This window comes from Geotrypetes seraphini, chromosome 11 (assembly GCF_902459505.1).
Source record: "Geotrypetes seraphini chromosome 11, aGeoSer1.1, whole genome shotgun sequence".
NCBI lineage: Eukaryota > Metazoa > Chordata > Amphibia > Gymnophiona > Dermophiidae > Geotrypetes > Geotrypetes seraphini.
Genome location: NC_047094.1, coordinates 19,947,645 through 20,156,561, shown reverse-complemented (window position 1 = coordinate 20,156,561; position 208,917 = coordinate 19,947,645). Strand labels below are relative to the sequence as shown.

The 208,917-nt window shown below is 43.3% G+C and overlaps 2 protein-coding genes across 4 annotated transcripts; both read right to left on the bottom strand.

Moving 5' to 3' along the window:
- Positions 1-16,674: 16,674 nt before the first annotated feature.
- Positions 16,675-138,672, bottom strand: PDPK1 (3-phosphoinositide dependent protein kinase 1). 3 transcript variants are annotated; one of them, XM_033914328.1, is made up of 15 exons: positions 138,285-138,672; positions 136,719-136,855; positions 86,669-86,935; positions 77,894-77,936; positions 71,764-71,901; positions 71,263-71,407; positions 69,086-69,183; positions 59,995-60,070; positions 51,455-51,523; positions 38,509-38,605; positions 36,598-36,771; positions 30,032-30,249; positions 26,906-26,963; positions 23,042-23,194; positions 16,675-18,939 (listed from the first exon to the last, which is right to left on the bottom strand). In XM_033914328.1, exons 3-15 carry the CDS (start codon positions 86,876-86,878, stop codon positions 18,826-18,828), a joined length of 1,593 nt encoding a protein of 530 aa, XP_033770219.1. In that variant the 5' UTR covers positions 86,879-86,935; positions 136,719-136,855; positions 138,285-138,672; the 3' UTR covers positions 16,675-18,825. The 3 variants fall into 3 exon arrangements, with proteins under 3 accessions (XP_033770219.1, XP_033770218.1, XP_033770221.1); XM_033914327.1 differs by lacking the exon at positions 136,719-136,855; XM_033914330.1 differs by lacking the exon at positions 136,719-136,855 and having other exon boundaries at positions 138,493-138,672.
- A 30,451-nt stretch (positions 138,673-169,123) lies between these two features.
- Positions 169,124-208,147, bottom strand: LOC117369381 (interleukin-9 receptor-like). The gene is made up of 9 exons (XM_033963863.1): positions 208,042-208,147; positions 197,425-197,518; positions 192,330-192,441; positions 189,419-189,642; positions 184,827-184,963; positions 182,055-182,232; positions 175,957-176,071; positions 173,664-173,748; positions 169,124-169,606 (listed from the first exon to the last, which is right to left on the bottom strand). Exons 2-9 carry the CDS (start codon positions 197,516-197,518, stop codon positions 169,124-169,126), a joined length of 1,428 nt encoding a protein of 475 aa, XP_033819754.1. The 5' UTR covers positions 208,042-208,147.
- Positions 208,148-208,917: the final 770 nt, after the last annotated feature.

The following is a 208,917-nucleotide window of genomic DNA, read 5'->3' as shown; positions in this document are numbered from 1 at the left end:
AGTAAGATGAGTGCGTTGTCCACGTTGGCGTTTGCCCTAAAGCTTGTGGACGAAGATGTTTCAACGGTCTATCATAAGAAAGTGTAAATGTTATGTTCTTTATACATTCATTGTGGCAATCTTGAATCCGACTTAGCTATATATAATAAACAGGATTGGATTAATGCACAGTCAGAAATTTAGACTTAGAGCAGCAGGTCTCAAACCCTTTGCAGGATTTGTAGTAGAGAATGACACCATAACAAAATTCATCACCGTCCCCGCGGATAACCGCGGGAAATAAACCCATGTCATTTTCTAGTGTCTATTTCATCCTCTGTCCTTCTACACCAGCATTATTCAAAGCAAAGCTTGCAGGTCAGTGGTTGTGGCCATTCATACTCTGATTCTTCCCTCTTTCCTTAAAGAATGACATGAGGATGGTTTCCCGTGGTTAGCCGCGGGGATGGGAACGGTGATGAATTTTGTCACCGTGTCATTCTCTAATTTGTAGTACTTGGAGGGGCGCAGAAAAATGTTGTTAATGTCATATTAGAGAAATGACAACTTTGCATGAGGTAAAACTCGTTATAGTTTATAAATATTTCCTTAATTGCTTCTCATAATTTCAGCTATGCACCGCTGAAAGCAGTGCAACATGCAGAAAGTGAAAAGCTATCAAAGTAGCAACTGCAAGAGACAAGGTACTATTTTGAGGCCCTCACTATTATAATGATTCTTTATGGAAAACTTGTGCCTTAAGTGTTCGGTGGTTGAGTCCGCAACCGCCTTTAGCTCTCACCTCCTCCAGCACTGGATACACGCACAAGCTGCACTGCCTCATTTGTTACCTTATGTTCTGGAATGTTGTCCGCCTCAGTGCTTTAACCTCAAGCAAGCACTTTCCTTCATCTGTGCGCGATTGTGAGGTGGAGTGGAGAGGACAATCGCATACAGACACAGGAAAGCTCTTGCGTGAGGTTACAGCAGTGAGGTGGGCAATGTTAAAAAAACATAAGGTAATCATTGGAGGTAGTGCATCTTGTGCGTGTGTACATAATCTCTGCTGCAGGTGAGAGCTGAAGGCGGTTGCGGACGCGACCACCAGACACTTAAGGCACAAGTTTTCCACAAAGAATCGTTCTTTATAATACCGAGGGCCTCAAAATAGTACCTGGCGGAGTTTGAGACCACTGACTGAGGGACTCGTTTTTGACAAGTAAAAGAAAAATAACCCCTGTGCTCAGGAGGCTAGGGTTTCTTTTACTCTCCCTCTCTGAATTGTACAATTTTGTAAGCTATCTCAAGGTAAGAAGGATAACAAAAGTCTCTAGGTATTTTCATATTCTTCTATAGATCTCCAATCCTGCTATTGCCAGCAACATACAGATAGGATCCAACTCTAGGTAAAGTAAGACAGTATGGGAAAAGTTCTTCCAGGACCTTGGACAGAACAAATAGAACCACCCATTCTCATCAGAGAACAGCTGGAGTTCAGAAGTACTGAAAGGGAAGGGCTAGAGGTATCGCTACCAATGGGCAAGCCTGGCAAAATGCCCAGAGCCACCTGCAACTGAACACCCCCCTACTCCCTGCGCTCAGCTACTTAACCAACTAATAGGTCCTCCACAGTTACAGCATCAGAGAGGCTAAGATTTGCTTCTCAGGCTAGTGTGGCCTATCGTCTGCTGTATCCTGCCATGTTGCAACTTCCTAAGGGATGGGACAACACATTAGCTGAACTTTTGGCTATTCAGGGTAGGCAGTAACATGTGCAACTGTGCATAGGACTATTTATAGGTATCAGAATGGGGACCACAAGGGCCAGGGCTCCTCTCCCCCCAAAAAGGGCACCGGCATCACCATCTTCTCTCTACTGCGGCCCACCTTATGAGATGTAACTTCCATTTCCTCAGAGATGGTCCTGCAGTAGAGAGGAGACATCAGCGCTGGCGACAAGGTAGCATATGCTGTCACCAGCGCCATCCTTTGGGCCACAAATTAAGGTAGATCGCGGGGCAGGGGTAGAGTAGAGCCAGGCAGAGAGAGTGCATAAGGAGGGAGAGATGGACTGAAATGTCATGCTCCAGAGAAGGGGGTGACAAGAGAGAAAGTGTGGATGAGGCAGAAAGTGTTAGACTAATGGAGAGAGGGAGAGATATTGGATGGGAAGGGCAGAAAGGAGAGATGTCACACACAGGGGAAAGGGCAGATAGTGAAAAGTTGGACTCATGAGAGAGAGAGAGGTTGGTTGGGGCACAGAATAATAATAATAATAACTTTATTTTTCTATACCGCCATAATCTTGCGACTTCTAGGCGGTTCACAGTGAAGAATAGCTGTACAATCAGCGACTTACAACATACAGATGGAGAAGAGGTCACAGAGCTGCCTGTGATTACATAGTGCAAATTAGTTAGAAGAAAGATATACATAGGTTGCAATATAGTTTTAACATGTTACAATAAAAATATTGGAAAAACAACGAGTAACAGAATACAAATGGAGAAGAAGACATTGAGCTGTCAGAGAATATGAAATACAGAGGACCGGAGGAGAGAAAGTGTGTAGAAGGTACTGAGAATAAATGTTGGACTAGTGAAGGGAAAGGAGGGAGAAACGGAGGGGGGCCAGGAAGGAGGGATACAGGCTAGAATGTACTGTTTGTTTTTAACATCTTTGGGTGGTGGGAGGTCATGCCTTAATCCCTCCAGTGGTCATCAGGTCAGTTTGGGCACTTTTTTAGCATTTAGATGCTATTAGAACAGGTCTAACTCCAAAAGTATAAAAAAAAAAAGCGCAGAACCTTTTGTTAAAGGTTTGATTGTGCCTGACCAGCGTCTAAGTCCTAAGCTTGTCCAAAACACACCTCTAACACCCCCCCCCCCCCTTAAGATTTGGACACACCGGAGACAAAACAACCAGAAAGACATCTAGAAAGTCTGTTTTGAGAATGCCAATTTGGACGTTTTGACTAGTAAGACATCCAAGCATTGGTTTATGCTGTTTTTTGGACGGTTATCTCTTTTGAAAATGAGCCTATTATTTTTAAATGCAGCTGATGTAAAAGTCATACGTGCACATACTTTTTATTTGGAATTGCAATGTTTTCTCTTTAATTTCCCGTGCATCAGTATGTTATTAGTTTATAGCATCAGACATTCACATGATTTTAACAGGAGTTAAAGTAAAAGGTATGCTAGAAACTGGCATATATTTTTACTCATTAATATCAGCTCCAATTCCAGGCCTGATGTTACACATTCTGGGACTAGGACAAAAAAAAGTAGGAGGGTGCCAAAGCCTACTAGCTGTCTTTATTTCCTTCAGCTTTGTGCAGTCTTTGAGGGCCCCTGCACCCTAGTAATGCTAGCCTTTAAATAGAGAGGCTTTTTATTAAAAGCTAGTCAGAATGTATTAAAGTTGTTCAATAGAAAGATCGCATCTAAAAATTTATTTTCTTTTACCTTTATTTCAAGATAGCCATAGGCTTGGGAAAAAAAATCACATGCTGATAAGTATTTATCTAGAACCAAATGCTATACAAAGCTTTTACAAAAGTATATTCTTCCCTTAATAGAAAGAATAGACAGAAGCCTGACAACACACTTGTACATACCAGTAGAGATGAAGGCCTAAAGATAAAAGAATTGTCTCTGTATTCTGGGTGCACAAATTTAGGCCTTTCATCTCCTTAGGGCAATGAATGGTGATTTTCCCTATAAAGGAAATATGTAGAACTGAATATCTATATTAACCCTTTCTTTTTATTTAGATCCTTTAAATAAATAGGTTTATATGGTCCTTATGCTCTAGCTAGATTGCCTATTCACATGAACTGCTCAGCTCTACTTTTACTAAAGGAATACATTATTTAGTACTGAACTAGGAAAAGTAGCAAAATGCTTCCTAAAAAATTAATTTTAATATGAGTATATGCCATCCATAGTTGACGGAGAAGATAGGACTTTTGTTTTATAAAATTATGCCAAACTGCTTTCACCACATTTTCTGCAGTAGATTCCAGAGTTAATTACACAGAGTGAAGAAATATTTTCTCCAGTTTGTTTTAAATTTATTACATAGTAGTTATTATAGGGGGGCCCCTAGACCTATCATTCCACTCCACATTTTAGACATATATTTCCCCTGAGCTGTCTTTTCTCCAAGCTGAAGAACCCTAGCTGCTTTTAGTCTTTCCTCATAGGGAATTGTCCCACCATGCCAACCATATAGGCAGCCAAACATAATGGGGATGATATGTGCCCTCCCTCCTAAGCTGCACAGTTCCCCCACTTGAACTATTTGTGTGTGTATGTATGTTCCAGCATAACTCTGAAACGCATGGAGAGATTCCAACCAAACTTACTATCTGGGAAAAAAATACTGTGGGGGGTGGGAAGGGAGGGGGGTGACATGTAAAAAGAATAAAAAATGATAGATATTAGAGTCTAATCCATAGTTTTCCATAGAGAGGACCATTCTTGCTGCTAAAAATGAAGATATCCATGATTCCTTTTCCTAAGATTGGGATAAATAACTATCTGGGCAACACTGGCGTGACAATAAAATAATCAGCACACTGGAGTTGTCGCACCTTCACCTGTTCTCACAACATGTGGGCCGCAGACTGTACAAATCTGTCTAGCATCGGGCTCATGCTGGATTTGGTCACTCTTCTTTTTGTCACCCTTCTTGGTAACTTTTAAGTCTGTTGTATTTTTTTTTTTTTTTTTTAAGACGTGGTAACAATACATGTGCAGTCACACCACGGAGTGAAACAAAAAACGCTATTCTCATTTTTGTTTTCCATTCCTTTCCTAACATCATATTTGCATTCTTAGCTACCGCTGCACTGCCTCTCAACTTAAAAGGTATGTAGGCAGGGGGGGTGGAGGGTCCAGGCCAATCAGTGTCATTGGAAAGTCTGAGGTGCTCACTCAGGCTACCAAGGATATTTGAGGATGGGACTGGAGTGTCCTCTATGTGCATGGGGTCTAGGATGATTTAGCACAGCCATTTCAGCATGGTCAAGTTTCAAGTTTATTTAAAATCTCTTATACCGCCCAATCAAGCCTTCTAGGCGGTGTACAAAAACACCAAAACAATGCGCCAATTAAAATACAATTTAAACAAAAAACAAACCAGGGGAAATGACATTTTTTTTAAAGACCTTGACAAACCGGAACAAAAGGGACGAAAGGTTAGAACTACAATTGATAGAAAGAAAGAAAACACTCAAGGGAAAAATAACAAAGGGAGGGGGAATTGAAGGTTGAAACCTTTCTTGAATCTAACTGCAGCTGTTGCAATGGCAAGCGCTTACCTTGCTGAGGCTGTAAGGTTTGAGAGAGGGGGAAATAAGCCCCTTCACCCACCCATGATCTTCTTCTGCCTTCAGATCATCTGGTGACTTCAAGGTTTCCCCCCCCAGTACATTTTTTTCCCTTTACGCACCTGTGGTCTTCTTCTCCTGCCTCTGTATCATCTGGTGACTTCAAACTTTGAGAAAGGGGAGCATGGCCCCCCCTCTCATCCCCCCCAATGCTTCTTTCCTTTCCCTTCACCCACCCAGTCTTCTTCTCCTTATCACCTGGTGACGTCAAGGTTTGAAAGGGGGGGGGAGACATCATCACAGATCAATCAGGTACATCTTAAATTTTCCTTTTATATTGGAACAGAAAGTTGTCCAGAGGGAAGTCTTCCACAGTGAAAGAGCCTTGATCAAATGTCCCATTCCCTTGGGAGGTGCAGGGGGAATAAAATCAGGGAGCTGGGTCAGTACTGATAACCGGAGATTTTGTGTAAGGCTTCTAGCTGATAACAATGCAGTCTCCTATGTGTATGAATCTAGTGTTCTTTTCCCTGCTACCACAAATTTTTTTTCACCATCCTAAATGCATCCATCCCTGACTCTTTACCCCATATAGACTTGTTAAAGTTTTAATGTTAGCCTTAGTCACCATGAATAAAAGGCAAAGAATACAATATAAAAAAAATAGGGAAATGCTTATTTTATGATTTATGATTTTAGATAGAACAAAACAATGAGGGGAATTTTGCAAAATGTGAGACTAGCACCCAAAATGTCTGCCTAAAGCTTAACTGGATGATTTGAAGGGGATGGGGGCTCTAGACTTCTTTTGATAGATACATAGCGTCACCTAGTAAAATCTCTCATGAACTTTCCATCAATATACATTCAACATACGCTATCCCTCCAACGATTAAAATACTAGGAATTGTCCTAGATCAACATCTCACTCTGAAAACCCAGATTAATGCAGTTGTATGTAAAAGCTATTTCACCGTATGGAGATTATGAACAATTAGACCTTATTTTGAATTCTCTGCTTTTAAATTACTGGTTCAGTCACTACACTTGAGCCTTCTTGATTATTGCAATATTGTTTATCTGTCAACTACTAAGAAAGAACTGTTGAGATTGCTACTGCATAGCATTTAGACTGATCTACGGATTGAAGAAATATTTTACCGTGAACTGCATTGGTTGCCTGTGGAGGCCCGGGTATTGTTTAAGCTGGGCTGTTTCTGTTACAAGGTTTTATATGGCACAGCCCCTATTTACTTGGCCAATAGTTTCTCCATAGCTACGCATAAATACAGCAGAAAAACTCATGCTTTGTTTAACTTTCCTTCTAGAGAGTTGCATGGGGACAGAAATCCCGCCCATTCCCGCCAGGATCCTCTCCATACCCACCCGTCCCCGCCAGGATCCTCTCCGTCCCCACCCGTCCCCGCCAGGATCCTCTCTGTCTCCACCTGCCCCCGTCAGGATCCTCTCTGTCTCCACCTGCCCCCGTCAGGATCCTCTCCGTCCCCACTCATCCCCGCAAGGAATTACCTCCATCTCCGCCCATCCCCATAAAAAGCAGCAATTACTTCTGACAGGATCATCAATTCCACAGCTTCTTTTGTGTTTGTGCTGCTGTTTTCCTTGTGGAATCTCTTTGGTGGAACCCTTTTTTTGTTTTCTGTTCGGGTAATTAACTTATAAACCCCCTCTTTTACTAAGGCTGACGTGTCCATTATATTATATGGATGAATCCTGTTTCCAAAGCCTTCCATCCCCGTGGGAGTCCTGTTGGCTAGAGGGGGGTCCCCGTGGGAGTCCCGTGGGTTAGGGGGGATTCCCACAGGACCCCTGTGGGACCCGCGGGATTCCCGCGATCCCCGTTCCCGTGCAAAAAATTTCATCACTCTTTAGAAGCTCAGGAAGCTTTTTATGAAAAAGAATTTCAATCACTGTTGCTTACAGCTGATTTTTATAAACAGTTGAAAACCCATATTTTCCCTAAATATATGACTACTTAACTCACTCTATTCCATGGATCATGTTCACTGTTATAACCTTTTGTAAACCGCGTAGAACTTTTTGGTAACGCGGTTAATAAGCAAAATGTTACGATATGTATGCTACAGGCACCATCTCACATTATGCTGTACAACACGCCTCTCTGATCAGCACAATACAGCAGATAAAAACCCACAGTCCATCAAGTTAGCCAACAAGGTGATCAGAGCCACACCTCTACCGTGCAGGTTACACTCCTCTATGTTTGAACACTAGTATTACAACCAAGGCAGTTCTATATGATGCTACAATATCATGAGCACTGGCAACTTCATACCAGATGATAGAAATCTCTCTCTATATAAAATCAGATGTATCTGTGTGTGTGTGTGTATGTATGTTCCAGCATAACTCTGAAACGCATGGACAGATTTCAACCAAACTTAGCATACTTACTATCTGGGGAAGACTTGAAGCGGTCCAGAGGAGGGCTACGAAAATGATAGGAGGCTTGCGCCAGAATACGTATGAGGAGAGACTGGAAGCCCTGAATATTTATACCTTAGAAAGGAGAGACAGGGGAGATATGTTTCAAACGTTCAAATACTTGAAGGGTATTAACGTAGAACAAAATCTTTTTCAGAGAAAGGAAAATGGTAAAACCAGAGGACATAATTTGAGGTTGAGGGGTGGTAGATTCAGGGGCAATGTTAGGAAATTCTACTTTACGGAGAGGGTGGTGGATGCCTGGAATGCGCTCCCGAGAGAGGTGGTGGAGAGGAAAACGGTGACTGAGTTCAAAGAAGCGTGGGATGAACACAGAAGATTTAGAATCAGAAAATAATATTAAAGATTGAACTAGGCCAGTTACTGAGCAGACTTGCACGGTCTGTGTCTATGTATGGCCGTTTGGTGGAGGATGGGCAGGGGAGGGCTTCAATGGCTGGGAGGGTGTAGATGGGCTGGAGTAAGTCTTAACAGAGATTTCGGCAGTTGGAACCCAAGCACAGTACAGGGTAAAGCTTTGGATTCTTGCCCAGAAATAGCTAAGAAGAAAAAATAAGAAAAAATAAAAATTTAAATTGAATCAGGTTGGGCAGACTGGATGGACCATTCGGGTCTTTATCTGCCGTCATCTACTATGTTACTATGGGGGTTGGAAGGGGGGTGACGTAAAAAATTATCAAAAACGACAAATTTTAGTGTCTACCCCAGGGGTGCCCAACACGTCGATCACGATCGACAGGTCATTCGCTCAGGTGACCCCAGTCGATCGCAGAGCGGGTTCCCTTCTTTTTTTTCCCATCCCGATTGGCCCGCCTCTTGAAGAACGCCAGCCAATCAGAGTGCTGGAAGGGCAGGGTGAAGGTCGGTGGGGGATGGAGCTCAGCACACCACAAGAAATAGAAGCGCCTGTATTGATTGAGGTAAGAGCCAAAGCCTAATGCTGCCCGATATAAAATTTAAAAAACCCCAAAATCGGCCTCCCAAACAGTGGCGTACTGGGGGGGGGCGGTCCGCCCCCACCCTGGGTGCACGGCTTGGAGGAATGCACAGCCGTCCGGTCCTCCTGCCCTTCCTTTCCCCCGGTCCGCGCTCTGGGCTCGCACCTGCCTGGTCCTGTACCGCCGCCCAAATGGTGCTGTTGGTTATCGCGAGACTCGCGGGAGTTGACGGCACCATTCGAGCATCGGCGCGAGCCCCGAGCGCGGACCGGGGGAAAGGAAGGGCAGGATGACCCGGACCTGGCCGGCTGTGCACCCCTTCTAAATCCATTGTACTTGTCTTTTATTCAGTTCCACTAATGAGCATTGTGACATAAGTACATAAGTAGTCGCCTCCGCCGGGGCAGACCAGAGGTCCATCCTGCCCAGCGGTCCGCTCACGCGGCGGCCCATCAGGCATATTGCCTGAGCAGCAGTCCCTGACTAATTTTATGCCTACCTCTACACTTATCTCTAAACCTTCCACTGCTCTTATCTGTACCCCTCAATCCCTTTGTCCTCCAGGAACCTATCCAGGTCTTCCTTGAAACCCTGTACTGTGCTATTTCCTATCACGGCTTCAGGAAGGGTGTTCCATGTGTCCACCACCCTCTGTGTGAAAAAGAATTTCCTTGCGTTTGTTCTAAACCTGTCCCCCTTCAATTTCATCGAGTGACCCCTTGTTCTTGTGGTTTCTTTCAAATTGAAAAATCTGTCCATGTCAACCTTTTCGATGCCCCTCAGGATCTTGAAGGTCTCTATCATATCTCCTCTGAGTCTCCGCTTCTCCAGGGAGAACAGCCCCAGCCTCTTCAGTCTGTCAGTGTATGTAAGGTTTTCCATACCCTTAATCAGTTTAGTTGCTCTTCTCTGGACTCCCTCAAGCATTGCCATGTCCTTTTTGAGGTACGGTGACCAGTACTGTACACAGTATTCCAGATGCGGGCGCACCATAGCCCGGTACAGTGGCAGGATGACTTCCTTCATTCTGGTCGAGATACCCTTCTTAATGATACCTAACATTTGGTTTGCTTTCCTCGAGGCTGTGGCGCACTGTGCCGACGCCTTTAATGTCGTGTCTACCATCACTCCCAGGTCTCTTTCCAGCTTACTGACCCCTAGCGTTGATCCCCCCATTTTGTAAGTGAACATCGGGTTCCTTCTCCGTATATGCATGACCTTGCATTTCCCCACGTTGAAGCTCATTTGCCACTTTTTCGCCCATTCTTCCAGTGTCGTAAGATCCCTTTGGAGATCCTCACAATCTACCGTGGTTTCAACCTTGCTGAATAGTTTGGTGTCATCTGCGAATTTGATGACCTCACATTTTGTTCCCGCCTCCAGGTCGTCGATGAATATGTTAAACAGGAGCGGTCCCAGCACTGACCCTTGAGGAACCCCGCTCGTGACCCCTTGCCAGTCTGAGTAGTGGCCCTTTACACCAACCCTCTGCTTCCTGTCTGACAGCCAGTTTTTGATCCATCGGTGGACCTCCCCTCGCACCCCGTGATTCCATAGTTTCCTGAGCAACCGCTCATGTGGTACCTTATCGAAGGCTTTCTGGAAGTCTAGGTAAATTATGTCTATGGGTTCACCTTTGTCCACCTGGCTATTTACCCCTTCAAAGAAGTACAACAAGTTTGTGAGGCACGACCTACCCTTGCAGAACCCATGCTGGCTCGACCTTAGCTGTCCATTTTTTTCGATATGATCACAGATGCCGTCCTTAATCAGCGCCTCCATCATCTTTCCCGGGACCGATGTGAGGCTCACCGGCCTATAGTTTCCCGGGTCGCCCCTTGAACCCTTCTTGAAGATGGGCGTGACATTAGCTATTTTCCAGTCCTCTGGGATCTCTCCAGTTTTTAGGGATACATGGAGCAGTTCTTGGAGGTATGTCTCTTCTGCATTTCTTTGTTTTCCTGTGCCTAAGTATTCTATTAATTTAACTTCCTTGTTCCTGTGGGGATCTCCAAAGGGGACGAATGGGAGACAGCTGGTGGCAGGTGGTACTTTAGCAATTCTTGCAGGTTGCCATAGGCCTCAGGTCTTCCCTTTGCCTGGTCCTGCCCCTCCTCTGAGTCAGAGACAGGATTGGGGCAGAGGGAAGACAGCTCCTGAGGCCTATGGCAACCTGCAAGGATCGCTAAAGTACCAGCGATCCTCTCTGCAGACTGCTCCCTGCTGGAATTAAATGGATGTGGGGAGGGCAGGCCTTCGGGAGGGGGGGTCAGTCCTTCAAGGGGTAGTGCAGGCCTTCAGGGGGGGAGTCAACCTTTGGGGGGGAATGTGTAGACCTTCAAGGAGGTCAGGCCTTCGGGGGGCCCTGGTGTAGAAGTAGATGGAGTGAGGGAGAGAAGGGGGTTCAAAGAGACGTACATATGCCGGACTTTGGGGAAAAGAAATAATGGGTCTTAAAAATAGAGGAGAGGGAGAGAGATGGTGGACAATGGGATTTAGGGAGGGAAGGAACAGACAGGGAAGAAGTTGGACACAAGGGATGGTATGGAGGGAGGAATAGAGATACTGGATAGGAAGGTAATTGGGAAGAGAAAGGGAGAGATGGTGGACTCTGGGGGGTGGGGAAGGAGGGAGAGATGAAGGATGAAAGGGTAGTTGAGAACAGGTGGATCTGTGGATGGTGATGAAAAAAAGGAAAGATGCCAGACTTGGGGTGAGGGGAGGGAAACAGAAGGGTTGGACAGAGATGGAAGATGGATGGTTAGCATGGTGAAAGGAGAAAACAACAAATGGGCAGGAGACCCTGGTAAGTGAGTTATCAGAAGACAACCAGAGCCTGAGACCAAGAAGATTTGAATAATGTCCAGAAAACAAAGGTAGAAAAAATGATTTTATTTTCAATTTAGTGATCAAAATGTGGCCATTCTGAGAATTTAAATCTGCAGTCTATATTTTGCACTATGGCCCCCTTTTACTAAACCACAATAGTGTTTTTTTAGTTCAGGGAGCCTATGAGCATTGAGAGCAGCGCAGGGCATTCAGCACAGCTCCCTGCGCTAAAAACCGCTATTGCGGTTTAGTAAAAAGGGAGGGTGTATATTTGTCTATTTTTGTATGGTTGTTACTGAAGTGACATTGCATAAAGTCATCTGCCTTGATCTCTTTGAAAAAAAACCCCAGAATATAAATGATAATTAACATTTTCTCTGCGTACAGTGTGCTTTGTGTGTTTTTTAAAAATTTTATTGTTGGTAGATCATTTTGACTTAGTCATTTTAAAAGTAGCTCGCAAGCCCAAAAAGTGTGGGCACCCCTGGTCTACCCCATAGTTTTCGGGCTTGCTGAGATGAATACTCAGCATAACTCTGAAACGCATGGAGAGATTTCAACAAAACTTGGTACACATATGACTTACTATCTGGGGACAAATAAGTGTGGGGGTGGGGGTGACAATGAAAACAACAGATATTAGTGTCTAATCCATAAATGCATGGACAGATTTCAACCAAACTTGGTATACATAACACTTACTATCTGGGAAAAAATACTGTGGGGGGGGGGGGGGGTGATATTAGTGTCTAATCCGTACTTTTCAGGCTCGCTGACACTCCCAATGCCGTTTAAGTCCGAGTTCCAGGCGTAATCACTGAATACAAGTCTATCAATACCGGAAGATTGGGATAAATAAATATCCGGGCAACGCCGGGTGATCAGCTAGTACAATATAAAAAATACACATGCTTGATCCTGACCTGTCTTCATTTTTTTTTTTTTTTCCAGAGCAGACTATAGAATTCTACCTGGCACATGCCTTACTGCCCAACTCCTGGAGTTGCCATCAAAGCCCATCCTGACCTGTCTTGCCATTTTCAGGACAAGATTGTAGAAGTCTGCCCTACACTCACGTTACTACCCAACTTTAGGCGTAGCTGTCTGAACACCACTCCAGCGCATCACATCTGCTATGAAGTTAAGTTCTATTTTGATTTCATCCTCTTTCCATAGAGGGATTCTTTGCGTTTATCTCACACATTTGACTTTCAGCACTATTTTAGTCATAGAAACATAATGGCAGATAAAGGTCAAATGGCCCCTCCGCAGTAACCATTATCTCTTCCTTTCAAAAGATCCAATGTGCCTATTCTAGGCTTTCTTGAAATCAGACAGTCTCTGTCTCCACCACCTCTCCTTAGATTACTCCTGAACCTATCACTTCTTAATTTCATCCTATGCCCTCCCATTCCAGAACTTTCCCATTCCAGAACCTATGTGATGTAAATGTGCATGAGACTTGACTCATGCACATTTACATCACATAGGTATTTAAACGTCTATCATATCTCCCCATTTTCCTCCAAAGTATACAGATTGAGATCTTTAAGTCTGTCCCATACACCTTATAACGAAGACCACACACCATTTTAGTAGCCTTCCTCTGGACTGACTCCATCCTTTTTATATCTTTTTAAAGGTGCAGCCTCCAGAATTGTACACAATATTCTAAATGAGGTCTCACCAGGGAAATAAATACTTCCTTTTATCTACTAGCCATACCTCTCCCTATGCACCCTAGCATCCTTCTAGCTTTTGCTTTCACCTTTTCAACTTTTAGGCCACCTTAAGATCATCACATATAATCACACCCATGCCCTGATCTTCTGGTATGTATACAAGTTCTTTAGCCCCTAAACCAGTGGTCTCAAACTCGCAGCCCGCCAGGTACTATTTTGAGGCCTTGGTATGTTTATCATAATCACAAAAGTAAAATAAAACAGTTTCTTGATCATGTCTCTTTAGCTATAAATTACAATATTATTATTATGACTTAGTCAAAAGGAAAGATTTATAAACTATAGTTTTACCTCATGCAAAATTGTCATTTCTTTAATAAGACATTAACTATTTTTTTTCAGAGACCCTCCAAGTACCTACAAATCCAAAATGTGGCCCTGCAAAGGGTTTGAGTTTTAGACCGTTCCTGATGGAGGTGGTGGAAATGAAGATCGTATCTGAATTCAAGATAGTATGGGACAGGCATGTGGGATCTCTTAGGGAGAGGAGGAGATATTGGATGTTATGGATGGGCAGACTGGATGGGTCATTCAGCCTTTAGCTGCCATCAGGTTTGTAATATATATCATGCAGTACTGTACATGATACAACAGACTGATGTAAAGTGACTAAGGGTCAAGAATCAAAATCAATGGTATGCTAGATTCCATGTGCTTATCTCAGAAGCTTAGGAGATACAGCTGAATGAAGGTTATGATGCCAGTGTTCAATCAAAGGAGTGTAAACTGCACCATGATGGGTGTGGCTCTGGTCACCTTGTCTCAGAAGCTTTGGAAATACTGCTGGACGAAGGTATGGGAAAGAAAAGCCCTTCAGAACTATTTACTAATCCAAGTGAGAAGACCATGCTTAATAAAGCAATTACATGCAACTATGGGGTCCTCTTCATTATTTCAAGTTGTGGATGTACTTTACTGATTTTAAGATGGTGACCACCTTTATCTGATATTAATAAAGCAGACATTAGCAACAGCGGGCTCCACTGTTTGTTTTGGACTTTTACTCCTCTGTGGAGATAAGGGGTCAATTCTTTTCTTTTGTTACTTTTCGTTCTTGAACACCCCATCCATGGAGGCACAGATGATTATTTGTAGAAGTTCTCAAACAGCAGCCCAAGAAATGATATGGGGGGGGTGGTGGAATGTGACAAAAAGAATACTTGCTTGCTCTTTGATAGCAACAAAGTCGAACTCTATTGTCTTAATCTTATTTTAAGGGAGGACTTTAGTAATGTTTCAGCCTAAACTACAAAGGCTGATAGACTCAGATGGAGGCTATACTCATAGCTTGAGCCACCTCACTGCTAAACACGTCACATCCCTAGTTTTGAATAAATACATCTCGACTTAGCTTGGTTTAGTGTGCTTTTCAATGCAGTTAAATTGCAAGCAGTGTCTCACTTCCGGCTCACCACACAATTGTTTCCCACATACTCACCTTTATAGGACCCCCAGGGACCCCTGAAGAAGACTTTTTGTCGAAATGCGGACCATGTTGAGTCCTGTATCCCTAGCAGACTAGGTCCTTTAAGGCTCTTATGTGGATAATTTATTTTTATGTGGATGAAATTATTTTATGTGGATAATTTCAGTGTACCTTTGTAACTTTGACACTTTCAAATAAAGTCCATTTAGGAGCATCGTCACTCCACAGAGTTTTTTTGTTTTGTTTTCTTCGTTAAATTAAGTTCAACAGAGCTGCTCTTTACACAGAACGCTATCACAGAGGAGTGGCTATGCTATCACTGCTTGCACCATTCCTCGTGAACCCATCCCACTGAAAGTGAATGCCGATTTCAAATACTGGAACAATCTAATTATGCCTTTTTTTTCTTCAATGTATAATAAAACTGAGGTAGTTCAAAAAAATCCATCAACTGACTACCTAAAAAAATATGAGGAGAGAAAGCATCAGAATACATTAGGGGGTTCCCTTTTACTGAGCTGCAGTAAGTGCTAATGTATAGTTACCGCAGGCTAAAATGTGCTATCCTGGGGCATCCTGCAGGAATTGCAGGATCAGCACACTACCCCACATGCTAAAAAAAATCCACAACAACACACAATACTGATAGACTCAGGCTTAGCATGTGAGCTCTTACCACCTATAAAATAGGTGGCAGTAAGGGTTCTAATTAGCACATATCCATTATTGTAAAAATATTAAAAATATGCCTTTTACCGATGGTGCTAAAAATGGCCTCAGTGCATGGGAAAGACCCTCTTCTTCCTATCTCCCCACCAACACACACATACATTGGTACTAGCACAGGTCACGGAAAAGGCAATTATTTTGCAAGATGAAATAGAGGCATAAAGAAATTTGTATTGATGAAAGCGCTGGTCGCTTATCTTGTTTGTTTTATAAGAACATAAGCAGTGCCTCTGCTGGGTCAGACCATATGTCCATCATGCCCAGTAGTCCGCTCACGCGGCGGCCCATCAGGTCCAGGACCCTTTATAGTGATCCTCTATTTATACCCCTCTATCCCCTTTTCCTTCAGGAAGTTATCTAATCCCTTCTTGAACCCCAAATCCATACTCTGGCCTATTACACCCTTTGGAAGCGCATTGTTTTTTAATTATGTTTATATTGTGAGCCACGGGTTATAAATAAAATAAAACAAACAAAAAACTATTTAGCATTGCTTGGTAAAAGAGCCTTAAGTGAACTGAAACCACTTTCCTGGGGGAATCACCAATCTAGTCCTCTCCCCTCCCCCCAAGAAAGCCACACAACTGAGCAGTTCTTCACCCAAAGTGAAGTGCTGTTCTAGTCATAGCAAAATGTGTGCTCTTTATTGCAAGTCGGCAGTTGGAACCCAAGCACAGTACCGGGTAGAGCAGGGGTGTCCAACCTTTTGGCTTCCCTGGGCCGCACCGGTAAAAAAAAATGTTTCTGGGGCCTCACAAATGCTGCAGCAAGACAGAGGAGGGAGCCAACAAGACGGTAAACACCCGGGGGAAGCAGAGGAAAACACTGCATCGCCCTCAACCGGGGCTGCACAAAATACTTCACGGGGCCGCATGCGGCCCTCGGGCCACAGGTTGGACACCCCTGGGGTAGAGCTTTGGATTCTTGCCCAGAAATAGCTAAGAAGAAAAAATTTAAAAAATTTAAATTGAATCAGGTTGGGCAGACTGGATGGACCATTAGGGTCTTTATCTGCCGTCATCTACTGTTACTATGTCACTACTTGTTGACATGTTTCCCAACGGGATAGGTTAGAACTTTATGAATTAAGAGGGATTCTAACTTTGTAGAACAAGACAAAAACAGTTCTCAAAGGACGCCAGAGGTCCTTCACCGGAAATGCACAGAGAAAACCTTGCAAATGCATAAAACAAGAGAAAGACACAGTGCTTGTACACCTACAACCCTACATGCTTTTTATTACAAGACTACAGAGCATATGTGAAAAATTCATCATTCAGTAACTACATCTAAAGCACAAGTACTCTGAAAGAGGAGAATAAACAGATTCATTAAATTATAAGAAGTATGATTAAATCATGGACCAAATAGAAAATTTATATAATAAAGCCAGAAAAAAAAAAGTTGTAAAATATAGTTTACAATAATTATTCACATTCAAGGCTGTACATCAATACATACAACAACATGGCCCCAAACATGAACTCAATCCAAACAATTCATATATTAGAATTTAAATAACACAGACTGAACTAGAGGCCAACAATTAGCCAGCAAATAACCTTGTACAAAGAATAAAAATACAAAAGTGTATATCCTAATATCATTGCATTATTTGCTTTTCATAAGTCTTTTTTTCTTGCTTTGCTTGACATCACAGTCAGCTACAAACCAGGTAGAGATTATTACACATTATAACTGACTGCCACCAACTTGAAGGAGAGCTAATGAACTACAACCAAGTTTTTATTTATTTTCTATTGTTTCTTTAGCTAAACAGATACAGCTGATCTAGGTGCTGTCACCACTTAATATATTTTGCTAAACATCCAATTGACTTAGACATGGTCATTATGGGAGGCTTTTTGACAATAAAATTATCCACATACATAGTCATTCAAGCAGGCAGACATGACTACTAGGTGATTAAATAGCTTACAAAAATGTGTTATTCTTTATTCCACGTATTCGTTTTTTTGTCTCTTGCAAGACTAACCATGGCAGATTTTTACACCTGCTGAAAGAGTTTTTAGGGCCTCTATTTGAGCTGGAAATGTTTAAATTTACCTATTGAACTGCTTTCACATACAAGACTTTGTACTCCGAAATGTTCCTGACCACAACTATTTAATGTCTGATTAAAAATTAATAAACTGATATGAAGCAAATCTTGCCATGTCAGATATGGCTCTAGTACCATACTTCTCTCCCCCTAAATATATCAAAATTTTTCTTTGCACCTGAACTGGTTTGCGATTACTTCAACTGCCTAATAAAATGAAATCTCAAATGCATTTTAGAATGGATTAAAGCAGGTTTCTTAGATGTTCTTGCTAATGAATAGCACAATATATTTGCATACCTAGATAAGTGTGGAGGCAAAGCTCAAGCCTTCCACTGTGCTGCAAAATTTCACACCCCTCTACGAAGGTAAAGGGACCGACCCGCTAAAATCCATATTACGTGCACACAGCGGAAAAACAAAGGATGTGAATTCATCTTCTGATGAAATGAAAAAAGTGTTTTCCACTCCTGTACTAAAATTTTATACTAGTTATCATCATTGAGTATTTAATAAAAGCATGCATGTAATGTATACAGTCTTTCAGCCAGAAGAGCCAAATTAAAACTCAAATCAGTGCCCATTTAAATTCAGGTTCATAATTTAAATAAAATATCTGTTGAAACATTTTCAGTGCCATTTGCAGTGCTTTTCTTTTCTGCAACTGCATCCTATTTTTTCAGACCATTATTAAGTCAATGTGTCGTAGACATTCATTTTATTCTGTGACGCAAGCAGAAGTACCATGTAAAATCTTATATACGAAGTTATGCAAAGATGCGACCAACTATCACTGCAAGTGTATCACTCAGCAAAGACGCAAGAAAAGGAGATTGTTTCACCTTGGCGCAGTCGTTTGAAAGCTCCCTGATAAAATAGTTTACTGATGATCAAAAAAGAAACCCACAAAAATACTTAAAGCCCCACAGAACACAGGACTCATATACATGACTGGGATTGTGTGTGCATGACCTTTTCTCACCAGATCTGAAGAGAATCCAGTAATACAAGGTCTAATCACTAGTCTGTAGCAGAGAATGAGCTGGAGGGCACAAAAGAAATCAAGTTCTTCACAGCAATGATATGCATGTGGAAGCCTCAACAAAAGCACGAAGAGCAAGCAAAGCAACCCTGAATTCCATTTGTTTTAAAAAATAATATTTCAGATGATTTCCCTTGGAAATGGTGACTTGATGGTCTGGGAAGGTTCTTCGGACCTGCTGCCGAGTCTTTTAACTTGGGGGGAGTTCTAGCAGCAAGTAAGGAGACAATGTGGACATTCTGGAGGTGCAGCACTTTTATATGCCAGTGTTCTGATGGGTCTGGTATCGATGCCGCCAGACTTCCTGTATCTTCTTGCACCACTTATGCGCATTGCCACTTGGGTCAATCAGGTAATAAGTTCTGTTAGGCTTGAAGAAATAAAAAACAAAAGTTTATAGACTTTCAATTGACAGAAAGATATAAATACCAATGTGGTAATCTTTATTAAGCTAAAAGGTTTCAGGAGGAACTGGTTAGCCTCACAGAATGAGTCAGTTTAAAATGCTGTTCTGGACAAGGCATACACAGGATAGCGATCCTATCATCTGATGGAGCTCACCCAGTAAAAAGCTTACATAGTTTTGCTGCACTTTCAGAGCTTTCTCAGACATGCATGCAGTGCACAACTCACCTTGGGGGGGTTGGGGGGGAATATGAATGACAATAATTGATAATTGTTAATTATTAATATATGGGTGGGAGGGATGGGATTCTTTTATATTTATATATTTGGAGGATTACAAATACGATTGTCAAGTGATTCATTAATATATTTCTGAGTGATTATTGTATACTTCTTGTAATTTCTGAAAATGAATAAAGATTAAAAAAAAAAAAAAACTCACTTTGCATTATTGCGCAGGACTACTTTCAATTTGAATGCGGCCTAGGGAGTACAGAATGACACAGGGACAAATTTGTCCCCATCCCCGCAGGAACTCAAATGCCCCGTCCCATGAGTTTTGTCACTATCCCTTCTCCCTGCCCCATTCCTGTAAGCTTTGCCTTAACCGCACAAGCCTCAAACACTTACGATTTTAAAGTGTTTGAGGCTTGTGCAGATGAGGACGGAGCTTAGGCATTGGTGGAATAAGGCATTATGACATCACAATCTGAGCTCTAGAATGTTGCTACTTAGGATTTTGAAGTGTTTGAGGCTTGTGCAGATAAGGACGGAGCTTAGGCATTGGTGGAATGAGGCGTTATGACATCACAATCTGAGCTCTAGAATGTTGCTACTTAGGATTTTAAAGTGTTTGAGGCTTGTGCAGATGAGTATGGAGCTTGCAGGAATGGGGCAGGGACTGGAAAAGAATTCGCAAGGACAGGACAGAAAAATGAGTTCCTGCGGGGATGGGGAAAATTCATCCCATGTCATTCTCTACTAGGGAGTTGCAAGAGGGGGACTTGTAGGTCAGTGGTTCCCAACCCTATATTGGTGTTGAAACGTCAAGAATACATAAATAAAAGATTTTTAAAACTTCATCTCGCATATACTTTTAAAATTGTATTAGCTTCATTGATCTCTTGATTGGCTTGTGAGAGCACAGATGGGCAGACCAGATAGTCTACTGGCTGGTAAAGACTTTATAGCCTACAACAGTGGTTCCTAACCCTGTCCTGGAGGACCACTAGCCAGTCAGGTTTTCAGGATAGCCTTAATGAATATGCATGGAACAGATTTGCATATCTGTCACTCCATTACAAGCAAATTGTTAAGGCTATCCTGAAAACCTGACTGGCTGGTGGTCCTCCAGGACAGGATTAGGAACCATTGTTGTAGGCTATATAGTGATTACCAGCCAGGAGGCTATCTGGTCTACCCATCTATGCTCTCACAAGCCAATCAAGAGATAAATGAAGCTAGTACAATAAAAAAAGGTATCTCATATATTTTAAAAAATCTTTTATTTCCGTATTCTTGACGTTTCAACACTATATACCAATAAACTAAAGGGATCTAAATGGTCTACAATAAAGAGTTTGGGAAGGAATAATAATAATAACTTAATAATAACGCTATTCTTCTATACCACCATAGTCAAGAGACTTCTAGGCGGTTTACATTCGAAGAAGGATGGACAATCAGCGAATTACAGGAGGCAAGAAAGAGGGTTACCTACGTGAAAGATAGGGAATATATCCTTGAGAGTGGCAGTTTAGGAGATGAATTTGTCAAACAGAGCGGTTTTAATTGATTTTCGGAATGCGCCGTAAGTCAGATTGGTTTTATTTATGTAGTTATTCAGCCAGGATTGCTGTCTGTCTGCTTGGAACTTGAAGGTTCTGTCCAAAAAGGATTTGTATTTGCAGCCTGAGATCTTTGGGTATGAAAAGATGTTTTGGTTTCTGGTTGGTCTTGTGGGGTTGTGTAAAATGAAGTGAGGTTGTAGGTAGGAAGGTGCAAGACCCCAGGCCTGCTTGAAACAAATACAGGCAAATTTGAACAGAGTTCGCGCCTCCATTGGTAACCAGTGCAACTTTTTGTAGTAAGGGCTAATGTGATCATTTTTTCTCAGTCCGAAGATTAGACGAACTGCCGTGTTTTGCACTATTCTTAATTTTTGTACTGTTATTTTTAGGATACCTAGATAAACGATGTTGTAGTAGTCCAGTGTTGATAGGATCAGAGATTGTACCAGTAGTCTAAAGGACGAAGCATCAAAGTAATTTTTGATGGTCCTTAGTTTCCAGAGTGTACAAAAACATTTCTTCATCACTAGGTTCGTGTGGTCTGCCATGGTTAGGTGTGTGTCCAGTGTGATACCTAGTATTTTTATGGTTTTGGTAATTGTGGCCGTTTAATTGTATTTTTGTACAGGAGATTTTGTATTGGAAAGCACAGGATGTGGGCTAGATTACAATATTACAGTAATATGTATTCCAATAATCAATAAAACAGTAGAGTAGATGGAACAGAATATAGACTAGGACACTGTGGATTGAAACAAAACTAGCAAGCCTCTAGAGCAGGGGTGTCAAAGTCCCTCCTCGAGGGCCGCAATCCAGTCGGGTTTTCAGGATTTCCCCAATGAATATGCATGAGATTTATTTGCATGCATGGCTTTCATTGTATGCTAATAGATCTCATACATATTTATTGGGGAAATCCTGAAAACCCGACTGGATTGTGGCCCTCGAGGAGGGACTTTGACACCCCTGCTCTAGAGCATTAATCAGGAAATACTTGGCAAAATTGTTGGTTTTTAGAGCTGACAAATTCTTATGAGAAACTCCAAGTGAATTTCCAGGGGTAAACTGTTCCAGAGAGTGGGAGCCCGCATGCTAAGTCAGTGCTTCTCAACCCAGTTTTCAGGTACATCCAAGCTAGTAAGGTTTTCAGGATATCTATAATGAATATACCCGAGAGAGATTTGCATGCACTGCCTCCTTGGTACGCAGATTTCTCTCATGCATATTCATTGTGGACATCATGAAAACTACTGCTCTTAGTGAATACCCAGGTGTAAACTGTTCCAAAGGATGGGGAGCCAAGCACACTGAAGAAAGAAGTCCTGGTGCAGTCGAAATGGGCCTGTTTTGGGGTGGCATAATTAAGAGACTGTACCAAGTGGAATGGAGGAAACGAGTGGGTGTGTAGTGTGTGCAGATTGGACAAAAGAAGACCCGAGGGTGGTAATGAGAATTTTAAACAGCATTTGGAGAGAGATTGGAACCCGGAGGAGTAGCAATGTGGTCAACAAGACAGGTTTAAACCTGTCACCAAGAATCCAGTCCAATGAACTGAGTCAGGTCACTTCCCTTGAAAGAGGATGTGTGCTAAGGGTTTAGTCCAGTGTCTCGCAAACTTTTTGGCTGGTGGCATACTAAATCCAGTGCCCCGGCCGGAAGGCACCTGGAAGTGCGCGGACGTCTACGCAATGACATCAGGCGCACGCATGACGTCATCACGTAGACATCCACGCATGCGCAGGAGGCCCATCTGGCCATGACCCACTTTGGTGGAGGGATCTGGGAGGCGCAGGGAGAGGAGGAGAGACACTGGCCAGGAGGAGAGTAATCTGCGCCGGCTGACTTCCTACAGGGTGTGTCTCTCGCCATGAAAGGCACGTCCTGTAGGCAGTCAGCTTGCGTGGATGACTCTCCTCCTGGCCAGTGTGTCACGAAACCTCTGAAATCTCAGGAGGCACACTGGTGTGCCACGACACACAGTTTGTGATACACCGGTCTAGTCAGATGAACAAAACTAAGGAATTATTCAGTCATTAAAACCATCTGTAGTGAGGGCAATTACTGCGGAAGAACTGTATCCAGGGAAAGAACTCATTTAGGAGCCCCTTCCCCTTTGGGTACTTATATTCACAGACTGACTGAAAGGGGCACCATGGCACTCTTTCTCCTTGGTTTTGTCAGGGTGGTTACCGTGCCTGCCCATACCTTGCCATAGCTCTTCCAAATTCTTAAACAGATATAAAATCTCACATAACAGACTAAGCATATGGTACTCACTGTGTGAACAAAAAATGTTTTGAAGTTCTTAGCTTCAGGACGAAGTTCTTGTGACCATGGAATCTCTCCTTTCAGAACTTTGTTGACTGGGTCTACATAATATAGGTGTGGTCCTTCTGTGAGAAGCAACTGGCGTCGTCGGGCAAACAATCCCTGGTAGGGAGGAAAAGGAGTAAGTAGAGAAGAAAAAGGCTGTAGGTTACACTCCTTCATGATCAAATACTGGCATCACAAATAGAAAAGTTGGCAATTTGTCAAAATACCAACCACAAACAGGCAGTTATATTTGATGCAATCTTAGAAGAACGCCACAACCAAGATTATAAAACCAATGTCACATTCATCATCAACACCTGATTAAACCAATTATGTTGCAAACTGACATTTTACTCACTATCAACCTTAAGGTGTCTTCCCCTCCCCCATTTGATACACATGGCATTCATGAAATGAATGCGATATAAATTAGAGACTCTACAAAGACACATTTTGTAATCATCAGTGTGATGTATGCTCCGCAATTAAATGAACACACAAATTCTTCACACCACAATATAGCAGATTATATAGTATGCACCATGGACATCAATGGCTTCCTTCAGTCGGCTTCCATTATTCAAACTGAAACTTTGGTATGCCAAACTCTTTATTAGTCCATTTTAAACAAATATGATAATTTTCACTGCTTAAATAATGAAGGACCAAACTTCAAATACTTTAAAGTCTTCTATAAAAAGAGATTAGGTTCTCACTTTGCTAATATCTTTTCTAGTAAATAGGTGTGGCATTCTGGATGGATGGTTTATACCCAGTGCCTGCGAGCCGTGCAGAAGAAATCCGCTCTGGCTTTTTAATCCCTCCTTCACAGAGGCTCTGCTGTCTCCTACAATTACTTCCAAAGCAGGCAATAGCCCTTTCTAAAAACAGATGTGAAGGAGTGGTATGGGGGAAACTCCCCAACGAACAAATCTGTTCTGCTCTGAAATTATAACAAACATGTTAACAATGAACAATCAAAACAGCGCAACAAGCATGAAAAAACATTTGTGGAGCTTGAATAATACCCCAAAATGACCTAGCACTAGACTTTTTTTAAATCCTTAAGGTCCATCTGGCATCCAACTGTCAGATTTGGATATGACCATTCTGAATGAGACAGTAGGCAGGTTCGCAGGCACTGGGATATAACCCGTCCATCCAGAATGACATACCTATTGCACTAGAATATGTATGAGAAAATTACTCATAGATATTATAGAAGTCTTTAAAGGATATGAAGTTTGGTCCTTCATTGCTTAAACAGTGAAAATTGTTAAATATTTATTTAAAATGGACTGATGAAGAGTTTGGCTTAGATGTTGAGCATCTAAAACAATATTTCTCAACACACGGTACACATATTAGGGGTACATGGTAATGGCCGCCGCCAAGGATATTGCTTGCCTGGCCACTCCCCTCCGCCAAAGCTGGGGATCCCTCCTTCATAAGAACATAAGCAGTGCCTCCGCCGGGTCAGACCATAGGTCCATCCTGCCCAGCAGTCCGCTCCCGCGGCGGCCCAAACAGGTCACGACCCGTCTGAATCACCAGAAGGGGCCCCCTTGGTTTCCTATTGAGTCCTATCTTCCCATCGAAGTCCTAACCCTCCGGTCTTGCACATGCACGACCTGGTTGGGTTTCTATACTTATTTTCTGGTTAGCTTTCTCAGTATCCCACGATCCCTTTATCCCTCAGGAATCCGTCCAGTCTCTGTTTGAATCCTTGTACCGTACTCTGCCTGATCACTTCCTCCGGTAGCGCATTCCAAGTGTCCACGACCCTTTGGGTGAAAAAAAACTTCCTTGCATTTGTTTTGAACCTATCTCCCTTCAGTTTCTCCGAATGCCCCCTCGTACCTGTTGTCCCCTTCAGCCTGAAGAATCTGTCCCTATCCATCCTCTCTATGCCCCTCATGATCTTGAAGGTCTCTATCATATCACCCCTGAGCCTCCTTTTTTCCAGAGAGAAGAGCCCCAGCCTATCCAACCTCTCGGCGTATGGGCAGTGTTCCAGCCCTCTTAATAGTTTCATTGCTCTCCTTTGGACTCTCTCAAGTACTGCCATGTCCTTCTTGAGGTACGGCGACCAATATTGAACGCAGTATTCCAGATGTGGACGCACCATCGCTCGATACAATGGAATACTGCTATCCCTCTGCCGAAGTCATCGCTGAGGATCCCTCCTTCCTGCTCGCCCCCCCTCCACTGAAACTAACCCAGAAGGTTTCCCTTCGATTAGAGAATGACATTTTGACTGTTACCCGTGGGTAACCTGCCAAAACAGGGAGGAGAAAAAAAAATAGTTGCCGCGGGTATGGGGACAAAGCTATTCACCGCCCCATGGAGCGGTGAATGGCCTTGTCTCCGCAGTTAAGCATTTTGCGCGCGTTGCCTCACATTACCCCTCATGATCGCACGGTCCAGCAGCTCCCTCCCTCACGATTGCCGCAGTCTGGGCATATCCCTCCCTCTCTCCTCTTTGCTGGTGATTTTCATTGTACTATCTCCGAGCGGCCCAAACCTTTTCTCAAGTCGCGTGTGGCTGTTTTGAAACTTCTCCTCTGACGCAACTTCCTGTTTCCGATTGTGTCAGAGGAGAAGTTTCAGACAACAGCATGCGACTTGTGAAAATGCTCATGCCACTCGGAGATACAACAATGAAAATCGCCAGCGAAGGGGAGGGAGGGGCTGCTGGTCCACGGGAAGGGTGCTGACTGGAAGAGGGGAGAGAGGTGGAGGGAAGGGAGGAACAGATGCTGAAGGGGGAGGGGAGAAAGGGGAACACGCTGGAAGGAAGTGGAGAGAGAGGGAGAAGCAGATGTTGCATGTTAGTGGGTAGATGAGAGTGGAACAGACGCTGAAACATAGAAACATGGAAATAGACGGCAGATAAGGGCCATGGCCCATCTAGTCTGCCCACCCCAATGACCCTCCCCTACCTTTTTCTGTGAATAGATCCCACATGTCTATCCCTTTTGGCCTTAAAATCAGGCACGCTGCTGGCCTCAATAACCTGAAGTGGAAGACTATTCCAGCGATCAACCACCCTTTCAGTGAAAAAGAATTTCCTGGTGTCCCCGTGCAGTTTCCCGCCCCTGATTTTCCATGGATGCCCCCTTGTTGCCGCGGGACCCTTGAAAAAGAAGATATCTTCTTCCACCTCGATGCGTCCGTGAGATACTTTAATGTCTCGATCATGCGATCATCTAACTATTTCAACAGTTAGATTAGTACAACTAGCATTGTGCAAATAGCAAAATTCAGAATGATCTTATTCTTTCTGGTGCAAATAGCTTTATGCAAATGGAATCCTATAGAATAGCCTTATTCTTTTATATTCTTAATCAAAGCCAACTATTATGAACAAAAGCACTTATCTTTCAGCTTGAACGGCATTGGTCAAACTGCCGCTATAGCCCCATATACTGTATCCAATTCGGAATCTCTTCATGGCACACCACTGTGCCGTGGCACACAGTTTGAGACAGAGTAATCTAAAACATTTCCCCTTTTAATCAGTCCTGATTAGTCATTTCCTTTGGGAGCACACCCTTTACTTATAGGCATAGGGCCAAATTAATGCCACTGCCTTTATGCTAGAGCAGAGAGCAAAAGGCAAAGAAAATATTAACATTGTATGTTCAAACCTTGTCACTAGCAGCACAGCTTGACTATTTCACAAAGGTTTCCAGGACTTCATTTAAAAGTTCAAGCGGTACGCATACGTTAAGGGAAAACATTTTGTTACTATGACCCCCCATATATATAGAGAACATAACCACAAATCAAAATTTAATTTGGCTTCAAATTCCAAAGGATACTCACCTTTCTTTTATCTACTGGACCCATTTTCAGTATTAAATTATTTTCTACAAATTGGTGCCTGGAAAAAAAAAAAAAAAAAAAGAGAAAGAAAATTTCATTACCACTAGCATACTAGAGAAACCAAGACAGAAGTCAACATTGCATGCTATTTTGTAATGTGCATACAAGGTTGTTTCAATTGTGGACAAGCCAAAAGTATGATTTCTGCGATTACTGAATTCAGTGGCATAGTAAGGGTAGGAGGCGCACCCCCCCCCTCCCGGTACCTCTAAATCTTCACCGGCAGAAATGGCTTCTGAAGCATATTCCTCTTGCTAGCTTTGGATTTCCCTGTCCTCACTTCCTGGCCCCGTGACCTGGAAGTGATTCAGAGGGGGACAAGGCTAACGCGAGCAACAGGCAGAAGTTCTCATGCAAGCGAAGCTCTATAGAGGTACCCGGGGGGGGGGGGGGGAAGGGAGGGAGAAAGCACAGTTACTTACCGTAACAGGTGTTATCCAGAGACAGCAGGCAGATATTCTTTACGCATGGGTGACGTCACCGACGGAGCCCTCGGTACGGACCTTTTTAACTAGAAAGTTCTAGTTGGCCGCACCGCGCGTGCGCGAGTGCCTTCCCGCCCGACGGAGGAGTGCGTGGTCCCCAGTTAGGATAAGCCAGCTAAGAAGCCAACCCGGGGAGGTGGGTGGGACGTAAGAATATCTGCCTGCTGTCCCTGGATAACACCTGTTACGGTAAGTAACTGTGCTTTATCCCAGGACAAGCAGGCAGCATATTCTTTACGCATGGGTGACCTCCAAGCTAACAAAGAGGGAGGAGGGATGGTTGGCCATTAGGAAAATATATTTTGTAACACAGATTGGCCGAAGTGTCCATCCCGTCTGGAGAAGGCATCCAGACAGTAGTGAGTAGTGAACGTGTGAACTGAGGACCAAGTGGCCGCCTTGCAGATTTCCTCGATGGGCGTGGAACGGAGGAAAGCCACAGAAGCAGCCATAGCTCGGACTCTGTGGGCCGTGACAGCACCTTCCAGTGAGAGACCGGCCCGAGCATAACAGAACGCAATACAGGCAGCAAGCCAATTGGAAAGCGTCCGTTTGGAGACAGGACGACCTAGACGATTAGGGTCGAATGACAAAAAGAGCTGAGGAAATGAGCGGTGAGCCCTGGTACGGTCAAGGTAGTAGGCCAGGGCACGCTTACAATCCAGCGTGTGCAGTGCCTGTTCCCCAGGATGAGAATGGGGTTTAGGGAAAAAGACGGGCAGCACAATGGACTGGTTGAGGTGAAAAGCTGAGACCACCTTCGGAAGGAATTTGGGATGGGTACGCAGGACCACCTTGTCATGGTGAAAAACAGTGAATGGTGGATCGGCGACCAGTGCATGCAGTTCGCTAACCCTCCTGGCAGAGGTGATGGCAATTAGGAAAAGCACCTTCCAGGTAAGAAATTTGAGCGAAGTTGTGGCAAGAGGCTCAAACGGAGGTTTCATGAGTGCTGATAAAACCACATTTAGGTCCCAGATGACAGGAGGAGGCTGCAGAGGTGGTTTGACATTGAAGAGACCTCTCATGAACCGGGAAACCAGTGGATGAGCCGTGAGAGGTTTTCCGAGCATCTGTGCATGCTTAAGGCCCAGCAGAAGAGGAGGCCGATCTTCGGGCACCGGCACCAAGCACAGGACATGCTGGTGCCAGTGCCCAGATGACGGTAAGAAGCGGCGGGGGGGAGGGGGGGGAAGGGGGTGCGCAATCACAGCGGGGGGGGGGGGGGTGTCCCAATCGCGGTGGGGGAGGGTACCGGATTGGGGGGGGGGGCACCTCGGTTTCCGAGGTGCCGATTTTGCAAATGTTTTGCTCATCTTGCAAAACACTCGCAAACCAGTGCACTCATAAACCGAGGTACCACTGTACAAGAAAAAAATGACTGTCATTTATGACAGGGACATAGAGAGACTGTAAAGCTGAAATACCACTGATATTAGGTCTTCCTTCCTGTTCACTTTGTGCCAGTGTTGGAGAAGCGCTCTGCCCCCCCTCCCCCCGACTCATGTATAGCGCAATTCCATTGGAGGAGACTGCCGAGGGCTCCAAATCTGAAAAATTGAAAAGGCAGCTCCAATCCACCAGGATTTTATTTATATACCGCGTAAAGCCATGCAGTTTACACTTTGGCTACATACATATTATCCTGGTCGCCCTTGGTCGCTAAACATATGATACAAACAATAGGCAAACATAAATGTCCCATCCCCCAGGGAAAAATAATACAATATCAAAAGAAACATTATCAAATCATAATATCAACATAGGCATTTTCAAATCATAATTTCAACAATTAAAATCCAGAAAGGCATTGAATATTAATTTCAAGGCAAAAATATTCTTAACATTATGTATCTTGAAAAGGAAGAGACTCGGCCATGACAGAGAACAAATGAGTTGGGCCGGTATGGGAGAGTTTCCATGCCCTCGACTCAAGTACAGTGAAACGCTACTGCTGAGAGCTCCAAAATTAAAAAGGCAGCTCCAAGGTACCAGGAGCTGCTTTTTCTGATACCAGTGATATCGGGGAATGAAGTGAGTCGGGCCGGTGTGGGAGAGTCACTCTGCTCCCCGACTCGCATACATACAATGAAACGTTTTTCTTGTTGGTGTACACGCTGTCGTTCTGCTACACCTTTGTGTGAAAAATAGGTTTCTTTGTTGTTGGTACTTAAACAGGGTATTTAGATTAACAGATTCTTCCTCCCGCTCTTCCTAGTTCAGTCTTTGCAGCACTGGGAACCACACACCAGGAAACTTGTGTTGAGAGCTCTAAATCTGACTACCTGGTCGCACCTTTGGTTATGAACATAACTCGCTTCCCCTCTTGTAAGTGCTGTATCTGTGGCATCTCTAGCCCTGGCCAACCCAGCGTGCAGAAGACCTGAATAACATGGTAGCCTCCAGCACTGGAAAAGCTCTAATTGTTCATGTTTTCTTAACGTACCATTATCAGCTGTATTCAAGTGTATGTTTTATGAGATCGTTTTAAATTTCTATGTTACACTTGTGGATGTATGAAAATGAATAAAAATTTTAAAACCAAAAAAACTATTATCAGCTGTATCTCTGCACATCTTACCATTGGTTTCCACCAGTCTGTTTTTCCAACAGTAGCCGCTTTTCATCTTCAGAAAACTGTAGATCCAGCTCAAATGAATTATTGTCGAGATCATGAATGTATTGTTCTATGTTACTGCCTGACCTCTGTGTTTGATTTGTCTCTTGAGTTGAAAGTGAATGCGAAGAGACAGAAGATGCAACTTGCATGCCACCAAATTGACTCAGAAGATCATCATACTAGAAAAAAAGAAATCAAAGATAAATGTATCACACTACCACTGATGAACTCATTTTGTAAATTAAAAGTTAACTTCAGGAAAATTGAAACCAAACAACTTCTGATACCATTTGAAGCAAAGCTCAAAATGAAGATTACTCCTTTTTTTACTATAAACATCAGTTTCAAGTTTATTAAAATTTGATGCAAATGCTTACAATATTATTTCAAAGCAAATTACATATATTAAAAATCAGGGGTAACAAACTCATACTTTTAAGGACAAATTCTGAAGACAAACATTCAGAAACAGGAGAAATATTTTAAAAGAAAGGCGACATTAAAGGGTAACATAAGAACATAAGAATTGCTGCTGCTGGGTTAGACCAGTGGTCCATCATGCCCAGCAGTCCGCTCACAGGGCAGCCCTTAGGTCAAAGACCACTGCCCTAATAGAGACAAGCCTTACCTGCGTATGTTCTGGTTCAGCAGGAACTTGTCTAACTTTGTCTTGAATCCCTGGAGGATGTTTTCCCCTATAACAGCCTCTGGAAGAGCGTTCCAATTTTCTACCAATCTCTGGGTGAAGAAGAACTTCCTTACGTTCGTACGGAATCCCCTTTTAACTTTAGAGAGTGCCCTTTTGTTCTCTCTACCTTGGAGAGGGTGAACAACCTGTCTTTATCTACTAGGTCTATTCCCTTCATTATCTTGAATGTTTCAATCATGTCCCCTCTCAGTCTCCTCTTTTCAAGGGAGAAGAGGCCCAGTTTTCCAATCTCTCACTGTACCACAACTCCTCCAGCCCCTTAACCATTTTAGTCGCTCTTCTCTGGACCCTTTTGAGTAGTACTGTGTCCTTCTTCATGTATGGTGACCAGTGCTGAACACAGTATTCCAGGTGAGGGCGTACCATGGCCCGATACAGCGGCATGACAACCTTCTCTGATCTGTTCGTGATCCCCTTCTTAATCATTCCTAGCATTCTGTTTGCCCTTTTCACCGCCGCACATTGCATGGACGGCTTCATTGACTTGTCGACCTGTACACTCCCAAGTCTCTTTCCTGGGGGGTCTCTCCAAGTACTGCACCGGACATCCTGTATTCGTGTATAAGATTTTTGTTACCGACATGCATCGCCTTACATTTATCCATGTTAAACCTCATTTGCCATGTCGCAGCCCATTTCTCGAGCATGTTTATGTCACGTTGCAGGTCTTCGCAATCCTCCTGTGTCTTCACTACTTTGAGTAACTTCGTACTGTCTGCAAATTAATCACCTCATTCGTCGTACCAATTTCCAGGTCGTTTATAAATATGTTGAAGAGCACGGGTCCAAGCACCAAACCCTGCGGCACTCCACTGGTGACGCTTTTCCAGTCTGAGTATTGTCCATTTACCCCCCCACTCTGTTTCCTATCCTCCAGCCAGTTTTTAATCCACGTGAGTATTTCACCCTCGATTCCATGGCTCGTAATGCAGAGATCAGAGTGAACGGTGTTTGTCACGTGTATCCACTGTAACCCTCTTCTGTTTGCTGCATCTTCAGCTCATCACCATTAGGAAGCTGGTGCTGATTAAAGGGATTCGGCAAAGTATGATGGAACCAAGATGGCTCTTTATGTTGATGACATTGCGCTCGCCCAACTCTCCCCCAGCATGTCTAATCTGGAAGACTCATTGGCTGAAAAGTTGGACAAATTAGGGAGGCTTGTAACTTATTTAAATAAGATTGATGCATTAAATCTTAGTTGGGATTTTACAGAGAAAATAGTAGGGCATCAAACTGGACTTCAGGAAGATTAAATTGAGGATCCCTTAAAATAAAAAGGATGCTAAAAGTAGGGGCTTTTCCGCATTAACTGGATGGAGAGTCCTGGTACAATTAGAATGAATTAGTTATCTTTCCTTTTTACCTGTTTTTAAAAAGGTACCTTTAATCTGACCAACTTTTCTTTCATACATATTCTCAGAAGGATTGAAATGAGGTTTATTTGGAGGAAAACAGTCACTTATTAAAACAATGACTCTCCAAGGATTAAGAAAGGATGGACAAATCAAGCTACCATTTTTTCCATAAATACTATCTTGCCTCTATTTGGTATCTTACAAAAGACAGCCAGTGACTCACTTGTTTGGGGAGGCTGATGCAGAAAACCATGGGAGGGGGGGATAGGTGACTATGGGCTGTATAAACTTTCTTCCTTCTTTCACTACAGCCATCCCCAAAAGTTCCTGCTTTTTCCCCTCACTCATATTTTCTACTTTTACTGGCTCTCTCTAGTCAAAACACTTATGCCTCCTCTTTATCCCCTCCCCTCACTTGCTACTGCAGGATTTGGAGAAAGTTCCTCTCTCAACCTCCTGCTTGCCCGTGACTGCTGATTGGATCATTCTGCTAGCCAGACCAAATGAGAAGCAGATGGTAGGCAATTAGCAGCAGTAAGCACATAGCTTCCTCTGGCTTCCTGCCTTGGTCATCATCCTATTCTCTGCCTATCTTTAGATAGAAGGCAGGAGAGGAGAGATATAAGAGATATTTAAAACATCTGTGGCATAAATGCACAGGAGGTGAATCTCTTTCAAATGATGAACGGAAGCTCTGTAATGAAGGGGCACAGAATGAAGGTCAAAGAGGACAGACTCAGAAGTAACAGAAAAATACTTATTTACAGAAAGGGTGGTGAATGTGTAGAATGGCCTCCTGGTGGAGGTAACAAAAGCATCTCAATTCAAAAGAGCCTATGACAAGTATATAAGATCTCTAATAGAGAGCTGCACAGGAATGGGGTAAGTGGGGATCCTGTGTCTCTCCCTCCTAGGGTCACAGGGATGGAAATATCTTTTATGGAGCGTACCTGCATCTGGGTTGACTCCAAGACGTCCAAGTACCACCTCCTCTCCTCTAGCCTTCATAATTCAGGCAGCTGCACTTGTTGTGTTCAAAGAGCCATAGGCAGCAGTTCCTACATGCTGCCTGCAACTGCCCCGAAAGCCTTGTGTCAAAGGAAAGGCTTCCAGGTCATCCGCAGGCAGTTTATAGGAACTGCTGCCCGTGGCTTTTTGCACACAAGTGCAGTTGCCTCAGTTATGAAGAAGAAAGGAGGAAGCTACACTTGGAGCCGGCCCAGAGGCAGGTACATACCTGCAAAGGGATGGAGAGGCGCAAAGTAGACCATCAGGCCAACAGGGGCCACTGACTTCGGCGTGGGGGAGGTGCGAGTCTTTCCTAGTTTTTGACCCCCAAAAACAACAAGGAAAATAAGCAAATAATTATAAAAAAATGCAGTACCTTCAGGAAGATGAACAAACCTCACAAATGTGCTTCCACCATCTTGGCCTGTCTCATATGTTCACATTTAAAGAAAGCATTTCTGTGCACTACCTGACTTTGAAAGCAGAGTCTCTTAACGCTTTGCCCAGGCAATACTACAATATTTTTCAATCTCATCATCTCCTCCAAAGCCATCTGCAAACTGGAACACTCCTACACTTGGGGGTAACTCACTTTTGTGCTTGATCTTAGTCCTACTTTTAGATGTAGAAGGTAAGGCTGCTTCCCTGTAGTAGGTGTTTTCGATTAGATAGCAAGGTTAATTAAGCATGCAATCTCTTCCAACTTCTCACAGCTGAACTATTTGAGCTGTGGAACAGACAAGTCTGAGGAGACTGCTGCACACAAGAGGGGGCCATGCAAGCTCAAACTCCGATACTGCTGTTCTGTCCCAGCTCTCTCTGGCACCCCATTTGAATGCCTGATTAATCCTGCTATCTATAGAGAGCTAGGGTATATTTTACATTTACATTAGAGGCTCTGGAACAACTCCATTTACAAAATATGTATTCCTCCCAATTAATATTTCCAAATTAATGAAGTGTCTTTGCTTATTTGAAAATGGGTCTCTACCAGAGCATCTAATGTACTTCAGTAGCATAATTAAATTAACTACTTCTGAAGTTTATGGGGACTTGCGGTGATGGATTTGATTTCTGTCCCCATGCAACTCGAGAAGAAGGGAATGTGGATGTTATAGATGGGCAGATTGGATAAACCGTGTGATTTTTATCTGCCTTCTTTTTTTCCTGTTTCTTTGTATTAGGCATCTATGGTATCTTAGCCAAATGGAGAAATCTTTCCAATCAACAATGCGCGAAATTTGAAAGGGATAAACTATAGAACAGGGCTGCCCAAGTTCGGTCCTCGAGATCTACTGGCAGGCCAGGTTTTCAGGATATCCACAATGACTATGCATGAGAGAAATCTGCATACCAAGAAGGCAGTGCAGGCAAATCTCTCTCATGCATATTCATTGTGAATATCTTTATTCACAGTAGATCTCGAGGACCGGACTTGGGCAGTCCTGCTATAGAATATTGGGGGGGGGGGGGGGGGGAGATGGGGAGGACGTATCTGTGAAGAGAGGAAGTCCTATTAGTTCATTGTTACTAATAAAAACCGATAGACTTTATTTCTCTTCACATCATTATTAGAATGCCTGCAGTTAATCCAATTATTGCTTTCTGCGGTTCATGGAATGATTCAAAGTTTCCCTCTGAAGTCTTTCTTCAAGTTGTTTTAATAAAATATTCTGCACTCTGGTTTTGGAGAGTTCTTTATTTTACAGAAATTTCTAATATTAGACTTTCTCTAGCATAGAAAATTCACCTTATGTCCAGAGAACAAACCATTAGCCAGTCATTCTTCTAATATAGAAATAACAGTTTACTCCTAGAAAATGTGTATTGGTGAAGAGTTTATTGTTGCTGAAAATTATGGATTCCCAGAAAAAGGAAAAGGAGTGATATTTGATCCTGAGATGGGGATCAGATAATAGGAATTTGGAAATGCTTGATCTGTATCCAGATAGTGAACCAGCAATGTCAGGTCCTGAAATGAAGGGAGATGGAGAATTCCTACAAGTTTTAGGTCTTTGTCTTTCCCCTATTCACGATTTTAGGAATAATATCAAAAGTTGGCTTCTAACAAACAATTACCTGAGGATTTCAAAAACTTTTTTGTGTTCATGCCCACCTGTACCTGTTAAGGAAACAAGGTTACTTACATGTAGCTTGTGTTCGCCAAGGAAAACAGGACTTAAAATCTTCACCTATGGGTGATATCAATAATGCTATCATCCTGGAAAGCAGTATCCCAGCAACTTGTTTTAGAAGCCTTTGGGCCCACCATCACAGAGAAACTTCTCAATCCATTACAAGCTATAGGAATAAAACTCCTTGGAGAAGTAGGAGTGCTGTGATGATTAAAGTCCAGCTATCCTTAGAGAATACCTCCAAAGACATGCAAGACTTCAAAATCCTAACTCAGCTACAGCCAGCCATTTTCTTTAGCAAGACTGCATGAGGCAAGAGTGTAGGAGGATTGCTCCTGCCCTGGATCACTGCTGGACCACCAGGGCAGGGTCCTGTGACAGCAAAAGGACAGAGCTGGGGTTCTCAACCTAGTCCTTAGGATACAGCTAGCCAGTCAGATTTTCAGGATATCCACAATGAATATGCATGAGATAAATCTGCATGTACATCTACTGTATGCAATTTTCTCATGCATATTCATTGTAGGTATTTGGAAAACTTGATTTAGAGTGAACTAATGTGAACAAGTGCGTTTAAGCACAGAGGTGCCTGTGACAAAAAGAGAGAGGTCCAATCAGTTTCACAGTGCAGATTAAACTGAGGAAGTCTCATGTGACAGAGGCCAAATGCTTCTAGAAAAAGTTACTGGTGAACTGCTTTGCATTGGACTCTGTTGGTGACATTATCCTTAGGTGAGGATTTTACAGTCCTGCTTATCCCCAAAAGTACATGTTTACCTGATCCTGTGTGGTTGCAGTGCCCTATTAGCCAAATGAAGCATAAAATGTCCCCCCTTGGACAAACCAAACAAAATGGCAGGTTATACAATGAACCTGAAACATTTCCAGGAAGGTTCAGGGGTCATTGAGTTGAAGAGGCCCCTCAAATAAATGTGTTTAATATTCATGTTACTGGACATAATTTTTTCATTTTCCCCAATAAAAATGATCTGTAGTTTTTGTCTAACATGTGTCTATAAAAAGACAAAATAAAGCCAAATACAGGCAGGACTATCACAAGCACACCAAGGAAGCATGCATTTAAATCTCTCCTGCTTTGTTTATTCTGATGCAGTGATGAATCACATACTTTTTGCATTTGCATTCCCAACTGGAACAACAGATGGCAAAAGCTTAGTTGTAAGTGATTTGCCCAATTAAATAACCTACACCACTGAGCATAAAGGAGCGATACACTATGACTCGTCTTTTAATTAATTTTTACAAGGTTAATTTCTTCCACTACAATATTCAATGCATAAAAAAAGGAGCACATACATTTCCATAGCAATCCTCATCATCTTCCGACATAGCTGGCAAATAGGCAGTGAGTTTTGGAGGAGTCTGGTGATGAAGGTTCTTCCAGGCAATATGTTCAAAGAATGGATGTGCCTTGAGGGGTTCATAGCCACCCATTTCTTCACAGCCTAACCGCTTCGTATAATCTAAAACCTGAAAGTTTTCAAATGCATAGACATTAGCAATATTTAAGGTTGGCATCCTGATATAATACTTTTGTAAATATAATTCTTTAACATGCTTTTTATAATCCTTCTGCAAAAGATGGTGTTAGGGTATCAGAACAGTGCAATTTCTTTGTTAAATTTGTATGCGTCTTATATAAAAAAAAAAAAAAAGATCATTTAAATTTTTTTTTATTTACATGGCATGATCTAATAACGACACCTAGTGGTCAGTCAAAGAGCAACACTGGAAGAGGCTCCTATAAAGGGCATTCTATTTTCTCTGGCAAATGGCAAATTTCTTTTAACATAAAAGTAAAAGAGCAATATGAGAGAGAAAAAAAGCCTACCAATGATATATTTAGTGTGAAACCTGTTTGATGAAGGCCAGATAAAAAGGAGTAAAGAAAAGCCTTAAAGTGGGAGGAAAATTCAGCTAGATGTATTAAAGGCTGTCATATATATATATATATATATATATATATATATATATATATATATATATATATATATATATATATATATGAATGACAGTCACAACTCAGTCGAGTTTTCAAGGTTCCACAATGATTATGCATGAGATTGATCTGCTCGTACTGCTTCCTTTGTATGCAAATGGATCTCAAGCTTATTTATTATGAAAATCTTGAAACCCAGGATGGGCTGCAGCTCTCAAGGTCTATGGTTGCCTACCCGGCTCAAAAGGCATATTTTTCCAAAGAAACATTAGACCTTAATAGCAGACATTATAGATAAATATTTGGGACCTACTTTTGGTATAATTATCTCAATATATATACAGTGGTACCTTGGTTTACGAGTGCACCGGTTTGAGAGTGTTTTGCATGGCTCGATTTACGAGCACCCCCCCTGCCTCGAACCGGCACCCCCCAGCCACGATCCGATCCCCCCCCCCGACACAATTGGGCACCCCCCCCCCCCCGCCGCCGCATCTGAGCATGCTCAAGGCCTGCGAGTTCACGTTCTGAATGCATGCTCAAGGCCTGGCACAGGAAGCAGATTTTCGGGCACAGGACATGCTAGTGCTGATGCCGATGCGGAGGCTACACTGGAAGTAAGAAGAGGGTTCGGGTGGGTTGGGGTATCTCAGGTCACGGCAGGGGGGTGCCCGATGGCGGCGGGAGGGTGCCGGTTCGTGAGGGGTGCCTTCGGGGGGAGCAATGCTGGTTCTCGTGGGGGGGGGAAGGTGGGGGGTGGGAACATATCAAAGCAAGTTTCCCTTACTTCCTATGGGGAAACTTGCTTTGATATACGAGCATTTTGGATTACGAGCATGCTCCTGGAACGGATTATGCTCGTAATCCAAGATATATGAGATAATTGTGAGATATGAGATAATTATGCCTTTTGAGCCGGGTAGGCAACCACAGACCTTGAGAGCTGCAGCCCAACCTGGGTTTCAAGATTTTCATAATAAATAAGCTTGAGATCCATTTGTATACAAATGAAGCAGTACGAGCAGATCAATCTCATGCATAATCATTGTGGAACCTTGAAAACCTGACTTGAGTTATGACCCTCAAAGACCATGGTTCTTCATCCCTGCTCTAGAGAAATTCAGCCACAGTTAAAATGATCTGTAACTAATAGCCAAAAATCTAAGGTTCTTCAGAAGAATGCATCTAGGCACAGACTTGTAGAAGACATCACTCTGCCCATCGAAATCACCTGTCCCAACCCAAAATATTCAGAAGACAATACTTACCAAGAGTTTCTCTACAAGGTCTCTTGCCTTTGGAAAGAATTTTTCAGGGAAATCATATTCTAACTTGATTATCTTTTGAAATATAAGATATTCGTTTCTAAAGACAAGAAGCATGAAAATACATAGTATTTAGGACATGGTATTCTATAGCTGGCTTTCAAAATACTCAGAAAAGAGTCTTTTGTTGTCACATTTATATGATAGGCTTCTAATATTTTAAAAGTGGATTGAATGCTGTGGTAAGCTCTTATTGCATTTCAAAGCAGAAAAGCTCCCTCAAATCAATTGATCATTAAGGGGACTCTCTCTAAGCAACTCTATAAGCAAATAAACCATACAGACTGTTCCATTAATATGTCTGTCTGTATTCAAACAATAGTAGTGGAATTCCTTTGATGGGGTTAGGTCAGGGAGAAATTTAGGATTTTCTAAAGTGTTTGGAAAGCTTTAGTTGAGAAAATAAAATACCCCTAAGACATGTGGTGCAAATCTCTGTGATAATTTTCTCTTCATTAATTTTCATAGTGTAAATATGGGCAAATTTTCACCTTGAAAACTTGTGCCAAGTCTGCAAATAAAAAGTAAGTTGGAACGCTGTAATACCTAGGTGCAACTACATGTTGGGTTTCCCCATTTACAGTTATGCAAATTGCAGGCTTTTCTGGAGGTGAGAAACGCTGGTAGTTTATGTCAGCTCTTGCAGATTCTCTGGTATTGAGGGATATATGGGAGGGTTCTGCTCGTTGCCAGCTTATTTGGCCCCAGTGTTAGAAATTTGTACACTGACAAAGCCTTTAACATCTGCTCAAACTCCCAGCCCCAATGTGACAAATCTTAAGATCTCGAACTGTCGGTGAGAGGAATGTTCTGTCACTTGGCATGAGACAAGAATTTGACTTCAAGAGTTTCAGAAGACAGCTAAAGACTTGATTAAATGTTTCTGAAATAGAGGTCCTTTTGCTAAACTGTGGAAAGAATTGGTTTTATTGTGCCCTTATGAGGGGTGTCCAATGTCGGTCCTCGAGGGCCGCAATCCAGTCGGGTTTTCAGGATTTCCCCAATGAATATGCATGAGATCTATTAGCATACAATGAAAGCAGTGCATGCAAACAGACCTCATGTATATTCATTGGGGAAATCCTGAAAATCCGACTGGACTGCGGCCCTCGAGGACCGACATTGGACACCCCTGCCTTATGTGGTTTTTTTTTTCCTGCACACTAAGGCCATTTTTACCACAGGCTGACAAAAAGGCTCTCTTTTTCTCAATCATTTTCCAATAGTGCATGGCCACCACTTATTTAAGTGTTTTAATAATAACAACTTTATTCTTTTATACCGCCATAACCAGAAGTTCTAGGCCAGTAGTTCTCAACCCTGTCCTGGAGACCCCCCAGCCAGTCGGGTTTTCAATGAATATAATGAATAATGAATATGCATGAGAGATTTGCATACCTGTCACTTCCATTATATGCAAATCTCTCTCATGCATATTCATTAGGGATATCTTAAAAACCCCATGACAGGGTTGAGAATCACTGTTCTAGGCAGTTTACACTAAAAAGAGCTGGACAATCAGCGAAATACAATAATACAGTAAAAAATACAAATATTTGTAAAATAGAATTTCAATAATAAAACTTACTAAGTAATAAACTTATCGAACAAAGTGCTCTTAATTAATTTCCAATAACATAGCTTGCTAAATACATTTACCTAACCAAGATTTTTGCCTACCAGCTTGAAATGCTAAGGTCCTATCTAAACTAAACTAAACTAAACTAAGCCTTAGGTTTATATACCACATCTTCTCCACTGAAGTGGAGCTCGACACGGTTTACAGAGTTTAAAAAATATGGGAAGAGAGAAGAGAAAGAGTTTACAAAGCATAAAAAGAGGGGATGTAATCAGGAGAAGAGATTATTATATGCTAGAGAAGAGCCAGGTTTTCAGTTGTTTATCTACACCCATTCATTTTTGGATAAGCAAATAAGTAGAAGTTTCTAGTTTCTCTTGATGATCTTTTGTGTCAACTATATGCTAACCAATTAGTGCATGGTACATAAGATTGTCATAGTGGGACAAACTGAAGGTCCATCAAGCCTAGTATACTGTTTCCAAGTGACCAACCCAGGCCACAAGTACCTGGCAAGATTCCAAAAGAGTAAAACCGACTTTATGCTGCTTATCCTAGAAATAAGAAGTGGATTTTCTCAAGTCAATCTTAATAATGGCTTATAGACTTTACTTTTAGGAAAATGTCCAAAATGGTAACATAGTGTAGACATGCTAACTGGTTAGTACAGGCACATCCACTCTCCACCCCCTCTCCACCCCCTCAAATTTTATTTTCCAAAACAACATGTAGTTAGCGCATGCACACGCCAGAACACAGGACACTTCAGTGTGAACCAAGTTAGGCTTTCATCCACCCCCCTTCTGTGTTAGGTGTGCATTAGCGCCTAAAGCAATGTTACTTACCGTAACAGTTGTTATCCAGGGACAGCAGGCAGCTATTCTCACTAATGGGTGATGTGATCCAACGGAACCCCGATGCGGACACTTCTTTGAAGAAAACTCGAAGTTTTGAGTCGCCCACACCGCGCATGTGCGAGTGCCTTCCCGCCCGATGCACCGGGCGTGTCTCCTCAGTTCAGCTAGCTAGCAGAGAAGCCAACCCAGGGGAGGTGGGTGGGACGTGAGAATAGCTGCCTGTTGTCCCTGGATAACAACTGTTACGGTAAGTAACATTGCTTCATCCCAGGACAAGCAGGCAGGTATTCTCACTAATGGGTGACCTCCAAGCTAACCAGAATGGGATGGTGGGAGAGTTGGCAACTTAGGAGAACAAATTTTGTAGTACTGTATCCAGACAATAGTGTGAAGTGAAGGTATGAACCGAGGACCAAGTGGCAGCTTTATAAATCTCCTCAATCGGTGTTGATCTGAGGAGGGCTATAGAAGCTGCCATCGCTCTGACCTTGTGGGCTGTGACTTTTCTGTCAAGGGGCAATCCAGCCTGGGCATAGCAGAATGAGATGCAAGCCACCATCCAGTTGGAGATGGTGTGCTTGGAAACGGGGCGTCCCAACTTGTTCGGATCGAAGTACAGTGGTGCCTCACACAACGAACTTAATCCGTTCCAGGAGCAAGTTTGTTATGTGAAACGTTCGTTGTGTGAAACGCGTTTTCCCATAAGAATACATGTAAAACAAAATAATTTGTTCTGCAGCCCTGTTGTCCCATAAGAATACCTGTAAAACAAAATAATTCGTTCTGCAGCCCTACATTTCCCTCCCTCCACCTCACCTCACATGCAGAGCCTGCCAGCCTTCTCCCTCACCCAGCCGCACGATCTGCAGGAGGCTAAGAACTTCGGGAACTGGGTCAGTTCCCACTGCAGCTCCATGTGACTCTAGGCAAATCACCTGACCCTCCAGTTGTCCTAGGTCAGTGGTCGGCAAACCGCGGCTCGCGAGCCGCATGTGGCTCTTTAGCCACTTGAGTGCAGCTCTGCACTTGCCTAGGCCCGAAACTGTCAGAAGGGTCCCAGGGCTGGCGTAAGAGGGGGGAGCATAGATCTAAGGGGCCCTGCGATCCAAACTTCTTTATTAAACACCTAAATTTTCCTTTTCAGAGGGACCCCGACATGGCAGCTGTTCTCATAAACTGCCGGTAGCTGCCCCGAAGCTTTCCCTTTGCGGCGATCTGCCCTATCAGAAACGGGAAGTTGCAGCAGAGGGAAAACTTCGGGGCAGCCGCAGGCAGTTTGTGAGAATGGCTGCCATGTCGGGGTCCCTCTGAAAAGGAAAATTTTGGCTGGAGAGGGCAGTGATCTCTTGCCTTCCCTACTGCTCCTCCCCCGTACTGTCCAGCTTTCCCTCCCCTGCTGGCCAGAACTCCTCATCTTTCCCCCAAGAAATTCAACAGTTTTCCTTCCTCCCTCTTCGGCTGTACCAGCAGGTTAGTTTGTCTGCACAATATTCACTGCTGCTGTGCATCAGCGGGTCTGGCTCCCGGCACGATCTCAAAAAGCTGTGCACGCGCAGCTGCTGGAGTTGATCAATGTTCTCCTCTCCTGCAACTTCCGGTTTCCGGTTGCGTCAGAGGAGAAGATTGAACAACAGAGCATGCGCGCATGTGCTGCTCCCTGAAAGCGTGTGGCTGGCCGAAAAAGAAAGCCGGAAAACTCGGCATCCGAGGTAAGGTGAGGGTGCTGCTGTTCCCGGCTCACATTAGGAAGTGGCGAGAGTAGTTCCGCCCCCCCCCCCCGGGCCCCTCGGGCGACTTCGTTGTGTGAAACGAAGTTCGTTATAGGGAGCAAGACAAAAAGTTCGTTATGCGCAGCGTTCGCTGTGCGAGGCGTCCGTTATGCGAGGCACCACTGTAGATGAAAAGTTGAGGAGCAGTTCTGTGAGGTTTGGTGCATTCTAGGTAGAAAGCCAAAGCACGCTTACAGTCCAGAGTAGGAAGAGCAGATTCTCCAGGGTGAGAGTGTGGCTTCGGAAAGAACACTGTCAGGACGATGGATTGGTTGAAATGAAATTCTGAGACAACCTTAGGGAGGAATTTCGGGTGTGTGCGGAGAACCATCTTGTCATGATGGAATACTGTAAAAGGCGGGTCCTCAACCAAGGCTTGTAGCTCAATGACTCTTCAGGCAGAAGTGAGGCCAATGAGAAACACCACTTTCCAAGTGAGATACTTCAGGTGAGCCTTGTGGAGAGGTTCAAATGGAGGCTTCATAAGTTGTGAAAGAACAACATTGAGGTCCCAAACCACTGGAGGCGGTTTGAGGGGAGGGTTGACATGGAACAGCCCTTTCATGAATCTGGAAACCACCGGATGAGCAGATAGGGGTTTCCCTTGGCGAGGCTGATGGAAAGCAGCAATTGCACTGAGATGGACACGTATCGAGGAAGACTTGAGGCCATACTGGGACAGGTGCAAAAGATAGTCCAAAACTGAAGACAAGGAGGAGTGCTGAGGCTCCTGGCATTGGAAAACACACCAAACAGAGACAATGCTAAGGCATTGTCTGTTTGCTAAGGCATTGTCCGCCCCCTGAATGTATACCGCTCTGAGGAAGGTGTTGTTGCGAGTCGCCCAATCCCACACCTTCAGAGCTTCCTGGCAGAGGGAGGCCGATCCCGTGCCTCCCTGCTTGTTCACATAGTACATGGCAACCTGGTTGTCTGTGCGAATGAGGACAACCTGATCGCGAAGGAGATGTTGAAAGGTCTGGAGAGTGTTGAAGATCGCCCTGAGTTCCAGGAGATTGATGTGGCATTGGCGGTCCGTGCTGGTCCAGTAACCCTGGGTGCGGAGGCCGTCCAGATGAGCCCCCCAGGCATAAGTCGACGAGTCGGTCATGAGGACTTTCTGGTGACGGGGGGTGTGGAATAACAAGCCTCTGGATAGATTGGAGGAGAGCATCCATCAGCGAAGAGACTGTTGTAGAGCAGGAGTGACCTGGATGAGGCGAGTCAGAGGGTCGGATGTCTGGGACCACTGGGACGCCAAGGTCCATTGGGAAATCCTGAGGTAAAGTCTGGCAAGCGGAATCACGTGAACTGTAGAGGCCATGTGGCCTAGAAAGACCATCATTTGTCTCGCTGAGATGGACGTGTGAGAGGACACTGAGTGGCAGAGATGAAGGAGAGCGTCCCTACGTGGGGGAGGGAACACCACTCTGAGTTGTGTAGTATCCAGAATCGCTCCAATGAAGGAAAGAGTCTGGGAAGGTTGCAGGTGGGATTTGGGGAAGTTGATCTCGAATCCCAGATGTTGCAGTAACCAAATTGTCTTCTGGATCGCGAGAACAGCTCCCTGAGATATGGCATCCTTGATGAGCCAGTCGTCCAGGTAAGGAAACACCTGAAGGCCATGGCTCCTGAGTGCTGCGGCCACCACAACCAGGCATTTGGTGAAGACTCTGGGTGACGAGGACAGGCCGAAGGGTAGCACTCGGTATTGGAGGTGAAGGTGTCCCACCCTGAATCTGAGATATTGACGGGAGGCTGGATGAATTGGAATGTGAGTGTAGGCCTCCTTGAGATCCAGTGAGCATAACCAGTCGTTCTGCTCGAGGAGGGGGGTACAGTGAAGCCAGGGTCAGCATGCGAAACTTTTCTTTGACTAGATATTTGTTGAGTACCCCGAGGTCCAAAATGGGTCGCAGGTCATAGAAACATAGAAACATAGAAAGATGACGGCAGATAAGGGCCATAGCCCATCAAGTCTGCCCACACTATTTACCCACCCTCTTAAATCTACTGACCCGCTCATTCAGTCCTAGTGACCCTATCCCTTGGCATGACCTCGTAGGGATCCCACATAGGTATCCCATTTGTTCTTGAAGTCTGAGATGCTGCGCGCCTCGACCACCTGCACTGGAAGCTCGTTCCAATGCTCAATCACTCTCTCCGTGAAGAAGTATTTCCTGGTGTCTCCACGAAACTTCCCTCCCCTGAGCTTGAGCGGATGTCCTCTTGTGGTCGAGGGTCCCCTGAGAAGAAAGATATCATCTTCCACCTCTACCCGTCCCGTGATGTACTTAAATGTCTCAATCATGTCTCCCCTCTCCCTACGCTCCTCGAGAGTGTAGAGCTGCAATTTGCTCAGTCTTTCTTCGTACGGGAGATCCTTTAGCCCCGAGACCATCCTGGTGGCCATCCGCTGAACCGATTCAACTCTGAGCACATCCTTGCGGTAATGTGGCCTCCAGAATTGAACACAGTATTCCAGATGCGGTCTCACCATGGCTCTGTACAGTGGCATCATGACTTCAGGTTTCCTGTTGACGAAGCTTCTCTTGATACAGCCTATCATTTGCCGTGCTTTAGATGAAGCCTTCTCCACTTGAGTGGCTGCTTTCATGTCAGCACTGATGATTACTCCTAAGTCTCGTTCTGCCGTAGTCCTGGCTAAAGTTTCTCCATTCAGGGTGTAAGTTCTGCAAGGATTTCCGTTGCCGAGATGCATGACCTTACATTTCTTGGCGTTGAAGCCCAGCTGCCAGATCAAGGACCAACTTTCTAAAGTACGCAGGTCTTGCTCCATAGCATCCTGAAGATTATAGCCGTTTACTACATTGCATAGTTTGGCGTCATCAGCGAATAAGGTTACCTTGCCTTGGAGCCCTTGAGTCAGATCCCTAATGAATATGTTGAAGAGGAGTGGGCCCAGGACCGAACCCTGTGGCACTCCGCTGGTCACCTCTGACATTTTAGAAAGGGTACCGTTGACCACCACCCTCTGAAGTCTGCCACTAAGCCAATCTTTAACCCATGCAGTTAGAGTCTCTCCTAATCCCATAGAATTCATCTTGTTCAGCAGCCTGCGGTGTGGGACGCTGTCAAACGCTTTGCTGAAGTCCAGGTACACGACGTCCAAGGACTCTCCTGAGTCTAGTCTTCTTGTTACCCAGTCAAAGAAGCTTATTAGATTGGACTGGCATGACCTACCCTTGGTGAATCCATGTTGGCTGGGATCCCGGAGATTTCCCTCGTTCAGGATCGTATCTAATTTATACTTAATTAGTGTTTCCATGAGTTTGCACACTATTGAGGTGAGGCTTACCGGTCTATAGTTCGCAGCCTCAGCCTTGCAACCCTTTTTATGTAGAGGAACGACGTTGGCTGTTTTCCAGTCCAACGGAACTATCCCCGTACTTAGTGAGAGATTGAAGAGCACCGCCAACGGTTCTGCCAGGACATCTCTCAATTCTCTGAGCACTCTTGGGTGTAAATTGTCCGGTCCCATGGCCTTGTTTACCTTTAGCCTTGCCAGTTCGTTGTAGACGTCCCCAGGAGTGAACTCAAAGTTCTGAAACGGGTCATCCACGTCTTGTTTTATCATCAACTGTGGTCCGTGTCCCGGTGCTTCGCAGGTGAAGACTGAGCAGAAATATTCATTTAGTAGTTCTGCTTTCTCTGAATCCGCCACCGCGTAGTTTCCGTCCGGTTGTCTAAGGCGTACTATACCGTCTGTGTTCCTTTTCCTATCGCTGATATACCTAAAGAAGGATTTGTCCCCTTTTTTAATGTTTTTTGCCAGAGTTTCTTCCACTCGACGTTTGGCCTCCCTAACTGCTGTTTTGACCGCTGCCGATCTGGTCTTATATTCTACTTTAGTTTCTCTTCTCTGGGTGCGTTTGTAGGAAAGAAATGCTTTTTTCTTCTCCTTGATGAGGAGTGAGATCTCTTCAGTGAACCATTGGGGTTTGTTGTTTCTTTGCCGTTTATCTACTGATTTTATGTAGCGATTAGTTGCTTCGTGTATGGATGATTTCAGGTACGACCACATAGTTTCCACATTGCCGGTCTCTGCTTGGTCCTGTAGCGTCTGATGAACGTGATCTCCCATACGTGCGAAGTCGGCTCCCCGAAAGTTGAGCACCTTTGTTTTTGTGATTGATTTAGGGGATCCTTTCCCAATGTTGAACCATACCATGTTATGGTCGCTGGAGGCTAGCGTATCTCCTACCGAGACCTCTGAGATGCTTTCCCCGTTTGTAAGTACCAGGTCTAGGATCGTCTGGGCCCTAGTGGGCTCCGTTACCATCTGTCTGAGATGTACTCCTTTTATGGAGTTCAGAAGCCTCCTGCTGCTGCTGGTTGCTGCTGAAAATGTGTTCCAGTCTGCGTCAGGCATGTTGAAGTCCCCTAGCAGCACAGTGTCACCCCGTAGAGTTATATTCTCTATGTCTTCAATTAATTCTGCGTCCATGTTTTCCGGTTGTCTTGGAGGTCTGTATACCACACCAAGATACAGGCATTTTTTACTACCTCGTGCCAGGTTAACCCAGAGGGACTCCCCGGTATACTTGACATCAGTGATCCTGGTAGTTTTGATGTCTTCCTTAATGTATAGTGCTACCCCTCCACCTAACCTGCCCTCTCTGTCCTGACGAAGTAGACTGTACCCCGGTATAGCCATATCCCACCCATGTGCGTCAGTGAACCAAGTCTCGGATATTGCCACCACGTCCAGGTTGGCATCCCTTATTTCAGTTTCTAGTTCTAGAATTTTATTGCCTAAACTGTGTGCATTAACATACATGGCCCTCCACACTTTGTGTTTGCTGAGTCCCTGTAAGGCTATTCCTGACCGAGTCTGTGTGGCTCCAAGAGAACTGTTTGCATATTGGGTCCTTACCTCGGAATCTGAGTGTCGACTCGTCCCATCAGGATAGTTCCTTTCCACCCCAGTATATGAGTAGGTCCCCTCCCCCAACTTACCTAGTTTAAAGCCCTGCGAAGTAGGCGGGCTAGTCGGTGTCCGAAGATGTTCTTCCCTCTGCTGGTCAAATGGAGTCCGTCTGGTCCCTGTAGTCCTTGCAGCGCCTCTCTATGATCCAGGAATCCGAAGTTCATATCTCGACACCATCCTCGTAGCCATTCGTTCGTTCTCAGGATGCATTCATCTCTGGCTCTTCCCTTGCCTCTAACTGGTAGGATTGACGAGAAGACTACCTGCGCACTTGTCTGCTTCAGCCTCTCACCCAAGGCTCCGAAGTCTTCTTTGGAACAAGGAAGTATCGGGAGTAAAACCCCTTGTTCTGTTGGTCCTGGGGGACCGGTTCAACAGCCCCCAGCTGTAACAAGGCCTTAGTTTCCTGAAGAAGAAGGGCGGTTTGGGTCAAGTTGGAAGGATACTTTCTTGGAGGGTGCTCCGGAGGAGCTTGTAGGAACTGAAAGGAGTATCTTTCTTTTATGATGGAGAGAACCCAGAGGTCTGTGGTGATAGTCGTCCATCGATGGTAGAAATGGAGGAGGCAACCTCTGATGGGTGGATTTACTGAGAAAGGGAGGACGATGGAGGAAATGTCCTCTCTGAGACAGTCAAAAGGGCTGGGGAGCCTTAGGTGCAGCTGGTGGCTGAGGCTTGTGCTGGTGTTTCTGCGGGTGCTGTCTCTTCACAGGCTGTCTGCTGGGGGGAGCCTGTTTTGGAGGGTAGCACCGCTGGTATACCAATGGAGGGCGAGGCTGGCGAGGAGGAGCAGGCCTGGCCTTCGGGAGTAGGATGGACTGGAAGGATTGTTTATGGTCCGATAGCTTCTTGGTCACCGCCTCGATGGATTCGTCGAAGAGGTTGGTGCCAACGCAGGGAACGTTTGCGAGCCTGTCCTGAAGGTTGGGATCCATGTCGATGGTCCTCAGCCACGCCAGCCAGCGCATGGCCACTGAGCACGCTGTTGCCCGAGCCGCGAGCTCAAAGGCGTCATACTAGGACTGCATCAACTGTACCCGGAGCTGGGATAGCGAGGCCAGCGCTTCCTGGTACTCGAAATGTGCCCTCGTGTCCACGTAGGGCATAAACTTCTGGAATACTAATAGGAGGAACTCCAAGTATGTTGTGAAGTGGAAGTTGTAGTTCAGAACTCTCGAGGCCATCATGGAGTTCTGGTACACTCTCCTGCCGAATCGGTCCATGGTTTTCCCTTCTCTGCCAGGCGGGATGGCGGCGTAGACCTGGGAGGGATGGGATCGCTTCAATGATGATTCCACCAACAGGGACTGGTGAGAGTTGAGAGCTGTCGAACCCTTTGCGATGGACCGTGCGGTACCTGGTGTCCAGTTTACTCGGGACAGGAGGGATGGAGTAAGGTGTCTCGAGGCATCGAGCGAAGGTCTGGTCCAGAAGCTTGTGTAACGGAAGCTTAAGAGACTCAGCGGGTGGTTGAGGGAGGCGCATAGTCTCCAGGTATTCCTTTGAGAATTTGGAACCCGTGTCCAACGGGATGTCCATGTCCTCAGCCATCTGTCGGAGGAACGAGGAGAAGGACAGTTGGTCTGTCGTTGCCTGGCTCCTTGATGGGCTCGATGAGGTCGAGGCTTCTGGATCCGCTGGGGACAGGGATCGAGATGGTGAGAAAGATCCCATTGTGTCCTCGAGTTCTGGCATCGGTGGAGGTGAATACTCCAGGTATGCTTGTTTCCGCCGAGGCGAGGCGTGCCTCGAGGAATGCCTCGAGGAATGCCTCGATCGGTGTCGAGAGGTTGGTCTCGATGGACGGGGCGAGGCAGGCTTCGTTGAGGCCCCCAGGTAGTGGATGGGGCTGGAAGCGGTCGATCGAAGCAGGGGTTGCTGCCGTAGAGGATCGAACTCCATCGGGGTGATCGGTTCCAATGGAGGCATTCGCAAAGGCTCTGCTCCTTGCATTGAATGAATCGGCTCTAATGGAGGCACTTGCAAAGACTCTGCTCCTTGCATCGAGTGATTCGGCTCCAATGGAGGCACTTGCAAAGACTCTGCTCCTTGCATCGAGTGATTCGGCTCTAACGGAGGCACTCGCAAAGTCTCTGCTCCTTGCATTGGTTCCAAAGGTGGCATGGGCAAAGACTGCTCCTTGCGATGCATGCATTGTTGCCAGACCGGACACTCGCAGAGACTCTGCTCCCTGTTGAGAGTGTGTTCCCCACTGAGGCACTGGAGGTGGCTCGACCTCGCAGGAGGCCTCCGCATGCCCAGGCTGGATTTGGGAGAGAAGCTGAGGCCCCATCGTGGTAAAGAGCTCGATGAAGTGCTTCTATAGCATGGTCTGGAACGAGGCCGGCAAGGATGGATCCGCATCTGAAATGGGACCACCTGCGCGGGCCTCGCGTTCCCTCGGTGCAGTGTGTGAGTGCTTGGACTTCGAGGCCTTGGGCACTTTCAACACTACTGGGGGAATGGGCTGCTGGGCTACCTGACCTGAGGAGGTTGAGGAAGGCATCGCAGCAGGCGCTGGAGTCTGAGCTGGGACAAACAAGGCGGGCTTGATGAGACTCGGCGCCGCAGAGGTGGAAGACTGTGGAGCTGCAGATGATGTCGAAGGTGCGGGTCCCTTTGAGGTCGACGGCTCCGTGGAGGACTCCATGAAGAGCGATTCCCACAAGATGCAACGGCGCTTGAAAGCACGTGCGGTGAGTATGGAGCAAGGCCGGCACGATTTTGGGATGTGTTCAGGCCCGAGACACCGAACACAGTGTCAATGTGGGTCCGTTAGCGAAATCGCGCGCTGGCACTTGTCATACTTTTTAAAACCGGTGATAGGCCGGGACATAGGCCGAAAAAGCTCCGCCGCAATATCGAAGCCGCGGGGCTGTGGCCACGTGGTCTGCCCGGTTGAACGGAAAGAAGAAATTAAAAAAAAAAAAAAAAACCAATAAAACACGATGAAAATCAGAGATTAAGATCAATTAAAACCAAAACCACGGACTTAGAAGGCACAAGTGAAGAAACTTCGCGCAGAGAGTTGAAGATGGACTTCTCGGCTCTGCGGAAAAGTAAGAACTGAGGAGACATGCCCAGTGCATCGGGCGGGAAGGCACTCGCGCATGCGCGGTGCGGGCGACTCGAAACTTCGAGTTTTCTTCAAAGAAGCGACCACATCGGGGCTCTGTTGGATCACGTCACCCATTAGTGAGAATACCTGCCTGCTTGTCCTGGGATAACACAGCTTAGGCAAAATCCTGTTAGTTCTTGAATGATTGAATTTGACAGCGTGAATCAAATGTCATTTGAGGTTTTAAGAATTATTGCATTTACTGTGTTTCTATGGTAATCTGCTAGAACTTACTGGGTTTAGGCAGAAATCTAAGACCCTCGATTGCGTAAGACAAATGCTTAAAAAACGTTGAAGCTGTGAGGGACTGGCAGTTACATCAGTCGTGGGGTCTTTTAACTAAGGTGCGGTAGCCGATTTAGCGTACGCTAAATGCTAACATGTCCATAGGATATAATGGACGCGTTAGCATTTAGCACGCGCTAAATTGGCTACTGCACCTTAGTTAAAGGACCCCATAGCTCTGGAAGTCATTATTGTGAATAATTTGAAATTTTATTTTCTCCCGTGTTTTGTATTATGCTCTGAAAACTTCTCTCCCCCCCCCCAAAAAAAAAAAAATTAATACGTTAAAAAAATAAAAGAATGCTCTGTTTATGAACATATTTTTCTTACCCCGCTCTGAAAGGTGGTAATCCTGCCACAAGTTGGTAAATTATGCAGCCAAGCGCCCAGAGGTCAGAACTAAAAAAACAAAGAAAAGGTTTGTACAATTCAGGCATTTTTCATTTCATGTAGTTCACTAAATTTTTTATATTTTAAATGCATGTGATTTACTCTGTCACACTCACTAAGTGGTTTGCAGTACTAACCAATACCTGACAAATTGTTCAAATCACTTCAACCTAGACATTTAGGCCCAGATTCTGCAAAATGCGTCCCGATTGTAAGCAGCTGTAGGTCTCCTTCAGCTGTCTAATCAGCCAATCAGGAGGCACATTTTCTAAAAAAATGTTCCCCAGACAAGCCGCCTATATTGAAGGTGCCTCCGGGAGCCTAGGGAGGCCCGCAAGCCCGCCTAAGCTTGCCTAAAGCTAGGCAGTAGCCTAAGGCGAACCTAGGCGGTCCTACACGTCTCCTTAGTAGAGCAGGAGACGCTTACCATATAGGCCAGCAAAATGGCGGTAGGGGCCTTAGACACCTGGGCCAATCAGGCCCAAGGATCCTTGGTTGGGCAGGGGAGGGGGCGGGCCCGCCTCATTTGGACGGAGGCGGGCCTGCTGTCTGGATGGTGCGAGGACCCGTCCGGCCAACTTGCAGGTAAGCACAAGGGGTGGTTCCGGGGTGGGGGGTTTCGTTTGGGGGGGTCCGGCAGGAGGGGCTGGGTACCCTCCTACCAGTGATTTGCAGGGGGGAGGGGGGAGCCTACCGCCAGGAAGGGTTAAGCACCTTCCTGCTGGTGATCGTGGGGTTCTGTCGGCAGGAGGGGTTTGGCACCTTCATGCTGCTATCGTCGGGGGAGGAAAGACTCGCGGCCATAGCTGCAGCCACTATACTAATCGCGGCAGGGAGATCCCTTGCCACAATTAAGTATAGCGGCCGCATCTAAAGTAACCCGGTTCTGTAATCGGCATCTGCAACATGGACATCGGTTACAGAATCAGGTTTAGTTTGGACAGGTGTAGGCCCGATTCTGTATAGGATGCCCGGGCCTGTACAGTCCTATACAGAATCCGGGCCTAAGTGCAACTAAAAAAAGCAAAACACACCTTTGTAACCAAACCTGGGAAGCAACGGCTATGCTATTCATATGCAAAATAGTTTACATGTTTTCTGGTACAGGAAATCCTTTAAAAGCAATGGTCAAGCTTAGTAAAATGGAAATTTGAATTTGAACCTCTCTACGAGATACATTTGGTGATTCCAGCATTACTTTTGGATAAAACAATGGCAGTTTTGCCACTGTTTATCGCTATGGATTTAGCCTGACAACCTTTTCTTAAAATAAGACAAAATATTAAAGTTTTAGGGTCATTTACTATTGTGCAATGGCAGTGAATGATAAGCAAATTTAAAGCATTCTTTAGCAGGTGGGTCAGTTCTGTTGCTTCAATCTGCATATTGACGCATACTGAACAAGAGTGGACTGCCCTATCCCTGGTGGACCATTTATCTGGTGTATCTCATGGCAGCAGAAAGAAAGAAGGAATACAGAAGCTGAGGAGACAAAAAAGTGCTGGGCAGGACTGTATCCCTAACCCCTCTTTTGACACAGGCATTTTGCATTTGCTGAAACCATGGACCTAATTTTTTCTTTGCTGTTGCAGGTCTGGGGTCCAACTGACTGAGGGCAAATGCAGGGGCAGAGTGGAAATAAAACAGAAGGCTGATGCTGGGCAGGGGTGGGAGAGAGGGGGGGCAGATGCTGGAGGTGGGGAGAGAAGAGTGGAAACAGGAACAAGGGTCTCAGATTTTTGATTGGGAAAGAGAAATTTTTCTACTGAGGAGAGATGGCTAAGGGAGAATAGGTAAATCTCAAAAATTGGGTGTGGTGGGAGAGTGGGACCTTTATTGGGAAGAGAAATGGTCTCGGCTACTTGTTGGGGAATTCAGTAACTGAGCTGTTTAGTAAGGGGTTGAGCAGACAAAGCAAGGGTAATGGGCATGCAGATTGAGGATTCAACTTGGAGGACGGGAAGTGGGATAATGTATTAAAAAAAAAAAGAGAGAAAAAAAACCTCCCTCACAAATATGCAATGTCACCCAAACAAAGAGAGAAAGTCAATATGGTTTTGAGAATCTAATTCATGATTTATTTTTTATATTTTTTAAATATTTTTTTAATAAGTTAACAATTTAATTCATTATGTGCAAACATATCAAGTGAAAACATACCCAAAATTTCAATTAAACAACAATTTGATTGAATTATATGAAATGAAACTATTGCATAATTATTTTCTAGCGAACAATCATTTCAGCAATGTTTTAAAATAACAATTGGACTCCACAAAATTGATTAACCAGTTTAAACAATTGGGTTGCCCTATTGGCATCTACCTTAGTATGAAATTATTGCACTTGTTTTGCCTTGTTACAAATGTGCATTTATGATATTTGTAACAGTTCCTCAGTTTTCATTTTGGTTTGCAATGTCATCAATGGTTTGTTACGCTTAATACTATTATACGACAATGATTTTGCTAAACAAGTGAATAGAACTTTTTTAAAAGTATACTTACCTGTGATTCCTCCTTCTCCATTACACATTTTTAGTGTTTTCCAAGGAATAATTGATATTTCTACATAGAAACATAGAAATAGACGGCAGATAAGGGCCACGGCCCATCTAGTCTGTCCACCCCAATGACTCTCCCCTACCTTTCTCTGTGAATAGATCCCACCTGTCTATCCCATTTGGCCTTAAAATCAGGCACGCTGCTGGCCTCAATAACCTGAAGTGGAAGACTATTCCAGCGATCAACCACCCTTTCAGTGAAAAAGAATTTCCTGGTGTCCCTGTGCAGTTTCCAGCCCCTGATTTTCCACGGATGCCCCCTTGTTGCCGCGGGACCCTTGAAAAAGAAGATATCTTCTTCCACTTTGATGCGGCCCGTGAGATACTTGAATGTCTCGATCATGTCACCCCTCTCTCTGCGTTCCTCGAGTGAGTACAGCTGCAACTTATCCAGCCGTTCCTCGTACGGGAGATCCTTGAGTCCCGAGACCATCCGGGTGGCCATTCTCTGGACCGACTCCAGTCTCAGCACATCCTTACGGTAATGCGGCCTCCAGAATTGCACACAGTATTCCAGGTGGGGCCTCACCATGGATCTACACAATGGCATAATGACTTCAGGCTTACGGCTAACGAAACTCCTGCGTATGCATCCTATGATTTGCCTTATCTTGGATGAAGCTTGCTCCACTTGATTGGCAGTCTTCATGTTCTCACTGACGATCACCCCTAAGTCTGCTTCAGTTCTTGTTAGGATCTCGCCATTAAGGGTGTAAGTCTTGCATGGATTTTGGCTGCCCAGGTGCATGACTTTGCATTTTTTGGCATTGAAGCTGAGTTGCCAGGACCTAGACCAGCGCTCCAGTAGGAGTAGGTCGTGCATCATGTTGTCGGACATTGAATTTATGTCTGTTGTGCTTTTGCCCACTACATTGCTTAGTTTGGTGTCATCGGCGAATAATGTCCCTTATGAAGCAGTTATTGTGAAGCGGATAAGCCGCCGGACTGTACTTTAAAGATTGGACTAGAAAGACACTACAGAAGATTGAACTAAGGATTAGACTTTAAAGATTGGATTAAAAGAGATTGGACTAATCAATCAAAGTTCTGAATTGACCCATAAGGATAGGATGTATGTTACTAAGATCAATAGACTGATTGAAGGACTACACAGCTGATCCTTACAAGGACTTCCTGGGGAGGGGAGGGGGGGTTGCCCTATTCCAACATAAAGTTAAGTTCCTTTTGGAACACTATGAATATGTATGTATGTTTTAAAATTTTAGTGATGTTTTCACTTGATATTTTTGCACATAATGAATTACATTGTTAACTTATTAAAAAAGATTTACTAATGTAAAAAAATGATGAATTAGGTTCTCAAAACCAAGGGTCTTTTATTCCTTGTGATTAAACTATTGACATGTGGGGAAGTGGAGACAGATGTGAAAGATGAGCTGGGAACGTTAGGCGTGGGAGATGGAATGTCAGTAAATACACTAGTGGTAAAGTCAAAAATGGGTGACGGGACAAAAGCGTGCGAGACTTCGGCGCGCCGACATTGCAGCGCAGACAATTCGGTGCAAAACCCCAGCGTGCCGCTTAAAAAGTTACTTTTAAAGAGCTACGATGGGGGTGTGGAGGGAACCCCCCCACTTTACTTCATACTCTTCGCGCTGCCGTTGGGGGGGGGGGTAGAGGGTGCAACCCCCCACATTAGAGAAAACAACTTTTTCCTTAAAAAAAAAAAAAAATCAGGAAAAAGTTAAGTTTACTCTATAATGGAGGTGTCCAACCCCCCCCCCCCACCCGGGCAGCGCGAAGAGTAAGAAGTAAACTGGGGGGGTTCCCCACTCATACCCCGTGTCGGAGCTCTTTAAAAATCACTTTTTAGGCGGCGCGCTGGGGTCTTGTGCTGATTTGTCTGCGCTGCAATGTTGGTGCGCCGAAGTCCCGCGCATAAATGACTATGAACCCAAAAATGAGGATTAAAAGGCAGAGTAAAATCAAAAGATGGGAAGGAGAGAGCAAGATAATATGAAGAGATGACGAGGAAGGAGAGGTAAATTAGATGGTGATTGAAGATGAAAAGAAATAATTGAAAGAAAATGGTGAAAGGAAATGATTGGAAGGAGAATCAGCATGGGAATGACGGGCTATGGGTAGACAGAGGCAGGAATAAACTGAGAACAGAGCAAAATGAGACAAAATGAAAGATCAATATCAGATACAGGGGAAGAGAACAAAGAAAAACAGAAAATGGACATTAGACCTTAGACAAAAATTTAAACAAATGAAGAAAGAGAAACCAGGGCCAAAGTGATCAGGAGAAAATGCTCAAACAACAAAAAGGTAGAAAAAAAGTTTATTTTCACATTAGTGTTTGCAATATGGTGCCTTCTGGAAATGGCAGTTAATTTCTACAACTCGCTAGCCTGACTTGGTGGTACTTAAGGCTCTGAAGCAGTGTTTTTGACCACAAAATGATAGTTGGCCTTCAGCATTCAGTTGTTTTGGCTACGCATGTTTTGTTCTCACCTGCCAGCTTTTAGGTAATTCTTGCAAAAGATTTTGTGTCTGTGATGCTTGGGCGGTAGGGTGTGGGTACACACATCCACACATGTCTGAGGCTTTTCTTTCACTGTAAGAATTACTCCTTCTGGCTTTTGGTGTGGTGTTTGTGATACTGGGGTGTTTGTTTTTGGTTTTGAATAAGTTTCCCTCCAGTCCTCTCAGTTTTTCCATGGTTAGCAACAATTTTGTTGAGGCTTTTAGAAAAGTGCATTTCTGTTTTCATTTCATTTTTTTTCTACAGCTTTTGAGGTTGTCCATCATGATATTCTAGTTTTCCATCTCTCCGAGATAGGCATTAACTCCACAGTTCTAGACTGGTTCTCAAAATTCTTATATTCCCGCTCTTACACCGTTAACATGAACAGCACCTCATCCTCCCCCTGGAAACCGACATGTGGAGTCCTGCAAGGTTCACCTCTATCTCCTATTCTTTTAAACATCAGGGAGCACCTAGCTTGGCCTCTGTGTGTGCGGGTCGCCGGACTAGATGGACCTAGGGTCTGATCCGGTAAAGGCATTTCTTATGTTATCTATATGTCTTCTCTGAAACTCCTCCATCTATCCCCCCTAGAAACACTTTACACTTATGCTGATGACATCCTTGTCCTCCTCGAGACCGACTCGAACCTCACTAACCTCTCTGAGAACTTATCCTCATGTATAACGAACCTCCAATCCTGGGCCCTCACTGTACAAATGAAACTGAATGAGTCCAAAACAAAACTACTTTGGCTCGGTCGAAAATTAGACCAATTACTCACCTCCATCCCATTGTCCTCCGGCTCCACACTACAGCTTGAGTTCTCAAGCAAAGTTCTGGGCATCACCATGGACTCTTCACTATACTTCAATGACCACTTCAACTCTTTGGTAAAAAAATGCTTTTTTAGCCTTCATATGCTGAGGAAAGTGAGATCCTGCTTCCATCAAAAGCACTTTGCCGTCCTTGTACAATCCATCATCCTCTCCAGATTGGACTATTGCAACTCTATCTACTTAAGCCTAAGAAAAGCCTCCATAGACTTCAGCAGATTCAGAATGCCACGGCTAAGCTTATTTTCGCAAAAAGTAAATTCAACCATATCTCACCACTCCTGTCCAAGCTTCACTGGCTTCCAGTAATCTCCAGGGTCCACTTTAAATGTGCCTGCCTAACTTTCAAGATCCTACATGGCATCTTTCCTCCAGTTATTCCACTATCTTGGAATTCCTCAAATCCTAATTCCACCAGATCCTCCCCAAAATTAAAACTATCCTTCCCTTCTAATATCTTATGCAGGAAAACTAGGGACATCCCTCCCCTTTAGAATCACCGAGCTCTGGAATAACCTTACATCCCCACTTCGAAATTCAAGCTCCCTCCAACTTTTCCGTAAACATCTGAAAACTTGGCTTTTCTCAAAAATGTAACATTCCCCCCCTCTCTGGTACCCTAAACTCCTTTAAACCTCATGTTCTTTTACCTCACACCTTTTATTTTATTATACATATGTAATTTTACCCTTCTTTCCTTGTGTCTGTTAGTCTGTATAATTTTAACTTAATTTTAACTCAATTTTTATTTTTATTTTTTTTCCTTTTTAACATTGTATTAAAGTTTAACTAACCTTGTATTTGTATTATTTTTCTTGTTTCTGTAAATCGCTTAGTAAATTTAAATAAGCGATTCAACAAATTTTGAATAAACTTGAAACTTGAAACTTTACACTTAATCCTATAACCGTCCATTGGAGTTCCTTTCTATCCCAGCCCTGTAAACCGTGCCGAGCTCTACGATTGCAGAGATGCCGTATACAAACCTAAAGATTTAATTTAGTTTAAGATTTCTTCAGTTCTGTATTTATGCAGAATCTGACTTCCTAAGTTCTTATTCCAGTTGTTATCTTCCCATTTAAGTCTGTAGTGCCTTAAGTCTGTGTTCTGCATAGGTGATGGATTCCGCTAGCTTGCAGTTTCAGTGTAGGGATCTACAGCAGTCTGGCTTTTTAATTTTTCCAAGACATATTATTGTTCTAGGGCTCGGTATACTGTTAACAGTGCTGCCTTTTCATAAGTAGCACTCTTGCTGTTTGAATTCTGGTTGTTAGGGCTGGTTTGGTATGGCAACTTTGCTATATAGTGGAATTTTATTTTATTTAACTTTAAATGTGCCTGGCAGCAGAGGATGTTTGTGTTGCTGCTACTGAGGTGACACCAGAATCTGAATACTTCTTTATGGTGGGTTGTAAGAGGAAACATCTGGTTATTCATTCTCTGCTCTTCTGTCAAATCATGATTGCGGTGTTTTTCTGGGACAATGATATTATACAGTTTTCAGTGGATGAGCTGTGCTAACTTATTGTGCGTCTCTCTATTCAGGCCTACTCATATCAGCATGTGTCATGCAACATGAGTTGGGAAAATACTTACTGATGTAGGTTGGGTGGGGAAGATTTCTGTGTACATTGTAGGAAAATAGCTGTGGGTTTTGATTTCATACCAGCCTGTTGGGTATCAATCTGCCCCTCCTGCTATATCTTCATTCTGAATAAAATTTCAGCAAATTACTGATTCCCTGGCTGTCTAGATCTAGGGGTTAAAGTCCAAAGCTGTGACCAATGAAGACCATGTTTAAAGGAGCCCCTCTACTGCTGCACCCCAGAGGAGCATGTGACTGAACTGTACTTGAATACCCACACATACGAAGTTGCACTAAAATTTGTTTATTTTAAAAATTTATATTCCATCTACAACTAGGCAGTTTACAGAGTACGAACATAAAAAACAAACAAACTTAGGAATAAACATTACAAAGCAAAATCTTAAACAACTACACTTCCCCCTCCGTATTCACAGGGGTTAGGGGCAGAGGTCACCCGCGAATATAAAAAAACCGCAAATAATATTTGGGCCGGTTCTGCCCCTAACCCCCGCTTCACCCGGCTATTTTAAGCCCTGAAAGCCCCCCCCCCCCCCTTAAGCCTTACCTGGTGGTCTACTGGGTTTTTGGGGCAGGAAAGATCTTCCCACGCTCCTGCCCCGTGCAGATTGCTCACAGGAAATGGCTGCCTTGAGCTCCCGTAGTCTCTCGAGCCATTTCCTGTGAGCGATCTGCACGGGGCAGGAGTATGGGAAGATCGCTCCTGCTCCGAAAATCCACTAGATCACCAGGTAAGGCTTAAGAGGGGGGGGGGAGGGGCTTACAGGGCTTAAAATAGCCCGAAAAATTAAAATGTATTTTTTTTTTTATTTAAATTCACGAATAAGCGAATCCGTAGATACAGAATTTGCGAATATGGAGGGGGAAGTGTATTCTTAAAATAACCCACTGTGCCATTGAAAACCTTGGACATTTCACAAAAATGCTGTAAAAAAAAAATTGCATTTTAAAATACATTTTTAAAATTCTATGGAGGCTTGGTACCTTTTGCATGCAGACTTTTCTGCCAGCAGCTCTGGAGACACATATTGTGCTGTTCCTACAAAGGAGTTTGCTCTCGCTGAGAAATAAGACAAGTTAGAAAAAAAATTAGATTACAAGGCAAAAATAAGATATTTTTCTTGCTGTTGAGATGGCACTGTCTTGCGTGTAGAGCGCACACAGCAGAGCGTGACAGAGACCTTTGTAGGACTGGATAGAAGGTGTGTATAGTTATATAATAAGCAAACATGACTAAAACCTTTAAAAGATAGTTAACAAAAGACCAGGAAATTATAGAGAGAGAGGGAAGAAGAAAATAATAAAATATATATATTTGTGTAATTTGCTGATTTAGGGAAAGATTTTAATGTATAAATATCTGAAGAGATAAAGAATTAGAGATTTTTAGTTCTAAAACAAACTTCTAATTTTTGTCTGTAATCAAATGGGCTGCTCCCCTCCCTTTTTGTGAGCCATGGAGACAACTGTTTTCACTGTCCTTTGTGTTTACATAATTATTTAGATAACGAACAGTTTTACTTATTTAATAATGTTTTTTTATGACTGGAAGAACGAATGCAAATTTTGGGCCCAAGTAAGTGTGCATGAGTGAATCTGAAAGACTGAGTATCATATTTAAAACCAGAAAAGATGAGAATATGTATAATTTTTAACCTGGTATTACCAGAAACTTCTTTGATCTTTTTGACCTAGCAAGTCCAAAAAGAGCATTGCTATGGAGATAATTGCTTTTTTGTGTTTTTACATAATTAAGATACCAGAGACTTCTTTAACCTATTTAACTTTTCCCTTTATTCCTCTACTAGTAGGGGCCCTTTGACTTTTGTTTGTCTTGATTACCTTTTGGACCAGGAGGATCTCTCAGTTGCATTCCAGGAAAACAAAGAAGGAATGCAAGGAGTCTCTTTAAAATTAGATTGCTTTGTCAAACCTGAAAGAAATGGCATTGTAATTTTAATTCAAATTTTAACCTCAAGTTTAATTTGATATAATATATTGAACTAGCAGATTGCCCGGCGTTGCTCCGGTATTTATTTATCCCGGTTATTTATTTATTCTAATCTTCTATTAGACAGGAAAAGGAATAAAATTGGCCTCACGCTGCTGTACTGTCTCTGAAGCTCTAGATGTAGCTTTGATTGCATTTGGCCAATTACATTACGTTTCCTTGGAGGCATTGTTACAGCAATGACAGCACAGTGCGACATCATTCCCCAAGTTTCACACAATTGGTCAAAACAATATCTGTCTTTTTCGATGATTCTTTACATGTCACCTCCTTCCCACCCCCTCAGTGTTTGTTCCCAGATAGTAAGTGATATGTATACCAAGTTTGGTTGAAATCTGTCCATGGTTTTGGAGTTATGCTGGAACATATATACATCTGATTTTATAGATATATAGATAGATAAATATTTTTATGAAAATACATCTGTGTATGTATTAATTGGCATACAGTATCTTAAATGTTGGGCTACACAGAAATTTGCGTGCTCACTATGCAACTACTGCAGTTTGTTAAAATAAGAGGAAAAAATAGGTAAATTTTGTATCATAACTTAGTGGTTGCTGGCCAACTAACTTACCCCAAATTGCCCCAGATGACACTCAAATTACATTGCCCTCACCTTCACTATTCCCAAATATGCCTGAATGTTGTCACTGTTTTCTTATTTCCTCCTTGGCAAGCTAATCCACAATTTGCCACAAACTACCCTTTACTACCTTTGTAACACGGCCCTTACAATTCAGCTTTGACATGCAGCTCCTGATTGGTAAGGCCCGACTTAGTGCAGAAAAAGGCGGTCGGAGCATACATCGAGTGATTTCCTGCACTCACCGGTGCTCCGGCTGCTCTCTCCTGCCTCTCCCGCTGCCCTCTCCAATCTCCCCCATGAAAAACCGTATTTGCGGTTTTTCAAGATTCGCGGGGGTTCCTGGAACGGAACCCCCACGAATATCGGGGGGAGTACTGTATTTAGAAAACATTTTTAATAAGCAATCCCTGTCTGAATCTAAAGCTAGTTGTATAAAAAGTGTAGCTAAAGACATCTGTTCAGAATCTAACTTTTCTAAAATATTTGTCAAGTCCAAGATATCAAATGCAGGATCTTGTTCAGCAGCAGGCTTTTTCTTTCCAGAAAGCAAAGAATACATTTTTTTTATAATAGGTGGAAAAGATGCTTGTGGTACCTTCAATACCTCTGCCAGGTATCTTTTGAACATTTCCAATGCTAAAACTGTGGTTAGTTTGGGAAAGTTAATTACTGTATTTTTCGCTCCATAAGATACACTTTTTTCCACCCAAAAGTGGGTGGAAATGTCGGTGCGTCTTATGCAGCGAAGATACAAATTTTTACACACACACACACACACACACACACACATACCCTCCTCCGTGCCTTTTTAAAACACCTTTATAGCCTGCTCCGTCGTACCTTTTAAAAACACTCTTATAGCCTGGTAGTCCAGCATGTATTGGCACGGGCAGGAGCCAGCTTTCCGCACTGCTGCCTGTGCCGCTTCCTGAATGGCTGCCGTCAGTTCTCACGAGTCCCGCTGTAATTAACTTTAAAGGTGAGACCAGGAGACCAGGGGTGAAGCTGGAGGATGCTAGAGAGAAGGGGGGAAACATGCAGGCTTTCTGCGAATTGGGCAACGTTGGCACCGCACCGCATAGGGAAGTCAGCTGGCAGGCACCTCTCTTCCTCCTCAGTGTGCTGCAGCACACTTGGAATCTCAGGAGACACACTAGTGTGCCCCGGCACACAGTTTGAGATACACTACTCTATATCATGCCCACTGCCCATTTTCCAAATTCTGTTTTGATCTTATGATAGGTGCTGTATTCATACAGCACTGCATTGGGTTCTAATAAAAGTCGGCGCATTTACGGCTTGATGCACTAAAAGATTCTCCCTGGTTTGTGTTTATGGGAAGAAGAATACTTAGTCTGTGTGACCTGTTAACATCCTGTTTTACTAATATTGATCACTGTGAGTGGCTATATGGGAAGAACTTTTTAAAAAGAGTTTCCTTAGGGGAAACAAAGTCATACTAAGAGAACAAATTCTTCTTTAACTAATAACTGTTCAAATTATTATGCATTTCTTTCTTTTAGCACACAATCTCAGAAATCTTTGAGGACATGTCCTGTATGTCTCAGCCACCTCACATGAGGCTTCTCTATCCACTGATAACAGCTGGGAAACCTACATTCCAACACTTTCTTACAAGTGATGCTGCACAGGAATTATGACCTCTGGAAACTAAAAGCCGAGATAGCTGAAATCATTAGCTTGACAGAAGTGGTTTTCTGATACAGATAAGCAGTTAAAGTGTGTGTGGATTAAATTTGAACATTTCAAGTTTCAAGTTTTATTACCATTTGATGAATCGCTTATACAAACTTTCTAAGCGATGAACAACTTAAAAAGCCACTAGTTAGTGGTCCAACAAATAATAGGGTACAAAAGACAACGTACATAATAAATATAACAACTAACAATTTTTCTTGCAGTCAGATTAAAGACAGACATGATCAAAGAAGGAAAGGGAAGACAGGTGACAGGATAGAACCTTGGGGTATCCCATAGATAAGTGAGTAAGGTTTAGAATAGTCATCATTAAATCTGACTCTGGAGGAACGGTCAGAAAGAAAAGAAATTAACCCGTTCAAAACTTGACCACCTATACCTAGAGATTCCAGCCGATTCAGTAAAAGATCATGGTCAATGGTATCAAAAGCTGCAGATAAATCCAGCGAAAAAAGGGCAAGGGATTTGTGATGGTCTAAGTAGTAATGGATGTTAGTTACAAGACCAATCATCGAGTATTCTGTGTTGTGGTGTTTTCGAAAACCGGAGCACCTAGCATTTCTATCCAAATCTTCAATTCTTAAGGGCCTGTCTGAATCAGTGACACATGTCTCATGACACACCTATGCATACTTCCTCTTTGCTTTGATCTGTCCCAATTACTCATGCCACCTTTTCTCCTATCTGCTCCACAAACAATTGATGTAGTCTCCAAACATTCTTTATTCCTTACTAAGCATTGTTTTCATATGCTGTTCAGATCATTTTTATTATAATAATAATAATAATAACTTTATTCTTATATACCGCCAGCAATCTTGCGACTTCTCTATACTAATTTCAACATGCAAGCTTAGATATGGCTCCGACATTTTTATACAGCTTGTGTAGCTTACAATGAAAATATATTCAAACAAGTCTAAAACAGCAATGAAACATGTAATCGAAGACTAAGCATTTGTGTGTCATTAACCCCAGCGGCGTCCTAGGTTGCCTCTCTTACTGCTGCTTCCTTTTGCAGGCCCACACAAGCTAATAGAGTTGCCTCAGCTGTTTGATCCATCTGAAGAACTGCTTGAACTCTGTTCTGAGTCAATGCTACTGCTTGCCCTCAGTAGGCTGAAGGTTAAGTTCTGAGTCTCCTTTCAGCCATATGACTGCTAGAGTCAAATGAGCAAGCACACTCCCCTACTCAATGACAGGCTTAGATGTGGTAGGGTCTATTTTACAGACAGAAAATTCGAAAATTTAAGCTACAATGAAAAGCTAAAATGGTCTATACTAGCTATTTCTCACCTGTATAATGCTAGATCATACCAGTTTTGTTATTTTTAAAAAAATTTAACAGTTTAACTTAAGAGTGGAAACCAAACCCTCTTTTTCAAGAGTTTCAAAATATTGAATAAGATAAGGGGGTGGGATTTTGAAGGATTATAATTGACAATTGTTATTAATTGGTATATGGGTGGGAGGGTGGGCTTCTTATATAAGAATTTATTTGAAGTAACATAAATTGGTATCTGGGAGGGTGGGATGGGTTTCTTTATAATTATTTCTTTGGAATAATATAAATAAGAATGTCAAGTGATGATTTAAGGTCTTTCTGATTGATTGTTGTACACTTGTTGTAACTTTTTGAAAATGAATAAAGATATTTAAAAAAAAAAAAAAAGAGTTTCGTCAAAGACACAACATTGCAGATAATAACCTTCTTCAGAACAGAACACTAGATGTCAGATTAAAGAGACACCTTCAACACATGTGTAGAAAAAACTGAGGAGCCGAGGAGGAAAAAACTGAGGAGCCGAGAGATACAGGTGGATCCAAAAATGTTACACGATGCCTTCTACACAACTTGCAATTAAAGGTGAATAAGTTACTCGTTCAAGACTCATATGCCTTTTGAACTAGAAATGGCTTTTGGAAACTGCCCCCATAATGTATGATACACGGAGGAGCTGTATCCGAGACAAAGTTTAATATTTAGAAGCCATACGTTCAATTATGCATTTTTACAGGTTCTTCCTGGAGGAAACCCAGCCAGTCAGGATATCCACAATGAATATGCATGCAGTGGAGGCGGCAGAGGCAAATTTCTTATTAATATTCATTGTGGGTTCCATCAGGACAAGTTTAGGAATCACTGATTATCTATATCTAAACACATACACAAAACTTCACACCTCTGTACATATTTTGCTGCTAAGAAGGTGTTTCAAAATATAACCTTCATCGGGGTTTGTTTCAAAGACCTACCCAACATGCTGTATGCTTTCAAAACTTTTTGGTTTTTTATTCTTAATTATTTTTTCGAATATTTCTATAAATTGTTCTTCAATATTCACCTTGTAGAGTATGTTGGGTAGATCAGTATACATATAAGCAACATTAATGCAATCTGAATTGCATTTTTATTTTTAGACAGCTTAATGTGAAATGTACAAGGTGCTGAATGCGTGTCTATGTATATCTCTAGTAGCTGCCTAGTGGTTGGAGCACTGGGCTGACAGCCAGGGAAGGCTGGTTCAAACCCCACTGCTGTTCCTGGTGATCTTGGGTAAATCGTAACCCTCTACTGCTTCAGGTACAAATGGACTGTGAGCCCTGCAGGGACAGAAAAATACCCAGAGTATCTGAATGTAACTCATTTTTGAGTTACTGATGAAAAGGTGTGAGCTATATCCAAATAAATAAAATAAAGAAGCCTCCAGTCTATTAACCCCTCTCTAAGCATTCAAACCTAAAAGGGAGTGCGAGTGTGTGTGTGTGTGTGGGGGGGGGGGGGAGTACAAGAAACTACAGAAATGAGTACACTTCTCCCTCCGTTTTCACGGTTTCGATTATTCGCGGTTTTTAGCTTGCTGGCTTCTCTCCTCTCCCTCCCTCCCAATTACATCAACTTGCATAGAGAAATCACCAATTCCAAGCATTTACAGAGAAAATCGCTGATTCCCAGCACTTTCTTCACTGTGTTTTGCCTCTCCTTCAGGAACAGGCCAGGTCTCCCGCCATGTTATTCGCGGTTTCACCATAGTCACAATGGGTTTTAATAGAAAACAGCAAACATATGAAAAAGTTATTTGAGGTTTTTCCTGTATTCGCGGGTCTGTTAATCCCCTATCACAGCGAATACGGAGGGAGAAATGCAATAGGAGTAGCTCCTATATAGCTGTTAGTATTCATGGAAGGACGGGCTGCTCCTTTCTCTCTTCTAGGGTCCAATGTATTATAGACTACATCTGCTCGCCTTTCCAGGGTTGATGCTGAGTCACTTGGTCTATATGTCTCACCTTTTCCCCCTCCCCTCAACACCACAACCACCTTTCCTGTCCTCTTTTTATTCTTTCCACGCCACATCTCTTTCTCTAATCACACATTCCCTCACCACTTTTTTGCCCTCTTCCCTCTTTTCTTCCCCTTGCTCTACTCTTCTCGCCTTCCTTTGAAAAAGATGAGAGAACAAGGAGAAACCAAATCACAAATGAACTCTAAATCAGTGTGGACGAAGAGCTATACAAGCCACCAGCAGCATTAAGCCAGGACAGCTCAATATGCACTTAGCTGCAACGTGATCCACAGGGGCAGCAATTCAAGGTGCGAGTGTCCCTGCAGGTCCTTTCTGAGCACAAAAGTGATATGTAGCGGGGATGGGTGGGTGAGGGGGAGGAGGAGGAGGAAAATAGATCACTTCAGGGGTGCTCAGAGTTTCTGTATTACTGTTGCTCCTGGATCCCAAACAAACAGAAGAAGCAGCAGCACAAAGTGACTCTCCCTCAATCTTAACAGGGGAAGTGCCTATTATGGGCAGGTCACCAGCCTGTGCTCACATGCTACAGACATTAATCTAACTATGCACCTTTCTAGCACTGGAAATTCAAACTTTCCCTGATCATCTGCCTCAGGCTCAACCTTGCTCTGGAGAGGCCATTACTAAGTGTGTGAATGTATCAGTTTTAACAAAATGTACTTTTGGGTGTTTACTTAGGCTATCAATGATGCAAATTAATGTTAAATTGCAATTGGAAAGATTTTTTTTTTGGTAGTGGTTGATACCTATTTACTGGGACTTGGTTGAGAGCAAATTGTTTTACACTGTCCTGTAAAAAAAACTTCTATGTGATAATGACTTAGGCCAGGATTCTCAAAAACCCACATTAAAAAGCAATGGTATCACAATAAAACTTTATTAAAGAAAAAAAAAAAAAGCGACGGTCTGCTAATGCAGCCATTTTGATACCGAATCTAAAAACCAGAGACATTCTTAAAAAATCACGCATGCAAATAAGAGCAGCGGACAGCAGCAAAGATTTCCTACATTTGCATGTGCCCATCACTGATGGGCATGCTCAGAAAAAAAATGCCGTAACCCCCCCCCCCCCAAAAAAAAAACCAACCAAAACAAAATAAAAAACACTCTGCTGCTGGCAGCAGGAGAGACATAAAACATGCCTTTCTCTCCAAACGAAACTACTTTAATTCAGGTAAATCTTGTAATTTGTTTTTTTATGTAAAATTTAATCAAGACCCACAGCCAGAAACACACGAGGCAAGGGTATCATACATGCGCTCAAGAAGAAAAATTGGCTTTTAACAAGCATGCTTGAAACATGCCTGTCTCTCCCCAAAACTCAAAAGAAGTGTGATTTTACTACCCTCCACTTTAAATTATATTAGATACACTTTTTTTTCATTAGCCACAGTCAAAACACAATTGCTGGTACTGTAACAACACCCACGGACCAGTCACTGGTTTTGTCACCAAAAGCCGATGCCGCTCTTTGAAAATGCCTCGGCGATTTTTAAGAATCCACCAGAGGGCTCTCGTTTCAGTGTTAGAGAGCACATTTGCATGCCGTTGTCAGAGACTGCTATAAACCTTGCTAAAGACAGAGATAGAGTAAAACCTTGGATTGCAAGTAACTTGGTTTGCAAGTGTTTTGCAAGACAAGCAAAACATTTGATTAAATTTTAACTTGATATTGAAGCAATGTCTTGCAATACAAGAACATACAGTGTATACACATCACAACTGAGCCGATGGTTCTTCTCCGATGCTGCAGGAGTGCAGCGACTGTTCTAAATGAGCGAGGTCTTTTAATACAAGTACATATAGTATTTTATATTAAAGTTTTTGGGTTGTGGAACGAATCGTCTGAGTTTCCATTATTTCCTATGGGGAAATTTGCTTTGATATACGAGTGTTTTGGATTACAAGCATGCTTCTGGAACGAATTATGCTCGCAAATCAAGGTTTTACTGTAATTCATTTTGATAATCTGCCACTAAAATGCGTGCAGGCTAAACTGCCGGAAAACAGTTCAGCGACGGCGTTAAAATTTTGAGAATCTTGCCCTTAGTGAGTAATGATTTGAGCAGGACCTAGAGGTTAAAGACCAACAACTGAACAAATTTTTTTGAGCCATCTAGTCCTTCATCCTCTTCCCACCTTTCATTTTAAGGATTCAAAAGTTACAGGACTAACTGCATACCAAAAAATAAATAAATTCTCAACTAGATCACTTAGTATTTCGGTATGAGGCCTACTGATCTGGACACAAACCAAGCAAGCTTCACACTTACACAACATGATATATCGAAGAAGGAGCATACAAATACGTTTTCTAAGACAACCATTAATTCCATTCACTGACCACACGTTAATAAAATTCCTATGAGGTTTTGACATGCCAAAACAAACATATAATAGCAAGAATTTAAACTATTTTTTTTTTTTTTTTTAGAAAACACATACCTACCTTGTTTACTATCTGACGGTAATACTTTTGCTGTTCCAAAATCTGTTATTTGAATATGCATGTCTTCACTTAGTAAAATATTCTCTGGTTTAAGGTCCCTACCAAGATTAAAAACAGATTACAGGATGTCCCATGAAGTTAAACAAAAGCAAAGAGAGGTAAAAAAAAAAAAAAAAAATCAAACAATGTCATAGGTGCAGTGCACAATACAAATATGTACTCATATTACAGCACTACAGAAGTTATCAATATGTGAAAAAACATTATGCTCCAGAAAGGAGAGAGGAATTATCAAGTCAGCCTGCTAAAACCAAGGGCTAGATTCACTAACAATAGCAACTCAATCGCTGTTGTCCGATTCTCTAGCCAATTTTCCAACAGCGATTGATTCACTATTAAGTTTGAGCAATTGAGTCAGTGGGTTTGCATGCAGTGAGAGACTGACACATGGCAGAGCCCTAACAGTAGTGACAGGGGAAGTAGCCTCCTGTCACTGCTGTCAGGGCTTCTGCCGGGTTGTGGGTTATTTTTTTTTTCATGGCACAGATATTTTGTTTGTATTACACAAGCAAAATCTCTTGTCCCATTAAAAAAAAAAAAATGTAAAAAATCTCCCACTGCTGGCCCTCCTCCAACTATCCCTGACAAACACCTACTCCCTCCTGCCATGAATTACCTCCCCCCGCCCCTCAAAAAAATAAAGACGGCAGGAGGGATGCCATTTGTTTTGGCCAATCAGGGACGCCATTTGTTTTGACCAATCGGGGACTTCCTTAGGCTTCTTCCTAAGGAAGTTCCCAATTGGCTCAGATGCCTCATGCTCCTCCCAAGGGAGGTGTATGAGGCACCTGAGCCAATAAGGGCCTTAGGACCCTCCCCATGCATTACATGATGCACCGAGGAGGGGCCTAAGGTCCAGTGGCATAGCAGGCTGGAGGGGCAGGAGCAGGAGGTGTTTGCGGTTTCTCCTGCTCCCAGAGGAAGTTATAGATACCGGGGCAGGGAGGAGGCGCTGCGTGGGCAGGAGGGAGTAGGCATCCCTCTTTATGTTTTTTTCAGGGAAGTGGGCGGGCCAGCGGGAGTCGGCTTCCCTCCTGCTATCTTTTTGGGGTTGGGTGGGGGAACAGTGGTTCAGGGGGCATGCGATTGTCGGGGGTCGTTGGGGGAGGGCTGTTCGAGCGGTGGGGGATTTTTTCATTTTTTTTTATGGGGCAGATATTTTGTGTGTGTAATACACGCAAAATATCTGTGCAAGGGAAAAAAAATGAAAACCTCCCCAAACAGACAGACCTGTCAGAAACACAATTACCATAAAGATAATGTGTAATAAGGCCTTAAATGTATATCATCCCTGAAACTCAAATAATTGATAACAAAAAAATTGGAAGGGAAGATGATACTTGTTACACAAATCAAATGCTCATAACTGTATCAAAGCCATCATAGCATCTGATAAATAAAGTTTTTAAGTCTACGGTGTGGGACGCTATCAAAAGCCTTACTGAAGTCTAGATACACTACATCTAGGGACTCTCCCTTGTCTAGTTGTTTTGTTACACAGTCAAAGAAGCTGATCAGGTTGGATTGGCAGGATCTCCCCCTTGTAAATCCATGCTGGTGGGGATCCCTCAGTCTCTCATCATCCAGAATCATATCTAATTTGTGTTTAATCAATGTTTCCATAAGTTTATATACTATTGACGTGAGACTTACTGGTCTGTAATTTGCAGTCTCTAACCTGGGCATGGGTGTGATGTCACCTGGAAGTGGCCTTGGGTGAGCTTAAGCGGCCCTAGGCATCTCCCTAGGGCTGCGATAGATGCCTGAAATGTAGACCAGCAAAAATGCTGCCCTACATTTCAAATAAAGGCGGCCGCTGGGCTGATCGGGCCATGGAAATCTCCCTGCCGCAATCAACTCAGCAGCTGCAGAAGGGAACCCCCCCCCCCTCTGCTGCAAAGTTGGCTGGCAGGAGGGATGCTCACTCCCTGTCATTGCCACTCTCAAACTAACCCTCCCTCCCCCAGAATGTCTGCGGCAGGAGGGAGCATAATAAGAGCAAAGCCAAGATTTTCAAAGAAGACTGCTTTATCAAAAGGGATCCTCACATTTTGTTCACTTTTTCTCCCAACAATAAAATGTCCTCAATTGCATTCCTGGGTATCTCTGTACGTTACCTGTGAATAATTCCATTCCCGTGCAAATATTCTAAAGCACAAACAATCTCAGCAGTGTAAAACCTAGTACAGGTCTCATCGAATGAGCCAATCTTGCGAATGTATTTTAGAAGCTCTCCATTTTTGGCATAGCTAAGACCAAAGTCTGTACACAGGGTTAAGGATTCACACCAGAACAGAAGACAGTTTGTCAACTAATGAAATTTGTTTGGTCGTAAGCAACAGGCTTTTACAACCACCTCAGATGAAGCTGTACAATATACAGTATACTCCTCAATCTGAGTATTACCGTAGGACATTTCTGATTTAAGAATAATTAAATTTAATTGCTACATATTTTTTAATGTTATAAAAACCAAGAAGTGGATGTAAACATTTTATTAACATGGAAGCTGATCAACATTTTTTCTTTAAAATACCATACTTAGCACAGACCCAAAACATTTCCCCCACATTTGGTTATAAACAGTAAATAGTTGGTTTTTTAAAAATTAAGGATACAGAGTTTTAACTCATCCTGAAACGTGAAGTATAGTTTTACAAAGAATGGGTGATCCAGATGCGACATCACATCTTTTTCCCTGGTCACGTACAGTACCTTTTTCTCTTTCATGATATGACGCTTTTCTAGAATTTTGACTTGAAAAATACAGAGTGAAGACTTCATTAAGAAAACATCAAAAGAAATAATGGGAGTTAATATGCACACTAACAATGATATATTCTAGAATCTTTCTAATCAAATAAGAAATTACTTTACTGTAGAAATTAAAACCATACTCTTCAAAAAAACACATAAAATCTATCCAGCACAACCAATCCCAACCCAATATCCAACACTATATTTACCCTTAGATTTCTCTACTGCTCTTTTATCTACCAAACGTTATCTAAAACCCATAATTTCACCCTATTCTTATCTCCTAAAGACCTCCACTTCCCTTTGATAACTCTTTACTCAACATATATTACCTTAAAAATTCTATGTAATCACTTATTCTATTCCTTCAAATTTTGAATGTAATTTTTGTTTTAGTTTGGATGTAATCCGCCTTGAATCGCAAGGTAATGGAGGAATAGAAATCACTAATGTAATGTAATGTAAAATTAGGAGGCTGCATTTTTATGCAAATTCAGTTCTTTCATTCCTGCTCTGGCCAAACCTTCTACTCATTAAACATTTAATATAAAATTGTGGCACAGCTATGGGTGGGCCCAGGTCCATCCAAGACAACTGAGCAATAGCTGCCTTTCTCATCCCTCTCTACCACACATGGATATGACATTTAATAATAATAGTAATAATAATTAATTTTTATATACCGCCAAACCATCAGTTCATGGTGGTTCTCAACAACAATGCAATAGCCATTAGTAGTACAAAGTCATACAGCAATGTTACAATAAAAATAATACAAGTCTAAGCAATACAACCCTAGGCTAAGAAATAGCAGCATCCTAAAACATTGTTAAAAACAGAATTCAGATTGATAGTACAAATTCATCAAATAAATTGATTAAGAACTAACTGAATTAATAAAGATTAAAAATTAAAATCAATTCTGTGTTTCATATTTTTTAAAAAGGTAAGTTTTAAGATCTTTCCGAAATTGATAATAGGAAAGGGATAGGGAAATAAGAACGTTCAAACATGAATTCATTAATCCAGCCTGGAATGCCAAGGTCCTATCTAAAAAGTTTTTTATAACAGCATGCTTCTACTGTCGGAAAAGAGAACCAACCTAGTCACCAGCCAAAAGCCTGGCAACTACTCCCTCCTCTCTAATACTCCCCCTTCCCAAACTTCATCACTTTTGGAGGCAGGAGCAACAATGCATATTCACTTCTTGTGCTGACCCCACAAACATTCCTGTGTCACACTCGGCCCTCACTGATGTCACTTCCTGTTTTCTCTCTGGTGAGATAGTAACATAGTAAATGATGCAGATAAAGACCTGAGAGGTCCATCCAGTCTGCCCAACCATACATGCTCCATAAATTAATTTTGTTTAAATGGTGCTTTTTCTTAGATATTTCTGGGCCAGAAATCCAGAGCTCTGCCCAGTAGTGTGCTTAGGTTCCATCTACTGGAGTCTCCATCAAAACTCACTCCAATCCATCTTAACCATCCCAGCCATCAAAAACCTCCCCAGCCCGTCCTCAACTGAATGTCCATATACAGGACACAGGCCGTGCAAGCCTGCCCAGTACTGGCCTTAGTTTATTCAATGTATACCCATTATTCTCTTATTAGAGATCTTCTGTGTTCATCCCACGCTTGTTTGAACTCTGTCATCATTTTCTTCTCCACTACCTCCCTCGGGAGCGCATTCCAGGCATCAACCACCCTCTCCGTAAAGAAGAATTTCCTAACATTACTCTTGAATCTACCACCCCTCAATCTCAAATTATGACCTCTGGTTCTGCCATTTTCCTTTCTCTGGAATAGATTTTGTTCTACGTTAAATACCTTTGAAGTATTTGAATGTCTGAATCATATCTCCCCCTGTCCTTTCTTTCTTCTGGGGTATATATATTCAGGGCTTCCAGTCTCTCTTCATATGTCTTCTGGCACAAATCTCCTACCATTTTCGTAGCCTTCCTCTGGACAACTTCAAGTCTTTTTATGTCCTTTGACAGATACAGTCTCCAAAACTGAACACAATACTCCAAGTGGGGCCTCACCATTGAACTGTACAGGGGCATCAACACCTTTCTTCTACTGGTCACGCCTCTCTCTATACAGCCTAGCATCCTTCTGGCAACAATCACCACTTTGTCACACTGTTTCTTCATCTTTAGATCTTCAGATAATATCACCCTAAGATCCCTCTCCCCATCCATGCATATCAGCCTCTCACTTCCCAGCACATACAGCTCCTTCTGATTTCTAATCACCAAATGCATTACTCTGCACTTCTTTGCACTGAATTTTATTTGCCAGATATTGGACCATTCTTCTAACTTTTGCAGATCCTTTTTCATGTTTTTCACTCCCTCCTTGGCGTCTACTCTGTTACAAATCTTGGTATTATCCACAAAAAGGCAAACTTTTCCTTCTAACTCTTCGGCAATGCCGCTCACAAACATATTGAACAGGATTGTTCCCAGCACCGATCCCTAAGGGACTCCACTACTCACCTTTCCCTCCTCCGAGCAAATTCCTTTAACCACCACCCTCTGGCATCTGTATGTCAACCAGTTTTTAATCTAGTTCACCACTTTGGGTCCTAACTTCAGCTCATCAAGTTTGTTCAAGGGCCTTCTATGAGGAACCATGTCAAAGCTTTGCTGAAATCTAAGTAAATTACGTCTAGCACATGCCCTTGATCCAATTCTCCAATCACCTAAAATAATTCAATCAGATTAGTCTGGCATGATTTACCTTTTGTAAAAACCATGTTGCCTCGGATACTGTACCCCATTTGATTCTAGGAATTTCACTATCCTTTCTTTCAGCAACACTTCCATTATTTTTCCAATAACCAAAGTGAGGCTTAACCAGCCTGTAGATTCCTGCTTCATCTCTGCGACCACTTTTGTGAATAGGGACCACATACACTCTTCTCCAATCCCCAGGAACAACTCCCGTGTCCAAAGATTTGTTAACCAAATCTTTAATTGGACCCGCCAGAAAATCTCTGCGCTCCCTCAATATCCTGGGATGGATCCAGTCCAATCCCATCGCTTTGCCCACCTTCAATTTTTCAAGTTATTCATAAACACTTTCTTCTGTGAACGACACGGTATCTACTCTATTCTCGTGTGTAACTTTGTCAGACAATCTTGGTCTTTTTCCAGGATCTTCTTCCGTGAACACAGAATAGAAGTATTTGTTTAACATGTTTGCTTTTTCCTCATCACTCTCCACATATCGATACGTATCTTTTAGTCTCGCAATTCCATTTTTCTTCTTCTTCTTCCTTTCACTAATGTATCTGAAAAAAATTTTGTCTCCCTTTTTTACATTCCTAGCCATTTGCTCTTCAGCTTTCGCCAGACATCTCTCTCTCTTGGCTTCTTTCAGTTTCACCCGGATGTGGCAGAGGGAAGCCTGTGGGGGCAGTGCAAGTAGTGGTTGCATGTTGCTGCCGCCTAGAAACAGAGGTACACCAGGAAGGACAGTTGCTAGGCCGTGGGCAGGGAAGGGTGGCAGCAAATGCCAGATCCAGAGGCAGGAGAGTTAAATTATGTGGTAAGGGGCTAGTTTGGAAGGCCCACACAACAAATAGAATGTCCTTTTATGAATCTGAATTTGTGATTCATATGTGACCTTGCATAAGAAAACACAGCTGAAGTCACAAATTTCATAAGCTGGAAAATTGCCTGAAAAATAAATTTGGGGTCAATTTATCAAAAATGAGTTCTTCATATAGTTGTGTACTTTAATTGTGTAAAGTTCCAAGACCATAGTTTAATGGGAAATATGAACATTTCTGACGTTTATGCTTATTTTGATGCAGACTTTTGCTGAAACTGAACATCTTTAATGTGAAAATTGTCGAATTAATGTACCATGATACTTGCATCTTTGCAAGTGCATACCATTTTAACCATACAAGATCCACCTATATCTTCCAAATTTAAGCTGCTACAAAGCCTGCAGGTTTTCATAAATTTCACGTCTGGAGACTTTAGGAAGATTTAGTTAAGCAGGGTCACAAACTCTGAAATATCTAGTACAGGCTTTCCAATTTTTATTTTTTTTAAATGGTGGCCTCATTCAATATGTGTTTATTCTACCCAATATTGAATGCGGTAACTAATACCACCTTTTTACAAACCAAGAGACCCAACACAGTCCGTGTTTCGGAAAACATGCCTTCTTCAGGGGTCCATGGTTAGTAAGATAAAAAACAAACCATAATTTAAATGGATAGTGAACGTATGCAATGAGCCAACAGTACAGCGCGAAATGGATGCCGGAACAAAAAAGAAGGCATGTTGGGTCTCTTGGTTTGCAAAAAGGTGGTATTAGTTACTGCATTTAATATTGGGTAGAATAAACACAGCCTGCATCTTGTACAAATTGTCTGCAGTTTCTTTCTTTGTTTTTGCTTGCTGTTCTTGTACTGCAGACACTGTTGGTTATTGGCCACATTCAATATTTCATAAGTTTCAGATAGCCGAGACGCACATGCATGCATGCACCCATGTTGTGCTCTCTCTCTCTCTTATGTACCTCCATCCAAACCTTCACCCAAGTTCTTTCCCCTCACTAGTCTTCAGATGCAGATTCATGACATGGTACCCCTGCTTTCCTGCTGAGATTACTCTATCCACGAGCTTAAGTTACTCAGTGCCAGAAGTTTGGGTTGGTCTTGCAGTTTCAAGTCTTGTTGTATCTGAAACCATAAGACCAACCCTAACTTCTAGCAGTGTGTGGTTCAAGCTCATGGATGGACTAGTTGCAGAGGGGAAGCAGGGATCCCATGGAAAGAATCTGTCTCCCCCCTGCAAAAACAAAAACAGAACTGCTGATCTTCTGTTGGCCAAGAGAAGGCAAATGGTGGGCCAGGTTCTGACCCACAGGCTGTAGGATGGACTAGTCTGGTTTAGTGTATTTCACATTCCACTTTAGCATATATTATTTGCTGTAATGAGGGCTCTGGAAATTCTAATTAAGATCAAGCGAGCTGTTAGCTGTGATTTAAAATAGTTTAACAGAAAAACTAGAAGTACCACTGTATATACTCGAATATAAACCCATCTGAATATAAACCAAGATACCATTTTTCCCCTGAAAAGGTGGAAAAATTGGTAACTCGAATATAAACTAAGGGTTTATATTCTACCATTCCTCCCCTTACCTTCCTCATGGTGCCCTACCATACTCTCTCCCTGTAGTCTTCCCCTCCACCGCATGCCACCTCCCTCCCTCCCCCACCGAACCGACAGACGCTTGCTGCCACAATCAGCATGTGCCTACACCCCCAACCCCACCAGACTGAAGCTAGGTTCCCTTCCCCCATAGGCCTACTGTGATTTTTGGTGGTCTAGCAGTGCGTTGGAGTTGGAGCAATTCCTATTCACTCTTGCTCATTCTTTCTCCGCTGTAAAAATTGCCGAAAAATGGAGAAAGAATGAGCAGGAGCAAATAGGAATTGCTCCCACCTCAACGCACCACTAGACCACCAGGAACACATTGGCCCGGGGGTAGGGTGGGGAAGGGTTTCACTCGCTTGGTAAGGAGGGAGGGAGGAAACAGTAGCTCCAATCAGGTGGGGGCATGGCAGACTGCAGTGGCAAAAATCTGCCAGTTCGGGGAGGGGAGGGGGGCTTGCAGTGGCGGGGAGCGACTCGAATATAAACAAAGACCCCCATTTTAAAACTTTTTTGGACCTAAAAATTTCTAGTTTATACAAGTATATTCAGTAACGAATCATTGGCTTGGCCCTCTCTAAAAACAAACAAATGCATCAGCTTACCTAATCCAATTTTAATTGCAAATTTTTGCTTCTTTGTATCTCTATTGATTAATAGGTTGTGTCAACAATAAACCTTTTTAGTTACAGAACTACATAGAGAACAGCATGCCTGTATAAAACCTCTAAGAGTCTGTCTTGTAGATGTAGACAATTCAATTTCAATGAAAAGCCACAATGTCTAAGCTGATCAAATCATTACTTACTGGCATAGTCTCGTCCTGTTGCCAATTCTTTGGCTAAAACGACCTGAATGAAGAAAATAAACAGATTTAATAAAACAACTGTATAAAACATGCTGAAATTAGAAGACTGTAAAATCTGGGCCATCCCAATTCTTTAAGAACTCTGTGAGAACAGCAAGATACTAACTAATGGCCAAACTTTTGCGCTTAAAACAGGGGTGTCAAACATTCCAGTCTGGGTTTCTGGAAATCCTTAAATGAATATTCATAATGCAGGGAAGTATATTTTCAATATTAGAGGAGGGGGAGAATGGGAGAGGGAGGCTGGGGGAGGGGGGGAGTTTGATGGGGTCAAAACAGACCACTGGCAACTTTTTTTTTTAATTTAAATTTTTTTCTTTTTAATTCTCTCTCTAAATTTTCCAGTTTGTTATTCAAAAGTACAATTTCACTAGGATTTTGTGTCACTATCACTATCTGAATATCACCAGTGTATAAATTCCACTTCTTCCACTGATGCCCAAGTTCATAAGGAACAGTGGAAGAAACAGGATTTGAACTCTGGCTTCCCTCATTTTGAGCCTGTTGCTTTTAATCATACTAGGCTACTCTTCCCTTTAGGTCACTAAAATATCCATATACTAATTCTATTCTTTATAATAGCATTTTTAAAAAGAGGATATTTACCTAAGTAAATTTGTTATTTAAAAAACTATCCACTCTCATTTAGGCTATAAAAGCACATATATCCCCAGGGGAAAGGTGAAGGAGGAAGACATGTTTTGGGTAGATTTTAAAAACAAAAAGTCAGAAGTTTCAAATCTCCACATATTTATTTCATGATCAGCCATCTTGATTACAATAAAGCACGGTTACTTACCAGAACAGGTGTTATCCAGGGACAGCAGGCAGACATTCTCAACATATGGGTGACATCATCCACAGAGCCCCGATGTGGACAGCTTCACAAGCAATCTTGCTTGAAGAACTTCAGAAAGTTCGCGACTGCTGCACCACGCATGTGCGAGTGCCTTCCTGCCCGATGTAAGGTGTGCATCTCCTCAGTTCAGATAACTAGCTAAGAAACCAACAAGGGGATTGTATGAACCGAGGACCAAGTGGCAGCCTTGCAGATTTCCTCAATAGGAGTAGATCTAAGGAAAGCTACAGAAGCTGCCATAGCTCTAACCCTGTGGGCTGTGACTCGACCCTCTAAATGCAGACCAGCCTGAACATAGCAAAACAAGATGCAAGCAGCCAACCAATTGGAGATTGATCTCTTGGAAACTGGATGTCCCAATTTGTTTGAATCAAAAGAGACAAAAAGTTGAGGAGAAGATCTATGTGGCTTAGTCCTTTGCAAGTAGAAGGCCAAAGCACGCTTGCAGTCCAGAGTATGGAGAACCACTTCACCAAGATGAGAATGAGGCTTGGGAAAAAACACTCGAAGTACGATTGATTGAGATGAAATTCTGTAACAACTTTTGGCAAGAATTTTAGATGAATGCTGAATAACACCTTGTCTTGATGAAATACTGTGAAAGGTGGGTGCACTACTAAAGCTTGTAGCTCACTAATTCTGTGAGCAGAAGTGAGAGAGATGAGAAAGACAAGTGAGGCATTTCAGATGAGCCGTAGACATTGGTTCAAATTGAGGCTTCATCAATTTAGCAAGAACAACATCGAGATCCCAAACCACTGGAGGTGGTTTGACATTGAAAAGTCCTTTCATAAATCTAGAAACCACAGGATGAGCAGAAAGGTTTCCCCTCTAGTGGTTGATGAAAAGCAGCAATTGTACTGAGATGGACTCTAATGGAGGTTGATTTGAGGCCAGATTGAGATAAATGAAATAGGTAATCCAGAACTGAAGACAAGGAGGTAGACTGAGGCTCCTTGTGATGCAGATTGCACCAAGCGCCTCTGATAAACAGAGGAAGGCTTAAATCCTCTGGAAGCCGAAGTTTTAGGTTTTGGTCTGAGTAAGGAGGCAAAGGATTTTTCATGTTCAAACGCTTAGTAGCATCTTGAATGGATTCCCCAAAAAGCTCTTCTCCAAGACAGGGGATGTTCACTAATCTGTCTTGCAAATTGGATTCCATGTCCACCAACCTCAATCATGCCAAACGTCACATGGCCACTGAAAATGCTGTGACCTTTGAAGTCATCTCAAAGGCATCATACGCTGTTTGTACCATGTGCACCCTGAGCTGTGTGAGAATACGATGTATGTGCTTGAACTCAGGCAGACGATGTGAAGGTAAGTATTTGAAATAAGATGGCATGGTTTTAATCCAATACTTCAAATATGAAGTAAAGGTAAAATTATAGTTTAGATTCCTATTTGTCATCATGGTATTCTAATACAATCTACAACCAAACTTTTCCATTGTTCTACCTTCACGTCCAGGGGGAACTGCAGCATACACCTTAGAAGGACTGGATTTCTTTAAAGAAGATTCAACCACTAAAGATTGGTGGGACAGTTGAGGTTTTTCAAACCCTTTACACTGCACTACCTTGTAACGAGAATTCAGTTTGGCTGGCACTGCTGGAACTGAGTAAGAAGTATCCAGATTTTGCTGAAAAGAATGCTTAAGTATATCATTCATAGGCAACGTAAGAGACTCCTTCGGTGGATGGGACAGTTCCAACTCATCCAAATACTCCTTAGTATATTTGGAATCAGATTCAAGAACAATTTGCAGGTCTTTACTCATTTGATGCAGGAATCTTGTGAAAGATACTGGTTCAGATGGGGAAGCTTCTTTCCAAGGAGAAGAAGAAGGAGATCTTGCTTGTGGAGAACCTTCTGGCATCGAATAAGATTGTGAAGCTGCAGGATCATATTGAAAATGAGTATCTGAGTCTTCAGGTAAAGAATAATAATAATGACGACTCCTGGAACATTGTGGAGTGAAAGAGACAGGTGATGAAGAGCATTTTATCTTAAGAGAGAGTGCTGGGGATGAATGTTTTGATTTAGAAACATGCTTCTCTGCTCGAGGAGTCGGAGATGAGAGATTAGATTCATGCCTCGATTGTCTAGGCTGCTCTGAAGAATGATGCCTCGACACTGGAGTCTGCTGCCTTGATGAGTGTTGAGATGAGGAATGTTGCCTTGAAGATTGTTTACTGGGAGAGGGTGACCTCAGCCCCGATGATCGAGCCCAAGATGAAGATCTGTGTCTCGACACTCGCTGCTTGGACGAAGATGATCTTTGCCTCGAAGAACAAAGCTGAGAGGAGAGCAAGTCTCGCCTCGATGATCGGTGTCGAGGCGATATCGATTGCTGCTCCGAACCTCAATGTTGCTTCAATGGAGGTGTTAAAATGCCTCATCAAAGATCGATGCTTAGATCTCGGTGACCTGGACGGATGTTGCGAGACATGACCCGAAGATGATGAATGACACTCAGGCAGTCTTGAGGCTTTGACACCTTTCAATGCTGCAGAACTATGCTCAGACTGGTCTGCAGTTAGGGGTGTCGAGGTGGGATGGAACTTGGCCATCATGTTGCCAAACTCTGTGCAAAAGATAGCATCAATCATACCTTTCAAATCAGGCACCAATACCGACTGTGTCAACGGTATCCCCAGTGCTGCAGTGCACGAGGGTGACATCAATGATGATGATATACTTCGGGATTTGAAGGCAAGCCGCAAACGTGGTCTCTGAATGGTCGGCCCGTCTAGACTCGCAGCCTGAATGGCCCGAGACTCCAACTGGGAAGCTGTTGGCTTCTTACCTAGCATACCCTGAGTTGGTGACTTCGAGGTAGACCTCAATTCATCAGGAGACATCGATGACTTTGAGGTCGACTTCAAGATCAAGGTCTTCCCCACAGGTGATGTCCTGGGCAACAAGGCATGCTTCATCAAGGTCGAGGGTTTATCGGAAGAATGATCATGGTCCCAAAGATCTTTTATTGTTGTACTCGATGTCTCTTCAGGGACCATTGCTGTAGCATAGCACAGCACACACAAGACACCGGACAGTGATCTGGGCCCAGACACTGTATACACCAGTTGTGCGGGTCTGTGATAGAAATTGAGCACTGGCACCGGCTACACTTTATGAATCCAGTGACTGGATGGGACATGGAGGGGAAAATGGCTGAGACCATGGAGCAGGCCCTGCCGTCAAAAATGGAAAACAAAACAAGAAAGTATAATTATTTTTTTTTAGTTAGTAGAAAAACCAAAAGACGTGAAGCACACACTCGACGAAAAAAAGACGAGCCGCGGCTGAAAAGCACTAGTCACTCGCAGAGAGCCTCGAAGTAGGGACTTCTCAGCTTCACGGAAAAATTAAAACTGAGGAGATGTGTGCCCTATATCGGGCGGGAAGGCACTCGCGCATGCGGCAGTCGCTAACTTTCTGAAGTTCTTCAAGCAAGTTTGTGAAGCTCTGTGGATGACTTCACCCATATGTTGAGAATATGCTGCCTTCTTGTCCTGGGGTAATGCTATGTAAGGTTGCTAAAAAAAACTAATCACTGCAATTGAAGAGTTCAAAACATTGCAGCAAAGACAAAAAGTTACTGCTTCTTAGCATTTAGTGTGTGTTAGGGCCTTAATGTGCATTAAGAGACTTAACGCTGCTTGATGAATTCCCCCCTTGTGAGGCAAATATTTTTAATAATTTTTCTGCCAAAATTACACAAGTGGGTGCAAAAATCTGCAATTACAAACATTTTCCAAGGGAAAGCACATGCATATTTTCCCTTTGAGATCTGGTAAAAGTCCTTAGGTAAAAAGTATCCAAAGGACTTCAACAAAGCAGGCAGTTTGAAAACTGCCCCCACCCCCATGTAAGTATCACAAAACAGGCTGTCGGAAAGGATTAATAACTTATGTTTTGAATCAAAATTACAAGGGGTGGGGTGGGAAGAGGGATTTGGGAGTATAGGAATAGCAGCTTTTGGATACAATAATATGAGAAGGGCTGGATAGTAGAAGTGGGAGGCGAAGGAGGGTATAACACCAGCATATTGTTGGGGATTTTTTTGGGGGGTGGGGGGGATGGTGGGCACCAAAGAAAAAACAGTGTGCTTCATAAGTTGTATTTTTTCAGATTTCAAAATAAAAAGTAAGATAAAATAAAAATAATTACTGGCTCCATTGTAGCAAATAATACAGAGAATAAATTTTTCTTCATTACTGAATTTCTGTATCATTTCCCGACTGCATCCTGCACTTTTAGTAGCAAACCCCCTCCCCCCCCAGTAAAATGTTAAAATGGTTCAACACACAGAACTTTGCAAACTGCTGTCTTCCTACTGGTGGAATCCTGTAAAATACAGAATCTGCACAGAATTACCCCCCCTGCAAAATTTTTACATTTAGTCAGAGGCCATGTCAAAGTCCATGAAAGAGTGTGGCTCAGATTCAGACGCTGTATGGCTCTCAGGAGCCAAAAGTAGAAAGCCACACATTAGAAGTCATATGGTCTTTGCAAAACAAATTCACCCGAATGTAGTACACTTCTCCCTCGTTATTCGCGGGGGATACGGGCAGAGCCGGACTGCGAATGCCGATAAACCACGATTATCCGGCTCTGACCCACCCCCACCTCCCTGCTGCCTTCCCTGCCTTCCCTGGTAGTCTAGAGGTCTTTCAGGGCAGGAGCGATCTTCCTACGCTCCTGCCCCGTGCAGATCGCCATGAGGAAATGGCTGCTGTGAGTTCCTGTAGTCTCTCAAGACTATGACGGGAACTCCCTACAGCCATTTCCTCATGGCAATCTGCATGGGGCAGGAGCGTAGGAAGATCGCTCCTGCCTTGAAAGCCCTCTAGACCACCAGGTAAGGCCGGGAAGGCGGCAGGTTGGTAAAAAATATGTTTTTTTTTATTTTCCCCCTCCCCAGAAATAAATCGCGATTATGTGAAATTGCGAGTGCAGAAACCGCGAATGGGGAGGGGGAAGTGTAATCAATGAGCATGCAAATTATTGCCAAAATCTGCAGCACACTGAAAATCATTTCTCCTCCTATCAGGGCAACAATCAGGGCATACACTGACAGTAAGGGAGACTTTAAAGGGGGGGGGGGGGGAAGTCACCAGAAAAAAAAAAAAAGTTGTGACATCCCTTCCAAATCCTCCCTGGTATCTAGCAGTACCTTTCTATCCCTTGATATGAACTAGAGAATGACACGGTGGCTGTTACCCGCAGCTATCAAAGGGTAGCCGCGGGTAACCCGCCAAAATGGTGGGAGAAAAACTGTGTTCACCGTGGCTACGGGGACAAGGCTATTCACCGCCCCGTGGAGCGGTGAATGGCCTTGTCCCCGCAGTTAAGGGAGGGAACACGCACGGTCACCTATCGTGCTCCCTCCCTCCTTACTGCCGCCGCTGAGTCTAAACATCTCCCTACTCCCTCCCTGCCTGGCGATTTCTAAATTGCTTTCCTACCAGCAGCAGGAGCGTTGAAGCTGTGTGTGGCTGCCTTAAAGGTCATCTCTGACACAACAAGAAGTTGCATCAGAGACAACCTTACCGGCAGCCATATGCAACTTCAACGCTCCGGCTGCTGTAAGAAGGCAGTTTAGAAATCGCCGGCCACGAAGGTAAGGGGCAGGGAAGGAGTAAGGAGATATTTGGATTGGGCGGAGGTGCGGATTTGGTGCTGTTGCTCATCTCCCTCATCACCGGGGCGTCTGCCACTCTCTACTTCAGGGAGAGGCAACACTGCTACAAAGCGGCTGCGAAGAAGTCGCCCGGAGTCAGGTATCCGCGTTAACCCCCAGAAACCCCACCATCCGGCACACTCGTAGCGCTGGGGGATGGAGGACGAGGCGGGAAACTGCTCGCGCTGCAGGAGTGAGGCAGGATCGGAGTTTGCGGGCTCCCTGGGAGGTTGGGGGGGGGGGGAGTGCTGTTCTAGATGCTAAGGCCACACACAAGGAGATCCCCTTTCCCAGAGAGCTGAAAAGTAGAGACTTCCTGGTAGGGGAACAGAAAGTCTCCCCAACTTGGCCTGAGAAGAGTCACCAAAATGCACGATTTTCACCTTGGGAAGTCAGTTTAGACACCGTGCAGTATTCCGATTGGGACCTGTGTCTGGTAACATGTGCTTCCTTCTTCTTGTACTTTTTTTTTTGTATATATTTTATTAAGAAATGCAATTCTTGTGCTATGTCACTATGTTTCCCATGTGAGCCTGACACATCATAGCTTAATGTGTGCTTGTATGGATGCTGCGGGGATGGGGCAGTGAAGGAGATGGCGGTCCGGGTCGGGGCTGTGAACGGAACGGTGGTTCGGGGACGGGGCGATGAAGGGGACGGTGGTCCAGGGATGGGGCGGAGAAGGGGACAGATTTTTTCCCCATGTCATTCTCTAATATGAACCCATACCAAACACTAGCAGCACGTCCACCCCAATTTGACAACCTCCCAAATAAAAAAATCCTAGTTGCCCCCATAAGCCGTGACCTGACTCACAAAGTCAACTCAAATGAAATGAAAAGATGGTTTTTATTTGATTTGGTTTTTTCCCTTTAACCCCCTCCCCCCCCACCACATACACACACACAATTGAAGCCTAAAGCTCTAGCTGTGGTAGTTACATTATTTCTTAAAATTACTTGTAAACGATCCTTAGTCATTTATGAAAACAATTATATATTTTTTTGGATCATATGTAGTTGAAGAATTTTCTTTTAGATAAGTCCACTATGTAGGAATTTGGAATGTTTTGTTTAGAAATTTTGGTATTGCAGGAATCCAAGTTCTTTACTTTTTATTTTTTGTGTGTCTACTTTGTTAAAGTTTAAGAAAGTATTGAAAACTACTTTGTAGAGGTGTTTAAAAGTATATTAATACTTTATGGAGATGTTGACATTATTGTATGTGGCGGTATTACAGAAAATGAAGACAATTTTTATGGATATTTACATTTTTGTATGCATGTTCTAATATTGAAGAACTATGGCCAGTACTTGGCAGACGTGCAGGTCTGTGTCTGTATATGGTCGTTTGGGGGAGGATGGGCTGGGGAATGCTTCAATGGCTGGGAGGGTGTAGATGGACTGGAATGAGCTTTGACGGAGACTTCAGGAGTTGGAACCTAAGAACAGTACCAGGCAGAGCTTTAGATTCTTGCCCAGAAATAGCTAAGAAGAAAAAACCCAACAAATTGTTAGATTGAATCAAGTTGGGCAGACTAGATGGATCATTCAGGTCTTTATCTGCCGTCATCTACTATGCTACTATTACTATGTTCTTTGTAAGTGGGTAAGAAAATAAATAAATAAATATAATTCTTGTTTAAGAAGAATATAGCTCTGATGTAACGCCCAAGGCATAGACTAGAATATATTGATTTGTCTTCATTTTCTTTTAAAATTTCCGGTTCTTTGTAACATATTAGAGAAAAAAAAAGTGATTGCCAATTCCTATAACCAACATGATGTGGAGTCTCCTTCACATCATGAGGCCACATTCAGAGTAGAATCACAAACGCCACATATTAGTAGCACTGGGATTAATTTACATTGCATATAGTATGTCATTTGTGATGTCAGAACCAGTATGGGCCATTCAAGTCCCATATATTGCAATCAGAATCAAGAGAAGCAATAATCACATCTTAACAGGAATACTTAATTGATATATGACAGTCAATACTAGCTTCCGAGAGCACCTGAGAAATATATGCTAAAGAAGTTTGTGCTTCAATAATAAACTATACCCACAAATGCACCCAATAGTTCCAAAATTTAGGCCTCCATGGCAGGTTTTATTGTAGAGCCAGAAAAAAAGTTTCTGCCAGGGTGGGGGGAGGGTTACTCACAGTGGAAAAAGACCCTTCACCAAGTATCTTCCCCAGCTTGAAATCTTCGGGTCGTTTCTTGCGAGGCTGTGGAGGCTGCTGTGCTGGATGCGGTAAGGAGTTGGAACTAGACCTCGGCTCGGTTGCAGTGCCATCCATGGTAGTGCCCTGTCTGCTGCCGCTGGCGGAGGGGACAGGTGGAGTGTTGGAGTCAGTCCGATTTTTCACCATTGATGGGGATGGGCAAGAACATATCACCACACAAGCTTAAAAGGAAACGGCATCATACTGAAAAGAGAAGAATATTGTAGCCATTACATTTTGGCAGAATTCTTTTAACCTGATTGGTAATAAAAGCTTCTATCAAAGAAATTTTTTAAAAACGGACTTTAACCAATTATTGTGCGTAAATATGATTAGTCCAGACCAATTCTTTTGTAATCCACCTAGAACCGAAAGGTACTGGCGGAATAGAAGACACTAATGTAATGAAGTCTAGAAACTTCATGACAGGAGATAGTTTCTCAGTGCCCTCAGATAATATGGCAGGGGTTTTTAAAAAGTGAGGCCTGGGAAAAAGACAACTACCGTAAACACATTTTGAAGAACTTGCCTTTAGGTTTTTCCTTTATGAAGCAGCAAAAGCAGAACTGTGTACTGTACACATCTGTGCACATTGTGAAGTAAAATTCACTAGCTGTTTCACATGTGGCTACACCTCAGCTTTAATATATATGTTAAGAACCATTAAAAAAAAGTCAAAAAGAACTGTAGAATATATTTATTACATTTAATTATTACATTTTTAAATTTAATATGCAGGGACAAGCCTCAGATTATGGAATCCCATACATTTAATTAATAGACAACCATTTAATTTGTAGTTTCTTGTTGTATTACACCTCAGCTTTAACAGAAACTCCCACTTACTAGGAATGCTATCCACAGCAAAACAAGAAATTGTAGAGAGAAGGCAAGCACTGTATTGCCTTCCGTGCTAAGCAAATACAAAGCAAAGGGTACTTTCCAACACCTGGTGGCTGCTATTCTTGTAAAAAGAAACCACTGGGTCTGTCCCCAAACCATACAACCCAAAATAATCTTTAATAAAAAACACTTCATCTCCAAATGAAGGTAGCTGATTTGCTGACAGTGCAGCACTTAACAAAAAGTCACAGTTACAATTACCATAGAGAATAATAATAATGATAACTTTATTCTTCTATACTGCCACAATCTTGCAACTTCTAGGCGGTTTACAATCAAGAGTGCTGGACATTCAGCGAAATACAATAAGTAGATATTCAGAGGAAATACCGAGATCAGAGACCTCAGGAGGCAATAGTATAGAAATACAATTTGCTGAGCGAAAATGTAATATGTACATTTTAGTAGGTGATGTCCGACAGGACCTGTTGGGGATAAATAGCAACGTAAAGTTACGATAAGATGAAGAGAGCAGATTATATTTATAACAGTGCTGTAAGTTCAGGTGGAATAGTGAGGGGGGAGGGAGAGGGAGAGCGGGTCAATTGTTTAGGGATACAGGAACAAATTTTTCCACGTCTCCGCTGGAACTCATCTTCCCATACCAGCGAGTTCTTTTCCTGTCCCATTCCTGCGAGCTCTGTCCTCATCTGCAGAAGCCTCAAACACTTTAAAACCATAAGGGACTGCGATAGCAACAAAACTCATAGGGACGGGATGGGGAAATTGAGTTTCTGCAGGGACAGGGAAAAATTTGTCCCAGTGTCATTCTCTAAGTTACTGTATATACTCGATTATAAACCAAGATTTTTGGGCCCAAAAAATAGTACAATAGAAAGGCAAGGGAGACAAAAACATGATCTTTATTCAAAAGTATGGTCGTAACAAGGATCCTAGCTTCGGTATGTAAGCAACACCTTCCTCAGGGGACACTAAATAGACATATTTTATATGTATCTTACTGTTTTGTATAAGATGTATATAAAAGACATATCGTATTTTTTGCTCCATAAGACGTACTTTTTCCACTCCCAAAAAAACACCCCCGCCCGTCCTTCCTTCCTTCCTTTTAAAACACCCCCCGCTCTGCAGTACCTCTTTAAATGCCCCTTAAGCCTGGTGGTCCAGAGGTGTATGGGCTGGCAGGAGTGTGCTTTCTGCACTGCTGCCTGGGCCCACCCAGCTTTCTAAATGGCTGGGTCAGTTCTTGCGGGACTCATAGGAACACATGGCAATGAGATATAAACAACGTGGCTATCCAGCAGCAGCCATCAAGGAAGGATACGAGAAGGAAAAGGCTCGTCATAGAGAAGATCTTTTACTACCTACTAATCGCACAACCCCTGACACAGTGTGCACCAAAGATATTCAAAAGTTCAGAGCAAATTGGAAGATCCTTGAAGGTCATCAATGCTTCAGAGACAAAAACCTAGTGATTGCTTATTCCAGACATAAAAACTTGAAAGAGAAAACTTGTCCCCTCAAGACTTCCGCATCCTAATCAATTGATGGCCCACTTCGCACATTCTGGTACCAATTTAGGACACACAAAGTGTGAAAGATTTTCTGTGTGCAAGAGTTTACAAATCCTAGAAACAACTTCAAACACACCTTATACCATTCTTCTGACTGCAATTCCCCTGGCATCACCTGTGCCATTCAGTGCCCATGCCCTTTCCTTTACGTAGGGAAAACCAAGAGAATGAAGATTCGGATCATAGAACTCCGCAGTAACATCAAAAGAGGTATTGCATTTGCACTTCTAGTAACACACTGGGAAACTAACAATCACACAATCAGCGATTTAAAATTTTTTGTTTACAAGACCAGACCCAATCCAAGAGGAGGCAATATCAACACCATTCTGTTGCAACATGGTCTAAATACTCTATATTTCAATGACTTAAACATGGAGGTTGATTATAATGTGTTTCTTTAGATACAACACTATCAATAATTCTATGTTCAAAGTCATTTTCTTTTTTTCAGGCAACTCAGGTCTTGGACTTATGCTTTATATTCCTATTATCTAATATAATAAAACATTAAGCGCGCATGCGCATTCTTACCACCGTGTTGCCTGATCTGTAGTTCCGTGGTCGGCAGAGTGCACATGCGCGCTTAAAATGACCCCAACGCTTGCGGCAGCAGAACCCAAATAGCAGCCCGGGAAAAGAAGTGCTAACCACAAACACTCCTTTGCCGCCTCCCCACTTACTCGGTAACTTTTTTTTCACGGTCTGACCCTCCCATCCCTTCCTGTCTGACTGGCTCACTTAATCCTTTGCTGCCCCCCTTCCCTTCCCGCGGTCCAGACTACAAACCTGCTGATTCCAGCAGCGTCTGAAGCACTCTACACACGCTGCTTCGGGGCCTTCTACTGCCCTGCTTTGCTCTGCTGCGTCTCTGATGATGTCATCAGGGACGTGCCAGAGTAAATCAGGGCAGTAGAAGGCCCCGAAGCAGCGTATGTAGAGTGCTGCAGATGCTGCTGGAATCGGCAGGTTTGTCGGGACCGCAGGAAGGGAAGGAGGGGTGGTAAGGGACTTAGGGAGCCAGCCGGCCAGACCACGGGAAGGGAAAGGGGGGTAGGGGAAACGCTGCTGCTGCACATGGAAATGGTGTGGGGGAGGGAATGCTGCTGCTGTGGCTGCTGATAAAGATTTATGCCAAGATCACAGCAGAGAGACTGAATGGAACTTTGGGATAGTTGGTACACAAATAACAGGCAGGTTTTATAGATGATATTTAGCAAGATTCAAATGTTGGATTCTATTTGTTAAATAGAGGCCTACAATTCAGATTGTAAATTAAACCCTATATGGACATAATTTTACTTAGAGGAGCTTGGCTAATATAACAAAAGAAGTATGTCTCATACATAGACTTCAGAGTACAGGTTCACATCCTTTATCCAAAACGCTCGGAATCAAAGATATTTTGAATTTTAGAATTTTTTGATTTTTGGAATGATATGTCACCAATGGCCATAGATTCATATTTGTTGCCTACTGCAGCCCTGCAGGCTTCTCTCTGCTGCCTCCTGCCTTGCTGACATCATTTCCTATTTCCTTCCTGGAGCCACAGCAGAAAGAAAGACATGCAGCAGGAGGAAGGGAGACAGAAAGAAAAGAAGAAAGACACAAGGGCAGGGAGAGACACAGAAAGACAGACAGACAAAGGGGACCAGGGAGAGAGAAGAGACAGAAAGAAAGACAGCGGGAGGAAGAGAGAGACAGAAATAAAGACAGACATATATTCTAGCACCTATTAATGTAACGGGCTAAAATACTAGTATTGTTATATATCTGTGTTATACAATCTGCATTTTTGTCACATTTTTCGGCTCGTATGTATTTGACCTTTGAAACATTTTCTCTCATTTCTTAGTTCTACCCTTTCCATGTTTTGATATGTTTCTTTAACTTTAACATGGTACCTAAAACTTATTTTGCTACAAATATAGTGCCTTTGCTCTTTTTATAATATCATTCGTCATCCTGCTAAAAACATGCTGCAACCATGAAAAGGAAGGTCCATCCCCTTCCTTGTCTTACACTCCGTTTTATCCAAGGTTTTATTAGTTCTTATACATAGTGCATTTTGTTCTTATAGTTTTGATTACTTTTGTCTTTTCCAATTTTTATTCATTCTTTTCTTTTCATTTCATTTCATTTTTAATGTTTTATAATAGCTCTCATGCCTAAGCATACACTTCTCCCTCCGCATTCGTGATGGATACGTTCCGGCTATAGGTGCGAATATGAAAAAACTGCAAATAACTTTTCAATATGTTATTCGCGGTTTTGGAGAAAGTGACATTATTATTGCTATTGAAACCGCGAATAAGAATCCCCAGCGCTAACAGAACTGGTATGGGAGCTTAGATAAAGTCATCGCACCTGCACACCTGCTAGGAAACCCGCCCCCCCCCCCCCCCCAGCAAAAGACTCCAAAATTAACTTTTGAATGTTGGTCAAGGAAAGCTGCCTCCAAAGCGGTGAAGTACGGAGAAGAGTGGAAACGCCCAGGCGGCGCAGACTACACTATAAGGTAGAGCAAAGACCTAAAGAGCCAATCAGAAAGACAAGTGAGGGAGGTGTCCAAAAAACTGAGGGAGCCAATAGATTGCTCAAGTCGCTATTGGATGCGGGCAGTTTTGTCCCCTCTAAAGTCCAAAGGTAGCTGTTCAATTACAGACCGCGTGCTGCTCCTAAACCAACTGGTCCACTCCACCCCGCTCGCCTCCTTTATAGGGACGGCGTCCTACGAGTCTTGACGTCAGTGTTGCCAGTGGGGAGTGTTTCCCACCAAATTGGGCTACTTTTGAGGACCAGAGGTAGAAAATTTGTGGCGTTTGCAGATCAGGCTCTTTTGTGCTACTTTCCTGGAGCGTGTGCAGGTTTGTTTTGGTTTTTTTTTTTGGTCGTATTCAACCTGGTGTTTCGGTCGTCTCTCTCTGAGTTCTGTTAGCGCTGGGGATTCTTTTCCTTTAAAATTCATTATATATTATTATCTATTTGTGACTTGGTACGCTACAGGGTTCCTGCTATGAGAACCTATTGAGTTTAATGATGACGTTTTGGGGGTGGAGTCAGCCGATGAAAAATCGCGAATAAGTGAAATCGTGAGTGCCGAAACGGCGAATACGGAGGGAGAAGTGTATTTTAATTTGTTCAATTTCATATCGCTGAGCCCGTCTGCTTTACATGTCATCCATAGATACTTCCTTGTCTCGTACAAGACCTTACCTTTAAAGCCCTGGTTGTCTAGCAGTGAAGCGGGGCAGAAGCGATTTTCCCACACTCCTACCCTGTGAGAGCTGCAATCAAAAATGCCCGTCGTGAGTTCCCACGAGACTGCAATGGGAACACATAGCAGGCATTTTGGATTGTGGCTTTCATGAGCCAAGAGCGTAGGAAGCAGGGCTGTGGAGTCGGTAGATAAATGTTCCGACTCCGACTACTCAGTTTTTTGTACTTCAGACTCCGACTCCGACTCCAGGTACCCGAAATTTCCTCCGACTCCGACTCCACAGCACTGGTTAATTTTCAGATCGTTAAAATGGAATGTCAAGTTGAGAGAAATGAGCATTTTCGACACCACCTTCTTTTTGCTTTTAATCAAGGTTCTAAGGCCGCAGAAGCTGCTCGCAACATTTGTGCTGTGTATATAGTGGGTGCTATAGCTGAAAGAATCGCTCGTGATTGGTATGCCAAGTTCAAAAATGGAGTCGGTAGATAAATGTTCCGACTCTGACGCCTCAGTTTTTTGTACTTCTGACTCCGACTCCGACTCCAGGTACCCGAAATTTCCTCCGACTCCGACTCCTCGACTCCGACTCCACAGCCCTGGTAGGAAGATCACTCCTGTGCCATTTCACCACTAGACCACCAGGGCTTCAGGCAGGCCTATAGTGAGCATTGGGGATGGGTAGGAAGGGAAGAAGGGGAGGAAGCAAAGAAGGAATCCGATATAAAATAATTTAAAGCTAAACTAAAGACATTTTTGTTTCAAGATGCCTTTGGTTAACAATTGTCCTTCTAAGGGCAAAATTTAAAATTTAAACTAACTGCCATTTTAATCCTAACCTATTGTTTTACCCTTTTATGTTTTATCTTTTCTATAATTATTATAGTTCTTCCCCACTATCCTTGTTTTAAGTTAAGTTATGAATGTTCTAATCAAAGCTGTTTGTTATGTTTGGATGTTATTTAGTATCCCCCAGTTTACATGTTTTCATGTAATTTTATAATTTGTTTTTATGTAATTTTATATTGTAAACTGCTTAGAAATTTGAATAGGCAGTCTAAAAAAATCTTTTAATAAACTTGAAAACTTGAAACTTGAAAGGAGGGCTGGGTGCAAAGGGCAATTGAATATAAACATCCCCCCCCCAAAAAATTTTTTTTTATATTAGAGTCAACCTTTTTTTCCTCCTTTTTTGGGGAAAAAAGGTTGCTTCAGTTTATATTTGAGTATATATGGCAAATCATTTATATTCTGCTATTGTCAACAAATAGTTCATAGCAGATACATATAAAGAGATATGAAGTCAATTCAACTAAGATATACATAAGTAACAAGACATTGTCCCATTAACTATAAAGATTAAATTTCTGAAACAAAAACCAGACACACTTTTAAACCATTTAAAAATGAGGTTATTTATGTGGGTTTCACCCTAGCAAGAACTTCTACTGCAGAGGCTTTACCTGTTTATCTACATTAGTGCTGCAGTTGTGCGACTGTGGATATTTCTGGTAAATAAAAACAGAGATAGAAAGCAGGCTTAGCAGAATGAGTACTAGGTGGGGATACTTTGAGTAGAGAGCTGAGTGTGGCAGAGACAGCAAGGGTGCACTAAGTTAGTTAAATGGTTGTATTCTTGTTTGGCAAGTGAGAGGCTAAAGGACATCAGCATGAATTTGAAATGTATGACGTCAACATGTGTGGGAGGATCCTTAGGCACCCAGACCAATCAGGGCCTTAGGCCCCTCCCAGTGCATCCCAGGATGCAACGGGAAGGGGAAGCCCCACTATTTTAAAGAGGCGGGCCTGTTGGTAGGAGAGAGTATTTAATCACCAGTCCCAAGTGTTCAATAAAGTTCTAAAATTATTTTATTCTTTAATGAAACTCTTTATAAACTTTGTATGTTCATAGAACCTCTGAAACACCACTCGCCACTCAACTACATATCACAGCAGTAAGCTTGACGTGTTGCCTCCTCATTGGTACTTAGTCAATATTCATTGAGTAATTTTAAAGTGCTTTCAGTGCAAATGCAAATAAATTATTATTAGAAGCTTTACTTCACCTTTATTATGATGATCGTGGAAAGCTCTAATCCGACATGTTTCGCGTGCAATACACTTTATCAAGGATTACTTCCCACAATCACTCCGTCGCCGTAAGTGTTTGTGGGAAGTGATTCTACTGGCAAATAAGTAGTCTTGGCAAAGGTATCTCTCCAGCCCGAAAGGCAGGAAAAGCATGCTTTGCCTTTAAAATTCATTTCCAACTACAGTAAAACCTTGGATTGCGAGTAACTTGGTGTGCAAGTGTTTTGCAAGACAAGCAAAACATTTTGTTAAATTTTAACTTGATCAACAAGCGTTGTCTTGCAATATGAGCATGTCAACGTGTGCCACATACAAGCACACACAACATACGCATGTCACATCGCTGAGCACAACTGAACGCAACACAAGCATCGCAACTGAGCACAGTGTAAGCGCAACACAAGCACGCACAACAGTGTAAAATTTTGTATTAAAGTTTTGGGGTTGTGGAATGAATCGTCCAAGTTTCCATTATTTCCTATGGGGAAATTCACTTTGATATACGAGTGCTTTGGATTATAAGCATGCTTCCAGAATGAATTAAAAACTTTAGCTGATGGCACTGCTGAGCTATAGACCTAGAAATGCAGATTCAATTTTGTACAGAGATTCAGATTCATATAACCTTACTAGCATGACAATTTAACATTTACTGCCAAATTAATAAGTGTGGTACTGAAGCAGTAAGGTACTTTTGGACTTATTCAAATGCAAAAGTTACAAAATATATAGGCAACAAAATAGTGTGGGCCTCTCAAGTCCTGTGCGAACTAATTTTCCTGCTGCATAGAGATCTTTAATTCTTCTTTAAAACAGCTGATGCTAGCATGGCTCTATGAATCTGAACCATACAGGTGCCAGCATTTTTCCACGGAGCTTGAAGTTTCAGTTTTGAGTGATCAGCAGAAAAATACGCACTGATCTCGTGAGACAGATTGCAAGCCCAGTGGGAGAAAGCTGGAACCTTCCTGGCTCAAGTTCAGAGTACTCAGGACTACTGTGCCGTTTAGAAGACAACAGACGAGACACAAATACAGTACAGTGGTACCTCAGTTTACGAGTGCACCAGTTTGCGAGTGTTTTGCAAAACATTTGCAAACTTGGTGCCTCATAAACCGAGCTTGCCTCGCTGTACGAGCGCCCCCCCGCGATCCGGCATCCCCCCCCTCCTCCGCGATCCTACTTTCCCCTCCCCCAAGCACGTCAATGACACTTCCTTTACCCGACTTGGCACCAGTGCCGGTGCCCGAAGATCCTCCCTCTTCTGGCGCGGCCTGGGCTGGGCGGTACATCGGAGATCCTCCCTCTTCTGGTCTGGGCTGGACTGGCTTTGAGCATTTGCGCATGCTCAAAGCCTTCTGGTCTCGCTCTCTCCGAGATTGAGAGCGAAACCAGAAGGCTTTGAGCATGCGCAAATGCTCAAAGCCAGTCCAGCCCAGCCCAGACCAGAAGAGGGATGATCTCCAACGCACCGCCCAGCCCAGGCCGCGCCAGAAGAGGGAGGATCTTCGGGCACCAGCAGTGGTGCAAAGTCAGGTATAGGAAGTGTCATTGACATGCTCGGGGGAGGGGAAAGTAGGATCGCGGTGGAGGGGGAGGCAACGCGAGTGGGGGGAGGATGCCGGTTCACAGGGGGGGAAGCCGGATCGCGGGGAGGGGTTTGGAACAGCGTCGGATTCCTCAAGGGGGGGGGAGAATGGAGCAGCGCCGGTAGCCTCGGGGGGAGGGGGGGAGGAGGTGGAACCAATCAAAGCAGTTTCCCTTACTTCCTAAAGGGAAATTTGCTTTGATATACAAGTGTTTTGGTTTAAGAGCATGCTTCTGGAACAAATTATGCTCTTAAACCAAGGTACCACTGTATATGATTAGGAATGGCTTACAATGCTGTGATCATGAAGACAGTTGAACAAGCTTGCTAGGGGAGGGGGTGGAGACAGATAAAATGGTTACCTGGGAATTGGTTAGCTGGGCTGGGGGAGGAGCCTAAAAGTACATATGTGGATTTTCCCTTGCTCCTGAGATCCTCTCACCCTAGCTTCCTACCTTCTCCTCTCATTCTAAATACTTCCATCTCATCTGCCCTCACTCTCCTCACCTTAACTCTTAGGGGCAGATTCTCAAAGCTAAATCTGCCTTTAATGTGCTCACTAAACCAGTTCCAGCTGATTTAGCATGCATGTATTTTAGCAGCGGATCATCAATACAGCTTAACGAGGTCTTTTCTGAGTTTTCTAGCCGTCTCTGATACTGCCATGCAAATGTAGAACAAGGTCATTAATATTAAAATTATCACTCCGAGCAATTCTCTATAAAGCGCCCAGTGATTCTCTAACCTTGTTGTGCCACAATTGCAGCCAAAATTTACTGACAGGCCTGAGCTGTCATTGCCTTACTTTCTGATCAATGCCTGAGCACTGATTGTCTCAGGCACTGACAGGAAAGAAAGGTTTGACAGCTCAGACCCCACCCTTCTCCCCACGCAAATTAAAATAATTAAAAAACAACAACAACAAAAACCCATTGAAGATTGGCAGCAGAGATGCCCACTCTTTCCTGCCGCGTCACACAATCTCCCAACAATGCTAGTGCCCCCCCCCCCACACACACAAATTAAAATATTAATTTAAAAAATTTAACACAAATTGAAGTTCGGCTGGAGAGAGGCCCACTCCCTCCTGCTGCCAAGCAACTGCTCCCCCGGTAGCGGGAGAGATGCCCACTCTCTCCCACTGCCACGCAACAGACACCCCGACAACCCCACTCCTTGGCAGTGGGAGAGCTGCCCACTCTCTCCCGCTGCCACGCAACCGACACCCCGACAACCCCACTCCTTGGCAGTGGGAGAGCTGCCCACTGCCTCCTGAAGCCAAGCAACCGCAACCCCCGACAGCAGGAGAGATTCCCACTCTCTCCCACCACTATGCAAATCCCCCCCATGCCTCCAATGACCCCTGCCCTCTCCCCCTTAGCTTACTTAGATGGTTGACTGGAGGATGCCTACTCCCTCCGGTCAGCAGGCCTGCGTCTTCAAAATGGCAGGCCTTCCCCTTCCTAGTGCATCCTGGAATGCACTGGAAAGAAGCCTAAGGCTCTGATTGGCCCATACTCCTAAGACTCCTCCCATAGGAGGAGCCTTAAATAATCTGGGCCAATCAAAGCCTAGACCCCTCCCTGGTGCATCCCATCAATTTGAAGAGGCAGGCCTGCTGGCCGGAGGGAGTAGGCATCCTCTGGCCAACCATCTTAAGTAAGGTAAGGGAGAGAGGGCGGGGGTCATCGGAGGCACCGGGGGAGGTAGCAGGAGAGAGTGTGCATCTCTCACGCTATCAGTTGGAGGGTTGCTTGACGTCGGCAAATTGATTTGTTTTACACATGCAAATTTAGCGAATCTTCGCCACTCTCCGCCAACCTCATTTGCATAAGTGTTTTTTGGACAATGGCTTGCTTTTTTAAAATCTCTACTATAATGGCTGCAACAACAGCCCATTAGTTTTTAATGCGACTTTTTGAGAATCTAGACCTTAATCTGTTATCCTGTGGTGCAAGATTTATATTGGCTGTCTTTTGAATGTAATAAAACAAAGTTTCACTCTTAAGTTGTGATATTTTGAGTAGGATCTCAATCTCTTGGATTTACTGCTGGTAGTTTTCTTAATACTTGCACTGCAACCAAAATGTTTCCTTTTGGAACTCGTACTCTATAATGTATAAAAGATGTGTTTGGAACGTCTTTTTAATGAAACCGATGGTGCCAAATTGGGACTATTTCTGAATTTTTAATCTATATTTTCCTGGTCTCTGACTGTAACTCTTTGTACTGAAACTTCTTTTACCAATGCAGCTTTTATGTTTTGTCTATTGTTATATTTGGTTTTCCAGCATTATACTTTTTATTCATTTGGTTTAGGAATTTAATTATATTTCACCTTTTTCTAAGATAAAAGCAGTAGACAGATTACATAGTATAATATTTTATATGATTTGCATGAAGAATGTATGCAAAAAAGGGGTGGAGCTTGTTTTGTTTGATCCTTACCCCCAACCACAAAAAGGCATGCTAGTTTCCCCTAACAGAAGAAATTTATCAGCAAGATTAGAAAATTAAAAATGGTATTGTAGGAGTAAGAATATGGCTTCCTGCTACTTAGGATCCTCAATATTAAGGTGAAACTACCATCATGACAAAAACACACCCGGGGTCCTTTTACTAAGGCACACTAATCGATTTAGCACATGCTAAATTGATTAGTGCGCCTTAATAAAAACAAAACAAAAACCCTCAATTTTTGACATGACAGAAATTTCTCTTTAAAAATTTACAATTTTGAATCATAATGCTATAATTCAGATGGTACAGGAAAGTGACTTGATAAGTTAAGATTCTTAACTCGATAATCTTCTTTCTAGTAGAAAGACATACGAGTCTTGAACCAGTGGGTTATTCACTTGTAATCGCGAGTTGTGTAGAAGGCATCATCTACTTGATTCAGCTCCGCCTCATCTTCTCTGCTCTGTGCACAATATTCCTCAGTTCATCCCAAAGCAGTTGAAATCCATTAGAATAGAGAAAGAGTAAGAGGAGGGGCATGTGGAACCTTGATGAAACAAAGTCTGCTCTGCCAGTAAAAAAGCAAGCAAACAAACAAAAAACCACCTATCCGAGTGCAACAGCACTAACACTTATGTGACTTTTGTAGTTTCCTATGTGCCAACAATTATTGTTTATTGAGGGTGTTTTGTTTGGGGTTTTTTTAATATTGAAGAGACAGATCTAAAACCTTTCCTCCAGTGGAAATATCTTCCGGTCATTCAGAACTTCTTCAGACTTTTTCACATATGTCAGACAGAAAAGCAGGTTAAATCTAAATACGACAGGTGGGGCCTTCAAGCTCGTATGCCTTTCTACTAGAAAGAAGATTAAGGTAAGAACCTAATCTTCCCTTCTAGTGCAAAAGGCATACGAGTCTTGAACCAGTGGGACGTACTAAAGCAGCCACAAGTCTAGGGTGAGGCAGATAAGCCTGCTGTTAACACCGAGGACCCAAAAACAATGCCCAGTGTCATGCTACCACATCCACCCCATAGAATTTTGTGAAAATATGTTGGGTGGATCACGTAGCCAGTCTACAAATCTCAGGCAGAACTGCCCAGTTCTCTGCCCATGAAGAAGCCACACCTCTCATAGTACACTCTCAAAGAGATCAGTGGATGCTTACTAAACCCTATATACTCTGAAGAAATAGCCATACAAATCCATCTAGAAATGGAAGCCAGCTTCCCCAGGCTGCTAGGACTTGATAGTAGAAAAGGATGATCTGAGAGACAAAAATCATTCATCACCTCAAGGTAATGAAGAACTCTTCTAACATCCAGCAACACCAAGACTGTCTTTTTTTCTCTGAACCTGTGGAATGGAATGCAGATAGCCGGACTTCCTAATTTACGTGGAAGGGCAAGACTACTTTTGACAGAAAAGAAGGTACTGTATAGTGCGAGACCCTTGCCTCCATAAACCTGAGGAAAGGCTCTCTGCATGACAGAGCCTACTGTTCCGATACCCTTTTTGCTGAAGTGATGGCTACTAGAAAAACAGTAAGAGCCAACATCGACCCCTTTTTCAAAGGCTCATATGGAGCCTTTCTCAGACAATACCCCAGGTACTTTAGAGCAGTGGTCACCAACCTTGTCCTGGCCTGGAGGACCACCAGGCCAATTGGGTTTTCAGGATAGTCCTAATGAATATGCATGGAGCAGATATGCATGCCTGTCACTTCCATTATATGCAAATCTCTCTCGTGCATATTCATTAGGAGCTAGCCTGAAAACCCGATTGGCCTGGTGGTCCTCCAGGACAGGGTTGGGGACCACTGTTCTACAGAATGACATGGTGACAAAATTCATCACCATTTCCGTCACCGTGGATCCTATGTTATTCTTTAGTGTCTATCTCAACCTCAGTCCTTCTACACCAGCATTCTTCAATGTAAGGCTTGAGGGTCAGTGATTGTGCCCATTCATACTCTGATTCTTCCCTCTCTCCTTAAATAATGTCATGGAGATGGTTTCCCGCAGTTATCCATGGGGACGGGAATGGTGAAGAATTTTGTCACCATGGCTCCAGAAATAGATGACCAACCCCATATATTGCAGGAGTTGAATAACTTGTGCCACTGCTCTGAAACCGATGACTTTGGAAAGGGCTCTAATCAGCTAATTATCCAAGTAAGGATGCATCTAGATCCCTGCCTTGCGCAAGTGCGTTGCTGCAATGACTGTTACCTTTAAAGGTGTGAGGTGCCACTGCCAGACTGAATGGAGCGCTGAGAACTGATAATCTCTTCAGCATGTGGAATTTCAGGAACTTCCTGTGAGCCAGAAATATGGGAATATGCAAGTAAGCCTCCACTGGATCCAGCGAGGCTAGAAATCCCCCCTCCCCGACGTCACTGACGCAATGACTGAATGAACAGTTACCATCCAGAACCAAGGCACTTTGAGTACTGCATTGACCAGATCCAGAATTGGTCCCCCAGTCTGCGCCTTTCTTGGGTAAGAAAGTATATAGAGTATCTGCCCAAGCCAGACTCCTTGGTGGGAACAGGTTCTATGGCCTGAATATCCAGAAGCCGTTGTACCATGGCTTGGACCCTGCTTGTCTTTTGTGGCCTTTCAGCCAGATCATTCACAAAAAGATCCTGCACAGGGCGATAAAATTCTAGCTTGTTGCCCTGCTTGAATGATGTCCAGCACCCAGTAGTCCAAGCTAATCCTTGTTCAGGCCTCCCAGTAAGCTGACAACTGTCCTATCTGTGGGAGGTCAGCTACTGGCCTGACATCACTGGAACTTCTTGGTATTCTTTATTTATATACCCAGCATTCATTGGTGAAACTTCCATTTAAAAATACTAGAATGGAAGGAGTATGCTGATTTCCCACTGATTATATGCAACCTAGACTTACTGTGGTTAGCTGTGCTCAAAATATGAGACCAATAGACTGTTGCCTTGAAAGGTATCTTCAGCGCTGACTGGATGATTCCTGCTTTACATACTTTCATACTAAAAATGCAAATATCCTGCACCACAGTCTTGGATTACAGAACAGCTATGAAGCAGTATGAAGTTCCTTATTTTGTTGGACTTTGTCCTTCCGCTTGCTCTATAGTACAATGTGTACTAACAGTCCCTTTATTTTCATAAAATTCATTGAAGCTTGTATGAACTTTAGTCTTCTTTCCCCTCAGTAAACTATTTCATTTTCCCCTTTTTAAGTAAAATTTCTAACATCAGCCAGCCTAGTGGTTTGATAGCAAGTACTATGCACTGAAACGTGGAAGGTCTCCAGTTTAAGCCTCATATGTTAGTCCTTCTGCCCCCTAGGTTGACTAGGGTTGCTGTGGAGATTGCCCTTTCCCCACAAGGGGCTGCAAATGCTGAACGTTATGGTCATCAGTTCATTTTTATAGACCACCCCACTATCCCCAAGGAATCAGGGATAGCTTTCTTGGCAGATTCCCTTTATGGTCCAAACTAAAGGGTCATAAGAACATAAGAACTGCTATCTCCGGATCAGACCCATGGTCCATCGAGTCCAGCGATCCGCACACGCGGAGGCCCAGTCAGGTATACACCTGATGTAGTTTTAATTACCCATATCCCTCTATGCCTCTCGTAAGGAGATGTGCATCTAATTTGCCTTTGGATTTCATATACCGCTTTTATGCAAGTCATTTCTCTGACCAACATGAGTCTTCTAGGAAGTGTCAGGATCTTTTGGGGCCAAGACATGGGAAGGCAGCAACTGCCTAAAAATCACAAGTAAAAACAGGCTACCACTTATGAGGAGTATCTGGAAAATCTAGATCAGGATTTGGGCGAGTCCATATCCCAGAGGATTCCAGAAAAAAGGACACGCGGACCTCTAGGTAGTCTCTCCAGTAAAGCAAGTTCTGGGAATTCTTACGATAACAGTCTGGGTAAATTTCCTTCACCATTCCTTTTTGGGGCAACAGGAAAATCTTACCAGAAGGTACTTCTAGAGTGCTTAAAGTTTCTCAGAGCTTGCAATGATGATCATGGTTCCCCTCTTTGCAGGCCTAATATATGAAGGCACCTAAGGTGGTTTTACCAAGAAGGACCCATGATGTGATGGCCTATTGACTTATAAAGGCAATGCGAGAGGATTGTGTACTAGGCTGTTTCTTATCAGGCCTCCAGTTTCTTCACTGGGCTATTTCATCAGTCAGTTGTAGAACAGCTGATGGTTAAGTTGTTCTGAAGCCAGCTGTCCATGTTAGAAGTACATAGTCAGTAACCAGAAAAGGGAGCACCAAGGACAGGACAACAAATACAGAGGGAGAGAGGGTAGTCTTTTCAGGGCAAGCTGTTCTTCCTTTGTCCCAGTTTCCCGTTTTGGATGGTAATAGAAGTTCCAGGTATAAGGTGGCTTTCCTTGTTTATCAGAAATACCCAGAAATAGTCTGGCATAAGAAAGGAGAGTATTAGAAGCTTAAATCTCCCACCTGGAACCCTTGTGTGACTCGGGGGAATGTCAAAGCCATGAAGATTCTATGAAGTTTTTCTATACGAGTCCCACTGGGCTTCCAGTTAAGTAAATCTTCTAAGCGTCTCTGGATGGTAACTCCATCTTCTTAGCCAGGGAATGGTCCTACTTTACTAAAGGCTATTTTGGAAGGAAGTCTGCTCCATTTTGGCCTTTTGCGTAAGGCTGCTCCAGAGCAGTCACAGACATGGTGTTGAAGATATAGAAAGAGAATACTTCACTAACATATAAGATAGGTATTTTTCTTAGAGATTTAATCTTGAAGCAAGGGCTTAAGCAGAAACTGTGCCTAAAGGAAATTGGGCAGCTCTAGTCTGCAGAGATTTTTATATACCCAACATTCACTGGTTTCTGAAACACTGTGGCGACATCTGGGTTAAGATCAGTGATTCGAGGATGAATGCAAAGCACTGATCTTAACCCAGATGCTGCCACAGTGTTTCAGGTGCACACTTTTTACAAAGATCTTTATTTTGAGAGATTTAGAAACCATTTGTCTGACAATACCTTACAAATACCTTACTAAACTAAACCTTAAGTTTATATACCACATCATCTCCACGGATGTGGAGCTCGGCACGGTTTACAAGAACTTAAAATATAGGAAGAGAAGGAAAAAAAAAGGTTTACATGAACTTATATATATAGAAGAGAAGAGTAAGGGGGGATAGAATTACATTTTAGTGAAAAGCCAGGTTTTCAGTTGCTTGCAGAATAATTGGAGGGAGCCCAGGTTCCACAGCGGGGTAGTAAGGTTGTTCCAAAGACCTGTGATTCTGAAGAGAAGGGATTTTCCCAGTTTGCCTGCATAGCGAATACCTTGTAGAGAGGGGAAGGATAGTTTATATCTTTGGGCGGGTCTGGTAGAGTCAGGACTCGTGGGATTAAGGGAGGAAGGATGCCGTGAATGATCTTAAAAGCCAGGCAGGAATATTTGAAATGGATTCTAGAAATCACTGGGAGCCAGTGAAGTTTGGCTAGGAGTGGGGAGACATGGTCAGACTTGCATTTTGCAAAGATCAACTTGGCTGCAGTATTCTGGATTAGCTGGAGTCTTTGAAGACTTTTTTTGATAGGCTTAAGTAGATGGCATTGCAGTAGTCTAGTTTGGAGAGGTTGATGGATTGGACAAGGACGGCAAAATGTTGTTGGCGAAAATAGGATCTTGCTTTCCTCAGCATGTGGAGGCTGAAAAAGCATGATTTAGCCAAGGAGTTGAAGTGGTCATTGAGGGAGAGAGAAGAATCGATAATGATGCCAAGGACCTTGCTTGAGAACTCAAGCTGCAGTGCAGCGCCTGAGGGTAGTGCGAAGAGGGTGGGCAGGTGTTCTAATTTTGGGCCGAGCCAGAGTAATTTTGTTTTTGATTCATTCAATTTCATCTGTACCGAGAAGGACCAGGAATGGAGTCTCATTATGCAAGCTATAATATTCTCGTGGAGGTTAGTGAGGTTCTGATCTGTCTTATAAATACCTTACCTATTAAGCATGTACTAAGAAATGTGAATATAAAGTCTCTGTCACCATATTGAAGCCTTTAAAGGAGAAATAGCTTTGTCTTGACATACAGCATCAAATAGCCACCACTTACTTCAAAATGAGAAAGCAGGTCAAAATGAGTGCGATAAGCACTCGATACTGCAGTTATTCTTTCCAACCCAACAGAAGCCGGAAAGAACTATACAAAATCGTCCAACCGGGAAAAAAACTGGTAAAAAAAACATTGCATGATTACCACTGGGGTGCTATTTTACTGAAGGCACTGGACTGGACTTTGTTCCTGACAGAAGACCCTCCCCCCAACCAGACCACCAATACATTCAAAATGTAGTCCATGTGGGGAGGGGGGTGAGCAGGATGGGATCCTTCTCTACTGGTACAAAATCGGGTACTAGAATAAACAGTCAAAACCAAAACACACCCTGCAAACTTATTGCATAAAAAGTACCAATTTTACCAATGGAGGTGGGCCTCAGAGACCTAAAAACCAGGCAGTTGTTATTGCATGTCAATATCTCAATCATCGGCCCAAACTCCAGTAGAAAATTTTTTATAAGTTATAAATCGTTTTGATATTTTTTTATCTATATATTTAACTTAATTTTAAACATTTAAAATTTTTAAATTTCAACAAAGAAAGATAGTGCCTATAGGTTTCAATAAAAGCACTTATTTTTATAAACGCCGCTGAAAATGAATGGCACTGCTTGGTGAAACCCGATGGTGCCATTTTGAAAAAATTCTAAGCTAGGTAGCAAGTTGTGCTCTGTACTGCTGAATATTATCCCCTGACGAAGCCTATTGGGGTGATTTATAACTTATAAAAAATTTTCTACTGGAGTCTGGGCCAATGATTGAGATATTGACCTGCAATAACAACTAGCAGTCAACTGCCTGATTTTTTAGGTCTCTGAAGCCCACCTCCACTGTTAAAATGGGTAAAATTGGTACTTTTTGTGCATTAAGTTTGCAGGGTGTTTTTTGGTTTTGACTATCCTACCCTACTGGCCCAGAAGCATAGGGCCAGGACTTTGCAGCTCAGCTCCTAGGCTGCAGGAATAAATTCTGCTTGTATGGTGGCTCACAAGCAGCATTATTCTTTTAAAATAGGATTTATAAACTTGGGGTACTGAGATCCCACCAGTTGCTAAATCCGGTGGTGAATCAAGGTGCGGTTAAAAAAAAAAGAAGTGATCTTTTAATGCACCTTGATGAATTTTCCCCTAAATCAGGGGTCTCCAAACTTTTCAATCAAAAATGATATAGGATGTGAGAGTCTCCAAACCTTTCCCCACGAGGGCCACATTGTGTACTTCAGCACTTTTCAGCAGGCTATAGTAAACAAAAAACCCAACAACTCTAGATATGAGTTTTATTGAAAGCAGAAAATTTTATAAACTAATTACAGTTATGTGAGATTAAATTATCATATATTAATGACGACGAATACTACCAGCAAATTCTCATATTTTCATCACAAATTATAATAAAACCAATAATGTGAATGATGGAACTGTTTTTGTGTTTTTAAAACCTTATTAAACCGAGGTTCAAATTTTGAAACACTAATTACAAGTAGCGACTTCAAATGTTCAGATAAATTTGCCCTGTATTTTAACTTGATAAATTTCATTCGGGAAAAAGTTTGTTCGCAAAGATACATTGTCCCAAAAATGGAAATAAATTTAGAAGCAAATTTCTTCAAATTTGGAAACTGCTCAGAATTCAAAAATGTATAAAAAAAACAAAAAACCACCACCAACAACAAAAAACAACAAATCAATCAAGTTTCCTTCCTTATATTTATCTTTAGTATGTTCATTTGCCTGAAGGTCAATAATTTCAATTTGAATTTGACTTGGAACATCAGCAACATCACAAACGGATTTTGAAACGATCTAATTTTCCTAGCATTGGCATCCAAATCAACAAATCGCTGCTGATGACAAGGAAGGAACTGGAATCATCTTTTGCTTTTCAAGTCAAACAGATTTGGAATCATCTGAATACTTCTCTGTGTAAAGGGATGGAATATGCAGGTAGGGTTATACTAGCATCCCTCAGGACAGAATAAGCAGACAGATGAAGACATGTTTTCAGAGAGTAGGAAAACTGACAAATTGGGCAACAGTATAATAATGGGTGATTTTAATTACCTTAACATTAATTGGATAAATGTTACATTAGGGAGTGCTAAGGAGGTAAAATTCCTAGACATCTTAAATGACTGCTTCTTGGTGCAACTAGTCCAAGAGCCAACAACCAGAGGAGCTATTTTAGATTTGCGTTCAATTCCGGTTGCCTTTTCTCAAAAGAGATATAGCGGAACTAGAAAAGGTTCAAAGAAGCGTGACCAAGATGACAAAGGGGATGGAACTTCTCTCGTATGAAGAAAGACTAAAGAGGTTAGAGTTCTTCAGCTTGACAAAGACGGCTGAGAGGAGAGATGATTGAAGTCTACAAAATCCTGAGTGGTGTAGAAAGCTTACAAGGACAAAAGTTACTGGAAAAGTAGCAGTAGTCCAGCAAGTTGTATAAAGCATGTGAATAAACTAAAACTATGCTCAAATGAGACGTGTCACTGTTGGATGTAGACTTGGAACAATATCGCAAAAACTCAAAAAAGGGGGAAGAAATCCAAACAGGAAAAAGACCAATCTTCCCTAACCCTACAAAAAGGATGCGGGGGAGAGACACTGCAGCCACGAGAAATAACAGAATATATCAGTCAATGTAAAGGTCTAAAGTAATATGTGATAAGCGGGGAGTCCTCAGTCACACAGCGCACAACGAGGATTACATGACCCCTGATGCACCAGCTGCCACATCAGTGTGCCCATGCGGGCATAAACTGTGAAACCTCCTCAGGCTCACCCACAAGTGATTGCAAGTGTACTAGTGCACCAAAAATTGTGCTAAACATGCAAAAAATAATAATCAACAAGTGACATACACAGTCTTTACCCCTCATCCGAGGGTGAAAGAGCGACCAAAATCAACCAACACGGCAAGGGCAGGGAGAACAAGCCAACAGTTGAAAGGAGTAGACTTGGAGCAGCACAATAGAAGTCTGTGACTTGTTCAAGTTTAACATCGCTGAGAATAGTGATTTGTAGACAAAGAAGAGCAGACATCCTTTCTACCTTCAGAATGTCTACATAGTAGGCAGAGCTGTGGAGTCGGCACATAAATCCTTTGACTCCGACTCCTCAGTTTCCGATAACCACGACTCCGACTCCAGGTACCCAAAATTGTTTCCGACTCCAACTCTGACTCCACAGGCCTGGTAGTAGGTCTGAAAAGTGTTTAAGTTTCAAGTTAAATAAAAATTTGATATACCGCCTATCATACTTCTAAGCAGCTTTACATAATAAAATCATTAAACAGGGTGATAAACATCAGACCAACAGGACTAAATGGAACAATAGGGTTAGAGGTAGGAAATCCATCTTAAAATAGTAAAGCAAGCCATGGAGGGGAAATGCAAAAAAAGGGTGAATCTCATCTGAAGGCCAGGGCAAGAAGGACTCATAATGTTTAAGCGGAAGGGGAATTAAAAATTAAACATGTCTTCGAAGAGGAATGTTTTAAGTTTTCCTTAAAATTTTTCTAGAGAACTTTCATCACTTAATTCAGGGGGTAATGAATTCCAAAGGGTTGGGGCAGAAACTGCGAAATTCATTGTACGTGTAGTGCTAAAGATACGAAGTGATGGAACGATAAGAAGAATTTGTATATGGAGGGGCCTAGGGCGATTCATCGTGGCCAGTTCAGCACAGCCATTTCAATGCTGAATTGTCATCCCGCAAGGAAATGGCTGCAAAGATTCGTTGGGTCTGGGAGCTACAGCAGGGCACCTTTGAATTTTGGTGATGCCCCCCACACCCCCTCACAAATTCTTCCCTCCCCTTCTCCTCCCTGTTGCGGCAGGAATCTCGGCCTGACTGAAAAGATCTGGCACCTCCTGGGCTATAACCCCCTCCATACCCCCAAAATTATTCTCTATCCTCCCTGTCTGCGATCCACTGGCACCTCTCTTTGCTCCTTGAATGGGACAATTCAGTGCAGCCTCCTCCCAGTTAATGATGCACTGGCACCTCTCCCTGCTCCTATGTCAACAGCACAGCCGTTTCATCGCAGCCACGCTGAAATATCCTATTCCATATAAGGAAAGTCATAGTTGAGTTTCAAAATGTCACTCATGACAAAAAGCTCTCTACCCTGCTATAATATTTTTTAGGTCGAACCAAAGTTTTGAGGACCAAGATGGTGGACTGTAAGAAGTAATGGGATATTCTAGAAATAATGATTAAGGAAAATCAAAAATAAATTTTTTTTAGGGGGGGGGGAGGGAGGCAATTCCAATTTATACAACAGAGAAATTAGAAAATGTTGCAAGATACTGCATATTCCCCCTCCTTTTACAAAACCGTAATTTTTTTAGCACCGGTTACAGTGGTAACAGAGAAAATTAGAGTCATGGGATAGGAGGCAATGTTCAGTTCCTAAGAGTGTTGAAGATGTTACCGCCGTGGCCGGCACTAAAAACTGCGCTATGGTTTTGTAAAAGGGGTTGTTTTTTTTAAACACCTCACCCTTAGATTTTTCTAAAACTATATCTTCATCCTATTAAAAAATAATTCTAGCAAATCCTGGCTCCTCCTATTACCCAGAGCTTATGCTACCTTTTGAAACTTAAGAAAAGCAAATATGGAGTATTTTTTTTTTTATAAGCTCCCTATTTATGACTCGATTCTTTGGATAAGCAAAAAAGGAAGTACTTTTTTTCTTGTTTTAAATGTGGACTTAAGCACTCCATCTACACAGAATTTTTTTTTTCAATAGAGGAGATTTTGTGTTTCTTAATTCTAAGAATTTTTTCTGAGGCTGTTAAGATGGCAAAGATAAAGAAGCAAATTTCCTGAGGTCGAGTGTTGCAATTGGAAGCCCACTTTTGGCTTAAATTTCCACGTAAATGTGCCATTAAATAAATTTTCTATTATTTCTATAGCTGGCTTTGTTTTGGGGCTCTAGAACTGTTAAGTGTGTTGCTCTCCTCCTGCTCTTTCAACCCTTCATACCCTCTAGAGCTACCGTACCTCTAGGGTTGCTCTAGGTTGAAGTTTACATTAAGATAAAATGCGACAGCTTTGCATCTGTGTTTTCTTATCTTACATTTCTCAGATTTGTGGCTTAGATCTTCTCATCCATTTGTGGACTGATATGCATTGCACTGACTTATTTTATTCCTTGACTAATCATACAAATTAGTTTGAATATGCCGTTTGCTTTAAAATATAAACAAAAAGGAAAAACAAAACAAAACACCTCCCCCTCCAAAGGATTCACTTGGGAAAATTTAAATGAGTTTCAACGGAAATGAGGCACATACACAAATATATAGGGGGAAATTCATCAACAGGTGCTAAACGCTATAGCCATTATATCCATACTAGTCATTAAGCCCGTTACATTAACGGGTGCTAGCATATATGTCTGTCTGTCTTTCTGTCTCTTTCCCTCCCGCTGTCTCTTACTCTCCCTGACCACCATTCTCTGTCTGTCATTCTGTCCCTCTCCCTGCCCCTGTGTCTTTCTTCCTTTCTTTCTGTCTCCCTCCCTCCCGCTGCCTGTCTGTCATTATTTCCCTCCTTTTCCCTGTGCAGCAGCAACAGCATTTTCCTCCTTCCCCCTCCCCCCCCCCCGCTTTCCTTTGCAGAAGCAGCAGCGGTATTTCCCTTCCCCTCCAGGTCCCTGTGAAGTAGTAGCAGCATTTTCCCCCACCCCCCATTCCCTTCTCCCCCCCCCCACTTTCCTTTGCAGAAGCAGCAGGAGTATTTCCCTTCCCCTCCAGGTCCCTGTGAAGTAGTAGCAGCATTCCCCCCCATTCTCTTCTCTGCCCCCCCACTTTCCTTTGCAGAAGCAGTAGCGGTATTTCCCTTCCCCTCCAGGTCCCTGTGAAGCAATAGCAGCATTTTCCCCCACCCCCATTCCCTTCTCTTACTGCGAGCTGTCCTGCTCCGTTCGGCCCCTCCCTTCTCTTAACAATCTGGCCTGCTCCGTTCGGCCCCTCCCCTTCCTGCGGTGTAGCCTGCGTTCCAGTAGCTGGAGTCATGTTCTTTTTCAGCCCCCCCTTCCCTTCCCGTGGGCTGGCTTACCGCGGCCAAAGGATTTTTTTCAAGTTTAAAAGTGCCAGCGTCGGAAGCCTTCTCCGACGCTAGTTCAGGCTCCTGAGAGGAGACGACACCGCAGCTTCAGAGGTGGAGGGCAGGGAGTCCAGCGCTGCCGGCCAGTTTGCCGAGACCGCTATGTTAGACGGAGTGAGAGACCCTTGTATGCGCGCATGCGCACTCTGCTGACCATGGAACTACAGATCAGGCAATACGGTGGTAGAGTGCGCATGTGCGCTTAGCGTTTTATTATATTAGATAGGCATCTTAGCATTTAGCATGCACTAATTGTTAGCACACACTAAGGGCGTCTTCTATCAAACTGCGCTAGAAGTTTTTAGTGCAGGGAGCCGTGCTGAAGGTCCGTGCTGCTTCCGACGCTCATAGGAACTAAATGAGCGTCGGGAGCAAAGTGGGCCACCGCGCTAAAAACTGCTAGCGCAGTTTGCTAGAAGAGGCCCTAAATCGCTTAGTGCCCATTGATGAATGCCCCCCCACCCGGCATAGTGCCTTACATTTAAGTCTGCAATTCATTTTTCTAGGAATAGATACTTTATGATGAAAATCAGGACTAGGCAGTCTGCATTTTTCCTGTGTTAATTCCACCTCCTTAAATGGCCCATCTAGTCTGCCCATCCGCAGTAACCATTATCTTTATATATAAACGTCTCAATCAGAGAGGAGACATGATTGAGATGTTTAAATATATCACGGGCCGTATCGAGGTGGAAGATGATATCTTCTTTCTTAAAGGTCTCACGGCCACAAGAGGGCATCTGCTGAAAATCAGGGGTGGGAAATTTCACGGTGACATCAGGAAGTATTTCTTCACTGAAAGGGTGGTTGATCATTGGAATGAACTTCCACTGCAGGTTATCGAGGCCAGCAGCATACCAGATTTTAAGAGAAGATGGGATAGGCATGTGGGATCTCTTGGGGGTGAAGTTGGGGGATGGGTCATTAGAGTGGGCAGACTTGATTGGCTGAGGCCCTTTTCTGCTGTCATTTTCTATGATTCTATGTTTCTTTCTCTCTCTGAGAGATCCCAAGTGCCTACCCCAGGCCCTTTTGAATTCAGACATAGTCTCTGTTTTCAGCACCTCTTCTGGGAGACTGTTCCATGCATCTACCACCCTGTCCATAAAAAAAGTATTTCCTCAGATTACTCTGGAGCCTATCACCTCTTAACTTCATCCTATGCCCTCTCGACTCATGCACATTTACATTATGTAGGTATTTAAACGTCTCTATCATATCTCCCCTCTCCCGCCTATCCTCCAAAGTACAGTACTCCCCCAAAATTCACGGTGGCTACGTTCCTGGAGCACCTGTGAATTTCCAAAAACCGCAAATACTGTATTGGATGCGGGGACTGGTGGCAGGAGAGGGCTGCAGAACAGTGCTGGGGGTTGGTTTACATACAGATGAGGAAGCCATAGCCACGGGCAGCTATAACAACATTAGAAAGAAAAGACAGAACTGGCCATGCGACACGATTCATTCGCATCCCGGTTGGTAACGCTAGGAACCGCCGACCTCTCAAAAACTGAGCCAGAAAGAATTTTGGCACACTTTCTGGTCTGTAATTGGCTGTTAGTCTGTGTCTCCTGTAAGCCCTGGGACTTTCTCTGGAGTCATTGTAGTTTAAAAACATGCACAGAAAACCCCCCCGCAAATGACTGAGCCTGTGAAGTCGGAACCGCAAATTCGCGGGGGTATACTGTATACAGAGTGAGATCTTTAAGTCTGTCCCCATATGCGTCAGACAAACCTTTTCCACCTAAAAATAGTAGCTCTACCGAGTACTAATGGCATTTATTTTCCAGACGTATACTTTTTTTTAATTTAAAATTTCTTATATTGCCTGAAAGTCCAAATCAAAACAGTATACATTCAGATATGGTATTTTTCTGTTCCTGGAGGAAGCGCATTGCTGGTTTCTGCGCTGAACCTAAAATTTTAATTGGCTTAACTGACATAATAATTGAAAATGCCATTTAAAAAACAGTTAAAAACAATTTAAGTTCCGCGCGGAAATCGTCATGGTGTCTACCAGTGCCTAGACCAAGATGCCTACATGAAAAATAGGTGTGGTTAGGCACCAATATTTTAGGCCAGGAATACCCTGTCCTAATATAACAGCACCTAAGTTGTACACACCTACTGGAGCTTAATTCGATTTAAGTAGCGCCTCAATTTGACTGACATGTGGTAGGCACCATTTCCTTAGGCGCCAACTGATTTAAGGCTTCCTTGCATAGACATGACTGCTATACTATAGCTCCAATGTCAAAAGAAATAGGTTATATAGTAAGTAGTAATAAATATGAAGAAAAGGCCAACACTAAGGATAAATCTAAAAAACAAAAACTTTCAAAGCTCAGCAACGTGAAGAATGTTCAGTATACAGTTTATAATAGATTTCTCCTAATATAAAACAAAGTTACTGCCACTTGATAAAGAAAGCCTGCCTTTTAAAACCATTTCCACAGCATAAAGCTTGCCTTAGTAGTTAAGCGGTCCCTCCTGCAGAGAACGCAACAAGGCCTGACTGGCATAATCACACTGCACCCATTACAATCAATGGCCTTAACACTGCCACCACCCCCAGATCAGAAGATGCGCTGGCCATGTCCCCCTATCTGCTGCATTCTAAGGAGAAACAGGAGAGCATTCCAGTCTGAAAGCAGTTTAGACACAATTGCCAAAAAGCTAACATTATAGGCAAATTGTCACCATCCTTTCTGGTCAAAAGCTACAAGTATCCCACCTCCATGTATTACTACAGCTACCAATTAGTTTAAATAAGCCCTCAGCTTCCAGGGGTTACTCCATGCAAAGGAAACCTGGAACATTATGTCTTCAACAAATGACATTTGTCTCCAAATGTAAAACATTTCCTGTCAGGACTGCTACTGGGAATAGCAATTAGAGGCTTGCTAAAATAGAATTCTGTCCAATGGGAATGCAGAAATCCTATTTATTTACATCTAGCCAGCACAAACAGCAGCATTAACCTTGCAGCAGACTATAATTATTTCTCGTAACATGGCAGCAATAGTACTGCATGTACCTGAGCAGAAAAGCAGCACACCCCAAGTCACATTTCTGTCCCTGCCCTCTCATTAATGGCAACAGAATCAGCAGGTAAAGAACCTCCTATACTATCATAATCAAAAGACTAGTCAAACTTAAGGACAACACCTCAAACCTCACTATTACTGATTTGTATTCTTCTACCTTTAACTGCAAAGCCACCGTGTTGGAACATCTTGAGAAGGCTTTGATTTTTATAAAAATGTTCTACTTTTTTCTTTTTTATAGGAACCACAAAAAACTAATGCAGAAACACATGAACTGCTAAAATGTATTTATTGACAGAAAATGAGCTGAGACAAGGTCATTTTGGTGAACTCGTTACTGCAGTGGGCTGGGAACCGAGGGGGGAGGGGTACCGAGCTTGATTCCCACTATAGCACCTTGAAACCTTGGGCAAGTCATTTAACCTTCCACTGCCCCAGGTACCCAAAAAAACCTTCCCCCCCTATCAACCCCCTCCCCACACACACAGCTATGATGGTACCTGCATATAATAAAAAATGTAAATTGCTGATTTCTGGAGGGAGGAGGGGCTAAGATAGCGGCAGCAAGGTGCAGGCGTGCTTTTAACACTCAAATCCAGCAGTGTTAAAAATTTACCTTTTGTGCTTCTCAGCTATGTCGCATTCAAAGCGAAAGGGTAGGGTCCATCACAAACCCTTCACGGTGAGGGCATCTACCCCTGCTCAACGTTCCATTTTGGATTTCCCCGACGCCACCACCAGTCCTCGAGGATTTGCTGAAGGACAGTCCAAGCTGCCTCCAGCGGGAAGAGTTGCCGGAGACTCTGAGTTGGAGATGTCCCTCTCTCCTCCACAGGCTGTTCTGCCACAGCACCCTGCCCCATTCGCGGTCCAGTTGAAGGAGTCCCATGCAGAGATCTTCCCATGCAGAGATCTTCATAGGGGAGACCCCATTTCAAGGGGCTGGACCCGTGAGAGTTTGAGTGGAGCAGGGAACTCTGGGAGCAAGTATGGATACTAGCTCTAAACGAGACCTACAATGGTGACCCTCAAAAGCATTTGGGAGGCTCTCAAGAGGCTGAACTCTTCTGTTGCCAGGTTTTTCCAGGAAGTAGCCAACCTTGCGAGTACTGTTGATGGTCTGGAGAAATCCTTGAATATTACTAAAGAATTTGCCTCAGAAATGAAAAGGGTTAAAGACAATGTGGAAGATCTGCAGGCTTTAACTAATAGACTGGTTAAAGACAAAATAATCCTAAATAGCGCGTCAGCAACAGCGTGACTCGGCTCACCCTTATAAGGGAGAGGGCCAACGGCGCGCGGCCGTTCAGAGCGCCTTTGCGAAGACGGCTTAAGAAAGAGCCAGGAAGCAAGGCCAACAAATTAATTGATCCCAAGTCCTTGGGTCATGAGGAGGTTATGAGCGCACACGGAATCCAGAAGATGAGCTTTCCAGTCTTCTGTACCGGCTGCAGTATGTGTGAATACCTCCCCTCTGGGACTATGGCATACATTTGCAGTCGATGCAGGGAGCTGGAAAGCCTGAAACAGCAAGTCTGGCTGCTGGAGGGAATGGTGAAGGAACTAGAAGAACTTCTCATTATTAAAGAGGAAAATCGCACGCAGGAGAGGTTGAATGTGGAGTCCAGCTCTAGTGAAGGGATTGAAGAATTGGAAAAATACATCGAAGATGCCCACCAGCAGATTGTGGAGACCCCAGGGCTTGAGATCAGCAACCGATCAACCAAGGAGGATGGAACAATTGATGCAGAAAGAGACAACAATCCAATCAGCAGAGACGATAGACCAACTGGGGACGAGACACAGATGAAAGAAAACATGACTTACGCTGAGGATACAGACTTAAGACCCCCGAGGATCCTCCAACTAGAGAAGATTGGGATTATAGTAGGAGATTCCATAATAAGAAATGTGGCCAGCCACATTGCAGGAGGAAGAAGGGATAGATTAGTCACCTGCCTGCCTGGTGCAAGAGTCAAGGATGTGGCCAGCAGGATCACCAGGATCATAGATGGAGCAGGGGGAATTAATCGTGGATGCAAATCAGGCAATGTGACGATCATGGGAGACTTTAACTTTCCGGGGACTAACTGGAATTTGGGAACGTCAAACTGCGGCAGGGAGATAAAATTCCTGGAAATGATAGGAGATTGCTTCATGGAACAAATGGTAGGAGAACCGGCAAGAGGAAATGCAGTCCTGGACTTGGTCATAAATGGAATTTCAGGAAGAGCGACTGATGTAAAAGTTAAGGCCCCGATAGGGACAAGTGATCACAATATGATCTATTTTACCATTAGCATTGGAAAGGGGAAACCAATCAAGAATAAAGCCACGACCTTTAACTTCAAAAAAGGCAATTATGACAGCATGAGATCCATGGTTAGAAAACGGCTCAAGAAGAACAAAGCAGAAATCCAAACAGTTGATCAAGCATGGTCTCTGCTGAAAAACACCATCACAGAAGCACAGAATCTTCACATACCGAAGATATCCAAAGGAAGGCGAAAGAAGAACAAAGGAGAACCAGCGTGGTTATCAAAAGAGGTGAAAGAAGCAGTGAGGGAGAAGAGGAACTCGTTTAAAAAATGGAAACGAGAAAAAACATCAGAGGCCTGGAACTGTCACAAAAGTGAACAGAAAAAGTGTCATAAAGTGGTAAGAGACGCCAAAAAAGTCTATGAAGAAAAGATAGCACAGGAAACCAAAAACTTCAAGCACTTTTTTAGATATATAAAAGGTAAGAAACCAGCAAGAGAGGCAGTGGGCCCTCTCGACGATCAAGGAAAGAAAGGGTCAATTAAGGAGGATAAACAGGTTGCCGATAGGTTAAATTCATTCTTTGCCTCTGTCTTCACAAATGAGGACATTTCAACATTGCCAGACACAGGAAAGATATTCACCGAAGGCATAGAAGAAAGCCTCACAACAGTAAATGTGACGTTGGACATGATATACTTTCAGATTGACAAACTGAAAAGCGACAAATCCCCTGGACCGGATGGAATTCACCCGAGGGTATTAAAGGAACTTAAGGTCGAAATTGGTGAATTGCTACAATCTGTGGCTAATATGTCAATTAGAACCGGGCAAATACCAGAAGACTGGAGGATAGCAAATGTTATCCCAATTTTCAAAAAAGGATCAAGAGGTGATCCAGGGAACTATCGACCTGTGAGCCTCACTTCGGTTCCTGGGAAGATAATTGAAACACTGATTAAAGACAACATTGTACAACATTTGGAGGATCACAACCTAATAAGGGCTAGTCAACACGGATTCAGGAAAGGGAAGTCATGTTTGACAAATTTACTACAATTCTTTGAGAAAGTGAACAAACAAGTGGATAGTGGAGATTCAGTGGACATAGTTTACTTGGACTTCCAGAAAGCGTTTGACAAGGTTCCACATGCAAGGCTTATGAAGAAACTACTAAGCCACGGAGTAGGAGGAGAAGTGCACAGATGGATCGGCAAGTGGTTGGAGGGTTAGCATAAATGGGAAATTCTCGGACTGGGAGAGGGTGACTAGCGGAGTGCCCCAGGGCTCGGTTCTTGGGCCTATCTTGTTCAATATTTTTATAAACGATCTGGAAGAGGAAACAACTTGCAATATAATAAAGTTTGCAGACGATACAAAACTATGTCGGGCTGTTGACTCTCAAAGGGACTGCGAGGAACTCCAGAAGGATCTGAACAAGCTAGAAGCATGGGCAACAAAGTGGCAGATGAATTTTAACATAAACAAATGCAAGGTGATGCATCTAGGAAAAAAAAACAAAGAACACGAGTATAAGATGTTGGGGGTGACATTGGCAAAATGCGAACAAGAAAGGGATTTGGGGGTACTGATTGACAGAACCCTAAAGCCTTCGGCACAATGTGCGGCGGCGGCGAAGAAACCAAACAGGATGTTGGGCATGATTAAGAAGGGGATCACGAGTAGATCGGAAGATGTAATAATGCCACTTTATAGAGCAATGGTCAGACCGCAATTGGAATACTGTGTCCAACACTGGTCTCCATACCTCAAGAAAGATATAATTCTGCTGGAAAGGGTACAGAGGAGAGCCACAAAACTTGTCAAGGGATTGGAGAATTTGAGCTACAAAGATCGCCTTAGGAAATTGGGATTGTTTACCCTCGAGCAGAGAAGACTGAGAGGGGATTTAATAGAGACTTTTAAAATAATAAAGGGATTTGATAAAATCGACCAAGAAGAAGCATTGCTAACTTTTTAGGATGTGACACGGACAAGAGGTCACAGACTGAAACTGAGTGGCAGCAGGTTCAGGACGAATGTCAGGAAGTTCTTTTTTACACAGCGCGTGCTGGGAATTTGGAATGCTCTCCCGGAGGATGTTGTGACAGAGATTACTGTTCTGGGATTCAAGCGCAAGTTGGATGCACACCTTCTTGCAAATTGTATTGAGGGCTATAGTATATCTGGGTCTCCAATCAGGAGTACCTAAATGGGCCGCCGCGTGTGCGGATCACCGGACTGGATGGACCTCGGTCTGATCCGGTGAGGGCTTTTCTTATGTTCTTAATTAGAAAATTACAAATCTAAGTTAAACATTCGCCTTTTGAATTTTCCATAGTACTAAAAAATTTCTCTCAAGCCTATACTACTTTTGAACCGTATATACTATTTGCCCACCAAGAAAGTACCGTAGTTGCTGCTACCTCAGAAGTAGAGGAATCAAATTTAAAAATGGGTGATCCATTAAACGTTACTGATATATTAGAAACCACATTGTCCAAAGCTACAGAGAGAGCTACTTTGAGCAAGATGTTAATGCGATTCTGAGATTATATTTCCATAACTCTCAAAGTTTGTTTCATGGGAAAAAAAAGTCTGGATATTCTCTGACGTAAAGTTGTTTAATTATAGCTATGAAGATTGAGACATTGACTCTCGGAGCAACATCTCTTCTGGCATATCCACGATAAAGCACCTGGGGGTGAAATATGTCTTTTTTTACACCAAAATAGTTATGAGCCTTTCTGGATTTGAAGAAGCTGGCGGTGGGGAAGGTTTAGCAAATAGGTTAAGGGGACAATGCTGTTAAGTTTATTCCTTAATGAAATTTTCTACATTTGAGTTTCTCTTCACTCTATGGTACCCTCCTCCCTGTCTCTCCATGGCCCCTTCTGTCTCCCTTCAGCACACCCCTCCCCCCAAAGCAGCCCCCTTTCCCTCTCCCTCTGGCCCCCTGTATTGATTCCCCTGCTTACCCTCCCTGCATCCCGGCGTTTTCTGGCCTGCTCCAGGCTGCGATCGTGGTGGCTGGCCCCAGAGAACCTCACAGGCCGCTCCCCAACCCGGAAGCACGCTCCCTCCTGACGCGATCCCGTGCGTCAGAGGGAACGTGCCACCGAGGCCGGAAAGCGGCCCGCGAGGCCCGCCAAAGCCGGCCACGATCGCAGGCTACCCCGAAGAGAAGGATCAGTGGCAGCGGCAGCAGCAGCGGTGAGCGAGGGCGGGAAGTGAGGTGCTTGCTTCCGGTTGGTGAGGAGCTTGCTTCGGATTGGTGAATGAGGAGGGGAGTGGCCAGAGTGATCCCTGGCCGCGTTCTAAAATGGAACGCGGCCACAGATCAGAAAACACAGTGCCAGGGATCACGATTTTTCAAGAGCACATGCGCGCTCTAGGGTTTTATTATATAGGATACATTTTTCAATTAGCTTTCAGAGGCCTAAACCTCTTTCCTCAGGTCAGTAAAGTTTACTGCTGTTAAGGTATCCTCTTGACCTGAGGAAGGGGGTTTTGGTCTCTGAAAAATTAGTCAAAAATTTATTAAAATTAGTTCAATAAAAGGATCACTTTATTTCCATTTTCTATTTATAAACATTTATCAACACAGTTACAATACTACAAAGTGACTTTCCTAAAGCCAAAAAAAAGAAAGAAAGAGAGATTTTTTCTTCTACCTTTGTAATTTCTGGTTTCTACTTTTCTCATCCTTCCAGCCACTGTCTCTGCCCTCTCTCTGCCCCCTTCTAAAAAATGTCTGTCTCCTGCCATCCACCCATTGGTCTAGCATCAATCTTCTCCCCTCCCCCATGGTCGGGCATCTTTATCCCCCCCCACCCCCCGGTGATCTGGCATCTCTCTCTCCCCTCTTCTTTGTAATTTAATAAGATTTTTAACATACACCACCAAATACTTATGTCAATAGCAGTAAATCAAATAAATCCAATCCTTTCCTTCTCTTGTCTTCCTTCTCAATTTTCTGCCTCTGTGTAGATTAAATTCTCTTATACTATCCAGTCTTCAATTCCCCTCTTTTTACTGTCTACTTACAGCTTGCCACCTCTTTCTCTCACCTCCTCCAGTATTTCACCAACTCTACCCCCTTACATCCAGCATCTGCCCAGTCTCTCTCCACTTCCATTTGGCATCATAAGAACATAAGCAATGCCTCTGCTGGGTCAGACCTGAGGTCTATCGCGCCCAGCAGTCCGCTCACGCGGCGGCCCAACAGGTCCAGGACCTGTGTAGTAAACCTCTATCTATACCCTTCTATCCCCTTTTCCAGCAGGAAATTGTCCAATCCTTTCTTAAACCCCGAAACTGTTCTCTGCCCTATAACGTCCTCTGGAAGCGCGTTCCAGGTGTCGACCACACGTTGGGTAAAGAAGAACTTCCTAGCATTCGTTTTGAATCTGTCCCCTTTCAACTTTTCCGAATGCCCTCTTGTTTTTTTATTTTCTGAAAGTTTGAAGAATCTGTCCCTCTCTACTCTCTCTATGCCTTTCATGATCTTGTAAGTCTCTATCTCTCTATCATATCCCCTCTAAGTCTCCTCTTCTCCAGGGAAAAGAGACCCAGGTTCTCCAATCTCTCAGCGTATGAAAGGTTTTCCATCCCCTTAATAAGTCGTGTCGCTCTCCTCTGAACTCTCTCGAGTAACGCCATATCCTTCTTAAGGTACGGCGATCAATACTGGACGCAGTACTCAAGATGCGGACGCACCATTGCCCGGTACAGCGGCAGGATAACTTCTTTCGTTCTGGTTGTAATACCCTTCTTGATTATACCTAGCATTCTTTTCGCTCTCTTAGCAGCCGCTGCACCCTGTGCCGTCGGCTTCATTGTCATGTCCACCATTACCCCCAAGTCCCTTTCCTGGGTACTCTCAGTCAATAACATCCCTCCCATCGTACAATGGTGCCTCGGGTTTCTGTTTCCCACATGCAATACTTTACACTTCTCAACATTGAACTTCATCTGCCATCTCTCAGCCCAATCCTCTAGTTTGTCCAAGTCCCTTTGCAATTCTTCGCATTCCTCCTTCGTCCGAGCTCCATTAAATAGTTTGGTGTTGTCTGCAAATTTTATTATCTCACACTTCGTTCCTGTTTCTAGATCATTTATGAATATATTAAAAAGCAGCGGCCCGAGCACCGAGCCCTGCGGAACACCACTCGTGACCTTCCTCCAGTCCGAGTAGTGGCCCTTCACTCCTACCCTCTGTTTCCTTCCCTCTAACCAGTTTCTGATCCATCTATGCACGTCTCCGTCCACCCCATGGTTCTTCAGTTTCCGGAGTAGACGTTCATGAGGCACCTTGTCAAAGGCTTTCTGGAAATCTAGGTATATGATGTCTATGGGGTCTCCTCTGTCCATCTGTTTGTTAATTCCCTCGAAGAAGTGCAATAAGTTAGTCAGGCACAATCTTCCCCTGCAGAAACCATGTTAGCTGGATATCAGAAGTTCATTTTTTTCAAAATGTTCATCGATGTTTTCTTTTATCAGTGCTTCCGCCATTTTCCCCGGAACCGAGGTCAGACTCACCGGTCTATAGTTCCCCGGGTCATCTCTTGATCCCTTTTTAAAGATGGGCGTAACGTTGGCTATCTTCCAATCCTCCGGGATCACACCTGTTTTCAGAGATAGGTTGCAAATTTGCTGTAGTAGCTCCGCTATTTCCTCCTTTAGTTCCTTCAGAACCCTTGGATGGATTCCATCCGGACCTGGGGATTTGTCAGTTTTTAGTTTTTCTATCTGCCTGTACACATCATCGAGGCTCACTTCCATGGATGTTAACTTTTGTGCTTGATTTCCATTGAAGATTTGTTCGGGTTCCGGTATGTTGGTTGTGTCTTCGCTTGTAAATACAGACGAAAAGAACATGTTAAGTCTTTCCGCGACCTCTTTCTCTTCCTTCACCGCTCCCTTCCGGTCTCCGTCGTCCAGCGGTCCCACCTCCTCCCTAGCCGGCTGTTTGCCTTTAACATATCTAAAGAATGGTTTGAAATTTCGTGCTTCCCTGGCTAGTCTCTCTTCATACTCTCTTTTGGCTTTTCGAACCACATGGTGACATTCTTTTTGATACTTCCTGTGCTCTTTCAAGTTTCCCTCAGATTTGTCCTTTTTCCATTTTCTGAATGAATTTTTCTTATTGCCTATTGCTTCCTTCACTATTTTAGTTATCCACGCCGGGTCTTTTGTTCGACTCTTGTTGCACCCTTTTCTGAATCTGGGGATATACAGATTTTGTGCCTCGTTCACCGTGTCCTTGAAAAAGGACCAGGCATGTTCCACCGTCTGCCATTTTTTGGAAGTGTTCCTAAGTTTCTTCTTTACCATTCCCCTCATTGCTTCGTAGTTTCCCTTCCTGAAGTTAAAAGTTGTCGCTATGGTTCTCTTTCCTTTCAGTATTCCTAGTTCCACCTTGAACTTGACCATATTATGATCGCTGTTTCCCAACGGTCCCACTACTTCCACCTCCTTTGCAGGTCCCCTCAGTCCATTTAGGATTAGGTCCAGAGTGGCAATTCCTCTCGTTGGTTCTCTAACAAGCTGCTCCAAGAAGCAATCTTGTACAGCCTCCAGAAATTCTGTCTCCCTAGTGCAGCTTGAGCTTCCAAGACTCCAGTCTATCCCAGGGTAGTTGAAGTCTCCCATAATAACCGTATTACCGCTTTTGCATTCTCGCTTCATCTCAGCTTCCATTTCTTCATCGATCTCTCCGGTTTGTCCGGGAGGACGATAGTATAGGCCTATCTTTATTTCAGGCCCTTTCCTTCCCGGTATTTTAACCCATAGTGATTCTAGCTTGTTGGCCGTCTCTGCTATGTCCATTCTTGTCAATTGTATGCTTTCTTTTATGTATAGTGCTATTCCACCGCCTTTCTGTCCTGACCTGTCCTAGCGATAGAGCTTGTACCCCGGCAGTGCTGTATCCCATTTGCTTTCTTCATTCCACCATGTTTCAGAGATTCCAATGATGTCTATGTCTTCTGCAATGGCCATGGCTTCTAATTCCCCCATTTTGTTTCTTAGGCTCCTTGCATTAGTATATATGCAATTTAGCTCCTGGAATTTTGTTGCCTTCATTTCCTTTCCCTGTGCTTCGGTCTTTAGAGTCTTCTTTTTGGCTACAATCTTTCTACCTTCCTCTTCTTGGTTAGTCGACTCCTGTAAATTGTCCCTTGTTTCTTCCAAGCCTTTTTTCCCCTCAGTATCTTCATTGGATACCTTCTTCCGAATCATCGACGCTTGGTCGACTGTCGGCTTTCCCCTTCTTCTTAGAAGAAGCATCTGCTCCCCTCTCCCCCTCCACCCAACTTCCATCCAGTATCCTTCCCCCTTCTCTCCCCCTCACTTCCATCCAGTATCCTGCCCCTTCTCTCCCCCTCTCCACCATACTTCCATCCAGCATCCTTCCCCTTCTCTCCCCCTCTACACCACACTTCCATCCAGTATCCTTCCCCCTTCTCTCCCCCTCTCTACCTCACTTCCATCCAATATCCTGCCCCCTTCTCTCCCACTTCCATCCAGTATCCTGCCCCCTTCTCCACCCCACTTCCATCCAGTATCCTGCCCCCTTCTCTCCCCCTCTCCACCCCACTTTCATCCAGTATCCTGCCCACTGACCTTTCTGCCACTGCTACTTTCCTGAACCAGCAGCAGCAACAGCAGAATACTTAAATGCAGCCACTGAGGGACCTTCATGTACTTTCCTGCAGCTGCCTGCTCTGCTCTGGAACAAGGAAGTGACATCTGAGGCGCCATTTATAGAACATAATAATAATAATCATTTATTTATATACCGCCCTACCGCAAAGTTCTAGGCGGTTTACATACGTTAATAACTTTATACAAACAATGATTAAAAATACAGTACTCGATCCAAGATGGCCGCAGTCGCGGTTCTCTGAGCAGCCGCCCACAAAGTCTTTTTTTCTAAAACTTTTCCCTGACGTCCCCCTTAGTGCTACTTTTTCTTCAGTATTTACGCAAATACTTGGTTAAAAAAATAAAAATTCAAAACTTAATTATGTTTCCGTTGCCCCTGAACAACTAAAACTTTTCCTGGATAGAAAAGGCAGACTTGGTCCTAAGAAGGGTAGGTGTGATTAAGGTTAATTATAATGCTAAAGAATAATACATTTTAAGCCTGTTTATATTTTTCTTTTTAGTTTTCTGTATCTCCTTATATATTGTAGTGAAACAGGAATGTGAAAATTGCTATGATTTTGATTTTTATTACTTGGAATAGCATTTCAATTTTTTGGAACAAGATTATTTCATTCAAATGCTACACTGGTAGCTATAAATAAGTAATTTAAAAACCTAGTAGAGTCCATGCCTAAATTTTTCTGTGCCTCTCGAAATTCAAAGGGGGATACAGCCAGCAAATTACCATATATTCTTGAATATAAAACCATTCAAATATAAGTTGAAATGACATTTTTCTCCCTTTTTTATAGGAAAAGTTTGTTAACTCAAATATAAAAAGAGAGTTTCAATTCAAGTGCTGGTGAGCTCTGCACCCACCCACCCTCTCCTCTTTCTGGACCCACCATAGGCTCTCTCCAGGCCTATCTTAAGCCCCAGTGCAGTCTTGCTAATAAAAATGACTGGCGTGAGTTCCCAAACTTGCAACATTCTTGCAAGGTTGTCGCAGGAATTCGTGCCAGCTATTTTTACTATCAAGACTGTAAAGGCAGCACAGCAGGATTGCTCCTGCCCCCTCCCCCCCAAAAAAAAAAAAAAATTTAAGGTAGGTCTGGATCGGGGGGGGGGAGGGGGACTCCCATTTTTGGGCCATATTTTTGGGCCCAAAAATCTTCATTATTATTACAAAATATTAATACAACTTTACATAATGAAGAATCAGTGCTTGTTTCACTGTCCCATCTGGCCATATTTTTGGGCCCAAAATGCTTCATTATTATTACAATATATTAATACAACTTTACATAATGAAGAATCAGAGCTTGTTTCACTGTCCCATCTGGGGGCGATGGGCGACAGTGACACCCTAAGTGTGTTCCTTATGTCCAGTCTACTCCATAATCTCATTTTAATTGCTGTCCTGCAGAAAACCTCGCTTCACAAAGAAAGGATGCTGGAAATGGAAGCAGGGTTTATAGTGCTTTTGTGAAAGAAAAAAGAAAAAAAAAAGAATAATTGCTTCTGTCCGTGTTCACCCTTAAAACCCCCCCCCCCCCCCACAAAAAACCTCCAAAGGCTTGTCTTTTAATGCAGGGTGCTTGGTCTCCATGTGGCAAAGCAGTTTTGAAGGTTTCATTGGATCGTCGGTCGCCACATATTATAGAGAGAGCAGGATTGGACAATGTGAATCACCTGTTGCAATGAATAATTTAAGTAGGACTCGGTATTTTCTTTTAACGCGGCTCTCTTTTTGTTGGCAGTCTTGGAGTCTTCTGCTGTCTCATCATTGGGTCTTTCCCCCTTTTCAGAGAAGCTCTCCCGTGAAGTTTGGTTTTTTACTCAATTTTGCTAGGGTTAGCTTGTGGGCTTTCTGAAAAACAACTATGACTGAGACAAGTGCAGGAAAGAGGCACGGACGGACGTGGTCACTTTTCAAAATAAAATACCTTGGACGTGGTCACTTTCACAATAAAATACCTTGCAAACTAATGTAAACAAAATAAAAAATGTTATTCTTTCTGTGCAGCCTGGTTCGGCACAGCCCACGGCCCAGCACCGGTCTGCAGCCCAGTGGTTGAGGATCCCCCTACTCTAGGTGACACTCAATGAAGTTACATGGAAATACTTTTAAAACAAATAGAAGGAAATATATTTTTTTTACTCAAGGAATAGTTAAGCTCTGGAACTCATTGCCAGAGGCTGTGGCAACAGTAGCTAGCATGCTTGGATTTAAAAAAGGTTTGGACAAGCTCTTATAGTCTGTTATTGAGACAGACATGGGAGAAACCACTGCTTGCCCCTGGGAACAGCAGCATGAAATGCAGCTATTTGAGTTTCTGCTAGGTGCTTATGACTTAGATTGGCCACTCTTGGAAACAGGATAGTGGGTTAGATGGACCATTGGTCTGACCAAGTATGGCTATTCTTATATTCTTACATTTTTCTCTTATTTAGTAGTTTCCTCCCAGGTACTGCTATTTTTTCAAGATGGTGACATCAAGGCAGGAGCAGGTAGGCATCACTCCTGCCTCTTAAAGGTATGCAGGTTGGAAGTGCCACTAGGTACAAGGGATGACAGGTGTACTGAAGGAAAACGGCCATGTTTCCCAAAAAATAAGACACTGTCTTATATTAATTTTGTGCCCAGAAAGGCACTAGGCCTTATTTTTTTCATGAATAATGATCATCTCTCCCTTCTTTTCCTCCACCCCAATTCTTCCTATTTCCTTTCTCTCCCCACATGTGCAGTATCTATCCTCTCCTCTCATCTGTCCCCTTGTGCAGTATCTTTCTATCATCCCTCCCTCCCATGTGCAGCAGAACTCTTGCAGCTTTTATCCCTCCTATCCCCCCCGCCGCACTGACTCTTCCATCTCTCCCCACCAACTGTGAGAGACTGAAATACCTTGTAACAAACGACAAAGTCAGCAGCAATCTAGACAGGCTGCTTTGCGGCCTACTCTTGCCTGGGCGTTCCTCAGCCACATCACTGATGATGTCATCAGCAACACGGCACACGGAATGCCCGGGTGAGACAAGGCCGCGAAGCAGCCTGTCTAGATTGCTGCCGACGTTGCCGTTTGTTACAAGGTATTTTGGTTTCACGTTTGGCAGGGGAGAGATGGAAGGGTTGGAGGCAGCGCTGCTGCAGGCGACTAGGGCTTATTTTCGGGGGTAGGGCTTATATTAAGACCTACCCTGAAAATCATGCTAGGGCTTATTTTCGGGGAAACACGGTAAGTCAGGGATGGGGGACTCACTTACGTTCTATGCCATCTTAGACCTGGTAATAGATTTCTCACATTATGCTCCCCAAACATCAGTGCACAGCTCTGCATTGCTGCAGATGGACCAATAGCTTCTTTACCATACATTTTAATATGCTGTGCACTGATGGCTACCACACAAGTTAAACAAAAAGTAGACTGGTATAACTTAAGGTTTAAGATACCTAAAGTATTTGTGTACTCTCAGATACCCGTCTCTTAGATCAATGGAATTTTCACTAAGGTTGTATTCACGGGTTAAGATATCTATCATTGAGTACCACGATTTGCAAATTATATTGTGAATTATGTATAGATAAAGAGGAAAGTAACATTAGAGGGGGAGATAGAAGAAAAAGACTAGCTCAAAAAGAAATTAGGTGGATTTATAGATTACAAACCATGTCTCCAAAGGGTCTTAACAACAACATTGACTGGAGAGTATTTTATTGAATTTTCTAATCAAGATAATTACATGTAAACATCAAATTTTTAACTATATGGTATCTCTTACGCATGCGCATTAAGCAATTAGGCAGTCTATAACTACGCATGCGTCGGCGTCTTCGATGCTTAAGCGCCATTTTTTGTCTTGTTAACTCGAGACAACACAAGTAAGTTCGTTTAGATATTTTAAAATTTTTATTATCATAGGCACATTTACATGTTTTACACCAAAGGTTTAAGAATCTTCTAATATTTTTCTTTATTTATGTATTTATTTTCAGAAATTTGACCCCTGAAGAAGCCCAATTCGGGTGAAACGGGTCCCGTAGGGTGTATTGGGTGCATTAAGATAAGTGCAACAGTTTTAATTTTATATTTACTTTGAGCACTTTATAGCACTTATAGCAATTCACAATATAATTTGCAAATCGTGGTACTCAATGATAGATATCTTAACCCGTGAATACAACCTTAGTGAAAATTCCATTGATCTAAGAGACGGGTATCTGAGAGTACACAAATACTTTAGGTATCTTAAACCTTAAGTTATACCAGTCTACTTTTTGTTTATCAGTGGATTATATAGACTTGGTACATTGATTTAAATTCAGTACCACACAAGTTAACCATAGCACCAACACCCTTTCTGCATGGTACAGTTAGTAATAATCATGTAGATTACTCAGTAAGCACATTCTTCTGCCTGCAATGGCTTTCTGCATTGGACCCTGGGGCTAAGATGCAATTGTCTAGAAAAAAGACTGTACTAAGAACTAGAGAATGACACGGTGACGGTTTACCCGCGGCCACCGCATTTAAGCCGCGGGTCACCGCCGAAAACGGGGAAGAAAACTAGCAGTCGCTGCGGTGACGGGGACAAGGCCATTCACCGACCGCGGAAACGGTGAACAGGTTTGTCCCCGCGGGCCAATGTACCCCCTTCTAGGAACCGCTATTTACCGCCCGACGCCCGATTCACCCCCCCAGCAGGACCGCTCGCACCCCCACCCCGAACGACCGCTCGCACGCGCTCCCACCCGCACCCGCGATCGGAGCAAGAGGGAGCCCAAGCCCTCTTGCCCGGCCGACTCCCCGACGTCCGATACATCCCCCCCCCGGCAGGACCACTCGCACCCCCACCCCGAAGGACCGCCGACTTCCCGACAATATCGGGCCAGAAGGGAGCCCAAACCCTCCTGGCCACGGCGACCCCCTAACCCCACCCCGCACTACATTACGGGCAGGAGGGATCCCAGGCCCTCCTGCCCTCGACGCAAACCCCCCTCCCCCCCAACGACCGCCCCCCCCAAGAACCTCTGACCGCCCCCCCCAGCCGACCCGCGACCCCCCTGGCAACCCCCACGACCCCCCCACCCCCCTTCCCCGTACCTTTGGTAGTTGGCCGGACAGACGGGAGCCAAACCCGCCTGTCCGGCAGGCAGCCAACGAAGGAATGAGGCCGGATTGGCCCATCCATCCTAAAGCTCCGCCTACTGGTGGGGCCTAAGGCGCGTGGGCCAATCAGAATAGGCCCTGGAGCCTTAGGTCCCACCTGGGGGCGCGGCCTGAGGCACATGGGCCCAACCCGACCATGTGCCTTAGGCCGCGCCCCCAGGTGGGACCTAAGGCTCCAGGGCCTATTCTGATTGGCCCACGCGCCTTAGGCCCCACCAGTAGGCGGAGCTTTAGGATGGATGGGCCAATCCGGCCTCATTCCTTCGTTGGCTGCCTGCCGGACAGGCGGTTTTGGCTCCCGTCTGTCCGGCCAACTACCAAAGGTACGGGGAAAGGGGGTGGGGGGGTCGCCAGGGGGGTCGCGGGTCGGCTGGGGGGGGCGGTCGTTGGGGGGAGGGGGGTTTGCGTCGAGGGCAGGAGGGCTGCAGTGCAGAACATAAGCCTTTCATTAAGACAATCCTGGTTCGCTTTTCCAAGTTAAAACAATTAGAAAAATATTTCTGGAGTGCTGTAATAAATTAAAATTAATAGTGCTCAGAACCCCCAAGGTAACTTCAGGCATCATTTTGAAGCTGGGGGGGGCGGTCGTTGGGGGGAGGGGGGTTTGCGTCGAGGGCAGGAGGGCCTGGGATCCCTCCTGCCCGTAATGTAGTGCGGGGTGGGGTTAGGGGGTCGCCGTGGCCAGGAGGATTTGGGCTCCCTCCTGGCCCGATATTGTTGGGGAGTCGGCGGTCCTTCGGGGGGAGGGATGTATCGGACGTCGGGGGGGGGGCATCAGGCTTTCAGGATGGGGACAGACCTTCAAGGGGGGACAGTGCAGGGAAGTCAGGGAATTTATATTAATTAATTTTTTCTCTGCGTGTTTTGTTTTTGTATAGTTATTAACTAATATTTAACTAAGTTTTAAAGTTTTAAAGAATGTTTCCTTTATACGTAAATAAAGAAAAGTGAATGGGATTGCAGTGGCGGTGACGGGGCGGTGAATGGGGTGGCAGTGGCGGTGATGGGGCGGTGAAGAGGATGGTGAGACGGGGACGGGGCGGTGACGGGGATGGTGAGACGGGGACCAATTTTTTCACCGTGTCATTCTCTACTAAGAACTCAATGAAATGAAAATTAAGGACTTAAATATATATGCCATAGAACAGGAGGAAGAGGGGATCATGAACCATTTAAATACCCTGAATATATGAAGGATGCACATTTTTTCTGTAAAAAGCAAGTTCTAGGTCATATGAGGCTCAAAAGGGGTAAACTCAGAAGTAACATTAAAAATTCCTACATAGAAAGGTGGAGGAAACAATGAGGGAAAAACAGGGGAAAGTCAAAGATCACCTTGGGTCTGTGGTCCAAGAACAAGAGCCTTCTTCACTTGCTATCATATTCTGGTTTTATGAAGCATTCCTAATTTCATTTTTACTAAGGTCTAGATGCAACTGTTGCATTAAGTATTAATGATTCATAATGTATATTCCCTAAATATATCTGGCAGTTTTATCATTATTATTTTAAGCTGGCACTTTCTCTCCACCTGCTTCATTAGGGCTTCAAGTTCAGCTGGATCAAAGGCTGCAATCTGGGACTAAAAGCTTTCATTTGTAGTCACCTATTGATGCTGGAACTTCACCTAAACCAGAAGGAAAAAGGAATGGGCATGCGGGGAGATAAGGGGAACGGTAACCTTTCAAATGAGCGCAGGACAATTGCGCTCCGACAAAAGCATCCCGGCAATTGCGTGCAGGAATAAGTGTACGCAGGACAATTGCGGCAGTGGATACTTTTTTGTCTTTTTGAGGGTTACAAAGTAACCCTCTCTTTTGAGGGGGATGGGGTGGAGGACCCCCCCCACTACACTTTAAAAATTCACTTACTATCTAGTGTTTAGGGTTCCCATAATCATCATATAAACCTTACTCTAACACAAAGGCCCTGATCTGCTGACAGTCCTCAGGCTCCATCCCTTGGGAGGGGCTTGAGGCGCATCAAGCCCCTCCCAAGGGACAGGAGCTGAGGAGTCATCCTGCAAGCACTTGTCGGGGCGCTTTTGTTGGCGCGCACTTGTCCTGCGCTCATTTGTCAGTGTACCAAGGGGAACAGAACGGCTGAAATAGGTTGAGATGTGGTGAATTAGAGTATTGGGTTGAGACAGTCTAGTAAATATTCACTGGGCGAGGGTATTTTGCAAGGTTTATTAACCTGACAAAAGTGGCTTTAAAGATTCCTCTTTTTTATAAGTAAAGAAAGATTGCAGGTTATGTGGACATGGCACTGCTCAGATGCATTTGGCTTTAAGTTTTATAATGTACAAAAAACACATATAACGCTAATGCAAGCACCTTGGTGCTGATCTTTTAATAGGATTACCAACTATATTACAATACTAGTGTTTAAGCCCGTTACATTAATGGGTGCTAGAATATATGTCTGTCTTTCTTTCTATGTCTCTCCCTTCCTTTCTTTCTGTCTTTCTCCCTCCCGCTGTCTGCCTTCTTTCTTTCTGTCTCTCTCTCTCTGGCACCCTATCTGTCTGTCTGTCTTTCTTTCTGTCTCTCTCCCTGCCCGCTGTCTTTCTGTGTGTCTGTCTTTCGTTCTAATGTGCTGCCTACCTGTCTCTCTGTCTCTCCATGGCCCCCTTCTGTTTTCCCTCCCAAGCAAACCAAGATTGCTCCCAGGCCCCCTTTTCCTCTCCGCCCCCTCCACTTCCCTGTGCAGCAGCAGCAGCATTTCCCTTCCTCCCACTTCCCTGTGTAGCAGCAGCATTTCCCTTCCCCCCACTTCCCTGTGCAGCAGTAGCATTTCCCTCCCCCTCCACTTACTTCCCTGTGCAGCAGCAGTATTTTCCCCCCTCACTTCCCAGTGCTGCAGCAGCATTTCCCCCATTCCCTGTGCAGCAGTAGTAGCATTTCCCACCCTTCCCTGTGCAGCAGCAGCATTCCTCCCCCCACTTCCCTGTGCAGTAGCAGCATTTTCCCCCCACCCCACTTCCCTGTGCAGCAGCAGCATTTCCCCCCACCCCACTTCCCTGTGCAGAAGCAGCATTTCCTCCCCACCCCACTTCCCTGTGTAGCAGCAGCATTTCCTCCACTACTTCCCGGCTTCCGCATTTAAATTCATAGAAAAGAGCTGCGCCGCGCTACCGCTGGCTTCGGCGTCTTCTGTCCACTGCGGCCAACCCTAGCGGAAACAAGAAGTAGTCAGAGAGGGTGGGCCACAGTGGACAGAAGACAGCGAGGCCAGCGGTAGCACAGCGCAGTGCTTTTCTATGAATTTAAACGCGGGGAGCAGGCGAGAAGGAGGAGGGTTAAAAGTAGCGGGTTTGGCGGGAAGTGAGGGCGGGAGGGGGGAGTCGCCAGTGTGTTTCCCGATACCGTGCTGCGTCTCTCTATGTTCAAATTCGAAAATGGAACTCAGCACGGAGGGACACAGCACTTGTCATGTACCCACAGCCTCCTAAGTGTGCATGCGCGCTTAGAGGATTATTATTATTGATACTTTCTATATCTGTACCTGTGTTTTATGGTGTTTGGAAAGAAAAATTTTATCCTTCTTATACATACAGCCTAATCTAAGAGTCCTTTTACTAAGGCGCGCAAACTGATTAAGCGCACGCTAATTGCTAAGGCGTTCATTATATTCTATGGGCACCTTAGCATTTAGTGCACGCTAATCTTTAGCAGACGCTAAATCAGTTAGCGCGCCTTAGTAAAAGGACCCCCTAGTATATTGGAGCAATATTTGAATTGAGTTACATATTTCCTGAGGGCCAATGAACATATGACTTCACATCCAAATGCTTTCAATCTGTATATGGATAGCATTGTGCTGAATATCCCTCTAATTTGCCCATGGGCAGAGTAGCAAAAGAAAACTGAAACCACAGGATCAAGACTGAGTCTGATAAGTTGGCATTTATAGTTCAGACCTGCTGATGAGATAGGTTAACAGCACAACACACATTTTCAGCACCTCCAACTACAGTAAAACCTTGGATTGCAAGTGTTTTGCAAGGCAAGCAAAACATTTTATTACATTTTAACTTGATATACAAGCAATGTCTTGCAATACGAGTACATACAGTATACACACATTACAACTGAGCCGATGGTTCGTCTCTCCCTGATGCTGGAGTGTAGCGACTGCTCTAAATGAGTGAGGTATTGAATACAAGTATGTATAGTATTTTGTATTAAAGTTTTTGGGTTATGGAACGAATCGTCCAAGTTTCCATTATTTCTTATGGGGAAATTCGCTTTGATATACAAGTGTTTTTACGAGTGATTACAAGCATGTTTTCGGAACGAATTATGCTCTTAAACGAAGGTTTTACTGTATGTTATTTATTTATATACACACACTTCTCTGCAGAGGCAGCCTTCACAACACGTTGCTCTTGCTGGCATTGTGCCTTCCTCTTTGCCAGGTCCTGCCTTTATGGAAACAGGAAGTAGGCCCAATGCCAGCAACATGTGAAGGCTGTGCTGCCGACGGTGTGTGTGTGGGGGGGGGGGTTCATGAACGGAGGGTGCCGGATCTTGGAGGAGGTTGGGCCAATTTGAATCGATTTGTTATTGGGGGGGGAGGGGGTAAATCAGACTCACCGATTAAGTGCAAGGTCCATAAGGGAGTGCTCTGAGGGCCGTCATCGGCATGGTCCGGGAACTTCTCTGCAGAGGCAGCCTTCACAAAATGTTGCTCTTGCTGGCATTGGGCCTTCCTCTCTGCCAGGTCCTGCCTTTGTGGAAACAGGAAGTAGGCCCAATGCCAGCAAGAGAAGCAAGTTGTGAAGGCTATGCTGCCAACGGTGTTTGTTGTGTGTGTGGGGGTGGTGGGGGATGAATGGAGGGTGCCGGATCTCAGGGGAGGAAAAAAGATGTCTTACTACAGGGCAGTAAGGGAAGGAAATGGCCTGGAGGCAAGAGAGATAAGGCAGTGGGGAAGAGTGGGAGAGGCTAAAGTCATGAAGGGAGGAAAAGAGAGAGATGCTGGAACAGGAGAGCAGGAAGAGAGATGATGAAAAAGAGAAAGAGATGACTGCCCTGGGATGAGGGGTGTAGGAGAAGAAAGGGAACAGAGGGTGGGAGGAAACTGGACAGGAGAGGCAGGGCCCCAGGGGCTGGGATGAGGACAGTGGATGGAAAGGGCAGACGATGGATAGAAAGAAGAGTGAAGAGGATGATTAAAGCAGAAATGACAAAAGGTAGCAAAATATTTTTTTGTTGCTTTATTATAGCTGTATTGATTAATGTTTATAAATAGAAAATTAAAATAAATATTTTATTAGACAGGTCAGGACAGGATATGGTAACAAAAGTATACTGTACTTACCTGAAAAATAAGGTTTTGGCCTCTGAAAGCTAATTTAAAAAAATGGATCAATGGTACTTATTTTCCATTTTTGTTTTATTTCTATTTGTTAATTTGTAAAGTGGTGACTGTCAGTTTTTTTCAAATTTATATCTGCTATCTTTATATTTTACACATGTGCTACTACTGTTTCTGTGGTGTTGTATTGTATGCAGAGTCTGGCTTCTTGGACATTTAGTTTAACTTTTGTCTAAATATTTCTAAAAATTAGTTTGCGATTACTTATTTCATACTGGGCGAGGGTGTATCTATGTTCTGTGTGTATGAAAAGGATAATATTTTCTGTTAGCATTGACTGTGCAGGATTGATCTGTATTAACCTGGCTTGTTTAGTTTTACAACAAAAATTGATTCATCTTTAAACTTAAAAAGCTGTGCTATTGAAAGTGAATTGAATTTTGAAAAAAATATGATTCAATAAGCCAAATAGCGAGTCAAAAATTTTTTCACTGAATTGGGCTGCTCTAATTTGCAGGTACTTTCTCGTAATCCAAAATTACCATATATACTCAAAATTAAATCAAGATTTTGGAGCAAAAAAATGGGGGGGTCTTTGTTTATATTTGGGTCAGCTGCCCCACTCCCAGACTTGTTGCAGGGCTCCACTGGGCCTGCCATAAGACTTGGTGGTCCAGCAGTGAGCCAGGACAGGTGGGCTCTCTGTTGCCACCTGTCCTGGCCGACTAATAACTCTCACCTCCCTTCCTGCCTCTCTGATTAGTAAAAAATCAAAAGATTTTTTTAAAATCCCTGGTGGTCCAGTGGTGAACTGGGGCTAAGCAATCTTCGTACCATTAAAATCCCTGGTGGTCCAGCGGTGAACTGGGGTTAAGCAATCTTCCTACCATTAAAATCCCTGGTGGTCCAGCAGTGAACTGGGGCTAAGCAATCTTCGTACCATTAAAATCCCTGGTGGTCCAGCGGTGAACTGGGGCTAAGCAATCTTCCTACCATTAAAATCCCTGGTGGTCCAGCAGTGAACTGGGGCTAAGCAATCTTCCTACCATTAAAATCCCTGGTGGTCCAGCAGTGAACTGGGGCTAAGCAATCTTCCTACATTCCTGCCCCATGCAGAGCCACTATCTGAATGGCAGCCTTGGAGTTCCCGCAGTCTTGGTGAGGATGCTGCAAGAACTTGCGGCAGCCATTCAGATAGCGGCTTTGCATGGGGCAGGAGCATAGGAAGATCCCCCTTCTCTCCCAATGCCTTGCAGTCTTCCACTGGGCCTACCATAAGCCCTGGTGATCCAACGGAGGGCCGGGACAGGAGGGCTCTCTCTGTCGCCTGCTGTCCCAGTCTAGCAACTCTCACCTCCCTCCTACCTCCCCAATTAGTAAAAAGTGTACCTTTAAAATCCCTGGTGTCCAGCGGTGAGCTGGGGCTAAGTGATCTTCGTACGCTCTTGCCCTAGTCAGAGCTATCTGAATAGCTTCCATGAATTCTCGCAGCAACCTTGGAGTTCCCACAGTCTTGCGGGGTTATCATGAGAACTCGTGGCAGCCATTCAGATAGTGACTCTGCATGGAGCAAGAGCACAGGAAGATCGCTCCTGTCCCAGTTCACCACTGGACCACCAGGGATTTCAAAGGTACACTTTTTACTAATTGGGGAGGGAGGTGAGAGTTGTTAGAGTAGGCCGGGACAGCAGGCGAGAGAAAGCCCTTCTGACCCGGCCCACCATTGGATCACCAGGGCTTATGGTAGGCCCAGTGGAGGACTGCAAGGCATTGAGAAAGACGGAGGACAGGGTGCAGAGCCTGGCAGGGCACTTTAATATAACCCCTCCCCCCTCCAGTTTATATTTGAGTCAATCTTTTTTTCCTCCATTTGAGGGAGGGGGGGGGAAGTTACCTTGGTTTATATTCGGGTCAGTTAGCCACTGTCAGACACAACATACTGGGCTTCATCGACCTTTAGTCTGACTCAGCATGACATTTCTTATATTCTTATAAGAAACCAAACTAATTTAATTTTACCAATTTTACAGGAAGCATGCAATACAAGTTTTGGATCTCTAAGAATGGATATTTCTGAATTCCACATAAATCTATTTCAAATATTAATACTAAAAACTGAAATCAGATTTTAAAAAATTATGTAAATGAACTACAAAGTCAAGAAGTATGAGGTATGGATTTGGACAACAATGTGGGTGTAAACTCACGCAGTTATCAAATCTGGGAATCATCATCACTTTTAGTTCCCAGCAATCATATGTCTCTTATGTTTACAGGTTATCTTTTTACTGTTTTACAAGCACAAGAAAACCAGCAGCAGGAAGTTGCAAAAAAAAAAAAAAGTGTTGGTCATATCACTCTCTGGACACCCCCCCCTTTTTTTTCTCATTGTTTTTAAATTCATTAGACAGTTTGTTTGTTTTTTTTAAGGGGGGGGGGCAGAGGAGTGAAAATTTTGTACAGGGATTTTTCCATTTTTTAAACTCCTTGCAAAATGACCACAAAATAAATCACAGGTTTACCATACCTAAAATAAAAACTCCAAGTTCTTTAGCTGACTTGATGAAAAAGATATGCTCATACAGCCACATCCAAGCAAATGTTTGTTTCCTGTCAGTTTTCTTCTGAAGGTAATATTGTTGCAAATTGCAAGAGCTAATCTTCCTGCAAGCAATGTGCAAAATACATATCAAACTGCTTCATTGTACACAACTGTTAAACCACAGTTAACAATTGTACAGTAGTACATTATAAGATACACTCGAAAACACTATTATTACAGCAATAGTTCTTTCAAAGCTTAAGCAAAATACAAGACACCACCAGAGCCCCCTACAAATCTGTTTTTGTAAGAAACAGGGGACTGTACGGATGTTCCTAAAAACGTGATTCAAGTTTCAAACTCTAGCCCTGGGAAAAACTGCAAATAACTTTGTCCACGTGTCCGAAACTAGCAGCCTCGAAAGAGAGAAAAGCGCCTCTCTTGAGAACTCCAGATCCGTTTGCTATTAAGGATTTTTCCGTCTGACAACAGAGTAATCCTATAAAAATATGGCTGCAATGACATAACGCTTCCGCTGGTAGGTAGCCGTTGACATGTTCACCATGCACAACTGTATTTACACTGTCGCCATCATGCAATGCATGCACCCAGCTTCTATTTTACTCCAGCTGAAATTGCTGTCAGCCTACTGACCTCAAGATTATCTAGATCCATATCTCTCAATCCTTTTATCCTGCATGCAACTACAGGATATGAATACGCTATCGGCGAGTGTCGGAAAGAGGAAGTTTTGAATTAACTCACAGCATATGCTAGTTGCCAAAGACAGGAACATGCACAACTGGAGAAAGCAAAAGGTCTGCCCCACGCAATAGTTTTAACATCTAACAACAGTTTGCATTAAGTTAGTCCAATAAGAAATGCATCACCTATTTCCTTTTCTGTTGGTTTTTTTTAATTTCTATATATTTCATGGTAATATAAAGAAATAACCCAACCCCAAAGAGAGCAAACTGATACAATATATTCCAATTACTCAGATCTCTCTTTGGGGGTTGGGATATTTATGATATTTTTTTGAGCAAGCTTGAAATTTTTCACTTTTGAGTTCGTTGGATTATCCTAATTTACAGAAAAATAACCCAACCCCAGTAAATTCCAATTACTCAGATCTCTCTTTGGGGGTTGGGATATTTATGATATTTTTTTGAGTAAGCTTGACATTTTTCACTTTTGAGTTCGTTGGATTATCCTAATTTACAGAAAAATAACCCAACCCCAGTATATTCCAATTACTCAGACCTCTCTTTGGGGGTTGGGATATTTTTTTTGAGTAAGCTTGAAATTTTTTCACTTTTGAGTTCGTTGGATTATCCTAATATATATAGAAATAAAAACACACAAAATAGGAAATAGCTTCTTTTTTTTTTCCCAGTGAAATGACCATAGGGTTTGTTCTTTTGCTTTTTCATACATATTGCATCCAATGACACCCCCCCCCCCAAAAAAAAAAAAAAATTAAAAAAAGATGTTTCCCTCGCCCTTCCCAAACTTCATGTAGCGAGATCACGAAGAAGGGCTGCCAAATACCTGCTCAAGACAGCCCCAAACACCGCTTTCACCTCCCGGCCTTCTCCCTCTCTCTCCTGGGCATCTGCGGCTGCCGGATGTTCCCAAACACCCTCTCCCTTAAGGAGGCGCCGCGGCGGAAGAGAAAGCCCGAGGACGGCAACGGCTCCCTGCCCCGGAGGCCGCGCCTCGCTCTGCCGGGGTGGGGGTGGGGGAGGGGCCGCCTCACCTCTCGCCTCGGCCGCGCGTGTTTACTTCCCCCCCCGAGCCGCCAGAGGAAGGGCTCAGGGCAGCGCCTTCAGAGCCCGCCTCCCCGACGCGCTCCTGCGGCTCGCTCGCATCCTGCTCCCGGAGAGGAAGACACCGGCCGGTTCTTTTTTTTTTTTTTTCCCCGGGACTAGGTGGCCGCTATGGCGCCGAGCCCGTCCCTCGCTCCGCGTCTACTGTCGCTGCTCGCAGCCAAAAACACACGCAAAAAAAAAAAAAAAAAAAAACCACACACAAAAAACGCCCCGAACCTTCCGCCGCCAGGCTTGGCTGCACGGCGAGGAGCGCCGAGCGACGGCGCGCTCCGCGGCAGCCTGCGGAGGAAGGGAGCGATCGGTCGGATAGGCGCTCGCTCGAGGCCTGGGAGGCGTCTGGAGAGCACCTATTGCCGCAGATAGGCGCTCGCCTCCCCCTTTCTCATGCCTGGCTGGCGAGGGGGGCGGGGGGAAGAGGGATACCATTTTTTTTTTTTCCAAGGGAGAATTTTTATTTTCCAAACTTTATTAAGTAGGGATGGCGAAGCCACGTACACAGTGAGCAAAACGCCTCAAAGCAACCCTTCGGGCAAGCTTTTCACCCTTCAGCTATTTTAACAAAGTCAATACAGTACAGAGAATAAAATCAGAGGATACAGTCGATTTCCACGCGCGAGTCTTTTTTTGATTTTGGGACCTCCAGCTCTGCAAGACATAGAAACGTCTGAGACGTTTCAATTTGAAACGAAACTCAAAAGGAAAATAAGCTTCTCTTTCGGGAATAGGAAGTGCTCCGTCCGATCTCCCACATAGTCGGAGTCACAGCCACCTGTTTATATTGCAGCATCATTCCATAGTAAAGCCCTTTGACACCGAGGCAAAGAAGCGAGGTCTGAACAATGATTTTGCAACACTGCTTTTTTTTTTTAATAGGAGCCATGATGCTGCTCAGCTGACGATTTCAGGGAAGCTAGGGCGCAGCTGCGCATCTTCCGATCCCCGTGCTCCACCTTTACATGGTTAATACGACACGTCGTGGAGGGGGAAAGGGAGCCTTGCAAAGCGCTCCAAGCAAACAGAGCGGGGAGGGGGAGCTTGCATGCATGCTGGGAAAGACCAGTTTAGCAGGCTCAACCAAGGCGGAGAGGATCCCTTCTTTAAAGAGGAACTCTTTTTTATTTTTTTTGGGGGGGTGAATAAAGAGAAATTGTTTATATTCTGGGTTTATGGGGTGAATTTTAGTTTTATATAAAAAACATGGTGAATTTCAGAAGATTGTATGGAAAGGTTTGGACACGTTCCTGGAGGAAAAGTCCATAGTTTGTTATTGAGAAAGACATGGGTAAAGCCACTGTTTGCCCTGGATGGGTAGCATGGAATGTTGCTACTCTTTGGGTTTTGAGCAGGTACTAGTGACCTGGATTGGCCACCGTGAGAACAGGCTACTGGGCTTGATGGGCCATTGGTCTGACCCAGTAAGGCTAATCTTATGTTCTTATTCCTAGAAACCATTAGTGAGAATATAATAGGAGTCTGGAGTTGATAACTTTAGGTAGAATTACCATATTTGTGAAGTCAAAAAAGAGGATACCTTCCCTACCCCACCTGTGCCTCCTTCTAGTCTCTCCCCTATACTTCCCCACCCCCCACCAGAGCCTCTCTCTCTCTCTCTCTAGCCCCTCACCCATGCCACCCTGGAGTTGGGTATGGCCTTTGTGAGTCTCCCAGTCCCTTTTCTGGTGTTGCTATTTAAAACTGGGTAGTCAGCAGCATTAGCGACGTGATCCTTCTGCCTAAGGTTACCAGACGTCCACATGGTTCCCAGCTACTGGAGTTGTCGTCAAAGTCCTCTCTAGCCTACCCAAGTCATCTTGCCATTTGCAGGACTCAGACCGTAAAAGTCTCCAAATTACTGGAGTTTCAATTGAAGCCCTCTTCAGCCCTTCCTAAACTGAATTGCATTTAAGTCTGCCCTGTACTGGCTTTAGTTCTGTACAGCCAGAGTCCCCATCTAAGCACTACATCAAGCACACATGCAACCATTTAAGTTTTGATCTTTATACCTTACGTTTTCTAATTAGAGATTCTCCATGTCCATCCCACACCTTTTGGAATTCTGCCACCGTTTTCATCTCTACCACCTCCTTCGGGAGGGCATTCCAAAAATCAATTACCCCTCTCCGTGAGAACAAATTTCCTGACATGACTCCTAATTCAGCCACAATTCACGTCCTCTAGTTTTACCATTTTCCCTTCTCTGGACAAGATTCATTTCTATACTAATACCTTTCAAGGTTTTAAATGTTTGTATCATATCTTACCTGTACCTTCTCTCCTCTAGTTTACATCTTCCAGTCTCTTCTTGTATGTCTTTTGTTGGCTTCCTTTGGACTGCTTCAAGTCTTTTTACATTCTTAGCCAGATACAGCCTCCAAAAACTGAACACAATACTCTGAGTGGAGCCTCACCAATGACTTGTACTGTGGCATCAACATCTTTCTTCTGCTGGTTACGCCTCTCTCTGTACCGCCTCACATTTTTCTGGCTACAACCACTTTGTTGCACTGTTTCGTTGCCTTTGAGATCCTCAGACACTATCATCCCGAGGTCCCTCTCCCTGTCTGCATATCAGTCTCTAGAGCAGTGGTCTCCAACACGTGGCCCCTGAAGTCCTCCATTTCGGTCCTCAGTTGGCTGAAATATCCTGTAAATGCATTAATTTCAATTTTGCCCACTTGATTATAGTAACTGCTAACAATCTCTTAAGTGTGTTACTCGGGTGTCTCGTTTATGGAATTTACTAATGTTGACAATCCAAAATAAAGTGAGTTTTTAAAAATATATCCTTGAAGTGTTGTAGAATCAATATTAGTATTAATTTTAAATGTTTAATACTCAGTCTGAACAAGCAAGTTGAGCCAGTTTACAAAATTAATATGTGTACGTAAGCTTTAAATCTTTTGGTGGCCTTCAGAGTTTCCTCATATTCACACTGCAGCCCTTAACATGAAAATGGTTGGCAACTACTGCTCTAGAGGCAGCCTTGCTACCAGCATTGCCATGCAGTGGCGTAGCGAGGGTGAGAGGCACCCTCCCCCACCCTCATTTCCGCCTCCCCCTTCCCGTCCCCCTTAGCTCTAGATCAGTGGTTCCCAACCCGGTCCTGGAGGACCACCAGGTCAGTCAGGTTTTTGGGATTGCCCAAATATAGTATGGCTACACAACTCCAAATAAACTGCTACAGAAACTTAAAAAGATACTAACAAAAAAGGCAGAACCAGTCAAAAAGGTTCTGAGAGTGGAAACCCAATGATGAAAAATCCTGTGACTAACAACATCACTTCAAAATAAGATAATACACTAAATATTAGTGAAAATGGGTATCCTCAGTGTGGAGGGTCAGCGAAGGGAGAATTTCTCCAGCGCTTCACACAACAAGGCAAGGGCAACCACACCCCTGCCTGCACACCATCATCGGGTACCTCATGTGTGCTTTAAATCAAAATATGTGTCTAACCACAGTGAAATAACTAATAATACACAGGTAGAAACAATCATTGAGACCACTCTAAGAACCTCCCCAGCCAACTCCCCAAACAATGCAACGGACTTAGCTTCAAAGAATCTTCATGAGTCGAGCTGAAGAAGCAGTGGGTAAATAGGTTGGTCAGTTCACCCCTACATACCAGGTTCATCCAAGCCCGGTTTTGGGAACTCAGCATCCCTTCACCAGGAACCCGTAGATAAGGATCGTCAATAACACAAGTCCGAGCCGGCTGGGAGGAAGGCGGAGTGTATTATCTTATTTTGAAGTGGTGTTGTTAGTCACAGGATTTTTCATCATTGGGTTACCACTCTCAGAACCTTTATGACTGGTTCTGCTTTTTTTGTTAGTATCAAATAAAGCAGGGGTAGGGAACTCCGGTCCTCGAGAGCCGTATTCCAATCGGGTTTTCAGGATTTCCCCAATGAATATGCATTGAAAGCAGTGCATGCAAATAGATCTCATGCATTTTCATTGGGGAAATCCTGAAAACCCAACTGGAATATGGCTCTCAAGGACCGGGGTTCCCTACCCCTGAAATAAAGCATGGGGCAGATTTGCATGCTTGTCACCTCCATTACTTGCAAATCTCTCTCATGCATATTCATTAGGGCTATCCCCGCAACCCGACTGGCCTGGTGGTCCTCCAGGAAAGGGTTGGGAACCACTGCTCTAGATATTCCCTGCCGTGAATAACAACTTCAGCGTGCTCCTCATGACCCCGTTGGCTTTCCCTCCGATGTCACTTCCTATGTGCAGCACCCGGAAGTGATGTCAGCGGGAGAGCTGATGCCATTGCAAGTAACACATTGAAGTTGTTGCTTGCGGCGGTGGTCTGGGGGAAGGGAAGGGGGGTGTGCATGTGGCGAGGGGAGGAGTGGGAAGAGGCAGAGAGGAGGGGTGCCATTGCCCCCACCAACATGGCACCTGGGTCAGACCGCCCCCCCCCCTTACTACACTGCTGTTGCCCTGGTTCTAACATTATAAGCCTTTTATATACCTCTCCAATGTTGAGTTTGCCTAGGCAAAAATTAAAGGAAAGTGATGTGCTCTCTACTCATTGGCCAATATTCAGTCTACATCGGGCACAATTTTCCTCAAATATTTAGTGTTGGGCCATGTCCAGTCACCAGCACTGAATATCAGGCTTATCTGAGACAGCAGTGGCTGCCAGAGCTAATGAGGGACACGGCCACCTTTACAAAATAACCCCCTCCTTTACTAACGTGTAGTGTGGGTTTTAGCGCCAGCAGCGGCGGTAACTGCTCCGAAGCTCATTGAATTCCTATGAGCATTGGAGCAGTTACCGTCGCTGCTGGCGCGAAAACCCTCGTTACGCGTTAGTAAAGGAAGTGGTAAGTCACATTGCCACAAACTCTCATACTATTGCAGTACCACAGTGCTGCCTCTAGAGGCAGTCATTCTGTAATTTAACAAGGGCTGGACCATTGCACTTGCTTCTACGTGGTTTTATTTGATATTTCATCTGCATTTTGACATCTTTAGTCATCCAGTTCTCTTTAACTGAAATCTTTTGGATTGTCTGGCATCATTCTGTTTTAGATTTCTTCAGAGCTGACAGAGCTATTGTTAATCATTTATAATTTATCTTTAAAATCCAGCATTGTACCAGAAGCCTGGAGGGTGGCCAATATAATGCCAGTTTTCAAAAAGGGTTTCAAGTTTTATTATTGCTTGATATACCGCTTTATTTTCCAAAGTGGTTTACATCATACAATTTTTTTTTAAAGGCATTCATTTAAAAATGGGTAGTGACATACATGCTAAAAATTTCTATTGTCTAGACACGGTACAAAAGGGAAATGAGTAGGGTTACATTACTTTAAAAAAAAAAAAAAGAGAGATGGTAGAAGGAAAAACATTAGGGTGAGAACGGTTGTCTGGGATATGCCCTTTGTCTAAATTTCATATGTGTCTTTAAAGAGAAAAGTTTTTAGATTGGACTTGAAATGATTAGAATTAGTTTCCTGTCTTAGGGCTGTGGGGAGAGAGTTCCATAATGTAGAAGTGATCTGGGAAATTATAGATTGTCCAGTCTGATGTTGTTGCTGGGCAAAAAGGTAGAGACTATTATAAAGAACAAAATTACCGAGCATATACATAAGTATGGATTAATGAGACAAAGACAACATGGATTTAGTCAAGGAAAATCTTGCCTCACCAGTCTTATTTATTCATTTTTATAGCCTATCCTCTCCAGGACCCCGGAACGGGTTGCAATAAAATAAAATTAGGTACTTAGAACTTCCCTCTCTGTCCCGAAGGCTCACAATCTAGCTAAAGTACCTGAATAAACAATTATTAAAATAGTAAAGATATAATAAAATTCCAAGAATGGTGAGGGAAGGGTACAATTCAAATAAAAAAGAATAAAATTAAAGTAAATAGCCCCCCCCCTCAAAGTCCCAAAGCAAGACAGATGAGGTGAAGTCCAGCCAGCAACATCAGGATCTCCAACTACAGGGGAGTGGTACATCACACCCGGCACTAGCAAGAAGGGCCTTGGACCGAGGTAACTGAAGGCAGCAGATGGCAGGACACAGACTCCACAACACAGTCACCAAGAAGATGACTGCAACCCCAGAGCTAATCCCCGCCCGGCACCAAACATCAGCCAGCAGCACTTGATTTCCGCCAACGTGCAGCTCCAGTCCATCCCAGCTCAGCATCCTCCAAGATGCGCCACCCCGATGAGCAGACATCACCATCGGGCCGCTCCCCACTGCACTGCTCTGCAGCACCCCACCAAGCACCGAAAGCTGGGGAACTGAAGGAGACAATGAAGGGTGTGCGCAGCCGACAGCATCCGGCCGCACAACATCCGCCAACCAAAAGCGACCCCCGACGTCGCCAGTGGGCCGCGGCACATCGCGATCCCATGAAGAAGAGATAGCAGCGGGGGAAAAGCGGCCAAAATCAAGAGGTACTCCTGGCACCCTGCCCGGCACATGTCTACCACAGGCAGAGCTCAAAAGCATCGAAGCAGGCCGGCCAGATTGAAGTATTTTGCCGTTAACGGCCATGCTTGGGTGGTCCAATCAGAAAGGAAAAAAAAAAGACAAAACAAGGATTGAGCAAAACAAAATTAAAATTAGAAGAGTAAAATAACATGAAAGAACAAAAATTCTAAGAGAAATTAACACAAAACAAATGGCAGGAGGCACCACAACGCATGACCTAGCCCAGGGGTGGGCAACTCCGATCCTCGAGGGCCGGAATCCAGTCGGGTTTTCAGGATTTCCCCAATGAATATGCATAAGATCTATTTGCATGCACTGCTTTCAATGCATATTCATTGGGGAAATCCTGAAAACCCGACTGGAGTTGCCCATTCCTGACCTAGCCTGACGCCATAAAAAAAAAATAAATTTGGATGTCTGGTAACCCTACCTAGATATCTCTTTATGTTTTCCGCACCTTTGATAGCATCCCTCCTGTTGCAGTTTTATCTGCAAAAGGCAACTTTTTTCCAGTAGCTCTTTTACAAAATGTGGACAAGAATTGGGCCAAGGACTAATCATTGAGGCATACCACTAGTAATGCCTCTTTCCTCATAGTGAACCCTTTTGACCACTTCCCTTTGTCACTTTCCATTCAAGCAGTTCCTAATCCAGGCAGTTCCTATACCAAATGGGTTTATTCATAAGTTGCCTCGCTTATGTATCATAAGCTAAACTGAAACCTAAGTATATCACATCTAACACTCTTCCCCCAATCTAACTCAGTTATCACCCAGGTTAAGGAAACTGATTAGATTTGTTGAACAAGACTTACTTCTGATGACACCATGCTGCCTCAGATCTCCTAATCCACTGGATTCCAGCAACTGTATTAACGTCTGTTTTAGCAGTGCTTCCATTCATTTACTCGCCACCAAGGTCAGAAAAATCGGCCTGCAGTTCCCAGCTGCCTCCTAACATCTGCTGGTGTGAGGAGGAAACACATCTGCCTTTCTCTAGTCCTCCAGGACCACGCCTAATTCTAAAGAAATGTTGTAAACCCTGAAATTCCTTCTATACCAGCAGATGTATCCCTTCTGGCACCACTGCTCTGTTGACTCTTATATACTGTAGTTACCGCCTCACAAACCCAGTCTTCTGAAAATCATTCAAGATCTGCTTTCCTTCCATTCCTGTTGATGCCCATTTTCTTTTCCTTTGTTCCTTTTCAGTGGCGTAGAGCCCCTCCCCCGCCCCCTTCCCTTTCCCCCGTACCTTTTTTACACCTCCAGCATGAGCAGCATGCCCACGTCGGTGTCGGCTCTCCCTTTGATGTCACTTCCTAGGTGCAGGTTCCGGAAGTGACGCCACAGAGAACGCCAGTGGCGACGCGGGCAGCAACCTTGCACTGGGGAATTAAAAAAGGTACGGGGGGAAGACAAGGGGCGTGTCTGTGCGACAAGGAGAGGAGCGGGAGGGGGCGGAGAGGAGGAGGGGTGTCACGCCCTTAGGAAGACCGTGCCCAGGACGGACCCCCCCTCCCCGCCATACCCCCCTTATTGCTACTACTATTTATTATTTCTATAGCATTGAAAGGTGTATGCAGCACTGTACATTTTAACATACTATAGACAGTCCCTGCTCAGAAGAGCTTACAATCTAATTTAGACAGGACATTTCAGGATTGGGGAGATTATAGTGAGGGGGAGTTAAGAGTTGAAGGCAGTTTAAAAAAAGTGGGCCTTTAGCTTGGATTTGAACACTGCCAGGGATGGAGCACGACAGATTGATTCAGGCAGCCTGTTCCAGGCATAAGGCACCGCAAGAAAGAAGGGACAGAGTCTGGAGTTGGCAGTGGAAGAGAAGGGTACAGAAAAGAGGGGCCACTGTTCCTTTTTTTTCTATCCCTTACAATTGCTTTAAATAAAGAGCTGTTCCATCTCCCTTCCTGTATGAGTTTTAATGTGAGCAAGTGCAAAGTGATGCATGTGGAAAAGAGGAATATGAACTATAGCTACATGGTGCTGGGTTCTATGTTAGGAGTCACTGCCGAGGAAAAGGGGAGGTGTCATTGTTGAGGATACATTAAAACCCTCAGCTCAATATGCGGCGGTGGCGGCTAAGAAAGCAAACAGAATGTTAGGAATTATCAGGAAAGGAATGGAAAACAAAGATGAAGATGTTATAATGCCCTTGCATCGATCTATGGTACAGCCGCACCTCAAACACTGTGTGCCATTCTGGTTGCGGTATCTCAAAAAGATATAGTAGAATTAGAAAAGGTACAGAGAAGGGCGATGAAAATGACAAAAGGCTTGGGATGCCTTACCTATGAGGAAAGTCTAAAGTGACTAGGGCTCTTTAGCTTGAATAATAGAAGGCTCGGGGGTGATATGATAGAGGTCTATAAAATGCTGAGTAGGGTGGAAAAGGTAGATGTGAATCACTTGTTCATTCTTTCAAAAAAATACTAGGACTAAGGGGCATGCTCATGAAGCTACTAATTAGTAGATTTAAAACAGACCAGAGAAAATATTTCTTCACACAATGTATAATTAAACTCTGGAATTTGTTGCCGGAGAATGTACTGAAATCAGTTAGCTTAGCAGGGTTTAAAGAAAAGCTTAATCATTTCTTAAAAGAGAAGTTCATAGACCATTATTGAGATGGCTTGGGGAAATCCACTGCTTATTCCTAGGATAAGCAGCATAAAATCTGTTTTACTGATTGGGATCTAGCTAGGTACTTGGGATCTGGGCTGGCCACTGCTGGAAACAGGATACTGGGCTTGATGGACTTTCGGTCTGTCCCAGTATGGCAACTCTTATGTTCTTATGTGAGCCAAGTAAAGGACAATCAAGCTATTGTGACATCACTGATGAGTTTGGCTCTTAGACGTTGGTGGAATGAGGCACTATGACATCAGAATCTCAGCTCTGAAATGTTGCTACTCTTTGGGTTTCTGCCAGGGTTGGCCACTGTTGGAAACAGGATTCTGGGCTTGATGGACCTTCAGTCTGTTCCAGTATTATAATTCTTATAAGAACATAAGCAGTGCCTCTGCTGGGTCACACCAGAGGTCCATCATGCCCAGCAGTCCGCTCACACTGCGGCCCATCAGGTCCAGGACCTGTATAGTAATCCTCTATCTAGACCCTTCTATCCCCTTTTCCTTCAAGAAATTGTCTAATCCCTTCTTGAACCCCAATACCGTACTCTGTCCTATCACACCCTCCAGAAGCACATTCCAGGTGTCCAGCACCCTCTGGGTAAAGAAGAACTTCCTAGCATTGGTTCTGAATCTGTCCCCTCTTAATTTTTCCGAATGCTCTCTCGTTCTTGTAGTTTTCGAAAGTTTGAAGAATCTGTCCCTCTCCACTTTCTCTATGCCCTTCATGATCTTGTAAGTCTCTATCATGTCCCCTCTAAGTCTCTGCTTTTCTAGAGAAAAGAGCCCCAGTTTCTCTAATCTTTCAGCATATGAAAGGTTTTCCATACCTTTTATCAATCGTGTCACTCTTTTCTGAACCCTCTTGAGTATCGCCATATCCTTCTTAAGGTACGGCGACCAATATTGGACGCAGTACTCCAGGTGCGGGTGCACCATCGCCCGATACAACGGCAGAATAACTTCTTTCGTTCTGGTTGTAATACCTTTCTTGATAATACCTAGTACTCTATTCGCCTTCTTAGAGGCCGCTGCGCACCGTGCCGACGGCTTCATTGTCTTGTCCACTATTACCCCCAAGTCCTTTTCTAGGGTACTTTCACCCATTATCAGCCCTCCCATCATATAGCTGTACCTCGGGTTTCTGTTTCCTACATGCAAGACTTTACATTTCTCTACATTAAACTTCATCTGCCATCTCGTCGCCCACTCTCCTAGTTTGTTCAGGTCCCTTTGTAAATCTTTGCAGTCCTCTTTAGTCCTAACTCCACTAAATAGTTTGGTGTTGTCTGCAAATTTTATTATTTCGCACTTTGTCCCTGTTTCTAGATCATTTATAAATACATTGAACAGCAGCGGTCTGAGTACCAACCCCTGCGGAACACCACTCGTGACCCTCCTCCAATCCGAGTAGTGGCCCTACACTCCTATCCTTTGCTTTCTACCCGCCAACCAATTTTTGATCCATCTGTGTACGTCTCCTTCCACCCAATGGTTCTTCAGTTTCCGTAGTAGGCGTTCATGGGGTACCTTGTCAAAGGCTTTTTGGAAATCTAAGTATACAATGTCTATGGGGTCCCCTTTGTCCATCCGTTTGTTTATTCCTTCGAAGAAGTGCAATAAGTTCGTTAGGCACAATCTTCCCTTGCAGAAGCCATGTTGGCTTGATTTCATCAGTTTATGCCTTTCTAGATGCTCATCGATGCTGTCTTTTATCAGCGCTTCCGCCATCTTCCCCGGAACCGAAGTCAAACTCACCGGTTTGTAGTTCCCCGGGTCACCTCTCGACCATTCAGGCTTGAAAATCTATAATTTTATACAGTAATATAGGATATGAGCATTTGTACTCGAACCTTTTCAGCTGTTTTCCTTAACTTACATGCAAATTCCCAGAAGTTGGTGATGCGTTTAAACATTGAGAGAAAAACATGTTAAGCTCCATTCTACTGTATGAGACCAGGAAAGAAGTTTGCTTGATTATTGAGGAAGGACCTCTGTCCCCCATGAAGTAGAATTCTTATTAACTAACTAATGTCAAGACTTTATATGCAGGCCTGCCCTGTATTTCATTTTCAACCCTGCTTAAGTTTCATTTATTAAAGATGCCGGCTAAGGCCCTGCAGGACACCAAGCTTTTGCTGCAAGATTACAGGCCTGTCATTTATCTGAACTTGGATCATGTGAGACTTGAAGATATATGGTTCCTGGTACAGAGAAGCACAGAAAAATAAGTCTGTATGTAAAGATATAGGTGTCAGATCTTAGGAATGTACTGAACTTTTTACCTAGGCTGGACCTGACACCAGCTAACACAAAAAAACCCAACAACTTTAATTTGCCAAATAAGGAAAAGACAGAACTATAGAAAAACTTTGGAAGTGTGTAAGGATTGGCCAGTTATAGTTAAGCCCAGCTATGGTTACCGGGAAATGATAGGATATGGTAGACAGGAGCAAATTTGCAATATGACAAGATAAGTCTTGATTGGCATAAGAGTACAAGGTGTAACAATGAGAGAAGGATATAAAAATTGATGCAGGCCTTTGTTTAACTAGGGATGATTACTTACAGCTAGATATGTTTTGCCTTGGCATCTACCTGTGTCAATCCCTAAAATGTATACCAATTGAGACAATATCTTTTGCTAAATACATTTTGTGCTGTTACATTTTCATATTCTGTTTAAATAAAATATTGTCTGACTGTGAAATACATTGTACTTCTGTGTCATTTTTGGAGTCAGCATTTGAAGAGCTAGGCAGCTCCTCTTCATTATGTAGGTAGAAAGAAGGTTTCATACAATGCACTGGTAAGACTATGCTAGAGTACACTTCTCTCTCCGTATTCGCTGTGATAGGGGATTAACAGAACTGCAAATAAATTTTTCATATGTTATTCGCTGTTTTCTTTTTATTTATCATTACTTGCTTTAACTCAAGAGCATTTTCCAGCCTTAATAGAATATAATTTTGATTTTAGCACAAAGAAGAGACTAAGGGAAGGGATGTCAGATCAATACATTTCCCTTATTTGTTTGTTTTTGTGTTTAACAGATTCGTAAGTAGCAGTTCCAGCTATTGAATTAGCTACTAGATTTGGATGAAATGTGTTCAGCTAGAAAATAAGAATAGCCATACTGGGTCAGACCAATGGTTCATCTAGCCCAATATCCTATTTCCATAGTGGCCAATCCAGGGCCTAGATGCACTAAAGTCAGCAATTGTCTAACAATTGTTGCTTTTGACTGGTTTAGCGACAATCACACATGCCAACCCTATGCGGAAAATGGCTGGGTAGTTTTCTGCACGATTGCTAATTCTCTGATCCGGCCATGCAAATAAGGTCATTAATATTGAAATGCCATGTAAACTAGCTAAGTGATTGATGCCCTTAAATTGCTTTGCGATGCACAAAAAAACAAAGAACACTTTTAGCGATCTGAAAAACAGACTATTGACTTTTCCTCCAGGAAATTGTCCAAACCTTTCTTAAAACCAGCTATACTATCCGATATTACCACAACCTCTGGCAAAGCATTCCAGAGCTTAACTATTCTCTCAGTGAAAAAATATTTCCTCCTACTGGTTTTATGTTCAAATAATTTTTATTGAGCTCAACACTAGAAAAATACAGAGAATCAAATCAGATACGTACAAGCTCAGATTTCTAAAAATACAGAAGAACACCTCCAAGCCCGACCCTCCAACCTCCCCCCGCCAGACCAACCCCCCCTCCTATTGGTTTTAAAAATATTTCCCTGTAACTCCATCGAGTGTCTCCCCTAGTCTTTGTCATTTCTGACAGAGTGAAAAATCGATCAAGTTTCAAGTTTTATTATAATTTGTTATATCGTGTATAGTAACTTCTAGGCAGTTTACAATAATAAAATTATACAAATGGAAAACGAAATTTAAGATTTACAGGACGGTCAAACAGGGGAGAACTACAATTCCAAATAGGAGAGGAAGCCATTTAAGGTTAATATACTAAGAACATAAGAACATAAGAAGTTGCCTCCGCTGGGGCAGACCAGAGGTCCATCCTGCCCAGCGGTCCGCTCCCGCGGCGGTCCATCAGGCCCACTGCCTGAACAGTGGTCTCTGACTAATTTTATAATTTACCTCTAATCCTGTCCTTATAACCTTACCTCTACTCCTATCTGTACCCCTCAATCCCTTTGTCCTCTAGGTACCTATGCAGACCTTCTTTGAAGCCCTGTAGCGTACTTCTGCCTATCACATCCTCCGGCAGCGTGTTCCATGTATCCACCACCCTCTGGGTGAAAAAGAATTTCCTGGCATTTGTTCTAAACCTTTCCCCTTTCAATTTCTCCGAGTGCCCTCTTGTACTTGTGGTTCCCCTTAGTTTGAACTAGGGAAAGGGAAGATTATGTTTGTGTTGAAGACATAGAGATAGAATGATGCTTATATATCGAACGCATCCTTGAACGGAAAGGTTTTCAGATTTGATTTAAATCTGTCCATAGAAGATTCTTCAGAGATGGGAAGGCATGGATCCACTTGTACCCGTTCTATGCCACTCAGGATTTTGTAGACTTCAATCATATTTTCCCTCAGCAGTCTCTTTTTGAAGCTGAAGAGCCTTAACCTTTGTAGTCTTTCCTCATACGAGAGGTGTTCCATCCCCTTTATCATCTTGGTCGCTCTTCTTTGAACATTTTCTAGCGCCACTATATCTTTCTTGAGATAAGGAGACCAGAATTGAACGCAATACTCCAGATGAGGTCGCACCATGGAGGTATTATAACATTCTTAGGGCTCCTTTTACAAAGATGCATTAGGGCCTTAACACTCGGAATAGCGCGTGCTAAAATGCCACGTCAACTCCCTCCTTTTGAGCAGGCGGTAGTTTTTCAGGTAGCGCGCGCTAATCCGGTGCATGCGCTAAAAACGCTAGTGGACCTTTGTAAAAGGAGCCCTTAGTCTTGTTAACCATCCCTTTTTTAAAATAATTCCTAGCATCTTGTTTGCTTTTTTGTCCGCTGTCGCACATTGGGCGGAAGGTTTCATCATATTGTCTACGATGACACCTAGATCTTTTTCTCAGGCGCTGACCCTTAAGGTGGACCTTAGCAGCCGGTATCTATGATTTCGATTATTCTTCCCAATGTGCATCACTTTACATTTATCCACATTAAATTTCATCTGCTCACTTGGACACCCAGTCTTCCAATTTCCTAAGGTCCGCCTGCAATTTTTCCACAATCTGTCTGCGTTTTAATAACTTCGAACAGTTTAGTGTCATCTGCAAATTGAATCAATTAGTACCTCTTTCAGATGCTGAAAAGCCGGAAAATGTTTGACTATGAGTGCCAGCAAATGTTTGTAGTTTTGAACAGTTTGCATTATTAAATTTAGTCTTCTGTAATTATTGAAAGGCCTGTAGAGGGAGCTCATCATCTAATTTTGCAATTTACATGCTAGATAAAGTTGTACATGTGTAGATTTGTGGCAATTTATCTAAACAATGTTTCTGAACACTGAATCTGCTGTAAGAATCCTATCAGGACCCTCACTAGCTCAGTACTTTGGGATTCAAGACTATAGAAACTTTATAGATAGGAGGTGTATACCATTCTTCTATAGCAACCCCTGTTGGGATGGTTGCAGATTGTGAAAAATTGCAGGCAGACCCAAATAATAGCAATATTCCATACAGAATCCCCAAAGAGAAGCAAGATTCTAGAATCCCAGAGAGTAGCAACATTCCATGCTACCGATCCAGGGCAAGCAGTGGCTTCCCCCATGTCTTTCTCAATAACAGACTATGAACTTTTCCTCCAGGAACTTGTCCAAACCTTTCTTAAAACCAGCTACGCTATCCACTCTTACCACCACCTCTGGCAATGCGTTCCAGAGCTTAACTATTCTCTGAATAAAAAAAAATATCTCTTCCTATTGGTTCCCTATTGGTTCCTCCTATATATTCCCTGTAACTTCATCGAATGTCCGCTAGTTTTGTAATTTATGATGGAGTGAAAAATCGATCCACTTGTACCCGTTCTACTCCACTCAGGATTTTTAGACTTCAATCCTCTCTCCCCTCAGCCTTCTCTTTTCCAAGCGGAAGAGTCCTAACCGTTTTAGTCTTTCCTCATATCAAGTTAGGATAAAAACTTGTACTGTAACTACTGGCGTAGAAAGGGGGTACGGGGAGGGGGTAGTGCGCCCCGGGCGCGGTCTTTGTAAAGCATGCAGGCATCCGTCCTCCTCTCCACCCCCTCCTTCCCACCCCCTCCTCTTCTGCATGCGTGCGCCCCCTTCCCTTCTCTCGTACCTCTATAATTTTTTCCTGCACGAGCAGCATTATAAACTTGCTGCCTGCAGCGGTGTCGCCTCTCTCTGATGTCACTTCCGGGCCCCCACGCGTAGGAAGTGACGTCAGAGGGACACGAGGCGGGCAGAAAGTTTCTGCTGTTGCTCTTGCCTGGAAAATTAAAAAGGTATGGGGGAAGGGAAGGAGAGGGGTGCCACTGCCCTGGGCTCCATTTACCCTCGCTATGCCACTGACTGTAACTAAGGTAAATTGTAACGGGATAGACATCAAATTGAATAAATAAATACATTCTTTGTGTACCTCCATTGCAAACAAACTCACTCAGACACCCAGAACAGTTATAATTATGATACACAACTTTTTTTTAAAATTATTTACAGGTGATAAGTCAGGCAAGATAGACAATCAGGTGAAGTTGTTAGCAATCGTATACCCAGCAATGCACAGGAAGAATAATAATAATAGTTTATTTTTATATACCGCCAAACCATCAGTTCTTGGCGGTTTACACAATAGTAATTAAAATACAGATCCAAATAACAATGTCTTATAAAAGGAAATGCATTCAAAATACTTATAACTAATAATTGTAATTGAAAAATGCACATTAATTGTTCTATAGCTCTCAGACGCCTGCAAAGATATAAAAGCAGGGAAATGGTATCTTTCATCAAGCTGAGAAACGTTGGAGAAAGTGCTCTGTGCTTAAATTACATATTAAAGTGCTAAAAAATGGTAATACAACTCGGTAACAAGGAGTCCAGCACTTATCTTTTTGCTGTGATTATGGCCGGTACTCCTATCCAAAGGACGTAGCTGTTAAAGCTGATTGCCCTACGGGACCCGTTTCGCCTTTAAAACGGCTTCATCAGGGGTCGTATAGTCCAGTGTGCAGCTAGCTTCCTTTAAGATAAGCAACTTTAAACCTTACTCCATAAAAATAATAAAACATCCTCCTATCATAATAATTTTGAACTCTATTAAATATTTTTAAGTTTTAAAATCTTTCCGAAATTGATGGTAAGTGAGGGCTGGAGTAATAAGAGCATTCAAACATGAATTCATTACTCCTGCTTGAAAATCCAGAGTCCTATCTACAAATTTCTTAAAACGGCACGCTTTCGCTGAAGGAAAGTAAAAGCAACCGGTTCTACGTATATTTTTTTATACATTTATAAAAATCTAAAATGAGCAACAAGATAAGATGGAGCTAACCCAAATAAAACTTTAGAGCAAATACATCCAAATTTAAACAACACTCTAGCCTCGAATGACAACCAGAGAAGTTTCTGATAATATGAGCTGATGTGAGCGCTCTCACTCTGCTAGCTTCAGGGGAATTGCTGGAGTGATGGAGGACTAAAAACACAGGCCCTGAAAGCCTCACGTTTCCACCTGCGTGGATTTGGATGCAGATGTGTCAGTCTGCAGAAGTCCCAAGAAAATGTCCCAAATGGCAAGAACAAACAATGAATATTATATTCTCTGCATTTCAGGGGTGCTGGCTGCTGTAGCCAATCAAGAAGCAAAGAAATATGGCAAAGAACATATGCACAAGATGGATATGGTTTTTTTTTTTTTTTTTTTTTTGGGGGGGGGTTTCCCAAGAAATGGATATGTTTTGTCTAACTGTGTCTGCACATGCTATCCTCTACTGATAAAACAAATATGCAAGAAAAGTAAGTTTTCTTGCTCTAGTCTGGAAAATCTCCTCCTGGGGCAGGAATATGCAGAGAGAAGGATTTTTAAAAAAGTTTTTATATACCGCCTATCAAAGTTATCTAAGCGGTTTTACAATCAAGCATTTTCCCTATCTGTCCCGGCAGGCTCACAATCTATCTAACGTACCTGGGGCTATGGAGGACTGAGTGACTTGCCCAGGGTCAAAAGGAGCAGCGCGGGGTTTGAACCCGCAACACCTGGGTACTGAGTCTGTAGCTTCAACCACTGTACCACACACAGTAAACTCATGCTAACTTTCAGCCTAGGCCCCAAGCCTAACTTTCACTAGAATAACCATAAATTTTCTGGCGTATATCAATGAGGGCATGCATTTAGTTCACTCCCACGTTTCCTTTTCCATATCTGATCACAAAATTCTATAAAGATTCTATAAATGGCACCTAAGCTTGCCTACATGTGGTTGTCAATCAACCGCATGGTGCCTATTATAGAATCACGCCTAGCGGCTAGTGTTTTAGACTAACCTTTGCCATTGTGTTTTAAATAGTGACCCATTCATTTCTGAGGTGGTTAACATAAGAACATAAGTACTGCCATCTCCGGATCAGACCTTCGGTCCATCAAGTCCGGCGATCCGCACACGTGGAGGCCCAGCCAGGTGTACACCTGACGTAATTTTAGTCACCCATATCTCTTTATGCCTCTTGTAAGGAGATGTGCATCTAGTTTGCTAATTTGGTTGGCTCATGGCTCATCAGCAATGCATAGCACACCAAAGGGGAAGACTTAGAATCGGTTCCCAAGTTTGGCCTCTTCTGGGGATGCCAATGAAATAGTAGAAAGCAGCCCTAGCTATCAAACGACAGTGACATTTGCTGGCTAGATTCAGAATATGAATGCCTCATCTCCAATTATCCAGACTTATGGCGTCCTACAAGGTTCAATCCTCTCTCCACTACTTTTAACATCTTCCTAGCCCCACTTCTGACCTTAGTGCAATCCATTGGATTTACCGTCTTCGCTTACGCTGATGACATCCAACTACTGCACCCCATCAACCCCACAATCATCACTGAAATACGGGAAATATACACCAAACTGGACAGTATCAGCTCATGGCTCAGAATCAATAAACTATCCCTAAAAGTAGCTAAATCGCGAGGCATACTATTCCCAGCTAATAACAAAGAAACTTTAAAAGGATCAAAATGTATCGAATCATACAAATGTAGCCCAAAATTAAACCGCTAGGAGTCATCCTAGACAAAGACCTCAACTACCACGATCAAATTAGTGCACTAACCCAAAAATGTTTCTACAAACTCAGACTAATTCACTCGATAACATACGTCCATGAGCCCCCCTCCATTCACATTCTGATTCACTCCCTGATCATTTCGCACACTGATTATTAAAATTCATTTTAGGTTCAAACAATTTTTTTGATGCAAACAACATCAAATACAACATAAGGGCACCCCAAGGTGCATAATACAACAATAATGCATCAAATAAAATAAAAAGCATGTATAATTAAACATAACAGCAAATTAACACAGATTCTTATTAACTTAAAATAAGAAAAAAAAAATATCATTCAACCCTCCCTCCCCACCAAATCCCACTTATTCTATACATAATAATATGTTCGAACCTATTCAATACCCCCCTCCTCCCCTCCCCTACCCAATGATACTATTTCACTTCACTAGAACACACCAATACAATCTAGGACACCCATCTTAAGACCGCACTACGGCCTTTGGGATGTAAGGTTTGCAGATAACGCTCCCATATATGCATGAACAACTTCTTTCGCTTGTTAGGCCTTCCAGCATCTCTCGCCTCTCAGATGACCAACTGATGTAACTGATTCCGCCAATGCCAAAACTTCGGGGGATCAGGGACTGTCCATTATTGAAGAATATATTTATTGGCCAATAAACTCATCTTCCTACAAAGTACCCGATGCCACCTAGGCAAATGACTAAAAGCCTCTGGGAAATCCAAAATAAAATGGGTCAAAAAACTACGTAATGATCTTCCAATTATTTTTGACATATAAGATATTATTCGTTTTCAAAAATTTTGAACAATGGGACAAGACCAAAATGCATGTCCCAAAATATGATCCCCTATCCCACTTTATGACACAATGGTGTAGGGAGACCTCCACTATAACATAATTGTGTACGAGTGTAATAAGCACGTAAGATCACCCTATAATACGTTTCTCTTAACCATGCACACGGGGTCACCCCAGGTGTCGCCCTAAAGGTTCGGGCTATATCCCAATGTTCCAAATTAAGCTGTAGTTCTCTTTCCCATTTCCCTAATGTTCCTGTAGTCCTTTCCAGGTTGAAACTTTTGCAAACTAGCATGTATACAAGATACCGAAAGAGACACCCCCTCCTCCCGAGTAAACAACTCCCGTAATTTAGCCCCCATATGCAATCGCAATTGTGCTCTGTCAAGGTATCCCACATAGTGCTCCACTTGAAAACACGCAAACTGTGCACCCCAGGTCTTCCCCACCTTAGCTAACAATTCTGCACAGGTCAACAGCTCCCCTTCACCCCCCAATATGTGTTCCAAACTTAAAACTCCTCTTGCTCCCCATAATCGATACTCTCTAGAGTCCCTTCCCGGAGGAAAGGCCGGATTATCTTGCAAAGGCAAAAGATCAGAGACCGACGGATCACTTCCTAAGGCATGCACAAGCCATTGCCATGCCGCTTGTAATGTATTAAATAATAAACTTGAACGAATAGAAGAGGGCAATGCCCTTCGGGAACTATGAAGTAACACAAACACATTATAAGGAGCAAAAAACTCCCGTTCCATCTGAAGAGGTGTGTAAATGTTGGTCATATTCACCCAATCTCCCAAATGACGAAGCAGACACGCATAATTATAAATTTGCATATCTGGTAATCCTAACCCCCCCTTTTCCAATTCCCAAACAAATGTGTCAACTGTAATTTAGGTTTTTTGGCCATCCATCAGAAACAAGAAACCTTTTTATAATTGATGTGTAAATCCTTCTTTAGCAAACAAAACGGCAAAGTCTGCAACACATACAACCACTTTGTAAAGATAAACAACTTAACCAAGCAGATGCATCCCATCAAAGAAAGGGTTTAATGTCTTCCAGGTATCCAACAAGAGTTCCATCTTTCGTTGAAGTTTAACACAAAAAGAAATCCATCGACTACAACTGATTGATAATACTGCCATTAAACTCATTCACAAGGCAAAAAAAATATGACCATGTCACTCCGCTACTCCGTGAAGCTCACTGGTTAACGGTAATGCATGGAACGACACATAAGATACTCTTACTTGCCTTCAAAATCAAACTCACCCATTCCCCAGCCTTCCTAGATAAATATCTTATCCCCATATGCAACCTCATGGGCCTTAAGATCTACTAACCAGAATTTGCTGACTATTCCCCCAACAGGGATGAACGTATCCTGAAGACGAATGAGTGGCTACAACGATGGTGCCGGGAGATGAACTTCGGATTCCTGAATCACGGAGAGACACTACAGGGACTACAGGGACCAGACGGACTCCACTTGACCAATAGAGGTAAGAACGTCTTCGGACACCGATTAGCCCACCTACTTCGAAAGGCTTTAAACTAGGTAAGTCGGGGGTGGGTACCCACTTTTACACCAGAGCAGTAAGTAACAATCCTGATGTGGCGAACCAAAACTCCGCTTCTAAGTCTAAGGTAAGTACCCTTACTGCAAAAGAATTGCTAGGAGACACTTTAACTCAAATGGGTGGCTCTCTGCATGAGCTTAGTAAACAAAAAGAGTGGAGAGCTATGTATGTTAACGCACACAGCCTAGGGAATAAATTTCTAGAACTGGAAACAGAAATAGTTAATGCAGACCTAGACGTAGTAGCAATTTCAGAAACATGGTTCACAGACTCTCATGGGTGGGATATAACTATACCAGGATACAACCTGCTTCGCCAAGACAGAGAGGGTAAGTTAGGAGGAGGGGTAGCACTTTACATCAAAGAAAACATCAAGACAACCAGAATCACGGATATCAAGTATACTGGGGAATCCATCTGGGTAAACCTGGCCAGAGGCAGAGAAAAATGCTTGTATCTTGGTGTGGTGTACAGACCTCCAAGACAATCGGAGCACAAGGACATTGAATTAATTGAAGACATTGAGAATATCACCTTACGGGGAGACGTTGTTCTGTTGGGAGGCTTTAACATGCCTGATGTAGATTGGAACACACTCTCAGCGACTACTTGTGATAGCAGGAGGATATTAACGTCCATGAAGGGAGTACGGCTCAAACAATTGGTATTAGAGCCCACTAGGGCCCAGGCCATCCTGGACCTGGTACTTACGAACGGGGAAAGCGTCTCAGAGATCTCGGTGGGAGAACCGCTAGCCACCAGTGACCATAACATGGTATGGTTCAACCTTAGGAAAGGCTTCCCTAGATCACAAACAAAAACAAGGGTACTCAATTTCCGGGGCACTGACTTCACACACATGGGAGACTTCGTCCATCAGATGCTTCAGGTTCAAGAAGTAACGGATAATGTGGAGGTTATGTGGTCAACCTTGAAATCGACCCTTCATGAGGCAACTATCCGCTACATAAAATCAGTAACTAAACAACAAAGAAAAAAGAAACCCCAATGGTTCACTGATGAGGTCTCGTACCTCGTCAAGGATAAGAAAAGAGCGTTTCTCTTGTACAAACGCACGGGGGAAAAAGAAGCAAACATTGAATACAGGACAAAGTCTGCAGCGGTCAAAACAGCAGTCAGGGAGGCCAAACTTCGAATGGAAGAAACTCTAGCGAAGAACATTAAGAAAGGGGACAAATCCTTCTTCAGGTACATTAGCGACAGGAAAAAGAACGCAGACGGGATAGTACGCCTTAGAACGCCAGACGGGAATTATGTGGAAACAGATTCTGAAAAAGCCAAACTACTGAACGATTACTTCTGTTCAGTCTTTACCTGCGAGGCACCAGGACACGGGCCACGGCTGGAAGCAAAGGAAAGCAAGGAAGACCCATTTCTGAATTTTGAGTTCACACCAGCTGATGTTTACAGAGAACTTTCAAGACTCAAGGTGAACAAAGCCATGAGACCGGACAATTTGCACCCAAGAGTGCTCAGAGAGCTGTGCGATGTTCTGGCGGAACCGTTAGCCATGCTCTTCAATCTCTCCCTAAGTACGGGGAGAGTCCCCCTGGACTGGAAAACAGCTAACATCGTTCCTCTGTACAAAAAAGGTTGCAGAGCAGAGGCTGCAAATTACAGACCAGTGAGTCTCACATCAATAGTGTGTAAACTCATGGAAACTCTACTTAAAGGTAAATTAGACAAGATAATGGATGAAGGGAATCTAAGAGATCCCTGTCAACATGGATTCACCAGAGGCAGGTCATGCCAATCCAATCTTATAAGCTTCTTCGATTGGGTGACAGGAAAGCTAGACTCGGGAGAGTCTCTGGACATAGTGTACTTGGATTTCAGTAAAGCTTTTGACAGTGTCCCACACCGTAGACTATTAAACAAGATGAAATCGATGGGTTTGGGTGAGAAACTAACTGCATGGGTCAATGATTGGCTGAGTGGAAGACTTCAGAGGGTGGTGGTCAACGGCACCCTCTCTGAGACATCGGAGGTGACTAGCGGAGTGCCGCAGGGCTCAGTCCTGGGACCATCCCTTTTCAACATATTCATAGGGGACTTGACCCGGGGGCTTCAGGGTAAAGTAGCACTGTTCTCTGACGATGCCAAACTGTGTAACATAGTAAGTGAAAGCAACCTCCAGGATAGTATGACACAAGATCTGATCACGATGGAAAACTGGTCCTCGACATGGCAGCTAGGATTCAATGCTAAAAAATGTAAGGTCGTGCATCTCGGCAGCGGAAATCCATGCAGAACATACTCCTTGAATGGAGAAATGCTAGCTAGGACTTCAGAGGAACGGGACTTGGGGGTAATCATCAGAGCAGACATGAAGGCTGCCAAACAATTAGAGAAGGCCTCATCAAAGGCAAGGTAAATGATGGGATGTAGCAATAGAAGCTTCGTCAGCCATAAACCTGAAGTCATAATGCCACTCTACAGAACCATGGTGAGACCCCATCTGGAATACTGTGTGCAATTCTGGAGGCCACATTACCGGAAAGATGTGCTTCGAGCTGAGTCGGTCCAGCGGATGGCCACTAGGATGGTCGCGGGGCTCAAGGGTCTCTCATACAAAGAAAGACTGGGCAAACTGCAGCTCTATACCCTAGAGGAGCGCAGGGAAAGGGGTGACATGATTGAGACATTTAAGTACGTCACAGGTCGTGTCGAGGTGGAAAACGATATTCTTTCCCAAGGGACCCTCGGTCACAAGGGGGCACCCGCTCAAACTCAGAGGAGGGAAATTTAGTGGTGACACCAGGAAGTATTTCTTCACAGAAAGGGTGGCAGATCATTGGAACAGACTTCCGGTGCAGGTGATCAAGGCCACCAGCATGCTTGACTTTAAGAATAAATGGGACATCCACGTGGGATCCCTACATGGGTTGAGTTAAGGAACTAGGTCATTAGCATTCAGACTTAATGGGGTGGGTCAATAGAGTGGGCAGACTTGATGGGTAGTAGCCCTTTTCTGCCGTCATCTTTCTATGTTTCTATGTTTCTATTAAGGAACTCTTCTATACACACAATACCATTTTTTCCGCTACAGCCCCTGCTCTCGGGAATGCTCTCCCATCCTGACAATCGACTTGAAGAGTCCATCGATAAATTTAAGAGCAAACTTGAAAACTTTTTTTTATTTCGGGACGCATATCAAATATGAGATAGGATCGCATCTCCTGCTAATGCACCCAAGATCAATGAGGAAAGAGAACTCCTCCTCCCTTGTTTTTATCCCCTCCCCCTCTTAACTTCCTTTTAAATTTTATTTCTACCTCGATGTATTTTGATTGTCCCAACCCCACTACCTTTTGTACCAAATTTAAGAACATAAGAATTGCCGCTGCTGGGTCAGACCACTCACGTGGCGGCCCCCAGGTCAAAGACCAGTGCTCTAAATGAGTCCAGCCTCACCTACGTACGTTCCAGTTTAGCAGGAACTTGTCCAACTTTGTCTTGAATCCCTGGAGGGTATTTTCACCTATAACAGGCTCTGGATGAGCGTTCCAGTTTTCTACCACTCTCTGGGTGAAGAAGAACTTCCTTACGTTTGTACAGAATCTATTCCCTTTCAACTTTAGAGAGTGCCCTCTCGTTCTCCCTACCTTGGAGAGGGTGAACAGTCTGTCTTTATCTGCTAAGTCTATTCCCTTCAGTATTTTGAATATTTTGATCATGTCCCCTCTCAGTTTCCTCTTTTCAAGGGAGAAGAGGCCAAGTTTCTCCAATCTCTCACTGTACAGCAACTCCTCCATCCCCTTAATCATCTTAGTCACTCTTCTCTGGACCCTTTCGAGTAGTACCGTGTCCTTCTTCATGTACGGCGACCACTGCTGGACGCAGTACTCCAGGTGAGGGTGCACCATGGCCCGGTACAGCGGCATGATAAAATTCTCCGATCTGTTCATGATCCCCTTCTTAATCATTCCTATCATTCTGTTCGCTCTTTTCGCCACCGCCGCACATTGCACAGACGGCTTCATCGACTTGTCGATCAAAACTCCTAAGTCTCTTTCCTGGGAGGTCTCTCCAAGTACTGCCCCAGACATCCTGTATTCATTCGTGCATGAGATTTTTGTTATCGACATGCATCACTTTACACATTTGTCTATGTCTCGTCAATCACTTATGTTATATTTATAAAATGATCCCCTTTTTTTTATAATTGTACCTTAATTTTAGTATTGTAAACCGACCAGATACTTGTCTATGGTTGGTATATCAAATCTAGAATAAACTTGGAAACTCATGGAGAGAGCCTCTGTGCCTTCAAGCAGACTATGTGTGGGGGAGGGGGGTGTCATAAACTCAGGTGCAAAAATCCCTCAGACGTTGTGGATGAAAGCTTATGGTATCAAAGCCCAGTAGAAGCTGATTCTAATTAAGCTGGAAGAGTAAATTGTAAAAACTAAAAGATACATACCTCAGTGTCTATTTGTTAACCTGCCCTAAGGTTTTGTCCCTAACTTGTATCATCAACCAAATTTAAGTTTTAATGGAAGCCCATGTTAATAATTTCCCCCCTTAATCCTCCAAACTAGGATTCCCTGGTCTGATATCCTGAGAGTGCAGAGCAACAAATTGGATATGAAAAAATAAGTAAATTAGCAGGTTAAAAAAAAAAAAAAGAAAAACCACGTTCAGGTTGATAAACATGAGCCACAGTTTAATTCTGTAATCAAAGTTTACATCTGACAGCTGGGTCCGCCTGGCAGGCTTACAGGTATGAAAATAACTAAAGTCCTGGCAGAAATGCAGGTGCTCAAATACTCATGGCTGGCAAGCTGCACAGGGGACCTAGAATTAAATTAGCAGCTGGCTCTGACTAGCAGGCTGCAAGTATAGTAGTAACAAAGGGCTAGATTCACTAAGGGCACAGATCGGATCGGATCCGATCCGTGTCTGGAGGGCTGATTCACGAATCGCCCTCATGCAAATGAGGGCGATCAGAATCACGCCCTCAACCGAGCACCTGGATCGCTCTGTAGCGATCCCGACGCTTGCGCAGACCATCTGTAGATCGCGAGCAGACCATCTGTAGTCGAAGAGCAGCGACTTTTAAAAAAACTTTAGTCCAGCGAGCCAGTGGTTTTAACCCGCAGGTTAAAGCCATGGGCTCGCACTGCGGGGGAAGGCCAGGGCAGCGCTTGGGGCAGAGAGAAGGAGAGTCGGGGGCAGAGCAGGCTGGCAGGAGCAAATTGGCAGAAAGTCGGGGCAGGGATCAGGAGAGAAGATTTGGGGGCAGAGCAGGCCAGCAGGAGAAAATCACGGCAGAGAGCAGGAGAGTCGGGGGCAGAGAGCTGGAAAGTTAGGGTAGATAGCAGGCAGAGAGCAGGCAATGGCAGTCAGACAGCATTGAACGACTGGTCCCCAGCAGTCGCTTGTTTGTGATCGGCCAGCCCAGTCGGTGTTACAGGGTTTTTGTTAGTGAATCGCTGCCTGCCTACATTTCAATGCTGTTCCCCCTCATTTGCATGCGTGGATTGGAAGATGATCGGAACTGAGGTTACTGAGGTCGGAACTGAGGTTACTGAGGTCGGAGGGAAATTGGGTCGCAAAGGAATCGCAAACCGATCAGTGCATGATCGGTTTGCTTAGTGAATCTAGCCCTAAAAGTCTTAGCGGAAACATAGGCAGTTATCTAGCTGGGTCTGTTTGGTAAACCACACAAGGGAATAGATCTACACGCTCCTCCATATTTTCAGTCACAGCCCCACAATTATGGAACTTTGTGCCCTCTTGTCTCCGTGAAGAAACTTCTATGGATAGATTTAAATCGAACCTAAAGACTTTTTTATTCAAGGATGCATTCATAACATAACATAAGAATTTATTTCTAGACTGCCATCACCGTTAAGTTCAATGTGGTTTACAAAAGACTAGCTACCATACATCAAGTTTCAAGTTTCAAGTTTATTGAGTTTTAATATACCGACCGTCAGCAAGTATCTGGCCGGTTTACAATAAAAATTTTAAAAGATAAATAATTAAAAAATAATAAAAGTGCACACCAAGCACAAAAACAGGACAGACATGAAAGTGAGGGAAAAAGGGAAATGGGAGGGGAGAGTTACATGTTAAAAGAAGAAGGGAGAGAGAGGGGAGAGGGTAAAACGTGTGGGGCGGGATTGCTTTAGAAAAGCGGTTTGCTGAATATGGAAAGAAAAAAAAAATAAAATTTGAAAAGAATGAGAAGATAGAGAAAAAAAGATAAAGAAGAAGAAAAAAAAAAACCCAAAAAGGGTCTCTAAATACAGGAGAAGGCGTCGCTAAATAAGAAAGTCTTCAGGCTTATCTTGAATTTATCAAGTTGATGTTCGAATCGAAGATGCTGTGGCAGAGCATTCCACAGAGTTGGAGCTACTACTGCGAAGTTTATTTTTCTAGTGTAGAAGAAGTCTTTTATGGAAGGGATTAACAAAAGGTTCTGATCTGCTGACCTCAGAAGGCGTGTTGGGCATTGTGGGATAAGAAGCTTATCAAGATATAAAGGCTGGTGGGAAAGTCTTATTTTAAAGGTGAGCAGAATGGTTTTATAGGTGATACGGTGTGTAATAGGGAGCCAGTGTGCTTCCTTCAAAAGTGGAGTAACATGGTCAAATTTGCCAGTTTTATAGATGATTTTTATTGCTGTATTTTGAATTATTTGTAAGCGTCGGAGCTCTTTTTGGGGGAGTCCATTGAAAAGAGAGTTACAATAGTCGAGGTGGGAGATAACTAGAGAGTGAATTAAAATCTTAATTGAATCCGTATCTAGAATTGAAATGAGGGAACGGATAAGGCGAAGTTTAAAAAAACAAATCAACGTGAAGAATATGTTAATATTAAGAGATAAGAAATTTATTAAATAAGAAAGTCTTAAGTTATTTCCTGTAATGAGGGTAAGAAATGGATGATGATGAAAGCCGCTTGAAATCCTTGTCCCATAAAGCAATTTGAAAATAGAGGGTTTTATCACGATATCTTTTGTACCTACAACCCTTAGATGGAGGAAAAACAAAAAAAGGCTTTGGCAATTTGCAAGTATTGTGTAAAAAAATGACAAAACAACTCAGTTAGGCAGGATGGAACCAAATCCATTAATACCTTATAATAGAGACACCCCAATTTAAAAAGAATTCATACCTCCACAGGTAACCAATACAATTCACGATAACAAGATGTGATGTGATCATATTTTCTCAGTCCATAAATGAGCCTAACCACAGTATTCTGGATTATTCGCATCTTAAGTAGATTTTTCTTAAGCCTCCTTTTACGAAACTACGAAGCAGTTTCTAGTGCGGGGAGCCGTGCTGAATGGCCCGTGCTGCTCTCGATGCTCATTGAGTTCCTATGAGCGTCGGGAGCAGCGCTGGCCATTCAGCAAGGCTCCCCGCGCTAGAAACTGCTATCGCAGTTTCATAAAAGAGGGGATTAGTGTTCACCAAATAGATGATATTGCAATAATCCAAATGCCCGAGAACCAATGACTGTACCAGAATCTCTTCATATCTTCTGCACAAACGGAATCCTCCTCTTCCCTAGTGTATTAACCTTAAATATCTTCCTTTCCTATTCAAAACTGTAGTTCTCCCCTCTAAACCCTTGTAATCAAATGTAATTAACATCAATAATGTTACATCTGTCTGTCCGTACTGTAAGTGTTAATGATTGTTTTCCACACTTTATTATTGCACACCGCCTAGAAGTTACTATACACCCAGCGTTCTCCCTCTATCCAATTCTATGGTCACCCAGTCAAAGAAATTGATCAGATTTGTCTGACAAGACCTGCCTCAATTTCTTTGACTGGGCGACCAGAGAATTGGATAGAGGGAGAACGCTGGGTGTATTTTGATTTTAGCACAGCTGTCTAATGAATAAACAGTGCCCTTGGTATGGGCCCCACAGTGACAGACTGGGTTAGGAACTGGTTGAATGGAAGGCGACAGAGTATAGTGGTGAATGGAGATTGCTCTGAGGAAAAGGATGTTCCCAAGGGTGTGCCTCAAGGTTTGGTTCTTAGACCCGTTCTTTTTAATATTTGTATAACTGATATTGCTGAAGGGTTGACTGATAAGATTTGCCTCTTTGCAGATGATGCCAAAATCTACAATAGAGCAGACACCCCTGATGGTGTGGAAAACATGAGGATGGACCTAATGAAGCTTGAGGAATGGCCTGAAATTTGGCAGCTAAGATTAAATGTTAAGAAAAGCAAGGCCATGCATTTGGACTGCAGAAGCCTGAAGGAACGGTACAGTTTAGGGGGCAAAGAACTTTTGTTCATGAAAGAGGAGTGGAACTTGGGTGCAATAGTACGTGATGATCTTAAGGTGGCCAAACAGGTTGAAAAGGCAACGGCAAAAGCTAGAAGGATGCTTGGATGCATAGGGAGAGGAATAGCCAGTAGAAAAAAGGAGGTATTGATGTTCCTGTGTAAGACTCTGGTGAGACTTAGAATAATGTGTACAATTCTGGAAACTGCACTTTCTAAAAGATATAAACAGGATGGAGTTTGTCCAGAGGAAGGCAACTAAAATGGTTGATGGTCTATGTCATAAGACATACAGGGACAGACTTAAAGATCTCCATATATATACTTTGGAGGAAAGTCAGGAGAAGGGAGATATGATAGAGGCGTTTAAATACCTATGTGGTACAAATACATATGAGGCACATTTCTTTCAATTGAAAGGAAACTCCAAAGTGAAAGAGCATCGAATGAGGTTAAGAGGTGATAGGCTCAGGAGTAATCTGAGGAAATACTTTTATACAGAAAGGGTGGTAGAAGCGTGGAATAATCTCCCGGTAGAGGTGGTAAAGACAAAGACTGTGTCTGAATTCAAGAAACTGTGGGTCCGGCACGTGGGATCTCTTAGGGAGAGGAAGAGATAGTGGATGCTGTGGATGAGTCATTTGGCCTTCTGCCATTGTGTTTCTATGTTTCTTACAAGTGGTCACCCTCTGTGGCTGATGGCTTAGTTATATCCTTAGCAGAGTAGATGGTGTCAGGTCAAAAGCGCGCCGGGACAAAGGCGCGTGCAGACAATTGAGCGCAGCGCGGAGGTGCGTGCCGCAGAAAATTACTGTTTTTAGGGCTCCGACGGGGGGAGGAGTGGGGGGAACCCCCCCACTTTACTTAATAGAGATCGCGCCGCATTGTGGGGGCATTGTGGGGGGTTTGGGGGGTTGTAACCCCCCACATTTTACTGAAAACTTCACTTTTTCCCTGTTTTTAGGGAAAAAGTAAAGTTTACAGTAAAATGTGGAGGGTTACAACCCCCCAAACCCTCCACAATGCCGGCGCGATCTCTATTAAGTAAACTGGGGGGGCTCCCCAACAAAACCCCTCGTCGGAGCCCCTAAAAACTGTAATTTTCTTCGGCGCACGCCTCCGTCTTGCGCTCGGTTGTCGGTGCGCGCCTTTGTCTTTCGCGGGGTTGTCTATGAACCGAGTAGACAGAGATAACAGGGTAAATTGGATGGCAGTTTGCCTGTGTTACTGTGGAGCTTTGCCTTTCATCTCCATTTCCTTGTTTCGTCTGATGTTCCTAGTTTGTTACCTGGAGAATTTCTGTAGGCGCTAGGCTAGGTATGGCCTTGTTTCAATGTAAATCCAAACAACATACCGACAAGAGAGAGTCCTTGCCTCAAAACTGTAGCACACAGAAAAAAGAAAGGCAAGTGAGACGTCTAAATCAACCAACACTTTCTTTATTGATGTAGTAGGTCAATAACGGCACTGTTGGTTGATGCAGACACCTCACTTGCCTTTCTTTTTTATCGTTTCAAAGCAAAGCAGAATAATCGTTACTGCAAGAACAGCAACTCTCAGACTCAAAAGACTCCTGAAACGGGAAAGACTCTTGCTCTGTTTGTAAATCGGTGATGAGATTTTTGTCAGGAACATTCTGGCTTGAGGCTGCACCGATTGTTACATTAAAGGCACTTGGAACTGCATTTTGCTGACAGTAGCCTTGCCCAATGCAGGATATCAAGCCAGTTGCTACTTCATTCTTCCTTACATAGTTGCGTCCTACATATTGCTGAAATGGCAAATAGGTATCCGAAAAAGAGGTACAGGCTTCTTCCCGAGGAGCCACCCTGTTGTCGTTGTGGAGTGGCTTGAAGTAGGTGATATGAGAAATAGGTTCAGCTTGAACATTTGATATCAACAGGTAACATGTAGCCAGTTCTTCTTCGTTTTTCTTTTCCACTTCAGCGACTCCTTTTACATCCTGTTTACATGAATCACGAGGTCTGGTCCAGGTCTGAAAATTAAGCGCGAGAGGGTTCCAAATTATTTACAATTCAACATAAAACGTACAATTTTGTTAACAGCATAACAGTAGTAAAAAGACCAAGGGCTCCTTTTACGAAGGCGCTTAGAATAGCGCGTGCTAAAATGCCACCTGCGCTAGCCGCTGCCTCCTCTTGAGCAGGTGGTAGTTTTTCGGCTAGCGTGCACTATAGCTTGCGCTAATCCGGTGCGTGCGCACCTTCATAAAAGGAGTCCCAAATATAAACAAATACAATGAATGAGGTCAACTCAAAATCAGCAAACTGAAACTTAATAATAGGACTACCATGAAACGGTTTCAGAAATATAGTTATAACAGCACTGAAATTCAGCTAAGAGAGATATAATACCAAGTTAGTATAATATTTTTAGACACCTAATAAGCACACATCAGAACATTAAGATTGGAGGGATGCCATTCTGAAACAGGGCGATATCAGTCCCTGTGAAAGAATGCTGAATCATTCCCTCTCTCCCCTTACCTGTCACAAATTAACCCTTATCTTAATTTAACTAGTCCTTATTTGGAAAGGATGTCAGCTGACAGGCCGTGAATACGTGCAGAGACTCAGGTTTTGTCTACAGGCATTGCCTACGTGCAGAGTTGAGGGTGACACATTGTAAATGCATGTGACTTTGTATCCACCAATCATTAGACATGTAATCGAGGGAGTTACTATGATGTCAATAGCATAGAAGCATAATAAAAGGGGTTCAGAGCTAGCCACTGGCAATGCCTCCTTCCCGACTCATATCCTGTGTGTGTGTTCGCTGTGTTCCATCCCTACATGAGATAACATACCCCCACCCTCTTTTTATAAAGGCACGGTGGTGGCTGCCACATGGCAAATGCTCCGACGTCCATTGTATCCCTATAAGCTTTGGAGCGATTACCAAAGCCCGCTGTGATAATCGCCTTTGTAAAAGACACTAATGCTTTTCTACAATACAGCTTATCACATAGTCGAGGGGCCAAGTTCAGTTATTATATGGGGACAGGATAGGTAACACAGAGTCTGTTGAGATAAACAGATGGAAGGCTAAACTCAGGGCAAGTTGTATATTCAATTAAACAAGATATAAGCAACTGATTTAGTTACAGTGTGTGGTAGCAAGCTAATCCTGATGTAGAATAAGTATATAGACAATCACCCTATGTATTAACCCTTTATTTGGCATTGTTGCTGAGAAGCAACATGTGTCTTCTATGGCTCTTATAGGAGATCTGCATCTCCAAATGCCTGTTTCTTGGCACTGTTGCTCTCATTCAACATCAAGTTACGTAAATCAGCCGATTAAAGATTAAAGGCTCAAGATCACCTTAAAAAGCACACACCGAGCAAATTAACTTTCAGGTTCCATGATGTCATGGTGTCATTCCACTGGCTAGGGAACTGAGTAAAAGGGTTAGCAACCATGGCTAGTGAATCTAGCTCTCAAACCGATTTAGCGACGATCGTTAGACAAACGGACACTTTAGTGCATCTAGCCTCTAGTCACAAGCATTTATATTGGCTCTATGGCTGGTGCATATGATTGTGCTTAAAATATGGGTGAATTTGGAACCCCCGTATTAGTTTTCTACATGAAAAAGTAGGCGTCTTTAGCATAGACTCCAAATAGGTGCTTTCATGGTATCTAAAAATAAGCACCCTTTATAGAAATACTCTTTTGTGATTCTATTTATTTATTAAATTTTTCAAATTATTAAACAAGCACTTCAATTCTTGAATACAGAATTACATCATTAATCAAAGACACTTAATAAATCTAACATCACTTTTTACAGTAATGTAAGGAAAAGAAAAAGTATAGATTATTTAGTCCTCAAACTTAAAAATATGGATCCAAGTATTAGTATAATAATAAAGGAAATATACTTATTAATTACAAGAACAGCTCAGGAGACAATGATAGAAACCCCCAATAGCCTGGACTTAAACTGTTGGTAGAGCTATTGGACCAAACATCACTCCCCCTCCCCTTTCCTTGGCAGATATAAATTCCAAAAATTGCTTTTGTTCGAAAAATAAAAAATGTTTTCCTTGTAGTGAAACACAGCATTTTGCTGGAAATTTCAAAATAAAGGATGCGCCTAGAGCAGGGATCTCAAAGTCCCTCCTTGAGGGCCGCAATCCAGTCGGGTTTTCAGGATTTCCCCAACTAATATGCATTGAAAGCAGTGCATGCACATAGATCTCATGCATATTCATTGGGGAAATCTTGAAAACCTGACTGGATTGTGGCCCTCAAGGAGGGACTTTGAGATCCCCGACCTAGAGCCAAGGTTCTAGGTTTATATAGAAGAAATTATTTCCGTCTCTTCTGTGTCACTTGAGAAATATCAGGAAAAATCCGGATTGCCGAACTTATCATTCATATGTCTGAAGTAAAGTTTAAACTTTCTTTATTGATATTTTGAACTTGACAATGTATACATTTGAAAAATAAAAAATAAAAAACTGTATGAAAATACATTATTAACATCAGAATTATTACAATAAAGATTTTAAATCCCTTCTTAACTTATAACAGTAATGATGTAAAGTTTAAATACAAACGACTCCTTTTACTAAGCTGCGATAGCGTTTTTAGCGCATGCTGCAGATTAGCGCGCGCTAACTCCCCCACTACGTGGAAAAACTAACGCCAGCTCAATGGAGGCATTAGCATCTAGCGCGTGGGGCATTGTAGTGTGCGCGTCTTGGTAAAAGAAGCCCAAAGTCTCTGTCATGCTCCAAGGCAAACGTTACCAGTAAAGTTATCCTTTCCGTAACTACTTCCAGGGAATTCTCCCCCAAAATCTGTTAAGTTCATTCCTCCCTTCTCTGTTTCTTCCCTTTCAGCAGGAGTAGAACTCTCCTGTTTCTTTCCTGTAGATATATATTGAGCTGCGGTGATAGGCGGCAAGTTAGCTTGCGGAATCATCTATAATAATAAAATGCTAGCCGCGCATGCGCACTCTCGCCGCGTGCTCCCTGAGATCTGATCTGTCGCGCTGTGCTGGCGAGAGTGTGCATGCGCGTACTACGTCACCAGCCGACGATCACCTCCACAAGCTGGGACTGGGGCACAAAGAGCGCCTCCTGCCCCCCCCCTCTCCGGGACAAAACGAGAAATGGAGCAGGGCCGCCCTCCGCGACAGACCAGAGGAGTCCGAGTCCTTTGCTGCCCCCCCCTTCCCTTCCCTTCCCACGGACCCGACGACGAACCTGGCAATTCAAGCAGCGTGTGCAGCAGTCTTCACACGCTGCTTCGGGCCCTTCTACTGCCCTGATTTGCTCTGCCGCGTCTCTGATGATGTCATCAGGAACGTGCAAGAGTAAATCAAGGCAGTAGAAGGACCCGAAGCAGCGTGTGAAGACTGCTGCACACGCTGCTGGAATCGCCAGGTTCGTAGTTGGGCCCGCGGGAAGTGAAGGGGGGGGGCGGCAAGGACTCTCTATCCAAGTAAAGAACAAATGGCAGAGACCGGGCCTGTACTAACTCCCGTGGACAGGGGGAGCAAGAAGAGGTGCTGATGGACAGGGGGGGAAAAATGAAGGGAGGCCTACTGCTGGACAGGGGGAGCAGGAAGAGGTGCTGATGGACAGGGGGGGGAAAATGAAGGGAGGCCTACTGCTGGACAGGGGGAGCAGGAAGAGGTGCTGATGGACAGGGGGGGTGGAAATGAAGGGAGGCCTACTGCTGGACAGGGGGAGCAGGAAGAGGTGCTGATGGACAGGGGGAGGTAAAACAAAGGGAGAAGGGCTGCTGCTGGATAAGGGGAGCAGTGAAGGGGTGGTGGTGGACACAGAAGAGGTAAAAAGAAGGGAAAATGGACAGGGGGAGCAAGCAAGGGGTGCTGGTGGACAGCCAAAAGAAAGAAAGACAGAAATACAGAAAGCGGCTAAGGAGACAGAGAGAGAAAGAAATAAAGACAGACACACACATATATTCTAGCACCCGTTAATGTAACGGGCTATAAAGCTAGTATAGAAATACTCTTTTAATGGCAAACTACAATAAAAAATGGAAATTGACATTACCTGAAAATTTCCACGGTATTCTCCATAGAGTGGTTGAAAAAATGCAGTGGGTGTTGGTATGTTCTTCGAAAGGGCTATTTTTATTCTGTGGTTAAAAAATGAACAGATTACATTTTTTTTAACCTTTTCTTAAGAGTCTTTTATATAAAGAAAAATCTATGCAAAAAAAAATAAAATTATACTTTGGAATCAGAAAACAGCAGATTATCACTATAAAATGCAAGTGGTTCCCCCCCCCCCATTATCCCCTCCTTTTATTAAACCGCGGTAGAGGTTTTTACCACGGCCTGGAGCGCTAAATGCTCCAACGCTGCTCCAACGCTCATAGAATTCCTATGAGCGTCGGAGCATTTAGCGCCCCGGGCCACGGTAGAAACGCCAATGCTGAGCTATTGCTTAGTATTTGTGCCCAACATTGGCGTTTAGAGACCTTTCAACCACTAGCGATTTAGAATTTGTCTTTTCTTTGGAACAATTTGGTGTTTTCGAATGTGGGACCCCCAGATGAAGACATTTCTATATGCCGAAATATGGCCTGTAACCCATTTGCTGCACCATCTTGACAGCTGATTTGCCACACTGTGTTTGAGAATTCATTGTGTGTTTCAATTGCACCGGGACAGATAGGGAAAATGCTTGAGTACCTGATTGTAAAAACCGCTTAGACAACCTTGATAGGCGGTATATAAAAATCCTAATAATAAAAGTAATAAAAAAGTAATGAAATCATCTGTTTTCGGTGATTACTCCCTTTCATAGACTGGTATAACCTGGAACTATTTGCCAGCTTTGCCAGCTGTATTTGATTTTATTGGGGTTTTTTTAAAATTTTTTTTTACTGCTTTTATGTTCTATAGGGCTCATAATTGAAACAGAAGTACGTCTAAAAACCCGCCCAAGTCGGTCCTTGGATGATAAAAAAGACAGGTCGTCCAAGTGCTGATAATCAAAATGGGGTTTTAGACATATCCAGGGACTTTTTAGTTCTCTGAATCCTGCTGTGCACCCAGAGCTGAAAGGAATGTTTTTGGAAGAGTGGTTAGGGTGGAATGTGGGCGGGATGAGGGCTGACCTAGGGCTCCTTTTACTAAGGTGCGCTAGTGTTTTTAGCGCACACAGGAAATTACCGCGCACTACACTTCTAGAACTAACGCCAGCTCAATGCTTGCCGGAGTTTTGTTTTGTGACTCCTCCTTAGTGGAGTTTTGAGGTTTTCTTGCTTGTTATGCCGGCTAATTAGGAGCCATTTGAGGACATGAAAAATTGCTCCCCTTTTACTAAGCTGGGGTAGAGGTTTCTACCGCAGCCTGGAACGCTAAATCCTTTGACGCTGCTCTGACGCTGATAGAATTCCTACGTACATCAGTGCTAATTGCACAAGTGACAACACAAGGAAGCATCCATGTGCTAATGCAACGCACAGTTCACATCCATTCCTTGCCCTTAACCTCCCATTTCCTGCTACATAAAACGGTGATGGGACAAAAGTGCGCCGGACAAACGCGCGCCGACAAATGGGACCAGACAATTGAGCGCAAAACTTCAGTATGCCGCACTAAAACCTTATTTTAAAGGGTTCCGATGGGGGGTGTGGGGGAAACCCCCCCACACTTTTCTTAATACTGTTCGCGCTGCCGTGTTAGGGGGGGCGTGGGGGGTGTAACCCCCATATTATACAGAAAACTTAACTTTTCCCCTAAAATATAGTGAAAAGTTAAGTTGCTTCTATAATGGGGGGTTACAACCCCCCAAAACCACCCCAACGGCAGCGCGAACAGTATTAAGTAAGTGGGGGGGGGGTGTTCCCCCCCCCACACCCCCATCGGAGCCCTTTAAAATAAGGTTTTAGCGCAGCGCGCTGAAGTCTTGCTCTCAATTGTCTGGTCCCATTTGTCGGCGTGCTTATGACTATGAACCCATAAAACAGCTTGCCGTTAAGATGTGAATTAGCACATATCACGCTAGCGTGCTGATGGTTATGGCTTTCATGCGTCCTAATTCACTTACTAACTGCTGTGGCACTATAGTAAACAATGCCCTAAGTCAGTGGTTCTTTAACCTGTCCTGGGGGGCTCCCAGCCAGTCAGATTTTCAAGATATCTGTACTGAATATGTATGAAAGAAATTTGTCTGCCTACTGTCTACTTTATAGCTCATGAATATTCATTAGGGATATCTTGAAACCCAACTGGCTGGGGAATCCCCCAGGACGGGTTTAAGACCCACTACCCTAAATTTATGGTATAAAGTACAGAAACAAGAATAGCAGCATGGAGTGGGGGGGGGGGGTTACCTGGATGAAAATTTCAGATTCACAAATAAGTATGTACTGATCATTGCAAGAAGAAGTAGAATTAGCAAGAATCCCATATCTTTGTGACGTATCGTGTCCTGTCTTTGTGAAAAACCTGTAGAGAGATTTTTTTAAAACATGACAAAATGATTTGTGCATCACGAAGTTGAAATCAGGAAGGACTAGTAGGGACGGGCATGAATTTTGGCAGCTACCACAGAAGTCAAGGGCTGGAGACAAAGAAGCTGAGAATCCTTAGCTGGAGTGCACATAACTTTTATCTGCTTATTAGCTGTGAAATTTTATAAAAGCGTTTGTTGTCACATTACATTACATTCGTGATTTCTATTCCGCCATTACCTTGCGGTTCAAGGCGGATTACATACGAATTGTTAAGATATTAAAAGATACATAGGGAAATGTTTGAACATTTTCTAATTTGCTAAGGAGTAGGTAGTGTTTCAGGTGAAGCTTGGGGCATGTCTGGTTGTGTTCTATTGGTTTTATGTATTTTCTGAAGAGTAGGGTTTTTGTTTCTTGTTTGAAGGTTTTGTAGTCTGTGGTCGAAGACAGCAGATTGGTGAGTTGTCGGTCCAGTTTCGCTGCTCTGGTGGCCAGTAGGTTGTCATATAGCAGTGGTCTCAAACTCAAACCTTTTGCAGGGCCACATTTTGAATTTGTAGGTACACGGAGGGCCGCAAAAAAAATAGTTAATGTCTTATTAAAGAAATAACAATTTTGCATGAGGTAAAACTCTTTATAGTTTATAAATCTTTCCTTTTGGCTAAGTCCTAATAATAATATTGTCATTTATAACTAAAGAGACATATGATCAAGAAACTTTTATTTTACTTTTGTGATTACAATAAACATACCGAGGGCCTCAAAATAGTACCTGGGGGGGCTGCTTGTGGCCCCCGGGCCACGAGTTTGAGACCACTGTCATATAGTTTTCTTTGTTTGACATTTTTGCGAATAGTGTGTGGGTTCTCCTGTGTCTGGTTGAGGTGGATTGAATTAGTCGGTTGTTCCAGTAGGTTGGGCTGTCTCTGTTTATAGTAGGCAGTGAAATTTGAAGTATACTCTGTCTTGTATTGGGAGCCAGTGTGAGTCGTGGGATGCCTCTGTGACGTGGTCGTAGTTTTTCAGCAAATTGATAAGTCTTACGGCTGTGTTTTGTATTTTTTGTAGTTGTTTTATCGTGGTCGCTGGGCAGGGGAGATCTGGCATGTTGCAGTAGTCTATTAGGCCTAGGATTAGAGATTGTACCAGCATAAAATGGTTGGCGCAGCGGACTGAGATCCTGGGTAACTGGGTTCAAGTCCCACTACAACTCCTTGTGACATTGGGCAAGTCACTTAGTGCTCCTTTTTAGTGCTCCTAGCGTTTTTAACGCACGCTAACCTCAGGCATTAGCGTGTAGTGCGTGCGGTAATGTAGCGTGCACTAAAACCGCTAGCGCAGCTTAATAAAAGGAGCCCTTAACCCTCCATTTGCCCAGATACAAAGAACATCTTAGATTTTGAGCCCACTAGGGATAGCGAAAGTAGCTGTATATCATGTGTACAGTGCTAATAAGAACATAAGCAGTGCCTCCACTGGGTCAGACCAGGGGTCCATCAAGCCCAGCAGTCCGCACACGCGACGGCCCATCAGGTCCAGGACCTGTATAGTAACCCTCTATCTATACCCTTCTGTCCCCTTTTCCTTCAGAAAACTGTCCAATCCCTTCTTGAAATCCAATACCGTACCCTGTCCTATCGCGCCCTCTGGAAGCGCATTCCAGGTGTCCACCACCCTTTGGGTGAAGAACTTCCTAGCACTGGTTCTGAATCTGTCCCCTCTTAACTTTTCCGAATGCCCTCTCGTTATTGTAGTTTTCGAAAGTTTGAAGAATCTGTCCCTCTCCACTTTCTCTATGCCCTTCATGATCTTGTAAGTCTCTATCATGTCCCCTCTAAGTCTTCTCTTTTCCAGGGAAAAGAGCCCCAGTTTCTCTAATCTTTCAGCGTGTGACAGGTTTTCCATACCTTTTATCAATCATGTCGCTCTTTTCTGGACCCTCTCGAGTATCGCCATATCTTTCTTTAGGTACGGCGACCAATATTAGGCGTAGTACTCCAGATGTGGGCACACCATCGCCCGAAACAACGGCAGGATAACTTCTTTCGTTCTGCTTGTAATACCTTTCTTGATTATTCCTAGCATCCTATTTGCTTTCTTAGCAATCGCTGAGCATTGTGCCGACGGCTTCATTGTCATGTCCACTATTACTCCCAAGTCCAGACTCTCACTTAATAACATGTAGCTGTACCTTGGGTTTCTGTTTCCCATGTGCAAGATCTTACATTGAACTTCATCTGCCATCTCATCGCCCACTCCCCTAGTTTGTTCAGGTCCCTTTGTAAATCTTCGCAGTCTTCTTTAGTCTTAGCCCCATTAAATAGATTGGTGTCGTCCCTGTTTCTAGATCATTTATAAATACATTGACTATCAGCAGTGTGCATCTACAGTGGTAGCGAAGCACTATACAAATGATTCATAGTAGTAGTAGTAGTAAAAAAAACTTTGGACAATTTTGAGGAAAGTAATTACATGGCATGCGTTGCCAGAGGATGTGGTAAGAGCTGTTAATGTAGCTGGTTTTAAAAAAGGTTTGTACAATTTCCTGGAGGAAAAGTCCATAAACAACTATTGAGACAGACATGAGAGAAGCCACTGCATGCCCTTGCTACTTTTTGAGATTCTGCATGGAAGCTTGATACTCTTTGAGGTTCCGGAATGTTGCTGGGATTCCGGAATGTTGATACTCTTTGAGATTTTGCATGGAATCTTGATACTCTTTGGGGTTCCAGAATGCTGCTACTATTTGGGTTTTTGCCAGGTACTTGTAACTTGGATTAGCCTCCATGAAGATGGGCTACTGGGCTAGATGGACCAGTAAGGCTATTCTTATGTTCTCATGTGGTGATAGCACATGATTGTTGTTAGGAGCACCATTTTGGAGATGGCACCAATAGGGCAGGAGCAACCGCGGATTGATCCTGCCCTAAGGCTACAGGATCACCAGGTAAAGGCCCATAGTGATGGCAAAGGCCCTTTAGGGGAAGTGAAGAGATATGATCAGGGGCGTGGAGGTTTGATTGGCAGTGCAAGGATTGTGATCAGGCAGTGGAAGGATTGTGATTGGGGGTGGGGGGTAGTGGAAAGGAGAGGAGATGGTACTGTCCCCATTAGGCTCCAGCCTGAGAGCATTAGAGCTAGGGTTACCAGACATCTGGGAAAACCCTGATATGTCCTCTTTTTAGAGGACTGTCTGGGTACCCGGCCGCGTCTGGAGGGCCTCTGAGCATGTGCGGATGACATCACACGTATCAGCGCATGCTCGGAGGTCCTCCAGATGCGGCCCAGAAGTCAGAGAAGACAGACAAGACTTTGTGGTGGGCGGGGCCAGGGGTGTAATGGGGTGGGGCTGGAGGCAGAACAGGGCGTGGCTAGGTGTCCGGGTTTCTATTTCCAAAAATCTGGTAACCCTAATTAGGGTGCACCTTTGAGACCCAGTGTTCCCAGCACAATAAAATAGCCTCAACTTTTGGTAGGGCAAGATAAGCTAAGCCAGAGCCCTTTAAGTCATGCTAATAATGTACATACATTTATAGTAGTCTATAATTTATGTACAGAACTGTGTGTTCCGTCTGGGTTCCACCCAAACTCTTCCCACCTTCCAACTGCACACCATCACACTTTGGTACTATTTAATAGGATACTACACGTTGGCATTTATATGGCGGTATTTTGGCCATTTTTCATTGTTTTTGCTGACTAAATGTTGGCATTCTCCTTTGAGAATTACCCTTTAACCTCCCAATTCTATAAATGACGCTTTGAGTTATGCATGCAGATATGGGCGCACGCACAATCTGCATGCACAACTTAACTGACTAATGAGCCAATTAGTGCTGAGAATTGGCTTCTTAACAAGCAGTTATTAGCATTAATTGGTTTTAATTAATCCACACCTAAAATTTACGCACAGAGTCAAAATGGGACAGAAATGGGAGGGTCACGGGCGGAGTGGGGCATTTATGAAAGCTACATGAGTATTTATAGATTTTCCACCGCATTTTCACTGGTGCAAATGGTCTTACCTAAAGTTAGGCAAAGCTCCCAGGCAGAAGTGTTATTCTACAAATGGAGCCAGACTTTAGGCGTCATTTATACGATGGCACTTAGGGGGAAATTCTAAAACCAGCAGCTGAACGTAAGCGACAGTAGGCGCCCGGCTGGCGTCTAAGTTCATTGAAAAACGCCATTAGAAACAGCAAAAAAACCCGGCAAGGTTGAAACGCCTACTGACGCCTAAATAAAAGTAATTGGAATCATGACTAGGTAGACGCTTTAGGCTGCGGAACGCCAAAGTAGGCATGTCCTTCACAGAGTCCTAAACAGCAGAATCTTTCTGCTGATTGTTTGGACTTGACCAATTTCCTTTAGAGGTTGGATATAGAAGCTCAGGTCCTCGCAACATTATTAGTCTGCCTTGCTATCGACTCAGACAGAGAGTGGCTGTTGAAATTACTTTTTAGATACTGAGATTTTTGGTTCATAGACAAAATCGCGCGAGACAACGGCGCGCCGACAACTGAGCGCAGACAACTGAGCATAAGGTTGACGGCGCGCCGAAGAAAAGCACTATTTTAAACGGTTCCAATGGGGGGTGTTGGTGGGGAACCTCCCTATTTTACTTAACAGACATCGCGCTGGCGTTGTGGGGGGTTTTGGGGGGGTTGTAACCCCCTTCATTATACTTGAAACCGAACTTTTTGCCTGTTTTTTAGGGAAAAAGTTCAGTTTTAAGTATAATGTGGGGGGTTACAACCCCCCACAACGCCAGCGTAATGTCTGTTAAGTAAAGTGTGTGGGGGGGGGGTTCCCCCCCCGTCGGAGCCCTTTAAAATAGTGCTTTTCTTCGGTGCGCCGTCAACCTTGCGCTCAGTTGTCTGCGCTCAGTTGTCGGAGCGCCGTTGTCTCGCGTGATTTTGTCCCGTCACCAGATTTTTCTTTTATGACTTATAAAATACAGATGTACCCAGATGTTTCCAGAGCCACCCAGAAGAGAAGAAAACAGTTCTTAATTCTGAGACCACAGGTCCTACAGCCAGGAGCGACCTTCACATTGAGATATCCCTATAAATGTGTAATGGTTTCTAAAGAAAATAGATATGTTTTTTTATGAGCCGCAGCAGATATCTAAATTTATTTCTGTTAAAGGTCAAGTAACTTCCACTTCCTGATAAGGGTACGCAAGTAAGAACAGCTCAATGGGAAATAGATTTGGGGGTCTTTAAGCCTCATCTTTATTGTTAAGTTTTATGGAATAATGTAGCTCAGTTTATTTTTCAGCTCCTTTTCCAAAAATCGTGGACTAATTATACTCTGATTTAATTAATATGTTTCCTGGAAACTTTGAATTGAGAACACTAGTTCTTATTGTTTAGATAATTTCTGTTCACTATATTTTTTCTTATTTTTGACGGATGTTATTGTCAAAATTTTTAAAAGCATAAATAATTTTTTTTAAAAAAACCCCAAAAAACTAGGTATGTCCAATGCCGGAAGTGGTGTTAGGCGGGCAAAAGTGGCAACCTAGTCGTGATTCACGGCAAGATAGGTGGCTGAAATGTAGGCCCGGAAAATCCGGGCCTATATTTCAGCCACCTATCTTTGCTGCAGGATCCTAAAATTAGACCACAGCTGACATAAGTTGATCGTGGCGGGGGAATTTATCCCCGATCAACTGAGCTGGCAGGACTCCCCGAAGCCGCGGCAAAGAGAGTGGCAAAGAAAGGCGGCTGAAACGTAGGCCAGGGTTTTCCGGCCTACATTTCAATTGCCTATCTTTGCAATCAGGCGTGATTCTCTAACCGGCGCTGTTGTGTGATTGATACTCAATTGGCGGCCGCTGTTAAGGCGGCTGCTGACTTGGGCGCCGGTTAGAGAATCCTGGGGCTTGGTGAGTTTTTTTTCAGCACCGATTTTTGTAGGTGCGATATATAGAATGCACTTCTTAATGTATAAGCCTGTTGAGTCTGGTTTACCTGCTGCCGTAGTATTGAATGCTATCTGAGGGCTCCACTCACTCCACTCACTTCGATATAGGGACATTTCAGAAGTTTTACAGCGTACTTGCGCCTGGTATCGGGCATCCGTTTCCAGCTCTGATGCTTCGATTGCTATATATTCTATAGAATTGTTCAGTTGCTTGCTCTTTGCCTTCTGCGTGAAATAAAAATAAGAAGCTATAATCGTTTGACACTGCTGCTGCAGAGCATGCCCTGAGTCCCTGGAAGGTCTGTTGGACAATCGTGATCTGAACTAGACAATGACACGGTGAGAAAATTCATCACCGTTCCCGTCTTCGCGGATAACCGCGGGAAATAATCCCATGTCATTTTCTAGTGTCTATTTCAACCTCAGTCCTTCTTCAAAGCAAAGCTTGCGGGTCAGTGGTTGTGGCCATTCGTACTCTGATTCTTATGTGAGCCAAGGATAATGAAGCCATTGTGACATCACTGATGTGATTGGCTCTTAGGCACTGGTGGAATGAGGCATTATGACATCACAATATCTGCTCTGGATACTAGAGACTGTCATTCTGTAGGGTCTGTCTCAACCTCAGTCCTTCTTCAAATCAAAGCTTGCGGGTCAGTGTTGTGCCCAATTATACTCTGATTCTTCCCTCTCTCCTTAAAGAATGACATGAAGATGGTTTCTCGCAGTTATCCGCGGGGACGGGAACGGTGATGAATTTTGTCACCGTGTCATTCTCTAATCTGAACAATCTTCTGATCCCACCTAGTGATTATGGATGAGAGGCACGTGCAAACACCAGAAGTGTATTCAAAAGTAACTTGGTACACTGACCTTTGAGGAAAGGACAAAAGCGCTCCGACTGTGCACAGGAGAATTTGGCATTTTAGGGGCACAATTGAAAGTGTGTTTGGGAGGGGTTCAACAAAGTTAAAATTCAAACCGTGTCAGCATCCCCCGGATTGTGGTGTGGGGGTTCCCCCTCACACCTCCCCTCAGAACGGAAGAGCCGGGCTTCGGGAGGAGAGTGCGACTTTTCGGTGTATTGTGGGGGCTTCCCCCCCATACCCCCCTCAACGTGAGCATGAGGATTTTTAAGTGTAGTGGGGGGGGGGGTCCCCACACCCCCCCTCAGAGTGCAAACGGGAATGGTCAGAGCAGCTTCAGGCGGCAGCGTGCATTTGTTCTGTGCGCAAATGTCAGAGTGTGATGGTCAATGCGCCAATGGCGGAGCGTGATTGTTGGCATGCCAATGTCCGACGCGCTTTTGACGGGTCACCATATAACTTATATCTGAATATCTATATAATTAATATAATTAAGACTGAATATCTGACTGGCTGATGGTTGGAATATGAGGACCAATTTGAGCTCCGCTGCTCCAGGCAATCATTCGGGGGAAATATCTGATCCAAACACATCAAATTCATTAGAACGGGAATCCTAAGTATCCCGAGTCAACTGAGTATTAACTGCTTACATTGTGCCTGGCATCGGGCATCCTTTTCCAGCTCTAATGCTTTTCCATTTCTGATCTGAAGAAGAAGGGGTTACCATAGTAACATAGTAACATAGTAGATGACGGCAGATAAAGACCCGAATGGTCCATCCAGTCTGCCCAACCTGATTCAATTTAAATTTTTTAATTTTTTCTTCTTAACTATTTCTGGGCAAGAATCCAAAGCTCTACCCGGTACTGTGCTTGGGTTCCAACTGCCGAAATCTCCGTCAAAACCTACTGCAGCCCATCTACACCTCCCAGCCATTGAAGCCCTCCCCAGCCCATCCTCCACCAAACGGCCATATACAGACACAGACCGTGCAAGTCTGCCCAGTACTGGCCTTAGTTCAATATTTACAATTATTTTCTGATTCTAGAATCTTCTGTGTTCATCCCACGCTTCTTTGAACTCAGTCACCGTTTTCCTCTCCACCACCTCTCTCTCTCTTTCTTTGTCTTTCTCTCGCTCTCTTTCTTTCTTTGTCTCTTTTTCTTTTTCTTTCTCTCTCTCTCTTTCTCTTTCTCTTTGTCTTTCTCTCTCTCTCTCTTTGTCTTTTTCTTTCTCTTTCTCTCTCTTTTTTTTCTTTCTCTCTCTCTCTCTTTGTCTTTTTCTTTCTCTCTCTCTTTCTTTGCCTTTCTTTCTCTCTTTCTTTCTTTCTTTCTCTTTCTGTCTCTTTTTCTTTCTCTCTCTCTCATAGTAACATATAGTAGATGACGGTAGATAAAGACCCAAATGGTCCATCCAGTCTGCCCAACCTGATTCAATTTAAATTTTTTAATTTTTTCTTCTTTGCTATTTCTTGGCAAGAATCCAAAGCTCTAACCGGTACTGTGCTTGGGTTCCAACTGCCGAAATCTCCGTTAAAACCTACTCCAGCCATCAAAGCCCTCCCCAGCCCATCCCCCACCAAACGGCCATATACAGACACAGACTGTGCAAGTCTGCCCAGTACTGGCCTTAGTTCAATATTTAACATTATTTCGAAAGCTAATCATAAACTACATTAATCCCCTCCTTTACAAAGTCGCACTAGCATTTGTAGTGCTGGCGGCCGCAGTAACAGCTCCAATACTCACAGAATTCCTATGAGCGTCCGAGCTGTTACTGCTGCGGCCGGCGTTAAAAACGCTAGCACGGCTTTGTAAAGGAGGGGGTAAGTTAGTGCAATTTTTAAAAAAGGATTATTTTTTTCTTTTATATTTTTGTCTTATTATTAGAGTTAAAAAAAAAAAAATCCTGCTTCTTAAAAATGTCACCAAAGTGTGCAGAATTATTTACCTCCCAGGGTGCATCTTCTGTCTTATAACGCAGTTCGTATCTTAATTTATCTTTGAGCGTCCCAGAAACATTCCACACTATAATATACTTATTTTCACTGAAGCTGCACAAAACATTATATGGTGGATTACATTTAACTGTAATACAAAAAGAGATGGAAAGAATTTGCTGTTATTTTTTTTTTAAAACACTTTATTTCAAATTAATGTTTTTTTCTTTTTCAGATAAATGTTGCTTGAATATGAATAAGAAACGTTGGATTGGAAAGGGACTCTACCATAAATACTGTATAATATAGGGGCCAGATTTAACTCTGGCATGTGGTGGGGAAGGGTCCGATTAGATCAGAAGGTCAAGAGATTTATCTTTCTGGTTTTTATTTATTGTTTTAGCTCTTGTTTTATTTTATGATTAATATTGCAGTTTTGTATTTATGCACCATGTTGAATGGAAATACGCCAAGGACAGCCTATAACTATATAAATGTTGTTTTTAATAAATAAATGATAGAGGATGTCCCCTTGGAAGCTGTGACATTAGCACGAGTTGTTTAGATTTCTTCCAGAAATGCTCTAAAATGGATGCATCCTCCTCCATCCCCTAGGTAACTCTCTCTCTGCTTAGACCCACTCCTTTAAAGGTTCACAGTGCCTCTAGGCAGCTGCCTTACTGTCTTAGTGAAATATTTGTCCTATCACTAAATTGCTGGCAAACATTTGTAACAGACCTCCATTTGCCTATGTAGCAAACTGGCTGGAAATGTGTTTCCAGCCCATAAGAAACCCCACAAATTAGTACTTTTGCCCCCTTAGTCTGTATCGTCACTGCAGATGTTCTGAATTATGAAGGAGTGAGTCTGCAGGCTGTTTCTATGTAGAGAATGACACGGGGGACAAATTTTTCCCCGTCCCCGCAGGAACTCAATTTTCCCATCCCCTCCCATGCCTGTGAGTTTTGTCGCTATTTCTGTCCCTTTCCTGTAAGCTCTGCCTTAACGGCACAAGCCTCGAACACTTATGATTGTACAGGCTTGTACAGATGAGGACAGAGCTTGCAGGAATGGGAATATATGCCCGGTTATTAAAGATCAAAAAATAGGCTCCGATATAAAAAATAATTATAGGCCCATTGCCAATATTCCATATTTAGCTAAAATAACAGAAAAAATTGTTTTCAACCAAATATCAGAATTCATAGAAAAAACCAATGTGCTACACCCGAATCAAACAGGATTTAGATTAAACCATTCTACTGAACACTCCTTAATTGGTTTAACAACATCAATACTATACCATTTAGATCACCATACTTCTGTCATATTGATTTCTCTTGATTTATCGTCTGCTTTCGACACTATTGACCATGATCTTTTGATAAATAGACTTCAATCAATCGGGTTAACTGACCAAGTTCTACTTTGGTTCCAGTCTTATTTCGATCAACGCACATCGAGCGTCTCTTTTAACGATGCCATTTCAAATAGTTTTTCTCTTCCGTATGGAATCCCACAAGGTTCAATACTTTCGCCTATTTTATTTAATATCTTCTTAGCCCCTCTGTTGACACTGTGCCAATCCATTGGATTTACAGTATATGCGTATGCAGACGATATCCAATTAATACATCCAATTAACACCAAAAATCCACAAGAAATAATAAAAATAAATGAGAAACTACATCAAATTTATTATTGGCTGGAAACCAATAAACTTGCTTTAAATATTCAGAAAACAAATCTTATGTTCTTTCCCTGGAAAGATTGTGAAATACTTTCTTCACCTATAACTATTAAAGGCACTTCTTTAAAGATGGCTAATAATATCAAGATTCTAGGAGTTACCTTCGACAATAAATTGTCTTTCCATGATCACATAAGTCAAGTGGTAAGATCTACTTTTTATAGACTTCGTCAGATTCGATCGGTATCAAAATTTTTATGTGCAAAATCATTGAATATCTTAATTCATTCCCTTGTAGTCTCCAAACTTGATTACTGCAATGCATTATTTATAGGCTTGCCACAGAAAGAGCTTAAGCGATTACAAATAATCCAGAACGCCGCTATTAAAATAATTTATAAAGCCAAAAAATTTGATCATGTTTCACCCCTACTTAAGAAAGCACACTGGCTTCCAGTAGCACATCGAATATTATTTAAACAATGTTTACTCATCTTTAAAGCTTTAGAATATAAAACTCCAGCCTTTATATTTAGACTTTTGATACCTTACACTACCTCTAGATCTCTTAGATCTCAAGACCAACACCTATTAGTAATTCCTTCACTAAAAGTTATTAACACAAGGCGTAACACAATCTTTTCTATAACAGCCCCTCAATCTTGGAACAACCTTCCACTGTACCTAAGACAGGAAAAAAATCTGGCAAAATTTAAGTCTGAACTTAAAAGTTTTCTATTTATAGATGCCTTTAATGATTAATTTTTTTCGCATTCTTAATTTAATAGGTCAATTGTCTTCGTCTCCCTTCCTATTGTTTTTCCCTTGAATTAATGATTTTAATACTGAATGTAACCATTAAATAATTTTCCTTTTGTTTCATTATAATTTGTAGAAATACCCTCAAAATGTACTGTAATATGTATATATAAGATTATCATTTGTTTAATTTAATAATTGTAAGTATGTTACCAAAAATTTTTATTTATTTGTACATCGCCTTGAATTTTGAATAGGCGATAAATCAAAATACTTAATAAACTTGGATAAACTTGGAAACTTGGCAGGGACAGGAAAAGAGCTCACCAAGATGGGACGGCAAAATGAGTTCCCGCGGGGCAGGGAAAAATTTGTCCCTGTGTCATTTTCTACTTGGGAGTACAGTATAGAAAACTGAATAAATAAATAGTGTGAAAAGCTTCAGCCTCTGATAACCAGAGATGGTATTGTGATGTCATAATGCCTAAGAACCAACCTCATCAGTGATGTCACAATGGCTTGATTGTCCTATACTTGGCTCACTTGTACTAATGCAGTGTAGAGAATGACACGGGGACAAATTTGTCCTCATCCTCACAGGAACTCAATTTCCCTATCCCCGTGAGTTTTGTCACTGTTGCTGTCCCATTCCTGTAAGCTCAGCCTTAACTGCCCAAGCCTCAAAAACTTATAATTTTAAAGTGTTTGAGGCTTGTGCAGATGAGGACGGAGCTTGCAGGGATGGGGCAGGAAAAGAACTCGCAGGGATGGGACGGGAAAATGAGTTCCTGTGGGGATGGGGGAAATATTTGTCCCCGTGTCATTCTTTGCTTCTATGAACTTCTGACTTTCCAGCAGAATCAGCACATCCCCAGTAGAGCTCCGACTACAGAGCCAATCCCATAGGGCTAGAGTTTGACGTAACCAATAATTAGTGTAGCATGAAAATGGGTGATTTACCATTCTAGGAGCATTCTGTCATTCGGAATTCCAGACAGGCCGTTCACAGACAGAAATTGATGTAGTTTGCCTTTTCACTTTGGTGGGGCAAAGGGAACAGAATATATTGTGAAAATGGGGAATGGGAACCACCACACAAAAAGAAAAAAACAGCCAGGTACTCAATCTCGGATCTAAACGGGACGCTCAGCTAGCTGTCCCGTCGGCCATCTTGGATCTCCCAATCCTGGGAACGGGAACCAATTCTGCATTAGTACCCGCAAATCTTTTTGAGAGGAAGGGGGCACTGCTCCCCACGCCCACCCCAAACTATGCCTATGCAACCAGGTGAAAAGGCCTGCCTGACTGTCCAAGAGTTCTAAGGCATAAGTGGGTTACATTCCTTCAAAAAAAGTGTCACCAAAGCCGTTGAGGGTGCCCATTTTAGTTCATCTCAGCAAACCAGTCAGGGCTGTTCTCGCATGTTGTCCATTATAATTGATGGCATAAAGGCAGTTCTATAACTAGCTGACCACATTTATACACCACCTATAAAGACTAGGGGACATTCGATGAAGTTACGGGGAGATACTTTTAAAACTAATAAGAGGAAATATTTTTTCACTCAGAGAATAGTTAAGCTCTGGGATGCATTGTCAGAGGATGTGGTAAGAGCGGTTAATGTAGCAGTTTTAATAAAGGTTTGGACTAGTTCCTGGAGGAAAAGTTCATAGTCTGCTATTGAGACAGACAATGGGGGAAGCCACTGCTTGCCCTGGATCGGTAGCATGGAATGTTGCTGCTGTTTGTTTTCTTGCCAGGTACTTGTGACCTGGATTGGCCACTGTGAAGACAGGATACTGCGCTAAATGGACCACTAGTTTGACCCATTAAGGCTATTCTTATGTTATGTGAGACAAGTATAGGACAATCAAGCCATTGTGACATCACTGATGAGGTTGGCTCTTAGGCATTGGTGGAATGAGGCATTATGATATCACAATCTCAGCTCTGGAATGTTGCTACTATTTGGTTCTCGCCAGGTACTTGTGACCTAGATTGGCCACCTGGGCTAAAAGGTCCATTCTTTTGACCCAGTAAGGCTATTCTTATGTTCTTAAGCATTTTTTGAGTACAAATCCAACTCCTGGCATTATAAAAAGTGAACCACTCATCAATCCTGTTTCTATATTAAGGCAATCAGATAATACCTACTATTTAAGAACGGTATAAATTCAGATAATAGTACAGTATAGCTTTTGTTCTCAGCACTGCTTCCACCGATGGGTCTTCCGAGCAATATGGTGTAGTTATCAAACGGTGAAAATATATTTCCAGTGTCTATTGTGCAGTAGTAATAGTTTGCCCGGTCTTCTTCTTGAACAAGAGCACATTCGTCTTCTTCAGTCTTCCATATGTCATAGTTTTCTTGCGAATTACTAAGACAAAGAAAAAAGTATATAGTCGTGATGAATCTAGGAAAGTGGCACTTAAAGATGGAGTCAACTTTAAAACAGTGCTGTGTCTTAAATTGTAGGGCCCTAAATACAGGTGAATTTTCGGCAGAATTTTTATGGTCTTACAAGCCCTGTCACTAAGCTTTTAATTTAGTTAGTATATCTGAAGACTTGTGTTAGCAGGTAGGGGCAGGTAGTGAGTGGTAAAGGGCCAGCGACAGGGCATGGCTAACCATGACAGCTCAAAGGAAACAGAAAAGGCGACCAGGTGCTACTCAATATCTTTATTCTTTGAAGACTCGACGCGTACGTGCTTCGGCCCTGGGTTAATCTCTACATCATGGGCAAAACTGTAGTGATCATTCTGATCGATGTGTTCGGTGAATGACTCAATCATTACAATTAACAGTCAACATATACTATATTGATCAAAGCATTAAGAGCTCCTTTTATCAAGCCGCGCTGGCGGGGTTAACGCGCGTGACTTTTCCTCACGCGTTAACTCCCGCGCTGGCCTAAAAATTACCGCCTGCTCAAGGGAGGCCTTAGCGGCTAGCGCGGCCGGCGGTTTAATGCACGGTATTACACGCGTAAAACCGCTAGCGCGGCTTGATAAAAGGAGCCCTACGCCTCCTGAGGCAGGCAGACGTTGGACCGGCATCTCACGTACGGATTTGCAAGTCAGAAAATGTTTCTCGGTCTTACGGAAATCTGAACCATTAAAAAATATTTTGATGTAGCATCATTTCATCTGCTAGTTCAGTCCTCCATCTTAAGTACGCTCGACTATTGCAATATTATTTATTTGGGTACATATAAGAAAACACTGAAAAGGTTTCGAGTTATTCAAAATTCAGCAGTTCGGCTGATTTTTGGTTTGAAAAAATGGGAACATATTACTCCCTATTATCAAAAACTAAATTGGTTACCGATGGAGGCAAGAGTTTTGTTTAAATTTTCCTATATCTGTTTTAAATCAATATTTAGTTTGGCTCCTGAGTACCTGATCTCTCATTTTTTTCTAGACCGTTTTAACAGGCCTACATGCAGAATCCATAGGTTTGCTTACCTAACAGTAAATGCTTGTCGCTTTAAAAGATTGGATGCAGTATTCTTGGTGCACCCGCATCTGGAAAACTGCGTCCAATATTGATCGCCGTACCTTAAGAAGGACATGGCGTTACTCGAGAGGGTTCAGAGGAGAGCGACACGTCTGATAAAAGGGAAGGAAAACCTTTCATACGCTGAGAGATTGGAAAAATTGGGTCTCTTTTCCCTGGAGAAGAGGAGACTTAGAGGGGATATGATAGAGACTTACAAGATCATGAAGGGCATAGAAAGAGTAGAGAGGGACAGAAAGAGAGAGAGAAAGGGAGACAGAGAGAAATAGAGAGAGAAAAAGAAAGAGAGAGAGAAAGGGAGAGAGACAGAAATAGAGAGAGATAGATAGAGAAAGATTGGAGGAACTGGGACTCTTTTCCCTGGAGAAGAGGAGACTTAGAGGGGATATGATAGAGACTTACAAGATCATGAAAGGCATAGAGAAAGTGGAGAGGGACAGAAAGAGAGAGAGAAAGGAAGGGAGACAGAGAGAAATAGAGAGAGAGAAAGAAAGAGAGAGAGAAAGGGAGAGAGAGAGATAGATAGAGAAAGATTGAAGAAACTGGGACTCTTTTCCCTGGAGAAGAGGAGACTTAGAGGGGATATGATAGAGACTTACAAGATCATGAAGGGCATAGAAAGAGTAGAGAGGGACAGATTCTTCAAACTTTCAAAAAATAAAAGAACAAGAGGGCATTCGGAAAAGTTGAAAGGGGACAGATTCAAAACAAATGCTAGGAAGTTCTTCTTTACCCAACGTGTGGTAGACACCTGGAATGCGCTTTTCAGATGACGTAATAGGGCAGAGTACGGTACTGGGGTTTAAGAAAGGATTGGACAATTTCCTGCTGGAAAAGGTGATAGAAGGGTATTAATAGAGGATTACTGCAGAGGTCCTGGACCTGTTGGGCCGCCGCATGAGCGGACCGCTGGGCACGATGGACCTCAGGTCTGACACAGCAGAGGCATTGCTTATGTTCTTATGTTATGTAGAACTCTTGCATTTCGGGCAGGCAAATTGAATGACTGGTTGGGTAATATTATTATGCATGCTCCATCTTATTTTAATTTTAGAAAACTAGTAAAAACACAGTTATTTGATCAATTTGTAACCTGATTCACTGTTTTTAATCTTTTATCTTGTATGTATTTCTGATGATTTGTAATGTATTTTTTTCACTGATTGTCCAGTTGTAAACCGACTCGAACTATTATGGCTTTGGCGGTATACAAGAATAAATTATTATTATTATTATTATTCATAGAATAAAGACATTGAATACCACCTGGTCACCTTTTCTGTTTCCTTGGAGTATCTTCCTTGATAAGGTAGAATCTCCTGTTGCTTTATAACCATGACAGCCATGTATAGTAAGGAGGGTGTGGAGGGGGGCTCCTCTCTGCCCTCCTCCTTCCTGACCCCACCTGCCGTGCCCGTGAGCCCCTTCCCTTCCTTTCCCTCATACCTCTTTAACTTTTCCGGCGTGTGGATGGACAGACTGAATAGGGTGTTTATACATAGTATTTTCTCTGTCTCTGATAACAGATGAAGCCCTGATTATACTCACAGCTCAATTTGTAGGGAAAATGATCCATCTTCCATATTGTCTCCTTTAAGCCATGTGCACTCTATTTTACCTTCGGAATCTGCACGGCAGTTAACCGTACCAGACATTTCAGCTGCAGAGAGCGAGAGAGAGTGAAACGATATCAGATGAGCGGTGCATGTTTGGTCAAACAGCTGTTTTTTTTAAGTTAAGGGAATGTACAGGAAATAGCATGGTAACTCACTAGTAGTGAATGACAAGGTGACAAAATTCATCACCGTTCCCATCCCCGCGGATAACCGCGGGAAACTATCTTCATGTCATTCTTTAAGGAGAGAGGGAAGAATCAGAGTATAATTGGGCACAACCACTGACCCGCAAGCTTTGCTTTGAAGAATGCTGGTGTAGAAGGACCGAGGTTGAGTAGCAACATTCCAGAGCTGAGATTGTGATGTCATAATGCCTCATTCCACCAATGCCTAAGAGCCAACCTCATCAGTGATGTCACAATGACTTCATTATCCTAAACTTGGCTCACATAAGAATCAGTATGAATGGGCCCACTGACCCGCAAGCTTTGCTTTGAAGAATGCTGGTGTAGAAGGACTGAGATTGAAATAGACACTAGAAAATGACATGGGATTATTTCCCGTGGTTATCCGCGGGGACGGGAACGGTGATGAATTTTGTCACCGTGTCATTCTCTACTCACTAGTGGAGGATCAAGAGATAATTTATAGCTAATAACCAAAACCAAACAAACTCTTGTTTGTAAGTCAAAGATAGGTAATTGATTCCTTGTCAGATTAATGCTGGCATCGAGCAGTGGATTTTCCCTAGATAAATATCTCCTGTATTTTTGGCCCTTGATAAAGCCGGAGATAGAGGCGAAACAAGTGCCGTTGGGGAGGGGGATTGATTTAACAGTCATCAGACGCCGGCAGGCGTAGGTCAAGATAAGTCCCACTATGCTGTTCGAGTAATTCTCAAAATCAAGAGTTTTACATATAAAAATGATGAATAAGTTATTGTTTTAAAAAAATAATTTCCAAAAAAAGAATAATAATAAGATTTATTGATGTAAAATTAATATAAAAATTATAAGTTAAAAATAGTGAATTATTCAGAGGTTTTTTTGGGTCAATGATAGACATTGGAACCCTCACAAATGCGAACATAAATTATCCTGTCTGGATGGTTCGCGGGGTTACTGAGACTCTTTTTCCTCTGTTTTAATTACCTATCTTTGGCTTACACACAAGAGTTTGTTTGGTTTTGGTAAATCCAGAGAAAACCAAAAAAACTCTGTGGATTGACGATGTTCCCAAATGGACTTTATTTGAAAGTATCAAAGTTCCAAAGGTACACTAAAATCATCCACATAAAATAATTCCATCCACATAAAAGTAAATCATCCACATAAGAGCCTTAAAGGACCTAGTCCGCTGGGGATACAGGACCCAACATGGTACGCGTTTTGACAAAAAGTCTTCTTCAGGGGTCCCTGGGGGTCCTATAAAGGTGAGTACGTGGGAAGCAATTGTGTGGTGAACCGGAAGTGAGACATTGCTTGCATTTTGGGGTCAATTCCTTTTGTTTTTTGGTTTTGGTAAATAGCATGGAAACCACATATCTATGTGGGTTTACCGAAATCGCAACTAAAACGTCTTCAGACATTACAAAATACGGCGGTGAGAATACCGAGTAATGACTTCCTTGTCCTGTAAATGATTTTATGGGATCATGTGTTTCCATCTTGTAGAATGAATTTAAAGAAGATTTTGATAAAGATACCGTTTGTTAATATCTTCTCGTGTTTGTCTTGTTGAAACATGTTTAGCATCTGCTTAAATATGTATGCATGTAATTTTGTAAACCGCATGGTTACCTGTTCATTTTCAGATACATTTTAAAATTCTTACTTTGACTTACAAAACATTACAGTACATTTGGATATTCCCGATTATCTGGCGACTTAAATTATTCCTTATTCTCCATCAAGGACACTCCGATCTTTAAGAGATAATAGATTGATTATTCTGCATCCCTCGAAAACAAAATAAATAGGAGAAAACCCAAAATTCAGGGCTCCTTTTACGAAGCCGCGTTTGCGGCTTTATCGCATGCACATTTTTAGCGCTGCTAACCCCCGCGCTAGTCGAAAAACTACCGCCTGCTCAAGAGGAGGCGGTAGCGGCTAGTGCGGCCGTCAAATTAGCGTGCGCTATTACGCGCGTTAAACCGATAACGCGGCTTTATAAAAGGAGCCCTCAGTGGGTTTTTTTTGCTATTGCGCCAGCACTATGGAATTCTTTACCCGCAAAATTACGTTTAGAATCTTCATATACTCGGTTTCGTGTACTTTTGAAAACTCATCTTTCGAACGAGCTTTTGCTTAACTGAAAAAAAAAAAATGGCGGAGAGCACATTTTTGCAGTGTTGGTCTTTGAATGAATGTTTGTTAATGTGTATTTTTATATGAAGGAAGTATGATATCCTACTTTAATGGCGTTCCATTTCAATTTTAATGATGGATTTTATTGTAAACCACTTCGAATTGTGCTGCAGCTAAGGCGGTGCATCAAGTTTAATAAACGATAACGATCTCCTTATGCCATTTACTTCTATACCTCCAAATTCTGTGCATGGCGCCTAAGGCTGCGCGCGCACATCAGCAAGTAACACGTCGCAATTGACGGCAATTGGCACTGATTAAAAATTATGCGCACAACTCTAAAAGCCAGATTCTATTTTTAAAAAGTGCGTGCCAGTTGCAGTGTGTGAATTTGGGCAAGGGGCGTGGCCAGTTATACGCATACAAGTTGTTACAGAATACACCTGATCCAGGCATGGCTTAGGCGCAGGCATTTAGGCCTGGTTTTAGCTGGCCTAAATGGGTGCACTTAAGTTATGCGATACACACAAGTGCTAAGCGTGATTCTATCAAAGGTATGCGCACCTCAGTGCCACTGTCTTGGATGCTATATATAGAATCCGGCCCTTAGGGAGTAATTAAATAAAGAAGGACTTATTTTAAGATACCAACAAGGTGCCCATTTGAAGCCTATTCTATAAAGAAAAATAAGTGCCTATTTTCTTTTATAGACTGCTAGCATAGCAGCAGTGACGTAGCGAGGGCGAGAGGCGCCTGGGGCGGTAGCACCCCCCACCCCTCCTGCCGTGTGTGCCCCACTTCCCTTCCCCCACACCACTTTATCGTTCCTGGCACGAGCAGCAAACCTCAACATGCTGCTCGCGCCAGCGTTGGCTCTTCCTCTGACATCACTTCCCAGGTCCAGGTCCAGGAAGTGACGCCAGACGTTGGCGTGAGCAGCACGTTGGGGTTGCTGCATGCGCCGGGAACATTAACGAGGTGGGGGGGGGGGAAGAAAGGGGCGTGCGTGTAAATTAGTGGGGAGGAAGGTGGGAGCTGGGGCCTTCACCAAGACGGCGCCATAGGAGGGGCCTTAACCAATCTGGGCCAATCAGAGCATCAGGATGCACCGGGGAGGGGAAGGCCCATTTTGAAGAGGGGGCCAGGCGGGAGTTTGACTTTTCAGGTTTGATGTTTTGTTGTTTTCAGTAAAGTATAGCCTTACAGGCGTATTGATATGCCGAAACACAGTGCTGTGTCGGGTTTTTACCACGGTACTTGCTTGCCCTATAATAAACGTCGTCTGACTTCACTCCTGTTGGCTCTTTGGAAAGCTTCTTGTCCAGCCCCACTGTTTTCCCCGGAGTACTCCTTTGACACCACTACTACTGCTTATCTACAAAATTCTGAGTGGAGTAGAACGGGTACAAGCGGATCGATTTTTTCACTCCGTCAAAAATTACAAAGACTAGGGGACACTCGATGAAGTTACAGGGAAATACTTTTTAAAACCAATAGGAGGACTTTTTTTTCACTCAGAGAATAGTTAAGCTCTGGAATGCGTTGCCAGAGGTTATGGTAAGAGCGGATAGCGTAGCTGGTTTTAAGAAAGGTTTGGACAATTTCCTAGAGGAAAAGTCCATAGTCTGTTATTAGGAAAGACATGGGGGAAGCCACTGATTGCCTTGGATCGGTAGCATGGAATGTTGCTACTCCTTGGGGGTTCCAGAATCTTTTGTTACTCTTTGGGATTCCAAAATATTGCTATTCTTTAGGATTCTGAATGGAATGTTGCTACTCCTTGGGGGTTCCAGAATCTGTTGTTACTCTTTGGGATTCCAAAATCTTGCTATTCTTTAGGATTCTGAATGGAATGTTGCTCCTCCTTGGGGGTTCCAGAATCTTTTGTTACTCTTTGGGATTCCAAAATCTTGCTATTCTTTAGGATTCTGAATGGAATGTTGCTACTCCTTGGGGGTTCCAGAATCTGTTGTTACTCTTTGGGATTCCAAAATCTTGCTATTCTTTAGGATTCTGAATGGAATGTTGCTCCTCCTTGGGGGTTCCAGAATCTTTTGTTACTCTTTGGGATTCCAAAATCTTGCTATTCTTTAGGATTCTGAATGGAATGTTGCTACTCCTTGGGGGTTCCAGAATCTGTTGTTACTCTTTGGGATTCCAAAATCTTGCTATTCTTTAGGATTCTGAATGGAATGTTGCTCCTCCTTGGGGGTTCCAGAATCTTTTGTTACTCTTTGGGATTCCAAAATCTTGCTATTCTTTAGGATTCTGAATGGAATGTTGCTACTCCTTGGGGGTTCCAGAATCTGTTGTTACTCTTTGGGATTCCAAAATCTTGCTATTCTTTAGGATTCTGAATGGAATGTTGCTACTCCTTGGGGGTTCCAGAATCTTTTGTTACTCTTTGGGATTCCAAAATCTTGCTATTCTTTAGGATTCTGAATGGAATGTTGCTACTCCTTGGGGGTTCCAGAATCTTTTGTTACTCTTTGGGATTCCAAAATCTTGCTATTCTTTAGGATTCTGAATGGAATGTTGCTAATCCTTGGGTTTTGGCCAGGTACTAGTTACCTGGATTTGCAACCATGAGAACGGGCTACTGAGCTTGATGGATCATTGGTCTGACCCAGTAAGGCTATTCTTATGTTCTTATCATTTCTATAGCACTACCAGGCATATGCAGCGCCGTAGACCAAAACATGGAAGAGACTCATAACTTACTAGCCCTGTCGACTCTGAAAGACATCGTCAACATCAGGCAACAGAGTTCTAGAAGTTGAAGCTTCTTAAGGCAGTTCTCCGTTGTAAATTCCATCTGAGAAAAGTGCAGTTTATAGGCAATAATTAGTAACAGCGATACAATAAAAGGAAAAACAATTCCTACTTAACTCAGAGGTGTGTTGGTAGGTCCCGACATGGACCATGTTTCGAGGGTCTTAAGTAGGAATTGTTTTTCCTTTTATTGCCACAGAAAAACACATCTAATATTTAAAAAGTACTCCAATTTCACTTATCTGCATTATAGCCATACACAGTGATGGGACGGTGGGTTCGGCTATAGGAGCCACGGCTCTTGGTCGGATTACACATATCTGAGTGTATGTAAAAGTGCATAAATTTCATTGTATTTGAATTTGTTTGACCTTTATTTTTGACTTTTATTCTGAGAAGTCTTGTTTCCAATGTTATATTTGTTACCGATTTTGATCTCTCAGCCCTGTATTCTTCAGAGCATTTTCCTCACCATTTATTATTTTTGTTAAATTACAAGACATAGAATATACGTTTTTTGGGACCCTATTCAATTACAACAATTCTTAATTACTCGAGAACAGAAATGAATTAAATTTCTCTTAAAAGTTTCAGACCTGAGTTATGAGGAAAATTGAGAATCCCTCTAAAGCAGGGGTGTCCAACCTTTTGGCTTCACTGGGCCGCATTGGTCGAAAAAAAATGTTTCTGGGGCTGAACAAACGTGCAAACTCTGCAGCAAGACAGAGGAGGGAGCCGGCAAGACGGTAAACACCAGGGGGCAGCAGAGGAAAACACTGCGTCGTCCTCGACCGGGGCCGCACAAAATACTTCACGGGGCCGCAGGTTGGACACCCCTGCTCTAAAGTAAGGAAGGATTCAGACTCACATGGTGTAAGTCAAGAAGTACATTCTTTATCTTTTCCTATAATTTTGTTTGGTGAAAATGTATCATGTCTCCCCATTTTTGTGGACTTAAAAAGGAATTGTCTATGATTGATTATGTATTGTTTATGAGATTATCCCTTTTTTTCTTTGTATTAGTAGATATTGTAAATATTCAAATTTATAGAAATAATTAAAAAAAAGATTGTGGAACACAAGATGGGATGTATCAGTATGTAGTTTAATAAGTGTCCAAAAACTTATAAAAACAATCCACAAAAGATGTATACAGTCACAAGTGGCCCACAGAATGAAAACCAAATACACTCCTCCCTTCGTATTTGTGGGGGCTAGGGGCAGAGCCAGCCCACGAATGTGGAAAATTCGTGAATAACTTTTGGACTGACTCTGCCCCCCCCCCCCCGCCTTCCTTCTGCTTTCCTCCTGCATCCCAGACTTTACCTGGTGTTCTAGAGGTGACGTGAGGCAGCAGCGATCTTCCTACACTCCTGCCCCGTTCACAGCCGTCATCAAAAATGTCTGCCGTGAGTTCACGATGTAGTCTTGTGAGACCACGGGAGCTCACAGCAGCCATTTGTGATGATGGTTCTGCATGGGGCAGGAGTGTAGGAAGATCGCTCCCGCCCCATGCCACCGCCATGGGGAGGTTGGGGACGGAGCGATTTACTAAGGGGGGGGGGGCAAAAAACCTCGAATAATCTAAACCGCGAGTGGTGAAACCTTGAATACGGAGGGAGAAGTATAATGTATAAAATACAAATGACCAACACGGCAATGTTCCCTCTAAGCTGAGCGCATGAGCGATTGCTCACTATTTTCATTGGTGTTGCTCATAATTTTTCTCGTGTCGCTCACTAAAATACGCAGTGGGCACGACTGGAATCGAGCGCAGGCAGAGGTGAGAGGAAGCGGCGGCTCAGGCCAAGCGCCGGCACGGCACCGCGAAAGGGGATGGAAGCGGCGCAAGTCCGGTGCTTGTTGTTCTCCTCGGGCGACGCTATGCCTGCGCGTCCTCCTCGGAGCCTTGTTTTTTCCATCCGCCGCTCCGCACCGCCGCCTGAAATGTTTTTTGAAGCTTCGGTCTGCCCTGCTCGCCTTAGTGTATTTTTAAGTTGAAAGATGCAGCGGTGGCTCCTCTCAAGATCCCCGACTGCATCGAACTTCCGACGCAGGTGGGGATCGTGAGAGGAGCTGCTGCCACGTCTTTCAGCTTAAAAATACACTAAGGCAAGGCAAGGAGCAGGGCAGACCGAAGAACAGCATGAACATACCAGTAAGGCCTGGGACTCGCGCATGTGCACTCCTGCGGCCACGGACCTACACCTCACAGAACACGCAGATAGGAGTGTGAATGCGCGCCTGCTCATAAATTTGTGGAGTATGTAACTTGTCGCTCATGCATATTTTTTTTGCACACACCTCATCAATCCTTAGAGGGAACATTGAACACGGGTCATGTTTTGACAAAATAAAAATGCCTTTCTCAGGGGTCTTATTGGGTCCTCGGCTGTCATTGGAGGTGTATGTGTGCATGCTGTTTCTTTGTAACCTCTTAACTACCGTGTTTCCCCGAAAATAAGACCTACCCTAAAAATAAGCCCTAGTTGATGCGCTATGTTTGGTGCAGCTATGTCTGGCCGTGAAGAGGTTGGGAAGAGGTGACACGTACATAAAAGCCCAAACCGCACTGCGCACAGACACTTTTACCATCTGATAAGCCTCTTTTCTACTGAATCAAGGAGAGAAATGCACAAAATCTGATAAACTGAAGCTTAGTACATCCCATGAGATACAATCAGCTGTTCACAGTGTGTCTTATCTGGTTTAGTAACATGCCCTCTCTTTCTAAAACTGAAAACATAATTAAAGCTGAGAAATCGTTTTGTTTTTATTTGGATTTAACTCATGACTTTTCTGTAATTGCTCAAGGCAAGTCACATTCAACTACAGTCCAGGGAAGACATAAAATCTAAGCTCAGTCCATTCAGTCTGTCCAACTAATCTAATCTAATCTAATCCTTTTTCTTTTTTTTTTTTTTTGACTGTTTATTCCACGTATCTACTACCTTAGGACAATCAGGGACCCGTCAATAGCAATAGCAATAGACGGGAATAGCAATGCAGATGAAGAGTTATGATAGACTTAATTATACTTTTTGCAGTTACAAATATGAAAGAATGAATGCTGAATTTTGGGGATATAGTAATGCATTTAGACGGGTGTGGAGCCCGTTGACATTATTTGTTGAATCACATTAGTTGTCATGGACCTTTTCTTTTTAGTTAATTCCTTACACATCCAGGATGGGAGGGAGGGAGGTGGGAAGGCATCATCATTTCTTGTATTTAGTTTATTGAAATTCTAAATGTGGTCCTACTTTTATGGAGGAATGGGAGGAAGGGGGGAGAAAATGATTATTTTCAGAATGTTCGTATATTTAAAGTGCTTTTCCTGAATCGTTTATGTTTAAAATTTTTGCAATGCACTGCTAATATTTGAAAATTAATAAATATTTTTTTTTTTTAAAGGACTATCAGGGACCCCTGAAGAAGACTATCTTGTCGAAACACAGACCGTGTTGGGTCCCATGCTCTTGGCGGATTAGGTCCTCAAGGTTTTTATGTGGATCATTTTATTTCCATGTGGATTGCTCAAATCGACTAACATTTTCGGAGGTGACACACACACGGGGTCATAGCCTAAAACTGAGTGGCAGCAGATTTAGGACAAATGTTAGGAAGTTCTGTTTCACACGGCGAGTGGTTGGAGCTTGGAATGCTTTCCCGGAGGAAGTTGTGGCGGAAACTACTGTTTCGAGTTTTAAGCGCAAGTTGGATGCACACCTTCTGGTAAATTGTAAAGGAGTACCTAAATGGGCCGCCGCGTGCGCGGATCACCGGACAGGATGGACCTCGGTCTGATCCGGTGAAGGCATTTCTTATGTTCTTATGTTCTTAAGTCCATTTCAGGAACATCATCACTCCACAGTGTTTTTTTTTTTTGTTTCTCTGTAGAAGAGAAACAACACAGTGTAGCAGATGAACAGAAAAATAAGGGCCTGTTTCCATATACGGAGCTAGGTTAAGTGCCGCTGGGCACCCTAATAATAGACGTTTACGTGACCCAATTGAATTTGGTTAAAACAGAGCGGCTCATCTTCCCGCCTAAACCCACCTCTCCACTCCCCTCATTCTCCGTCTCTGTGGATAACACTCTCAACCTTCCTGTTTTGTCTGTTCGTAATCTCAGGGTCATCTTTGATTCCTCTCTCTCCATCACCGCCCAGATACAACATATTGTTAAAACCTGCTGCTTCTTCCTCTATAATATTACCAAAAAAATCCGACCCTTCCTCTCTGAGCACACTACCAAAACATTTATCCACACCCTCGTCACCTCGCGCTTAGACTTCTGCAACTCTTAGGACGTCCACTTAGCCATCACGCTCCCCTCCAATCCATCCAGAATTCACGTTACCCCTCTCCTAAAGTCACTTCATTGGCTTCCCATCCATTTCCGAATACTGACCTACAAAAGCACTCGCTCAGCTGCCCCTCACTATCTCTCATCACTTAACTCCCCTCCTGTTCCCTCCCCCCCCCCGTTAGCTTCGCTCAGCTGGTAAGTCCCTTCTATCTGTGCCCTTCTCTTCAACTGCCAACTCCAGACTCCGTCCCTTCTGCCTTGCTGCGTTGTATGCTTGGAACAAGCTACCCGAGTTCCTACAGCGGGCTCCGTCTCTGGCAGTGTTCAAGGCCCAGTTAAAAGCCCACCTCTTTGAGAGTGCTTTCAGCTCTTAACTCCTCTCACCTTGGGTTCTGCATCCCCAACCCTATATGTCATGTCTGTCCAAGTTAGATTGTAAGCTCTTCTGAGCAGGGACCATCTATAAATGTCAACATGTACAGCGCTGTGTACGTCTTTCAGTGCTCTATAAGTGATAAGTACTCACTTGGAGTACTGTGTTCAGTTTGGGAGACCACACTACCGAAAGGACGTGCTGAGGATCGAGTCGGTTCAGCGAACGGCCACCAGGATGGTCTTGGGGCTCAAGGATCTCACGTATGAAGAAAGATTAAAAAAAATTGCGGCTGTACTCACTTGAGGAAAGAAGAGAACGGGGAGATATGATTGAAACGTATAAGTACATCACGGGACGCATCGAGTCAGAAGATGATATCTTCTGGCTCATGGGACCCTCGACCACCAGAGGGCATCCGCTGAAGATCAGGGGAGGGAAGTTTCATGGCGACTCCAGGAAGTACTTCTTCACCGAAAGAGTAGTGGATCATTGGAACAGACTCCCATTCCAGGTGATAAAGGCCAGCAGTGTGACGGATTTTAAGAGAAAATGGGATACTCACGTGGGATCTTTAAGGGAGTAAATTCAGGGGAGGGGATACTTGGAATGGGCAGACTTGGTGGGCTATAGCCCTTTTCTGCTGCTTTTTTCTATGTTTCTATGTTTCTATGATGGCAGATAAAGGCCAAATGGCCACAGCATCCACTATCTCCTCCTCTCCCTATTGGCTAAGGCTCTTAACATTTGCATCTCCTCTTCCTATTGGCTAAAGCTCTTTACATCTGCATTGTGAGGTCATAGGGCTTTATGGTTATAGAAACAGACTCCCACTCCAGGTGATAAAGGCCAGCAGCGTGACGGATTTTAAGAGAAAATGGGATACTCACGTGGGATCTTTAAGGGAGTAAATTCAGGGGGGGGATACTTGGAATGGGCAGACTTGGTGGGCTATAGCCCTTTTCTGCTGCTTTTTTCTATGTTTCTATGTAGTCAGCTCCCAGTTTCCATGTGCACCTTCTGCACGTGACACTCATTTTGTCTTCTGGGCTGAGGTCCTAGTTTTTAGTTATAGAGTTCTTGAAAGCGTTTTTTTTTTTTTAATGCAGTGTGGCTCCAGTCCATTCTCAAAGGAATGATGGTTAGGATTGTCACGTTGTTAACATCAACTTTAAAAATTAGTCAAAACAGAAATAGCACTGTTGATTTACCAAATATTATCAGCAATCTCAAGAAACATCACTGATCACGTAGCCTAGTTCAGAGGCATAAAATGACCACATACAGATGTTCACAGATAACAAAAATGACCACATACAGATGTTCACAGATAAAACTCTTTAAAACTCCTGCATTTATTTTTAAATTATTAATTCCTTACTCCTCGAATAGACTATTACGGTCAAACGAACAACATTTATTGACAATTCCTTCTCTCAAGATCATCAATACCAGACGACAATTTATTTTTTCCGTTACGGCCCCTCAAGTCTGGAACTCTCTTCCAATTTATTTGAGAGAGGAACAAAATCTGGATAAATTTAAGACTAACTTAAAAACATTTCTTTTCAAAGATGCTTTTGAGTGATAATTCTCACCCTTGGATTTATTAATTACTAGCTGATGCCCCGGTGTTGCACGGGTATTTAATTATAGCAATAACACTGTAAATGGATTCAAATAAAGATACTTTATAGTGGTGAATGAAATTATTTTTTTACAGCTTAATAAAAAGTACAATATTCAAATTATAATGTGAAATATTTGACAAAATGAATACAATACAACTAACGCAAAACGTGATTATAAACAACATTTTTAGTTTCACCTCCTGGAGCAAGAACATATAAATTCTTGGGTGAACCCACCCTTGAGCAAGCAACATAGAGTTGTGGGCCACGAGACCCCCAGAACATATCACCCCAGGTAGTGAGGGATCTGCATACCAAGTTTCGTTCAAATCGGTCAAGCCGTTTTTGAATTACAGGGAGAAAGGCAGCTTTTTACATTTTTTCCATTGACATGAATGGGTGAAATCTGATTTTATGTTTGTAGTTCCGCCCACGTGTGCAGGTGGGCCGCGAGACCCCCAGAACATATCATCCCAGGTAGTGAGGGATCTGCATACCAAGTTTCGTTCAAATCGGTCAAGCCGTTTTTGCGTGATCGCGGCACATACACACACACATACATACCTCCGATTTTATATATATAGATGTTGATTTTGATTAATGAATTTTATATCCCCTACCTTGTGTTTTTTCCCTGACTATTCTTTCTATAATATTTTGTAGTTCAAATCCCTTTTTCCCTTTTTTCTTGTTTGTGAAGTTTGTAAATAGTCTGGTTTGATTCTAAGTCTATGTTAAAAATTGTATTACTTTTTAATATTGTAATTTTTAATGTTTATTATTTATGTTCATCGCTTTGAAGTATGATTAAGCGATTAATCAAAAACACTAATAATAATAAACTTGATAACAAGAAAACAGGGCTTCTTTTAACTTTATTCATGCTCTGCTACTTATGCTTTTTTTCCTTTATAACTGCCCTTTTGTGCCTGTTAATTTATTTGTGTTCCACTGAATCAGAAAAGCACCATAAATCTTCATTTGAAATTACGTGCAGCTTTTGGACCCTTGCTTCATACCCCCCTCCCAAGAAGAAGAGAGAAGGAGATCAACCACTACATATGTAGTACAGGTACAAGATCCTTTATCCGAATTCTGGAAAACTGATTTACGGCGCGAACTGGAAGTAGTTAATTTCCCTGACGTGACACACGCTGAAAACCAACCTGATCTCTGCACAATTCAGGTCGGAGGGCTGGGAAGGTCCACTGCCAACTCCAGACTCCGTCCCTTCTTTCTTGCGGCGCTGAATGCCTGGAACAGGCTCCCTGAATCAATACATCGTGCTCCGTCCCTGGCAGTGTTCAAATCCCAGCTAAAGGCCCACCTTTTTGAAACTACTTTCAACTCTTAACTCCCAATCACTGCTGTCAGATACCTAGACCCACTATAATCTCCCCAACCCTGAAATGTCTTGTCTAAATTAGAGTGTAAGCTCTTCTGAGCAGGGACTGTCTATTGTGTGTTAGAATGTACAGCGTTGCGTATGCCTTTCAGTGCTACAGAAATAATAAATTATATTAGTGGTAGCTGCAGATTCCAGGGTGGTAGTGAGAAGCAGAAAAGGTCGAAGGGCTGGAAAATGGCAAAGAGAGAGGCAGATGGTCTGTCTTTTTCTGACTTAACATTATCATTCCGAAAACTGAAAAATTCCCAAAACCTGAAATATGCCTGGTCCCAGGGATGTCAGATCAAGGATCTTATTCAGCCACAGTAGAACTTTATTGAATGACCTGACATGTATTTTGGCCCAGGCCTGCCTCAGGGGTCTAAATGCATATAAAGTAAAACCTCGGATGGCAAGTGTTTTGCAAGACAAGCAAAACATTTGATTAAATTTTAACATATACAAGCAATGTCTTGCAATACGAGTTACATACAGTACACACGCGTCACATCATCACAACTGAGCCGATGGCTCTTCTCTCTCTGACACTGCGGGAGTGTAGAGACTGTTCTAAACGAGCGAGGTCTTGCAATATGAGTACGTGTGGAAGGGCATAATAAAAAAAAAAATGTCTAAGTCCCCTTTTGGCCTAAGGCCTTAAACCAGGGGTGTCCAATGTCGGTCCTCGAGGGCCGCAGTCCAGTCGGGTTTTCAGGATTTCCCCAATGAATATGCATTGAAACAGTGCATGCAAATACATCTCATGCATATTCATTGGGGAAATCCTGAAAACCCGACTGGACTGCGGCCCTCGAGGACCGACATTGGACACCCCTGCCTTAAACGTTGAAAGTAGAAGCAGGGAAAATGTCCATAATCAAAAAAAAGTCCAAAAGCCACGATCAGCTAAGCGGCCCCTTTTTCGGCACTTATACCTGTTTTGACTTGGTCTAAGTCAAAACGTATAAGTGCCGACTAGGCAACCTGTCAAATGTTTTGGTTATAACTGCTGCACGCCTAGGTCTAGGTCGGCCCACCGCCCGCCCTTTCCCCTCTTCTAAAAATGCCTCTTTTCTCTCTGTGCGTTTAGAGGCAGGGGAAAGGCCTACGCTGGTTTTAGATACGTCTAAAACCAGCTTTGATTACGGGTACTTGGACAATCATGCTTTTTGATCGTCAAAGTAGCCATTTAGGCCACTTTTTAGACGTTTTTTTCTTTTGATTATGAGCCCCATAGTATTTTGTATTAAAGTTTTTGGGTTGTGGAACAAATTGTCTGAATGATTGGCTGGGCAATATTATCTCGCACTCCTCATCCTACCTAAATTTCAGAAAATTAGTAAAAACAAACCTGTTCAACCGATTTGTAACTTAAGATCTCTTATGCCTTACCTCTGTATCCTGCTCACCTACATATATTGTACCTGTATCCTGCTCATCTATATAAATTGTACCTATATTTGCTGATTGTCCAGCCTTTCTTTGTTGTAAACTGCCTCGAACTACTACGGCTTTGGCGATATATAAGAATAAAATTATTATTATTATTATTTCTTATGGGGAAATTTGCTTTGATATACGAGTGTTTTGGATTACAAGCATGTTTTCGGAATGAATTATGCTTGTAAACCAAGGTTTTACTGTATAAGAAACATTTTTTTTTAAAAATCACTATGAATAGATAAAATGTAGACAAAACGTGTATCTAATAAAAAAAATTTATAAATAAGATACATATGTGAGCATTCAATCATTAAAATATTAACCACCAAATTGGCCAGCAACTTTTTCTCCTTTTTTGTGCGTTTACAGTTGGTGCTTGTCCCTCTCTTGCTGCTAATTTTCACTCAGATCTGCTCCCAGGCATTGCACCAGCAGTTCTTGACTAGGGATGAAGCTCATGGCTCCCACTAGACCATAGAAACATGAGCCCAGTTAGTACATCCTGTCAATGAACAATCAGGACGGGAAGGGGGTAAAACGCGGACCTCGCGGATCTAAAACCGCACGTCCATAAAAATCCGTGGTCCATGCATTGACAAGTCCGCCTTCGCTTTCCCTGCAGCTCAGCTCAGGCCCCCGGCTCCCTCGCGGACCTCACAGATCTGAACTGCACGTCACATCCTTAAAAATCCAAGGCCCGTGCCACTTTTAGTCTCTGGCTCTGACAGAGCTCTATGACAATTTAACTCTGACGGATCCCAATGCTTTTCCCTCCCTATGCTAGGATCCGTCAGAGTTAAATTGTCTTAGAGCTCTGTCAGAGCCAGAGACTAAAAGTGGCACGGACCTCAAAAGTGGTGCGGACCTCGGATTTTTAAGGATGTGACGTGCAGTTCAGATCCGTGAGGTCCGTGAGGGAGCCGGGGCCTGAGCTGAGCAGCAGGGAAAGCGAAGGCGGACTTGTCAATGCACGGACCTCGGATTTTTAAGGACGTGCGGTTTTAGATCCGCGAGGTCCGTAAGGTCCGTGTTTTACCCCTTCCCAATCAGGACCAGCCCAGGGCACTAGGCAGGCTAAGCAGTATGTATAAATAGACAGGTGTTCGATGCCTTCTTAAATTGCGAAAATGAACTTGCCCGGGAAGTTTGTTCCCTAATAATGGTCCAGCGATAGAGAATGAACTTGGTCTTGTTTCAGCATGGTATATTCTATTCAGATCTCCCCCCAGGCCCTCCGATCCTCCTCCCCTGCTTCAGTCTAAGATACATAGGCTTGAGATCAAGATCTTACCATTCTCTTTCCTGAATCATTTGCTTCCGCTGCCTGCAGCCAGGCTTCTCGGAGGGCACCCAGATCCTGAACCACTCTGCGGAAATGTTTGCAACACGAAGATCATTTGCCTTGGGATCTTTTACTTACAGTTTGGCTCAGCCACAGTCACGGACTCACTGGGTTTGTAGCACCATTGCTCAGGCTGTTATCTCTCCACTGAAGCAACTGTCTGATCTCTTCTGTCCTGGGTTTCTTTCTTCTTTTGTGGTTACTAAACTTCTCTTTTAATCATTTTGCCATAACTAAGCTCCTCCCTCCAGCACTTTACCTCCCTCCCTCCCCACTAAATCGCCTGAAAACAGCAGACGTTTCTGAATTGTGCTTTGCTTATTTAAAGGTATTTGCCATAAACAGACCCCCCCCCCCCCCACCAATTACCAAAACAATTAGCTGTCATGATACTGATCAGATTCACCAGGCTACTGGGCTTGATGGACCATATGTTCTTAGTTTTGAGCAACTTCGCAAGCAGCCTTATGCCACTGGTCTAGAACAGGGGTGTCTAAGTCCCTTCTCCAGAGCCGCAATCCAGTCGGGTTTTCAGGATTTCCCCAATGAATATGCATGAGATCGATTTGTATGCACTGCTTTCATCGTATGCTAATAGAGGAAAGACTAAAAAAGCTAGGGTTCTGAAGCTGGGATAAGAGGTGTCTAAGGGGAGATATGATTGAAGTCCACAAAATCCTGAGTGGAGTAGAACGTGTACAAGTGGATCCATTTTTCACTCCGTCAAAAATTACAAAGACTAGAGGACACTCGATGAAGTTACAGGGAGATACTTTTAAAACCAATAGGAGGAAATTTTTTTCCACTCAGAAAATAATTAAGCTCTGAAACGCATTGCCAGAGGTTGTGGTAAGAGCGGATAGGTTTGGACAATTTCCTGGAGGAAAAGTCCATAGTCTTGTTGCGAAAGACATGGGGGAAGCCACTGCTTGCCCTGGATCGGTAGCATGGAAT

What these genes read in the sequence shown, in the direction of transcription:
- LOC117369381 (XM_033963863.1), bottom strand. Translation starts at nt 197,518, where the DNA reads ATGGAATTTACAACGGAGAACTGCCTTAAGAAGCTTCAACTTCTAGAA. An exon ending in TTTCAGAGTCGACAGGGCTA is followed by an intron (nt 192,442 to 197,424) that starts GTAAGTTATGAG and finishes CGCTCTCTGCAG; the next exon opens with CTGAAATGTCTGGTACGGTT. An exon ending in TTTTCCCTACAAATTGAGCT is followed by an intron (nt 189,643 to 192,329) that starts GTGAGTATAATC and finishes TCTTTGTCTTAG; the next exon opens with TAATTCGCAAGAAAACTATG.
- PDPK1 (XM_033914328.1), bottom strand. Translation starts at nt 86,878, where the DNA reads ATGGTGAAAAATCGGACTGACTCCAACACTCCACCTGTCCCCTCCGCC. An exon ending in TCAGGATGAGTTAAAACTCT is followed by an intron (nt 71,408 to 71,763) that starts GTATCCTTAATT and finishes CCCTGTGTACAG; the next exon opens with ACTTTGGTCTTAGCTATGCC. An exon ending in AAACATTTTTTGTTCACACA is followed by an intron (nt 18,940 to 23,041) that starts GTGAGTACCATA and finishes TATTTCTTCAAG; the next exon opens with CCTAACAGAACTTATTACCT.